The 288358-nt window shown below is 39.1% G+C and overlaps 5 protein-coding genes across 5 annotated transcripts in view; 4 read left to right on the top strand and 1 right to left on the bottom strand.

The window, feature by feature from the left end:
* Positions 1–3773: 3773 nt before the first annotated feature.
* Positions 3774–52631, top strand: LOC114027961 (NEDD8-activating enzyme E1 regulatory subunit). The gene is made up of 20 exons (XM_027842104.1): positions 3774–3867; positions 10114–10217; positions 10352–10412; positions 15167–15197; positions 16253–16324; positions 16723–16802; positions 17802–17911; positions 18808–18917; positions 22146–22208; positions 22621–22684; positions 23635–23726; positions 36937–36996; positions 37085–37218; positions 38503–38578; positions 38749–38788; positions 46392–46478; positions 48130–48222; positions 49833–49947; positions 50044–50093; positions 52399–52631. The coding sequence occupies exons 1-20, from the start codon at positions 3809–3811 to the stop codon at positions 52506–52508; spliced, it is 1611 nt and encodes a 536-aa protein (XP_027697905.1). The 5' UTR covers positions 3774–3808; the 3' UTR covers positions 52509–52631.
* A 14891-nt stretch (positions 52632–67522) lies between these two features.
* Positions 67523–95395, top strand: LOC114027935 (telomere repeats-binding bouquet formation protein 1-like). The gene is made up of 13 exons (XM_027842084.1): positions 67523–67553; positions 74441–74551; positions 74744–74872; positions 76261–76392; positions 77255–77315; positions 77406–77521; positions 77832–77954; positions 86484–86636; positions 89256–89387; positions 91253–91378; positions 93055–93215; positions 94716–95089; positions 95332–95395. The coding sequence occupies exons 1-13, from the start codon at positions 67523–67525 to the stop codon at positions 95393–95395; spliced, it is 1713 nt and encodes a 570-aa protein (XP_027697885.1).
* A 23532-nt stretch (positions 95396–118927) lies between these two features.
* LOC114027882 (cytoplasmic dynein 1 light intermediate chain 2) lies at positions 118928–171543 on the top strand. The gene is made up of 13 exons (XM_027842055.1): positions 118928–119034; positions 119715–119788; positions 121522–121638; positions 126591–126821; positions 135517–135686; positions 146132–146225; positions 148672–148807; positions 154896–155007; positions 156493–156552; positions 160297–160338; positions 160997–161114; positions 162626–162742; positions 168360–171543. The coding sequence occupies exons 1-13, from the start codon at positions 118928–118930 to the stop codon at positions 168461–168463; spliced, it is 1482 nt and encodes a 493-aa protein (XP_027697856.1). The 3' UTR covers positions 168464–171543.
* A 31127-nt stretch (positions 171544–202670) lies between these two features.
* On the top strand, positions 202671–282735 carry LOC114027889 (CKLF-like MARVEL transmembrane domain-containing protein 4). The gene is made up of 4 exons (XM_027842064.1): positions 202671–202856; positions 255272–255448; positions 269704–269802; positions 272466–282735. Exons 1-4 carry the CDS (start codon positions 202671–202673, stop codon positions 272628–272630), a joined length of 627 nt encoding a protein of 208 aa, XP_027697865.1. The 3' UTR covers positions 272631–282735.
* A 1875-nt stretch (positions 282736–284610) lies between these two features.
* The window catches only part of LOC114027942 (CKLF-like MARVEL transmembrane domain-containing protein 3), a 28437-nt gene continuing 24689 nt past the window's right edge, over positions 284611–288358 (bottom strand). Inside the window, exon 5 of the mRNA XM_027842089.1 lies at positions 284611–286720. Coding sequence (XP_027697890.1) covers positions 286692–286720 — 29 coding nt within the window. The 3' untranslated portion in view covers positions 284611–286691. The remainder of the gene's footprint in view (positions 286721–288358) is intronic.

The following is a 288358-nucleotide window of genomic DNA, read 5'->3' as shown; positions in this document are numbered from 1 at the left end:
GGCTTGTAACACATGGTTTTTAGTGGATATGGACCCACAGGGTGCCTTAAATTCAGAGTAGAGGGATCCAATCCGAAAGTTGGAATTGTTATGAATTCATTTAGAGTTGACACAGTTTTTTCTTCTCTTCCTCTTCGTAATAGGATTCCATGACCCAATAACTGAGAGAACCCATCAAAGATAGTCCCAACTGCCTGTAAGGGAGAGCTAACTTCATTTTAGGGAAACAATAAATCTACTGCAAGTCCCCACTCCCACCCCAAAGTTTAATGCAAGCTCTTGAAGGGCAGGTTCTGTTCTGGTTTTGTCATTGTATCTCCAGCATTTAGCACAGTGACGTGCAGAGTAGGTGCTTAATAAATTGTTGACTTCCATGTGCCCAAATTTTAAAAAACGTTTGTTGATACTTTTTTTTTCCACATCATCTTCATTTCCAAATTTATACCTCTCTCTTCTCCTACCCAGGGAGCAATTCCTAATAACAAAGCATTAAAAAAATGAGGAGAATGGGGTAGCTAGGTGGTACAGTGGATAGAGCACCTGCCCTGGAGTCAGGAAGACCTGAATTCAAATCTAGCCTTAGACACATAATACTCACTAGCTGTGTAACTCTGGGCAAGTCACTTAACCCCAATTGCCTCACACATACACACACAAAATTTAAATGAGGAGAAAAAAAAAGTTTGGCAAGACTAGCCATTATCTCAACCAAGTCTGACAGTAAAGGCAATGTTCAGATGGTCATATTTGGATACACAAATAACTATCTTTAGAGTAGATGAAATAGAGACAACTACCTTGGGTCCCAAACTTTAAAGGCCTCTCCCAAAAGCAACCTGTATTTAAAAAAAAAATGATGACTTTTCATATACAATCAGACTATAAATTTTAACCTCTGAGTAAAGCAAAGTAGGACAAACTGCCCCTACTTTATTCCCAACCTTCCCTCACTGGTTACTTTTTCTTGAATCCTTATCTGGATGTTCAGTCAGTAAGTCAGTCAATAAACATTTATGGACCTAGCATTTGCCAGACACTGTACTAAGTGTCTTCTGGGAATCTGAAGAAAGATAAAAGGCTGTCACTTCTTGCTCTCACAGAGCTCACAGTCTAATGGGGGACACTATATGCAAAAAAAATGACGTACAAACGATGTATAGGATAAGCTGGAAATAATCAACAAATCACTAGCATTAAGGGGAATCGAGAGGCTTCCTGCTTCCTGTAGATGGTGGGGTTTCAGCTGGGACTTGAAGGAAGCCAGGGAAGCCAGGAGACAGAGATGAGGAGGGAGAACATTCCAAACATGGGGGACAGCCACAGAAAATTCTGGAAGTCAGAAGATGGAATGTTATGTGGGAGGAACAGCAAGGAAGCCAGTGTCACTGGATCATGGATTTTGAGCAGGGGAATAAACTGCAGAAAGACTGGAGAGGTAGAGAAGGGTCAGGTTGTGAAGGTCTTTAAAAGTCAGAGGATTTTTATATTTGACCCTGGAGATCACAAGGAACCACTTGAATTGATAGACTAGCATACAGATCTGCACTTTTAGGAAGATCATTTGACAGTTGAGTTTGACAACTGAGTGGCAGATATTCTGGAATGGGGAGAAACTTGAGCCTGGGAGATCAATCCATAGGCTATTGCAATATTCCAGGTGTCAGGAAATGAGGGCCTGTACCTGGATAGTGGTGGCTTTGTGGGTGGAGAGAAGAGGACTCGCACAAGAGATGTTGTAAAGGTGGGAACTACAAGAGTCAAGGATGACTGATATCCAGTAGACTGTAAGCCCCTTAGGGGCAGTGACTATTTTCATTTTTGTCTTTGTATCTCCAATACCTAAAGCATTCTTGGCTCACAGCAGGTGCTTAACGAATGCTTATTGAATTGAATTCTCTTTGACTTTTGGAAGGGAGTATAATAAGGTCTGAGGTTTTTTCTCCCCCAAGCCTTTGGTATCTTCCCTGTGATCCCTCTAGATCCTCAAAATTATGGTGTTTCTGGCACAAATCTCTTCTCTGTATAATCTTGGTTTAGTTCAGCTGCTTTCCCCATATTTTTAGCACTATTTCCACTTCTTCATGCAACATATCTGAAACTAAGATGTTAAAGCCAATGTGGCGGTGTTACTGTAACTGATGGCAAAAGGAGTTATTTATAAAATTTGTGTAGTTCTTTCCCACTTTTCCTGCTAGTTGTTCTCCTTCTAGTTTTACCCCTAAATGCCTCAGGAAATCAAACAATTGATAAACTCTTAAAAACTTTATTTCTTTATTTTTTACATTCAGTTTTTAAAATTTTGAATTCCAAATTCTCTCACTCCCTTTAGCCCCTCCCCCATCCATTGAGAAGGCAAGCAATATGATATCACTTGAACATGTGAAGTCACGCAAGACATATTTCTATATCAGCCATGTTGCCAAAAAGACAAAAAAGAAGAAAGTAAAAAAAAAAGAGATGCTTCATTTGCACTCAGAATTCATTGATTCTTGGATGCTTGGATAGCATTTTTCATCATTCATTCCTTGGAATTGCATCATTACATTGATTAAAATAGCTAAGTCTTTCACCATTGATCACTGTTACAATATTTCTGTTACGGTATACAGTGTTCTCCTGATTCTGCTCACTTCACTTTGCATCAGTTCATATAAGTCTTCCCAGATTTTTCTGAAATCACCCGTCTCTGTCATTTCTCGTAGCATAATAGTATTTCATCACATTCATATAACACAACTTGCAACAAGCATTTATTAAATGCTTGGCACATTGTAGGTGTTCAATAAATGCTTGTTGCAAGTTGTGTTAACTGTTGGAATACTGACTTGGATGTATACCAGTTTATAAAATCTCAGGAAGAAAAGTGATGAGAGATTTTGAGTCGTATCACCACATAAAACAGCAAAAAGCCATGGAGGTAACAACAAGTTTACTTAAAGCTTGACAAGAAATGAAACTATGCAAAGCAGCTCTGGAATTGTCTCTGACCGTCCCCCATACTGTGAATGCTCTCTCTTCTCCATTCCCACTACTGACCTCCCTGACTTGCTGTAAGTTCTAACTAAAGCCTACCTTCTACAGGTAACCTTTCCCACTCCCTCTTAATTCCAGTGCTTTCCCTCTTAATTATTTCCTGTTTACCTCTTATGTAGCTTGTTTGTAACATATTTGTTTGCTTGTTGTCTCTCCCATTAGACTGTAAGCAGGTCCCTGAGGGTAAGGACTCTTTCGCCTCCCCAGCACTTAGCACAGTGCCTGGTCTATGGTAGGTACTTAATAGATGTTTACTGATTCTTTGCAGCAAATTTCTCATATAAAGGCCTCATTTCTCAAATATATAGGGAACTGAGCCAGATTTATAAAAATAAGAGTCATTTGCCAATTGATACATGGTCAAAGGATATGAACAAGCAGTTCATATGATGATGAGCAGGCAGACTTCAGAAAACCCTAGAAAGACTTAAATGAACTGATGCTGAGTGAAGTGAGCAGAACCAAGAGAACATTGTACACAGCAATATTGGTGTACACCCCGGCGTACCCATCGAAGCCCTCGCGCGTGCGCGGCCCTTTAGCGTCCCCTGCTGGTAGATTTGGGAACCTGTAGGGTGAAAAGAAAGCCTGAAAAGTGCGGCTGCGTGGCGACGCAAGGGCACACTGGACGGCTGCGCGTAGGCTGGGGATCCCGGCCTGGGCTGTAGTGCGCCTGCGCGGTGGGGGCGGGGCAGCCTGGTGTACCGGCGCGGTGGTGCCTGGCCCTCCTCCGGGGCGGGAGCTCAGCAGGCGTGAGGCCAGGCCCGGCGGGACGATGGCGCAGCCGGAGGCGGGGAAGCTGTCCAAGGAGCAGAAGTACGACCGGCAGCTGAGGTGAGCCGGGAGGGGAGGATGCGGCAGGGGCCTCCGCCGAGACCTGGCCGAGTCCTGGGTCGGGCTGGGCATCCCAGAAGAGCGCCGGGCTCGGGCCGGGCCCCGCCTACCCCGGAGCCGGAGCCGGCTGGAGGGAGCGGCCTGGCGGGAGGGAGCGGGCCGCGGCCTGCCGGCCTGCCCCACGCCACCGGCAGACTGAGCTGTCATCCAGGCTCCCGAGCTCCTGGGGAGGAGCCAGGCTGGACCCGCCCCCCTCGTGGGGCCCTGGACTGTGAAGAGGGTCCTGGCCTGAGAGCATCGAGGGGCGGAGGGAGAGGCCCGGGAGCATTGAGTGTCAGAGCAGAGAGACGCCCGGGAGCATGGAGTGTCAGAGCAAGGAGAGGCCCGGGAGCACTGAGTGTCAGAGCAGGAAGAGATCTAGGAACATTGAGTGTCAGGGCAGAGAGAGGCCTGGGAGCATTGAGTGTCAGGGGAGACAGAGGCCTGGGAGCATTGAGTGTCAGAGCAGAGAGAGGCCTGGGAGCATTGAGTGTCAGGGCAGGGAGAGAGGCCTGGGAGCAGTGAGTGTCAGATCATAAAATATCAGGGAAGGCAGAGGCCTAGAATATCAAGGGTCAGAACATAGAATGCCAGGGCAGCCCAGGGCCTTAAAGCATTGAATGTCAAAATAAAAGTCGGAACCGAAAATGTCCTTAGAACATAGAATGTCAGAATAAGAAGAGACCTTTGAGCATAGCATGTCAGAGCCAAAGGGACATTAGAACATTATCTTTCAAAATTGGAAGGGAACTTAGTGCCCAGAGTGTCTGAACTGGAAGAGATCTCAGAGACCTAGAGATGGGAAAATTGATGCCCAGAGAATGACTTGCCTTTATTGTACAAGTACCAAACAGTAAGGCCAGGCTTTAAGTCCAGCTGCACTGCCTCTCAGTCTCGTGTTCTTTCTGCTGTGTCTTCCACTGTGCCTTCTTGCCTTCCTTTGTGGGTGAGGGTTTCTATCTCAGGGTCCTCTAGGAAAGGAGGTTCCCTCCCCCAATAACATACTTGCCTTTTGTACCCTTATCCCTCCTCATGTTCTTCCCCCACCTCTGCCCTGCCAGCCATTCTCAGACTGTTCTATGCTGGTCTCTGAGGATGAGAGGCAAGGGCTGGGGTGGGGGGGCAGACTCACTCTGGGGCACAGCTTCCAAGACCTTGGAGATGAGTCCAGCTGCCTTACTTTACTGATGAAGAAACAGATGCTCAGAGTGGACAAGCAACTTGCTAAATGTTCCGTTGACATTAGTAGCGGAGCTGGAGCCAGAAATTAGGGCTCCTAACTCTGGAGTCTTTCTAGTACCCTTTACTGCCATCCTGGCTTTTTGTCTTCCTCTTTTTTTCATTCTTCCCCATGCCTCAACCTCAGAAGTTAAAATTATAGATCGGCTTTGAAGTAGTTGCCTTTTCCACTTATTTGAAACAACATTACCCCAGTGTCTGGGGGCTGTAACAGTGTAGCTTCATTAGGTTCCACCTGTGGGTTTTTCTCTTGCAATTCATTATGCATGCATTTCAGTATTGTGTGCAAGGTCCTATGCTCCACAGTGTGAATGATACAAGGATTTATAAAACAAGGTTCCTTGCTTCTAGGAAGCTTAAAAGTATGGTTTCCAATCCTTCCTCTTCAGGTCCCTGAGAGAAGAGAGCAAATTTGGCAGATTCCCTGAAATCATACTTTTAATATTAGAATCTGAGCTTTTACAATCTGAGCAGAAGTGAATGTGTTAGAGAAATAATCCAGCAAACATTAATTATGTACAATGTATTGTGCTAAGCATAAAGCTCAAAGAAATGAGCAATACCTCACCTCAAATATGCTCCCCACACTGTATTAGGAGTTAATATACAAATAACATGAGCTGAGTTTCATTGTCATCTCTGTTAACAGATCCAACTCTTTCTTTCACCTCAGTAAACTTTACTGTTCACTTATATGCAGATAATAGATGTGAGCAGTAGGTATGGTAGGAGCATTGCAACACCATTACACTAGGTAGTAAAGAAAGTGTATCATAATGTTTTCATGTTCTGTACTTTCCTTTGTGCTACACCAAAGCAAGTCAATCAACAAGCACGTATTAAGCACCTACTAGGAGCCACACACCATTCTAGGCATTGGAAATACAAAGACAAATATGAAACAGTTTTGCCCTAAAAGAGCTTACATCCTAGCAGGAGAAACAACTTGTAAGCATGTAAGTAGCTACAATATGTACACAAAATAATTAGAAGGGGATTTTTGGGGGGAGGGTTAACAAGTATAGGGTTTGGGAAGAGCCTTCTATGAGAAGTTTCATTTAACTGACCTTTGAAGAAAAGTAGGAATTCTGAAAGGCACAAAGGTAAGTAGGGAGCGTGTTCTGGAATTGGGCCTTAACATGTAAAAAGCGTAGAGACTGAATATGCACTGTCATGGGTAAGGAACAACATGAATGCCAGTTTGGCTTAACTGTAGAGCGTGTACAGGGAAATAACTTTTAATAATCCTGCAGAGGTACATTGGAACCAGGTTGTGAAGGGCCTTGCATGCCAAATAGAAGAGTTTGTATCTGGTGCTCCAGGTAACAGGGAGCCACTATAGTTCATGAGCAGGTACTGACATGGTCGGACCTGTTCTTTAGGAATATCACTTTAGCAGCTGTATGGAAGTTAGATTGGAAAGGGGAGACTGGAGCCAAAAGACCAATTAGAAGGCTACCACAGGAGACCAGTCCTGAAAGAAGAAATATAGCTGAATTCTCCCTTACAACTATTCTACAAAGATTTAGAAAATGCAACAGACCAAGTCTTGATTGGGAAATCCAAGAAAAAAAAATCACAGGGGGTCATTTTCCACCCCATATCAGCACAGGCAGACAGACAGAGTTCTATAGACACTGGGGATAAGGTCTAATGAAGAACAGGGAATGCACAGAGCATTCTAGCAAAGGGACTCAAAGAGGGCCTGCCTATATCTATGCACCAGGGCAAGAAGAGGTCCCAGATCTGGCACAGAGGGGCCTGATCTTTTGAAGGGGAAGAAACATTTGCCATTTGGAAGAAATATTTGCCAATTGGCAGTTGTGTTGTTTACTATCCACCCAATGCTGGGTCATAGATCCAGTGTGAACTGAGGAGGGGATTTGCACCTAGGCATAGTAGCCCAGGGCAAGGAACAGCCAAAGTCCCTAGGAGCAGATACAGAAGCAAGTAGCAGCAGCTTTGACCACATCTCTGGCCTTAACACAAAGTCTGAAGTTAATAAGACTGGAAGAATGAGCAAACAAAGAAACAAAAAAGAATCCTACCATAAAAATCTATTAAAGTAGCAAGGGACACTCGAGACACAGATCCAGAAGAGAGTGACTTGAAAATGTCTATAGGGCAAAGCCTCAGAGAAAAACATATCTTGGGCATAAGTTCAACTAGAATTCCTAAAAGAGACGAAGCAAGAGATTTTAAAAATGGCTAAAAATGATTCTGTAAATGAAATGAGAATGCTAGAGGAAACAATTGGAAAAGAAATGAAAACTATGAAAGAAGAAAAATGGAAAGAGAATGAATAGTTTGGCACAAAGGTAGAAAATGTTACCCAAGCAGCAGACTTCTTGAAAATTAGAAAGGAATAAATAGAATTAATGATCACATGAAACAATAATGAATATTAAAGCAAAGTCAAAAGACTGGAAAAAAATAGAAGAAAGTGTAAAGTTTCTTATATAAAAACCAACTGACCTGGAAAACAGATTAGAGAAAGATAATTTAAGAATCACTGACTACTTCAAAGCCATGACCAAAAAAAAAAGAGCTTATGATTTCAAGAAATCATATAAGAAGATTGCCCAGATCTCTTGGAGCCAGAAAACAAAGTGCAAATAGAAGAAATCCATCTGTCACCTCCTGAAATAAAGCCTGAAATAAAAAGCCCCAGGAATATTATAACTAAAATCTAGGGCTTCCAGGTCAAAGAAAAAAAAATAATGCTGTAAGCAGCCAGAAAAAAAGGATTTAAGTACTGAGGAGCCACAATCCAGATTATGCATGATTTAGCAGTCACCAATAAAAAGGAACAGAAGGCTTGGAATGTGATATTCCAGAGGGCAAAAGACAGGGGTAGAGAACCTGCAGCCTCGAGGCCACGTGTGGTGCTCCAGGTCCTCAAGTGCAGCCCTTTGACGGAATCTAAACTTCACAGAACAAATCCCCTTAATAAAAGGATTTGTTCTGTAAAACTTGGACTCAGTCAAAAGACCTCACCCAAAGACCTGGAAGGCTACATGTGGCCTTGAAACCGCAGGTTCCCCTCCCCTGACTGGGCTTATAACCAAGAATAATTTAGCCAGCAAAATTAAGTACAATCCTATGGGAAGGAAAATGGACTTTTAGTGAAAGAGGATTTTCAAGTATTCCTGATGTAAAGATCAGATCAGGAAGCAGGAGAGGTAAGAGGAGGTAAAAGAAACTGAAAATGGTAAACACAAGTGAGCAATCGTAAGAGACTAAGCAAAGCAAGTATGAACTATTTACATTCTGATATGGGGAGATGATACATATATCCCCTCAGAATGCCATCATCATCAGGTGTCACAGAGGTAGTCTAATATTATAGAGGGTATTGCAGGGGTTTTGTTTTTCTTTTTCAGTGGCAGTGGGAGAGAGAAGGTGAATTTTTGTCAATTGAAAAAAATTAATTTTAAAAAGAGGGTGTAGGTTTAATGCAGCTAAGATTAGAAGGGAAACCGTTAAATGGGAGAAAAAACATTTGAAGCAAGTTTATCTGATAAAGCATGATTTAAACTCAGGTCTTTCTGACTTCAAGTCCAGCTCTCTATCTACTATGCCACCCAGCTGCCTTATGTTATACTAATACTGATCAGCTAAAGGATTCGTATCATTTCCAAGAGATATAAGAAAGTGATTCAAATTTGTAAGAATAAGCGCCATTCCTTAATTGATAAATGGTTATGAAATCAGAACAAGCAGTTTTCAAAGGAATAAGTCCAAGCTATCAATAGGGTGGTGAGGAGTATCGAATGCTTCAGAGAGGTCAAGAAGGATGAAGATTGAGAGAAAAGCCATTAACTTTGGTGACAAACAGTGCATTGATAATTTTGGAGAGAGAAGTTTCACTTGATTGATGAGGTTAGAAGCTAAATTGCAAGAGGTTGAGAGATGAATGAGTGGCGAGGAGGTGGAGGTAGTGAATGGAGACAACTTCTTGGAGTCTGGCAGTGGAAGGGAGGAGAGCTGTAAGATAGTTTGAAGGGATGGTAGGGTGTAGTAAGGGTTTTCTGAGAATAGCGGAGACCTGAATGCATTTGTAGGCAGCAGGGAAGGAACCAGTAGATAAGGAGAAATTGAAGATCAGCAAGAGAGAGGTAATAAATCTTGGAGCAATCCTGGAGGATAAGAAGGGATGAGATAAAGGGTACAAGGAAATAGCCTTGTTGAGAGAAAGGGCCATCTTACTTTCTCAGAGACTAAGGGGGAGGAGAACAGGGGATGATATCAAGGGGTTGTGAGATGGAGAGAAGGGGAGAAGAGGGAGCTCATAGAGAATTGTCTCTATTTTCTCAATATAATACAAAGGGAGATCCCTTTGGTGAAAGGGTTGTGGGGAGGGAGTGGTGTGATAAGCTTGTAGTATTACATAATCAACACAACGATACTTCTATATTACATCATTGTTCTGTTCATCCCTTCTTGGCTTTCTCATTAAAATTTGTTTCCCTGTATCCCAGTCATCTAACTCTAACCATCTCAGTCATCCATACTATGCTCTTATTTTTTTTTCACTCTGTGTTTTGTAGCCATATTCTGTAGCTACCTGACCCCTCTGACCCATTTGTGTATTTAAAAAAAAAAAAAGGAAACTGGGCAAGGTATCATTTAGCCTTGGTCAGATATCATATCTCTGCTTTTTTTTTTTTTTACACAAATGGATATATTAGGTAATAATATACATCTCAGGTCCTTTTTTACTTATTTGTATTTTATCATTTGAATTTATTATATGTACAATTATAGGGATTGTTAATATTCAATGTATTAATTAATAAAGAGAAGAATTACCTGTAGGAAGAAGATTTACATTAAGATCAAAGATACTCTTTCCTTGTTAATAATCAGTAAAGTGTATCTCAGAATTTTCTATGCCTTTTAAGTTCTTGGGCCTCCTTGTGTGAAACTTCAAAAATATTTGAAGTTTTTTTGTTTCTTGTTTTATAGATTATGGGGTGATCATGGACAAGAAGCTTTGGAATCTGCTCATGTTTGCCTGATAAATGCAACAGCCACAGGAACAGAAATTCTGAAAAATCTGGTATTACCAGGTAATACATATGAATTATACAATTCTGTGGGAATTTTATAAATATGTATATATGTATATGTGAACATATACAATATGTATGCACAGGTATGTATATATATCGACACACATATTTGACTTTTCTTTTCCCCAAAGGTATTGGCTCATTTACTATTGTTGATGGAAATCAGGTCAGCGGAGAAGATGCTGGAAATAAGTAGGTTGACTTTTTTCCACAATTACACATATGGAGGAATATGTTTGTTTCTTGTCTTGTGAAATCATTTTAATTCCAAAATATCTTGCATACTTCCAAATTTGTTATAAAGTATACACATTTAAGTATATGATCAAATCACATAAACATAATATTTTACATTTATTTAATGTTATACAGTTTATGGAGTGTTTTCAAGTACACCATCTTATTTGGTCTGAGTACATGTGAGTGAGGCATTGTCTGCTCTAGTGTGAGCCAATCTGTTTGGAATAAGAGGAAAGTATTGGAGATGGAATCCACAGTCCTGGCTGGAGTACTAGTTCTGCGGTTTCCTGTGACAGTGGGCAGATGATTATCTTCTCTGTACCTCTATTCCATCATCTGTAAAAAGGCATAATAATGTTTGTACTGCTACAGAAGTCTTAACAACAGTAGACGCACGGGGCATGGAGGTGAACCTTGATTCTCAAAGGCTATTCCAGTAAAGCATAAGCTCTGGCAGATTCTACTTAGCGGAAAAAGCTTTGAGTACTGTCCTGGCGACAGATTGTTTCTGCTCTCTGCAGCCAGTCAAGCTAAATGTGGAGAAGGATTATCACCAGCGCACTGGCCACTAAGTGATGAATTCTTAGGCTACAGTTACCTATGAAAGAGAAACCATATAAAAGAAGCCCCTGGTCCTGTATGGCCCTTTCTACTTTTGCACCAGCAGTGACAAAAGATGAGCGGAATTGCTAAGAAAACAAATATTAATTTAACTATCGATACTTTAAAGTACATGATCTTTTTCCCAGTATCACTGCATGGATATACTATAGAAGGAACTGGATCACATTCTTACTGCAAATAAAACCAAAAGACAAAAAGAAATTGCATCCAATTGGAAGCATGGCTTACGGGTTCTTCTCTGAGGTGAATGAAGGAACAGATTTAATCTTGTTTCTGCAGGAAACAAAAGCATCATTTTGTGGGTTATTTGGTAATTTTGCCTTGTGATACTTAGAGCTCATTTAAGTAAACAAACCACCATGAAGATCATGATAAGTTAGATGCCAATATCTGTAGTGGGTGAGTACATGGGAAAATTCTCTAAAGGATCAGTGAGTCGGCTCTATTGTAATTATAATAATAATAATAATAATAATAATTATTATTATTATTATTTGCTTTTTTGGTGAGGCAATCGGGGTTAAGTGACTTGCCCAGGGTCACAGAGCTAGTGAGTGTCAGGTGTCTGAGGCCAAATTTGAACTCATGTCCTTCTGACTCCAAGGCCAGAGCTCCATCTACTGCATCACCTAGCTGCCCCAATATTATCATCATTATTATTATTATTATTATTATTAAGTGCCTGCTCTGCATCTTGCACTGTGCTGGCTGCTGGGGATACAAATACAAAGCATCAAATTATTTCTTTTCTCAAGAAGCTTCCATTCTAACAGAGGACACAACAAATACAGATGTAAGTATATTCCATATTCTCTAAACCAAATCAATATACATCTTAATATTAACTGACTATGTTAGGAAGTTGGACACAGGATAAGACATAGAAAGTTATTCAGAAATGTGGCTTAGGGTCAAGAAAAGAAAGAGACCTAAGACTTAGAGACTGTTTGGCAGCCTCATACCTTTATATCATAAGTCCTTTCTTCAAATGATCATCAGAAAGTGCTAAATGTGGCAAATAGAACAATATTACCAAAAATGAAATTGAATATATCAGAGAAAGGAAATGACTGATTAGCTCTCTGGGAGTCATCACAGAACCAGATGTCTGTATGGAGTCAGATCATTGCCTGGTAAATCAGTATCAACTTAGAAAAAAAGGTAAAGGTAGGGACATTGTATGCAATTAAGTGTCCTCTGGCCAGACCTATTTAAATAAGCTTGTTGATTCTGAAAAATGAGAAATGGACAAAAATAAAGATATTGACTCTTCTCTTAATTTCCTGAAGAAAGTTAACCGTTATAAAAGTTATCACAACAAGGAGGCCAAAAGAGCCTAGAAATCACCTTCATCAGTGAACACCTGATTTCCTTACCAAATAGAGAGACAGACGTGATAACCAGGCACATTACCACTTTGGAATACAAAATATGGAAGATAATTTATTATGGATTGAGTAGCTTCATAAAGTAGTGACGGTGGCCATGGTACTGAAGAAGAAATGGGGAAGAAGAGCTTGACCTGACAAAAAAAAGGAGGGTTGCACGTTGGTGACAACAAAATTTTAAAGTCCTTAGGAGTTAATTTTCAAGATATCCCATAGAGGAGAGGATCCCAGAAGAATGGGAAAGATCATGGATGGTAGTTACCAGAAATAGATGATTTACGAAGACATTAGTAATTACTATCCCAAATGAGATAATATTTGTATAGCGCTTAGCACATAATGTAGGTGCTATATAAATGCTTATTTCCCCTTCCTCCCACCATATGTCTACTTTCTCAGCTTTCTAAAATCTTTGAGAAAGGGCCGTATACATATTGAAGGTTTCCTTAAGGAAATTAGGAGAAGAGAATGCTCAGACTCTCTCAGGCAATTTTCTACTATTTTCACATCTTCACTGATGTGTAAAGAATATAAGGGCACTGTTTGTCTATTGTTTGTTGATTATATAAAAGTGCTTGAGTCATTTGGGTAAAATATTTAAAGACTACAAAGATAAACCAATTTTAGAGACTACCCATAGGGTCTTCTAGCAGATATTTACAGCCTGCAAAATGACTTGACCCATCCAACCACCGAGATGACTTTAGCAGACTGAGAAGTTTTACATCAAGAGAAGCATCTAAGACAGAGACAGCCGTCCAGAATGTTCGCCATTGTCTTGGAGAGGGTGCCCTGTACAAAGTGCAACTAACAGAGAGGTGCTCTCTTGACAAGGAGATTTTACAGATGCTCTTGTTTACATGTGACATTGTGCTAATTGCTTAATCCTTTTTAGGGCTTCCTAAATGATATCTGTGATTCCTCAGTGGAGATTGGTTTAGTAATGCAAAAAAACCAAAGTGGATAAAGAACACCTATTGAACAGATTGTGACTTATACATGGATGTGTAACTCATCAAGTTCGTCCATTTATGCTTATATCTTGGACAGGGAGAGAGAGGGACAGGACAATAGGAACAGTGAATTATAGATTGGGCTGGATCACATTGAGGAGATTGTGTCATGTTTTCAGGGATCCCTTGCTACATCCGTATTCTCCCAGGGATGGTCTATGACATTGAGTCATGGAACACCATAATCTCAGAAGATTCACAGTTGCAGGTGACCCACAGAACAACAGAAAGATGCCCAGTGGCTGGATGCAAGTATCAACATATTACCAAGAAGGACTTGCATGGGGAAGTGCCATAAAGGGCATATATGACCAGAAATAGAAGTAAACTACTCACGATTCAATTTAACAAGAATTTATTAAGCACCTACTACCTTTAAGATACTGCTGCTAGGCATTAGGAGTGCAAATACAAAGACAAAATAGTTCCTGCCCTCAAGGAGTTTACATTCTATCGGAAGGAAAACAATAGGAACACAGACAGGTAAATATAACATATACATATATATGTATATGAAACCTGTGACCAAGATTTGGCTCACACAGGCCAGGATCAATTCTAAGGGCCACGGCAAGAAGGTTATTTTATCTTCTGGGCTTGTTGTTCTTATGAGGACTTACAAAAAGATGAAGAAATGTTAACCACAGGGGTCACATAACTGAAAAGTTACAGAGTTTAGAGCAGACCTTCTTTTTCCTAGCTCAGTGTTCTATCATGCTACCTCTATGAAATAAATTTTTAAAAGATGTCTTTGAATTTTATAAACTTTGAATCACGTGTTAGTTATTACTACTATTTTCTTGGATATGCAACTGTCCTAGGAACAGGAAAAAAGAACAAACAACCTCATACTGATTCTAATAAGTACTCTGTGCTTTGGAAAAGTTTTCTCATGGTGCCCATTCCCAGAAGAGGTTTAATTTAAATGTAAATTAAAAATAAGTTTAAATTAAAAAAAAAGATATATGTGCACAAGGCTCTAAAGAACATTGTGCTTAGAATTTATAGAACTATAAGGGAAAAGTTATTCCCAAATTTAATTTCTAGTATTCATATTCTTTGAGAAAATCTTGAGTTTTCAGAGAACAATAATGGGAAAAGTCAAGGATAACACGAATGCAGTCCATGTTGTCTTGTTAGACAAACTTAAGTTCATAAGAAAAATATAATAGTAAAACTGTGTTTTCTTATCCATAAACAGCTCTTTGGTTTGACTTCATGCATGAAATAAAAGTACTGTTATTTGTTACCTTAAATCACTTTATTGTGGTCTGTTTGGTTAGCTTTGTTCATTCAGGCATGGTGCTCCTGAGGACAAGACTCGCTTCCATTCCTATACTAGTCAGTTGACTGGCCACAGATTGTGTGGCCAGGACTACTCACTCCTTACAACCATCTCATAGATGTGTTTCACTGATCTAGATTAAAAGGTGGAAAGAAATGAATGAAATGGAAAGATATGAATGAAATAGAAAAATCAGCGTTATATGAAGAAAGGTTTGACTTTCTTATGGAATTTTAGGCTTTTCCAGAAAATTGCTAAACTCTGAAATAATTTTATTTTTAAATAATAATTGAAATTTTATTTTTCTTTTATGAACTAAATTTACTTTGTGGTGCAATTAATATTTCCTTATGGTAAAATAAGACTTTAATTTCTCTCTTGTTTTGTCACCTTTAGTTTTTTTCTTCAAAGAAGCAGTATTGGAAAGGTAAAATCATGTTTGCTCTATGTGTTTGAATGTACTTCTGTCTTGCTTGGAAATTCTGAAGAACTTTATTAGTTCAGACTGAAGAAAAATTGAATCAGATTATTTGTTACATAATGTTTATAAAGGTATCTGAAAATAGAAATATCTATGTAATTTTTTGGTAGTTATAAAAAGCTTAAATGTCTAAGTATATATAATATATGTATACACACATATACATATATTTATTTGTTAGTTTTTTACTCTGTGCCATTTAAAGTTACATTGTGATCAGCAAGAATGTTCAGGGCTTATGGGGTATTTTGAGGTTTTATTTTGTCTTAGTATCTCAGGTACTCAAATTTTTTTAATGTTGTATTACTGTTGTAATTAAAGATTAGCCAAAAAATTCTATCTTTAAATAATTTGTCCTCAGAATTTATCACTCTGTTTTCCTGCCTGAGTGCTACATGCCAAACTTAAAATTAATCTTTCTTTGACTGCCAGGCCCTTGTTCTGATCATCAGTAGTCAGTCACTCTCTACTTGTGTAGATTCAGGAGACTGGACTGAATTGTACTGGCCTCAGAACTCACTCTTGTAGTTAGATTTTAAAAATTAAAGTAAAATAATAGCTTATTTTCTTATTTGCCAATTTCTTATAAAAACGAAGTAGCAAAAATATGTGGTGGTGTTTTGTTTTTTTTAATTCTGCTCAATTGTATTCAGGTTAATTAAGTTTTTCACAGCAAGTTAGATCTTGAAGGGACCATGGGAGTCATCCAGTCTCACCCCATCCTTGTTTTACAGATAAGGAAACTTGAGACCCTGAGAGGTTGTGACTGCCTATGGTCACACAGTGGCTGAGCTGGAACTCAAACTCAAGTCTTCTAATTATAAGTTCAGTGTATATTTTAAGTGATATTTTCTTTTACTCACATTTTAAAGAGGATTGCTAGAAATAGGCACATAGTTTTAATACCATTGCAGGGCAAGTTTTGCAATATGTGTAAATTAGTAGTTTTATAACCAGAATATCTCTAACTTCAATCAATTGCTTTGTTTATTTTGAAAAAGAACCGAGCTCAAGCTGCCATGGAACTCTTACAAGAATTAAATAACGATGTGTCCGGGAGTTTTGTGGAAGAGGTGTGTGTATCTTTAACTTATTGCTGCCTTTTAAAAACTGATCATGGAGTCATTTTCCAATTTGTTCACTTAGTGACTGATGAAAATTCTAGGATTTGTTGTCTTGAATCTTAAATAATGTCATATTAAGGATGAAGGGTGAGAACAGAAAGGGCTGCAGAAATCAGCTGAGTCCTGCAGTAGGACATGGTAGCAGAAAGAGTATTAGAGAAGAGATTAGTAGAGCTGGGATTGAATCTTAAATAGTGTCATCCCTTAATGGCATCTATCATTGACCTGATTTAACTTTGGTAATGCCTGCATTATTTCCTGTTTTCTAACATTATTTGAAATTATTTTCTGCCTTACTGAAATGTGAATGTCAAATTGTTGGATTTTTTTTCCCCTGTCCTATTTAGAGTCCAGAAAAACTCCTAGACAATGATCCTTCATTTTTCTGTAGGTTTGATGTGGTGGTAGCGACTCATTTACCAGAAAGGTACATCTTTATGCCCACAGCCATTGGGGCCGGGGGGAAGGGGCTTTCATTCTGCTCTTAAACCTAGATTGCTTCTTTTTCGCAGAGAGGATGATACTATGCAAATAATGCATGAATGCTGCATAGTAGCTTTTGCTTGAATGCATGAATGAATGCAAAAGCATGAATGCTTTTATAGTAAGCACCTAAAAACTGGTTATCCCTGAAAAGACAGGCAAAGGAATAGAGTGGGGAAGGGAAACATTTTTTTAAAATATTCGAATAGTACCCTAAATATTTACCAGGTAGAAACATCAATAACAATTATGATTATAGAAAACATTTTGTTTAAGCCTAAGTGGTTTATAAATATTTCTAACCATTTAATTTTCTTGGGTTATAACAATTATAGAGATGTTTGAAAATGTTTTCAAGCAGTACTCTAATTGGAAAAATTGGAAATTTCATCCCCTTCTAGTCCTAAGGATATATATTTGCTTTGAGTTTGGGCCCATATGCATGTAAACATTTGCATTTCTCTGCAGTACTTAATTTCTTTGTCTAAATATACCATTTGTATCTTTCCCTTTGTTGTAGTCAGTTAACAAACATTTATTAAGCACCTACTATGTGCCAGGCACCGTGCTAAGTGCTGGGGATACAAAGAAAGGCAAAAAGACAGTTTCTGCCCTCAAGGAGCTCACAGTCTAATGGAGGAGGCACCAAGCAAACAAATATGTACACTATATACAGGATAAAAAGTAAATATTTAACAGAAGGAAGGCACTAGAATTAGGAGGGTTTGGGAAAAACTTTTTGTGGAAGATGGGATTTTAGCCGGGACTTGCAGGAAACCCAGAGGCAGAGACATGGGGGACAGCCAGAAGAAATGCTTAGAACTGAAAGATATACCAGTAAGGAGAGCTTTATGTTGCTTTATTTTAATGCTGTTTAATGTTTGGGGTATATTTGTGTCTATTTTCTTCTTCATATTTTGATGTATTTTGCTTTCTTTTGCAGTACATTGCTACATTTAGCAGAAATCCTTTGGAATGCTTGCATCCCTCTTTTGGTCTGTAGAACATATGGGTTGGTTGGTTATATGAGGATCATAATAAAAGAACATCCAGGTAAGAGAATTTAAAAGCAATTTGAGTTTGAATTTGTGTGCATGTAAATTTGTTACAATTTTAGAAAATGAATTTTAGTTTTCTACAGAGTGTCCCTATAAGTCTTAGTGCATCTTTAAGCTAGGACTCATAAGGTGCTCCGTTCTGTATTGGATGTTGTGTTGACATATTTTTTTTGTTTTGTTTTGTTTTGTTTTTGCTAGGCAATGGGGTTAAGTGACTTGCCCAGGGTCACTCAGCTAGTAAGTGTTATGTGTCTGACTCCAGATTTGAACTCAGGGCCTCCTGAATCCAGGGCTGGTGCTCTTTCCACTGCGCCACCTAGCTGCCCCGACATATTTTTTTTAATCACATTGAAGAGGATTCTACCCCCAAAAGATATTTTTTAGAGGCATAGTTATTAAAATTTTATTAAAGTCTTTGGTTTTATAATGTACATAATTTATAATGTGCCCAGCACAAAGCATGAATATACTTGTTCTTAACTATCAAAGGAAAAAAAGATACCATGTATCTTGAGCAATGAGTGAAAGAAAAGTGTTTGCAAAGAGTTTAGACCCTAACTCTGCTACTGAGTCACTGTGTGACCATGGGCAAGTCATTTCTCCTTTCTTTGGGCTCAGTTTTTCAGTATCTGTGAAATAAGAGGGTTAGGAGAGACTGTAGAAGTGATTTAGTTCAGCTTCTCATTTTACAGGTGATGCACCTGAGGCCCAGAGAGAGAAAGAAATGACTTGCCCAAGGTCATTCAGGAAGTGATTAGTAGAGCTGAGATTTGAGCCTAGATCCTCTAATGCCCTTTCTGCTCCTGTGTGGTACCTCAAGACTCAGTTGATCTCTGCAGCCCCTCCTGCTCTCGTAGACCCTGCCGGTCACACATCTTATTTGTTTCTCAGTGATAGAATCCCATCCAGACAATGCACTCGAAGATCTTCGGCTGGACAAGCCGTTTCCAGAGCTAAGAGAGCATGTACAGTCCTATGACTTAGACCACATGGAGAAGAAGGTGGGGACTACGTTTGTAATTTATCCTTATGATGAGAAATCAGCACCTTTTGTGCATTGATTTGCTTGTGCAATTGGTCATCGCTGTTAAGGGCAGTTTTCACTCATGTTGACATGGCTCAGAGCCTTCTTCTAGTTTTGTTTATTCTGTTATAGGACTCATGACTTCTGAAGCCAGGCTGTATATAATTTCTTCCATAGCCATGTGAATTCAATAAATGTGTTCATTAAGTTTATCAGTAACCATGTAAAGGGAGAGTACATTTTTTCCTCTAGACCAGGGGTAGGTGTGACCTTGAGGCCACACGTGGCCTTCTAGGTCCTCAAGTGCGGCCCTTTGAATCCAAACTTCACAGAACAAATCCCCTTAATAAAAGGATTGGTTCTGTAAAATGTGGACTTAGTCAAAAGGCCACACCCAAGGACCTAGAAGGCCACAGGTTCCCCACCCCTGCTCTAGACTGAGAACACCAATAGAATGCCTGTCCTCACCTCCCCCACCCCCCACCTGTTTACTATGTGGCCATCTTTTAAAGATCAGCTCAGATTCTGTCTCCTCCAGGAAGTTCTCCCTCCTCCTCCTCCCAGTGAGGAATCACCTTGTTTCCCCTCAAATCTCATACCCTCTTCTGGTTGGGAATGACCTTTCCTTACCTCAGACAGGACTTTGCCTTTCTCTTACACATTTATCATGGGTTTTTGCATTGTTATCATTTGTACCTATATCTTATCCCCATACTAGACTATAAGCTTTATGAGGGCAGGGAATGTAAATTATCTAAACTTTGTTTCTCCCCCAGAGCTCAACACATAGAAGGTGCTTAGTGAATATTTGCCAAATTAAATTGGAATCCTGAGATTTGAGTTCCAGCTGAGCTGCTTTCTCTGCTTTGTAGCCTCTGGGATCTCCCCAGGACCCTGCCTAAACTTACCTCTCTGCCAAGGGGTGAATGGGTGATAATAATACCAGGCAGTTGGCTTTGAATTTATTAAGCACCTACCTTGTACCAGGCCTGGGGGATATAAAGACCCAAATGCAACAATCCCTTCTCAGGCTGAGAGATAACCCATACTCATATAAGTCTATGCAGAATCAATGCACAGCTGTATAGGGAGGGAAAGAGCAAGCAATTGAGGAGATCAGGAAAAAATCCTGGTAGAAGGTAGTTCTTGAGCTGAGTCTTTGAAGGAAATGAGAGATTCTGTAGGCTGGAGATGAGAATGGCGCATGCTGGCCTGCGGGGACAGTAGCAGAGCAGAGACACAGATGGAAAGTCGTCTGGCCAGAAGGGAAGCATCGTAATGAAGCTGCAAAGGTCAGCTGAGACCAGGTCGTGAAGGGCTTCACATATGCACTGGAGGAGTCTCTATTTTATCCTTGTGGTAGCAGGAAGCCACGCACGCCTGCACTTCGAGAAAACCAGAAAGGGCAGCAGTGTGGAGCCTGCGTCTGAGGGGGAGCGGCAGAGAGAGTAAGTGGAAGACCATTGCAGCAGTCCAGACAGGAAGTGAGGCAGAATTAAGAGGGGGGCTGTGTGAGTAGAAAGAAATGGATGAGTATGAGAAATGTCATGCAGGCAGACAGGGAAGAATTGGCAACTTGTAGGTTATTTGGGGTGAATAAGAGTGAGGAGGAAAGCATGATGCTGAGGTTTCTATAGGGAAATTTGGTGGGGGGGGGGAAGTGTTTTCTTATATTTAAGTTTATACTGTATTTAAGAAATCCATAGGGCATGCAGTTTGAAATGTCCAGTTGGTGATTTGTGGTGTGAGATTAGATCTCAGGAGGGAGACTTTGGTCTGGTTATGTAAATCTGAATAGAGATGATAATCCAACCCATGGGAGCTAATGAGGTCTCCAAGTGAAATCATAGACAGACAGACCCCAGCTCAGGAGCTTTGGGGTATAGCCATGATTAGGGCCAGTCAAATAGACAGAGCAGTGGTCACACAGTTAGGAAGAGAACCAGGGGACAGGGGTGTCATAAAAACCAAGAAAAGAGAGAGCATTCAGGAGAGAGGCTGGTGCTGCACAGAGATCTAGAAGGATGAAGGCTAGGATCAAGACCATTAGATTTGGCAGCAAATAGTACATTGGGAACTTTGGAGAGTAATTTCAGTGGGCGATATTGTCAGAAGCTGGATTGAAAAGAGTTAAAAAGTTAGAAGAGAGGAGGTGGATGAAGTGAGTGGAGACAACTTTTTCTAGGAGTTTGGCTGGGAAAGGGAGGAGAGATACAGGCTGATAGCTTGAAGGGGTGGTTAGGTCAACGGAGGATTTTCATTTTCTTTTTCTTTTTTTAAATAGTATTTTATTTTTTCCCCCAATTAAATGTTAAAACAATTTTTAAATTTTTTTTTAAAGTTTTGAGTTTCAAATTCTATCCCTCCCTCCCTCCCCTCCCCCCTCCCTGAGATGGTAAGCAATCCAATATAGGTTATACATGTGCAATTATGTAAAACATTCAAAGGAGGATTTTTTTTTTTTTGGCTAGGCAATGGGGTTAAGTGGCTTGCCCGGGGTCACACAGCTAGTAAGTATTATGTGTCTGAGACCGGATTTAAACTCAGGTCCTCCTGAATCCAAGACCGGTGCTCTATCCACTGCGCCACCTAGCTGCCCAAAGGAGGATTTTCTAAGGGTGGAGGAGACCTAGATGTAAATATGACAGGGAAGGAGACAGCAGATAAGAAGAAATTTGAAATTAGAGAGAAGGGGGATGATTGCTAATGAGAGCTGATGAGAGGAATCCTGTTGGCTTTGGTGAGAAAGGCTGCCTCTTTACCAGAGTACAGAGGAGAGGAGAAAAAGGGTGAGGTAATTCGAGGGGACTTAATGGTCACAGGAGAGCTCATGGCGAATGAATGGCCTCTGCATCACAGGGAGATGGAGGATGGATTAGAAAATGCCTGTAAGTATTTGTTACATCTCAAAGAAAGACATTAACAGGAAAAATGTAATCTAAATAAATAACCTACCCAGTGACCATTATAATAGCTCCTATTTCTGGGAGGCCTTCAAGTTTACTGAGTGCTTTTCCCCCCAGAACCCTACAAGGTAGTGGAAGGATTTGAGTTCAGAGAGGATCATGATTTACCTGCTCATGGCCTATAACTAGGAGTGTTAGAGTGGGGATTCTAAGGTTCTTGGGTTCAAATCTGTGGGCCTTTTATCAGCTACTACTGGGGATTCAGCCTTTCTCTGCTTTGTCTCTCCTCTTATTCTCAGGACCACAGCCACACTCCATGGATTGTAATTGTAGCTAAGTATTTGGCACAGTGGCACAGTGATGTAAGTCTTTTTTTTTTTTTCCTGTTTTTTAACAGATATTGTATTTTCAGCATGTTATAAAACAGCAGTTGTTAGATTTTTTTTTGGCTATTCTTTTTTCCTCGGAAAAAAGGGCTTTTAAAATTGAGTAGTTCTTTGATGCTTTTTAATCAGCAGAAATATTTAATTACATGAATGTCATTCTTATATGAATGTCATTCTGAGATTTTTTTGAGGAGGAAAGTTGGGAAGGTATAGCAAAACACTATAAAATGATCTTTTAAATTCACCCAATGATTCTTTGATTATTTATTGAAAAACAAGTGGATATTAATTACATGTGTGGTTGTGGGAATTTAAAACAGGTAAACTTTAGATTTTTGTGTATTGAGTTTATATAACCATGTGAGATTCTTTATTTTAACTACTTTAGAAGAATGGACAAATACCTAAAACATACAAAGAGAAAGAAGCCTTCAGAGATTTGATTAGACAAGGTAATTTTTTTTCCTTGATAATTAATTTATTTTTAGTTTTCAACATTCACTTCTGTAAGATTTTGAGTTTTAAATTTTCTCCCCCCCTCACACCTCTCCCCCCTCTCCCCCAAGACAGCATGCAGTCTGATATAGGCTCTACTTACACATTCATATTAAGCATATTTTCCCATTAGTCATGATGTAAAGAACAATTAGAATTAATGGGAGGAACCACAAGAATGAAGCAATAAAACAAAACAACAAAGGAAAAGGAGAGCAAATAGTATATTTCCATCTGTATTCAGATTCCATAGTTCTTTCTCTGGATGTGGATGGCAATTTCCATCTTGAGTCTTTTGGAGTTGTTTTAGCTTCTTGGATGCTATGAAGAGACAAGTCTATCAAAGTCAGTCATCACACAATGTGGCTGTTACTGTGTACAGTGTAGACAAGGTGAGGTTATAAAATGTAATTGTAGATTGTACAATATTTGAAAGAGTAACCAGAAATCTGTTTTTTTTCATTTGAGGCAAATGTTTTTATTTAGCTTTGAGACTGCATTTCTTAACATTTTTTAGCACCTGTTCTCATCTACTAGAGATATAAACTCTTTTCCTTTTCCTTTAGGGAGGCTAAGATCCATTTTTCATTTTTCTTTTTTAATTTTAATATCTTACTTTTCCCAATCACATGTAAAAAACAATTTTTAACCTTTAAATTCTCTCCCATCTGCCCTCCCCCATTATTCAGAAGGCAAGCAATTTGATAAAGGTTATACATGTTCAGTCATGCAAAATATATTTCCATATTATCTAGATCCATTTTTCATTTAAAGTTTAAAGTTTTTCATAAACCATATCCATCTTAAGGTACAGTGTACTGACTTGTCCTTCAGAATGCTAGAATGTGAGATGATGGGGAGAGAAAGAAGGAAGAACTCATTTCTTTGTTAATTTCTGCTCAAACAGGTATTCTGAAGAATGAAAATGGTGTTCCAGAAGATGAAGAAAATTTTGAAGAAGCTATTAAAAATGTGAACACAGCACTAAGTACCACTCAGGTATTGTGAGTATTATCAACTCATTAAATAGTCAACAAACATGTGCTAAACACTTGCTGTTTATCAGGCACAGTGATAGACACCAAGAATACAAAGAAAGGCAAAAGGAGCTCACATTCTAAAGTGGGAGAAACAACATACAAATGATTAGGTAGATACAAGATAGGTAGAGTGTAAAGGCAAGGTAACCTTGGTGAGAAGGGACTTTGGAGGGAAGGGAGAGCTGGTGGCTGGGAAAGGTCTGTTGTCAGAAGGCAGGATTTGAGCTGAGTCTTGAAGGTAGGAGTTAGAGATGAGGAGGGAACACTTTCCAGGCGTGGAGGATTGCCAGTACAAATTCACTGAAGAGGGAGATGGAGGGCCTATTCAAGGACTGGTAAATAGGTCATTACAGCTGTGCAAAGATAGAAAGGGGCCAAGTGGTAAAGGGCTTTATTTTATTTTTTATGAATATCTTTTGTTAATTTGTTGATCTCTCTCACCTCACTGCATTCTCTTTTGTGATTTTAACTGTCGGTCAAAATGACCTTGCTACTAGCCACTTATTAAGTTAAAGCCTTTGTTCCCTTGATGTTCTCCTCTGGTTTTCGGTTATTACAAGTACAGCAGCAGAATGTATATACTAAACTTTAAATATAAGGCAGATTCTTCTAGTTTATTTATCAAATGCAGTTCTACCCTTAACTTTTCACACACATCCAAAACCATCAAGAACTTTATAAATACAGCCATCTATAAGAGTGTACCCAGTAACTTATTGTTATGCACATAACTATTCTCCATTTTATGTGACACTGCTCCAGATCATAATAACCTTTCTAGGTTTTTGCTTACCCAAAATAACATTCGTGATGTTTCCCCTACTTGGACAAAAATTTGTTTTGCTTCTCACCAGTCCCTCCCTTAATCTGCCCTCTCTTTTATCACTCTCCTTCCTTTCTATTATCCCCTTACCCTCCTACTTCCCTGTTGAGCAAGATATATTTCTATGCCCAGTTGAATGTGTATATCTGTACTTCCCTCTTTAAACCAATTCAAGCGAGAGGGAGGTTCAAGTGTTACTCCACCTCATTTTCCCCTCCACCAGAAAAGCTCTTCCTTGCATCCATCTTTTGTGTTAGATAATTTTCCCTATTCTTCTCCATTCTCCCTCTTTCTCACTCATCCATTTTAAAAATTTATTTATTTTTAGTTTTCAACATTCACTTCCACAAGATTTTGAGTTCCAAATTTTCTCCCCATCTCATCCTTCCCCCCTCCCCAAGATGGCATGCATTCTGAGTACCCCTTCCCCTAATCTGCCCTCCCTTTTATCTCTCCCCCCCTTCTCTTATCCCCTTCCCCTTCAATTTTCCTGTAGGGCAGGATAGATTTCTGTACTCCATTTTCTGTCTATATTATTTCCCAGTTGAATGTGAAAATAATTTTTTTTAACATTTGTTTTTAAAACTGTGGGTTTCATGCATTTTTTTAATATCATCCCAACATAATCAATTTACTCTCATACCTTCATCTATGTAGAGTCCTTTTAACTGCCCTAATAATGATAGAATTCATAAGAGTTTCTTGTAAACAGTTTAACCTTATTGATTTCTCTTTCACGTTCACCTTTTTATGCTTCCCTTGAGTCTTGTATTTGAAAGTCAAGATTTTCTATTCATCGCTGGTTTTTTTTATCAGAAATGCTTGAAAGTCCTCTGTTTCATTAAATGTCCATATTTTCCTCCTGAAGGAATATACTTAATTTTGCTGGATAGATTATTCTCTATTATAATCTAGTTCTTTTGCCTTTCTTTAATGTGGTAGCTGCTAAATCTTGTGTGATCCTGTGACTTCTTGGTATTTAAATAGTTACTTTCTGACTACTTGAAGTATTTTCTCTTTGACCTGGGAGCTCTGGAATTTGGCTCTAATATTCCTGGGAGTTTTCATTTTGGGATCTCTTTCAGGAGATGATTGGTGGATTTTTTCGATTTCTCTTTTACCTTGTGGTTCTAGAATATTGAGGCAGTTTTCTTTATAATTTCTTGAAATATGATCTCTAGGCTTTCTTTGATTATGGCTTTTAGGCAGTCCAGTAATTCTTAAATTATCTCTCCTTGATCAATTTTCCAGGTCAGGTCTTTTTCTTTTTCTTTTTTTGCTGAAGCAATTGGGGTTAAGTGACTTGCCCAGGGTCACACAGCTAGTGTCAAATATCTGAGGCCAGATTTGGACTCAGGTCCCCTTGACTCCAAGGCTGGAGCTCTGTCCACTGCACTACCTAGCTGCCTGCTCCCCCACTCCCCTGCTTTTTTTTTTTTTTAGCCAAAGACAGGGTTTATTGGAACATCTGTCATATTGGGCAAACTGTTAAGGAATCTAAGCATTTATATCACTAATGCAAGTGGGCCAGATTTTAAGAATCTGAGCAGTGGTTAGGAGGGATCTAGGAGTGGCCAAGTACTTTGGGGTGACTGGAGGAGGGGTCTCAGGGAGATCTGAGTGGGAGTAGCCAGTAAACTGGGGTGAACAGAGCACCAGGGACCTGGACCATGTGGCCAAGGGAGAATGGAGTCTAGCTAGGATTCAGGGTGGGAAGTGGCTGGGAGCCATGGGAGGGTAAGACAATGGAGGGCTAGGCTAGGTTAAGGGTATCAGAGAATTGGGAGATTGGGCATAGCCACAATGAAAGGTTAGTTGATGGGATTATAGCCTCAGGTGAAATCCAGAGATTTGGCCATGTGGGAAAGTCCAGGATTTTTCCTTTTTAGGGTCTAGATTCCATCCTCATCATTCCCCCTTCAAACAAATGGGACCCAAATTCTTTTGGGGTAAGGGGTGAAGGTCTCGGCTTCTGAAACTGTTTCCTGCTGGCAAGGGGTATAGAGCTGTCCCTGCCTCGAGGGGGTCCCAAAGAGGAGATTGACTAGAACTGAGCACAGGTTGTGTCTAGGGAACAATGGGGGGGACATTGATTGGTACCCGCTTTTTGCTACCAACTGTGTGAATGGCTTGTAGTCTGGAAGACACAAATCTGACAGAAAACATTGCAGGGCCAACATGTGACAGGATAAAACATCCTTAGCTCTGTTTGGATTCAGATAATTCAGTTTTCCAACCATGCAGTACCAAATCCACCTCATAGCCAGACAGGTAACATTCCTTTGGAAACTGAGCCAGGAGGATCCCATCTTAGACTGAGGCTAAAATTGTCCTTTCAGCTTTTCCCAGTGCTGACTTCCCACCAGTCTCACATTCTCTGAATAGCTTGTGGCATTTCTCTCAGATAGTGGATTATTGATTATTGATGAATTATGATCCATCAGACAACTCAAAATAAAGTCCTATGAGCTTTTACCTCAAACAGCAAGTTTCACTTAATCACAGCTTAGGGAAAACTTTTCCAGGATTTACATCTCAAATTTAAATTTGTCCTGGTATAAAAAGCCAATCGTTAGAGATTATTTCTTTATGCTTGCAAATTCTCAGCAAGACAAAACCCAAACAAGCTTTTTGGCAAGTTTACACATTAAAACAATAACCAACAATAGTCAGATTGTTTTAGCGGTAACTAAATGCTTGACATAACTGGTACAAAAAGTTCACCAATTTGAAACTTGAAACAAATCCATTACCAATCAGGTGACTTCGGTTTTGTTAAATGCATTTCAAATTATTTTACACAGAGAATCAACATCTCATCATTAACAGTTAAAACTACAACTTTAAAAGAGCATGCTTACCCAAGTTTGGAGGCTGGCTTCTTTACTTTGAGCAGGATGTGCTGAACCTGGGTGATGCTTCCAGGCAAAGGTTGCCCCAGGGCCCAAGACCATTGCCAGGGGGGCCCATGCTGTAGAAGGCAAATTCAGAGGGTGGGGGGGTAGAGGGTGAAACTCTCTTCTCCTATGAGAGGGATTAATCAGATACCCTCTTGCCTCAAGGGTAGGGAATGGGAGATGAGGGTGACCAGGGTTGTAAGGAGGTGTTTCAAAACTCCTTAATGATTGATCACAAAACTTCCAGAATCTGCTAAGATGTTTTTAGCTGTTCTAACTTTTCCCTGTAACCTCCATGAAGGAGGATTCGGGGGTGTAGAGGGAAGGGAGTAAGTAAGCCTCAGACAACCAAAAGCACCTGCAGTTTTCCCAATTCCCTAGCACCCAGAGAATTGACAGAATTGGGCATACGCTTCCAGATAGGGCATCCTTCCTTGTCCTCTATGCTGCAGAAGGTGTACCCAGGTCCATGGCTTTGAACCAAACCAGTGGACCGAGAGCCAGAGAGTGTTAGGCCTAGTGTAAGACAGCCTCATAACTGCCAGAAAAGCATCTCCAAGCCTTCCTAGGTGCTTGGAGAGTGATCCTAACGGCAGGGCAAGAAAGAAGAGGATGGAGGCTTACATGTGTTCTAGTCTTGGTTGGAGAAGAACTTGGGGTTAGGCAGTTTCCCCACATGGTCCACCAAATGTTGAGGTTTAGGGATTTAGGGGTGCTGGGACCCTAAAATATTGAAGGCAAGAGATACGGGTCCTGCCTGAAAGAATTTGACCCAAGCCTTCTTTCAGCCAAAGAAAAGGTTTATTAGAACATCCATCATATTGGACAGACTCTTAAGGAATCTAAGCCTTTGTATCACTAATGCAAGCAGGCCAGATCTTAAGACTCTGAGCAGTGGCTCGGTTTTAAGAATCTGAGTCTAAGATCTTTTTCTGATGAAATATTTCACATTTTCTTCATCTTTCTTTTGATTTTGTTTTATTGTTTTCTGATGTCTCATGAAGTCATTGGCTTCCACTTGCCCAATTCTAATTTTTCAGGAGTTATTTTCATCAGCGAAGTTTTGTACCTCTTTTCTTTCTTTTATTAATGTTTTAGTAGCATTAACAGTATTAATACATGTCAAGAAAAATTTTAGTATTCATTTTGACAAGATTTTGAGTTCCAAATTTTCCTCCCTCCCTCCCCTCTGCTCTTCTGAAAATGGTAGGGAGTTTGATATAGTTTATACATGAGCTATCATGTAAGAAATATTTCCATATTAGTCACAGTTGTGAAAGAAGAAACAGATTAAAAAAAAACATGAGAAAGAATAAAGTGAAAAAAATATGCTTGGCCAGTTCTATTTTTTTTAAGGTGTTATTTTCTTCAGTATTTTTTTGTGCCTCTTTTACCAAGCTGTTAATTGTCTTTTCATAATTTTCTTGTGCCACTCTCATTTATTTTCCCAATTTTTCTTCTACCACTCTTATTTGATATTTAAAATTCTTTTTTAGGCTCTTTTAGGAATTCTTGTTGGGCTTGTGCCCAATTCACTTTTTTTTTTTTTTTTTTTTTGAGGCTTTGCTTGTGGTTGTTTTGACAGCATTCTAAATTTGTGGTTTGGTCTTCCCTGTCACCATAGTACATTTTTATGGTCAGGTTCTTTGAACTTTTTGTTAAAGTTGGGCTCTATTCTGGGGTTGGGGTGCACTGTCCCAAGCTTCAGGCTTTTTCCACATTGGAACTAGTATTAGAGGTTTGTGAGTTTTCAGTTTTGCAAGTTGTTATGATTTGGGGAGAAGTTTGGTTATTGCTTTTCTGTTCTGCATTCTGGTCCGTACCCAGAAAGGGCCCCTATTTCCTTGGGACTGAAAGCCATATTGCTCCTCAGGACCCCTGCTCCCTTGGGACGGCCAATGTTACTGCTCCTTACAGCCCTTGATCCCTTGTGATCAAAAGCAATATGGTTCTTAGGACCTCTGATCTTTGACTGCAAGCACTCCTCTCTGCTCTGGAATTGTGACCTGGAAGGAGGATTGGGCAGTAGAGTTGCCAGACAGTGTTTGGTCCCTGCCCCGTGTTGGCACGATCTTTTTCTGACCAGTTTCCAGATCCCCTTTTTGTCTCTGGCTTGAGAACTCCCAAAGCTGCTGCTGCTGATGTTGCTTCCTCCAAGGCCCACAGCTGGTGCTGCTCCCACATGGTCTCCGGGCCAGCCCCTACCCAGTATCACAGACCTCTCCTTCTGACCTCCTAAGTTGTCTTGGTCTGGAAAAATATCTCACTCTGACCTTTTGTTGTCTGTGCTGCTCCAGAATTCGATTTGAGGTGTTGATTTAAAAGTTATTTGGGGGGAGTGTCGGTAGAGCTTGGCTGCTTCTTCTACTCTGCCATCTTGGCTCTATCCTTGGGACAGAGTTGGTGAAAGGCTTTAAATGCCAAACAGGATTTTATGTTTGATCCTGGAGGTCATAGGGAGTCCCTGGAGTTGATGACTGTAAGATTTATAAATTTATAAATTATTATAACAACTTTTTGAGTTAGCTTTGTTATTCCCATTTTACATATGAAGAAACTGAAGCTCAGAGAAAAAAGATTTGCCAATCATTACATAGCTAGTCAATGTTAGAGACCCAGGATGTAAACCCACATCTCCCAAATACCAAGTGCAGACATCTGCCTGCTGTTCTAGGGCAGGGCTTCTTAAACTTCTTTCACTTGCAACTCCTTCAGCACTTCTTTTATCATTTTCTTTTTTTTTTCTTCTTTTTTTGCTTTTTGGTGAGGCAGTTGGGGTTAAGTGACTTGCCCAGGGTCACACAGCTAGTAAGTGTCATGTGTCTGAGACTGGATTTGAACTCACGTCCTCCTGACTCCAAGGCCGGAGCCTTCAGTGCTTCTTAAACTATGGGTTTAAGAAGTTTAAGAAGCTCTGGGGGTATCTCTCAACTATTTTTATTTTTTATTTTTCCTTTTATTTTATTTTTATTTTTTCCAATTACATAGAAAGATAATTTCTAATATTCATTTTTAAATAAAATTTTGAGTTCAAAACTTTCTCTCTATCTCTTTTACCTACCTCTTCCTTGAGACAGTAAGCAATTTGATATAGATTATATATGTTCAGTCATGTAAAACATATTTCTATATTAGTCACATTGGATAAGAAGAAGCAGAACAAAAGGAAAAAACTACAAAAAAAAACCAAAGTGGAAATAATATGCTTTGCTCTGCATTCAGACTCCATCAGTTCTTTCTCTGGATGTGGACAGCATTTTCTATCAGGAGTCTTTTGGAATTGTCTTGGATCATTGTATTGCTGAGAAGAGCTAAGTCAGTCATAGTTGATGATCACACAATGTGGCAGTTACTGTGTACAATGTTCTTCTGGTTCTGCTCACTTCACTCAGCATCAGTTCATCTAAATCTTTGCAGGTTTTTCTGAAGTCTGCCTGTTCTTCATTTCTTATGAAACAATAGTATTCCATTATATTAATATACTACAACTTGTTCAGCCATTCCCCAAATGATGGGCATCTCCTCAATTTCCAGTTCTCAGCCACCACAAAAAGAGCTGCTATAAATATTTTTGTCCATGTGGGTCCTTTTCCCCTTTTTATGATCTCTTTGTAATACAACCCTAGAAGTAGGATTGCTGGGTATGCACAGTTTTATAGCCCCCTGGGTATAGTTTCAGGTATTTTTAAAAATTACTAAAGGAAAGGATTTAGGTAAGAAAGGCAACTGGGTTTTAATAGAGTCGACATCTGAATAATAATTATGTATAGGAATTTGGGCACGTACTTTCAGAATGTAGGCGGTGTGACTGAATACACATTTATAACACAAATAGAATCCTGATTTAATGAGTTTGAAGAAATGTATTACTTGCTGTATGTAAGCCACATTGAAATGGCAATCCATTCTAGCTAGCTAGAGTCTACAGAAGTGATAACGGAGTTCTTTGGGGTCGTCTAACTCCTTTCCAAATAAAGCAGATGTTAGTGTATGTGCTTGTGTATGATGACAAATTGAAGCTAGGAGGCTTGTGTGAAAAGCAGTGTTCTGTTAGTCTAACGTGTTAGCCGTGTAAGGAGGGAGCTCACCCAACGTCTCATTTCTCACCTGGCCTCACAACTTTGAGATTTCTCTGACTGTTCCATGTCCTGGCTGCCATCCTACCCTACTCCACTTTGCTCCTCTGTGCTGTCTTCCCCTATTAGACTGTAAACTCCTTGAGGTTACGGACTGTCTTTTCATGTTTATATCCCCAGAGCTTAGCACAGTACCTGGCACAGAGTGGGTACTTAATAAATGTTTATTGACTGACTGCCAGAGAGGAAAATAATAACAGATATAGTGCTTTAAAGTTTGCAAAATCTGGTGTTGGTAACCCAGTACTTGTTTCTTCTTTTATTATGATAAATTCTTAATGAAAATTTTACATATTTCAAAATGTTTATGATTTTTAAAAATAAATTAAGGTTGGAATTGTTGGGGAAAGATTGCCTATCTAGTTTCAGCTCTTGGGGGCTGTAAAACAGTACAATTCATCAGGTGGTCCCAAAATCCTAAACGTGCTTTCAGGTCTCTTGGGCAGCAGAGGCACTGAGCAATCATTCCAAGAACAACCACTTGGCAGTCATTGGTCTCCCCCACGTGGTAGGGCAAGCCCTTAGCCAAGCAATGGCACTTCCCAGAACATTCCAGGATTTCTTGCCACTCTGAGCTGGTTCCTCTCATTGCACAGGCCCCACTAGGAACAACTTAATAAGAAAATGTCTCTAAAGTGCTTGGAATTACCCTATCCTTTCCTCTCCCCTACAGTAAATACATAGCCATTTATAAAACCTCAGTGTATTATATTTTTTTAAATGTCAATTTTATTCATATTCAGCCTTATACAGATATTCGTAATGGTGGTTTTCAAAACATTCATCATAACTCTGGGATATATGTGCTATAAATATTATTCTTATTTAATACATGAAGAAATTAGAGGAGGCAGGGAAGAGAAGGGAGGGAATGAGCATTTATATAGCACCTACTACATGCCAAGTGCTGCTAAATGCTTTACAGATGTGTTTTTATCTGATCTATTCTCTCATTTGAATTAAGACCCAGATTAGGTGGCAGGGCTTAGTAAGTGTCAAGCTGAGACTCCAGTCTGCCCCATGCAAGTCTACCATACTACTTTTACAACAGAGATATCATATATAACTTTGAGTTATTTTGGTATAGTAAAAGGAATACAAAATTTGTAGATGGGGCACCTTAGTTCTTAGCACTGCAGCTTATCAGCTATGTAATCTTAGGCAAGTACCTGTCTTAGCCTCAGTGTCCTCATATGTAAAATGGGAATAATAATACTTGTACTACATACCTGACATGGTGGTTGTTTGGCTCATTTAACATTAAAAACTACTTTTAAAGCACAAAAGTGCTATGTGAAAGAGCTATGAAATATGTTTCTAGAGATATATCCAAAGACATATCAAATTATTTCAGAGCTCGTTTGTAGAGCACTTCTTTATAATTGATGTCAATGCTATTAACATTCATTATATATACCTGCACAGTCTGTACTTGAATCAGAAATTGTAATTAATATTCAAGTTCTGCTGCTATTTTAGAGACTTGTGTGTCTGTGTCACATGCAGTAAGATGTATTTATTTCATACATCTGTCCACTTTTGATCAGTGTGATCTTTGTGAGGTTATTCTTTATTTTTCATGAAGTTGGAAAAATTCAGAGCCATTAAGTCTAGCAGGTGCTAGCAGGTATTTTTGTTACATTCCAAACTTTTTCACTTTTCTCAAGCCCCAACTACATTATCATGCCTCACACTTACAGCAGATGATTTAGCCTCCTACTTCACTGAAAAGAGTGGAGCCATCTGATGAGAACTCCCTCTCATCTTCCCTTCTCCATCCCTCACTACCCAGCATCATCACCCACCTTCTTTTCCTTCCCTCCTATGTCAAAGAAAGACATAATGCATATTCTGAGAACTTGCCCTATCCTTCTTCCTCTCATATTCTTCTTTTTTGAATTACATTTTATCTTCAGATTCACATTCTCTTTTGACCTTATTTCCCCTTCCCCCTGCCCAAATTGAGAAAGCAAGAAAAATAAAACTCCTGTTACAAACATGTATAGTCAGGCAAAATGAATCCCCGCATTGCTGTGTCCAAAAAAAATTATATCTCATATATCTAAGTTTATCATCTCTCTATCAGGAGGTGGGTAGCATGTTTCATCTTGAGTTCTCTGGAATTGTGGTTGTTCATTACGTTGATTAGAGTTCTTCAGTTTTTTAAAGTTTTTGTCTTTAAAATGTTGCTGTTATTGTATATGTTGTTCTCCTGACCTTACTCTGCATCAGTTCATACAAGTCTTCCCATGTTCCTCTGAAACCATCCCCTTCATCATTTCTCATAGCACAGCAGTATTCGATCACATTTATATACCATAACTTATTTAGCCATTTCCTACTTGATAGGCATCCCCCTCAGTTTCCAGTTCTTTGACACCACAAAAAAGAGCTGCTATAAATATATATATTTTTTAACATATAGATCCTTTTCTTCTTTCCTTGATCTCTTTGGGGTATAAATCTAGTAGTATTATCACTAGGTCATTGAGGATGCACAGTCTACGAGCTTTTTGGGCATGGTTCCAAATTGCTTTCCATAATGGCTGGACTAGTTCACAGCTCTGCTGACAGTGCATCAATGTTCTTGTTTTCCCACAGCCCCAGCAGCATCATTATTTTCCTTTTTTGTTAACATTTCCAAACTGATAGGTGTCACACACATAATTTTAATCTGTCCATCTTCCCAGCCTTCTCCTTTGGCTACAAGCATATTGAAGTCTCTTCATTCGTTCTTTATGTTAACAATAACTTAGAACTAGATAGTGCTAAACTGAATAAAGTTACTTATACCTGACACTTCTGCTGGCTCCTCAGAACCTTTGCAGTCTGGCTTCTGCCCCCAGTACTCTAACTGCTCTCCGAAGTGTTGTCGGTCACTTTCTTTCTTTTTTTTTTTTTTTTGTAAGGCCATTGGGGTTAAGTGACTTGCCCAAGGTCACACAGCTAGTACGTGTCAAGTGTTTGGTCTGAGGATGGATTTGAACTCAGGTCCTCCTGACTTCAGGGCCGGTGCTCTATTCACTGCGCCACCTAGCTGCCCCCGGTTACTTTCTTGTCAAGATATTGAATGGTCTTTCCCCCCAATCCCCATCCACTTTGATGTCTTTGAAGCATCAGACACTTTTGATCTCCTCTTGGCTTTAGAGAGACTATACTTTCCTCATTCTCCTTTTCTCTTTCTGATTAGTTCTCCTCTATTTTCCTTCTTCCTCCTTTTGCTGACTTTTTAACATCCTGTTCTTGGCTGTTTTCTTTTCTTTCTCTACAAGGAGAAAGGGTGTAATCTCATTCTTTCCCAAGAGCACCTCTATACAGTTCTATAAGAGGATTCCCAGATCTCTACCTCCTCTCTTTATCTTTCTTCTGCACTCCATACTCACATTTCCAAATGCCTATAGCATATCTCTTTGTGGATATTCCACTATCATTTCAAATTTCAACATGTCTAAAATTGAATTTATTATCTTTTCCACCAAAATATACTCAACCTCCTGCTTTTATTAGTTCTGTCAGTGGCACTACCATTTATCCAGTTTCTCACCTTGAAAACATTTGTTTTGAACTTTTAGTTTTTCCTTTTTTACCTTTCATATCTGATAAGATGTCAAAGTTCTATCTTTTCTGCCTCCACAGCATCTCACATTTTTGCCCTCGTTGCCACTCATCTGGACTATTGCAATAGTAGTCTACTGGTCTTCCCAGCTTCAGGCCTCTTTAATAATAAAAATTTTTACTAATGATAGCTAGCATTTACATGATGATTTAAGGTTTGCAAAGTGCTTTACAAATATTATCTCATTTTATCCTCACAACAACTTTGGAGATAGGTGCTATTATTATATTCATTTTACAGATGAGAAAATTGAAACAGTTTAAGTGACTTGCCTAGGGTCATATAACTAGTAAGCATCTAAGGCAAGATTTGAACTCAAGTCTTCCTGACTCCAAGTTCTGCACTCTCTCCACTGTGACACCTACTTCCCTCTCTTCTTTCCAATCATTCTTTCAATGCAAGCTTCCTTATGCAAAGATCTGGTTATGACTATCATAGGTTCCCAAAGTGGGCAGTATCACCCCCTGGAGGGCACTGGAACCATCCAGGGGGGTAGTAGTAGCCTCAAGTACAATTGGGGGGTGTTGAATAAAAAGAAGACCTAAAAAGAAACCCTACAGGGACGCTGAGTATTTTTTTTTTGCTAGGCAATGGGGTTAAATGCCCCATTACCCAAGGTCACACAGCTAGTAAGTGTTATGTGTCTGAGGCCGGATTTGAACTCAGGTCCTCTTGAATCCAGGGTTGGTACTCTATTCACTGTGCCACCTTGCTGCCCTGTAATATTTTTTTTAAAAGGAGGCTATTGGATCAATAAGTTTGGGAACCTCTGACTTAGATAAAGGCAAATATACAAAGTACAATAATATACAAATATACATATATATAATATACAGGGCCGGTGCTCTATCTACTGTGCCACCTAGCTGCCGCGTAATTTTTTTTTTTTAAAAGGAGGCTGTCAGATCAATAAGTTTGGGAACCTCTGACTCAGATAAAGGCAAATATACAAAGTACAATAATCACATCATAATCACATACCACAACTTCAGCCATTCCTCAATTGATTGGCATCCCCTCAGTTTCTAATTCTTTGCCCCCAGAAAAGAGCTGCCATAAATATTTTTTGTGCATGTAGGTCCTTTTCCTTTTTGGTTTTCATTTCTTTTGGGATACAGACCTAGCAGTGGTATTGTTAGGTCAAAGGGTATGCATAGTTTTATAGCCCTTTGGGCATAGTTCCAAACTGCCCTACAGAACAATAAGCATTTATTAAATGCCAGCTATGTGCCAGGTGTTGTTATGGACATTGGAGATACATATCCAAAGAATTAAACAATCTGTCATTTTTAAAGAGCTTATGTTTGAATGGGGGACACATCATCCCCCTTAATCTAAGTACCTGGGGGAGAGAAAGAATTTCTCTTTTCCGTTTGATACCTTATTTTATTATCATCTCACACAGATTCATCTTGAAAATGCAATTTAATTATTTAAAGAGCTGAATCTATATGAAAAAAAGGTCAGGTAACGCAAACTGGGCCAATTCATAAGACAATCCAGAGTTGGAAGGGACCTCAGAGGCATCTAGTCTAACCCTTCATTTTACAGAAGAGGAAACTGAGGCCCAAGAATGTTAAATGACTTAAGGCCCAGAGGCAGAATTGGAATCCAAGTTCTTTGACTCTGGAATCAGTGTTCTTTTCCCTGTTCTTATATAAGAAATAGAAATGAATACTTTCTCTGTTCTTTTCTAGATACCAAGCAGTATTGAAGACATATTTAATGATGATCACTGTATCAATATTACCAAACAGGTAATAAGATTCTTTAAGAGCACTGTTACCTAAACATACATGTTACAAAGTGAAATTTCAGTTGGCATTTTTTTTTATATGCTTATAGAGTCCACCCTTTTGGATTTTGGCTCGGGCTCTAAAAGAATTTGTGGCAAGGGAGGGTCAAGGAAACTTACCTGTTCGAGGCACTATTCCTGATATGATTGCAGATTCTGGAAAGTTTATAAAATTACAAAATGTGTAAGTAACTTTTTTTGAGGATCTGATTTTGGAAAATATCTTTAACCTTACTGTTCCACTGGTTCCCCATATATATAAAATTCTAATAATGTCTTTCACTGATTCAAATAAGAGACCAAATAAATTATATGAAGTTTCTTGGTTTCCTAGGGTAAAAATGGAAGTTCATATGTATGTAAATATTTCATTGGATCTTTGATCTTAAGACACGTCTTCTCTTGGCACAGATCATAAGCCATCCATAACTTCTCATCCTGTTCATTTCTTGTTCATGTTCCTCCTAGAGATTTTTCCTCATTTTTTAATTCTTAAAAAACAACCAAAACAAGCACTTCTTTTTACTCAGTAGAACCAGGAGGGTTGTACGTGAAACTATGAATCTTTATGTAACACTTGCTTTTCTTTTAAGTATGTTATAAATGCAACATGTTACTCTCAAAAGCTGTCCTATTTGTCTTTAATTCTGGCCTTCCTTCTGTTCTCTTCTGTGCATTTCAAAACATGTTTCAATTTCATTTCATTTTTGGCAACCTTATCCCTAGCTCCCCACAACCTACTCTGTCTCCTCCCAAACTGAGAAAAAAGAAAAAAAAAAACTTCTGTAACCAAAATGCATACTCAGGTAAGGCAAATCCCTACATTGGCCATATCCAAAAGTGTATCTCATGCTGTATCTTGAGTTCATTCCCTTTCTGTCAGAAGGTAGATGCTTCATCATAAAGTTGTTTGTTATAGGTTTTCCACAGAGGATCCATTCATCATACTCAAGTTTTTCTCTCAATTTTCTTATAGTTCATGGGTATGTTGGAATATTTGCCTCAAAATGACTAGCACACATTGTAGATTAATTAATACATAGTAAAGACTGAATTTCAAATAGCATTAGAACTATTTTAGTTTCTACACATAGTGTACGTACAATCAAAGAGTTAAAGCTAGAAGGAAACATTAGAGATCATACAAGTAGTCCTTTGTTTTTACAGATGAATCAGGATCAAGTTTTGTGACTTGCCAAAGGTCCTGAGATTAGACAGTTGTGGAGCCAGAACCAAAACCCTGATTTCTTAACTCTTGGAATCCAGTGCTTTTAATACCATGTCAGGTTCACTGATTGCAAGTGTCATTTTCATATCATACTATATGATAACAAATGTCAGGTTTACCAGATCAGCATCTTGTTGAGGAGGAGAAATGGATGCATTTTATTGTCTAGTTTTAGGATATTAATTTTGAGTATTTCAGATTGTGTTCTGAGTAGCTATTTTTAATTCTCCTATTTTCTAGTTACCGTGAAAAAGCAAAAACAGATGCTGCTGCTGTGGGTAATCATGCTGCCAAATTGCTCCAGTCTATCGGTCAGGTGAGTTGTTGGCCTAGGCTCTACTTTCGTCTACACAGTCCCATTTTAAAAATTCACTCCCAGGTCCTGGGAAAAGCTCTTCTGATTTGTTATTGATCCTATTGCTCATTGAATTCTCTTTTAACATCTGCTTTTGCTCTGGAACAAAACAAATATTTGTCTTTTTACAGGCACCAGAGTCCATTTCACAGAAAGAATTAAAATTACTCTGTAAGTTGCCTTGGATTCATTTGCTTTATTATTTTGCTTATTGTGATGTACACAAAGCATGTTGCTGGGGAGACTGTCAGGAAGTTTAAATGATTCAAAATCTGCATAGGTTCCTCTGTTGATGAAACCTTACCTAAATGTATAGAGCTATGATGATTAGTTATGTGTATAAATTGTCATTTAAAAAATGGAAGAATTAACTTTGCCAACAGACATTTATTAAGTACCTAATATATACAAGGCACTAGGTTAGGTACGATAATGCAAAACTTAGCCACTGAGTAAATATTATATCTATAACAATACTGAAAAGAAATTAAAATTAAATACTATTTACATTTATACAAAATTCCTTTCTTTATTCATTTTAAGTAATGTGGAATAAATTAGAAAAAATGGTTATCTAAAATGTATGTTGAAGATGAACTCTTATAGGACATTCACGCTCCCTTCTACTTATTTACTAGGTCTTATCAACTATGTCAGTTTCAGTGCTCATTTTGGTCATTGTGGTTGGAATATAATGAAAAGTTTCTCAAGTCCTGTGGAGAATGATTGTTGTCCAAAAGATTGATAATATTTTCTTTCGTTTCTTAAAAGTCAGTTTTAAAACAACAAAACCCTAGTTTGGATGGGACCCTCATAGAATTTTCCCAACAGCTTTTCTGTTTCAATAACAAGCAAGAAAATATAGACATTCTGATTTGAGGAGGCAGGTTTTACCTCATAGATATCACCGAGGCTCAATTGGAATCAGTGACATCTTCCAGTCCCAATTCCTTTATTCAGAAGGAACAGGATAAGTAAAAGTGAGGTTGGAATAACATTGTATGTGAAGAAGATAAAGTTGTGTGGAAATCCAGAAACCGGAGGAGGAGGAAGAAAAGAAGGAGCATGGAGGAGGGTCTTTGCAAGAAGATTAATGAAGGCAGAAACAGAAGACATATTGTTATTCAATTCATTTCAATTCACCAGGCATTTGTAGAGACCATCTTATATGCCAGACACTAGGGCTAAGTGCTGAGCACCCAGAGACAAAATGAAATAGTAGCCCCTGCGTGGAAGGAGCTGACATTCTGTTACCTTACATTTATTGGAGTAGACTACAGACCACGTACATAAAAAGAAGAGAAAGAGGAGTTTGGGAAATGTATCACCCGCCTGTTGTGAAGGCATGATCTTTTTTTTTTTTTTTTTTTTTTGGTGAGTCAATCGAGGTTTAGTGACTTGCCCAGGGTCATACAGGCTAGTGTCAAGTGTCAGAGGTCAGATTTGAACTCGGGTCCTTCTGACTCCAAGACTGGAGCTCTATGCACTGCGCCACCTAGCTGCCCCTGTGAAGGTATGATCTTGTAATGACAAGGCCCTTTAGCTATCCAGACATCTCCTAGAGTTCTCTCTCTGCCCAAAGCAGAGCGGTACCTGAATGATAATTTTGTTCTTCAAAAGTTAGAAAACTGCTTTTTACTAGAGGCCATGTGACTTGGAATCAGAAAAACCTGGGTTTAAATCCTATCTCTGACTCATATTTGTGTGACTATGGTTTTGTCATTTCACTGGGCCTCATTTTCTTTATCTACAAAATGGGGAGATATTATCAGGTTTAAATGAGATAATATAAGTAAAGTGCTTTGTAAACTTTAAAATACTTCATGAATTTCAGTTAAAGTTAAAAGGAGTTTTTGGTTTTTTAATGAGGAGAATTGCTATTCTGTGTCTGATTCTCACTAATAAAGAGGAGGAACTGGTTACTGGGATGGAAATGGTGAGAAGTTCAGTAAATGAACACTCCATTTTAAAACTGGCAATAGAGGAGGAGAGAAAAACTGAATTTAGTCTGACATGCAACCTAGACTTTAGGAAAACGTCAGACTTTCAAAGAGTTCAGACAAGTGATAGGGAGGATTCCGTGGCTTAAAATTCTATAGCCTAAGAGGAATAGGAAGTTCTTGATATTGAAATTCTGAAGACACAAAGAGAAGAAACAATTCCAGTGCAGAGGAAAAGGGTAAGCTGTCTCATGAGACTTACGTAGATGCACAGAGAGCTCATCAATCAACTTCCATTTTTAAAAGACACTTGGAGTAGATGGAATCAAGAGCAGATAGTAGAGCATGAACACAGAATTGTAGCATCATCTTACAATAAGATTATCATGTCAGAAGTGTTAAACTAAGAATAAATAGGCTCATGAGGAAAAGCAAGGAGGACAAAAAGAGAAAAAAAACCTAAGAAAAGCAAAGGCAAAAAGATACCATTTTTATCAAAGTATTCATAATAGCCCCTTGTTTCATTTCTTCCCCTTTTTATTATTAGGAACTTGACAAACATCAACACAGTAACATTCCCCTATTAAAAGAACAAGAAAACAAAAAGGAACTGTATCTTAAATCTTGATGTTCTACCATGTATGGTTTATTTTTTTTAAAGTATGTATATTTCAAATTTACATGTTAGTTCTAGCACAACTCAGCTTATCTGAATATCCTTCGGCCCTCCTGTGTATTTTTAATTTTTTTTATTAAGGCAATTGGGGTTAAGTGACTTGCCTAGGGTCACACAGCTAGTAAGTGTCAAGTGTTTGGTCTGAGGCCGGATTTGAACTCAGGTCCTCCTGACTTCAGGGCCGGTGCTCTATCCACTGTGCCACCTAGCTGCCCCCTTTCCTGTGTATTTCTAAATGATTCCTTGACACTCTTTTCATGGTTTTATATCACTACCTTCACTTCCATTCTCCCCTTCCTCCAGAATTAAATCTCTCCTTTGTATAGTCCCTAAAATCAAATCCACACATTGGTCATGTCTGAAAATGTATATCTCATTTAGCTCTTCTAGTCCACCACCTCTCTGCCAAGAGGTAGGAAGCATAATTCATCATCAGTCTTTCTGAAGTTAAGATTGGTAATACATCAGTCTTTCAGAGTTTTTTTCCTTTTCAGTGTTACTATCATTTGTGTAAATTGTTCTCCTGGGCCTATTCACTTCACCCTGCATCAGTTCATACAAATTTTCCCTCATTTCTTATAACTCAGTAATATTCCATTACATTCATATACCATAATTTGTTCAGCAATTTTCCATCGGATAGACACTTTATCTCTTGTTCTGTTACAACAAAAAGTGGTGCTATAGTTATTTTTGTACGTGAGTTCTTTCTCACTTTGATCTCATTGGGGGATAAGCCTCCTAGTACTGTGCATATGATAGGAACAATTTAATGACTTTTGGGGTATAGTTCCAAATTGCATAGCAAGCCTTTTTTGTGGTAGCAAAGAACTGGAAACAGAGTGGATATCCGTAATTTTATGATTTCATAAATTTTGGCTGAACCAATTAAGGCATATGCATACATACTTGTATTGTAACAGTGAATGTAAGGAATTCAGAGAAACATGGGAAACTTATATTAATTCAGAGAGACATAAGCTGTACTAGGAAAACACTATATATAGTAACTACAGCAGTACAAATGGAAAAAAAAAAAAGACGACACTGAACATTTTGCAATAATTATAGTGATCCTAGAGCTTGGCCCTGGAGAAAAAATGAGGAGATGACTTGCTTTCTTTTGGTTAAGAAGTGGGCTACTCTTGGTGTAGATTGTTGCACATACTGTCAGACATAGTCTATTTGTTAATTGGTTTGGATGAACTGTTATTCTTTTTTCTGTCTCGTTGGAGGGCTGGGAGAGTATATTCGAAATGAAAGTTATATTATAGCAAAAGGCATCCGTAAAACTTTTAAAAGCAATATTGGAGAAAAGAGGAGACCAGAAGGGATAGGACTACTACTTGGATAGGATAGGAGTAACCAATGGAGAGAAGCCAGAGCTATTCAGATTTTATTTTATTCATGTTTTCTCCACCAAAGAGAATGTTCTTTGGGCTACAAAGAACAAAATGACCATTTGAGTTGATACCTAACAGAAGTAGAAGCTAACAAGAAGGCACCTGGTTGCACCTGATAAGTTCGTCACCAGGCCCAGATTACATGCATCCTAGGATGCAGAAAACACAAACAGATCTGGTTGCTAAGCCACATCAGAGATCTTTGAAAGATTTTGGAGACTAGGAAAGGGGTCACAAGAATGGAGGAGGATAATGCCTTCCAGAAGTGAAACACATGAAATCTGCACATTGTATAGACCAGAAAGCTTGACTTCAAATCCTGGCAAAATTCTAGAACATGTTACTAAAAGGATGTTTATCAGTGAGCATCTAGAAAAGAAAGTAGTTGGTCAAAAAACATTTATTAAGCACCTACCATGTGCCAGGCATTTTACTAGCAGTAATTATTAAGAGCCAACATTGCTTCATCAAGAGGGAATTATGCCAGACTAACCTCATTTCCTTCTTTGATTGGGTTACTAGACTAGTAGATCAGGGTGATGGTTATAGAAATATTTTATTTATGTTTTAGCAAAGATTTTTAAACATTCTCTTATTTTATTCTTGTGGAAAAAAATCAAAAGTTTGGGAGTAAATGATAGTACAGTTAGATGGCTTCAGAATTGTTCAAATGGTGAGACTCAAATAGGAGTCATCATTAAGTTTTACTTTGGCAGGAAGTCTCTAGTGCTATGCCCTTTGCCATTTACCTTTTTTTTTTTTTAATCCGTGTATTAGATAAAGGTATAGCTAGCACGATTATGAAATATGAAGTTAACAAAAAGCTGGAAGAGATAACTGACTTATTGGATGACAAGATCCAAAAAGCTCCCAACAGGCTAGAATAAAATATTGGCTGGCTCTAATAAGATGAAATTTAATAGGATTAATTGTAAAATCTCAGACTTCGTTTCAGAAAATTCAACTTCACAAATACAAGATGGGTAAGAATATCTATACCGTTCTAAGAGTGAAAAAGATCTGGGGATTTTAGTGGACTGCAAGCTTTTTTGATTTGATAGCCAAAAAATCTAATTGTAATCTTAGGCTGCATTGAGGGAAGGATGGAGTCTACACCTAGGGAAGAGATAGTCCAGAGATTGTACTCTGCCAGGATCTGACTCCATCTCTGTAGTATTGTGTGCAATCCTGGGTGCCATCTGATGAAACTGAGGATATTACTTTGGAGAATAGATTGACTCAGGAGGACATGGTAGCTATCTTCACATATTTAAAGGTCTGTCACATGGAAGAGGGTTGTTACTTGTTTGGTGTGACTCCACAGAAAAATAGATAAAAGTTGTAGATGTTGGGAAAAAAAACAACTTCCTAACATTAGAAAGATCCCAACGTGAAATGGTCTGGCTTGGGAAGTAGTCGGGTTTGGCCTCACTGATGTTCTTTAAGCAAGGGCTGCACACACACGGGTTTGGCGTGGTGTGGAGGAATTTCTTATTAAGATGTGATTGAACTGGGTGGCCTCTGACGACCCTTCCAGCCTTGAGGTTCTGTGATTGATAAGATTGTATGCTTAATTCTACTTCCCAATCCTAATGTGAATAGAGTAAATAGAAATGAACTTATCAACATCACTTCCATAAGCTTTTGAGTTCTAAATTTTTCTCCCCCTCCCTCCCCAAGATGGTGCTACACATGTACAATCATATTCAACATATTTTCACATTAGTGATGTTGCAAGGAAGAATTAGAACCAATAGGAGGAACCACCAGAAAGAGGAAATAAAACAAAGCAGAAGAAAAAACAGCAAATAGTATGTTTTGATCTGCATTCAAACTCCATAGTTCTTTCTTTGAATGTGGATAGCATTTTCCATCATGAGACTTTTGGAGATGTCTTAGATCCTTGCCTTGCTGAAAAGGGCTAAGTCTATCAACATTAGTCATCACTCAGTGTGGCTGTTACTGTGTACAACATTCTCCTCGTTCTGATCACTTCACTCAGCATCAAACCACACAAGTCTTTCCAGGTTTTTCTGAAGTTTCCCTGCTCATCATTTCTTATAGCACAATAGTATTCCATTACATTCTGTACTATAACTTGTTCAGCCATTCCCCACTTGATAAGAATCATAATTTCAACAAAAATTTAGACTTTTTTATTACTAGAATTACAAAATTACAATTAGAAGGAGTTAGTTGGTGCAGTGGTTAGAGCACTAGACCTGAAGTCAGAAAGACCTGAATTTGAATCTAGCCTCAGAAACTAGCTGCATGACCCTGAGCAAGTCATCTAACCTCCGCCTTTCTTAGTTTTCTTATCTGGAAAATGGAGATAATAATCTTCCAGGGTTGTTGTGAGGGTGAGATGACATAATATTTGTAAAGCATTTTGTAAACCTTAAAGTGCAATGTAAAGGCTATATTATTATCATTAGTTAAACTGGGTTTAGTGTAAGAATGAGAATATAGTCCAAGCCTTGGTGTAGTGTAAAAGAGATGGATGTGCAGACCTGGGTTCATATCTCAGTTATCCTACTTGATGGCCTGTGACTTTGGGCAGGCCATGAATTTCACCACACCTATGGTATCACCTGTGAAATGAGGGCATAGAATTAGATCTCTAAATTCTCTTCTAGATAGAAATAACAGGATCCTATGGTTTTCCACATTGCTTACAATGAATAAGGTCAGATGCTTTTGTATAGCTGTGAAACATTTTTATCCTGGCGCTTGGGGGTTCATGTCCCAGCTTCATCAGGAATCCTTAGCTTCCCTGAGCCACAGTCCCTTCTTTAAAATGGGATCCTGATACCTGGACTCTGTTTGTCCCAGGGTTCCATTCTTTAATGGGGCTGTGCTAGCTTGTCTCTGGCAACTCATAGGTTTGTGATAGGATCCAGTGAGGCAGTGTGTGTGAAAGTACTTTGTAACTGTAACCAGTCAGGTATTGTTATATACTACATCATCTATTCATGAATTTATTTTCCACTTTTAGAAAAAGTAGAGCTTTTAATTAGGCCTGAATATCAAAGTAAAATGCCAAGGAGAAATCATGCAATTGAGTCATTCTCCACCCACTCCCACACAAAGGGTGGTTCCTCCCATTTCACTTGCTGGGATAGGAGGAAACACTGCACACATAACTCTTGTCTCAGAGCTGTCTCCAAGAAGCCGGCTGAGCCTCAGCCCTGCCCCACTGTGCCCGTGCAGCAGCTGAAGCTGCTGCTGCCGTGCTCTGCTGGCAGCGGTCGTGGTTACTGTTCTCTTTCATTGTCTGCATCCCTGTCACTTGTGTACCCACATGCAAGTTGTCTCTTAAGTTTTAAACTCCCAGAAGGTCTGAAAGGTTGAGTCCGGTCAATACTGAGCTTTGCACATACTAGATACTCAAGTATTAGTTGATTTGATTTACTTCACTACCCTTTTTTTATGTTTTTAGTACCTGAAAAGAAACAATCACACAGCAGGCCATACGGTCCTCCTCTCTGAGGAATACTGAAGTCTACCTTGATGGCTTTAATGGCCTTTGTTGTCGCGTATGTGGCATCATGCATTTACTGAAGGCAGGACGCTGAACTCGATGCAGTCAGCCATTTCAGATTCCTTGTGGAATCTGTTCTCTTCCCTGTTGGTGGAAGAAATCTCTTCATAGCCCATTTCTGGGAAGGGTTGACACAGAATGTCATGTAGCTATAAGGACCTGTGAGTTAGAACGTGAATCCACATTTAATTTGATAACGTTTCCTTGTGTTTAGGCAGCAATTCAGCCTTTCTTCGAGTGGTGAGGTGTCGATCCCTCGCTGAAGAATATGGTGTGGACACTATTAATAAGGAGGAAATTAGTGAGTATACGAGCTCTCCAAACAGCTGTCTTAATGCTTTGAAACAATTCTTTTTATTGTGGGCCTTGCAGAGATACAATCATTTTTACTCTGTAGTATATGATAGAATCACTTGGGATGCGGGATGTGAAGCCTGCCTAAAGCTGAATAACAGCTGTTATTTTTCTCAGGTGATACTGAGATGAAGATACTGAGATAGCGCAACAGTTCTTATGGCAATGGTTCCTTGAACCAGAAACTATATTTTTAGCATTTGAAAGGCTATAGTCAGTCTGCCTGGGGTTACCTGAACTTGGAAGGAAAAGGACTCAGGCAGCTAATTTTACTTATTTATTTGTATGTTTATGTATGTGCTTCTGTATGCATTTATATGTACAAAGTCAGATAATTAAAATACATTTTAAATTATTTTGAAATGTTAAAAACAAATTTAACTAAAAACAATTACATTTACTAAGGGAGTATTAATTTAACTATTTCAGTTATGAAAAAAAATAACTTTCAGATTAGTGTCTCTTTTTTTCTTTAATTTTGATATAAGGATAGCCATAGATATTCTCCTTCTCCCACACCCGCCTGTCTACTGTAAGGTGGGACATGATTCCACATTAAAAGATTTCTTTTGATGATTTGTACCTTCCACAATTAAGGGCAGTGAAAGTATTCATACACTCATTTTTACCACTGAAGACCTATGTAAATAGTTGTGATTGTTAGTTTCTATGTGTGATATGAGAAGCCTCTATAAAATCTGTTATCTGGTCACACATTTACATGACAATCCAAGAATTAGAGATTAGCTTATTACCAAGTAGGAGAGAACAGAATTTGGAGGTCAATAAATATTACAGAGGTGGATTTTTTTTTTCAATTCAACTAGCATTTGTCAAGTGCCCACCATATGCCAGGTGCTATGCTAGGCATTGGGAACCCAGAGACAAGATCAAAACTATCCCTGCCCTTGAAGAGTTTACGTTCTTTTGGGGAGAGGGCTTTTTTAAAAGAAGCATTTCTGTTGGGCTTTTTAAAAGACTGGCCTGGGCTTCATAAGACTACTTTTTAAAAATGTAATTTATTATTATTTTTTTAATTACATGTAAATATTGTTTTCAACATTCATTTTTTATAAGATTTTGAATTCCAAATTTTTCTCCCTCTCTCCTTCCCCAAGACAGCACAAAATCTGATATAGGTCATACGTGTGCAGTCATGTTAAACATATTAGGGTTTCTTTGATACATAATCATTTTGCTAGTAATAGTTTTGCTACTTATAGTGTGGCCTTGGGCAAATCACTGAATCCCTCTAGGCCTCAGCAGTGGGGTGCAATGGAAAGAATGCTGGATCTGTGGCTAGAAGGCCTGGGCTCACGTCCTACCTCTGCTGCCTTTCTGACTCTGGGCAGATCACTTTACCTCTCTGGGCTTGAAAATGGACTTAATGTGTAATCATGGAAATTTGAATGTTCCTTCCAGCTCTAATTCCTATAATTCTACTATTTAGTAATAGGTAATATTTCAGTAGTGAAATTGTCTTCCATACTGAAACTGGTCATGCACTAAAATATTCTGTGTCCATTACACTTTTCTCTTGAGTGTTTCTTATTGTGTGATATGTCCAAATAAGACTTTTTTCCCTTTGCCATTTCCAGGTTCCAGCTTGGACAATCCAGATAGTGAGATAGTGTTGTACTTAATGCTCCGAGCTGTTGATAGATTCCAAAAACAATATGGAAGATATCCAGGTAACCATTTCATTAGTGGAGCAGATATCAATAAAAGTTCAGGTTTGTGAATTACATTCAGGAAGTATTTTCAGAGAATTTGTATTAGGGGTGCTTATATTTTTAGGGGGAATTGATTAAATTAAGAATATTTTATAATTTTCCAGCCCTTCTGGATATTAACCTAGTAATATAATAAATATAATAAGTTATAATAATATAATAAAAATTCAGTAAACAATATTGAGGAACTGCCGTTACATTTTTAAAGAAAATTTTAATGCAAATGTTTGCAAAACAGATTGATAGTTTAAACACAAATGCTCCCTCCTCCTTGTGGCCTTCCCTGATTCCCACCCCCCCCAAATTATTCTTTCTTTCTTTTATTTCTCATAGCAGTTAAAGCTGTCCTATAATAGTAATTATAGCTGCCATTGATAGGTGGTGCTTTAAAGTTTATGAAGTACACTTGTCAAGTTCTAACTTGATCCTCACAAGTCTTGTGAGGCACGAGTAGTACGGATGGTATTATCTCTATTTTACCGATAGGAAGCTGACGCTCAGAAAGTCACTTATTTGTGCTCACACAGGCAGGAAGAGGCGGAGCTTTCAGCCTTGTAAATTACTGTCTGTTTGTATAAATGGCTTTTCTCCATTTACTGGATTGTAAACTCCCATAGAGTTTAGAACATGCCTTATTTACCTTTGTCTCCCTCACAATATCTAGTACAGTGCACATACTAGATGCCCAGTAAGTATTTGTTTTTTGAATGAAAAGAATTTAATTCTTGGTCTGACAAATGCTGCGTAGATAGCTATATGAAGAATATACACAACACATCAATTTTTTGCAGACTGAATGCAAGGTTTATTATACTGCTGTCTTAGTATATGGGAACCAGAGAATATTGTTAATCTTAAGGTCTAGGATTGTACTGCAGAGATTATTATCAACAAAATTAGTAATATTATTTATGGTCACTGTTGCAGAGCACAGGGTATAATATAAACACTGCTCTAAATTGCCTATTCTCCTGGGACCTACTATTTTAATTAGCAGGCCTAACAAAAGGGTCTATTATTGTACTTTTACCTGCTATCATATTTGACTCAAGAGATTTAAGAAATGAATGTGGATTTAGATTAGGATATTTTTTAAAAATTCATTTAAGTTATGGTTGCCATTTTTCCTTTGAATCAATAAGCCGTAATATATTACTTCAATAAGAGCAGGAACGAGTGTTTGCATACTGAGTAGTATAACAATGTTTATGTTCTGAACAGGACAGGTATTGTGGTATGTATAGTCTCAGAATCAGGAAGCCCTGGGTTTAAATGCTGTCTCTCAGCATGTTTTGACTGGGTGACCTGGCCAGGCCACTGTATAAGACTCTAAATTGCAGAGCAGATGCCAGTCTGCATCAACAAAGAGCAGGGCTGGGTTTCTTCACCAGGTGTTCCCTGTGCCATTGCAATCAGAGGTTGTCCCAAGCCTTCCAGTCCCCTTGTGAGCATTATATGGGATGTAGGAATGCATAAAGATTATAAAAAGCTGAGTAAATATAAACTAACTGTTAATTGTTGAAGCAATTTGTCTTTAAATAGAAAATAATTTACATTTATTTTATTAGGAGTTTATAACTATCAAGTTGAAGATGATATAGGGAAACTGAAATCTTGCCTGACCAGCTTCCTTCAGGAATATGGTTTATCTGTAATGGTAAAAGATGATTACGTCCATGAATTGTAAGTAATTTCTATTTTTAGTAGTAATAATGATAATAATGAATTATTTTAATGGCTAAGCCTAACTTTAAGATGTTTTTCTTGGTGCTTATGTAGCTGTCGGTACGGAGCTGCTGAGCCCCACACGATCGCAGCATTCTTGGGAGGTGAGTTTGATAGAAAGGCTCACTTTTGTTATAGTTCTGCTTGGCTACTTTCTGAGAAGCACTTAGTCCAATATTTTACCTTTGCCATGTAAACTGAAATAGAATACGCCCTTCAGATGTTAAGTTTCTGGTGAACAAACGTTCTAGGCTAAAGTCCTCTTCCAGTAGCTCCTCATGGTGAAGGGAGGACACCGGGTTCTTGAAGGTTTGGCCAGCGGGATGCAATTTCTGGCAGGCCTTGCCAAACTAGAAAGAAAGGCTTCAGGACAGGCCTGGTGAGAGACCACCCCACTTCCCTGGGGAGGGGCTAGTCACCAGATCAGCAGCAGGCTGGTGGATTTTTCCTCCAGAGCAGCTCTCAAGTATCTTCCACTAAAACGTCCTCTGACAACTTAGCAGAGCTATCTTATGCATTATGATCAGGGAATACCTGTACCAATGAAATCATGCATCTTTCAAGTATTTAAGAAGTGAATGTGATACCTGAAACTTATACTATTTTTTTCTGAATTTTAAAAGTTACCATTAAAATTTGATGGAAAGAACTTATATCATATGTATTTAGAATCCCCAAACACCAATGGCTTAATTTCTTTCTTTGAGATTATTCATGTTTATAATCAATGTAATTTAAGTAATTATTTGAAAAAAGATCCCTCTTAAAAGGATTATTTCCTAAATAAGGAATTGAGCCATATCCCATCTAAAGCCAGATTTTGAATAATATTTTTCTCTCAGACAAAAATTGAAAGCAAATCCATTATTTTTAATGCAATGGAAGAGAGGATTTGAAGAAGTAGAAATAAAATAATGCAAGGTATCTAGAAATTTTAAGGTACATTTCATAACTAGTCTCCCAGGTGTATTTTCCAAAGCCTTTTAATTGGAATGAGAATTTTTGTTTTGTTTTTTTTTAACCAGGAAATTGTTATTCTTACATAATAGAAAAATTGCCCTTTTTTATATATGAAAAAAAACCTGAGGCTCTAGCATCATAACCCCAAAACACCTTGCTAATTTGGTTTTAAAAAAGTCTCCTTGAGTTTTACCCCTCTTCTTTTTCTGGTTAGGTCAGCTTATTAAGACCAAGCCCCTTGGGATATCGAGATTTAGAAAAGTCGTTGTGTTATGCCAATATTTTGGTGTTATTCGTAGCCACAAATTGGGCAACTGGGTGGTGCAGTAGGTAGAGTGCCACGCTTGGAGTCAAGAAGACTTCTCTTTGTGAGTTCAAATCCAGCCTCAGACACTTACTAGCTGTGTGACCCTGGGCAAGTCACTTCACCCTGTTTGCCTCGGTTTCCTCATCTGTAAAATGAGCTGAAGAAGGACATGGCAAACCACTCCAGTAGCTTTGCCAAGAAAACCCCGCAGAGGGGTTATGAAGAGATGCACATGACTGAAAAATGACTGAAAAAAATAGCCACAAATAATAACTGATTGTTTGGCAGGGGCCAGTCAGCTGAGGAAAACCAGTTGATAAAGTACCCTAGTTGACACCAACCGGTTAGATGCCTTCCTTGCATCCGAAATGAAACGAAACTTGAATGTGACTTGCCTGTGTCCCCACTTTCATCCTACATAATCATGTCACTTATCCCTGAAGGGGAGGCTCTGTTCAGAGGAGTCAGTGACATAGAATTTTTAATAAGCAGTCTTAGCAGTCTTGCAGTATTTCAGACAGAGAAAAAGGCAGCAGCCTCTCTCTGTCTTCCCGATTAGAAGTCCATAGTATTTAGAGAAAAAGATCCTAGCCTTCCCTCCCTCCCCCTCCACCTCCCATGCATAATGGTCATTTGTGCAGGGAACTCCCAGGGAGGACACAGTCTTTATCAATGCTAATCATCAGCTGTGTGGATGGCAGTATGTGTGTATATATACACACACACACACACACACACACACACACACAGAGTACACATGCACATATACATGTATACATAAATACACATATTTAATGTGTGGGGCACTTAGAGGTTAGGTGACTTATTTGAGATCACAGAGATATGTCAGAAATGAGACTTAAATCTAGATCTTCCTTGCTTAGAGGCTGGCTCTTTATCATACCATGCTGTCTCTCTATTGATCATATTTAGAAAAAATATACTCTTTAACTTACTCTTTTTCAAACATGGTATATATGTAAAGAGCTTGTAAAGAATTGTTCTCCTCCTTTATGTGGAGATATACAAAAACCTGAAATACTCAGTTTGAAATATTAATATGATGGAGTTGTTAATTTAAATTTTATGCAACTATTGTAAACTATTTAAAACATTTTACTTTTCTCATTTTTCTTTCATAGGAGCTGCTGCTCAGGAGGTTATCAAAATAATTACAAAACAGTTTGTAATTTTTAATAATACTTATATTTACAGTGGCATGTCACAAACCTCAGCAACTTTCCAGTTGTAGAAAAAAATTACAGTATGTTAATAGCATGCTAATGCTTAAAACTGTAATTGTCTTCAAGTTGTGCTAAGTTCTGTATAATTCTGCTAATACAGGGCTGCTAAATTCTTTCCTTAATAAACATTAAAAATGATTTTTTAAAAGAGTTGTGTCATTCTTGATTATTTTGGAGGGGGATAGTAGTGGAGCCACCATTTTTAACAGAATATCTATGCTGAACCTAATTCAATAAATGCAGTATAGTATTTGTAAGTTGTTAACCATAATCGTCAAAATCTCTTTTTATAAATTAAAAATGGATTAAAAGAATTCATAGAATGTTAAAGCTTAAAAGAATCTTACAGGTCATTCAGTCCAAGCTCCTCATTTTGTAGATGAGGACACTAAACCATCCACATGTATCCTTGATCCCAGGTCCTTCCCTTTTCTTTGGTGATCCTTGCTCCATCAATCATCTCCCTTTCTCATGCATCTTCAATCTGACTTATTTTCTTTCTTTTTTTTAATTTAAAATTTTGATTTTCAGTTCTAAATTCTCTATTTTCCTCTATTCCCTCTTCCATTCATTGAGAAGACATGAAGTATGATGCCCATTATGCATATGAAGTCATGCAAAACATTTCCACATTAGCCATGTTGTGGAGAAAAAATAAAGTGAAAAAAATACTTTCATCTATACTTAGAGTTCATTAGTTCTCTCACTGGAGGTGGATAGCATTTTGTATCATGAGTCCTTTGGAATTGTCTTGGATCATTGTATTGATCAGAATAGCTAATTCTTTCACACATGAATATCATTATAGTATTTCTATTACTGTGCACAATATTCTCCTGGTTCTGCTCACTTCACTTTGCATCAGTTCATGTCTTCCCAGGTTTTTCTGAAACCATCCTGCTTGTCACATTTTATAGCAGAATTGTATTACATCTATCATAATCATATACCACAACTTGTTTAGCTGATAAGCTACCACCCAAATGATGGGTGCCCCTTCAGTTTCCAATTTTTTGCCACCACAAAAAGAGCTAATATAAATATTTTTGTACATATAGGTCTTTTTCCTTTTTCTTTGATTTCTTTGAGATATAGACCTAGAAGTGATATTGCTGGGTCAAAGCATACGCACAGTTTTAAAGTCCTTTGGGTGTAATTCCAAGCTATTCTCCCAGAATGGTTGGACCAATTCACCATTCCACCAACAGTGCATTAGTGTCCCTATTTTTCTGCATCCTCTCCAGCATTTGTCATTTTCTTTTTCTGTCACGTTAGTCAATCTGATGAGTATGAAGTGGTACCTCGGAGTCGTTTTAATTTGCATTTCTCTAATTATTAGTGATTTAGAGCATTTTTTCATATGAGTATTGATAGCTTTAATTTCTTCTGAAAGCTTCCCATTCCTGTCCTTTGACCATTTGTCAATTGGGAAATGGCTCTTATTTTTATAAATTGGGCTCAGTTTCCTATACATTTGAGAAATGAGACCTTTATCAAAGAAATTTGTTGTAATTTCCTCCCCCTCCCTCCCAGTTTTCTGTTTTCCTTCTGATTTTGGCTGCATTGGGGGTTTTTTGTGCAAAAACTTTTTAATGTAATCAAAATTATCCATTTTACTTCCCATGATCCTCTCTATCTCTTGTTTGGTCATGAACTCTTCCCTTATCCATAGATCTGATGATTTTTTTCCATGTTCTCCTAATTTGCTTATGACATTACCCTATATATGTAAACCATTTACCCACTTTGACCTTATCTTGGTATATGGTGTGAGATGTTGGTCTGTCTATGCTTAGTTTCCTCTAGACCGTTTTTCAACTTTCCCAGCAGTTTTTGTTCAATAGTGAGTTCTTTCCCCAATAGCTTGAATCTTTGGGTTACTATGATCATTTACTGCTATGTATCCAGTTAGTAAAAGGATTTGTTCTGTAAAACTTGACTCAGTCAGAAGTCTGCACTCAAGGACCTAGAAGGCGACATGTGGCCTCGAGGATGCAGGTTCCCTATCCCTGACTTAATCTATTCCATTGATCCACAACTCTATTTCTTATCCAGTACCAGATTGTTTTGATATTTACCACTTTGCAGTTTAGTTGGAGATCTGGTACTGCTTAGCTGCCTTTCTTCACTTTTTTTTTCATTGATTCTCTTGTTATTCTTGACCTTTTGTTCCTCCAGGTGAATTTTATTATTGTTTCTAGATGTATAAAACAATTATCTGGTAGTTTGATAAGGCATGGAATAAGTAAATTAATTTAGGTATTAGTATAATTTTTATTATGTTGACTTGACCTACCCACAAGCAATTACTATTTCTCCCATTGTTTAGATGTCTTTATTTGTATGAAAAATATTTTGTAATTTTGTTCATATAGTTCTTTTGTGTGTCTTGGCAGGTGGACTTCCAAGTATTTTAAACTGTCTGCAGTTATTTTAAATAGAATCTCTCTATCTCTTCCTGCTGGGTTTTGTTGGCAATATATAGAAATGCTGATGATTTATGTGGATTTATTTTATATCCCGCTGAAGTTGTTAATTGTTTCAGTTAGTTTTTTAGTCATGTTCTCTTGGGTTCTGTAAATATACCATTAGAGCATCTACAAAAAGTTAATAGTTTTGTTTCCTTGTTACCTATTCTTATTCCTTTGATTTCTTTTTCTTGTCTTATACTATAGCTAGCATTTCTAGTACAATATTGAATAACAGTCGTGATAATGGAAATCCTTGCTTCATTCCTGATCTTATTGTTTGCAATAAGATCTAGTTTAGGTTTCTAGTTTATCTTCATTACAAATAAGGCTTGCTGAAGGGTTTAGATAGATACTACTTATCATTTTAAGAAAAGTTCCATTTATTCTTATGCTTTCTAGTGTTTTTTAATAGGAATAAGCGTTGCATTTTGTCAAAAGCTTTTTCTGCATTCTATTGAGATAATACAGTTTTTTGCTTTTGTTATTGATGTGGTCAATTATGCTTGTAGTTTTCCTAATTTGAACTGGTTCTGCGTTCCCAGTTAAGTCCACCTGGTCTTAATGTATGGTCTTTGTGATATATTGCTGTAGTATTCTTGATAGTATTTTATTAATTTTTTTTGCATCAGTATTCATGAGAGAAATTAGTCTAGTTTTCTTTCTCTGTTCATGTTTTCCCTGGTTTAGGTATCGAAACCATATTTGTGTCATAGAAGGAATTTGGTAGGACTCCTTTGCCTATATTTTCAAATAGTTTATATAGTATTGGGATTCATTGTTATTTAGATGTTTGGTAGAATTCACTTATATGTCCATCTAGTCTTGGAATTTTTTCCTAGGGAGTTCATTTATGTCTTGTTCAGTTATTTTTTTTCTAAGATAAGGTTATTTATTTCCTCTTCTGTTAATCTGGGCATTTTATATTTTTGTAACTATTCATCCATTTCATTTAGATTGTCAGTTTTATCAGCATGTAATTGAGCAAAATAGAATCTCACCTATTTTCTATACTTGATGCTTCTACTTGCTCACCACCTCTTCACTGTGTCTTCTGCAGTCCAGCTTTAATCTCCACCACACCACTCTGCTCAAACATCTCTCTTCACAGTCACTGTTGACTTCAGCATTGCTAAATTCAACAGCTGCTTTCTGTCCTAATCCCCATTGATCTCTCTGTGGAATTTAATCCTGTGAGCTACTCTCCTCTTCATACTCTCTTCTCCCTTGACTTCCATGGAAATACTCTCATGGTTTTTCTTCTACCTCTCTAACCACTCCTCTGCCTTTTGCTGGCTCCTCATTCTCCAGTCCTTTAAAGAGGTGTCTACCAAGGTTCTGGCCTTGTCTTTCCTCCTTCTATATGCCTCCCCTCTGTGAGTCCATGCATGACTTCAGTTATTTTCTCTAGGAGGATAATTCTTTCCCCAAAGGATCAGTTCTGTATTTCCAACTGCCTCATGGCATGTCTCCACTTGGATGTCCTTATGGCACCTCAAACTTAATATGTGCAAAGCTGAATTTATTTTCATTAAACCTGAACTACCATCTAACTTCAATGTTTTCTTGGATAGTACCATGGTTTCAGTCATCCAAATTCAAGTGCACTGAATCATCTTTGACTCTTCCTCACTTTACCTACCCCATATCAAATCTTGTTGAGCCTACTAATGTATCTCTCCCATGCATACCACCAACTTCCACTGCAGTCACCTTTGTTCAAGCTCTCATCTCCTCTTAACTTGTAGCTTGTTTTCTTGCCTCCAGTCCCTCCCCTGTCCAATCCATCCTTTATGCAATGTTCCTAATGCATCTCTCAGATCGTGTCACTCTACTCAAAATCCTTCAGTGACTTTGAACTACATGATGAATAAAATTTAAACATCTCATTCTTGAACCAGCCTTCCTAGCCTCCTTATATGGCTTTTCTTCATGGACCCTACATTCAAGTCAAACTTGAATAAAATTCTCAGTCCCCAGTTCTTGTTCTCATAGGAGTAGGGCTTAAAGAACCAAAAGAGACTAGGAGAGCGATTCTAATCCAGCCCATCATTTTATAGGAGAAAAAAACAGGCTCAGAGAGATTGTGGCATGTCCAAGATTTCATGGACAGTAACAATTGGGATTATTGCATTAGCCTGCTGGTGAGTCTGCCTGCCTTGAACCTCCCCCTACTTCAATCCATCCTTCATTTAGCCTCTACAGTGATTTTCCTAAAACATATGTCTAGTCATGTCACTTCTTCCTATTCAATGAACTCTAGTGGCTCTTTATAGCATCCAAATTCAGTTGCAAAATGCTGTTTGGCATTCAAAGCCCTTCATGACCTAGCCCCTCCTATTTTTCTAGTCTTCTTACATATTATTCCCCAACATGTATTCTTTCATCCAGTGACACTGGCCTCCTGGCTGTTCCACAAACAAGACACTTGATCTTTTGGCTCTGAAAGGCTCTGGGCATTTTCACTGGCTGTCCTCAATGGTGAGAATGCTCTGCTTCCTGTACACAAACTACTGACCTTCCTGGCTTCCTTTAAAGGATTTAAGTCCTAGCTAAAATTTCATCTTTTCTAAGAAACATTCCCTAACCCCTCTTAATTTCAGGGCCTTCCTTCTAGTAACTATCTCCTGTTTATTCTGTATGTAGCTTGTTTTGTATTTACTTGTTTGCATTTTGTTTCCCTCCATTAGCTTGTAAGCTTCTTGAGGGCAGGGACTATCTTTTGCCTCCTTTTGTATCCCTAAAGCTTAGCAAGAGCCTGCCACATAGTAGGCACTTAACAAATGTTTACTGATTGATTGATTTGAAGCCAAGTCTTCTGACCCTTAAGCTAGTATTCTTTTCTACTATCACTCCAACTTCACTAGGGTCTCCTCCAGAGACCATAAAACAGTCACTGTCTCTCTAAAGAAGATTTAGAATCTTGAGGCTGGCTATTTAATTGCCCTTCTAAAGAGACTATTCATAGTGATAGCTTGACCATTCCCCAAGACATAAGCAGAAGACATGAACAAACATTTTTTAAAAATTGAAAAATTATTTACAATAAAATGAAGGAATGTTCCACATCACTAATAATAATAAAAAAAAAATTTACTAAACACTATGTGGTTCCAGGCACTGTGCTAAACTCTCAGGACACCAAGACAAAAACACTGTCTGTCTTAGAGAAATTCACATTCTAATGGGGGAAGAGAACACATAGATAACTAGGGACATATAAGATACAGGGGATGGAAGGCAATCTTAGAGGACTTAGCGGGGTTTAGGGGAAAGCAGGAGACTTAGAATGGCTTTGTCCATTGTGTAAATGGTATTTGAGCTGAATTTTGAAGAAAATTAGGGACTACTTAACAGGAAGGTTGGGGAGGGGAGACAGGAGAGCATTCTAGCCATGAGGAAGTGACTACAAAGGCATAGAGATGGAAGGTGGATTGGAGAGTGCATGGGCGGGGAGGGGAGATAAAGTGTAAAAGGACTGGAAAGCAGAGAAGGAACCAGCTTAGTGAAGGGTTTCACCCGGTAGCGAAGGCTTTGAGTACCAAACAGGATTTTATATTTGATCCTGGAAGCAACAGGATGCCACTGAAGTTTTGTTTTACCTCACACTCAGGAAATTGCCAAAGATGACAAAAGATGAGACTGTCAGTGTTGGAGGGGGTAGGGAAAGAGAAGCACACTAATAAATTATTGGAGCTATGAATTTTTATAACCATAATGGAAAGCAATTTGGGATCATGCAAGTAAAGTGACTAAAATTTCTGTACCTTTTGATTCAGAAAGTCCACTGCTAGGCATATACCCTAAGAATATGTGCATGCCATATACATCAAAACATTTATAGCAGTGCTTTTTGTAGTTGTAAAGAACTGGAAACAAAATGGATACCCATCAACTGAATTAAGGTACATGAATGTAATAGAATATTACTACGTTGTAAGAAATGAAGAACATGATGAATGAACAGATTTATATGACACAAAGTGAAGAAAGCAGAACCACGAAAAAAATACACACAATGAATACAATGTAAATAGGACAACCACAAAACAAAATTATCAAAATAATGCTACAAAATTATGATGGTCAACTTTGACCCCTAAGAATAGGTAAGAGAAAACACTCTTTCCATTACTTCTTTGCAGAGGTAGGGGACAATAGAGGTGGAATACTGCATCGGGCTTTTTTAATACATTGGTTTGTTTTGTAGAACTATTTTTTTCATTCTTTTTAAAATGTTAAGAGATATCTCTCTGGGAAGGGAGGATATATTAAGAAATTTAAGTAATAGGGGCAGTGGATAGAGCTCTGGCCTTGGAGTCAGGAGGACCTGAATCCAAATCTGGCCTTAGACACTTGATACTTACTAGCTGTGTGACCCTGGGCAAGTCACTTAACCCCAATTGCCTCACCAAAAAAAAAAAATGTAAGTAATGTAAAAAGGAGAGACTAATAGAAATTTAGTCTTTTGCAAACCTTAAAGTGCTAGTATTTTTATTTAAACTAGGTGGTTAGGAGTTTTGAGACATATAGGGAGATAACTATGAGGAAAAAATATTTTTCCAGTTTGTTAAAGAAGTAATATTTAATAAAATAAAATTCAGTTCTAAGAAAGGTTATAATTTTAGTAATTAATACTATCCAAACATATTCTTGGATTACCTTACAACTTGGAATGAGAGTAGATTGAAGTGGTATATTTCTTATGTAGCCTACGTGTTAGTATGTAAATCCTGTAACACTGCTATACTAAAATTGTCCTCAGCTTTCTTGCACCTCTGAGAACAGTGTACATAGTAGGTCCTTAATACATTTGTACTGTGATAGTCAACTAGTGTTTCTTAAGTGCCTACTATGTGCCAGGCACTAAGTGCTGGCAAAGAAAGGCAAAAAAAGACTCTGCCCTCAAGCAGCTTACAGTCTAATGGGGAAACAACATGCAAATAATTATGTACAAATAAGCTATGTACAGGATAAGTAGAAAATAATTAACAGAGGGAAGACACTAAGATTAAGAAAGACTGACAAAAACTTCATGCAGAAGGAGGGATGTTATCTGTGGCTTGAAGGAAGCCGAGGAAGCAGGAGACAAATACACGGGGAGAGCATTGCAGGTACAGGAGACAGTGAAAGTGCTCAGAGTTGGGAGATGGATTGTCCTGTTTGAGGGACACCAAGGAGACCAATGTCACTGCATCACAGACTGTGTAAGAAACCTGAAAAGGTAGGAATGGATCAGGTTATCCATTGCCAAAGAGAGGATTTTATATTTGATCTTGGAGTAATAGGAAGTCACTGGAGTTTATTGAACATGGGGGTTGTGATACGTGATACTGTGATTTGGTCAGACCTGCATTTTAGCAAGATCAATGCAACAACTGAGTGAGGGATGGATTGGAATGGAGAGAGACTTGAGACAGGTATGACCAGCAGGTTATTACAATTGTCCAGGTATGAGGTGATGAGAATTTGAACCAGGATTGTGGCAGTGTCAGAGGAGAGAAGGAGGCCTATAGGAGAGAGATTGCAAAGGCAGATATGAAAACATTTCTGATTAGATGGGGGCGGTAAGAGAGAAGAACTGAGGATGACACCTAGGTTTCAAGCCTGGGTGGTACTCTTGATAGCAATAAGGACCTTAGGAAGAGGGGAAGGTTTGAGGGAAGAATAATGAGTTTAAGGTATCTATGAAACACTCAGTTTGAGATTTCTCTACCATCTGGCAACTGGGGTGTGAGGGTGGGAATCCGGGAAAGCTTCCCTGAAGAGGTGGCACCCCGGGTGAACCTGGGAGGAGGAAGGCAATGGTTTCTGACAGGTGGCTATGAGGAAATGTGTTAAGGGAATAAGGGACCACTTTTGCAAATTCAAGGAGATGGAAAGACTAGCTGGCCAGTTTGGATGGCAAACAATGGAAGGGACTAGGATGGAATACGGCTGAAAGATAGATGGGAGCCTGAGGGCCTTCAGTGCCTAGCTAAAGGAGTTTCTACTTTATCCTGGAGAGAATGGGGTGTTAGAGAATGATTTTGAACAGCAGAAGACCATAGAACTGGAATGTAGTCCAGTCATTCATTTTTCATATAAGGAAAATGAAGGCTGGTGAGGGGCAGTGACCTGAACAAAGGAGCATAAGTATTAAGTAGATAAGCCTGATGTCGGATCTCTTTCCTCAGCCTCCAAGGCTTTCTGCTGGGACCTCTTCGCTTCTCCTTCTACACAATTTCAGCAGGGTTATCTCATCAGCTCCCATGGTTTCAGTTATCATCTCTATACGGATGGCTGTCAGATCTAGTCGTCCATCCCTAATTTCTCTAATCCTGTCTCAAATCTCCAACTGCCTATGAGAAATCTCAAACTGAGTGTTTCATAGATACCTTAAACTCATTATTCTTCCCTCAAACCTTCCCCTCTTCCTAAGGTCCTTATTGCTATCAAGAGTACCACCCAGGCTTGAAACCTAGGTGTCATCCTCAGCTGCTCTCTCTTACCGCCCCCATCTAATCAGAAATGTTTTCATATCTGCCTTTGCAATCTCTTTCCTATAGGCCTCCTTCTCTCCTCTGACACTGCCACAATCCTGGTTCAAATTCTCATCACCTCATACCTGGACAATTGTAATAACCTCAGTTATTTTCCCCAGTTTACCCTGTTTCATACCTATTTGCATATAGGTTGTAACCTACATATTACAGGGTGTATTGTGTTACATCCTGTTCTATGTTACATCTTATAACAACATCACATGTTACAGGATGTACTGTCACAGCCTGTAACATGATGACACATGAAATGACTTATATGTTGCAGGATGTAATCTTTCAGGCAGGGGGCTATTGCACCGAGATGCTTAATACACATTTACTGACTGAACTGGCCACTTGCGGCCTCTGCTGGCCCAAGTCTATCCTTGCTTGGGATTAATTGGGTGGGACTTGCTCCAAGCGCTTAGGGGCCCAAACGTCAGCCTTTCACCAGCTGGTGACACAGCGGGAGGTGGGGGTGGGGGTGGGGTGTGAAGAAGGCACTCCTTTCACCTGTGCCCACAGGGCTTCGGGAGACACCGGAAGTCCTGCCTTCAGGCGGAAGTTGCGTTTCCCATTCCGGCGGGAAATGGCGGATTGGACTTGACTGAGGTACTCGGAGTTCCCCCACAGGAGAGAGAGAGGCCGAGGGTTGGTCCAGGACCTGCGGGAGGGACTGAGGAGTGCCCCCCTCCCCCGAGGAGTGTGTGTGTGTGTGTGTGTGTGTGTGTGTGTGTGTGTGTGTGCGCGCGCGCGCGCGCGCCCCAGGGCGCCCCTTTCCCCTGCTTGGAGCACCGAGAGCTCGAGGCCAGGCCTAGGTCTTGCGTGCTGACTGACCTCCCCACCCTCAACCCCTCCCCGGTGCTATAGAGTCCTTGGAACAGAGAGGGAAACTGAGATGGGGGGGCGGGGAGGGGGTCTGGCTTAAAGAAGCCACCGACAGAATGAGGTAAAGCACTCTGCACAGGGCCTGGCATACTGCAGTGGCTTAATAAATGCTTGTTCCCTCCCTCACCTTTTCATAGGATGGGGCAGGTACAGTAGTTCCCCTCTGCTCTTCCTCATACAGAGGAAGAAAGGGAGGCCCAACTCGTCCTGTGCGAGAGGACACCCTTTCCCACCCTGGAAAGGCCTTGGGGGGAGGGGTGCGGTTGAGCATCACGGCTTCCCCCAGGCCCTCCCTTCCCCAAAGCCCTCCCTGACGACCCTGGCTTCCTGATCACCTGACCAAACGCTGGCATGGGCTGCGAGCCCAAAATGGGGTGGAGGGTGGCTTCTGCCATCTGAGGACTAGCCAGCCAAGGTAGGCCAGGAGAGGGCCGTCACCAAGGAGGCATCCGTTGGAGGGGGAACCCTTTTAGCCACTGCCTGGTAAGGGGTGGAGTGGTTGGAGGCCCTGTGTTGAGATAGGGAGGACTGGATCCAGGATGTATTTGAAATAAGCAGCTAGATGTTCCCAATGGACCTGGAGTGAGAAAGACTCAACTTAAAATTCAGTTTCAGATGCTAGCTCTGATTTTCAGTTTCCTCATTTGTAAAATAGGGATGATGATAATAGCACCTTTCTCCCAGGGTGGTGCTGAGAATGTGATGAGATAGTATTTGTAAAGCCTTTATAAACTATAAAGGACCGTATAAATGCTACATATTATATTATTGTTATTTCAAGTGAGGTGATGGAGTGAGGCACTTGTGGGATTGGCCCTTCTTTAGAAGACGGGAGTGACTTGAACTAAGGTACATCCCTTGGTGATGAGAACTTAGTTTTCCATAGAACACAGGAGGGTGATGGCCTACGGCTACAGCTTAGGGATTAAGAGGAAGATACCCTGATAGTTGCAGAATGTTAGAACTTGTCATCTTGTCCAAGCCCTTCATTTTTAGATAAATTGGGAAACTTAAGACCCAGAGAGGTGAATAATTACACAGTGTTTTTTAAGATTAATAAAGTGCTTTCTTCACAACAGCCGTTGTAGATAGTAGTACAAATTTTACTATCACAGTTTTGCAGAAGAGGAAACTGAAGTCTGAAGAAATGAAATGATTTTCACAGTCATACAGCAAGGGAGTGTCAAGGCTAGGGTTCAAATGCTGGTCTTCCTCCTCTGAGCCCACAACCTAAGAGAAGGGACCTGGCCAGGGTCACTGAGGCTGGCCTGTTAGTGACAGGCCTGGACTAGGATTGTAAACTTCTGACTCCCAGCTTAGTGATATTTCTACCATGTTCCAGTTTCTGGAAGCTCTTTATTCAGATCATTGATCAAGAAATCATTTTTAGAACCTTTAGAGGACTTAGTAAACTTTTCTTTAGGGCCCCTTTAGGCAGTCTAGAGAAACCTATGGCACCTTTCTCAGAATAATGATTTTTTTAAAAATTCATGATGGAAGAAAAGCTAAATTTTAGCTAAAGGTTAATGAAAATAAAGATATAATTCTTTTCCCATCCAAGTTTACAACCCCCTAAATCAATCTGAGGACTTTAGAGTAAGAACATTTCCTTCATAGGATTCTTGGCTAAGGAATCTTTGGTCTCATCGGTGTGGATACTCGCTGCATTGAGGCAGATCTCAATCTGTCCATGCCTTTTCAGACTATGTCTTTTTTTTTTTTTTTTGGCTAGGCAATGGGGTTAAGTGACTTGCCCAGGGTCACACAGCTAGTAAGTGGTATGTGTCTGAGGCCGGATTTGAACTCAGGTCCTCCTGAATCCAGGGCCCGTGCTCCATCCACTGCGCCACCTAGCTGCCCCCAGGCTATGATTCTTGTCCATGACCTTCCATAAATTCCCCCTAGAGAATCCCACACAACTCAGTACAGGCCTTCAGGGTTTGTTTTTTAAAAAATATTTCATGGGTATCATTGCAACATTCAGGTTTTTCATCTATTATCTTTTATTCTTCCACATGACTTATCTACTGTGTTCTCGTCCTTCAGTGTATTTCCTTACTGATAACTTCCTGGGATTAGGCTTCATTTTACTTATACTGACTATATATGTCATTGCTTTGCCCTTTGGGTCATCCATAATTTTTATCTTTATTTTGGATGTTGTAGTGTTCCTTGATAAGTAGCTACATTGTAGGGAAAATGTTAGCGTTTTTAAAAATGAGTTTTGTGTCAGGTTGCAGTTTGTGATTTTTGAAAGCACCTTTTGAAATTTCCAAAATAAAATCCAACCTACCCACCTCCTTCTGTTCAATTTTGCGTCCAGCTCATCTGTTTTCAGTACCTGTCAGTGATAGACTAATTCAATGGGCTGACTATCCAACAGCTTGTTGGGTTGTGAGCAGTAGGCATTTTTCATGAATTTATTATTACCTGCTAAGCTGATATCTTTTTAATAGCTTTGAGTCTCATTGAGTCCCTGTAGTATTTTAGGATTGTTGCAATTATCAAAATATTATCCACAAGCAGGAGCATCTGGAGGACTTCACCATCGCTAGTGAACCCCTCTTCCATTTGGACTCTGCAAAGGAAAGGGAAAATCCTGAAGGAATATTGAAAAAAGGCCAAGTGAAAGGATGGGATTAAATTTATAATGACCACTGTGGGAAGACTGTGGAATAAGTACAATACAGATGGTCTGGTAAATAAGTCAGGTAGTGTATCTTGTGAATTTTTGTATAGCCCCTTCATTTGAAACCACTTTGATGACATATCTCCACATGTCAGAACAGAAATCTTGTCTGCTTGCCTAAAGTCTGTCTTCCCTCCAATTCACCCTTCACATGGCTAACAAGCTGATTTTTTTAAAGCCCAGTTCTGACCATGTAATTATCTTATTCAATAAACTTCAAAAATGCTCTAATATCTTTGGGGTCAAATACAAACTTCTCTGTTAGTATTTAAAGCCCTTCACAATGTGACTTCAGTCTGCCTTTCCGGCCTTAATGTACATAACTCCTCTACAAACTCTCTAGTCCAGCCAAAAGAGCCTTACACACAGCACACCATCTCCTGTCTCCATCTCCCATGCCTGGAATTTTACTTTGTAATGAAGCCTTTTCTGATCTCAGCTGCTAGTGCCTTACTCCCCACAAATTACCTTTTATTTATTTTATATGTAATTATATAAGTACATATTGTCTCTCACTATATAATGTAATCTCTTTGAGAGCAGCAGCTGTCATTTTTGTCTTTGCATCCCTAGTATCTAGCACAGTGCTTGACACATATAAGCTCTTAATGCTTATCTACTGATTGATTGGTTCAAACATGTTTTCTAGTGATTAGCAGTTTTAACAGAAGAACAATGTCAAATCATCTTTACTTGAATATTTTGAATATAAGAATATTCTTATCTTCTCTTATTGTCTGTGGTCCATAAAGCAATTTTGAAGAAGAAATTGAAGACTTTTTTCCTCCATAAAATTTCCCTCGTTTGGGTTTTCAGTCCCAACCTTTGAAAGACTAAATGAGAATAGGGGAATTACAAACTACAAACATAGACTTCTTAGGACTTTAGTACTAAATGTGCTAATTTTTATATATTAGAAAATAGTTACTTTCCTAAGGTTTTTGAGGAAAAATAGCTGTTTCCGTGGACTTTAATAAACATTGGAGATGTATTTTTCTAACAGCACCAGGGAACATGGTTTTCCTTGTTACATTTTTGAGATTCCTGGCAATGCTATACTTCAAACTATAAATTGGGAGGCTGGAGAGTTATTTTTGAAACCACATTGGAAGAAAAGGACAGGTGGGGTCTGTTTACTACCCATGTAACCTCAAGCAAGTCACTTTACCTTCCCCAGGTCTCAGTTACGCTGTGATCCTCTGTGTCCTTCTGCTACTGAGGAGAAACCTTGTTCCATAAGAACAAAACCAAAACTTAATATCCAACTGCTTCTGTTAATGTTTAGAGAATTAAACTGCTCTAACATCACACTTATAATAGTTTTGGGTGAGAGTTTCCTTTTTGGGGGGTAAACAGGCAATGTAATGTCATCTTTACAGTAATTATCAGTGCCCTTTAGAAGTATGATTAGCTTAATAGTTTGAACTCTTTCAATGCTTTAGCAAGTATAAGGCTTTTTTTGAATCATTACTGCTAAATCCTGGATAGTCGTCATTTACTTAATTTTTCATGTACATTTTCTCAAGTTAAACCTTGCTTGTGTTTGTTGGAGATCACAAAGATGGGAAAATGAGAATTATGATTTTAGTATGAATAAGGTACGGACAACAAGTAAGAAAAAACTTGGCATGATCACAAAAGGGAACTGAGGCTACTAATTTCCTGTTTGACTTAGAGGGATAGGAAATGGGGTGAAGAATCATAGAATTCAGAACCAGAAGATCTAGTCTAACTCCGTATTTTACAAATAATGTAACTGAGGCCCAGAGAGGGGAAGTGACTTCCTCTAAGTGATTCAGTGTTTTGTGGCAGCTAAAGTTCATTTCACTTATCAAAGCAGTTTCCCCATAAAATTACTTCTCCAGTTTTTCATCAGTAAAAAGATCAGTGAAAACATTTACTAGTAGTATTTTAATTAGGAAATTGTGAGAATTGAAAAACAGGAAAGTTAATTACAAAAGTGACATTAATCATGTAAAATTGGAATTTTACAACAACTAACTTGCTGCTTATTGAACTCCCATTTCTTAAAATACTCTGTATGTAAAATAAAGAGAATGAACACTATACATACTATATAACTTTGTTAAAAAGTGTGATAGAACTGAGTATGGAAAGTCAGAAATTCCATTTACACTAAATGATTTCCTCCCTGTGTACATTATGGTGGCAAAATTGGAAATTATATTTCGTCTTAGAGAAGCAGGTCCTAGAAAAGCTAATCTGAAGGTTTTTGTGAATTCCTGTCTTGCTTCTCTAGAGGAGGATGGTAAAGCAACTCTGCTGTAGCAGTGGGATCAATAATTCAGAGATGGACAGTCAAGGGAAAGGAGCTAGAGGAAGTTAGCTTGGCGCTCTTGACATACTTTTACTGTATTTGCAATCATTTGAAGCACTGTGGATTTGAATTGATAAAATGTCTCTCTTATAGGTGAAGCTTGAGAAAATAAAAAATGGAAAAAGATGAGATAAAGAAGACCCAAGGTGGGAAACTCAGTTTGTGTTCTTGAATCAGATTTCATGTTTTTGTTAAATGTGTTTTTTTGTTGTTTTTTTTTTATATATTTTTTTCTTTTAGGCAATTGGGGTTGAGTGACTTGTCCAGGGTCACACAGCTAGTAAGTGTCAAGTGTTTGGTCTGAGGCTGGATTTGAACTCAGGTCCTCCTGACTTCAGGGCCGGTGCTCTATCCACTTCGCCACCTGGCTGCCCCCTAAATGTGTTTTATTTAGCATTATTAGCTTTCTATAGTTAATTCAATCAGCAAACATTTAATAAGCACCTGCAATGGAAAGAATGTTGGATTTGGAATTAGAGGACCTGATTTTAAATCCCTGCTTTCTGCTTTTTGCCTGTGAAACCTAGGAGAAGTTATAACCTCTCTAGGCCTACATTTCTTTATCTGTAAAGTGAAAGAATTGGACCAGATGACCCCTAAGCAGCCCTCTGCCCTATGTTCCCTTCTCCTTCTATACTATTTGGTTCAATGCTTTTCAGCTGTCATGGATTCAGTTATTTGTATGCAGATGATTCCAAATCTCTATATCTAACCCTAGCTTCACTCCTGATCCCTGGCCTCACACCTCCTACTGCCTATAAGACATCAGACTCAGTCTGTCCAATAATGAACTCATCTTCCCTGCTCCCCCTCCTCTGATTCCTCTACTTAGCTCCCCTATGACTATGGAGGATCATGTAACTTTCCTAATACTATCGTCCTCTCAGTCACTCAGCCTTACAACCTTGGTGTCATCCTCAAATCTTTGTTCTCACTGAACCCATCTACATCCAGTCTTGTCAAATCTTGGTAGACCTTCATGACATCCCTTGTATATGTTCCTTTCTCTGTACTCACAAGGCCACCATCCTAATTCAGAGCCTCATCACCACTTGCCTAGACTATTGCAGTAGTCAAATTGGTCTCCTTGCCTTAAGCCTCGTCCCACTTCAATCCATTTTCCACTTAACTACCAAAGTGATTTTCCTAAAGTTTAGGACTGATTATAACCACACCACTGGCCCCACCTCCACCCCCTGAGAGAGAGAAAGAGAGAGAAATCCAGTGATCCCATCTTACTCCCAGGATCAAATAGAAAATATTTTCTTTATCACTTGAATCTCTTCATAACCTGGCCTCTCCTAGCCTTCTAGTTTTCTTATACTTTACTCTCTTCCATGAACTTTGTGATCTAGGCACAATGGCCTTTCTGCTATTCCTATTGCAGGACATTCTAGCTCTCATCTCTGTGTCTTTGTGTTGTGTGTCCCCCATGTTCTCCCTCTTCTTGTCCTACTTTCTCTGGCTTCCTTCAAGTCCCATCCCACCTGCTGCAGGAGGCCTTTCCTGGTCCCCCCAGCTGCTAGCCTTCCCCATCTGCTCTGTATGGATTTTCTGTGTCTCTAGTTCTTTTCATTTTGTCTCCTCCATTAAAATGTGAGCTCCTTGAACCGAAGAATTTATGACCAAACAAGAGATAGAGAACATCATGAAATGCAAAAGGATAATTTTGATTACATTAAGTTGAAAAGTTTTTGCATAAACAAAGCCAATGCAACCAAGATTAGGAGGGAAGCAGAAAACTGAAAATTTTTACAGCCAATGTCTCTGATAAAGGCCTCATTTCTAGAATATGTAGAGAACTAAGTCAAATTTATAAGAATACAAGTCATTCCACAATTGATAAATGGTCAAAGGATATGAACAGGTAGTTTTCAGATGAAGAAATTAAAGCTATCTATAGTCATATGAAAAAATGCTCTCAATCACTATTGATTAGAGAAATTCAAATCAAAACAACTCTCAGGTACCACATCATGCCTATCAAAATGACCAACATGACAAAACAGGAAAATGATAAATGCTGGAGAAGATGTGGGAAAATCGGAACACTAATGCATTGTTGGTGGAGTTGTGAAATGATCCAACCATTTTGGAAAGCAATTTGGAACTATGCCCAAATAAAAATGTGCATACCCTTTGACCCAGCAATACCACTTCTAGGGCTGTATCCCAAAGAGAGCATAAAAACAGGAAATGGACCCACATGTACAAAAATATTTATAGCAGCTCTTTCTGTGGTGACAAAGAATTGGAAATTGAGGGGATGCCTGTCCATTAGGGAATGGCTGAACAAGTTGTGGTATATGAATGTAATGGTATATTATTGTGCTATAAGAATATGATGAGCAGGCAGATTTCAGAAAAACCTGGAAAGACTTGTATGGACCGGTGCTGAGTGAAATGAGCAGAACCAGGAGAACATTGTACACAGTAACAGCCACATTGTGCAATGACTAACTTTGATTGACTTAGCTCTTCTCAGCAATTGCAAGGATCTAAGACATCTCCAAAAGTCTCATGATGGAAAATGCTATCCACCTCCAGTGAAAGAACTATGGAGTCTGAATGCAGATCGAAGCACATTATTTGCTCTTTTTTCCTTCTGTTTTGTTTCTTCTTTCTTGTGGTTCCTCCTATTGGTTCTAATACTTCTTTACAACATGACTAATGTGAAAATATGTTTAATAGGAATGTAAATGTGGAGCCTATATCAGATTGTGCGCTGTTTTGGGGAGGGAGAAGGGAAAGGAGGGGAAGAAAATTTAAAACTTGAAAGCTTATGAAAGTGAATGTTGAAAACTAAAAATAAGTTAATTAATAAAAATTTTTTTTAAAAATTAAGTCACAGGAGCAGAACTGGAAAAAAAAATGTGAGCTCCTTGAGGACAGGGTTAGTCTTTGTGTCCTCAGCATTTGGTGCAGTGCTCAGCCCTGATTACTGCCACTTAATGAGATAAAGCATTGGATTTGGAGTCAAAGTAGCTGGGTTTAAATTCCAACTCTGCTAATTGCTTCCCATGTGCTCTTGGGTAAATAATTTGGTATTATTCATTACAATAGCTTTATTCTCATTTATTATTCATTACAACAGCACTTTAAGATGTTCAAAACATTGGTCACTCATTTTCTCATGTGAGCTTCACAACAACTCTGTGAGGCGAGTATTCCAGGCACAGTTCTCCTCACTTTAACAGATGAATAGAAAGGCTCAGAGATAGGTGTTTTTTCCTGTGGTTACATAGGACGTGTTTGAAATAGGGTTCAGACTCATGTCTCCTTGACTATAAATCCATCGCTGTCCAGTATAGCAGAGTGCTGTTCCACTTTGCAGTCTCAGGGATAGAAGGGACCTCAGATCATATAATTCAACTCTACCCGATCGAACCCTTCTACAGCACCCCCAATTTAAACTTCTGGGTCTTTTGTAAAAAGAGGGCAGAGGAACAGATTATCTCTAAAAGCTATTCTAACTCTAAACTTGATTATCTTAAAAATGAAACTCCTAATTTATATTATAGAAGTTTACCTTTTTTTAGTTTATCATTTTCTTTAAGAATCCAATAAATTTTCTATTTTCATAGTGAGCTGATTTTAGGAATACTTGTTAAATATCACCATTGTTTGCTTTGAAACTAGTTCTGAAGAACAAACAGGTTTCTATAAAAATTGGTAAGTAGATTAAAATTATATGGCTTATACTTCAATAAAAGGTTCTAATCTATGATTTAAGTTAACACCATTTCCTAAGTTTGTGAAGTAGCTACTGAAGTGGAAGCAGTGATAATCTACCCCATAAACACTTTGTTAATCTTTTGGGATTAGGAGGATTCACAAGAGCCAATTTATCCAAGAATTTATAGTAGGCATTGTGGTCATTATTAAAATACAGGGACGTTATTATTGATGTACAAACTCAATTACCAATGTTGGTGTTTTTAATTTTCAGTGAGGTTGTTATTAAAGTAGAAGCTTAGTTTATTACATTTTTATAAATTTACATATTCCTACTTTTTGAAACAATTCCTGTAATTCCCCCAAATTATAAAAGTGACTGTTGTATCTCTTACCAAGGAGTGTCTTGCCTAGCTGTTTGCAGCCTTTTGGAAGCAGGAGGCCAAATTGCTAGTTTCTGCTTTTCTTACTTGATGGGACCACTTTAGGAAGAGAAATGCTAGCTGGTAGAATAATGGCCCAAAGTAGGTAAGGAACCTAGGAAGGTCCCCATCTTCAAAAATCTCTGCAATATATTCTACTGATAAGAGATACCATAAAGATTTTGAGGCCTTCCAAAAGCAAATATTCTTTAGAGGATTAAGTCATATTTACTTTACCTTGATTGCTAATGATAATTGTTTTTTACTTTACTGATGGAAGAAAGTCCTAATCAGAGCTGGAGGAAGAGGGATTAATAACTCTAGACTTGGCACATTTTTCATGAAAGGCAAATTGGGTAGACTACCACAGAGTGGGACTTTAGATGTCTAGAGAGTAGTGTGAGGGCACTGGATACTTGAGGGTTGGATGGAACAGAGTGACCGAAAGTGAGAGCGATTAAAGAAGGGAAATTGAGGAAGAAAACTTCCTCTACTTTGCAGTCTTACTTTGAGTCTTAATAGCAGAAGTCATCTTTGGCATTTTAAGTTATTGATGTATAGAAAGCTGAGAAACTATTTTTACAAGTGTCTCTGATAAAGGCATCATTTGTCAAATATGTAGGTAACTGAGTCAAATTTATAAGAATACAAGTCTTTTTCAAGTTGATAAATGGTCAAATGATAAGAGTTTTCAGAAACAAATCAAAGCTATCTACAGTCATATGAAAAATCCTCTTAAATCACTTTTAATTAGAGAAATGTAAATTGAAATGACTTTGAGGTATCACCTCGCACATTGGCTAATATAACAGAAAAGGAAAATGATAAATGTTGGAAAGGATGTGGGAAAATTGGGATACCATTTCATTGTTGGTAGAGTTGTGAACTGATCCAACCATTCTGGAGAGCAATTTGGAAACTATGCCTAAAGGGCAATCAAACTGTGCATACTCTTTGATCCAGCAATGAAATGATCCAAGACAATTCCAAAAGATTCATGATGAAAGATGGTATCCACATCCGGAGAAAGAACTGATGGAGTTTGAATGCAGATTAAAGCATACTATTTTCACTGGAGTTTTTTGTGATTTTTTTCCCTATTGCAAACTGTTTCTTCTTTCACAACATGACTAATATAGAAATATGTTTTACATGATTGCACATATATAACCTGTATCAAATTGTTTATGATCTTAGGGAGGTTGGGAGGGAGAAAATTTGGAGCTCAAAATTTTATAAAAAATGAACGATAAGAATTGTCTTTACGTGTAATTGGAAAAAATACTGTAAAAATTAAAACAAAATTAAGTTAAAAGAAGTTATTGATGCCTAGTATGGCTGTACCCAAAACAATCTTGTTAAAAAGAATTTTTCATTCTAGGAAAGGGTCTCTTTTTGTGTCATGGCCCCTTTTGGCAATCTGTTAAAGGCTAGACCCCTTCACAGAATAGTTTTAAATTTATAAAATCAAATAGATAGGGTTACAAAGAAAACCAATTATGTTGAAACACAGTTACCAAAATATTTTTTTTAAAAAGAGCAAGTGCACAGGCATCAGGTTAAGAACCCCTATTCTAGGAAATGAAGACCTGGTGATAGCTTTTCTATTATCAGATTCTCAGTAGTTAATTTAATTATTTATTACATGTATAATTTTGCTTCATTATACCAAATTATTAGACTGATTTTTTTTTAAAGTAGAAGACTAAGCATCCATTGATATCTTAGGTTTTTTTTAGTGTATAGTATTTTGACACATCTTTAAAGTGTTTTTTGGATACCTTTTGTTTTTTACATTGTAATCATTTCTCGATATACTCTTTCTCCAATTGAATCTTCCTTTTTCACAAAGAAAAACAATTAAGCAAAATCCGTCAACAAATAACCCTGTCTGGCAGGGTATGCAACATTCTACCCCTATAGTTTCTTAAACCTCTTTACTGAAAGAAAAGAAGTGTGTTTCGTCATCTGTTTTCTGGAACCAAGATTGATCATTGCAGAAAATCTGAGTATAGCTGTTAAAAGTTTTCTAGACATTGAATATGTTCACTTACTGGTTCTGATTTCTTCACTCTGTGTCAATACTATTGGACCCTATATTTCTGAGAAAACTTAAACATGCAAGATTGATGACTTGTTATTTGTAAAAAACCTTACAAAGTCAATCATTTACAGCATGGTAAAAGAAGCAGCCTTATTTACATTAGGAGCTGTTGTAGAATGTAAAGTTTTACTTTATTATTTTATTATTTAACCATTCTATTAGTTTTCCCACTATTTAAAAATTGAATTCCTTTTCTTAGTTTTCACTTTTTTGAGTGACTTTTTATGGGTGCCAGTTTAATTTAAAAAATTTTTGTTTTTGTTGTTCAGTCATTTCAGTCTTATTCAACTGTTTGTGACCCCATTTGGGGTTTTCTTTGCAAAGATACTGGAGTGGTTTGCCATTTCCTTTTACAGCTCTTTTTACAGATGAGGAAACTGAGGCAAATAGGATTAAGTGACTTGCCCAGGGTTATACAGCTAGTAAATATATGAGGCCAGAGGTGAAATCAGGAAGAGCAGTCTTCCTGATTCTGAGCCTGGCTCTCTATCCACTGCGCCATTTAGCTGCTTCTACAGGTAAAATACTAAGGGAAAAAATTTGAGCAATATAATAAAGGCTTGTATAAGAAATAACAGCAAATTATGTACTTAAATTAAGTTCTTATAATTAAGAACAGTGCATTGTGGAATTCACAGACTCTTATGAGCATCCAATTAAGTATCTACTGCTGGGTAGGTTCATAATAGCTTCTGTGTTCCTTAAAAGGAGTATGTTTTTATGTTTTATTTTCTTGTCTTCAAAGGATTGTCACATAAAAAAGAAAAAATAATTAGTTGAAACCTTTTTGGCTAAAATAATTAGAACTCATAAAACATGTGTTTTCTTTTAGAAATGAAGACTGACCTGAATTTATTGTTAGAATGTCTTAAATATCAAATGGACAACCCATCTTCACAAAAGGAGGCTTTGGTTACTATTTATTCAGTGTGTCAGCAAAACAGTAAGAAAATGTGTTAACATTTCATTAGGGATTTTCATTTAATGTGCTATTTCAGTGCAATAATATGTAATTCTCTATATTCTCTATATTTCCTATATGTTGTCACATTATTATCATTACGGACTTTATTTTGTCCTAAGAGAATCATTAGATAAATGTAGTTTTTCTTTTATTTTGTTTACAATCCTTTAGGTTATGCAAGTATTTATTTTCGAGAGATTGGTGGTTTGATGTTTGTAAAAAATCTTGCCAAGTCAAGCATTCACAGCATGGTAAAAGAAGCAGCCTTATTTACATTAGGAGCTATTGCAGAACGTGATGGTAAAATGTTACTTTATTATTTTATTATTATTTAAATATTCTGTTATATTACTATAATGCCAGCAAATATTTTAAAATTATACTTTTTCCTTAGTTTTCACACTAAATAGCTTTCTATGGGTGCTGTTTTAGTAAAAAAAAAATTTTTCAAAGACTTAAAACTGCCCAGTACTGGGGTATACATACCATAAAGCATAAAATATTTTTTGAAATGCTATTTTTATCTGCAGATAAAACTTAATTTGAAGCTAAACTAGCAGTTTATCACCTCAGCTTTATTTCTCCCCACTTGTTCCTTTAAAAATTATCTTTATTCTAAAATTAGTTGCCATCTACAGAAAATTTTAAATGCACATTTTTTTAAAGATCACATGTGAAACTTCAAGCTTGAGTTGTTTACAGTTTATTTTCATTTTTCATGTTTGACATTTCTCATGTTGCAATAATTTACCATTATATCTAACCAACTTTAAATTCCTACAATATTTTGGTGACTGGTTCTACGACCTGTGTTGAATTCATCCATTAAACATACATATATTAAGCACCTTCTGTTTTCCATTCAGTATATTAAGCAGCTGAGGAAAAGCTAGGTAGTTAAATAAAACATGTTCTCTTTCCTCTTGGAATTTATTGTCTAATAAGGGATATAGTTGGGCGTATTTTAATCCCCAAATTATTTTAAAAAGCGTATTGCATATGTTTGGTGGACCTCTGATTTTGCCAGGGTAGGGAGCTCCTATTAGCAGATCAGCCCCTACGTAGAAGCTCATAGTCTTAGTCCCCTGGGACAAGAAGAGGTTAAATGTGTGGCCCAAGCTCACACAACCATAAGTATCACAGGTAGGACTTGAACCCAGGACCTTTCTGACTGCAAGGCCAGCTCTCTTTCCATTCCACCGAACTGCCTCTCTTAACTGAATTATTACGGTAAGAAAGGAAGATGCCAGAGGATGATCACTTTTTAAAAGTGATAGGGAAATAGCACCAGTGTAGTTGGTCTTATTATTTCCTAACATGAGGTTAAGAGGTTCACTCTTAAACTTCTTGTCTGCTTTTTGTTTCCTAAACTCATTAAGGATTTTTTTCTGATTTTATTTTGAGTTTTCATTTGTTCAAATTTTCAACACGATGGATACCTTTTAAGGGCAATGGAGCCATTTTTGAGGATCACTTAAATACACTTGCCTTGGATAGCGGTCGCTCAGGTCTACCAATTAAATCATTGCTAATCAGTTATAGTAGAAATTATGTAGCATAATAGAAATATATGGCTAATCTATACATTCATGAAAGTAAGTATATTCACCTGTTGAATAAATAATTATGTTCATTTTTTAAATTGATACTTCTGTGAAGTAATTTAAATTTTGCATTTTTTCTTTCAGTTTATTGTCAGCAAACTTTGTGCACTTCAGAATTTTTTGAAGACATTATTTGGTTTCTATCTAAGTATGAATCTAACATCAATTTGAAAAGAATGTCTGTTTATGTGATGTTAGTCCTGGTTTCAAATAACAGTAGGTATCTTTTTTGCTGTATTAGAAAAACATTTTCAATATTAATGCCTCATTTTAAAATTAAAATTTAATAGCTTTATTTTTTCTCAACCCTTTAATTCTGATTCTTCAGAATTCTTTTTGTCTCACTAACTTCTGAAAGATGTTAGAAGAAAATTAAGAACACATTATCTCAATATTCTTAATATTAAGAGAAGTGAAATAATGTGAGTTCTTTGTACACACACACACACACACACACACACACACACACACACACACACACGTGCACTCAGGTCCATCAGTCAGTCAACAAGTTGTTTTGTCCACATATGACTAAATGACTGTTTTAGTAGTAAATGACTGGCACTGATTTCCCCCCCAATTGATAGGTTGTTTAGGCATTTTTGTAGACATAGTCTTAGAGTGTATATTTTCCTAAGGTACTTTACCAAGGGCTGAGTTTGAGGATTGCTACATTCGATTCATAAAATTTCATCTTAATTGCTCTTAGCAGATAGCTTCCAGACTTTTCTTCCTTAAAATAGAACTTACCCAAAGAAGGGTAAATGCGTGGTGTAATGGACTTGGAACCAGGGGAACCTGTGTTGAAATCTTAGGTCTGCTACCTGCTATTTATGTGACCTACCTCTTGTGACCTATTTTTCTCCTTTGTTAAGTGAGACGATTGGACTAAATTATTTTTAAAATAATTCTGGCTTTGAATTTTATGATCCTGGCTTCTCCATTTTCTAAATAGAAAAATATAAAATTAGAACTGGTCATTTTCTGGGAGGTTGAGAGGGTGTTGATCTGAACAGTGCTTGTTGAAGACTATTAGAGAATAACGTGGGTCATCAAATCATTCTATGCTTATTTTTAGGGGCTGGGCAGACTCTTGTGAGAGAAACAGGTTGTGTTGGTATCCTGCTACAGTTTTTTAGGTGAGCAGATGTAAGATATTTGTTAATAAGTAACTGACATTTCAGTCATCAGTACATTTTAAGTCATTGTATTTGCTTGTTCCCTAATAGAACAGCTCTTTCCATGTCTGAGATGGATTTGTCAAATGAAACCATTTACCAGAATTATCAGCTGTGGTCTTCGGTGTGCAGTGCTTTGTGTGCATGTGTAAATAATCCACAGAATGGTAATGATCTCAAGTGTTTAATTTGATAATTAGCTGGAATGTCTTTTCCTTCTCTTCAACCTTTCTCACCTTCTATTCAAGCTATAAGCTCCTTCAAAGCATATACCATATCATCTTTAATCTATTTTCTTCTGTGTCTAACATAGTTGTTGTACACAATATACGCTTAAATGTTTGCTGAACTTGACTTTTAGTTGTGAAAATAAACCTAAAAACAAAAATGGAAATCTAATTACTAATAATTCACACTTCAAATAGAAAATTTTTAGCCAGGCTAAAATAAATCATATTTGATTTTAATTTCTTTTAGATGTCAACCAGAAAATTTGCAGTTCAGTTTTTCAACATGCAAATAAATGGCTACAGAGCTGTGTAAAACCTGAGATAATTCGCCCTATTTGCTCATTTATTTGCCTGACTGTTGCAAATAACAGTAAGTATTTATTTTTTAATTGTTGCACTTAGAAGAGCAGATTTCTTTTAGGAGTAAACATTTGCTTTGGTTCACTAATTTGTTTATAATGTATATTCATCACATTATACTTGGGAAAATACTGAATCTGCTAATGTTGTTAAAAAAAACTCCTGTTTCTCCCCCACACCACGACTCATTTTTCTCTTTCTTCTTATCCAGTCTAATCCCTTTGTTTTTATCCTTGATATTGCCTTCCCAGATCTTGCCCTATCAATTATGTTCTTCCTGCCACCCCAGTCTCCAGTTTCCCTGTACTGGCTTCTTCCTGCTACCTACAAATTTGCATCGGTTTCTCCTGTCCTTTAAAAGCCTTTGCTTAATCCTGCCATCTTCTCACACAATCATCCTATAGCTCTCCTCCCTTTCATTGCCAGACTCCTAAAAAGAGTCATCTGTAGTCATTGAAAGTTTTAAGCAATCTCTAATCTTCGGCTAGGTGGCGCCACAGTGCACAGAGTACTGGGCCTGCCGTCGGAAAAATTCATCTTTCTGAGCTCACATCTGGCCTCGTACATTTACTAGCCGTGTAACCATGGGCAAGTCACTGAACCCTATTTGCCTCAGTTTCTTCATCAATCAAATGAACTGGAGAAGAAAATGGCAAACCACTCCAGTATCTTTGCCAAGAAAAACCCAAATTGGGTCATGAAAATTTGGACACAACTGAAAAGACTGAACAAAAAAATCTTCTAAATCAAATGGCCGTTTCTCAGTCCTCCTCTTGAACCTCTCTTTGGTTTTTCAATCAAATAGCATTTATTAAGTGCTTACTGTATGCCAGGCACTGGGAATGCAAAGAAAGGTTAAAAAAGTCTCTTCAAAGAGCTCACATTTTAGGGGGAGGGGAGATACCATTTAAATAATTGAGTACATATGAGATATACACAGAGTATCTGGGAAGTAATCTCAGAGAGGAAGCCACAGCAGCTAGGGAGACCAGGAAAAGCCTCCTGTAGAAGGTGGCATGTTAGCTGAGACTTGAAGAAAATCAGGAAAGAGAAGTAGCAGGTGTGAGGAGGCCTTGCATTCCAGTGCATCCATGGGGGACAGCCGTGGCTGGGGGACAGACAGAGGAAGAAGAATGCCCTGTGTGAGGATCACCAACAAGGAGAGTATAGCTAAGTGATAAGAATTTGTGGAAATAAGCAAATCAGAAGAAGGTTACAAGGAGCCAGGCCATGAAGAAGCCAGATAGAGAATTTTATCTTTAATCCTGAAAGTAGTAAGGAGCCAGTGGAATTTATTGGGGGGAGCAAGTCATCACACGGTCAGACTTTCCTTTTAGGAAAGTCCCTTTGGCAGTGAGAAATGGATGATTTGACTGGATTGAGACTTCAGGCAAGGAGACCAATTAGAAAGCTGTAATAATAATCCAGGTGAGAGGTGGTAAGTACCTGAACTAGGGTGGTAGTGGTTTGAATGAAGAGAAGGGGACATCCACAAGAGATGTTGTGAAGGCATAAATGCCAGGATTTGACAATAGTTTGGGTATGTAGGTTGAATGAGAGTGTGGAGCTGATGTTCTCTCCTCCCTTGGCTTCCATCATACTGATTTCTCCAGATTCTTCTACCACCTTTCTCTCGCTCCATTCTTTTTTAGTCAGTTTTGCTGAATCATTATTTAACCATAGCTCTGCTGAGTATAAGTGTACCATAAGACTTTTCTTTTCTTTCTTTTTTTTTTTTAAGGCAGTTGGAGTTAAGTGACTTGCCCAGGGTCACACAGCTAGTAAGTGTTCAAGTGTTTGGTCTGAGGCCAGATTTGACAGGTACTCCTGACTTCAGGGCCAGTGCTCTATCCACTGCACCACCTAGCTGCCCCACCATAAGACTTTTCCTAGGCCTTTTACGCACTTTACCTTCTCTTAGCTCCCAAGGATTCAACTGTCATCTTTACATCAACAGCTTTCAAATCTCTGCCACTGATCTAATCTTTTCTGATCTCAAGGGCTATTTCTGAGTCTGAACAACTGTGCCTCCATCCATCTCTCTGGTTCCTTACCTTCTCTCCATTCATGTGACAGCCACTGTAGGTCAGGTCCAGACCATCTTTCATGTGGACAAGTACAGTAACCTACTGATTGGTCTGGCTTCTGATCTCTTCTCTAATCCAGCTTCCACGGACGTGTGAAAAGTGTCTTCCTAAGGTACAGTTTTGACCATGTTGCTCCCTGAAAGCCTTTAGTGGATTCCTGTTGCCCCTGGAATGAAATCCAAATAAAAGCCTGGATTTTAAGGCACTTTCGCAGTCTGACCCCAGCCTGACTTCCCAGTCTTATTTCATGTTATTCCCATATTCCAGCCATGCTTGTCCCTTGCTTTCCCTCTGACTTAGCATTTCACCTGTAGGCTTTGTGTATTCACACAAGCTGTAGAGCATCAAGAACATATATAGTATTTGGAGTCAAAAGACCTTTTGAGTTTTAATCTTGGCTCTGGGAAAGGTTCCTCCCATCTCCAAGGCCTGCAATTCCATGGACGTTTATGAAATACTTTTTATATGTGAGACTCTGTGCCATACCCTGTGTCTGTGTGACTCAGAGCCAGAAAATTACTTCTCTGAAGCCTCATCTTTCTCCTCTCTGACATGAGGGGCATAGTTGGTGGCTTCTGCAGTCCCTTCCCACTCTGTATCATTGATTCTGTGGTCTGTTCCTGGAATATGGTTCTCATATCTGCCTTCCTCAAAGAATGCAGCCAGTGTGGTAGGATGGAAAGACCACTGGGTTTGGAGTCAGAAAGCTTGGGTCCAAATCCACGCTCTCATACTCACTGCCTGCAAATAATATTCTGGAACCTTGGGCAAATCCCTTAACTTCCCAGGGCTTCAGTTTTCTTCCTCATAATCCCTCCTCCATTTATGTGGGGCTTTATGGCCTTTGAAATGCTTTACATAAATTAGATCATTTGATCCTTAAAACAACTCTGTGGAGTTGGTAGAGCAAACATTATCACCACTTTATCAATGAAGAAATTGGGGCTCAGTGACTGGTCCAAGGTCACGCAGCTAGTTAAGTCTCTCTGGGTCTAAGTTTCCTTATAATGAGTTCGGGGAAGAGAAGGGATTAGTTGACTTTTAGGATTCTTTCTAGTTTTGAACTGGAAGGGCGAAAAACTAGAAAACTCAATTACATGAGTATTCCACCAAAGATATTTTGAGAAGACTTATATGCTTAAGTAAAGCATTAATACAGAATCGTTAATGGCAATTATCCACATTCCAAGGTATAAAAGGACTAGTTATGTTTTGCAGAGAAAATATGATCCCCTAAATTGTAATAATTTGATACTGCTCTCATGAGGTTTTTGCCTTTTCCTTGAACCTTAGAATTCAGCTAAAAGGACATGGGTATAGAATGGCATACTGTCAGCAGATTGTAAGAAATGGAGAATAGCAGAAATGCTGAACTGTTCATTGTGTAGTATGACACAGGGTGACCAAAGATGCTTATCACTTTGCAAGTCTAGGTGTTCTTTATTTGAAATATGCTTTACAAATTGATGAAAACTCATTTTCTGTAGTCATATAGCCTAACTTTATAATTTTTTTTCATAAAAATAGTTTCTAGCGATTTTATCAAAAACTTCTTGAATTCTCGCCTTATCCTGGAAATTTTTCTTATAGTTTCACTTCTAAGTGTAGAAAATTTTGGAAAGACTTCTCCCCTGCTGAGAATTAAATCTTTATATTCCTTAAGAACGCTAGGGTAAAAATAGTCTTGTTTCTTTAATGGTTCTTGCATTTAATTCATGGAACTAGAGTTGTGCCGGGGAAAAGGAAGTCATGACAGAATAATAATTAGTGACCATACATGTAACTAAGTCTATAATTAGATCCCCAGCTTTATGCCTAAGCAGAGAAGGCCAACAGGTGAAGGAAGAACATTTGGGCAAGGATAGACAAGTAAGCCAGATTCTGGACCAGCCAAAAAAAAAAAAAGATGTTGTCTCCTGCTAGTGAACCAGTTACTTGTTGGGTCATGCTGGCTGTATTTGCAGTGAGTGTTAGAAAAACAAATATATGCTACAAGGTTACTAAGAATATATGCTATTTACCTGCATTCGTTAGTGTAGTAATTCATATATTCTGAGAAGTAATAAGAGCATTAGCTAGAATAGGTGGAATGAAAGAAATGCTCTTGGACAAAAGTTATATTACTTTGTTCTGTGTTCGGACTTGACGGAATCATTGTTGTTGTTCAGTCATTTCAGTTGTGTCTGACTCTTCGTGATCCCATTTGGGATTTTCTTGGCAAAGATACTGGAGTGGTTTGTCATTTCCTCCTCCAGCTTATTTTACAAATGAGGAACTGAGGCAAACAGGGTTAAATGACTTGCTCAAGGTTATACAGCTAGTAAACATATGAGACCAGATTTGAAATCCTGAAGATGAGTCTTCCTGTCTCAGGCCCAACACTCTATCCACTGTGCCACCGAGCTACCCTAATATTGAATAGATTAGGAACAGACAAAATTGGCAGCTTGATGATTACAATGGAAACTAAATAAGTAAGTCTAGTCATTATGATTCCACTAGGCCCTTTAAATTTGGGACTTCAAAGCTTATCAAATTACTGTCCCTGGAGAAGTAAAGAGAAGATACTTCTGTACAGTAGAAGAGAGAGTGGTCTAAACATGCTTATCGAAAAGCATAGGTATATTGATGTAAATACAATTTAAGAATTGGTTTGTAATTGATATGTGCATAAATGCCGAATAAGGATTTTCTTCTACATTCCAATTCAAGTTGAATTCAAACATTTATTGAGCACCTATCATGTACAAGATACTATAATAGGTGCCAAAGATAAAAATAAAACAGTCTTTACTTCTAAAGATATTGCTTTCTACTGAGGGGCTAAACAGGCACACGTGAATATAAGATAATTTGGGGAGGGAGAAAGCACTGACACCTGGGAGGTCAGTAAAGTTTATATGTAGGGAGTGGCAGGAAGAAGAAGAACCTTGAAGAAAGTGACCAATTCTAATAGAGTTGAAGAGGCCATATGTTCCGGGCGGAGGAGATCACCCGTACAAAGCCACAGAGATGGGGAGTGGAATACTAAGTCCACATACTAATGACTAGGCTAGTTTGATTGGAATGTAGAGTGAAAAGGAGAAATAGGAAAAATGAGTGGGAACCAGATTGTGGAGGACCTTAATTGACAGATTCAGGAATAGCACATTATCCCCAAAGCAATAAAGAGACACTGAAGATTTCTGAGTCGGGGAGTAACGTAGTCAAATTTTGCCTCATAAAGATTTGGGGGGACATGTGTGTTAGGAATGGATTGGATAGGGTGGAGGTAATTAATGAGAATACTGTTGCAGTTGTCCAAGGCTTAATGCAACCAGCATAATGTCACCTACAAAGAGAAGCATGTGGAGACTGTCACCATTTATAGGGTACCCCTCTTCAATCTGGACCCCAGATTAGGCATCTTTCTTGAGAAACACCTTTGGAAAGTACATAGCTCCTTGCCTTATGCCTTGCTTGATATTAATAATCAGAGGCTCACTAAACAAATTTATTTCTTTGTGTCTTTCAAAGACTCTTGTATAGTTTTAACATATGCATGGAAAACACCTTGTTGGAGAGAGCTTTGAAAGTGACATTTTCCTGTTCCCACTCATTTCCTTTTTTTGTAGTCAGTAAGCACAGTGAATTGACTAAGCTTGCTTAAATGGTCATATTTTTGCTTCATAATATTAATAGTTCATTGTTAGTGACCATATTACATTTGAACAAATAGGTGAGCCAAAGAAATTATTCTTATAAAAATTTCTAGTCATGAGAAAGCAGATATATGGACCTGAATTTCTTGCTGTTTTCTTGATCATACTTTTTTGGTCGCAATAATACCGGTAATTTTTTCCAAATCATTAGATATCTTCCCTGGTTTTAGATATCTTGAAAATTCTTCAGTACCCTTAAAATTATCTTATTAAGATGGCATGGACTTCTTCTCTACATACATGGGCTACTCTAGTTGCACTTCCCACTTTTCTTTTTTTTTTTAACTTTTTTTATTAATTTATTTTAATTTATCAACAATCACTTCAATAAGCATTTGAGTTTTAAATTTTTTTCCCCCTTCCTCTTGTCCTCTCTCCCCAAGATGGTGTGCAATCTGATGTAGGCTATCCATATACATTCCTATTATACACATTTTCTTTTCTTTTTGTGAGGCAATTAGGGTTAAGTGACTTGTCCAGAGTCACACAGCTAGTAAGTTTTTTGAACTCAGGTCCTGCTGACTCCAGAGCCAGTGCTCTATCCACTGCGCCACCTAGCTGCCACATATTTTCACATTAGTGATGTTGTAAGGAAGAATTAGAACCAATAGGAGGAACCACCAGAAAGAGAAAACAAAACAAAACAGAAGAAGAAAAATAGCAAATAGTATGCTTTGATCTTCATTCAAACTCCATAGTTCTTTCTTTGGATGTGGCTAGCATTTTCCATCATGAGACCTTTGGAAATGTCTTAGATCCTTGCGTTGCTGAGAAGGGCTAAGTGTATCAATGTTAGTCATTGCACAATGTGGCTGTTATTGTGTACAACGTTCTCCTGGTTCTGCTCACTTCACTCAGCATAATTTCATACAAGTCTTTCCAGGTTTTTCTGAAGTTTGCCTGCTCATCATTTCTTATAGCACAATAATATTCCATTACATTCATATACCACAACTTGTTCAGCCATTCCCCAATTGATGAGGAATTCCCTCAATTTTCAGTTCTTTGCCACCACAAAAAGAGCTGCTATAAATATTTCTGTACATGTGGATCCTTTTCCCATTTGTATGATGTCTTTGGGATATAGCCCTCGAAGTGCTATTGCTGGGTCAAAGGGCCACTTTTGTTTTCTTTAGTGCCATTTTTATTTTTTCATGTAGCACACAAATATGGTGATTCCATTTGTATTTTTTTAAGTTTATTTTATTTTTATTGCTGTCTTTTGTTTTATTGTCATTTTCATTTCTAAATATATTCCTACCCAGTGAGTTATCCCTTGTAACAAAAATGAAAAAAAAAAAAGGAAAAAAAGCAATTCATCAAAACCAACACCTCAGTCATATCTGAAAATGATGTTTGGAGGGGGAGGGGAGTTGTCTCAGCTAACTCTGACTCTGAATCATAGGAGTTGGTGGGCTTTTACTCCCCAAAGGATAGGCAAAATGCTAGTTTATTTAAGCTCCTGCCCTCAAGGGTCTCTTGTTGACTGAGGATATCAAAAGCCTATTTTCTTCAGCTGAGGAGTTGGGTCAGGCATCTGGGTTGTTAAATTCTTAGTGATCAGGACCTCATCTGGTCAGGTTTGAAGCCACACTCAGCACCCACTACATGTAATATATACTTGGAGCCATGGGAGGATTGGTATCTGAGGTGACGATTTTAGATGGAATCTTGGTGGCAAACAGGCTGAAATATTTTATTTTTTAGGAGTTAGTGAGGTAGGGCAGAATAGATAGTGCCTCTGTGTGGTGCAAGATGTTCTGAGGAGAGGAAGCCTATAAATCTGGTCCCTTGGTGGGATTGGATTTGAAGCCCAAGCATTCTAGGATTAGGGATGGCAAAGGGAGAAATGGGTGCTGGAGCAAGGGTCTCTGTGTCAGCAGCCACTGCCACCTACCTGGGTGCTCGGTGATAATGGAGGTCTTACCCAGTAAAGGGCACTGGGCAATGAAGATTACTTTTGCATGACTAAGGACTTACTCACCCTTGTCTGGCTTCTGCCTTCCACAGTGCTCAGATTGTTCAGTGACACAGCACAAAGTAGTGCTGGCTCCACAGATGGAAGGGAAACCTTTGGAGAAGAGGACCTACCAGGCACTGGGAGATGCTGGCAAAGAAGGAATAGGTGCTGGGCTAAGAACCCTAGAGGCAGCGGTGGACCCCACCTACCTGGGCTCTTGGTAGTCGTAGAGGGCTAAGGCATGCTGGTTTTCTCAAATGTAGCCAGCCTTTAGATAGCGCTTAGAGGTTTACAAAACACTTGACTATGGTATCTCATTTTATCTTCACAACAATCCAGTGAGGTCGGCATTATTATCATCCTCACTTTATAGATGAGGAAACTGAAACCGAGAGAGGTTAAATGGCTTGGCCAGGGTCACACAGCTAAGGAAGTGCCTGAGGCAGGATTTGAACTTGGTTCTTTCTTACTTCGAATCTAGCACTTTATCCCCTATGCCATTTGTAAATTGGTGCAAGGTAGTGAGTTTCAGGGCATGGAAGGCTTTAACATCTAAGAGAGTAGAGCTGTTCTTCTGTGCAACCTCCCCCTGCCCCCCCAGCTTCCAATCCGGGCAGATAGCTGCATTTAACTGTCATCATGCATATTTAACATTTCCTTAACTTGTGGACTTTTAAACTAGGCACGTGAAGAAAAGGTAAGTATAGCTACTATTGCAAGCAGTATATAAATTAGATAAAATCATAATTAACTTTCTTTGGTTCTAAGATCTTATTACTTTATTTCCTGAGCACACGTACAGGAACATTTTATATCTATTGGTGGACTGGCCATACTCTCTGAAGTTCTGACAAAGCTGGAACATGATTCCCATGGGAACCTGCCCAGTGCTAAACTGGCAGTGGTGGTGACCAAGACCCTGGACGCCTGCATTGCTGACAATCGTGAGTGATGGAATTCCAATATCTGCATGTGTCATACTTACAGAATGACAATTGAGAGCTGAACTTTAAGTTTGGCATCAACCAAAGCATTGGTGATGGTAGAGAAGTTATTTCCACTGCTTGTGTTTAACCAATAGTAGATGTGAAATAAAGGTTTCACACTAGTAACTAAATGCTTATGTTGAAGGAACAGAAGAAAGGGATCTAAGTCCAGTCTATGCGTTCCTTACTTATTTGGAGTGAATATAAATGTAGTGCTTTCCAATAACTGTGATTAGTCAAAGCATAATTTAGTTAAATTAATAAGTATTTTTAAGCATCTGTTCTGAATAAGACACTGCTAGGCCCTGGGACTACAACAATAAAAATGAAACAATTCCTCTTTTCGAAGAGCACACATTCCACTGGGGAATTCAACATCAATCTATCAAGTAGCAGATTTGTATTGATTATGTCCTGTGTGCCAGGCACTGTGCTGGCCACCAGGGTTAGAGGATAAAAATGAAAGTCTTTGCCTCCAGGGAGTTTCCATTGTATGAGGGGGAAATGGCATGTGGTCAACTGAAAGGAAGGGGGGGGAGGTAGGAAAGAGCACAGCTAACTGGGGATCAGGAAGGGTCGAGTTACAGGTGGCACTACAGCTAAGTCCTGAAGGGTGCTTGGGATTCCAAGAGGTGAAGAAGAGGAAGGACAAGATTCCAGGCACAGGCCTGGACACAGGAGGGGAATGTCATGTGTGGTGAATAGCAGGGAGGCCAGTTTGGCTGGAACATATAGCATAGGAGGGGGATGATTGTGAAATGAGACTAGAAGAATAGACTGGAACCAGATTGCAAAGGGCTCTTGCTAACCTCATCAGCCTCCATAGGTTTAATGATCATATCTATGCAGATAACTACCAGATCTCGATATCCAGTCCCAGTCTCTTCCCTGAGCTTTGATCTCCACATCACCAGTTGCCTGTTGGGACATTTCAGGCTGGATGTCCCAGAGACATCTCAAAGTCCACAGGGCCGAAACAGAGCCCATTATCTTTTGCCTAAACCCACTCCTTCTTTGAAGCTTCACTTGGAATCCCCAAAATCCCCACCATTCTTTCATTTTCCCAAATTTACCACCTCAGTGTTATCATCAATTCCTCAATCTCCCCCCCCCCCATAACCAACCAATTGCTAAATTTCTTCCATTCTACCTTACTAATATGTCTCCCTTTCTGCATTCACAAGCCATCGCCCTAGTTGAGGCCCTCATCAATGTTCATTTAGACTATCACAGTGGCCTCCTAATCAGTCTCCCTGCCTCAGTCTTTCCTGCAATCCATTCCATCTTCCATGGAAATCCATGATTTTCCCTAAAGTCAAATTGACCATTTCACTTCCTTTTTCATTAATAGCCAGTGTCTCCGTAGTGCCTCTAGCATAAAATATAAATGCCTCTGGCTTTTAAATGCCTTTACAACTTGGTCCCATCCTATTTCTCCAGCCTTATTATACATTATACACTCTACAATTCAACTACGCTGACATTCTTTCTGTTCTTCTGTTTCACAGACCCTTATGTATCCTGTTCTATGCCTTTGTATTGGCTGCCCCAGTACCTGTAATATATCCCTCTCCTCTGTTTCATAGAATCTTTCTCTTCCTTCAAGACTCAGCTCAAGTACCACTTTCTACATGAAGCCGTTCCTGAATCCCCAACTGCTAGTTCCTTCCCTCCTTGACTTCCTTGCATTTATTTGTATTTGTTCTGTATGTGTTTCTATATGTACTTATTGACTCCATTAGAATGTTAGCTCTATTAAGAGTAGGAATCATCTTATTCTTTGCATTTTTATCCCCAGTGCCTAGTGCAGTACCTGCTATACAGTAGGCATTTAATAAATGTCTGTTGATCAATTCATTTATCAACTCTATGGGGTAGATAATCTTTCATTTTTATAGATAGAGAAACTGAGATTTAGAGAAGCTAAGTCACTTGACTAAGGTTACCCATCTCATAGACTGCAGAGCCAGGACTCTTAGGATGTTAGAACTGGAAGGGATGGTAGAGATAATCTCATTTAACTCCCTGTACTTCCAGATGAGGGAAAGTGAATTGCCCAAGGTCATATCACTAGTGAAGGACAGAGTGAGAACTTAAAACCGGGATGTTGTGACTGTTAGGCCAGTGTTCTCTCTGCCCTATTGCTTCTGGGCCTACGAAAGGTTGATGAGAGATATAAAAGTCGAGAGGAATTACTATAGAGAGCAACCTTGCATTATTAATAGTAGCGAGATCATGACCTGGTGACACATTTCTGTTCAAAGGCCAAGCACAATAGGAAGAGTATATTACCACGTAATCAGCATGACATTTGTCATGCAACAAGAATCCCAGGAACCAGAGCCTACATATGTTCAGATGAGGCTGAGAGGGAATGTCTTCCTTGTTCAGAGGACAGCCTTTCATAGTGTGCTGGTGGAATGAGGTTTTATGCAGGCAGATGTGATTCCCCACAAGCTCCCAGTGGTTATGTATCTCCCAAAAGGAGTTAGAGAAGACTCTGGAAAATAGACAACATACATATATATATCTGAAGTTTTCTAATACTTATTCTTTTTTGATCTTTTGTGCTTACAGCTGCTGTTGGGGTAGTACTAGCCAAACATCACATTGTATCCAAGCTTCTGACACTGCTACTTCATGAGAGTCTGGATTCAGGAGAACAATTTAGCATTATTCTTGCCCTTGGACATTGCACAGAAGCTTGTGGTAAGTATGGGCTTCATTGAATGGACTTGATACCACAGATGACTAGGAAAGCACTTCATACGTTTTGTTCCGTAATAAGCCTGGGCCAGCGTGGAATATAGGAAAGAACCATAGACTGGGAGTCAGTTAGGCCTGATTCAAATCCTAGCTCTTCTACTGATACTTTATTCAAGTCATTCAACTTCTCTAAGGCTCAGTTTCCTCATCTGTAGAACGAGATGATCTTTCTGGTTCCTTCTAGGTCTAGAAGGTTCCCTGATCTGAATTCTCCTGAGAATTACCACAGATCCTCCTGAGACATAACTTCCTGGTCTTTAACAGATTCACATCCTGTCAATTTCTTTTTCTTTGTTTTGATTCCCTCATTTTAGTTTTGAGCTGAATATTCCACTGGAATATTGTCATTAGAAAATAAAATTGATATGACATGTTAACATGTTTCCTATCTTCCTAGCCAACTGTAAGTTAGGTTGTACAGTGGATAGATGCTGGACCTGAAGTCAAGAAGACCTGATTTCAAATACCATCTCAGAAATTTATTAGCTGTGTGACCCTGGGCAATTCATTTAACCTCTGTCTGCCTCAGTTTCCTCTTCTGTAAAATAGGGATAACAAAAGGACCTTCCTTGCAAGATTATTGTGAGGATCAAGCAAGATAATATTTGCAAAGTTCTTTGCAAACCTTAAAGCACAATGTAAATTATAGCTATTATTTTGTAAGGTAAAACCTATAATAGGTATCATGAACTTCAAATTATAATGATGTTTCCTTACAGGGCTCTAAAATTTCTGTCTTTTCAAATGGTTATTCAAATTTGGGAATATGCAGAAAACAAAAACCATGAATCTCTTATATAATTAAGTGGAAAACTTGAAATTGTGGGGAAAATACAATACAAGAAAAAAGTAAAGAATTAAGAAAAAGTTATTTCCATCATATAATATTTATTGAGTACTTGTCACATATGTTTTAGGAATTTTATTTATAAAAATCTGACTTCCTCACAAAGTGTTAGCCACATTATTTTAACAAATATTTACTTACTATGTGTTCAACATTGTGCTAAAAACTATGGAATGTAAGAATAATAGAAGATATATTCCCTGCCCTTTTTGAGTTATAATCTAATGAGGTAGATAGGACTTGTATAAGCAAAAAACATTTAGAGTAATGAAAGCAAGTTTGAAGTTATGTTTGATTCTAAGTTTTATTGGAATTCAGAGAAGGACTCCTCTTTAATCCTTCATTGACAGATGCAGAGAGCACCTTAGATTTTTAAAAGCTGTGCTAATGAAGCACAAGGCTCTGTCTAGGCCAATCATGCTGGAAAAGCTTAGAGTATAGAGGTACTGGGTGATTTTTTTTTGTTTTTTGTTTTTTTGTATTTTTATCCACGGCAAATATTGAAGACCATTTGCTCAGTTGTAGAAGGGCTGTGACCTGCATTAGTAGAGAGAGAAATCTTTGAAGCAAGTACAGCAATCTATCTAAACTATATGTATGTAATATATATGTATGTTTAGATACACATATATATCTTAATAACTGTACATAACACACATATTCAAGTTCAAAAGTAAAATGTTATCACTTGATAAAATGATACATTTTTAGAGCATAGATTATTGCCTGGGTTGAAAATGCTTTAGAACTCTCTCTCTCTATATATATATTTTTTTTCCTTTAATTTTTTATTAGCATAATGAACAACATTTTTGATTGGGAGAAATTGTGTGATCTGTTAGAAATTCTTGCAACTGCTTAAAATTCCTGCAAGAAGGAATTAAAGTGTGGTTTAGAGTATTTAATGATGAAATAATTTGCTGTCACAATTTTATCTAACATCATATATTATATTTTATAGAAGAAAATCAGCTTCATCTATTTAAGAACAATGGTCTTCCAATAATGATCCAAGTCTTAACTGAATCACAGAATGAGGAACTAAACAAAGCTGCTACCTTTGTGCTGCACAACTGCAAAAAAATTAGTAAGTTTACTCTTGATATAAAAAACAAATCAAAACAAAACAAAAACAGTTCTTCCCAGTTTTATATAGATTTATTTGCATTTATGTTGGTGGTAAAGAAGAAGAAAACCCTTAGTAACCTAAAAGCATTTTATAAATCTGAGCATGGTGTGATGGAAAGAATATTGACTTTGGAGGAGGACCTGAGTATGAATCAGGGCTCTGCTACTTAATGGTATACCTTAGTGAAGTCACTTACCCTGTTTGAGACTCAGTTTGCTGAAGAAGAAAATGAAGGTAGTGAAGTAAGATTCCTTCCAGTTCTATAGCTATGATCCTATGAAGGAATTGGGGATATTTACCTTGGAGAGAAGAGTCTTGGTAGCTATAACATAGAAAAGGAGTTAAGTTGACCCCCCATGACCTCCAAGAGCTGGATATGTGGGTGGAAGGTACAGAGAGGCAGATTTAGGCTCACTGTAAGGAAAAAACTTCCTAATAATTAGAGCTACCCAGTTGTAAGTAGAATGGGCTATCTTGGGAGGTAGTGGACTTCGCTCTCACTAAACTTCTTCAGGCAAAAGCTGGATGGTCACTTGTTCAGTATGTTCTAGAAAACATTCTTGCATTGGCACCAAAGAAAAAAGTGGATTTCCCTACATTCGTGGTGGATTGTGGAACGTTACCCATACAGTCAGACTAGATTGATTTGTTGTTTAGTTCTGCTAATATGCTTTCTCTCCTTTATTATTCTCTGTTATAAGATTCTCCAGGATATGGGAGGAAGAAATAGTTATATTTGGAAATGAAGATGATATAAAAATAAAAGATAGCAATTTCCTTTAAAAGAAGATTCTTATGTTAATTTTGGGGTTGGATTAGATGACCTTTGAAGTTCTGCTGAACTCTGACATTCTTTGATCCTGTGAAATGCCTGCTCCTCCATGAAGTCTTTCTTGGTCCTTACTATTGATTTCCCCCTCAGACTTTATATAACCTTTTCTATAATGTACTTATCATGTATTATTGTGTCTTTTCAAAAAATTCATTTTCCTTTTCATAAGAACTTAATCAACATCAACAAACAAGATCATTTTAACATGAAAAGAATAAGAAAAAGGGAATTGTTTATGAAATTAAATTATTATGTTTAGGTTCTTTTTTTCCCACTACATACATCTTTTTTTGTATAATTTAAATTTAACATGGTAGTTCTAACACCACCCTGTTTTTATTTCATTCTGAACTTCCTTTTGCTCTCTTCTGTTTGGTTTTTTTTAATGATTCATTAATGTTCTTTCTTTGTTTCCTTTCTTTTTGAAATATCACTATCATTACCCCATGCTCATTTCCAAATTTCCCCCAAGAAACAAAAATAAAAGCCTTCCCTGATAACAAATAAATATGGCCAGTCAGATATGATTTGGTTTCATGACTATTCATATATGTCATTTTCCTACTAAATTTTATCTTATCTAAAGTCTGTTATCTCTTTCTCCCAGTACCTAGCATAGTATTCTGTGCACAGTAGCCATATATTAAATGCTTCTCGAGATCTTTCATGAAGATAAGCTGGAAAGGTGGTAGATGAGTAGACGAGCAACTTTTTTTTTGTTTTATTGCCTAGTTAAATCACTAAAATGATAAAGCTTTGTAGTAAATGATAAACTATCCACTTTTTTTCTGTTTTATAAAAGCAGAGAAATTATCTCTAAACCTAGAAGAATTTTCTTCTAATATGAATGAAGCACAAGAGTTAAAAGAATTGAAGGTGAGAGAGAGGAATATTGAAGACTTCTGGAGGAAAGCAAAAGAAATTCTTCACAGAATAAAACAGCTTGAAAATAAAGAAGATGAGGTCAGCCTGCTTATTTTCAGGAACATAAAGCCTCTTGCAAAGATTTTTGTTAAGGTTGGAGGCAAAAATCCTTTCTAGATGGTTCTATCACAAGTGGGAGAAATATGAGCATATGAAACATGTGATCAAAACTTTTCATTTGAAAATATAGACCATGATAAAAAGAAGCTTTTGGAGAAGACAAGACTAGCTAGCAAGGATGGTTGAACAGATCATTTCAATTCTTCACTGTATGTATGCACATGAGTGTGCATGAGTGCACAAATGTATGTGTGTGTAAATACATGTGGTAGGATCATACCTTTAGAGTCAATAGGAACCTTAGCGATGATCTGATCAGGCTCCTGCATTCTCAACTGCCTAAGGTCACACTGTTCATGGGTAAAAGTGACAGAATTTGAACTTGGATCCTCAGTCTTCATAGCTAGTGCTCTCCGCACTATCTCATGAGGCTTACTTATATACGTATATGTAAATGTCTGTGTATCACAGAGATCTCTCCTTCCTCTTCTTTAGTGTTAATGTTACCAGAATCTCTTTTTATAAACATCATTATTCTTGCTTTTGGCCAGGTTGAAGAGGCTTTGATTTAATATTCACTAAAAAACAGGCATATTCTCAATGACTGTTCTTTGCTGGCTCCTGGGAAGACACAAAGATAAATAAGACAGTAAACCCTTGAGGAGCTTACAATCTATTAGATATGAGGGTCCAGGCCTCTCACTATTTAGAACAGCAAATAAACCTCTGTTCCCCATTCCTGAAAGTGATGAAAGAATATAAAAGGCATTTTTGAAGGTCAAGGCCTTGGGCTTAGCCCTGGCAGAATCCATTTCTGCAGAAGTTCTGTGGAGCTGGATGCGCATCCATCTACCTTCTGGATTGGTACCTGGCAGTCCCCCAGAAAATTGGTGGACATGTCTCGTTGCCAGGAAGCTCCTTCTTAGACTTAGCAAAAATCAGCTTCCCCCTTCTAATATAGAATAGCTCCCATTCCTTCAGGGTTTACATGTTATTGAGCATTCACCGTAACAGCCTGTGAGATAAGGAAGGCAAGCATGATCATCACCTGGTGTAAGTAAGGAAACTGAGGCTCAGAGAGGCGAGCCAACTTGCCCTTGGTCACATAGGTAACAAGGTTTGGAGCCAGGATTGGGACGTGGTGTCAGTACTCCAAGTGTGGGGCTTTTTTCAATATACTGCTATGGGTTTTTGCCCGTGATGCTAGCTAACGTTTACAGTTGCATTGAGACCTGTATAGAAGACAACACAAAGAAATGAAATAATTTCTCTCTTCATATATTTTTTGTTTTCTATAAAATGTTTGCCTATTTTTCCCTTTCGCAATCTAAAATGGAGATGTTTCCGATTACTTATAAAAATGTATTTCTGTTACACTTTATAAAATTCACCTATTTCTTGTGTAGAGAATGAAAGGAAAAGCAAAACGTGGATAATAGATCTTCTTGGAGTTATTTACTTGACATTTTTCTGTTACAGGAAAAAATAGAAAGAAGAGAATTGGTTGGTGATTCTTTGCCAACGAGCTTAAGTACCCAAAATACGTCAAAACACTCTAGAGTGGATAGCATTGATAGAGGTACTAATGCAGAAAGAAGCTGCCCCAAAAAGCAGTGTCAGCCTCAGAGCTGTGAGCCGAATGCTGCAGAGCGGTGTGATGGCCCTGTAGGGCATGAGCCCCAGAACCCATCGAGGAGTGACAGGGCAAATCCAGTCAGCGCCTGTTATAAAAAATGTGGGCCCGCCAATGTTCTGAGCACCACTAGTGCGCCATCGACTGCCAGTGCCCCCAGAAGGCATAGCTTATACAGAGGAGCGGCTTGTGAAAAGAGGGCTTTGTCCTTACAAGCAAGGTACAGTATGTGAAAGGTAAACCTAAGCAAAGAGCAATGAAGCAGGCATGTTTAATATTAATATAACACATCCCACATTCATACTGCTTCAGTGGATCTGTGATGTTATTGATGTTGGTATTGCCTGCACTTGTACAGATCCCAGGTCACTCACCTCTTCTCATTCTGTGACACCCTTGTCAGTGTTCTCCTGTCAGTTCTCTACTGGAAGTCCCCCCAGCTTGCTGGGGGCTTTCCTTTAGATCTTTTGACATTACTTTTGACATTACTGTGCAGTCTGTGGGCTCTCCATTTGTAATCTGCTGATCTTATCATATGACATATTCAACCCCTTTTCTGGTTATATAACTCTTTGATTATATATTTCATGCAGCTTTGGTTATGTTCATTGTTGGTAATATCCTATGGGGGCAGCTAGGTGGTGCAGTGGATAGAGTCCTGGGCCTGGAGTCAGAAGACTCCTCTTCCTGAGTTAAAATCTGGCATCAGACACAAGCTATGTGAGCCTAGGCAAGTCACTTAACCCTGTTTGCCTCAGTTTCCTCATCTGTAAAATGAGCTGGAGAAGGAAATACCAAACCACTCGAGTAGCTTTGCCAAGAAAACCCCAAATGGGGTCGTGAAGAGTCAGACACAACTGAAAAATGATTGAACAAAAAATATGCTGCAGCCTATTTATGTCCATCAGGTACCTCTCCTTTGCCCTTTGGGTGACTAGTAATTTTGATTCTTCAATGATTTATAGCTCTATTGCATCATTGGAATACTGTTGGCATTACAAAGATCAGTTTTTATTTCAGGAAGAAGCCTGGAGTTATTGAAAGCATTGCACAATTTCCCAGATTTACTCCTTCCCACTCTATTTCTCTTATTAAATTCTAGGACAGCTCATTATCCATCTTCAGTGCTTGTCCTTGATCTGTTGGCTGGCTTTCCCACTGTGTATCAGTGTCTGCAACAACAGAGAGCCTTTATCCCCTTGGTTTTTCCTTTCTGGATAGTTAGGTAAAACCCTTAAATGTTTCTGGAGGCTCCACATCATTCCAGGGGTTGATGTGATCAGCACAGAGTCCTCAACAGGAAGTAGAAGTCGGGTACTCAGCTGTTTGTGCTGGTCCAGGTTCTTACTGAGGTAAGAAGAACAGGCAGATGAAGCCATTAAGTCAGAACCAGTTAGCAATGCTTACTGAAAGATGCTTACTTTGGATAGAGAAGTTTGTGGGGATTAGACAAAACAGAAATTTTCTTCAGTCTTATGTACATAGTTCATCCTTGAGATAATGACATATGTGAGGCCTCTCCTGATTCCCACAGCATCTAGAGCCTTCCTCCTCCCTGAATTATTTTCTATTTATTTTGCTTATAATTGTACAAGTACATGTTATCTCCCTCTGTGGAATATAAACTCCGTGAGGGCAAGAACTGTCATTTTTGCCTTTATCCCCAGAACTTAGCAGAGTCTAGAACATGAGCATGTCTAGAACCTTTCTTTCTTTCTTTCTTTTTTTGTTTTGTTTTGATTTTTAGCGAGGCAATAGGGTTAAGTGACTTGCCCACAGTTAGTAAGCGTTAAGTGTCTGAGGCCAGATTTGAAAGAACCTTTCTTTCTTAAGTATGTAGTCCCTAGTCAGACCATTTGATTTTTCCTGTTGACTCTTCTCTATTTGGCCCCGTGTTTTTTGTTTGTTTGTTCTTCTGGCCACTGTTTACAGTTTTTCAGCCAAGAGCCAGCAAGACCTCCTTGCTGCTGGTGACCGGGCAGAGTCAGGGATGGGGAAATAGTTTTGTCAACTGATGCTAAAGAATTGTTCATGGGATTTAGAGTCAGAAGGGATGTTAGAGATGAAGGTCACCTATGTTTTAAGCTAAAGGACTGGCATTGGCCCCCAGATTGTCTGCCTCTAAATGTAGCACTCATTCTGCTGCACCGTACTAACCTAGTGCTCCTTACACAGATAAGATGCTGAGTCCAGAAGACTCATTTCCACTGTCCTTCCAGTGTTCTAAATGCCACTGAACATCTTAAACTTTCTCTGATCATTTCTTTCCCTTCTTTTTTCTCATTTTAACTTGATTATGCCTATATGAAAATGTTGAAGATGGAGAGGAAAACACTATTTGACTTCTCATGGTGGCCAGAGCCTTCAAACCCACCTCCTCACCCCTCTATTTCAGCCTTAGTTCAATCATGATGCCTTCTGGTTCCCAGTTTTCTTTAATAGTTTCCCTTGCAGCTGAGGTGGCTCACCCATGTAATATCATGTTAGATTCACCTATGTTTGGGAGATAGAGGATTTCATTTCCATGAGGGTGGGCAATTCTGACAGTTTCTGCTGAGTAACACCTAAAATACCTGCTGATTGGAAGTAACTGTCATGTAGGCCCTCTGGTCCTATGTATGCCATTTATTAGGCAAACACTGAGTCCAGAGTAAGAGCAACCTCTGCCTGAGGGAAGAAGAAGCAGTATATAGATTGGGAGCTGAGCCCAGGTAAATCTAAAGGCCAGGCCATGCTGGCACTGAGGTTTCTTCAGACTACCAAAATCCACATATGCTGCGATGGATGGGAAAATCAGTTGTAGATGTGTCAATTCAGAGTGAAAGGAGGTAAGATAGGGGATGCTCAGGGTTTTGGCTCTTGTGTGAATCAACCTGCCTTACCAAAGCTTTGGCCTTTTTGTGGCAGCTGTTTTCTGCTTTTCACCTCCATCCTCCATTGACCTGCTGATGTCAGCCTGATCTAGGTCAACCAGGCCCTCCTCTGCCTTAGGAAACCATTTCCTATCTTTGAGCCTCAGTTTCCTCATCTGGGGCTATGCTACTTGGTCTCCTCTGATTCCTATTACCCTGCTGTAACAGTCTTTTCATTGATCTCTCTACTTCTTCCCCCTCTAATCCATGCTGATGCCATGTCCAGATTCTTCTGAAAATAAACGCAGGAGCTAAAAGTAGAGAGTTAACACTCTATACTTTGGCCACTTCTTTTCTCTTTGTTTTCCTCCTTTTATTCCTTTATTTCTTTCTTAACCACTTCTTCTCATTTATCTCTGATTTTATTCTTTCTCCTCTCAGAATATCTTAGGTCTGCCAGTGGCTCCGAAGATTATATTCAGGGCTACTGAATTTACAAACTCTTCCAGATGTATGTAGTCAGCCCCTGCCGCGCCTACTGCTCCCCTTCTGCTTGCTAAATACTGAGCATTCTTACTGTGCTTTGTTCATAAAAAGTGCTTTGCCCTCATTGCTAATGTTATATTTTATTTTTAATACCCTAATCTCCACTTTCTTTTAGTGAACAAGCTTGTAAATGTCCAGCTCCTGTTGTCAGAAATAGAAAGCATCAGTCACCAGTAACAGGTACAGTGACAAAATTTTTCATTTCCTTTTTTAAGCCAAAATACTTAATTGGGTATTACAGCTAATAATAATACTCATGTATCTCTTCTCCCTTCCTTCAATGATGGCCTAACACCACTGTTCTCATCACTGTCTGGTAAAAGCATTCTCTTTCTAAAACTTCATCTCTATTTGAGCAGTGGGGGTCTGTTTTAGGAGAAACCCATTAAAATGTAGAGGATGGAGCACTTCAGTACACTCATCCTGGGGGAGGAAAAGCCCTTTACAGATGCTAAGCCCTTTTTGTTATCGTGAATGTAGATAAATCTTGTATTTTATAATATTGCTTTTCAGATCCACTTGCATTGTGTTCAGACATAATCAGCAAAGAAGCTTCCAATTTTCAAGGAAGTGACAGTTATCCTAAAACATTGAATTTCAGGTGTTCAGGTAATTTTTTTTTTTTTAACAATTAGAGCTACTTCATAATTAACACAGTTCTAGATTGTCAGATAGTTATTTAGTTTTTTCTTTGCAGAGCTACTAAATTTCACTTTTCTTCTTCAACATAAAAAATAAATCTCCTAGTCCCAAATTTAAAACTTTTTTTTTTATAGGCTATTAGCCCCTAATTCTATTCTTAGGTCTAAACTTAGTTCTCTTACCAATCCAAACTGATGCCCTCTTTCTCTCTGAACATCTCTGGTCACCTAGAAAACAATAAAAAAATCCAGTGTAATATGGTAGGAGCATGAATTTCTCAACAACTCTCCTTTCCTCTGATATAAACCCATGGAAGGCTGCTCATTGGCTTTTCTGAGCTAATGAATGAAAAAACAGAGCTCATTTTAGTTCACTTTTTGGAACAACTGTCTTCTTCCTGATGTGTACATTGTAACTTTATTAGATAACAATTTTTCTTTCATATTTTTGAGGTCTTAATGTAAAGCAGTGTGTTTTGGATTGTTCTGTAAACACAAATATAAAACTTTTTTTCGCTATTTCTAGCAAATAGTATAACAATGTATAGTAAACATTTTAAAATTATTTCTTCTTTCTCCATGGCATTTCAACACACTTCCCATAGTTTTTAGTCTGTGACCTCTCTCATAAAACTCTAGCTCTTCCCCCAAACCCATATTCTCTCAGTAGATGTCCTTGCCTCTTGTTTGTAGAGAAGATCAGTACCATCCAGCATGAGTTCTCTGCCTGCCTGCATCCTACCATAATGTCTCATTGTCAGTGTATCCACGTTTTCATCCCTCCCATCAATCTTAAGAAGAATTTCCTTTTTTTCTTCTCTAAACATCCGTTTACCTGTGTTCTAGACCCCATCCTTTCCCTGATTTTCTAGGAGCTCAGTCACAATTAGTGAAGCAGTGTAATGAGGTGGAGTGAGCATTACCTTGGAGTCAGTAGACTAGAATTCTAATCCTACCTTTTCCTCTATCTGACTGTGACTCTGGAATGTATTTCAGCCTGTTTCCTTATCTTTAAAGTGAAGGAATTGGATTCAGTAATCACTGAAGTCCTTTTCAGCTCTATTCTATAGTTCAGATATTTGTCCTTCTAGCGTCTTCACTCTCTTCTTATAGAATGTAAATTCCTTGAGGACAGAGACTTAAATTTTCTTTTTGTATCCTTGTTACCTCGTTACATCATCTAGTTTATAGTCAGTATTTCATGGTGGAGTGGGATTGGACCAGATTCAGATTTTATCCCTTCCACTTTCAAATATGCACAGGTCTGTGCTATCTTTAGGGTATGTATGTAGGAAGGAAGAAAGAGAAATTTATTTGCTCCTACTACCCCTTATTGCTTCCATTCAATCTCATGTTTTCCTTTCACCATAAAATTCCTCAAATTTATGAGCTCTGCCTGCTGTCTTCTTTCCCTAGTTACTCAGTCCCTAACTAACCCTCCAAAATCTGTCTTCCTTCCCTGCTGTTGTCTTAAAGGCTTCCCTTGATATTCTTGCCAGAACCAGTGTCCTTTTCCTAGTCCTTATCTTCCTTGACTTCTCTTTAAAGGTATCGCTATTTAATCATCCCCTCCTGCTTGCAATTTACAGATTCAGAATCACAGAATTGGAAGGGATCTCAACATCCATCTCATGCAGTCCTTATGTGGAACTCTCTCCTTCCTTGGCTTTGGTGACATAATGACTATTCCATTGGTCTCTTTTATTATAGTCCTTTATCATCTCTCTAAGTAGTCACTGGTTGAGCTCATTCACTTTCGCCCTTTCAACTCAAGAGCCAGCCTGCAGTCAGTGCTCTCACATCTGTGACCTTGCTCATTTCACTCTAGGCCTTTATTTCCTTTTTTCTATAAAAGCAATTTTTATCATAAAATTGACAGTGCTCAACAAGTACAAATCTTCAAAAACACAAAACAACAATAATAAGAGCAAAACCAAGGTGTACATAAAATGTTTCTATCACTTACATTTTGTTTAGCAAATTATATATACTTAAAAAAAGTAACAATTGCCTTTTTGTTTACATGCCACCTTTACCTTCTTTTTGAATATATTTTCCAGATTTTGTTCTGTCTTTTACTTAGTTGAAATCAGTATGTAATATTCTTTTTATTCTGCTTTTAACTCAGCATTACTTTACATGTTTTCCATATTTCTTTATATTCTTCATATTTTTTATTTCTTGTGGTGCAACATTATTTCATTCTATTCATGCAGGAAAGAAGGAAGGAAACAAACATTTATTAAGCCCCTACTATATGCTAGGTATAGTGCTAAGTGCTTTACAAATAGTGTCTTATTTGATATATCACAATTTTTAAAAATGTTCCCCCAGTTGTTGTACTTCGAATATGTCTCATTTCCAGGTTTGTTTGGTTTTTTTTTTTTTGCTGGTACCAATAATGCTACTAAAAATATTTCCATACAAATAGTTCTTTTTTCCCCCTCTTATCAATAGCATCTCTAGTGTAGATCTCCAATGCAGTTACTAAATCAAATGGTATGAACAGCTTTGTAAATCTCACCATATAATTCCAAGTAATTTGCAAAAAGATTGTATCAATTCACAACTCCAGCAACATGTGCCTATTTTCCTACAGCATTACCAACACTGAATTTGAACTTGGGACAGTTTAATCCAGATCCATTGCTCTTCTTTCACTGGACCATTGCCACAAAAGAGCATTTTACTATTTTTAAGATTCTTTACTATCTTAATAGGTATAAAGTAGTATCTTGGTTTGTTTTGCATTTCAGTAATTATTATTAAATAGCTTGAATACCTTCTCAAGTAGTTATTGATAATTTTTTTTTTAAAACTGCTTGTAAACTTAGGCAAGTTATTTTCCTTTTTCAATCTTCAGCTTCTTTATCTGTAAAATGAGGGAGCGATCATCTTTGCAGTCTCTTTTAGCTCTGATTCTTGTCATCTTATTGTAACTATTGGTTTTCCCATTTGTTCCCCAACTAATCAACACCATATAACCAATTCTTAACTGCTTTTCTAAAATGTCACTTTCATCATGCCACTTGTTTCATAATTATATAATAATTGTCCATTGCCTCCTGTATCAGAATTAAACTCCTCTGACTTTCAGGACCCCTCTCTTATTTTTTCCTATCCCCAACCCCACTCTAATCATTTCCTACTACTCTCAACATCCCTCCCATTCCAATAAGGCATACCTAAAATATATTCTGTTAATTCCTACCTCTCTGCTACTCCAATAATTTAGCGTTCATTTGGATTCTGGCTGTTTGGTGTGTGTTTGCTTTATCTTCCCAACTAGATTCTAGATGGCTAAAATTGTTTTATATTTATTATGCATCTTCCCACAGCATTAGGCATGTTGTAAGTATTCGGCAAATGTTGGCTAATTATCTACAAACATAATGTGATCATATTCACCTTTTAATAAACATAACTAAGTATCTTATTGGAGTATAGTTACCATCCTAAAGATAATATTTTGCATTCATAGACTTGTAATTAGCTGTTTTATAACATCTGTCTATCATCTTAATGTGCTTTTTTTTTAGGTTGCATAGAAGTAGGAAAATCCCTGAATAGCAGAAATTTTAGCAGGCTCTTGCACTCTTGCCCATTCCAATGTGATCTCCACAAAGTCATTCTGGAAACTGAAGATAGATATAAAAGTGACTTAAGGAAATCACTTATCTTTAACAAAGGTAATTCAGCAGCTTTTAACTGTGTTTATGATAAAATTTCTGGACTGGATTTAGCTTCTAAACTATGAAATACATTAAAGCTAAGGGGGAAAAGGTTATGGAAAAGAAAACGTGTTTCTGAGCAGTCAGAGATTCTTAAAAAGTCCTGGGGAATAATTTTAGTCTCTTTGGATAGTTTTTAAAATTCTTAACAGCTCACCTAAACTTTTCAATGTAAAATATAGGTCTACATTAAATATGTATTTTACATATTTTACTATATAGATTTGACAAGTGATTGCTTGTATGAATACTCTAAAGATTCTCTAAATAATTTTTATATTTTACAGAAATACTATTGACTCCACATAAGAAAAAAAGATTTGGTAGTGAATCTTCTACACATGAAGAAAGAAATAATTTTCAAAACAATTTCCAAAGTGAGTTCTGAATTTTTAAAAATAAAATAAAGTTTTCCTGTTTCAGGTATTTCCCTTGGGAAAGAAGAGAGCAGATGACTGATATGGAGATGTTCTTATGGGCTTTAATTCCCAATTTCCTTGTCTATAAAATGTGGAAAGTATACTAGGTAATCTGTAAGATTCCATCTGGCTATGAACCTATGAATGATGAATAATAATGGCTTACATTTACATAATCAACAATTGAAGCCAGGTTTTCTGACTGTAAATCCAATGTTCTAACATTCAACAACCTTGTTCTCTTTCTTTAAGCATCTTCATTCTCACTTAATCTATAGACTTCTTCTTTTCCACTTTAAAATAAACACTACCCATCATGACAATTAGAAAAATACTCTGCAGTGAAGCATTTATCGGTTCACTGTTTTTCAGATTCAGTAATTATGTAATGATCACCATGGTAAGCAAAAAATGTTAATAGTAATAGCTGACATTCATGTAATGTTCTGTAGCTTTCAATGTACATTGTACTTTCCTCATAATAATCCTCTGATATAGGTAGTGCAAATATTATCACCATATTGCAGGAAATTGAGGCTCAGAGAAATTGTACTTGCTATCAGTAATACAGCTAGAAAGGGACAAGTTGGGACTAGAATCCATGTCTTCTGGCACCAGTTCTGGGGATCTTTCTTCTGTAGCATTTACTGCTTGTATATACTCTTTTCCCGCAGCCCTTATATTACTGAATTACTTTAAAACTTAGTGTGTTTACATCTGAATAAAATAATGAACTCTTGCTGTATATTACATCATCAATAGTCCTAAATTTTAACTCTGGTGAAAAACTTTACACGTCCATTTCCCTCTTTTTCCCACTCCACTTGGGGCTGCTTCTTAATATTAATAGCTAGTATTTGAGAAGATTACTTATTGAATGTGTTGAGAAAAAAAGATAACTGTGTTAAAAATCAAAATTACCATATTTTACGTTGTTTTAAAAATGTTCTTTTTTATTGTGAACCTGATATTGACAAATGTGAACATTTCCCTATTCAAAGAAGAAAGAAAAAAGCATTGTGTCAGTGTATGTGACTCTCCCTGTCCTTTAACAGTCCTCCCACCCCCCAAATAATATACTTCCCTTGTAACAAATATAGTCCAGCAAAACTAATTCCCATATTGCCCAAGTCTGAAAATTTAGATCTCGTTCTATACCTCTGATTCATCACACCTCTTCTAAGAGGTGGGAACCATGGTTTCATATAAATCAGTCTTCTGGAATAGTGATTGGTCATTTCATTTATCATTGTTCTTAAATAATTCTCATGTCTTTTCCTTTACAATATAGTAGTCATTTTACAATTTTTTCTCCTGGTTCTGCTCACTTCTTTTTGCATCAAGATCAAGATTCCTTTGTCTATAGTTGTGAAAGCTCCCTGCTCCTCTAATTTGTTTATGATATGAACTTTTATAGTTAGGTCATGTATCCATTTGGAATTTATTATGGCATATGGTGTATGATGTTCATCTTAACTATTTTCTGTAAGACTGCTTTCCAGTGTCCCCAGTAGTTTTCAAATCAGGAATCCTTATTTTAGGAGTTGTGTCCCCTGGGTTCATCAAATACTGTGTTGCTATGTTTGATTCCCTTCTGGGTCTTGTATATTCAGTTTGTCTAAGGAAGGTATAGCTAGGTCCTGATTAGTGCAATTAATGAATCCTATGAAGTGGTCATTGGACTGGAACTAATTATCCATATTTTACATAATTATAACTTCAAATAGTTGGAATTCAAACACATGTAAACACTTCACGGGATTCATTATTTGCACTAATTGGGACCTAGCTGTATAAGTGGGTATAGGTTTTTAGTTATGGTTCTGGATTGTATTTGGGATGAACTCACCCATAATATAGAGAAAGATGGCAGAACAGATTAGAAAGCAGATTCCAGCAATACGTTGTTTACAATTGAACTATAAGGATTTATATAGAATTATGTCAGGATCTGGAGCAGAATTTATTATGATTTAAGTGAACTTTTAAAAAGCAGGAATGGCAAAGTAAAGGAACATAAAAATAGATATGATTAAAAGAAACAAACAGGAAAACAACATGATGCTTAAGGACATATGAAATGAGGCAGCTAGGTGGCTCAAGTCAATAGAGCCCTGATTGATTATATATTTCACAGCCAAAGGTGGAGAAGCTCTATACAGTAAGTTATAACAAGACCTGGAGCTGACTATGCTCAGATTATGAGCTTCTTATTGCAAAATTTAGACTTAAATTGAAGAAAGTAGGGAAAACCATCAGACTGTATAGGTATGATTTAAATAACATCCCTTATGAATATGAAGTGGAGGTGAAGAAGAGAAGAATGGATTTAAGGACTTAGATGTGGTAGACAGAGTACTTGAAGAACTATGAACGGAGGTTCACAATATTGTGAACAATAATAGGAGGCAGCAATAAAAAAAAAACATCTGAAAGAAAAAGAAGAGCAAAAAGAGAAAATGGTTGTTTGATGAAGGTTTACAAATAGCTGAAGAAAGAGAAGGGGAAAGGAGAAAGGGAAAGATATACTCAAATAATGCAGAAATCCAGAGGATAGCAAGGAGAGACAAGAAGGTTTTCTTAAATGAGCAACGCAAAGAAATAGAAGAAAACAATGGAATGGGAAAGGCAAGAGACTCTTCAAGGAAATTAGAGATAACTAGGGAATGTTTCATGCAAAAATGGGTGTGATAAAAGACAAAAATTGTAGGGACTTAACAGAAGTAGAAGAGATTAAGAAGTGACAAGAATATGCAGAACTATATAAGAAAAATCTTAACATCCTGATAACCACAGTGGTGTGGTCACTGGTCTAGAGCCCTGAATCCATCACCTCTCTATCAGGAGGCATATAGCATGCTTCATCATCAGCTCTCTGGAATCTTGGTTCATCACTGCATCATAGTTATTTGTCTTTATAATGTTGTTGTTGTATAAATTGTTCTCCTGGTTCTGCTTACCTCACTCTGCATCACTCCAAACAGGTCTTCCCAAAGTTCCTCTGAAACCATCCCTTTCAGCATTTCTTATGGCACCATAGTATTACATTACAGTCATATTTGTTCAATCATTCCCCAATCAATAGGCACCCACTTAGTTTATAATTCTTTGCTACCATAGAAAGAGCTGCTGTAAATGTTCTCGTACATATGGGTCCTTTTCAATTTTGTCTTTTTGGCATATAGGCCTGGTAGCAATATTGCTGGGTTAAAGGCTATGAACAGTTCAGTTATCTTTGGGGTATAGTTCCAGATTGTTTTACAGAATAATGAGGCCAATTCACAGCTCCACCCACAGTGCATTAATGTGCCTCTTGCCCCCAAACCCCCAAGACATCCAGTTTGAGACGCACAAAAGTGTTGGTGAGTAGAGACTAAAATTCATTTGAGAGATTCAGACTAAATATATAGATCAGGAAATCACTTGTATAGAGATTATTGAATCTTGAGCTTGTTTCAAGTCTCCCTGCACAGTGGCCATCCCCTACACTTAACTTTTTCTGATGTTCCCAATTTTTAGTCCTTTCTCAATTTTTAAAAAAATTTAGATTCTACATGTTTTATCCCTCCAATAGAATGCAGTCTCCTTGAGGGTGGGGGTTCTTTGGTTTTTGTCTTTGTGTCCCCAGGGATTAGTTCAGTGCTTTGCGCATTGTGGACATTTAATAAATGTTTGTTGAATTGAATGTCTTTTACTCCACTTCTTGCAAGCAAATCATCATTGGCAATGTGCTGCAGCCTCCTTCCAAACCCTCTTTGTCTCTCTGTTGCTCTTTGGGTCACCTGCAATTTTGACTTTATTATGATCTGAAAAGCATAATATTCCATGACTCATTCCGTGTATATTGTTACTGGTAGAATATTGCTATTAAAAAGAGGAATTTTTGTATCATTGAAAGTACTACACAGTTTCTTAAATACAATCGTGCTCTCTTTTTCCTTTTAATTTTTGACCCAACTCATTGTTCAAGATGTAAATGCCAGTGGCCTATCCAACTGCATATCACGATCTGAGCAATATGCATTCTTCATCTGCATAATTTTTCTTATGAAGATTTTCAGGCTGATCTCTTTTGAGTTTCACTTCATTTCATTGAGGGGATCTGGTAGTGTTCAGAGATTTGATGAAATCTGTGCAATGTCATCTGCAAAATGGAGTGTTTGGAGCAGCTCCCCCTCTTTTGGGAATTACTCTTCCATTTGTACTCTGCACAGGACATACTTCGTGACATTGGTGAATCTTTGGTGAGCACATATGCCCTTGTTTATGACTTGATTTATACACAAAGTAATCTTTATGATTACTTTTATCAAGGAATCATTTGTTAAGGGCATGAGTAGTTGAATCAAGGCACTCTGAGGTAGCATGTGCCAGGCAAGTCAGACCACCATCACCTTGACTTCTATCACCCCTCAGACCCTGATACAGACAGCCCAGGACCCTGAGCCCAAGAGCTGAATGGCAGTGCTTCTAGCCTAGCACTCCTAGCCATTATCCTCTCATACCCTGGTGTCACAGACTTCACCTGCAGACCTCCTAAATGTCTTAGGCTAGAAAAATGTTTCACCCTGACTTTTTGTTGGTCCTGCTACTCCAAAATTCAATTTGAAGTGTTATTTTAAAGTTGTTTGGAGGGATATGTTGAGACAGTTTAGCTGAGTGGTTGCCTATCCTCTGCCATCTTGCAGTTATTTTATTGGTCATTATCTTTTGGCTTTTACTTACCATGAAGACTGCAGAGGAGATGACCTAGGGTCCCAGGCTTCTTGTTGCCTTTGTGGTCACGATGAAACCATGTAGAACTAGCTCTTTTACCTACATTTGGGAGAACTTGTGAGCCATCCTTCCATGTGCCTAGAACTTTATATCTTTTAGTTATGTTTATGGTGAAAATGTAGTGTATCAACTCTTCTATCATTGGATAAAGATCTCATTTATAGTGCCAAAAATGAACCGGTAATATTTTTAATAATTTTGTGATTGTTAACAATTGTCTTACTTCTTTTCTCTCATTTCTGTCCTTAACAAAAACAAAAAAGAGCAACAGGAACTGAAAGCGGTTGTAAAATTTTTGCATGTTTCACGGGTCATCAGCTTGTCCCTGGCGCCATAGTTGAGTCTTTCTAGTTTTGTAGGACTCGCCAGAGCTTGCTGTCAGCATGGTCTTCCATAAACCAGCATGATTTCTGTGTGAATGAAATGCACTAGTGGAAAGGATTCTGAACTTAGAACCAGGAAGATCTGGGTTCAAATCCAACCTTTAACATAACGGTGCAGCCAAGGGCAAGTTATTTAACCTCTATGAACCTGTTTTCTCATCTATACCTATCTCACAGGGCTGTTATTAATTGTTCACTTGAGCTGAGCAGGATTTTTAAAAAAATTTAACATTTTACATGGTGATCAGTGTGGCGACTTTCATTTAGCCATTTCAGTTCATATTGAGTGCTTACCATGTGCATGGTCTTATTCTAGGTGTTACTGATTTTTCTGATCTCCAAGTCATTATTTAAGAGTGTGTTAGAGTAATAATTCTTTCAGACCTTAGGGTACCAAGAGTGCCAGGTTTCTTTTCAGGAAGCAACTTCCCATGTTGGGGTGAATCTTACTCATTAAGTGTTAGTCATAAATTCTATAAACTGTATAAAAGACTGACAAATATAATCCCAATTGATTACAGAGAAATGAAGATTTTGTAGAAATTTGTCTGAAGAATGAGATGTCTTGTGTGAAATAAAGAAGATGGGAAAGTACGATTTTATGGTCTTATTAAGTTTCTAAAGGTTGGACAGCTGTAGATATTGCTTGTGCCTGCACTGTTTATATTCTGGCCCTGTTAGTAGAATTTAAATACTTTTTACTCCTAAATAAATGAAATTAAACTTTGAAAAAATCTTAAGAGTGTTTACTAGATAAAATATTTATGCCTCTGCCTAAATATGTAGCTAATCTGAGTTTCTAGCTTCTTTAATCATTTCTAATTCTCCCAGTCTCAATTATCTCCTTCTTCATTCTTCAAAACTGCATTTATTTTGTTTAGCCCCAGACAGAGAACTTGTACCAGTGGGCAGACATTTTGTAAATACACAATGGAGGCAGCTAGATGGCTCAGTGGATAGAGTGCTGGGCCTGGAGTCAGGAAGACCTGAGTTCAAATCCAGCCTCAGACACTTACAAACTGTGTGACCCTGAACAAGTCACTTAAATTCTGTTTGCCCTAATCCATTGGAAAAGGAAATAGCAAACCATTCCAGTATCTTTGCTAAGAAAATCCCATGGACAGTATAGTCCACTGAGTCACAGAGAGTTGGACACTACTGAATGACTGGACAACAACAACATATTACAGAATACTATCTATACTGTCAGATTTGGTAGACTTGTAGCCTGGTTTTGCTGATCTACCGAGGCATTGGTTCTGTAGTCACATGCATTAGGTTCAGTCCTAGGACAGCCTGATCCCTAAGAGAATGGATTAACCTTTTCTAGAATTCTCTACCTTTTCTAGAATTCTCTACCTCTGTCTTTTAAAATAAAGCTTAGATATGGTTCATTTCTGGGGTCTCCCTTAAAAGAGATTAATAGGGCCTTTTCTAGAAAAATACTCTTCATAAAGTAGATACCAGGTGGAGACAAATATTATTTTCTCTATCACAAAAGGAATGCTTAAAATACAAAAGAATCATAAATGCCCATTAACAAATACTTAAAATATCCCAGTAATCCATCACCTCTGTCTTACTCTCCTGGAAGGTGAAGATTTTCAGGAAACTTGTAGGACTGAATAGTCATTTCATATTCACTTCCCATACATACCACAGAAGCAGTTTTCAAGGTGTTTGTTTTCTGGCCAGCCAGCCATGGCTTGGGCTCTCTTAATCCTTATAGCTGTAGTATTCTCCTAGAAGTGGTTATTGTTCCCGAGAGTCTGTTGCAAAAAATTATCTGCTTGGCAATTAGCTCCCAATATATCAAAATCATGACATGGCTGTAAATGACCACCTATCGGGATCACTGTATGATCACTAGTGCTCAGGAAAAGAAACACAGACTGAAAGAGACAGACTTGAGGTCAGATCTCAGGCTCTCTTAGGATGTTCTTGATGCCTCTTGAGGGCAGTTACCATTGCTGAGGGTGAGGAGGCAGGGGGAGGGTGGGAAAGGCCTCTTTCCCTCTCTTGCTAGAAGCCTAATAGACAGCTGGTATTTTCTGTATCCCAACAAAGATGCTACATCAAGACGGGGGAATGTTACCTCGTGAAACCTACATGGGAGCTAGGGGAAATCTTTTCCTGGCTCAGTCTACAATCATCTTTGATACAGGTTCAAATAAAAGGATCCAACCACAAGCCACTGCCAGTGAGTATATGACCTCTGCAAGGAACGCAACAGTGTGGTTTGCTGGAAAAGACCCAGACATGTTAAGCCTTCATTCCTTTCCAGGCTCCTAAATCCCAGATATTTTTCTACATGCCCCTTAAACCTCTTCACCCTTGATGTTCACTTCACTCCTGGAATTCTCCCACTGAAAATACCTTCTATTTCTGAGGCTTGATTGGCTGGTTCCTCATAGAACCTCCATTTTAAGGAGGATAGCCAGACCAGCCATATTTTCTTTCCTCTCCAGGCTGCACTTCTGACTATCTGAACTTTCTCTACCAGGCCCCAGTGGTTTTTCATTTTCTTTTTCAATGTTGTTTTCCCTCCATGAGAAAATAAGCCCCTTGAGGGCAAGGACTGCCTTTGTGCTTGTATTTGTATTGGCACATCTAAGCACCTTAGTAAGCACTTCATAAATGCTTGTGGACTTGTTAACTTACACTATCCCCTTGCGACCATTCTTTTATTATTTATTATAAAGGATGACTTTCAGGATGGTACAGGGTGGGGAATGTATTCAGAAAGGATGATATAAAAACAAGAGATACCAATACACATTTTTAGGGTAATTGAGTGAATTTGCTATCAATTAGGAGCTTCTTGAGAGCAAGGACTGTCTTTTGTCTTTCTTTGTATCTCCAGCACTTAGCATAGTGCCTGACACATAATCAACAGCTTAAATGTTTATTGACTATGTGACCATAGTCAAATATTTCACCTTCTCTGAGCCTCAGTTTCATCTACAAACTGAGAGGATTAGACTATATAATATCTAAATACTTTCCAAGTCTAAAATCCTATGAATTTTTTTCATTTTGCATTTTCTAGGAACTCTAGGTCCAGAGAAAAGTGATTTGTGTAAAGTCATAAAGCAACTATGACACCGAAGACTTCTCAACTTGGTAGTAGCCGCCTGAGCTTGTCCTTAGTGGCTGTCCATCAACCCTTCAATCAGTCTACAAGTATTTATTAAGTGCCTCCCTTGTGCCCAACATTGAGGACTTAAGAATGAAACAATTTCCACTCCGGAGGAGTTACGTTGTAATTCAGGAAACAAGTAGCTTTAAATATGTATAGTGCATCAATATAAAGTTCATAAATATATGCAAAGTAGTTAAATATTGGTAAGGAGGCCACTAGCAGTTAGGGGGATCAGGAAAGGCTTCGTGCAGAAGATGATGCTCGATGTGGATCTTAGAGGAAGAGGACTCTGAGGTGAGAATTGAGGAAGGTGTGCATTCCAGGCATGTGGGACAGACAGTCAGCCACATGAAGATCAGAATGACTCCCAGAATGCAAGAGTGAAAATACTATCCAGTAAGGCTAGAAAAATAAAATGAAGCCAAGTTGTATACGGCTTTACAAGCTAAACAAAGGAGTTTATTTTTTCTTCCCTAGAGGCAATAGGAAACCATTTAGTTGATTGATCGTGGGAGTCACATGGTTGAATCTGCACTTACGGAAAATTACTTCTGTAGCAGTGTAGAGCAGGGCTTCTTAAACTTTTTCCACTAGAGACCCATCTTCCCGTTTGGACAGCGTTTGTTGGCATTGTGTGGTCTAAGGGCATGTGCTGTGCAAAGTGTGCATGCTTTGTGTTCAGAACCGAGGCTGCAGTGAAGTTGCACGATGCAACATGGGCAAGCACTGCCAGAAACATCTCAGATTCATTTATGTGTTTGATTTTTAAATTTTGGTCGTTGCGTGCTCAGAAATCTTTTACTGTTGACAAGTTTTTCACAACCCCATATGGGGTCGTGACCCATAGTTTAAGAAGCACTGGTAGAAGATAGACTGCAGTGGGGAGAGACTTGATGCAGAGAGACCAGGACTGCAATGATCTAGGCAAGGAGTGATCAAAGCCCGAACCAAGGTAGTTGTGTGAGTGAAGAGAAAGGCTCAGATGTGAAAGATGCTGCGAAGGTAAAAGTGGTAAGATTTGGTAGGGTAAGGGAGAATAAGGATGCAAGCATAATGCCAATGTTATGAACTTGGGAGTTGGGAAGGATGGTGGTACCTTCAACAGAAGTAGGAAAGTCTGAAGACTTCGAGAACCCAGGGTCACCCTGCATACCACAAAGAGTGGGACACCCAGTCCTCAAGACTGTTTTTGAAGTATATTTGCCTAATGCAATCCCCCTTGGGAATATTTGATAAGCCTGCCTCCAAGAATGTGTAATGGAGAATTTGTTTTAGACTTTGGAGCAAGTACAGATATCCCATTACCCGTTTTTTGTCCATTCACTATGGATCAAAGAAAGGGACATTTTTGATTGACTGGTGAGCTGGAACTGAGTTTTCGTACCAAAAACTCCCACAGGACCTCACTCTTCTTTCCTCTCTCACTGTATTCGAGAAAGGAAGAGAAATTGTTACAGACTTCCAGCTGTTGGCCAGAGGAGTAGGGCCCTTCATTAGGCATTCTCAGAGATAAGCTTATCAAATATCTACATCAGGGACTGGTCTGGCCTTGGCCAGGGGAAAAATGTGCTTTTAGTCTCAGCTCACTAACCCAGATAATCAAGAGTTGACAGTATTAAAAGAGAATTTTTTAGAAGCCTGTTGTGTATTAACACTTATTTTCTTGAAAATGAGAAATATTAGTTTTGAGTATATATGTATAGATATTTTGCTATAAATGTTGATGTAGATATATGTATGAATAGAGATGTGGTTTTAGAAATAATAGTAATGAAACAGGTATTTTCCCTTTTTAAGGAGGACATATGAACTTATAATTGTCTTTTGGTTGTTGTTTGAAGCAGGGTGAAAGGAGAAAATGTCCCTACCTGAAAACACACCAGGAATGTGAATTCTTTAACTTACATAAGCAGCATTTTATATCCTTCATCAACACCACGTCTAAAATCAGTCTGTTCTGTCTCTTGTGACCTTCAAGTAGAGAATAACTCTTGATTAAGTAGCTATTAGCAAGTAAAGAGGTGGCATTTTGACCTGGACTTTGAAGGATAGATAGGATTTCAATATAATAATCTTCTACCCACATATAACAAGTTAAAAATTTTAGAGCACTTGATTCCCAGCAACCCTATGAAGCATAGGTGGAAAATGGAAAATGAAGGCATTTCAGGTGGAAAAAATAATGGTTGAGTTTAAAACCCAGGATTTCCGTTTCACAGAGTCCAGAAAAGCTTAGGTATGTTCAGGATGACAGGCTAGTCTGGTTCCCTAGGGTGTGAAATATGTATAGAAGAAAAGTATAGGATAAGGGGAGAAAGATCATTTCAGATCAAGTCTTACAATGCCTTGAAGGCAAGGCTGAGAGTTTTGACTTTGTCATTTAAGCAATGGGGAGCCACTAAAGAACTGGTTTTTAACCAGGTCATGTCATGATTGAAGCTTACTAAAAGAAGGGGTCACAGTTATATGAGGAATTGTGTTTTATGCCTCAGTATCTCCCATAGCACCAACCATATATAGAGCTCTGGCTCATAGATGAGATGGGGTAATTTTTTTTTTTAATAAAGGATTAGAATTATGTCTCCTTCCCTCAAAATCATTAATAGGAAAGCTGCTATTTGGGATGAGTAGATGCATCATCTGCCAGAATATAGGAGGATGTCCTTGAAGAGACAGCCTGGGATGTTGGAAAGAGCAAAAGCCCAGGAGCCAGGAAACCAGGGTTCTGACCCCATATCATTTCTACTGCTGTACAATAATGACTGTCATGTTGTTTAGTCATTTTCAGTTGTGTCTGACTCTTTGTGACCCCCTTTGGGGAAAGATACTAGAGTGCTTTGCTATTTCCTTCTCCAGCTCATTTTACAGATGAGAAAACTGAGGCAAATAGGGTTGAGTGACTTGCCCAGGATCTCACACCTAGTAAATGGGTGAGGCCAGATTTTAATTCAGGAAGATGACCTTTGGCCTAAGTCACCCTACTCATTCCAGCCCCATCACTATTGGTGTCCTTCTTTGCCACCTGAGGACTGCCCAATTAGCAATATCAGGATCTGAGTCCTGTACCCCCTTACCACTCACCTATATCAATCAAAGGTTCTCCCTCCAGATGGGAACCATCCATGCACTGGTGGGGTTGATATGGTATGAGGATCTAACTTGACTAAGGACTGGGAAAAGAAGAGACTTGATCCCATTTTATCTTCTATAAAAGTTCTCTCATATGGCTAAATCTCTGGTAGCCCTCTCCATTTGAGGACAACTCACCCCAGTTGCCTGGTGTCCTTTCTTGAGTTCTTCCTGATCACAAGTATATGTTGAATAAACCTTGCCTTACCTGCTGCCCACTTCTGTGCTTCTGGCAACACTGGCCTGGAGACTGCCTCCTGAGGATGTCATGGGAGTTCCCTTAAATGTACTCAACCTCTGGCACTACATCAGGACAAACCCTTGTCCAACTTCCTGGTAGCCACACCTACTGCCCAAGTTTCATCTTAGTGATCATAGAAAACAATGGCTGACATTTCCCAGTTGATAAATGGTCAAAGGATATGAACAGGCAGTTTTCAAAGTAATTAAAACTATCCAGAGTCATATGAAAAAAAAAGCTCTAAATCACTATTGATTAGAGAAATGCAAATTAAAGCAAGTCTGAGGTACCACCTCACTTCTATCAGATTGGCTAATATGACAGAAAAGGAAAAATAACAAATGTTGGAGGGGAGGTGGGAAAATTGAGACACTGGTGTTGTGAACTGATTTACCCATTCGGTAGAACAATTTGGAACCATGCCCAAAGGGCTATAAAACCCTGCTTACCGTTTGACCTAGCAACACCACTGCCAGGTCTGTATCCCAAAGAGAGAAAAAACAAAAAGGATGAGGACCTATATGTATACAAATATATAACAGCTCTTTTAGTGGTAGCAAAGAATTGGAAATTGAGGGGATACCCATCAACTGGGGAATGACTGAACAAGTTGTGGTATGTGATTGTGATGGAATACTATTGTGCTATAAGAAATGACAAGCAGGCGCAGCTAGGTGGTGCAGTGGATAGAGCACCGGCCCTGGAGTCAGGAGGACCTGAGTTCAAATCCGGCCTCAGATCAAACACTTGACATGTGTGTGGCCCTGGGCAAGTCACTTAACCCCAAACGCCTAAAAAGTAGGAAAAAAAAAAAAAGGACAAGCAGGATGATTTCAGAAAAACCTGGAAGACTTATACAAACTGAAGCAAAGTGAAGTGAGCAGAACCAGGACAACATTGTACACAGTAACAGCAATATTGTACAATGATCAGCTGTGAATGACTCAGCCATTCTCAGCAATGCAATGATCCAATATAATTCTGAAAGACTTAACAATGAAAAATACTAGCTACCTCCAGAGAAAGAACTGATGGGGTCTGAATGCAGATCAAAGCATGCTTTTTTTAAACTTTATTTTTTCTCTTTTTTTTCTTGGTCTATGTTTTCTTTTATAACATGACTAATATGGAAATATGTTTTGCATGACTGCACATGTATAACCTATATCAAATTGCTTACCTTTTCAATGAGGGGGAAAGGAAAGAGAGAGAATTTGGAATTCAAAAAGTTTTTTAAATGAATGTTAAAATAGTTTTTTTATGTGTAATTGGAGAGGAAAAATAAATAATGATAATAAGCAGAAAGCAATGGCTTTCCATTCCCAAGCATGGATCCCATGTCCCAAGGGGGAGAGAATCCCCATTTCTCTAACCCCTAACTGGACTAGTAGTAGAGACAGCTTGGCCTGAACTCTCATATCCTTTGGTTCCTCTTCTCTCTTACTTCATTAGCAGAGCCAGTAGGAGCAGGACCATGAATGAGCAAGACACAATTGCTCCAGGTCTCCATTTGTTTCACCATCTAGCAAATGAAGAACTGGAATTGATTTTTTTCCAGCTTTGAAAGACAGCTTCATGCTGGCCTTGGAGTGGGTTGAAATCCTATCTCTGGCACTGTATGGCCATGAGTAAGTCAGTAAATAAACATTTGTTGTTCTTCAGTCATTTTCACTTATGTCCGACTCTTCATGACCTGGTTTGAAGTTTTCTTGTAAAAGATATGGGAGTGGTTTGCCATTTCCTTCTCCAGCTCTTTTTGTAGATGGGGAAACTGAGGCAAACAGGGTTAAGTGATTTGCCCAGGGTCACACATCTAGTGTGTGTCTGAGGTCAGGTTGGAACTCAGGAAGATGAGTCCAAGCTGGGCACTCTATCCACTGTACCACTGAGCTGCCCTAAATAAATATATTAAGTGCCTGATATGTGCCAGAGACCATAGTAAGTGCTGAAAATACAAAGAAAGGTAAAAGTCTCTGCTCTTTTGGAACTCACAATCTAATGGGATAACAATATGCAAATAACTTCAAACAAGTAGTACACTGTATGAATTGGAAACAATCAACAGACAAAAGGCACTAGAGTTAAGGGGAATCAAGAACGGCTTCCTATAGAAAGTGGGATTTTGGTTGGGACTTAAAGGAAGCTAGAGAAGCCAGGAGGCAGAGATGAGGAAGGTAATGAGAGGCATGAGAGATAGCCAGAGAAAATGCCCAGTCAGGAGATAGAATGTCTTATTTTAGGAACAGCAAGGAGGCCAGTGTCACTGGATTGAAGAATACCCAGTGGGGAGGCACTGTAAGGTTTAAGGAGCCTGGAAAGGTAGGGGTGGGACAGGTTACAAAGGGCTTCGCAGGTCAAATAGAGGATTTTATATTTGATCCTGGAGGTGATAGGGAGCCACTGAGGGGTGATGGTGGTGGTGTGTGACATGATCAGACATGGGCTTAGTGAAGATCACTGTGACAGCTGAGTTAAGATGGATGAAAATGGGGAGATACCCACAGCAGACAGACCAACCAGCAGGCTATTATAAAAGTCCAGGTGTGAGATGATGAGAACCCATGTTAGATGTCAGGGCAGTGTCAGAGGAGAGGAGGGGGTATATGCAAGAGATATTACAAAGACAAAATCAATGGACCTTCGCAATAGATTGTACATGGAATTTTGGGGGTGGTGGTGAGAGTGAAGAGTTGAGTAGTCAAGAATGACAGCCAGGGCTAGACAAGTAGATTTGAGAATCATTAACATAGAAATGATCACTCAATCCATGGGAGCTGACAAGATTACCAAGTAAAATAATACAGAGGGAGAAAAGAGCACAGGATGGAGTCTTGTGAAACACCCACAAGGGTCACCTGGATGAAGATCCAGCAAAGGAGACCAAGAAGGAAGTCAGAAAGAAGGAGATCCAGGACAGAGCAGTGTCACAAAAACTAAGAGAGAAGAGAGCAATATCAGAGGTTTCAGAGAGATCAAGAAGGATAAGGATTGAGAAAATGTCATCAGATCTGGCAATCAAGAGACTGCTAGCAACCCAAGGTTGGGGAGAGTCATCTTGGTCAAATGTGAGCTCAGAAACCAGACCACAGAAAGTTAGGAAGAGAGCAAGAAAAAAGTGGAGGCCCTATTGCGGACAGCCCTTTCCAGGAGTGCATCACAATAGTCAGGAAAGATAGGATATGACAGCCAGCAGGAATAGAAGGATCAAATGAGGATCCCCTGATAATGGGGGAGACATGGGCATGCCTAGCAGTCAGTAGAGAAGCAGATAGTAGACAAGGAGTGACTGAAGACAAGTGAAAGGGTAGGGATGACAGAGGAAGTAGTCTCCTGGAATGGAACAGGAAGTCAATCCACATCTGTAAAATAGAAATAACCACATCCACAGTACCTGCCTCACAGGGCTGTTGCGAGACTCCAATAAGATAATGTACTAAAAGCACTTTGCAAAATTATAAAAAAAAAAAGACCTGTATAAATATTAGTAGTGGGTTGATTGAAAAACTCATCAAATTAATCAGGGACCCAATTATCTTCACCCTCTTATCGAAAGAGCCCTGGATTCTGAGTCAGACGATTTGAACAAAACTATTCTTGGCTTTCTCACTGGCCTCTTGTGATACTGGGGAGTCCCTTCCCCACTCCTGGGCTTCAGTTTCCCCATTTGTAAAAATGAAGTGGATCTCGAAGATTCCTTTGAGCTCCGGATCCTGGAAACAATATATTACCGAAAGTCCCTTGCAAGCCCTGGCACCCTGTGGCTGACCTTCTGCGGTCACGGAGGGCCCTGGATTCAATGATGCTCTCCCAGGATGAAGGAGCCTGGGTACCAGACTAGCTCAGGAGGTCGTGGCCGTGGCTGCCGTCCTCCTTCAGGGCAGGAGGGGGCGCTGCCGCGCTCCTCAGACTCAGGGCGGCTCCTCGCAGTGTGACAGTGCCAAGCCTTCGGATTTTTAGCTGTCTTCGTCACTGCCTGACAGCAAGCCTCACGCCCTGCGGCCCTCGCTTGTCCTGCCAAGCTGTTCAGGGAGGCAGGCGTCTGGGCTGACGAGTGATTTGGCGTAGGGCGGCGGCCACGGCTGCCGCAGAGGGGTGAGGTAATTCGGTGTCGGGGACAGGCGTGGGCTCGGCCACCCCGCCGGCGCGGGGTCCTCGGCGGGCCCGGGGGAAGGCCCTCTTTGTGGCTGCAGTTGGCAAGATGGCGCCGGTGGGGGTGGAGAAGAAGCTGCTGCTGGGGCCTGAGGGGACCGGGGCCCCGGGCGCCGGGGACTTGCCCAGCGAGGAGGACGAAGGGCAGAACCTGTGGTGAGTGGAGGACCGACGGGCTGGGTGAGGAGGGGCCGAGGGCGGCCCGGGCTCCGGGGCCGGGCCGGGCCGGGCGGGGCGGGGCCGCTGGACCGGGCGGGACGGCAGGGATGGTGGGGCAGCCTCCGCCCGCCTCCCTCCCTCCCGGCTCCGCGCGGAGGGACCCCCTTCTTATCCTCCTCTTCGTTCTCCCCTCTCTCCTCTCCTTTTCTCTCTCTTGGAGGCAGCAAGACCAGAGGTCAGATCCGAGCTGACATTTCTAGTTGTGTGACCCTGGGCAAGTCGCTTCGCCTCTGCCGGCCTCACTTTTCCTTCTCTGTAAAAGGGAGGTTATAACAACACCTCCCTCCCAGAGCTGGTGCTGTGAGGACCGAAGTAACGCGTCTGGGGAGAGCTTTGCCAGCCTCTAAGCGTTACGTAAACACTAGCCGTGCTTATCCTTCTGCTCCCCAGCCTCGCTTTTGCCTGTGTACCCCTTCCCTCGGCTCCCGAGGCCAGCATCTCCGCCGCCGGGTCTGGACTTTGTGATGATTCACAGACCGCTGGCGTGCTGTTATCCCCAGGACGATGTCGGTGTGGGGAGAGGGGCTCCTCCCCCTCGGCCCCCCGCGCCCAGCATCCGGGGCCCGGGGAGCCTTGGGGGTCAGCGCCCGGTTGACGGCTGTGCTCTGACCCCGCAGGTCGTCCATCCTGAGCGAAGTCTCCACCCGCTCCAGGTCCAAGTTACCGGCAGGCAAAAACATCCTGGTGTTTGGTGAGTGGCTCCCCACCTGGAGCAGGGTGGGGAAGGTGTGACACCCAACCCCGGGCTGGGCCAGGAGGCGGCTGTTCCTGAGACGTTGCTGGGAGCTGGGGAAGAGCTTGGGAGTGGGGTTTTGCAGAAAAGGAAGTGCTAAGTACCCACTGGGCTTTTGTGGTATTTCCCTAAGTAGACTTTGGAACTTCCTTGTTTCAACTAATGTAATGTGGGTAGATTTAAAACTGACCATATTTTTTTCTTCCCTGATTCTTCCAGGTTATGTTTTTGTTGTTGTTGTTGTTTTAAATACTCTCTGACCTTCTGGTTGGATAGAATTATTCCATTACAGTGGCAAAGGTCACTAAAGTAGGTGGAAAGGAAGAATAACAAAATAAGTCAGTTCCATCCCTCAAGCATTTTTAAGTACCTGCTGTGTTCCAGGCACTGGGAGTACCAAGAAAGGCAAAAAAAAAAAAAAAAAATCCCCTGCTCCTAAGGAGTTCATTCTTAATGGGAGAGACAACATGGAAACAACTATGTGCAAACCGGATATATACAGGATAAATTGGAGATGATTATAGAGTCTGCTTGAGACTTGTAGTTTTGCTTAGCTCTATAATTATTTTCATTAGTTTCCCAGCCTTCACTGTGCTGGTGAAGAAGATACACTGATGTTGAAAGCAAATGTTGGTATCTATCCTGCCACAGACTGAATTTTCTCTTAATGGTTATTGGCTGTCGCAGTCAGACCTTATTGTTTAAACACCGAAGGTTTAAGGTTGTCATTTTAGACCTATTATGTCTCAGAACTCTGTTTTCTTTGTAATAGTCCATCTTAACATATTTGCTAGTAAGCGATTGACCCCAGCTTATTCTTTGACTTTTTCATTTACTTTTTTGGGTGAATTGTAGGTAGAGCCAAATTCATTTATTTTTTCACATGAAAGAATGGGTTATAACTTTGGTTATTATTACGAAGAACTAGGTGTACCTTGGATAGGTGAGGGCAGTGTGAAGTAAAGAAAAAAGCATTGATTTGGAAATCAGAAAGCCTAGATTTTAAACTCCTTTCTACCATTCTGGCTAGGTAGTGTGTAACATTATGTGACAAGTCATGTTCTTGAGCCTGGGTTTTCTTTTCTGCAAAAGTAAGGGGCTGGATCCATTGATCTTTGATGTTCCAGGTTTAAAAATCTCAAGTCTAAAATACTTAAAATAGAATTGTGATCTCATTGGTTTGGATGTTCCCTTCAACAGAGCAGATTGTAGCCCGTCTATGTCTGCCCATCCTGTGAGACAGTCTTGTCCGTGTCTTTCCTTAAGTTCACCATAGATTGAAGGGGTTTACCCATTGTGCTGAGAGGCCTTCATCTTTCCTCACGTGAAGATGTTGGTGGAGTATATGAACTGTCCATTAGATCATGCCTCTTTCCAGGTGACCCTCTTATGTTTTATGATTATACAGTTCTTTGATGATATCCTTTATTCCAGTTTTTTAAATAATTCCTTATTTGTCATGTTTCTGCCATGTCTAAATCATGTCCTGCCAAAACATAACTATTAAAGTTTGTTAACTAAGTTTGAGTCCTGTCCTGTGCTGTGAAATCAACTTTTTAAAGGGTTTCTGTTACGTGTCAGGATATATGTATAAATGTGGAAGTTATACCTATTTCTTTCAGAATATCAGCATAGTTTCTGTGTACTGAGTAATTACATTCTTATGTTTTTCTTCTAAATATTCTTTTTAGGTGAAGATGGTTCAGGTAAAACAACACTCTTGGCTAAATTACAAGGAGCAGAGCACAGCAAAAAAGGAAGAGGTTTAGAATATCTATACCTTAACATTCATGACGAAGATAGAGATGGTAAGTTGTTCCAACCCATCACGAATAAAGCATTTTTTAGGTGCTTAATATGTGCCAATGCAAGCACTGTTCTAAGTACTGGGAATACAAATAGAAAAAATAAGAGTCTCCGTTTTCAAGGAGCTCACACTCTAATTGTAGGAAAATAGGCTAGGGACTGGACCAGTCATTGCATTGGTATAGGAAACTTTTACCATGAAAAAACTTTTCTAGTACAGATTGGCACGTTTTAGAGAGTCCCCTTGAACAGAAGTGTCAAACATGCAGCCCACAACACCCCTCCCTTAGTGCAGCCATATTACATGTAACTGGATTGAAATGTAATTGGAAATATTCAACAAAATAAAATGAAACATAGATCATGTTCCTTTCTAAGTCTGTGTGTATCTCCTAGGGTGCCTTATCATGGTTAAGTGGCCCCCATTTCTATTTGAGAGCAACACTTCTGGCCTAGACCACTGACAGGATCACATGGTCACAGTGTGTGGTGGCAGGGCTTGAACCCAGGTCTTCCACCAGACACAGGTTATCCACACAACACCTTTCAGGAGAGAAGAGTTAAAGTGCAGATGAAAAGAGTCCTAAGGGTTTAAGAGTGAGACAGATGGCAAGGCCCAGGGATAGGTCAGATGACAGTGCCTAGAAGGGCATAGAAGTGGGAGAGATAGTAAGGCCTGGTGGTCCCCCATCTCACCAGAAGGATTGGAGTTGATGACTCCCAGCTTATTTAAGCAGTATGAGCAGCCACCCCTCTGGGGCCTGGATCCCACATTGCCGTAGGAGCATATGAAAAGAGATCACTTCCACTTTGCAGAACCACGACAGGATGCCTACAGAATGTAGCATTGAGCTGGGCCTTGAATTCTAGGTAGAAATTCAACAGGCAAAATTTAATTGGGGAACAAAGGGCTCTTCCAGGTGTGGTAAATAATAAGAGCAAGTGTGTAAAGCTGGGAAAGTCTGAGACATTTTGGTTGCGATATAGAATGTGTGAGAGGGAGAATTTACACATGAAAATGTGTTGGGTTTTTTTTTTTTTGTATTAAATAGTGCCCCTTCTATCCTTTGAAAAAATATTATAGAAAACAGAAAATACATCTACTCCTGTGTTTGCAGACTTTGATTTAATAGTAGAAATTAAAGCTTAACTTAAGTTCAGATATAGATAGAATCTTTTTAGGAGCCTGCCTTGATATCTTGGTCTGGTAGCCTGCTATTTTCCCGTGAAGAACTCCTGAAATGATATATTAGAAGTTTGGATTTTTTTAAACATTTTTCAGCATTCCTTTTTAGCACTAATTTATTGGATTGCTGGTAGGAGATGTATCTCCTACAGATTGCTGGTATCTATGTGCTGCTGTTACACCATTTTAAATTCTGTAGTTCTAGGGTTAACTGAAGTTTATTCATGAAATCCATTGCCTGCTTTTGTGTCTGCTATGGCTTGGAGTTTTGGCTTTTAAATAAAGAAATGTTACCATCTTCAGGTTTTGTTTTTGTTTTTGTTTTTGTTTTTGTTTTTTTGTAAGAAGGTTCATCTGAATGTAAAGGTTACAATAAAAATGAAATACTTTTCTTTAAATTGGGTTATGTTGACAAAAAATAATAAAATCTTGCCCAGGACCATTTAAAATTCTAGGAAGGTTGATATGAAATGAAATAGAACACATTTGGCACATCACCTTACTTCTTTAGACCTCAGTTCCCTCATTTGTAAAATGAAGGAGATTGGCCTCATCGGTCTCTTAAGTTAGATATTAAGATATTAAGTGGTTAGTCCAAGGTTAAACAGCCAGCTCAGTGATGCAGTGCACAGAGCGCTGGCCTGGAGTCAGGGAGATTTCTCTTCCTAAGTTCCAGTTGGATCTCAGACACTTACTAGCTGGGTGACCCTGGGGAAGTCACTTAACCCTTTCTGCCTCAGTTTCCTCATCTGTAAAAGGAGCTGGAGAAGGACGTGGCAAACCACTCCAGTATCTTTGCCAAGAAAACGCCAGATGGGATCACAAAGAGTCAGACATGCCTGAAACAACGAACTACAACAAACAGCCATTATTACCTCAGCGGCTGGACTCGAATCCAGGTCTTCTTGGTTCCCAGTTCTCTCTCCATTATATCATGCTCCCTTTACTTTTTAATATATTTTTTAAAATCAGTGTTTAAACTTGTAACTCTCACCTTTTGAATTTTCTAGCTTCAGCATGATTTATATCTCCCTTTTGAGCTCATAAATTGCAATGTTGGGGGTGGTTACCTTGGCTTCAGTGCTAAAGTCCTTCCAAACCCTCCTTTCCTGCAAGACTCAAGAACAGATTTGTTTGCCCACTCTTAGAGTCCCTTCAGGTAATATGAAGAACATCTACATTTCAGCCACAGATGACATAGGGCGGCCTTTGAACAAATGAAAACTTTGTCCTTTGCTTTTTGTTTCCTAAATTTTTTTCTTATTTCTCAAATACATAGTGTGGATACAGTCTTCATTGTGGAGTAGTCAAAAGTTCATTTCGTGCCAAAGCATTTTTATGTCCTTATACCATTAATAATGTTTATGCTTATAGGACTTTATGACTGCAGAGGGCTTTTACATGGCTTGCCTCATTTGATTCTCATGACTACAATCCTGTGAGGGAGGTTTTATTTCCATTTTACAGAGAGGTTAGGTGACCTACTCTGGGTCACACAGCAAGTTAGTGAGGACTGGAATCCAGTCTACTTACCAGTGTCTTTTCTGTGCACCCTACTTCCTCTAAGTAGAAGTAGAGTAATAACTCCTCATTCAGATTTCTTTGAGGTTACCGTAATAGCTAATTTTGTAGGCAGCCTGGTATAATATATATTTATATATATATATAATTTGGGGCTTAGAACCAGGAAGCTTGGGTTTGGTTTGCTTACTAGCTGTTTGCCTTTGGGCAGTTTTTTCCTTCCTTGAGCTTTGTTTTCCTCATCTGTTAAAATGGAGATAATACTTTCACTACCTACCATGTAAGATGTTGTAAGAAAAGACTTTTTTAAAAAAAAAAGTATTAGCCATTGTAAATGTGAGTTATAATAAATGTTTAATATAGATATTTTGAGGTATATAATTAGATGTCATTTTGTCTTTACTTGAAGCACTATTCTGACTAGAAGCAAATAAATCTCATTTCTCTTTAACTCTAACCTTTTTTGCTTTAGTGATGTAGGCATATAATGAAATGGTTTTGATTTAAAATATATGCATTTGAAGGTGATTGTAATGTGATAAGAAGTGTTAGTCTCCAAAAAATAACTCCCCCCCCAAAAAAACAAAAACAAAACCCCTGCCAAATTTGGAAAGATTGTCACCAGAGGCATTTCTTGGGCTACTCATTTGGGGATGTGTGAACTAAGAGCTGATTATTTAATTTAATTTAATTTACAGAACATTTGATAAATACCTTCTCTCTGCCTGGCCCTGTGTCAGTCACTGGACATATAAAGGCAAAAATGAAATGGTCCCCTTTCCCAAAGAACTTTTTTTTTTTTTTTTTTGACAGTTGGGGTTAAGTGACTTGCCCAGGGTCACACAGCTAGTAAGTGTCAAGTGTTTGGTCTGAGGGCAGACTTGAACTCAGGTCCTCCTGACTTAAGGGCCAGTGCTCTATCCACTGCGCCACCTAGCTGCCCTAAGAACTTAAGTTTTACTGAAGGTAAACAACATGTCCAACAAAAAGTAAATAACAGATAAATACAAAATAATGTGAGGTGAAGAAAGGGGTATGGATACCACAATTATGGCAGAAGGAAGGGGGGACATCAGGAGAGACCTTGAGCAGACACAGGTGATGCTTGAGCTGGGCCCTGAAGGGGCCTACTGTGAAGAGGGAGAGCAAGGCCACAGGGCCTGACAGAGACACAGGAAATAAGCCATGGATTTGTCCACCAGGCCTGATGATTGCCATTAGTAATAATAACAGTAATAATAGTGGCTGGCATTTCTAATGTAAGATTTGCAAATTGGAAATGCTGGGATGTGTGTGGGGACAGGGGTGGAACGAGGGTGCCCATTTCCATTTAGAAAACATTAAGTGCCCACTTTGTGCAAAATACTGAAGATACAATGACAAAAAGAGGCTCCTGTCCTTAGGAAGCTTCTGTTTCAGGGGAAGAGGATGCATTCTATGCATCCTGATGCTTCATGCCAAAGAATTCCTTACCTTCTCTGTACCTTAGCTGATTCATCCAAAAAGCGGGTAAGAAGCCCCAGAGTTGAGGTGGGGGTCAAATAAAATGTTATGTGAAAAACACTTTCTAAAATAGCCCATAATTATGAGGTTTTTTAAAAAAGATGTTAATGTAGGAGTCTTAAATTTCAGTTTTATTTAATGAAAATGGCACTGTTGGCAAATAGTAGCATATCAATTTCTTGTTGCTTACTGGCAATGAAAGACTAAATCTTAGTTTCTTCGTCTGTAAAATGGACCTACCTCTAGTAATTGCCTAATAGGACTTTTATGAAGGTCAAGTAATGTATGAAATTGTATAACCTTAATATATCAGGATTTGTCATCTCATTCCTCAAATTCTACCTTTTAAATTTGAAAAAAAAAATGCGGCCTTCATTTTTTTCTTGATGTCTTTTGTTTTTACATCACATTTATTTCCAAATACAGCCTTCCCTTGTAACAAAACTTTGATTTCCAATAAAAGTAGCAAAGGGCTTAGTATTTTTTTTGTAAGTTGTACACACTTCAGGTTGCTTTGAGAATATTTATAAATATCCTCTCATCACTTCTTTTAAGGGATAAAGCAATTTATATGCACATGATTCTTGGTTACATTTTCCTTTGAAAATAAAGCATTTCTAGTTATAGGTTTTTTTTTTTATTTTGACTTTGACATTAAAGATCTACTGATACTTTTCTAGGATGCAGTTGCAGTGGCAGCAAACTTGAGTTTTGAATGGTTACATTTTTTTCTCTTCTCCACAGATCAGACACGTTGCAATGTGTGGATCCTGGATGGAGATTTGTACCATAAAGGCCTGTTGAAGTTTGCTGTTTCAGCAGAAACCCTGCAAGAGACTTTAGTCATCTTTGTAGCAGATATGTCTAGGCCTTGGACTGTTATGGAATCGTTACAGAAATGGGCCAGTGTTTTGCGAGAACACATTGATAAAATGAAAATCCCACCAGAAGAAATGAGAGACATGGAGCAAAAGTGTAAGTACAATACATTTTTCTGCATGACAGTGTAATTATGGGCCTGTTTTCATGGTAGATCCTTTGAATGGCACCTGCCCCCCTCATTTTAGTAGGTGGATAATGTTTTGGACATTCATGAATCCTCTCTTTGAAGAAGTAAGCACATAGAAGGTACTTAATAAAGTTTGTTGAATGAATGATTGCATTGAAGATGCTCTTTGAGAGTTCAGCCCTTTTCAGCTTAGGGTCTCAGAACATTTTCAAGGTTCTCCTCATATCCCCAGTTGGTTTCTCTGTATGAAGTGAGTTTGATTGATATTTACTTTCCCCGTTGACCAGAAGATTAAGGTCATTTTATTGTGTGTGTGGTTTTCAAAGGGAAGGATGTACAATAAGGCTTTCCTTATTTAAACATGATCTGATCTGTGGGTCTTTTTTGTTGTTTTCATGTGTGGCCTCAGAGCTCTTTAGCGGGCCCCAGTTTGTTGTGGGAACAGCTCTGGTTTTGCAGTTAGGAAACTGGGGTCCAAGTCTCGACTCTAACACATAATAGCTTTATGGGATAGTCACTTCCCCTTGAGGAGCTGTATTTCCTCTCCTGTAAAGTAGGGATGATCTCCAGGCAAAGTGATTGCTAAGGTCCCATTTAGTTCTGACAGTTTTTGAGTCTGTGGGTTCTAATGTGGTCTATATAGCCTGAAGCTCCCTCTAGGAGTTACATTATTTGGCAGGAGAAAGCTAGTTTCCTTCGTTAACCTGTAGGAGAACAAATAAAAATTAAAAGCATAATTCTGTCAGAGAATTCAGACATAAGCCAGTGCTAGAGTAGTTTGTTTCTGAATTCAAGTGCTTAAATTAAAAATTAGAGCATTTAAAAGTCCATTTTCTATTGTTAAATGGTAGGCTGTATTGTGTTTATTAAAATAAGAGTTCTTTTAAAATAAAGGACTTGATTTTCAAATTTGAAGGAAGTTTGGGAGGGGAGGGATTGTTTTTTGTTTTAAAATATATGTGGTTCAGAAGATTGTTTTTCCTCTCCCTTGCTTCTGTGCAGTTACATGAGCATCTGACCACTTGCCAGAAGAGTAGGAGTGGCCGCGGCAGCAGCAACAGTCTTTGACAAGGGTTGGCTCTGCTCAAACTGGCTTATTTCCACAGTATGACATCACTCCAGTGAATTAATGAGGGCCCTTTTGGGCGTGGTATACAGTATCCTCACATTGCTAACTCGTGCATTATAACCGACACTCAGAATGATGGTTCCTGAATATTAGGTTTGCTTTTCAAATCAAATTCCACATTCCATGTCTTCCTGTCACGCTCTTCATTTTGCCTGTGCCTTCTGTCACATGTCAGTTCAAGTGTCCCACAGACACTGGGAGCTTTATAGTTGATCCTTTCAACCTGTCTTTTGTAAATTTTCTCAGCTGTATTTGCTGCATGATTGCTATGCAGTTCAGCTAGCCAGTATCAAACGACTGACCTTTACAAATAATGAGGGTTTTTTCCCCAGGATTAGGCCACACTAAAGCAAACTACTTCTGAACATGGGGCAATTTTGTAACCAATACACAGATAGTATGGTATGTAGAGAAGTAGATTGATTGTGATAAATTGACTATTATGAGCTCATTTTTATAGTGTGATAACATTTCAAAGATGTTTCATTTTTGGTTTTGTTTTATTTTGTTTTGTTTTTTTAAAACAACTTAAATCAAGCTTGGAGGCAGCAAGATCCCCAGAGTAAGAATTAGGAGACCTGGGTTTGCTTTGCCACTTACATGTGACCTTGGGCATGCTACTTTTCCTCCCCACCCTCCTGGGCCTCATTCTCTTTCTCTGCAAAATAACGGGATCAGACTAGGTGATTTTTAAGGTCCTTTCCAGCTCTGATGTGCTATATCTATGTGCAAAATGTTTATAATGTTGGGGGTTTTTGGTCCTGTCCAGTGCTGTAAATTTATTCTAATTCTGGTTAATCTTTGTTCTCATCCCTACCTCCAATGTATCAGACATTTGGGATGACAGTTTTTTTTGCCTTGTGTGCTAAAAGTGTCTGTTAGTCTTAAGTTGCATGTTAATAATGTGGTTAGGCTAAAGAAGACCTGAGAGTCACCTGAACAGCCTGGAACAAGTAACTTAACCTCTCTGAGTCTCAGTTCCTTCAACTTTAAAATGAAAAGTTTGAATTAGATGTTTTCCCAGGACACGCTTTAATTCTGTCAGCTGGCTGTTTTCATCTCGATAGTGACATTCTTCCAGATGTTGAATTATCCTGTAGTGTCTTCATTACTCATCCTTGTGCTTTTCTATTTTTAAAGGAAAAGTGATTGAAAGATAGTATTTACATTAAAGAACTCTTTCCTTCTCAGCTGTATATTTTGGGTGGTCCCTTGCTTAAACCAGAGCAGGAGAACTAGGCAGAACCTTTTGAAATGTTTTGGAACATTTACCTATTAACTCTACTTGAAACCTAAAAGTGACCTAAAGCCATAATATATGGCAGGGCAACCAAGGGCTTAACTTGGAACCTCTGAGACTTGTATAGTTGACATACCTTTAAAATGGAAATGATAATAATGTGAAGACATATGGATTTCTATCTCCCAAGGAACCAGATTACATGGAGATCATACAAGTGTATAAAAAATACTGTTTAATATATTATAGACTATAGGCACTTTTCAGAGTGCAATGGAAAAAAAGTTGAGAACAAGTTTTATGGAAGAGGTGGAATTCAAGCTAGGCCTTAAAGAATAGAGATAATTTTGAATAGTCCTCAGCAGCATTTATTAAATGCCTATAGTGTACCAGACATTTTGTTAAGTGCTGGGAATACCAAAAAAAAAAAAAAACCAACAAAAAACAAAAGTAGGTCCTTCTCTCAGAGCTCCCAATCTAATGAAGGAGACAACATGTAAACAACTGTGTAAAAATACGATATATAGAGGATAAATTGGAGAGAATAAAGAGAGGGAAAGCACTCGCATTAAGGGGCCAGAGAATGGGGAGCAGGGTTGGAGGTGGAGGTGAGGTTGTAAAGAGGTGGTTTTTTAGCTAGGACTTGAAGCCACAGAAACTGGGAGGTAGAGAGGAGGAGAGAGAGATTTCCAGGCATGGAGAACCCCCAGTGAAAAGAACATCCAGAGTTGGGAGATGTGAGGTCTTGTTTGAGGAACAGCAAGGAGGCTAGTGGCACTGGGTCAGAGTACCTGGGGCTGTGTAAGGTCTGAGAAAAATGGAAAGGTTATGAAGGGCTTCATATACCAAACAAGATTTTATATTTGGGGCTACAGGTGGTAAGAAGCCACTGGAATTTATTGGCGGAGGGAAGTGGGGTAGGGGGGAGAGGCAACATGGCCAAGCCTGCACTTTAGGAAGATCCCTTGGGCAGATAGACTGGAGTAGGAAGACACTTAAGACAGAGGGACCAACCCCAGGCTATGCAGTAGCCCAGGCATCAGGTAATAACAGTCTTCCACAGTGCGGAGGGCAGTGTATGCCAGAGATGTCACAAAAGTGAAATCCGACCTGTTGGATATGGGGGAATGAAAGGAAGTGAGGAGTCAAGGGTGACACTGAGGTTTGGAGCCTGAGTGGAAGTATAGTGGTACCCTCAACCAGTAACAAGGAAATCAGGAAAACAGGAGGGCTGGGGAGAAAGTTTGAGCTCAGTTTCAGACTTGCTGAGTTTAAGGGGTCTACAGGACATCCAATGTAAGATGTCCAGTGTGCAATTAGGGATACCGGACTGGAGGTCAGGGGAGAGGTTAGGACTGGGTAAATAGATCTGAGAACCATTAGCATGGAGATGATAGTTGAATCCATGGGAACCAATGAAATCACCAAGTGGAATAGTCTAGAGGGACCTGAGAAGAGGGCTCAGGACAGGGCTTTGAGGCATGCCCTCTGTAGGCAGGTGCAACTTGGACTGAGGTCTATCAAAGGAGATTTAAGGAGCAGCCCAAGATAGGTAGAAAGAAGGAAGGAAACCAAGCGTTTATTAAGTGTCCACTGTGTGCCAGGCACTATGTTAAGTGCTTTACAAATGTCTCATTTGATCCTCACAACCACCTTGGGAGGTAGGTACTGTTATTATCCCCATTTTACGGTTGAGGAAACTGATCAGATATATTAAGTGACTTGTCCAGAGTTACACACAGAGAGAGAGGGGGGGGGGGGGGGGGGGAGGGGGGGGGGGGGGGGGCACCTTTGAACTCAGGTCTTCCTGACTCCAGACCCAGCTTCACTGTGCTTCCTAGTCGCTTAGAGAACCTGGAAATGTCATGAAAACCTAGAGAGGAGTGTGATTGATAATGTTAGAGGCTGCAGAGAGGTTGAGGAGAATGAAGATAAAGAAAAGGCCATTGAATTTGGCAACTAAGAGTTTATTGGAAATTTTGGAGAGAGCAGTTTCAGTCGGATGATGAGGGCAGAAGCCAGACTATAGAGAATTAAGAATGAGGTGACAGGCAGCAAAGGTGTGGATTGTAGACATGAACTGTAGGCAGCCTTCCCAAAGAGTTTAACATCAAAAGACAGGAGAGATATGGAATGATAGGTAGTGGGGCTGAATGGATCAGTAAGGGGTTTTTTTTTTTAAGGTGGAGTAAACATACACTTGTTTGGAGACAAGTTAACAAGCAGCTAAGTGCTTTCTGTGTGCCTTGCTCTGTGCTCAACACTAGAGATACAAAGAAAGGCAAAAATAGACCTTTCCTCCAAGGAGTTCACAGTCTAATGGGAGATAACATGCCAATAATTATGTACAAGTAAGATGTATTTAGGATAAATTTGAGATAGTAAACAGAGGTGGTTTTTTAGCTAGGACTTGAAGCCACAGAAACTGGGAGGTAGACAAGTTAACAAGAGATTGAATAGGCAGAAAGAAGAGGAAAATATTCATAGAATCTTAGAATTTCAGAACTAGAAAGGACTTGAAGAGGTCACAGTTCAACCCCAAATTTTATAGATGAAAAATTTGAGACCCAGCATAGCCAGTTGGACAAGTTCATGGAGCAGGACGATGGAGGAGCCGTGTTATACAAAAATGTAATCTGCCAAAGTGCCTTTGTGAGGATTTTTATGATCAGTGAGTTTTAGTAATTTAGCATTTGGGGGTGTTTGGTGAGTTACATGCCCAAAACATTTTGCCAGAATTATATTATATTATATTATATTATTTATTCTTTTTAACAAATCTGTGTCTGTAAGTCACCTCAGGGTTTAAAGTACAGGCAATAATTTGAAATTTCAGAACCCCTCCAAAGATAAATCATTTAGTGATTGGAAAAGTGTCATCAAAGTTACCTGTTTCCTCATATTCCCTATAGGAATTTATTGGTTTCCTGGGGACTGGGTGTGAGGCTGTGGTGCCCCACAGATGGGGCACTAGATGACATTTAATTTCATGTGTGCTTCTTTGGCAGGAAAAAGAATGGACAGGGTTTCATTTAGGTAGAACATGAGTTAAAAAGGTTCTTCATGTGAAAAAAAAGTTGTAAGTGGGATTTATAGTGTTCCTTGTTAGTTGTGTTGCACCATGAAACATAGTTGTCTGAAACGTATAGATTTGTAAAACTGAAATGTAGCTGAGATTCTTCTCGTTTAAACTGCTAAGGCTCCAAATAGCAATGGAAACGTTCTGAGGATCAGAGAACCTAGCTTGATTAAAGCCCATAAAATGTTCAGACTTGCTGCTGCTTCACCAAGTTACCACAAAATTATTTAATTAAAATTTCTTCCAACATAGGATTCCAAAACACTGTCCAAAGTATTTCAGGAGTTTTGCTCACTCAGGTATAAACAGTGGTTTGGTGTTATTTGAATAGGACTGAAGTTCATTATTCTGACTTCTGATTAATGTGAACCAGTAGATGATGAAAGCATTTTCAGTTATACTCTTAAGCACTCTCATTTTTGGAAGCGTGGTTGCCTCACATCCCATCTCATTCTAGAAATGATCCATCAAAGCTGTAGCTGTACTGAACTGTTTTGTAAACTTAGATTGTATAGGCTGTGATTGGTGTGTATCCTTAAGTTTATTCCTGCTCTAGTTTGGAGGTAGTGCTGATTCCAATTTCTATCTTAATACAAACTTAAAATGATACTATGTTGCACACTTATAGACCTTACCCAAATTCTGAAAAACCAGTTGTAAAATGTTTAAAGGTAATCTGATGTTTTTGAAGTGTTTTTGCAAAGCCCGTCCATTTCCCGTGATGGTAATAACTAGTGATTGTAACCTGGCAGGGTCTGTTTCTGTTGAGTTCTCTGTAATACATTACACAAAAATAGAGTAAATGTAATCGTTTCACCAGTTTGATAAATTGAAACTGCTTTAGTTAAGCATAGTGATAATCTGAGAGGAGGGAGCCTTACTCAAGTAAGAGGCATTGTAGTTCGAGGGCAAGAGGACAAGGTTAGGGGTCAAGACCTCAGTTCTAGTCTAGGCTTGGCTCTACCAATGCTAGTTGACCTCTTTTCTGAAACTTATTGCCTTACTGCCTTGCTTCAAACCCTGGGAAGTTAAATGATTGGCCCAGGGTTACATAGCCAGTGTATGTCAGAGGCCGGGCTTGAGCTCAGGACTTCCAAGCTCTGCTCGAGGTCATCTCTCTATCCACTCTACCACGCTGCCTCTCCATAAGCCGGGATAATAATGTTTTTCTTTGGTCACTTTGTGTGTTTGTTGTGAAGAAAAAATGTACATGACTATGCTTTGAAAATGCTAGACAAACAATCATGGTATAATATCACCAACACCTTATGTTTAACACTTTACCTGCAAATTATTGTTATAACAAATGGAATTTTCTTCAAGGTTGAAATTTCCTTCATTTCATATTTTCATCATGAAATCACAGATAGGTTGCTTGCTGTTCAGTGTTCTAAAGGACGATTTTTTTTTTAATACTGTCTGTTGTAATTACAGTTTTGTTATGTTTTTAGAAGGAGCAAAAAGGCCAATCATTCCTTAGTGCTCATTAATAATCGTAACAGACACATTAGAACACATTGTGTTTCAGGTTTGGGTCAAACCACTGCTTTTCAGGTCACAATGCAGCCATGAATATTTCTTGGGTCATTTATATTAAAAGTTTAAATCATTGAATGAAATTCATTATAAATTAGGTATAAAGACAAAACACTATTCGCAATGCTGTTCAGAGGGCTTCATCAATTTGGAAGTAGTTTACATTTGATCAGCCCCATAACTTCATGTGTACAGCAGTGTTCTTCAAATTAAACTATCCAAAGCTGATGCAATAATTGTGGTTGATAAGAGTTTGTCAGATTGGCATTTTTAAATCTTAAAAATCTGTCCCTTGAATAAGGAGTAGTATCTCTTTTGGGACTCTTTTGAAATTAGTTGTTTGATTTTATTTTCTCACTTTGTTGCTTCATGTGAAAAATGAAGGGATTGGACTAGATTATCTTTAATGTCCCTTCTCACTCTGGAGCCTATGACATTTGTGAAGGTAAAAGACTAGAGGCTTCTGTAGATCCGGATCTCTTTTTTTGTCGAGCATGGAAAGAAAGGGTGATTTGGCAACTTCTCTTTCTGGCACAAGAGGGAAGGAGTGTGGTGTAGTAGAAAGAGCATAGGGTTGGTGGTTGAGAGCTAGATTAGTTCTAGTTTGTGTTACTTTGGCTAAGGCAGTTCTCTTCCAGCCTTAGTTTTTCTGTACTGTGGGGGCTTTGAGCTGAATGATCTCTGATGTTTCTTCTAAGGCTAAAGTTTTATGATGTTGTGTACATCCTTTCCCCCCTTCCTTTGTTCCGTATTTAGATCAAGGAGTACTGAGCCTAAATAACGATGCTGTTTCCTGTCTGTGGCTGGTTAGTTCTTTTGGTTAAAGCACTGTGCTAATGAGGCTGAGATCATAGGTTTGATTCCCCACAACAACTATTTCAGAAAAGTCTACCCTTGTTTAATAAGCTGTCGTGGAAGAGAGAGTGGAGAATTCTGCACAACATTCTCTGTCTCTTTGGTTAAATTACTCGAAGGAATTGCTACATTTGTGACAGGACAGCTTATTATATGGTTACTGCAAATTACAAGGAACAGTACTTTAAATAATAGGCCTCAGTAGACCGTAGGATTTAGGGCTAGAAGGAGTCATTGTCCAGCCCTCTCAGTTGACAGGTGAGGAAGCTGGGTATTCTAAGCTAAGAGTTTTCCATCCTCATTATTTACATATAACAGGGATGATATATGGGCACGTTCAGCTCTGTTCTATAGTATGTAAATACCATAGCAGTTTAGAAGTGTTTTATTCTATTTCCTTGTATAGCAGACTTTATGTAGAACTTCTCACTGGTATGGCTTAAGTTTCAGGTGTTTTAGTAATTTTAAAGATTAACATACTTTTTAAGCAGTTTAATTATCCATGATATTTTGAAAGTCTGAACTATCTAAATTTGTCTTGAGATGCGTTGGCTTTTAAAGTACGTGTTATGGGAAACCACTAGGTAGTGTATTTTTAAGTATTCAGAAAGAGTTACAATGAGGATGTCTGGAAATGCCTGTGTTGCTCCAAAATGATAGAGTTCTAACCGGATTATTTAAAATTTGCAGTCTTCATTGACATCCTTTAATCTTCTTTGATTTTCTTGGGAGGTGGGAAGGAATGAAGGGGTGGTTTAATTTTCCAGGGCTTGCTACTTAAAGGCATCTAATATATTGTTAGAAATGTGTTGTCTTTTATAGTCATGAAGGATTTTCAAGAGTATGTGGAACCTGAGGAAGGCTATCAAGGCTCACCACAGAGGAGAGGACCTCTAGCTTCAGCACAAGATGGTGAAAATGTTACCTTGCCACTTGGAGACAACATGCTCACACATAATCTTGGGATCCCAGTCTTGGTAGTTTGCACAAAGGTGAGCCTGGCTAGATTAAAGTGTTACTTGCTTTTTATGGTTCTCCAGTGAAAACATGCTACCTGACAGTGGGTCCATTTTAATTTGGGACTTTGTATATAAGTAGATGAATTACTGTAAGTGGAAAAAGTACTGAGACAGAGCTAGGACCAATAACTAGAAGTTACAGAAAAGTGATTTTCAGTTTAATATAACAAAGAATTTCTTAACAGAGCTGTGGCAAACTAGAATGGACTGTTTCAGTAGCTGATGAGTTCCTTGTCACAAGAAGTGTGCAAATGACAGTTGGGTAGCCATTTGGGGGATGGGTTGTAGAGGTACTAGGGGTTGGACTAAATGACCTGGGAGTTCTGTGCCTTTGGGTTCTCACTTTGTCACTGACTAGCTCTGTGACATTAGTAATCCAGCTAACTTCTCTGAGCCTCGTTCCTCATTTTTAAAATAAAGCAGGCTTTTCCACTTTCACAGTAGAGTTGTTGTAAAGCACAGATGACGGAATTTGTTTGAAAGTTCTTTGTAAAATGCTACTCTACAAATGCACTATCTACTCTTGCTCAAGTTGATGTTACTAATGGAATGGAGTCCAGGAGTATTTTCACATATCCTTAGTGTAGTTCACCTGGTAGAAGGTAAATTCCTTAAGGGCAGGAACCACATCTTTTTTTTCTCCTCTATTTTTCTCTTTTAGTTCTAAACACAGTACTCACATGTGGCAGGTGTTTAAGAAATAGTTGTTGAATGGATGGATGAAATAATTCATTTTCATTCAGTGAATCATACCAATAACCTTGAACTAAAAACAGATTATTTGCACTTTAAAGTGACTGATCCGTCAAGCTTTTATTAAATGCCTTCTATGTCAGACACCTTGCTAGGGATACAAAGACAAATAAAATGAAACTTCTTCCCTCAAGGAGCTTACATTCTCTCCTGGGACATAACATGTACGCAAATAAGTATATACAAAATATATACAAGGTTTATTTTAAGAGAAAGAACACAAGGAAGTGGAGGGATCAGGAAAGCTTCAGGTAGAAGGTGGTGCTTGAGCTGAGTCTTGAAGGAAACAAGGAATTCTAAGAAGTGGAGTTGAGAGAAGGCGTTCCAGGGGTGGAGCTCATTCAGGGCAGAGGCACAGAGATGAGATGCAGTGCTGTGTGTGGGGAACAGTAAATCTGGGTTCAGCTGAACTGTCACATGCAGAAAGAAAAGAAATGTATTGTTTTGGGGTTTTTTGTTTTTTTTTGCTAGGGAGTGGAGTTAAGTGACTTGCCCAAGGTCACACAGCTGTTAAGTGTCAAGTGTCTGGGGCTAGATTTGAACTTAGGTCCTTCTGACTCCAGGACTGGTGCTCTATCTACTGCACTACCTAGCTGCCCCAAGCAAATAAATGTATGATAAGGCTTTTAAAGTCAGTTGGGGCCTGGTGTTAAAGGGCTTTAAATGTCGAAGGGAGGAGTTTTTATTTGATCTCAAAGTTATTAAGTAGCCACTGGAGTTTGACTAGAGGAGTAACAAGGCTCTGAAAGCTGTGTGAAGGACTGAATGCATAGGAAGGAAATGTGAGGCTGTAGACCAATTAGGAGGCTGTTGAAATAGTCCAGAGGCAATGGTGGCCTGATGTAGGATGTGGCCATGCAAGGAGAGAATTGGTCAATTGCAGGAGAGGTGGAGGTAAAAATGATAAGATTTAGCAACTCAATGGCTCTGTGACATGAGGAAGACTGAGGATTCTAGGAAGTCCAAGGTAATGAACCTTTAAAACTGGAAGCAGACCTAATGGTGTCTTTAACAGAAATGAGAGAAGTTTGGTAGAAGGCAGAGTTTTATGGGAAAGATAATGAGTTAAACTCACTGAGTTTAAGATGTTTATGGGGCTTCCAGTTTGACATTTCCAAGAGGTAGTTAATGATGTGAGAGTGGAGTTGAGGACAGAGTCTGAGGCTGGGTCTAAAGATCTAGGAGTTTTCTGCATAAAAATGATGATTGAGCATATAAGAGTTGATGAGGTCACCAGTGACAGAGCATAGAGAGAGAAGGGGAGGGGTCAGGACTAGGCCTGGGAAGATGACCATGGTTAGGGGCCATGATAATGAGTACAGAACTGTCAGAGGAGACTGAGGAATGGTCAGCTAGGTAGGAAGAAAACCGAAGCAGAAGGGAGTTACAGGAGGTCATTGTTGTGCAGTGTCATATGCTGCTGCAGAGAGGTCACGAATGATGAGGGACCGAGTACAGATCTTTGGATTCAGCAATTAGGGGATCATTAGTAGTTTTGGAGGGAGCTGTGTCGTTAGAGTATTGAGGTTGGGAGCTGGATTAGATTGCAAAGGATTGAGAGGTGATTGAGAGGAGAGGAAGTGGAGGCAGATAGTCATTTAGCAATAGGATCAAAGTGTTAGAGGGTAGGACCAGTTCTTTCTTTGGCTTCAGTTCTTTGCTGTCTTTGCAGGTAGCAAGCTATTGGATTTTAGTTTTGTGTGAGCAAAAGAAAGAGCCATGGAGTCAGGAGGCTTAGATTCAAGACCTAGCCTTTGATACTTACTTGCGTGTGTGATTGCGAACAATTCACTTTGTCTCTCTGATCCTCAGTTTCCTTATCTGTAAAATGGAGTTAATATTTGTACCATGGAGCTTCACAGGATTTTTTGTAAATAAAATATTTTGTAAACCTTAAAGTGCTTAAAAATGTGAGCCATTAGTAATATTAGTGGTAATAATAATACTCTGGAATATCTTAAGTTTTCAGTATGTTTATATTTGCAACTGAGAAAATAGGTCAGTTATAGAGTCAAAATTCCAATTTAACACAGGTGGATGGAACCTCAGTCTGAACCCTGTTCAAATTATGAATCGCATTTTACAATATCCCTGATAAGTGGTCATTGAGTCTTCTATTAAACTCCTATAGAATTTGGAATCTTTGTTTGGAGTATTCCATTCTACAGTTCTACAGTTGGGCAGTTCTGTTATTAGATATCTACATAATTTTAAACCCAACAGGAGTCGATTTAAGTATTGAAAATTATTTTTGTTTCTTTGCATGCAGTGGTTTATGCTGCTTGCTTGATTTACTTATGAGTCCTGGCAGACTTCATTTTATTCAGCAGATATTTTCCTAAAAAATCTTATGTAAATCAGATTCTGTTTTAAATATTTTAAATTCATCAAGGCAACTCCCCTTTAGAGAATCCCCATTTCAAATGAAGAATACTTTTATAATATGAAGTCCCCCGTTAATTTAACTGTTCAGTGTTAACACTCTTCTTCACTTCAACCTGTCTACACTCACTCCCTCCTTGAAGCTTCACTGTGGAATAACGGGGATCCCGAGGGCCTTGTCAAGAGTGCAAATTCTAGTGAACCCTGCCATGAGGGGATGGGTTCTAGTGCAGTCTGTGATGGACATGTGTCGTATAGGACATGTTATTTAAAAAACAACCTTGCTAAGATTTGAGATATTTATCACTGGGGTTGCTACAGAAAGTACAATTGTCCTTGACAGCTTTCAAAGAATATCTAAGCCAAGGGGGTATACTTTCACTACTGACAAATCACAGACCCGTTGAAGTGTTGTAAGTAATTCCATATTCATGTGACAAGCATCAGAAATTTTTTTAGCATCTACTTGATATAAGGCCTTGTGCCTATACTTAAACAGCTTAAAGTATAGCCAGGAAGATACAGCAGAAACACCAGTAACTTAATTGACAGATAGAAACAAGATGGTGTGAAAGGTGCAATGAAGGCAGAGTGTCCCTGCCTGGGAAAGATTCTTAGAACTTCAGTTCTGTCTGGCCTCTATCATCTAAAAGTGGAGTATAGAAAGTTATTCTGCTATTCTGCCTCCTTGAGGGTTCCAGTTCAGCAAGTTTAAGCTTGAGTATATTGGTCATTACTGAAACTCACATGAAATTGAGTAAGTATCCATGAATGTTTCATAGTGGTAGAATATGTCTTGTGTCTGTCTCCCTTACTACTATCTCTCTGACCTTGTAGCCCCCAAAAAACTTGAGTGAAGAAAAAACCTCTGCTAACAATAGTATATTATGAATTAAACAGAAACCAAACATAGAAGATACTCACCTTAAGGAAAAGAACACAAATTTTCAAACAAAATGAAATTATAATAGTCTGTGTCAATATGATACTTTTAGGTTTAAAATGAAAATTGATACATTTATTAGACTGTGAAATCATCATGTGTAGAATACTTAAGTGGGTTGTTGATCTTATGGATAGAAGTTTTCTTTTAGACACAGTTCAGATCAGAACTTTTAGAATCATGAAAGCTACTGCTGAGATCAAACCACATGGCTAAATTCTGACCCTATCTTAGTGAGCCAAGAGTCCATAGGCAGTGTGTTTGCGTAACTGGGCATCTGCTTGCATATTTGATAATAGACATTTCTTTCCAGAGGGGTGGAAGCTAAAACTTTAGAGGAGGAAGCAGCTGTTTCTTTTCCTCAGAATAATGATGTAGATACACAGTTGCTATCATGTGAAAGATCATATAATAGTACTAATAATATTATAATAGCATGTATAGCACTTTAAGGTTTGCAGAGAGCCTCAGAAATATGTCATCCTCACAGGAACCCTGGGAGTAGGAACTTTTATTATCTACATTTTATGGACAGGTGAGGAAACTGAAACAGATGGAGGTTAAGTAACATGTCAAGGTCACACCTAGTGTCTGTGGCTGGAATGAGCTCAGATCTTCTGACTCCAAATCCAGGGGGTCTTTCTTTTTTTTTTGTTTTTGGTGAGGTGATCGGGGTTAAGTGATTTGCCCAGGATCACATAGCTAGTAAATGTCAAGTGTCTGAGGCTGGATTTGAATTTGGGTCCTTCTGACTCCAAGGCCAGAGCTCTATTCACTGCACCACCTAGCTGCCCTCAGGGAGGAAAGGGGCCAGAGCAAAAAGAGTCGTGGTGATTGGCGACTCCCTGCTGAGAGGCCCAGAGGTGGCTCCATTTTATTTGGAAACAGCAACAGAGAGTCAAACTATAATGCAGAATGTGATTGACTAGTCTAACTGATGATGGGTGCTTCCCACTTCTGGTCATTTAAATGGTCACAAGTGACACTTCCAGAAGGGATCTGGAAAACATTGCTAAGGGTTATGAAGTCTTCAGTGAGGGACTGAAGGCCTTAGTCTGATTGAAATTTTTATTATTGCTGTTGACCAAAAAGTAACACTTCAGAGGAGAGAAGCAGATATGGGAAGCTGCTGGTTAATAACTGGGTGTCTTATTATATAATATAAGGGGAACACAGGATTAAAATAGATGGACCATGGTTAAAAATACAAGAATGCTGGGCTCTTGGGTAGGGATGGAATGTACAAGGACTGGTAAAAATGTGTTTGCCTGGAGAAATTTGCAAAACTAATTCTGTGGACTTTAAATCGAAAAGAAAGGACCAAGGAGAAAACTGCCTTCATATGTCTACCAAGTTAAATGTCAGTGAAAGTAGCTAGGATATGAGAACAGCAGTAGTGACCCCCCAAAGTTCCCAGAAAGTGATCCAAGAAAAAGAGCCAGCCCTAAAGCCTGTGGCTTCTGATGTCCATACAAATGCACAAAGTATGAATAACAAGTAGGGTGATGGAGAAATACTAATACAGGAAAGCAAATTTTTGCCTTATAGGAGTCCTTGAAACTAGGTGAGATGGGACCGTGGTTGGGCTATGGCTCTGAAAAAGTCTACATTATTGAGAGTTAATGGGTAAAGGAGAATGGTGGAATAACCTGATATGTTAAGAAAAATCCAGGGGAGCATAATGGAGGGGATTTGGGTTAAGATTAAGGAGGCAGTCATGTCTGCAGACTATAAACCAATCATCATGTGTTTATTAAGTGCCTACCATTCAAGCATGGTGCTAAGGCATTGGGGATGCAAAGACAAAAAACAAAGTTGCTACCCTCAAGAAGCTGACATTCCACTTGGGGGAAACAACATGTATTTATAAATAAATGCAAAATATATCTGAAGTAAGTACAAGGCAGTGTTAATAGATGGGAGAGTTCAAGAAAGATCCATGTAGGAAATGGCACTTTAGCTGAATTTTGAAGGAAATTAGGAATTTTTTAGAAATATTTTTACTCGTTCTTCTTTGTTTTTACATTGCATTCTTTCCCAAACATATTCCTCTCCTTCCCTGCTCAGCAAACCATTCATTGTAACAAAAATTAAAAAAGGAAGGTAAAAGATGGCTCATCAAAAGCAAGGTACACAAGTAGGATGACTGATGATTGATGAAATATGTTCCACACGTCTTCTGCAAAGAAGATGCATTTTCTCAACTGCATTCTGGGTATTATGGGGAATGGAGGAGAGAGACAGCATCTGCAGAGGCTCAGAGATAGGAAGGAGAATGTTATATACGAGGGGCACCAAATAGTCCAGTTTGTCCAGAGCAGTGGTGTCAGAGTCTTGGCCTACAGGCTACAAGCCTCCAGCAGAACTCCTGAGTGCCTCAGAACCAGATTCAGTTGTAATTGGGAAATGTTTAACAAAAGAGATACAAATTCAATGCAATGTAGATAATGTTAATTTGTGGTTTTCTAAGTAAATGTGCAGCTGCAGCTCTCTGGAACGTTTCTATTTGAATTTTACACTACAGGTCTAGAGCATAGAGTACATGAGATGAAGTACTGTCCACTATATGGGAAGGTTGGCTAGAGTCTAATTGTAAAGGGCTTTAGATGCCTGAAAAGTTTATAGTTTTTCCTAGTGGCAGAACAGAGTCAGCAGAGCTTTGGAATTAGAAGAGTGACCTAATCAGACCTGTGCTTTAGAAATATCACTCTAGCAACTGTGTGGAGGATATATTGAAGATGGGAAGAGACTGGAGGCTGGGAGAACAGTTAAGGAGGCTTTAGCAATAAATAGTCCAGGTGGGACAGCTAGGTGGCACAGTCGATAGAGCTCCAGCCTTGGAGTCAGGAGGACTTGAGTTCAAATCTGGCCTCAGACACTTGACACTAGCTGTGTGTCCCTGGGCAAGTCACTTAATCCCAATTGCCTCACCAAAAAGCAAATAAAGAAATAAATAGTCCAGAGGAGAAGTGATGAAGAACTCAACTGTAGTGGTTGGTGTCTAGGTGAATCAAGAGATCTAGCTGGAAACGTCTAGGCAGCTAGTTGATGATATAGGAATGACACTCAAAGAGAAACATTCGGGATTACATAAATATTATCTGAAAATAATCTCAGAGAGATGATAATTTAACCCAGGGAAGCTGGTAAATTCCTCAAGAGAGGATTTTTTAGAAAGAAGAGGGCCCACAACGGAGCCCTGGAGTGCACACAGAGTTAAGGCACAGGACATAGATAATGAGCCAGCAAAGAAAACTGAGAAGAAGCAATCAGGATGTGAACCAAGAGAGAACAGTGTCATGAAAACCTAGACAGGAAAGTGTACCCAAGAGGAGAGGGTGATCTGCAGTGTCAGATGCTGAAGACAGTTCAAGGAATATGATTGAAAAAAGGACAGTGGATTTGGCAGTAAGATAATTGGGAATTTTGTAGAAAGTAGTTTAAGTTGAGTAAAGAATTTCGAAGCCAAATTTTAAGAACACTTAGAGGAAATAGATGAAGAGTTGGAAAACACATCATCACCCTGGTACCAAGAGGCGTGTTACAATAATGATAGGAGACTTCTGTTATGTGGATATCTGTTAGAATATCCTTTCTCCTTAAAGCACAGTAGCTGACTTACTATAATAATAATTTCCTACTCCTAAAAAGATAGGAAGCAACTAAAGGAACTGTTATATTAGACCTGGTTTCCATCAATAAATAAAAACTGGTTGCTGAAATAGAAATCGTGGGAAGCTTGGGAGAAGGTGACCACTCTATCAGAATTTGTATCAGGTTTGGAAGATAGAGCATAGTTTGACATTGCACTATAGATTTTGGGAAAGCAAATTTCAGATATTTCAGAGGTGATAAGTAGGAGTCATCAGACTAAAATTTCGTGGGGAAAGTAATCCCAGGAACTCCAACATAAAAGGTTGTTAGCTAAGGAAACTGATGTGGATGTACACTAAAGTCATTGACCAACTTAGAATTTTTTAAAGACTGGAGAAATTGGAAGCAAGAGTAGGTAATAGGATTTATGCCATAGTTGAGTAGAGTATCTAAGAATAGTGTTAGGTGTGCAAAAACTCAGGTGGGACAGTGTTAACAGATAATGAAAATGAGGCCCACATGCTTTACCCTTAATTTACTTCTGTATTCTCTGCCAAGGAACATGATCTTTGCTCTGGAGAGGATAAAACAAAATGGTAGGTAGGAAGGATAGATTTCAAAGTATATAGATTTCAAAGGGTCTGAGGAATTCCATGACCTGAAGTTCTACAGCCCAGGAAGGATGAAAATTGCATGAGAATTAAGTTCTAAAGATCTGAAAAGAAACAATTCTGATTAAGAAGAAAAGGACAGCTTGTCTAAAGATACCAATATGGAGCTCATTGACCAGCTTGGGTTTTTAAAAAGCATATACAGAAAATGGAGATAAGGGTAAAAGATGAATATAAAATCATAGTATACTCCTGTGAGAATAGGGTCAAAACCATACCTGGTATGGTGGAATATACCTATAGTCCTTGCTACTGAGAGTCTGAGACTAGTGGATTTCTTGAAGTTGGTAGTTCTGAGCTACAACGGGCATCCAGGCTAAGTTCAGCGTTCTTGTGGCAAGCTCCCAAGATGAGCTGGAGCAGGTCAGGGAGCTGATGATAGGGGGGTTGGATATGTGAGTCTCTCACTTCACTTCTGGCCTAGGAAGGACTTCCTAACAAAATGGTGCCCAAGTAGAATAATTGCCTTGATTAGCTTGGGTCTCCTTTCACTAGTAGGCAAAACCTGGTTGACTTTGTGCAATGACTCTTTTCAGGCACAAGTTGAATGACACTCAAAGCTAAAGTTAAGTAAAATTAGAAATACTAATTCTTTACTTTATAATGCTTTACAAATTCATGCTTTTATCCTGGTAACTCTTTTCACTGGTGTAGTTCATAATCCCCTCCATGCATTGGACAATTGCATGAGTTCTAGCTGTCAAAAAATTCATTCTTTAGTGATGAGTATCTCCATACTTAACTTGATTGGTGCCCAGACAGAAAATACAAAGTCTATTGCCATCCATTACTCAAAACCTTTCCAACATAGTAGAACCCTCCAGATCTTTGAGTCTTTGAGAATCCTAGATCAAGATCGTAGCATGATAGGATATTAGAGGAAAATTTTAATGGAAGACCATTGGAAATAATACTAATTAAATATATTTGTACTTAATACTTCCTTTGTGTAATGTGATGAAAATTTGAATGTTCAAAAAATAGTTTGATTGGGGGAGGGGGAGAAATCTGTTCCTTAAAAGTACAAAAGACGTTCTCCTTCTTTGGTAATAGCAGAAGTAGAAAAACTCTGTAAAAGTCAATCTTAAAAAACAATAACAACAACAAAACTCCCAGTATTCTTGGATTTAAAGAAGGAACAGGAGAAACTAAACAAAGAAAAAAAGGAAATATAAAATGTCAGAAATAATCTGCCATCAGGACATTAATAACTTTGATGTGTACCTTTGAGAATGTATTTTTATTTAAAATTAGTGTGAATTGTATAGTTTTAAATTTGTAATTTTAAAGTTTTAAAGGAATTTTAAAATAAAAATACATACACACATATATACACAGTATGCCTGTCTGTGTGTGTGTGTAATAAAGGCATAAGCATTTATTAAGAGCTTATTACACTAAGTGCTGGGCCTGCAAATATTCTTATGTTGGCGGGGAAGGGACAGTTCTTTTAAGGCTCTCAGAACATGTAAGCTTAGCTTTTTGCAAGAGATTGGTTTTAGCTATGGAATCTTTGACTTCCTAAAAGTAGCGTTTATGATGCAATAGTTGAAGAAAAAAAAACACCCACCATTATATCAGTTCTTTCATTGTGTCAGTTCACTTTAAGGATGAGATTGTAGGGTCACCCATTTATGTAAGAGAACTCAGAAATCATCTAGCTCAGCCTACTCTTTTAATCTAGTTTGGTTCTTTGTGGATAGCAAGCTTTTTAGTGATGTAAATATTTTTTGTCAGCAGCTAGTCAATGATATGACAAGGAAATAGAATTTGAAATGTATTATTCTGATGAATGTTAGTAAGAATCAGCTGACCCAGCAGTTCTCAGAGTGTGGTCCAGGTACTTCTGGGGCTCCTGAGACTCTTTTAAAGAGACCATGAGGTCAAAACCTTTTTCACAATAATACTAAGATATTTTAATTATGTAGTATGGTAAATATAAATTGCTATAACCTGCATAAACAAAAGGATTGGGGAGGAATTCCTCAATAATTTGTAAGAGTGTAAGGGGGTCCTGAGACCATAAAACTAGAGAACTGCTCTTTTAACCCTTTGCTTTCATTGTTTTCTTCTAGTGTGATGCAGTGAGCGTCCTAGAAAAGGAACATGACTATCGAGAAGAGCACTTTGATTTCATTCAGTCGCACATCCGTAAATTCTGCTTACAATGTATCCTCACTTAAGGTGGTGTCATTTTTGCTATTTCCTCTTTTTTCTTCTTTAAGATGGCCCTTCAAAATTGCACAACTTGAAATAGCATAAGGTTAAATGTTTTTGTCGCATAATTTGCAAAATGATTGCTGATCTTCATTGGTAGAGAGAATTTCCTCATCAGGACTCTTCTATACCAATAAAATAGCAGATCCCCCAAAATTAAATGTAGCACTACATGTGTGACTTTTCTGCGCCTTGATTTTTTTCGTCAGTAGGGATAATAATGCCTGTGCTCCAGACCTCAAGGAGTCCTCTCCCTGTGAGGGGAGCACTTGGTAAACTGTACAACACATTAGAAATGTGAAATACTGTGGCCATCTTAAAAGTAGGGAGGAAGAGGAATGTAGAGTTTCCTCCTAAAGAGTAGGCTGTCTGCTGCGATACGGGATTACTTGGAGGCATTCCGTTCATACCTGTGGTAAGCCAGCCTTGTTGATGGCACCCTTTGGGTGATCTGACACATTAACTGGAAGTAAAGAACTGACAGTTCCGCTGCCAAACATCATTTGAATTTGGTGCCTTTTAAAACTTAAACTTGGCCTTTTTTCAGAATAGGAAGCTCAGCTTAATTTTAGGTCTAAATCATCAGCAGATGTGGATTTGGAGTCAGAAAGCTGGGCTTGAATGCAGCTCTGACATTTTATCCTTTTGTGGCCAAGTTCCTTCACTTCAGCTTCTTCATGGTTCGGATGGACAGAATAATGCTCAGTGTGCTTCAGAGAGATCTTACTAGGATGTAATGAGCTAATGAACACCAAGTACTTTGGAAATTGGAAAGCCCTATTTAAATGCTGTATGTGCTATTTATTGTCAAACAGAACATAATTTTCGGCTTTAGTAGGGGGAATCCCTTGGTAGTCTACACATAAGACACTGAGTTAACACCAGCCTTGGGTCTTTTGAAATCCAGCAAGTGGTGCTCCAGAGCCACATTAGGTGACTGGGCTGTACCAAGAAGCTTCCTTAAATAGGCTTATGCTTTCTTGAATAGCTTACAGTATGTAAGGGAGATATAAAAGGAATACATTGATAGTCTTTTATTTCACAAAAATTTGAAAACTGTTTTTATTTATGTGCATACAGTGGATTCATCCTGTCAGTAGGGATGTGTTTGTGGTGTGCAAGGCTCTTTTTTCTGCTAATGAATTTTATGAGATTTAAAAGTAGGAAAATGGTCAGAAAAATTAACAACCAGAACTGAGCCAGAACAAATCATTTCTTTGGCAAAAAGTTCACTCAAAGATTATACTCACTGTAGTTTTGTACCACCAAGGCCAGATTAATATACTGCATTAGTAATTTAATGAAGGATGATCTAGTGACCTAGGAATAGTCTTATGTATATCTGAAATGCTTACATTATTTTCTGAAGTAGTGAATTTGAGCTAAATATGCTTAGTTAGGAAATTCCTTTGGGAAAAAAAACATAATGGGTTTGTTTACACTCTGCGTATCTATATGCTGTATCATTTATGTGTAGCATTATACTGTATATGTATTGTTTATTCTTCTATACAATATGTGTATTCTTTGCTATAATATATTCTTTGCTAGAAATATAGTATATGCAACTATATACAGATCTTATGATAATATATATAATAATATGTAATAATATAATATAAAATAATATAATATCTTATATTATTTTGTTATTCCTTCATTGAAGCACTGTTTACATCCCTTAGCATGGGATAGAGGTGACTGAATTCTTGAAAGATGTCCCTGTTGGAGCTCCAGCTTTTGAATAGGCACTACCTAGCTGGTAGTGTATGTAGTCCTTTTAATGGCATGTTATCTGAGGACTAGTCTGATGAACTAAGAGTCGAGAGGCTCTTCACCATCACGTTAGCCATCAGGTCAAGTGTTTTAAGGACTTTTAATTTAATGGTAACTCACTGAGACTGTTTATTTAGTTGGAACAGGTGTTGTGGTCTATATATAGTACAGCCACACAGATAAAATCATGGATCCTTGGAATATCGAAGTGTATATGTACATTTTTTCATTAGAAACTGGACCTTCCATTATTTTAACATTAGGATTCTGAGTGAGAAGATTCTTGATGGTTGGGCTAGAAGCCAGGATATAGTTAAGAACTCTGATTTGGATTCCAAATATCTGAATTTTAGTTACAAATCCTCCCAGTGAATGATTGACTTAACGCTGGAGCTTAGTTTTCTCATAGAAAATGAAGGATTGGAGCTAGATGATCTTTCAGTTTTAATGTTCTATAATTCTATAGCTGTTTTTACCTTTTTGATGTTTCAGAAGTTCCAATATTTGTCTCAGTGTATCTGGATTAATAATTTAGGCCTGTTTCTTCTTAATTGGATTTTGATTGTGCATGCTTGATTTAAACATTCATACTGACTCAGCTTTCCTTAAGCAAATTGAATAGATGGAGCTGCCTTGATTTATACATCAGTTAAGGAAGAAAAGAACCTTGACTTGTTGTACAAGTATATTGTGCATAAAACATACGGTTTTCACTTCACCACACCTGCCTTAGTGGTGGAAAAGGATGCAGTTTTTATGTAAGTTCACTTAAAGATGTTTTTTCTTTACATTTTAAATCTTTTTATCCCCGTAAAGTGTGGTTTTTCCCAATTTTCCCAAGTGGTCTGTTTTTCGATTTATCTTTGTCATCCTACCTTCTATTAGGCTACACGAAGGCAGTATCGTATAACGGACAGAATCCTAAACCAGGAGGCAGAAGACCTGCCTTTTTTTTTTTTTTTTTTTTTTTGCCAGTAACCAGCTATTTGAAGGCATTACCTTCATTCAATCCTGAGTTTTCCTTATCTGTAAAATGAAGTCGATAGTCTACGTAGTGGAATTGAAAGAATACCTTGGATCCAGGAGACCCGGGGTCAGCCAAAACATGAGCTTCTTTCTCCTCACTTTTTGTTCTTCTGCATTAAGAACAACAGTAAATATCAGTACAGCCAATTAAGTTTGCCTTGCACCTGTTTACATTTAGATACGCTCACTGCAGTGGCACAGAGTGTCTTTTCAGTCACGTTCTTAGGCTCCTTCTGATTCTTTTTCCATTTGTTCCTGTTGACTTTTCTTCTTCTGGGGTCATAATTGGTCTGGGGTATCCTTTTCAATTTTGACTTTCTTGTTTTGCAGTAGTTCATAGAAATCCATATTTCTTTATCCCATAATCTGTCTTAATTATATCATTTAATTATATTTATTTACCACAGTTTATTTAACCATTCCTCTATTTTTGGACTTGTTGCTTCTAGGTTTGTTTGTTTGGGTTTTTTTTAGGCAATTGGGGTTAAGTGACTTGCCCAGGGTCACACAGCTAGTAAGTGTCAAGTTTTTGGTCTGAGGCTGGATTTGAACTCAGGTCCTCTTGACTTCAAGGCCAGTGCTCTATCCACTGTACCACCTAGCTGCCCCCCTAGTTTGTTTGTTTGTTTGTTTTTAAATTACAAATGATATCACTGAAAATTTTGGAAAAGCCATCTCATTTTTTGTTTTGATAAAACTTTCAAGGTCTATTCCCAACTGTGGAATTTTAGAGTCAAATATGGTTATTTTTGGTAGCTTTACTGGATACTAGCAGATTGCTGTCTCCCCCCCCCCCCCCAATTCTGCTAATTTACTGTTTAACCAGTACTAAATGACTTTATCTGTTTCTCCACAACCTACCAGCATTGAGTTTTGTTGTTCTTAATTAATTTTGCCAGTTTGGTGAATGTAGTGGCACCTGTTAGTTTTTATTTCATCACTTTTATTATTAGTAGGGTTAAATATTTTTCCAAGTGATTATTAACGATTCATGTTTCATTTTTTGAAAATTATTCAGATCCTTTGACCATTTAGTACTTGTTAGACTGGGAGTTTCCTGTGTAAATTTTTAGCATTATCTTATATATTTTAGATGTCAGGTTTTTACATGTTATGTTTACCATGAATATGTTTTGTCCTTCTACTTTTCTTTTGTTGTTAGTTTTTGCACAATTTTAATGTAATCAAACATGTCAGTCCCTAGTAGTTCCTTCTATTTGTTTAATAGAAGTATTCCTCTCTCCTCAATGATTGATTGATATAAATAGCATTATTCTTTGTTTTATGTTTATCATTCACCTGGAATTCATTGAGGTTTATTGTGTAAGACGGAACTCTTAAATCCATTCCTCTATGAAATGCTAACCAGTTTTCCTAAATACACTTGTTATGTAATGATATATTAAGGACCTGAGATTTAACCTCTGTAGGAACTCTGTCCACTGACACATGCTGCAACCATTGTCCAGCTCAGAATCTTAGAGAGTTGTTTTAGGTGCCAGTGAGTTGCCTCTAGTCATACAGCTAGTAAATGCCAGGGGTGAGATATGAACTCAGATCTTCTGATTTCCAGCTCCAGCACTCTGTCCCATACACCACACTGCCATACTAAATAAATGCAAACACAATACAGCAGTACATTTAAAAATGATTTATTACAACCCAGTGCTGGTTGTGCAAAGATGTTTCAACATCAGAAAAAATGAGCACTGTGGGGAGAAGTGTGGTACAGTGGAAAGAGCTTTCGATTCAGAATCAGAGGACCTGTGTTCTAATATTGACTCTGCCACTTGTGTGACCTTAGGCATGTCCGCTTGTTAGGTTCCTCATTTCAAAAAAAAAGGAAAGATTCTTTCTAGCTATAAATCTATAATCATGTAAAAATTTAACAAAAAAATTTTCAGAACTTTCCTATCTATAGACAAAAAGCTTTTGATAAAAAGTCAGCATCATTCATAAAAAAATAAAACATCACAAAGAGAAAGGAAAGAAGGGTTTTTTTTTCTCAGCACAGTAAAAGATTACCCAAGGCAGTTGTTGACATAATTTTTAATGGAAAATCATTAGAAGTCTTCCAACTGAAAACAGGGATGCCTACTTTTACCACTTTTTGGGGGCATTTTTAGAAGTGCTATTAGTTACAATGAGACAGGAAAAAATATAGGGATTAGCATTGTAAAATAAACTCAAAATATCATTATTTGCAGGTTACATAATGGCATGTCTAGACAATCCAGTTACCTTGGCCAGAAAATTCAGAGATAATAAACAAATTTTGCAGTGTTATAGGATATATGATTAGTCCACAAATATCATTCCTATTTTTAAAAAATCAATGAGATATATGAGAATGAGCCTACCCAGGCTAGAATCCATAACTTGTATAAGGATGACTACAAAATGACACTAACTGAAATAAAGTAAGAACTGAATAACTGAAGGACGATTAAGTGTTCATCAATGCAGTAATAATGATTTTATCCCCTTAATTTATTTACATATTTAATGCAGTATCCATCAGAGAGCATGGCATACTAGATGGTTGGTAGCAGTCTTTTACAGCTTCTGGTCTTTATCATTTGAAGGAATTTCCTAACTGGTTGTTCCCTGTACTGATGAAATCATAGCTGCTGACACTCCATCCCTCCCCAAAAAAGGACTGTGAGGACTCTTTGTAGAATTGAATAAAGTTATAATGCAATTTTTATAGAAAAATGGTACTGAAACATGCTGATGTTTCAACATGCTGAAACAAAAGCTGATGTAGGGGTGATCTTATACCAAACTTTAAAACCAATTACAAAGAGGTCGTTCTTCCTTTCCCTTGGCCTTTTTAAAAATTTAATGCTTTCATTCTTGGGAGCAAAGTTGACTAAATAACTTTTGTTGCTTTCGGATAGCTGATAAAAGATGATAGAAGTGAGAGATGGAATGTATGCAAATGAAGTTTGGAGATTATGTGTGTCTTTTGTTTATCCATAGTGTATCTCATTTTATGCAGTTCTTGTCTGTGTTCTCTCCCATAAATTCTCCAGAGTGTGGAAGCCTTTTCTCTAGGTCTTTTAATACTTCATGAACACCTCTACAGTATTTGGACTGCCTATCTGTTTTCCCACACATGACTACTGAGTTTCTTACTCAATTATTTATATACGCAAGTTGTCATTAGCAATAGGCTGCAATCTGCGTAGCTCCACCCATATCTCTCCCTTGCCCTTTGGGTCACTTGTGGTTTTGATTCTTTGAGTATTAGTTAATGTATTTTTATGCACTTTTATTCAAGAGTTGTCCATTCCGGATTGTACAATCCCAGTTGATAAGATTTACAGGTATTTCCCCTAATTCATTAGGGCCTTCAATAGGGCTTTGCATGGGTCGCTTGATACATAATGCATATTTATGATGAAAATGAAATAATCCTCTAGAGATTTGTATCTTGCATTTAGAGAGAGAGAGAATAAGCATTTATTAAGCACTTATTTGTGCCAGGGACTGTGTTAAACACTTTATAGATATTTCATTTGATCCTCACAATGACCCTGTAGGTGCTGTTATTATCCCCATTTTAGAGCTGAGAAAACTGAGACAGGCAGAGGTAAAGTGACTTGTTTAGGGTCACACAGCTGCGAAGTGTCTGAGGCTAGACCTACTTCTCTATCCACTGGACCACCTAGCTGCTTCAAACATTATAGTAGGTTATGTTGGTTTTCTTGTATTCTTTGAAGTCTACTATCAACAACAAAAAAAGCATTAAACTCTTTTATATACACAGCATTGTGCCAGGTCCTGTGCCAGGCAAGACAAAGAGCACTTACCTTGGTGAATATTCATTGAAAGTCTCCGTTGAAATTAATCTAGTTATTCTCTATTATTCACTTCAGCGCTGATTTTTAAAATTGTAGTTCAGAAAAGGTAGATACAAAATCCCTTTAGGTCCACAACTAAGGCAAATAATTATTAAGTGCAATTGTCTCCTTTAAATTGCCCCAATCTACCACAGGACAGATGAAAGCCTAATACAGAGGACCAGTCAGGCCTGTCTGGTCTTGTTTAATAGCATCTCATTTGTTTAAGGAATAAGAAAATTATTTATTAAACCCGCTGTAAGTATGAACTATCATATTGTTACCTTTGATCCCATCAGCAAGATATCGGCCAAGACTGGTCTGATGTGTCACTGTTTGTAGGGTCTCTATATCCCTGTCACATTAGGACACAGTTGTGGAATAATGGGGAGATACACTGGCACCAGTCTCAGGACTCAGACCTGAGTCTGTGCATAACCCTAACACCTTTTTTATTTTTTTATTTTTTTATTTTTATTTTTAGGCCGTTGGGGTTAAGTGACTTGCCCAGAGTCACACAGCTCGTAAGTTTCAAGTATTTGGTCTGAGACTGGATTTGAACTCAGGTCCTCCTGACTTCAGGGCCAGTGCTCTATCCACTGTGCCACCTAGCTGCCCTGTTTATTTTTCGTTTATTTATTTATTTATTTTTCCTAGCACCTTTGAAATATGTGATTTGGAACACGGCATGTGAATCCAGGATTTAGAGTTGGAACAAATCTTATAAATCATCTGGTCCAACTCCCTTCTTGTATAGGTGAGGAAGCTGAGGCCCCTAGTGAGTTAATGATTGGGTCCTGAGACCATCCTGCCATCTCAAAAAGAGTCACAGTCTCTTTAAAATGGTAGTAGTGATGTCTGTACAACGACCTGGGAGATTATAAGTAAAGGTTTCCCTAAACCTCCAAACAGGGAGAGTGATTTTATAACCTGCATAGGAAATCACACCAGCACAGTCCAGTCTTAACATATCACCTTAAATGCACAATTCTAAGGCTATTTTTGTACCGTTGCCTTCAGTGTGTGTATATTGTAATGCATTAACTTATATTTCTTAACTTTCATCATTGAAATGAAGAAACTTTTTTTTGGCTGGGCAATGGGGTTAAATGACTTGCCCAGGGCCACACAGCTAGTAAGTAATATGTGTCCAAGGCTGGATTTGAACTCAGGTCCTCCTGACTCCAGGGCTGGTGCTCTGTCCACTGTGCCACCTAGCTGCCCCTGAAATGAAGAAATTTTTATTGTGTCATCAGTTCACCTCTTAGGGGAGATAACATTATTTTCTGTGACATCAGACATAAAACACCTACCATGTTCATTTTGAGGGAGCTGGAATGGCTGAAGGAACTTGAGGTTATTTAAGCTTAAAAAGAGAAGATATAGGGGAGATACAATCATTGTAATGGGAAAGAATGATTAGCCTTGTTCTCCCAGAGATGTAGGAGGCATTTTAAAATTGTGGCTTTCTGCTTAATATAAGCAAAAAGTTCCTAAAACTTGAATCTGTTCCACAGTGGAACAAGCTGCCTTCCAACCCTAGAATTCTGTGACTGTCATGTGACCACTTCGGACTTTCATTTTATCCTCTGTAAAAGGCAGAGCCTGGACTTGATCTCCAAGGGCTTTTCATTTCCAATGAAAGGGTCATATGGACTTTATTGTATAGGCTGCCCTGTAAAGTGCTGTCCTCTGAGGGTACAAATTCCATTTGGTTAGTAACTTGGCTTTCATATGGTTCCAAGGGCAGGTACAACATAATTTTTGTCTTTATTTCCTTAGTGCCATATAAATATTTGTTGAATTGAACTGAAATATACTCTCTCTAGTCCCTAAAAGTATCAGGTATTCAATGATCATTAGGTAACAACTCCTTGTCCTGTGTGCTTGAATCCTATATAATACTTCTCAATCTCATTAATATGTTAAATTATGTCCAAAAAAGCAAATCATTCCTTATTTCTTTTCCTTTTAGACCTGCTGGTTGGGACAATGAAAAGAAAATAGCTATTTTACATGAAAACTTCACAACAGTAAAACCAGATGATGCATATGAAGACTTCATAGTAAAACCTCCTGTAAGAAAGGTACTAAAACTTACTTATTTTGAAAAGTTTTGCATGGTTGTTCTTAAGAAAATATTTCAAAGAAGAAAATTATGTACAAAATTTTTGATTTCTTATAGATTGTGATGTTATGGAATAAAATTATTGGAATTTGTTTTGAAAAGAAATTTAAATAAGACTTGGACTTCAGTGTCATTTATAAATTGAATTACTAATTAGAATTTAGACTTGGAGATATTATTTAGTATTTTCACCCACCAGATGTATTCTCAGGGTCATAATCATTAGCCACAATTACTTCATATAAAAATAAGTATTTAAACTCAAACTAGTATTGAAGTACATTTGACCTCTCACTAATAACAGTGCTTACATGTGTTGCAGGATAAATTGTTTTCCCAGTTTTTGGAGGCCCAGGGTCAGCCTTTTCTGTGCTAACATTAGGATGCTTACTTTGTAATACAAGATTTTATCAGTATTAAACTTTCTGGAAGCCCTATTTCTGACAAGTTTTTTTTTTAAGTACTTTGAATATTCTTTCATTCTTGTGACTACAGAAAATGTTAAGTTGATTCTTGTCATTAACAGTAACCCGAATTTCATATAGTGTTCCTTAATGGTTTCCTGAGATAGGCAGAGTGAAAGGTAAAGAATATCATCATGTTATAGGTGAGGAACCTAAAGGTGTCTCTGGCTCCATGCCTACTCACCATGGACTTCTGGGCTCTTCCATCACACCATACTGCTGCCTCTCACAATCATCTGGGAATGATTCTTTTATGCTTTTCTAGAGCTCCTGTGTTGTTTAATTTTGCATCAAAGAAATCTATTTTAATTTTTGCCCACTCATGCTTGCCTCAGCTCTTTTTTGTAGCTTTGTTAATGTAATTCTCAGCAAGCTGTGTACAGTAGAGGTCGGCAGTTTGATGTACTGCCCTCTTTCTGTATATGGAAATACTCATTTCATTTAGTATTGGTTAAGTTCAGAATTTTTAAAAAGCTATGAATAAAATCTCTGATATTGCATAAAATTTGAGTTCTATCCAAAATGTGTTAGGCCTTTTCAGTCTTAGCAGCACTCATGAATTTAATAATAATTAGATAACACTTCGAAGTTTATAAACACACATTATGTATATTACCTTATTTGAGTGTCACAGCAACACTAAGGTAGGTACTGTAGGTATTATCCCCATTTTATAGACGGAGATACAGGTTTAGACTTGCCTCTGACCATACAGCTAATAAGTTTTAGAGTTGGGATTTGAACCTGGCTCTTCCTTATCCCATTGCTCTCTCCATGTTGCCATTTTTTAGTCAATTGTTTCATCTTTCCATTTGAGAAGCTTCTCTGAGTTTTGGCTGAAGGTTTGGGTTTCTTTATGTGTAAAGTGACTCCCAGATGCATAGTAAGACTTAAACTCTGTGGGTTTTTTGGAAAATTCTGTGTTACTGATTTGGTGTTTTTGTGCATTTTTGACTAAAATTGAGCATGTTGTTTCACAGTTGGTCCATGATAAAGAATTGGCAGCAGAAGATGAACAAGTTTTTCTAATGAAGCAGCAGGTAATGGCACTGAGAATTCTAAGTCAATTGGCATTGCATTATAAATAGTCACCTTTTGTAGCTCACAACCTCCCTGGGGCATAGGGAGCATGAGTACTATCATCTGTGATTTTTTTGTAAGTATTATACCCTTGAAGTCCTTCTGCAGTCTGTTACAATTGAAATTAAGGTAAACTGAGGCACAACGTTCTGAGCACATTGAATCTATTGGTAAGGCTAACAGTTACCAATAAAAGAGTCTCTTACACTTCAGTCAGTCAAAAGACCATGAGGTAGGGCTTACTAGCCTTCATATAGTTTGGGGAAGTTATAAGGGAACAAAGAACAGGAAGCATAAAACAATATGACTGGTTACAAAATATGAAGAATCATAGATGATGGAAAACAATATGAGTGGATGAAAGTCAGGAATGCACGAACAGCAATAACTCCTTCCAGCTTGTTGCTATGGAAATCCCACTGCATGGTTAGGTAGAGTCACAGCGATAACAGTCCAGAGTTTCTTGAAGGATAGACAGCATTGCACCGCCAATTGTACACGGGCAGTAAGATATATAGAGACGATATATTCCTTTGAATTAAGATGATTTTTGAGATAGTTTAGCTCAGAGAGCAAAGCTGAACTTCTGAACTTGGAGGCAAAAAAGCATGGCGTAGGCAATTTTACAATATATTGGGTCTGATACAGATGTTACAAAATAAAATCAGAATCAGTTTGATTTTCTCAGTTCCCTGCTTTGATCAATGGAATGCATGTTTCCCCTCGATCACTTATCTATAAGCTAATTCTATAGTTTTTTTTTTTAAGTGAGGCAGTTGGGGTTAAGTGACTTGCCCAGAGTCACACAGCTAGGAAGTATTATGTGTCTGAGGCTGGATTTGAACTCAGGTCGTCCTGACTCCAGGGCCGGTGCTCTATCCACTTAACTCTATAAGATCTTTAACATAATCATTACCAATAGGACTCACTAACATAAGATTTTCTGGTGCAAGTTCAGAACACGTGTTAGCACAGCAATTAATTCAGTCTGAAAAGAATAAAAAGACAAGGCAACAAGGGCCCATTTACCCAAGGTGGATAACAGGCTGTTTCTCTGCGACCATGTGAACAGGAAGAGGGATTCCACCAGGAGTCCCCTGAAATGAGTAATTGTGTCTCTGCTATAACTTGTTGAATCTTATGTAGGCCTGTCACAATTTTCCCTGAGCAGTTAACGTAAGAACAACAAGATTGATTAATCATAGCACAAGTCGTAGTAAGAATATCCAAAATCATGGACTAATATTAGAGGGGAGGTTTACATGTCTGCAAGGTAATTTAAGAAAACTCAGCAAACATAGATACTGTGAAGCAAAAAGCCAAAGTAATAAAATAATGATCATCAACGTTAATTAACATTGTCTCATATCCTGGTAACCCACTCTAAATATCCATTTAATTAGCACATTTCATCTTGGATCCCAGATGTCCCATATAGTTGTCTGATTTCTGGAAACATCTCTTGGACATCTAGAATGGGCCTGTTCTCAGAGCAGCTCTGAAGGGAGTTGCTTCTCTGGTTCCGGTTAACTTGTAGAAATTCTTCGATGTCTGCTCACATCTTTTGCAAAACAGATCTCAATACAATTTAGTACAGTCACTTAAATTTTACTTTTCCAATAATTATTTCATATAGTGAAAGCCAGGGCAAACCTTATGATTCTAATCCTATCAAGAGCAGAGCACCAAATTAGGAACCCCTAGTTCATTTGAAACTTGAGAGAATTTAAGTTTTTACATACCTTTTGCTGTTTTCTATCTTTATCTAAACCCTGTACCTGATATAGATACTGCCAGTAACAGGCAGGAAGAATTTTTTTTTTTGGCAGTTGGGGTTAAGTGACTTGCCCAGGGTCACACAGCTAGTAAGTGTCAAGTATGTGGTCTGAGGTCAGATTTGAACTCAGGTCCTCCTAGCTCCAGGGCTGGTGCTGTATCTACTGCACCACTTAGCTGCCCCAGAAGAATCTTTTTAAAAAAAAATCTATAAGGATCTGACTTGTAAAATGAATCCTTCTGGTTAAAGATTTAATATTTACCAAAGTAGACATGTAAGTTAAGGTTAAGAGTACCTTTCTAAATTAGCACTGGCTCCATTATCATTCAACTTTTTAAGATTGGTGTTTATTTGTTTTATTCTTTATTTCGGATTTAAGCCTCATAAAAGGAAAAACGTCAGTTTTATTACTTGTGACTGTCTTGTGGTATAAAGTTAGCAAGTTGTTATGCTGCTATATTTAAGAAATTCAAATAACAACTGAGAAATGAAAAACTAAATATTTAAAAACCTTTTAAAGTAAGTGTTAAAAGAAACCAGAAAATGTTTGGCTTATACAGAGGGTGAACAGTACAATTTTACATATATAAAATCTTGAATGCAATTTCTAGAACTTAGTAGTAGAACATGCTCAAGGCTTGTATATTCCATTAGAATAGTTTACATTTGACATTTATAATCATCTAATCTTGTTGCTTTCTCAAAATTTTCCACTTTAGCAGTCCTTCTGCAGGCCCTCCTTCTAGTGTGGAGGTGCCTCTGGGCCCCCAAAGGCTGTAAGATCTGGCAGATTTCACCTTGGAAAGGCTTCAAGTTGTCCCTGACAACCAGGGTAATGTGAGTTTGGAGGAGAGGCTCCCCAGTACAGAGGTGACCCTAAAGTGGTAGATTGTCCCAGCTGTAGCAGCTTGGGAAGATATCTACTAAGATTTGTATGTTGGCACTGCTGTCTCTTTGTGGAGGGACAAAACCCACAGGGGCAAAATCAAGAAGGTGTAGATTTCCCAAGGTCACCTAGTGTCATACATAACTCAGACTTTAACCCATGCCTTCTGATTCCAGGGTCATTGTATTTTCTGCTATTCCATGCTGCCTTTTAATCATTTATATGATATTCAGTCACTTTAAAAGGAGTATTGAACTATTGTGATCAGTGATCCCACACATAAATTATGACATACAAATAAACTCTGAGTTGCACAGTCTTTAAATTCCACTTGTAACAGAAAGAAGGCATTATGTATGATTACTCACCCCTCGGGAAGAATTTAGAATATACAGTCAAAAACATATGGCTCAAGGAGATAAGGTGGAAAGAGTTCCTTTTAGTTTTCTCCCTTTTTCTTACAAGAATCTGCTGTAGAATAATTGCCATACGTTGCTTTTCAGTAGTAACTGGACAGCCTGGCTTTAGGATTTCTCCAGCTGTCCTCCTCACGTGGATAAAGGAAGGTCGTCTTTTTGTGGGGCTTCCTAGTTTACCAACAGTTTCCTTGAATCAGCCCAGTGAAATAGAGGGTGCTGATATTGTCATCCCTGTATTATAGATGAGAAGAGACCAGTCCTGGCCTTGGGCCTCCTGATTGAGTGCAATTCACACCTCATTACAACTGTTTTCCTCTGGAAACTGCTTGTAGTTGGAAACAAGAAGAGTACAACTCCTGCGGGGATCCAGCAAATCTCTGACCCCGTGACCAAGCTGGAAATGACTTGAGGATTGTCTAGTGAAAGGGAACGAAGGCTCAGAATAGGGGCATGACTGGCCCGGAGGCAGAGCCAAGAGTGGAAGCCAAAGCTCTCCTGAATCTGCAGTGCAGGGCTCAATGTGTTTTAGTTAAGCACATTTCTTAGGAGTTTACCTTGTTTTATTTATGTTAAAATGGCAATTTTGTTTGACAGTAAACTATCAAAGTCCTTTTCTTTGCAGTCCTTCCTTGCCAAGCAGCCAGCCACCCCTACAAGAGCATCAGTGAGTATTGTTTTTGTTACAGTGAAGAAAAATCCTTTTTATAATATGATGAACGGTAGACAAATAGTGCAAAAATTCTAAGTAGTGGTGTTGATCAGGTATATTCCAATGTGAGGTTTTTCATGCTTTGTCATTAGTTATGATGCCTTACATTTGTGTAGGAGTTACAGTGTTTTGATATACTTTCATGTTTATCTGATTTGATCCTCACAATATTCCTTTGAAAACTATGTAAGACAAGTATCATTCTTCCCATTTGGGAGATAAGAAAATTGAATTCCAGCTAGTTGGAACCATGTCAGGAACCAGACTCCAGGTCACTTGGTGGTTTTCAGTCCTGTTCTTTTTTAACTACGTCACACAGACCTCCTTTTAGAATGATCTCCTTTGTATTGATCATAGAATCATTGTTGTAGGATTGTTGCTGTAAAGCAGGAAGGGACTTCCATGGCCTTCTATTCCTCCCTCGTCGTTTTACAGATGAGGAGGACACTGGGGCCCAGAAAGGCTCAGTGATTTGACTAAAATTCCATAGGAAGTATAATTTTTCCAAAATTAAAATGCAAAAGAATATTAATCATTTTCAGAGTTTGCACTCTCTGTAATGTCTGTGCCTTTCAAAGTTCTGTTAACACTAATAACCTCTCTTTGGTCTAAGGAATCTCCTGCTAGAGGGCCTACAGGCTCTCCAAGGACACAGGGCCGAGCTGGACCCGCCAACGTCCCCAGTGCCTCACCAATCACATCTGTCAAGAAGCCCGATCCAAATATTAAAAGTATGTATTTCAGAATTGGCTAGACCTTGATGGTCATCTGGTCTAGTCCTTTCATTTTACAAATGAGAAGAGCAGGACTTACACCCAAGTCTCTTGACTCCCAAATCCAGTGCTTTTTCTGCTACTTTCTTCTGCTGGACTTGAACATTTAACCTGAAGCTGAAAGCGAAACATTTCTAACTCATGGGATTTACAGCTGGAAGAACCTGGAAATCATTTAATTCAGCCTCTCATGTGATGAGAAAATTGGTTTGCTCCCCACTCCCCATAGCCCACTGGAACTCAGCTCCCCAACTCAAGAGACACCCACCAGCCCCAGCCTCCTTTGGGTGGAATTATAGGTGTGCACCACCATGCCCAGAAACACCTTACTGAATAATAATTAATATTTGCTTATTAATTTATTGGTAATAAATAGTATAGCCAAATTTGTTTAATGCTAGACTAGTTATATGGGACTGGGGACTTTTGCAAGATCATATGGTTTATCTGCAGTGCTTTTGGCTGCAAAAGAGATGCTGAGGAGCTTCATAGCATAGTGATAGAAGCCATCGTTTTCTGTGCTGGAGGATTCCAACTTCCATATTTCAAAGATCATGCATTCGTTTGTGTGGTTGCTTACTCTGTGGATGTAGATCACTACCTTTCTATGCCTAACTGGTAAGGTATCTTTCGTAAGTTGCTATGACCAAAAAATTCATTACGGGAACGAGACTCTCCCAACTGGCTAGACTGTGCCTTGAACAATGAATACAGTCTTACTCTAACCTCTTCCAGCCCAGGATCACCTCTAAGCTAGAATGAAGCTTGTGATAAGTCAGATATAACAATGATAACTTAGAGTGTACAAAGCACTTTCTTCACAACACTTCCATAAGGATAGATAGTGCAAGTATTATTATCCTCCTTGTAAAGGTAAGAATACTAGGCTCAGACAGTTTGGTTTGAGTCTCAAAATACCCCTTTGAAGAAGGTAGGACAAATATCGTTATCCCCATTCGGCGGATAAGGAAACTGAGGCTCAAGGCAAAGTGACTTGTTTAAGGTCTCCTGGTTAGTAGGTGGCAGAAATAGAACTCAAATCCTGACGCCATACTCCATATTCTTCTTTGCTGTTCATCGCTGCCTCTCCCTGTGTGTACATTTGTGTCATGCTTAACAAGAATTTAGCAAAAATCTGGTCATGATAGGGCATTAGAGATCCTGAGGATCGAAGAGCCCTGCGTCCTGTGCATGACAGTGTTGGCTGTGCTTGGCTGTGGGTTAAAACCAATAAAAAAAATTGCCACAGCTGCCATGTTTCTGTCTGTCCTGTCACAAAAGCTGCTTTTGCTCACAGCCAGCCTACAGGCAGCCATCCACACAAAAGGCATCGAATCATTCCCCATGTCCATGTGCTCTTGCACTGGTAGACATTGTAGTGTGTAACATAGATCACAAGTTGTGCAGTCAGATGTTTAAGGTCCAAGCTGAAAACGGGTTTCTCTGGTTTTTTGTTTGAATTTCTTTAGATAATGCTGCAAGCGAAGGAGTGTTGGCCAGCTTCTTTAACAGCCTCTTGAGTAAAAAGACCGGCTCTCCTGGGAGTCCTGGAGCTGGAGGAGTCCAAGGCACAGCCAAAAAGTCTGGTACGGAAGGGTCTCCTTTTGTCTGGGGCCGGGGGCTGGGCTGTTTTTGTTGGTTTGGTGTGGAGGTTGCCTGCCGGGGCATTGTTTTGTTGACTGTTCAGTGTTTGATTTGGACCACATCTAGTTATATATGTTCAGGGATATACTGTGTTTTACACAAACTCAACACGGGAAAAATCCAAATTTAACAAAAATGATTACTTTGGCAGTGATTAATCCTACTTTTTAAGAAGGATGTTTCTTTTTACAAAATTATTCACCATTAGAGGATTTAGAGCTAGAAGTAACCTTAGAGATCATGTACTACAACTTCTTGTTTTCTATCAGTGAAGAAAATGAGGTCCCCAGAAAAGTAACTTTTCCGCACACCTAATAAATGGCAGTTTTGAGTTTTGAGCTTTGAACACCAGTCCTTTTGACTTCTGGCTCTGCATGCTCTCCACTACAGTACATTGCATCTAAATTGGGTACATTTGAAATAGCATTTTAATTACTAACATGCTATCTTCTCAAGAATAGACCTGTTGGGTTAGTTGATACAGATACACCTTTAACAAAAGCCACCTTGTTCCAGCAGCTACTGAAGTAGTGAAATCATCTCTTGAAATCTTAAAAAACAGTTTTATTCTCTTCAGGGGAATAGAATACATTGCATCTCTAGGTATTTGCCAACAGAAACAGTCTGAAAAGAGTATGATAGGAAGGAAAACAGAAGTCTCTTTGTTACTTCCTTCAATGAGCAGATTCTGAGAAGGCTGTACCCTGAAGCAGGTTCAAATAATCTTGAGTACTTTTTTGTTGGGTTTTTTGGTTGTTTTTTTGTTGTTGTTGGTTTTTGGTGAGGCAGTCAAGGTTAAGTGACTCATCCAGGGTCACACAGCTAGTTAAATGTCAAGTGTCTGAGGTCGGATTTGAACTCGGGTCCACCTGATTCGAGAGCCCATGTTCTATCCGTTGTGCCAGCTAGCTGCCCCTTGAGTACTTTTTTGGATATGTAATCATTTTTCTTTTCAGTTTTAAGTAGTAATAACAATAGTTCATGTTACTGGAATGCTTTAAGGTTTTGAAGGTGCTTTCATAGTCTTGTGGGGTATAGGTCTAGAAAGGACTTTAAAACTATCTAGTCAGACCCCTTCATTTTACAGATGAAGAAACTGAGGCACAGCTAAAGAAAGTGACTTGCCAAAGGTCACACAGGTGATAGGTTTCAGAGCTCGAGTGTGAATCCAGGTTTCCTTTATCAGTTCTTTATCCAATATACTACCCCAAGGTTTGTATCTAGTTTCATTTGTTTTTTGGTTAGAACAGGCTACATTGAAGTTTTGGGGGTGTTTTTTCTTTTTTATAAATTGCCGTCTATTTACTTTGGGAAAAAGCATTTGAAATTCGGCAGACTAGTCTTGTCTTAATGTTTTCACCATGTCTCCTGGAAAAAATCCACCTCTAATGTTTGACATACAAGTCTAAGCTGGAAAACAGATGCTTGTTAAATTCTTTGGCCTTTTTAAAAAGTGGTTTTGTTTAGAGTTAAAGATAATTCTATAATCTTTAATTTTTAAAATAAGCATTTAAAATAAGTCAGTTGTTTCTAATCCAGCAACAAATAGTAGATGATAAAGAAATACCTTATTTTGCAAGAGAGGAAATTGAGACACAGAGAAGGACAGTGGCTTATTCTGAATGTGTAGTCTATAAGGGGAAGAGCCATTTAGAAACTTGCTTGCCATTTTGTCATTTTTGAACCCATGCATAAAAATAGTACTCCTTTACCTTCCCCAGTAGAATCTGTTGTGATCTGTGCATCATAACTGGCTATTCCTTTCTCATAACTTAAACCCTGTCTTATACCAAAAATCACATTTTTGAGGGAAAAATAATTTATTAATGATAATGACCTTTTAGATTTAAAAGGGATATCTTTTCTCAAATAGTATATTATAGATATATGGTGGTTTTTAAGTAATTCCATTTATTTGGTATCGTGAAGAAAATTTGAAGATTAAAGTATAGAACCACAAGATATAAAATATGAATGTCAAAACTGAAAGGGACCTTGGAAATTCCCTAGTCTAGTGCACCCATTTTACAGAGGAGGAAACACAGCAAGAATGTTAAGTGGTATGCCACAGTCCATAGCTAGTTATTGGCTGAGTGTGGCCTAGGACTCAGATCATGTGATTTTGAGTCCATTGGTCTGTCCATTATATCAATTCACTCATCTGACAATCCCTTTTTTGTTTATGTTAGTCTTGCTGTTGAAATGTAGGAAGCATTTCTAGATTATTCATTTGCATAGCATATATTTATTGTAACTTGAGAGGCTTGGGAAGCAGATCAAGACTGAGGGAATGAGGGAGGCAGCCCAGTGTATGCTAAACTCACATTATTGGGAGGAAGAAATAGGGCAAGTATATTTCCCTGGTCTCCTGTCTCCAGTGTCTCCCTTCTCCAATTCGTCCTCTGCCCAGCTACCAAAATAAGCTTCTGAGATGCGTTTTTGAGCATGTAACTCTTTTGCTCAGAAAACTATCATTAGCTTCTTGTTAATTCTGAGATATAATAGCTCCCTTTGACGTTTAAGGGTCACCACAGACTGTTTACAGCCTACTTATTTAGCCTAACTGTTCCCCTTCATAGGCTGTTCATTCTACCCATATGATTCCTAGCTGTTTCCAGATCTTGTCCTGCTCACTCCTTGGAATGCATTCCCTCTTTATTTCTGTCAGTTGAGTCTTCAAGGCCCACTTCTCATCTGCTACCTTTTCGTGTCTTTCTCCCTCCCCTCCACCAGCACACATATATTCACCACTGAAAGTGATTTTTCCCTCCCTGTGTTTTCCTCGGGCACTTTGTCTGGATGTCTCTTTTGTCCCTGTAACCTTTACAAGTAAAATCCAAACTTTTTTGGCCACACCCCTGTCAATTTTTTGAGTGTGCACCCTCTCCCACCAGAGGTGTATATTCACACGTGAATTATATACAGGTACTACTGTACAAATATATTTTGTATCTTATAGAACATTTACAGAAATAGAAATTTAAAAGGATGAGACAACAGTGAAATATTTTAAATTTTTGAAAATCGTGGCTAAACACTTTGTGACATTTTGGTTTCAAGGTCAGGTTCTAAACTCAGTGTATTTTTATGTTTGGCTTTTAATGGCTGTCATGGCTTTAAAAAAAAGTTACCTCACCAAGACACGTAGACCCAGATGGAAGAATTGCCTTATTGGCTACACAGATTAAATGATGACATTCGTTTTTCAGGCCCATTTACAGGTTATGCAAAGGGTTTTGCTTAAATTTGGCTAGTAAATTACCATCTTCCTTGATGTCTGGGTGGGTGTGGCCTGGATCCCCTAGTGCCAGTGTTTAGGGGAGAAAAGGGCAGTGGCAGGATAGGTGGTGAGGTTTCTGGGTAGGCTGCTTCCTAGGGAGGAGTGGTCTTCATTTACTTAGAAGCTGTCAGATTGGAGGAGGGTGGAGTGGGAAGGAATCTTGGAAGCACATTGTGGATCTGAGAGACTTTTAGTGTTTTTTTGGTTTTGTTTTTTGTTTTTTTTGCTAGGCAGTGGGGTTCAGTGGCTTGCCCAGGGTCACACAGCTAGTAAGTGTCAAGTGTCTGAGGCCGGATTTGAACTCAGGTCCTCCTGAGTCCAAGGCCGGAGCTTTCTCCACTACACCACCTAGCTGCGCCTCCGAGAGACTTTCAGGCACGACTCCTTGAGCCCCACACTTGCTGGTGGCAGTTGCTGTCCCTTCCTCTTGCTCGTGCTGCCGCTGCTGCGATTTGCACTGGTTTTGCCAGCCATTATATCTGCTCTTCTCTCTCAGCATTCTTTATTTTTTCAGTTTTGAATTCTAAATTCTCCCTCTTGCCCCTCCGCCACCCATTGAGAAGGTGAGCAATATGATATCACTTATACACGTGAAGTCTTGCAAAACTTATTTCCATGTTAGTCATACTGCTTAAAAAAAAGGCAAGTAAAATAAAATGGAAAAAATCTTCTTTGCTCTGCATTCAGAGTTCATCAGTGCTCTCTGGAGGTGGATAGCATTTTTCATCATTGGTCCTGTGGAGTTATGTTGGAGCATTGTCCTGATCAGAGTAGCCAGGTCATTCACAGTTGATCATTGCACAGTGTTGCTGTTACTGTGTACAGTGTTCTGCCTCTGCTCCCTTCACTTTGCATCAGTTCATCTAGGTCTTCCCAGGTTTTTCTGAAACCCTCCTGCTCATCCTTTCTTACAGCACAAATAGTATTCCGTCACAGTCATATACCACAGCTTGTTCAGCCATTCCCCAATTGATGGGCATCCCTTCAGTTTCCAGTTCTTTTGTGACTGCTCTTCTTGAATTCACTTTGCTACAGTTCCTCCTGAGGGCAATGGAAAGGAGACTGGCAGGGGCCACGACACTTCTCCAGATGCTTCTCAAAAAAGCATTTCCCCCCTCTTGGGCCTACCTGGCTCTCTGGGCCCATGGAGGACCTCTCCCTGCTCCTGAAATTCTTTGTGGCATGTCCTATCTGTCCCAGGTTGTGAAGCAACTATCTTACCCATCTTCTCCTGTGGATGAGGCCCTGAAAGAATTCCTGTTTGGGCAAACAGGCAGTCCCCTTTGCAGCCTGAGCCTCTCCAAATTTCTGAGGGGTGGTGCTAGATGCACAGGAATCATTCATCTCATTCATCCTGTGCTGAGGACTAGGTACAGACAGAGTCCTTACTCTGCAGGAAGGAAGTGTCTGCCTGTCCCTGTGGCATACTGGGCTGCCCCTGGGGTCTAGGTGGTAGGCAGAGCCTGAGAAGAGGACTCTTTTTTTTTTTTTTTTAAATTTTTAAGAGAGGAGGACTCTTGAGGTGTGTGCTGCTGCTACAGTGGGAACAGAGCATTGAATGCATGTAGTTGAGCAGGGAATGATTGTTGGGGAAGCTTGTGAGGTGCTTACTGTCCAGTGTGCCTCAGGTGCAGGCAGAGGGAAGAATGAGGGTGAAGGAGAGAGCAGATGCTAGGGGAAAGAGCATCTGAGCCAGGCTGTAAGCAGCTGCAAATGCAACAGCTGTGTTCTGTCCTCAGTTCTAATGCTTTGTTTGCAAATGCTGGGAGGGCCTCTTGAGTGCATACCACCCTACTTTGGAGACCCCTATTTTATACGGTCTGGCTTGTGTCATCCTTAGTGGTATACACATCAGAGCCTGCTTTTTGGATTGCAAGATTCTTGAGGGCAGTGATTGCAGCATTTATACCCACTAGCTGATGTTATATTGAGCATTTGGTAATGCGGATGGAGTTGGTGTTCAGTGTCCATTGGTGAGAAAAATGGTTTCCAAAAATGACATGACAACATTTGGTGAAAATCGATAAAGATTTTTGAGCAAACTTAAAAAAAAAAAAAAGGACATCCTGTCTTTGCTGGCAGCGAGGAGCAGAGAGTGCCTTGGGATTAGAGTTCAGAGGGAGCTGAGTTAGGATTCCTTACCTTCCCTGTTAACATTACCAGAGACCATTAGGAGAAGAAGATTGCCTTTATGATATCTTTTTCCCCCTCTCCAAGGTTACACTTGTTGGTTATTTAAAAATAGTAACTTAAAATACTTTATTTTCATTACTTTTTAGGACAAAAGACTGTTTTGACAAATGTTCAAGAAGAGCTGGACCGAATGACTCGCAAGCCTGACTCTGTGGTAACAGCAAACTCATCGACAGAAAATGAAGCTTGATAGTACTTAAACATACCTGTGTAAATGACCAAATAACTCTGTATATTGATCTGACAAGACCAGGATTTTTTCTGATACAGCCCATGCTATCAGTTTTTCTTGGGGCAGGGGAGATTGAACTTTAAAAAAAAAAAAACACGTATACACAACCAACCAACTTCTTTGGTTTGTCCAAGTGTAAAATGCACATTCAGGAAGTTTGCCTAGAAAAATCCCTGTGTTTCAGATAACCCCTTAGAATTCAGATAGGATAGCCTTGGTGGGAAGTGGGAGAAGCTACCTTTCTTTGACGTGGGCAACACCAAGGAACCAACCGCAGAATTTCTATCCAAGTGAAGCTAATGGTGACGTGCAAGGACAGAAGGAGGGACCAACTTTCAGATAGTTGCTAGAGTCCAAGCACTTGTGTGTTAACCAGTTCCTTTGTGCCTGGAAAGAAGGTGCAGGTGGCAGCAGAGTCCAGGAGGGCGAAGAAGGTCTAAAGAGAGAGGATGAGATTGGATACCAGAGGAAAACCGAATGTGGATGAGATGGAGGAAGACAGAAGGACAGTCAGTGTTACCAAACCTGTGTGTTCAGTAGGAGTCTAATAATCACTGTTAAAGACAAATTAGAGAAAAGTCTAAACTAAACACTAAACATCATGGGAATTAATTATTCTTGTCATGAATCATGTCTTTAGTTTTTAAAAGATGTATAAAATGTGGGATTTCTCTTCAGTGTACCTGATGCAGGGGGGAAATTACTCCAGCTTGCTTAGATCCAAGTACCTGGCACATTGTGGAATGGCTTAGAAGGTACTTGGACTTAATGTGCACTGTAATGCAGACAGTCACTGTTTGGCTTTAGTTTAAATATGGAATTATTTAATTTTAAATTGTATTTTCTAATAGTTACTGCCTTGGTTTTTTTTTATTTTATTTTATTTTTTATTTTTTTTTAATACCAACAGGCTGGCCTATTAATAGAATAATGGGTGGCATATCATTTTCCCATAATGAAATATGCTACAGAATGTTTTAGAGAGATTTTTAATAATTGCACTCTGGCTACTAAGCTAGCATGGATTCCTGCCTTATGGTTAGTGGAAACCTTCAAAGGTTTTCTTTGAAAGATTTCGCCCCAACTCACTAGTCTGCTCTGCAGCTATTTAAGATGGAGAATCTGTGTGAATATTGCACATTGGAAATGGAGATAATTATTTTCTTTTGTGTTTTCCTGAAAACGTAGCATTTTTTCTTATGGAAAGATGACTTTCAGTTATCTCCCAACATAAAATACACACACACACACACACACACACACACACACACACACACACACACACACATACACGATATAGGTGTGTGTTTGTGTGTATATATAGATATTCAAGTCCATAATCTCATCACAACAACATATGTGACATAGGAGATGTCTAGTTTTCAGATGGCACTTTTTATTTCATGAGTGATAAGGATCATTTAGATATTAAAACACTACCATGAATTTCATGGACACAGCATTTTTGTTGTCAAACTGAAGGGGGAGAAAAACCACAATTTTAATTATGCTGAGTTTACTTTTTATGGAGATGAAGTTGTTAGTTTTTACAATGTCTGAGCATAACATCCCTGATCCATATATGTGTGTATGTGTGTGTGTATGTGTGTATATATATATATACATATATATATGTGTGTGTGTGTGTGTATATATATATATATGCATATATATCATTACTTATACCTTCCATGTTATATTGACCACTAATAGGAATCCAGGAATAATTTTAAATCCTGTTCTATCAGGAGACTGACCTTTATTGTATTTTGTAACTGTCTCAACACTGCTAACTAGAAAACTAAGAGCATTTACTTGCCTCTTTGACAAATGTTAAACTAAAAGCCTTTTTCTTGTGCCATTTATATTGTTGGGAATACAGTATATGTTTTGTTTTTGTTTTTTTAACATTTTAAAAAATTGTACTGTGGCCTCAAGTTACAAAGTTGCCTAGGTAAACACTTGTGAACTGACTGTGGGTTGAAGGTTGATGTAAGATGTCTTCAGAGGGATACATGCTGGGAGCAAGTGAATATTGGAAAGGCTCTGACCATGCCATCAGTAGTCATTGCTTCCTGTCCCAGCAGTATCTGGAAAACTTTAGCAGCAAGAAGGAATTATTGGAAATGTGTATGTTTATTATTGTCGCAGTATGGTTTTTAAAATTAGCACAATGGTATTTTGGTTTTTTTTATTTGTCATTTTAACTGATAAGCACTTTCGGTATCAATCTAATGTATCTTCATTATTTGTCATAAGATTGTTGAAAATATTGAGCAAAAGCTCCTAACATCCCAGTCTTGTAAAAGAAGGTTTCTCGTGGAACCGTTTTATGCCAGTTCTTTGTTGCAAGTGAGTGCTCCTAGTGTCAGAAGAAGCTTGTCAGTAACTTGGTGTGCTCAGTGGTTGCCAAAGTCAGCCAGCTTTGGGCAGCTGCCAAGTATTTTTTGTTCCTGTTGTTTTCCTGTTTTGGGTGTCACCAAATATTGGAACCAAAGGCCAAGTAGCAAGCAGCCTTTACTTTATTTTCTCTGAAGAATACGCTTGTGTGGTAGACTGTTAAAAACTCCTCAGTGACTATTTACACATGCGCATTCTAGTGGTTACATCTGCTGTTCCTGTTTAAAGCCGAAAATGAGTCATAGAGAAAGGCCTAGAATTGGCCTATCACAAGAACACTGCAGACAAGCTGCGTAAGTTTTGTTCTTTTTCACTTAAAGCTTGCGCTGTTTCTGATTGACATCTTAAAACCAACATTAAACTGTCATATTTTATTTAATTAAGTGGGAAGTGACTGCTCTGTACATCATGAATCTAACAATATACACGCTGTAATTCACTGTCCTGTACACTAAGTTTCATCGATCTTTTTTAACCTACAGTTAGAATGGCAGATTATCAGCCACAAATCTTAATCCAGTTGTATGGCTTTAACCAGGTGCAGTATGCAGTCATGTGGAATCTCGCTTTCTAGTGCTGGCAAAATGGAGATGTCTCTAATTACTGGCTTCAATAAACACGAATCCAGACTGCTGGCATTGCTTTGTGATTTTGTTTCTTGCATATCTGATTGGGAAGGAGTAAAATTACAAAGGAGAATAGCATTCTAGAGTTAGAAGGACTGTCAGAGGTCATAGAGCCCCACCCACACCTGAGCAGGACCCATACATCATTAGATCCAGAAATAACGGAGATCATCCAGTTCTGGCTTCTCATTTTAAAAATGAGGAAATTAAGGTCTAGAATTCTGGTACCTGCTTAAGGTCACTCATAGAAGTGGCAGTGTTGTCTGAGCCCAGGACTTCTGACTTCACATCCAGAACTATTGCCATATTGTGGGATAAATTTAATTCTCACACTCCGTCCATCTTGTCACATTTCTTCTTCCTGCAGTCACAGAAATTTGACTTCCCCAAAAGACACAACATCCCTGGCTGCCCTCTCCAGTGCTGGAGGTGTCTTTTCTTGTTCCCTCTTACACATGGCATGATACTGGTGCCCACGCCTACTTCCACTTTCCCTCTACCACCATTAGTCAGCAATGTCTTCTCAGAGGTTCACTCCATCTAGATATATTGTTCTATGCAACAGATCCTGGTTGCAGTTCCCTACTGGCTGCCCCTTGTCACCACTCATCCCCTTCCAAACCTTAATCTTGCTGTTCACTTTCAGTCCTACTTACATTCTAAGTGCCACCAGAAGAGGTCAGCAGCTTGCTTGCTGGGTCCACTACACATTGGTTATTGTGGTCCAGTTCTTTACTCTTCCCTGTTGACTTTATCACATACCCTGTGTTTGTTACAGACCTATCCACAAGCTCCCTCACTTCCCTCCCCCTAATATCCACCTCTCATCACAACAAAAGATCTTGCCTCTTAATTTACTGGGGGGAAAATGAGCCTGTTTCAAGCTCTCCTATCCCTCATCATCTCTACCTGCCACCATTTCTGTCTGTTTCCATCTTCCCTGGTAGCTTGCTTCTTGGATAGTCCTCTCTCTAATTTTCAGTCTTGTTCCGTAAGCTGAGTCCCTGCTTTCTACAGTCGTGCTCTATCCCTGCCATCCTTCATCTTCCCTCAATAATAACATTTCCTAAAACTGTCATTTTATTACCTCCCTTTCACTGCCAGACTCCTCGAAGAGGCTGTCTGTGCTGATTGCTTCTGCTTCCTTCCTTCCTTCCTACACACTTCTCAATCCAGCTTACATCCTGGATAGGTTCTAAAACTGCTGTCTCCAAGGTTATGAGCAATCTAATGACTTTTCTTAGCGCTCAACCTTAAAAATTTTTTTTTTACAAATTTTTATTGATGTCTTTTTTTTTTAACGTGACCAGTGTCCTTTCCCCTCCCTACCAGAGAGCCATCCCATATGATAAATAATATTTAAAGGGAAAAAGAAAAAAAAACACTGATCAATACATTAAAAAAAACCCTGAAAATAAATGCAAAGTACCATACCCGTAGGCCTCTCTTCTCTGCAAAGAAATGAGGTGGAGATGTCATATCTCTTCTTTGGAACCATGCTCATTCTGAGTTTGCAATAATTCACTTTTGATTGTTTTGTGATTCTTTCCATTTGCATTGTTGTAATTATGTATATTTTTGGGGAGGGCCTCTGTGTACTTTGCTGTGCATCAGATTATATAACTCTTCCCATACTTCTCTGTAATCATCCTATTTGTAATTTCTTATGGCACAGTAATATTCCATTACATTCGTATACCACAATTTATTTTAATTGATGGACATCTACTTTATTTCCAATCCTTTGGTACTACAAAAAGTGATGCTATAAATATTTCTGGGGGACTTCCTTATCAATGAATTCCTTGGGGTATAAGCCCAGTAGTAGGATCTCTAGGTCAAAGGGTGTGGACATTTTACTCACTTTATTTGCATAATTCCAAATTGTTTTCCATAATGGTCATTACTGCTTCACAGTTCCAGCAGCAGTCCCCTAGTGCATCTCTCTTCCTACAAACCCCTCCAACGTTGACTATTCCCATTAGTGTTGAGTTTTGTGCTGTTGGTTGGGGTTCTTTTGATTATATTTCTCCTATTAATGATTTGGAGCAGTATTTCATTTGGTTGTTAATAGTTCGCAGTTCTTTTGAAAACTGTTCTCAACCTTAGACTGTGTATGTATTCCCTTAGGCTTTTCTGTCTTTTATATAAACAACATATTCATACATATATGTTTGTGTATACACACACACATACACATATATTAATTAATTTTAATTAATTAATACCAAACCTTTATCTGAGGAATTTGACACAAAGGTTTGTTTTTTTTTTCCTATTTGCTTTCCTTACCCTGATTACATTAATTTTGTTGAGGGAAATCCGTAAGAGAAGGACAGTGATGAAAAATCACTGGTAGCTTAGAAGGCTTATGCTGTTTCAAAGTGAAGGTGGCACTTGACTTGGGCCTGTAAGTGTAGGCATAAATTAGAAGATGGAAGGTGGGAATATTCAGTAGGTATTCCCTTCTTTGGAAAGATGCCTGAATCACCTTTTTGATGTGTTCATCTGCCTCCTTATTAATAAATATTAATAATGTCTTCCCTGAATATATTTGTAAAATATTGACGTTCATACAGCTTTATTGGATTAATATTGATTAATTCTTCCCTCATAAGTATAAAAATCTCCAGTAACCGTCACGGACTGGCACTTAAGAGTTATGATGTCATGAGACATGTTAGTCTTAAAGTCTAGAAACCTAGGTTCATGTCCTAGCCCTGAGACCTTAGCTATGTGATCATGTGTATTGCCCCATCAATACAATGGGGATAATACCTGTGTTAGCCATCTCACAGAATTGTTGCACAGAAAGCATTTTCTGAACCTTAATGTGCTACAGAACATACCTTTATCTGTTTAGAAGTTTAGATGCCTCTACATCCTCTACCCTTCATCTGTTACCCTTCCTCTCAACAATCCACTTAGACATTGTTGCATATTATATTAACTATGTATGTATTCCCTTACCAGACCGTAAGCTCCCAAAAGGCAGGGGCTGCTTCTTATCTAAACTTACCTAAAGGGAGTATTCTACATCCACCCCACCCAATACCCTGCACACAGAAGGTACTTAGTAATTGTTTTATAGAATTATAGAGCTCAAAGGGATTAATCAATTTACCTCTTAGGGTTTAGATAGAGATTCTCAACCTTTTTTGTGTGTCCTAGCCCCCCTCTGACAATCCGGTGAAGCCTGTGGATCGCCTCAAAATAATGTTTCAAAATAAAAGTACATAGGATTACAAAGGAAACCAACTGGATTGAAATATAATTATTTTACATGTGTATTTTACATATCACATTTTATAAAAGTTGAAATCTACAGAGATTTAAAATTTCTAAAATGCTGTGAGTATACTATCTTATTTGGTCCTCGTAACAACCCCATGAGGCATTACGGGTTCCCAAAGGGAACCAAGGAGCATTGCTGACACAAATGTCCACTTTATCATCTCTGTAACATTGATTTAGAATGGTCTCCTTATTCGCCTCTGCCTATTACAAGTCTTGGATTCCTTCAAGACTCCTCTCAGAAACCACCTTCTGCAGGAAGCCTTCCCCGTTTCCTCATTCTAGAGTCTTCCTGTCTAAGATTATCATCCATCTTTCAAACTATTTTTCAAAAACAAGTTTACAGTTGTCCTTTTCCCCCCACCCCCCCACCCCTCCATGCACACTTGAGGGTAAGGACTATCTTTTTTAAAAAATTAAGTTATTTTATTCCAATGACATGTAAAAACAATTTATAACATTTTTTCCTTAATTTTGAGTTCCAAATTCCCTCCCTCTCCCCTCATTGAGAAAGCAAGCAGTTTTATATATGTTATACAAGTGCTGTCATACAAAGCATATTTCCGTATTAGTCATGTTGCGAAGGAAACAAAGACCCCCCCCCAAAAAAAAATAACAAAAAAAGTATGCTTCGATCTGCATTCAGACTCCATCAGTTCTTTTTCTGGAGATGGGTAGCATCTTTTTCACCATAAGACCTTCAGAATTATCTTGGATCATTGTATTGCTAAGAATAGCTAAGTCATTCACAGTTCATCATCGTACAATATTGCTTTTACTATGTTCGATGTTCTCCTGGTTCTGCTTATTTCACTTTGCATCAGTTCATGTAAGTCCAGTTTTTCTGGAATCATCCTGCTCATCATTTCTTCACAGCACAATAGTATTCCATCACAGTCTTGTACCTCAGCTTGTTCAGCCATCCTCAGTTTCCATGTAGAGACTGTCTTTTGCCTTTCTTTGTATCCCCAGGGCTTATTGACTAACTTCAGGGTTTGTTAAGAACCTCTGGATTAAGGGGTGATGATCAGGTTTCCACATTTCCTACCATATCCAATACTCTCCAACTCAGTTTCTTAATAATGTTTAAATAGTGCTCTTATAGTTACAAACTATTTTGTATATATTTCTATACATGGTTTTCTTTGACCTCCTGGTAAAGTCAGTACTGCAAATGGCACCTCCATTACTTATTCTTCGTTTTGGAGAAATGAAGTAATTTGCCCCAACAACATTGTACTATTCCTCACTGACACCATTCTGTCCTCATCCTTGGTCAGCTCATGGCCCTTGCCTTCACCCAACTCAAAATACTTCCAAGGAAACACCTGACAGATAATTTCTTTACCTATGATGTGGCCTCTTAATCATACCACGTTATTTTTCAGATAGCTAGCTGTCACAGTGGATAGAGCACTGGACATGGAGTCAGGAAGACCTGAGTTCAAAACTTGCCTCAGGCCTTTAGTAATTGGGTGACCCTGGGCAAGTCACAACCTTTCTCAGAGTCAGTTCCCATATCTGTTAAACTTCCCAGACCTCCATAACCAGAAAATTGGGAGCACAAGTTAAAGTGCAACTGGTGACCAGGTGACATCAAGAGGGAGCCAGAAGATGGAGGGACTGAGAAAAGAAAAGGTTCAGGATGAAAGCTTGCTTATTAATTATACAGTAAGTGTTCCAGAGAGCACAAAGGAAAGGACAGATAGGTCTGGAGTGGGGTGTTATGTGGGGGGGGGGGGGGGGGGCAGTGGGTAAGGTTAAGGAGGATGGAATTAAGGGATTGAGTGGTTGGAATGACAAATGAAAATGCAGTAAAAGCTATAGCTACTTTACCTGAGAGGGGTGGGAGGAAGGATTGATTGGTGGTTGTCCTTTGTTCTCAAAGAGGACCAAAATGATATCGCTAGAGTCAAGTTAGAGTGTGTCTGACTGTGGCCGATCAGACCGATAGGAGCTTGGAATGCTCTGCCACAGGTCGGGCACAAATAGTCCATGTGAACATTTGGGGTGGATTCTCTGAATCTGTGCATCTCATATTTCTTTTCAGCTACTTCAGTTCTGTTTTGCTCATAGAGCACCGCACCTTCTCTGGTGAGGGCACGCCATGCTGGGCAGTCCTGGGACAGTGTTCCCCAGATTTGTTCTGTTAAACTTGGACTCGGTCAAAGGGCTACACTTGAGGACTTAGAGGCCCACATGTGGCCTCAGAGCCCACAGGTTCCCCACCCCTGAAGACCTGCCGTTCAGTTCCAGGTTTGGATACATACCAATAATAGCTAACAAACAGTGCTCTGTGGTTTATAAAGTATTTTATACATACTGTCTCAATTGAGCCTCCCAACAACCTTGTGAGTTAGGTGCTATCATTATCCCCACTTTACAAATGAGGAATCCGAGGCTGACGGAAATTAAACCACTTGCCAAGGTCACATAGTAAGCAATAATTTGAATTCAGGTCTTCCTGACCTCCAAGTTAAGCACCACTCCGCCACCTAGCGGCAAGACTGGGAGTGCACATCACTTAACCAACTTCTTCACCTGTAAAATGCGGATAATAATGCTTGTATGATCTACCACATAGGGATATTGTGAGGGAAAGCTATATAAATTCCTAGTCAGTCCATATTACAGATGCATTATTGGAGGGGCTTGAGAGACTTCTAATTTATCTTTCTGCGTTCTGGCCGAGATACGGTTAGAATATTTCTGACAGATGTGAATCGAACTGCTTTTTTTTTTTTTTTAAAAGAGGATGTTTCCCTTCTACATGTTTTTTGGAATAGTCATTTCTAATGTTTCCTGACCCTGCCTGTCAGGTCCTATCTGAAAGGCACCTTAGAAAAAGGTCTTGGAAGAACATTGAACTGGTAGTTGGCTTCTAATCTCCTAATCCTTGCTCTGCCATGAATTTAGATCATAGTTAAGGGGGCTTAGAGATAGATGGTCCAGCCCAGGCCCCTCATTTTTTCTTTTTTTTTTCTTTCTTTTTTTTTGGTGGAGCAATCGGGGTTAAGTGACTTGCCCAGGGTCACATTGCTACTAAGTGTCGAGTGTCTGAGGCCCGATTTGAACTCAGGTCCTCCAAGGCCAGAGCTCTATCCACTGCACCACCTAGCTGCTCCCAAGCCCCTCATTTTGAAAATGAAAAATATAAAGACCCAGGGGAGTTGGGTCTTGCCCAAGATCACATAGGTGGTAAATAACATATCCAAGACTCAGACACAGTTCCTGTAACTGCAGTCACAGAGCTTTTTTCTACTATGACATGATAAATGACCTGGGGCAAGTTACTGCCCTCTCTGGGCTTCAGTTTCCTCATCTGTCCAAGTAAGTTGGACCCTGCTGTTTCTCCAACCATACACCCTGACTCTCAACATTTTCACCAGCTGTCCCCCGTGCCTGGAATGCTATTCCTCTTCATCTCTGCCAGCTGGCTTTCCCAGCTTCCTTCAAGTCTCAGCTAAAATCTCATCTTCCACAAGAAGCCTCTCCTATATCCCCTTAATGCTGTGACTTCCCTCTGTTGATGATCTCCAATTTATCCTGTATATATCTTGTTTGTATGTGGTTATATGTTGTTGCACTGGGAGTTTCTTGAGAACAGGGACTGTTCTTTGTATTTGCCTTTCATTGTATTCTCAGCACTTAGCATAGTGCCTGGCACATTCTAGGCCTTTAATAAATCCTTGTCTACTTGATCAGATGAACTTTTAAGATCTCCTCCTGGCTCCCTTGATGGTCTCATCAGCTTCTGTGGGTTTAGTTATCATTTCTCCAGATGATTCCTAGCTCCATATATCCAGCCCTAACCTCTTTCCTGAGCTTGTCTCATATTACCATTGCCTTTTGGATATTTAGAATTGATTATCCTGTAAACATCTCAAATTCAACACGTCCAAAATAGAATTCATTCTTTCCCTACCACTCTAACCCTTCCCATTTCCGAACTTCCCAATTACTTTTTTTTTGGAGGCAGTAGGGGTTAAGCCCAGGGTCACATAGCTAGCAAGTGTCTGAGGTCAGATTTGAACTCAGGTCCTCTTGACTCCAGGGCTTTATCTACTGTGTCACCTAGCTGCCCCCACTTCCCAGTTACCTTTGAGAGTGACACCATCCTCCTGTTCACTCAAGCTAGCCACCCTTGTGTCATCCTCATCTTAACATTCTCACACACCCCACAAAATCTGATCAGTTGCTAAATCTTACCATTTTTACCTTCAGAACATTTCTTGTTGGTATCCCCTTCTCCCCACCCTACCTCCAGCCTTCATCACCTTTAGCCTGCACTATTGCAGTAGCCTCCCACCTTGTCTCCCAGCCTCCAGTCTCTCCCCACTACCATCTTTCTTCCACTCAGTTGCCAAAGTATAGGTCTGGCCATGTCAGTCTCCCTCCATCCTTCAATAAACTCTAGGCTCTCCCTATGACTCCTCGCATCAAATACATAATGCTGTGTTTTGTTTTTGAAGCTCTTTATGACCTGGCCCCTTCCTACCTTTCCAGTCTTTATAGGCTTTTTCCCTATCCAGCACCCTTCCATCTGGAGACACTGGGCCATCCCTTCTACTGGAAAGCTCTCCCCCACCAATCCTAACCTTCACGTCTTAGATCTCTGGCTTCATTTAAGACTCCTGCCTTTTGCCGTAGGCCTTTTCTAATCTCCTTCAGCTGGTAGAGCCTTTTTCTTCCTTGTAGGTGTCCTGTGTATACCCAGTTATTTACATTCTGTGTCCCTTGTGGCTGTGAACTCCCTGAGGGTAGAGGCTATTTTTGCCATTCTCTGTGCTTGCCTTAATAAATGCTTGTTGATTGACTGATGGACTGACTCCAGCTCTAAAACATAGGATGTTTCACTTTGTTTTTTGTAAATAAGGGTGAGATAAATAATCTCTTCCCCTTCCCCATAGAGGAGGCTTTGAAGTGTCCATTCTTTGCTACATTTGGAAGTATGCTTTCCTGGCGTTGATCAGAACAAACCTTTTAAGTCACAAGGGCCATCAACCCACACTGGAAAAAACCAACTTGCCTGTTTAAAGAACTATTTAAAGCTTGGCTTCCAAAGGCAAACTGAGTGCTAAACTCGGATTATTATAAGCATCTTAATTTTGTGTTTTGGGAGGAGTTCAACAATTTCCCACTGTGTGTGTGTGTGTGTGTGCTTTTTGGGAGCAGCAGTTCATTTTTAAATACGACTGCTGCTTTGGTAGAACTGTTAGCAGCCTGTGGTATGTTACATCTGTCCTTGATATTTGAAATATTTGGCCCAGCTTAATAGAGAACTCTTTTTTCCCCCCACAAACTTTGAGTCATGTATTAAATGCTAGCCTGGGATTAAGCTCTGGAATATGTGGGAAAACAAATATGCCTTAAACTATATTTAAACTTCACCAGTAGATACAAATGAGAGTCAAGAGGCAGTTACAGAATCCCTGAATGTCACACTGGTAAATTTAGGACTTGGGTTCCAATCCAATCTCTGCCATGTACTACCTGTATGACCTTGGAAAAGTCACACTCCGTGGGCCTCGGTTTCCTCATCGTAAAATGAAGGGGTTCGCCTAGATGGTCCCTAAGTTTCCTTTCAGCTTTAAATATATGAACATAGTATGTGACTGTTTCAGGGAACCTCAAATATGTCAAGTCCTTCTCTGCATATTTAGCGGGGCTTTGTTTTCTTTCTTTCTTTTTTTTTTTAGTGGAAGAGAAAGCTAAGATCCAAGAGAGTGGAATGCCCAAGGTCACACATCCAATAAATGCTGGACCTGGAACTGGAACCCATGTCCTACTACTGTCCCAGTGCTGTCAGTCACAGAATAATAAGGAACCCCATAATTCATCTATCCACTCTGTCTGTACCTGAACATTGACCCCCTCTGGTCGTCTTTGACAAAGGACAGTCATCCAGTGTCTGCCTGAGGCCCCTTAGGGATGGGGAATCCATATCTCTGGAAGCAACTTCTACTTTGGAAGTTGTTGGGTTTTTCCTTACATCGAGCCAGATCTGACTCTGTTATGTTCACCCATTGTTCCTACATCTCCCCTCAGGAAACACGCTGAATGTGACTGATCTTTCTACGCAGTAGCTCTTCAGATATTTGAAGGGGATAGCCATCATCTGCCTTCTTCCCCAATTTTGTTGATACTTTAAAAAAAAACCCATAATAATTTCTGGATGCGCTGCTCCCCTTTCTTGGCTCTTCCATCATTCTTTAAGCTTCCCTTATAGCAAATTACAACTAACACCCAACATTGACTCTTTCTGACCATAGGTGCCACATTCTATACTGATTATCTACCCTAAGCTAACCCCCTCTCCTCCCTTGCAGGACTCACTTAAGGAAGAGGGTATGTTTCCTTATCTCTTTTTGGGGCTATGTTTGCTTATTATAATGACTCAGAATTTAGCATCCTTTTACTGTTCTTTCCATCTGCATTATTATAGTATCATGTTGTTTCCTGGTTCCATTTTATTTCACTCTTTTTATGTTCACATAATAGCATTTTTTAGAAAACCATTCCCAAGCTGATCAACCCCCTCTTTATTTCCAGTACACTGCTACCACAAAAAGTAATTCTATGAATATGTTGATTTATATGGGATCCTGCTTTCAGTCTTTGACCTCCTTGGGGTATACGCCCAATAGTGGGATCCCTGAACCAAAGTGAGTGCCTTTTATATTGTACTATACTGTCAGAAAAGTGGCATGATGTATGAGAGTGATGCAAAGTTATTTTGATATTGGGAATCAGGATACCTTAGTTTGCATTGTGGCTCCTGAATTATTTATTTTTTTTTATTTTAGGCAACTAACTTAACCTGCTTGGCTGATCTCTTGAGCCTATCTCCTCATTTATCTGTAACTGGGGATTGTGCAAAGTCGAGCTGCTAGATTCTGGTTGACCAGATGTGCTAGCTCAGCATTTAGGTACTCTAGGAACGATGAAGCCCCTACCTGCTGCCAGCCATGTGTGAATCCTTGCTAAAGGCTACTTGGCCTTGAAAAAGCAATCCCTGGGGCAGCTAAGTGGTGCAATGGATAGAGTCACTTAACCCCAATTGCCTTAAAAACAACAAAAAAGAAAAAGCAATCCCTTTATTAGGCACTGAGCAGGAAGAACCAGTGACTAAGTAGAATTCTAAAGGAAGTGACCAACCATTCTTTTTTTTTTTTAAGCTAGGCATTGGGGGTCAAGTGACTTGCCCAGGGTCACACAACTAGTAAGTGTTGTGTCTGAGGCCGAATTTGAACTCAGGTCCTCCTGAATCCAGGGCCAGTGCTCTATCTACTGCACAACCTAGCTGCCCCCAACCATTCTTTTCCTCCTGGCTACAGCGTATATGAATGCCCATGGAGTGTCTCACTATAGGGATGTCCTTTCCCTATCCCAATATCATTTTTTAAAAATTTATTTTCTTTTTAATTCACAGAACAAAATAAGCATGTCCATAACATAGTACAATAAAAAAAGATGATCTACACATGAAACTGCAAATTTATCATGTACAACTTGCTATTCCCTCCAAATATACAACAAAGCTATCGTGTAAATCTTTTTTTCTTCACTCCCCTCTCTCTTGCCCTAGAAATGGCTACAATTAGACATAAATAGGGGTGTGTGTGTGTGTATATCTGTATAATTATTCCATACATACTTCTATTTATCAGTTCTTTTCTCCAGATGCAAGTAGCATCTTTCTTCATAGGTCCTTTAGTTTCAAAAATAATTATTTATTTTAATCTAATTTATTATTTATTTTTGTTTTATCTACAATATATTTATATATAAATATATACTATATTTATAATATAATAATAAAATAAATTTATTTATATATTAATTTAATTATTTATAATAGTCAAAATGACTTAGTCATTCAAAATCATTCTTAAAACAATATTGCCGTTACTGTATACAATGTTCTCTTGGATCTGCTCACTTTGCTCTTGATCATTTCATGCAAGTCTTTCCATGCCTTTCCAAGATCATTGAGCTCATCATTTCTTATGGCACAATAGTATTCCATCACAACCATACACCACAACGTGTTTGGTCATTTTCCATTTGAGAGGGTTGCCTGCGATTTCCAGTTCTTTGCCACCACAAAGAGAGCTGCTATAAACATCCTCATTCACATTCAAAGTTATAACTACTATTTGTGAATTGGTAGAGAAAACATTAGGATGTTAAAACTCTGTAAATCACCCGGACACCCCAATTAGATTCTAAACTCCTTGAAGACAGTGACTGAGCTTTAGAATTCTTTTCTGTCTCCCCCAGCACCTAGTATAGTGCTAGGCATTTGGGAGAGGCTAATTGGTTGACTGATGACTTTGAAGCATTATTGAAAGCATGAACTAGTAGCCTAGCACCAGACCTACAACTATACCTGATAGTGTATTAGGACTGAAGTAAAGGGAAGTCTCAGACTATGGATGTATCTTCTCCTTAATAAATGCTTGTTGATTCATTGACTTGTAAACTCTCAGGGATCTTTTTTTGACCTCTCATGCATAAAATATGCCAATTGATCCTATTTGTTTTAGGACCTTGGCAGGGAATCATCAGACAAATTGATTGAGACTTCAAGGGAATCTTATCATTAAAGATGACTCAGGATATCAGACCTAGAAGGAATTTTATTAATCCTTTACTCCATCTCCCTATGATGATGAAGTGGTGGAAGTGCCTTGTCCAAGTTCACTGAGAAAATTAGTGGCAGAACTGGAAGGAGAACCAAAGGTTATTTCTTCCCAGAGTTTTTTAAGAGGATGTTTGGAGAGGCCATGGCTTCAGCCCAATGGCCAGATGTAAAATGATAGAATTTTAGGTCCAGTGCCCAGCCAGCTGGATGGGGAAGTTATTTTGGGGAAAAGAGACTACTCAACTTTCCTCCAATCTCATTAGTTCAATTCAACAAACACATTCAATGCTTACTACAAGGCATCTTGTTATAGTGGAAAGACCCTTAGAACTAGAGTCAAGAGAAAAATGAGTTCGGATCGCTCCTGTGCCATTTGCTAATTTGGGCAAGTAATGTAACCTCTCTACTGTGACCCCAAGAGACAGAGTTTCTAGGTAATTAATCAATTTATTAATTAGTATCGATGGCAATCAATACATCGACATTAGTGGTTTCTCCTAGTAACCAAAACTGCCAAGGTAGACCCTGAAACGCCTTAAATCCCTTATGAAAGGGAATTCCCCTGACAAGTAAAACTCAACCCAGTGAGGAAGTGGGCTAAAAGTCTTCAGCATCTCCTGTTGAGAATGTGGCTTGATTATCAGACTCAAAAATCTCAAGGCATCTGGGCAAAGGGGAAATCATTTCCATTCAGACCTCTCTAGCTAGTTTTCTCATTCATAAGCTGAGTTGCCCTATATTCTAATGGTGGGGACCAAGGACAGAGGGTTCCTCTTCCAGCAAAGGCTTGCTTAACTGGATTCTGTTTATATTCTTAACAGAAATTTGGTCTTTCAGTTGGGTGGGGTCCTGCCCAACTAACAAGCATGTGCCTTGAGGGCTAGGAACAAGTCTGCTCACTCTGCCAAGCCCTTCAGAGGCTGGCTGACCTTTTCAGGAGATGGGTATTTAACAGAAATAAGAGGAAAAAGGGTGAATCACAAATTAATAATTAGTTATTAATAAAATAGTATAATATCCATTTCACAACCTCAGTTGGGAAAATAATATCCATAACACCTATTTCACAGGGTTCAGATGAAGTATGTAAAGTGTTTTCTGGAAGAATGTAAGCTACTTGAGGGTAGGGACTATTTTTTGACTTTGTATCTCTACCACCTAGCACAGTGCCATGAATGTAAATCCCTGTTGAATTGAAAGTACTCTGCTAGAAATGGGATAGAAAAATAGACATAACATAGACCCTGACCTGTAGGAGTTCACAATCTAATTGGGAGATGAGATGGCGAATGAGTAACTGTTGAACAAGAAGAAATGAAATAAATGCAAAGGAGAGAACCAAAGTGCTATGAGAAACTTGAGGAGGAAAAGATTATTTTCACCCTGGGGGAGAATATGGTGAAAGAAGGATTCCTGGAGGAGGTGACATCCCCACTCCTGACTGCCTCGTTTCCCATTATAGTTAGCTCTTAGTTATTCAGGTCAGTAGAGAAGAACTTGGATAAGTTATATCTTAAGTCTGAACTTTTAAATTAACCTTCTAACTGGTCTCCCTTTCTCCAAGTTCTACAAATTAGCATTGGTAAAACTGTGTTATGAATGCCACTCCCCTTCATTGACTCCCCAGTGGCTACAAAGTCCAAACTTCTTAGTTTGGAATTCCAGGCCATCACCTGTCTAACCTCTACCTGCATTCTCAGGTTTATCTCTGTTATTGTCCTATCCTAACTCTTCCCTTCAGCCAAACTGAACTACTCACTGTCCTGTGAGTTCCACAAATATTCCTACTTCTACCTCTATTCCCCTGGGATTGAGATGCTCTTAATTGGACATTTACCAAGTTCCAACAAACATTTATTAAATCCAAAGTGCTGGAGATACAAAAATAAAAAAATAACTCAGCCCCTGCCCTCGTGGAGCTTACTTTCTCTTGAGGGAAAGAAGGGATCTCAGTGGAGGATGGAAATACAACATCTATACAGGTAAGTATGATATAAGGCACAGAGAGACAGGCACAAAGGAGAACCAATAAATGTGTCCTAAGATGATAATGAGAGATACAAATTAAAGCAGTTGTGAGGTTGCACCTTATGCCCATTAGATTGTCAAAGATGACAAAAAAAAGGAAAGAAAAATTACAGCTGTTGGAGGGGCCAAGGGAAGACAAGCATGCTAAAGCATTGTTGGTGCAGCTGTGAATTGATCCAACCACTCTAAAAGATAATTTAGGACTACACCCCAAAAGTCACTAAACTGAGCATACTGCATTGCTGTGATACTACTATTAGGAATATGCCCCAAAGAGGTCAAAGAAAGAGAAAAAGGATCCATCTTTACAAAAACATGCAAAGTAGCACTTTTTTTTTTTTGTAATAGTAAAGAACTGGAAACGAGGTTCTCTCTCCATCCAGTATATGAATGTAAAGGAATGTTAATTATGAAGTGACAAAAGGGATGGATTCAGAGAAAAGTGAGAAGACTTGTTTGAACAGATATCAAATGAACTGAACTGAACAGAACCAGACAATCAAATTATACCATGACTACAACAATGTAAAGGAAAGCAACTTTGAAGGACTTGAGAATTCTGATGGATGCAGTGGTCGATTACAATTCCAGAAGACCAATGATGAGCCATACTTTTCACCTCTCGACAGAGAGGTGATGGACTAGCTGAGACATTCATTTTTCAGAAATGATTGAGGTGTGGATTTGTTTTGCTTGATTATGCTTACTTGTTACAATGGAGGACTTTTATATGAGGGGAGGAGAAGGAAAGTTGTCAGGAGGGGAATGGATAGGTAATGATAGTGATGCAAAAAAGAAGAAGAAAAGAGCATCATTGAAACACTGAAAATAGGAGAGAGCAAAAAGAAGTTCACAAGCAGGGCAAATATTGGTCTATCATTTAAATTTAATAACATACTTTTTAAAAAAGTTGAACATAAAAGAGATTCATGGTTTCATATACAATCCTGTTCTTTGTATATAAAATATTCATGTTTATTGATGTTAAGTTCATAATTTTTTAAAAAAATTAAGTGCTCTAGGACAGTATGAGGAGTGGAAGGACATTTTCAGGTTATTAAGGAAGGCGTTGTGCTTTGTAGGATATATAGGACCTGAGTTAAGCCTTGAAGGAAGAAAAAGATTCTTAAAAACAGAAGATGAAGAGGGAGGGCACTCCAGTCACAGTGGATGGGCTGTTGGAGATCAGAGTCACCAGATCAATAGCTTGGTTTGGTTTGAACACAGCCTGCATGAGGGGAATCATGTTGGGACCCACTTCCCCGATGATCAGAGCCCCATTCATCCTTCCATGCCCAGCTCAAGACTCATATCTTCCTAGGAAGCTTCTCTATCATTCTAGCCCACAGTGAGCATTCTTCTAAATTCCTGAAGGCCACTCATTGGTCACTCTACATATGCCGCCTAGATTTCTCAATTTTACCCACAAAGTCATGGGACTCCTCCAGACTGTCTACAGTACAAATCTGTTCTGAGTCATAAGAAAGTGAAAGAATGTCAAACTGGGAAATCCCAGCAAACTATTTTTAGGGACAGTTTCCAGGGTATATTCAAGTGAAGAGATTATAATGAATTTATCCTGTCTCATTATTGTTATACTTAACATTCAGATAGCATTTTGAAAGCCATATCCTTCTTCAGTCCTGGGAGACAGGGAGGACATATATTGTCCCCATTTTAAAGATGAATGAACTGAGATTCAGAGAAAGCAAGAACTTATCCCTAGCCACACAAACAGTCAATGGCAGAGCTGGGCCTCAAACCTAGGCCATCTGATTCTATCTATATTCCATGAGATTATAAGGTCCTTGAGAGCAAGGACAGTTCTTTGTGCTTCAGGACCTTAGGCATAGTAATTTTCACATGTTGTTATTGTTCAGTTGTGTCTAACTCTTCTTGACCCGATTTGGGGTTTTCTTGGCAAAGGTATTGGAATGCTTTGCCATTTCCTTCTCCAGCTCATTTTACAGATGAGGAAACTGAGGCAAACAGGGTGAAATGATTTGCCCAGAATCACACAGCTAGTAAGTGTCTGAGGCCTGATTTGAATTCAGGAAGATGAGTCTTCCTGACTGCAGGTCCAGTGCTCTATCCAACTGTACCACATAGCTGCCCCTATTTGCACATAGTAGGTCCTCAATATGAGAGGTTAAGAATGTTGGAGAAGATAGAAAATAGTTATGGAATTAGAGTTTCACCCCTGACCCTTACAGTTATATGACCATGAACATGTCATGAAACCACCTTCTGCCTCAATTTCCTTTTTCCTAAAATGGGGATAAGAATCCCAGTATAGGCAGTGTGGGGTAGTGCACAGAGAGACAGCCTCAAAGCCAAGGAGACCTGGGTTCAAGTCCTGCCTCTGACATAATGACTGTATGACCCTGGTCAATAGTATAGGCCAGTGCCAAGCTCAAATAGAAAAAGAAACCGCAAAATTAAACATGAGGATCTCTGTGGACCACATATTGACTTAGAAAACAACGTATTAGCATTATTTATGTCATTGTATTTTGTTTAATTAAATATTTCCCAATTACATTTTAATCTGGTTCAGGTCACATGCTGGTCACTGTTTGACACCTCTGATCTAGTCATCTTTCTAAGACTTTCTGAGAGAAGGTGTCAGTCTGCATCAGTAGAGAGAATTTCATCACCCTTGTGGAAGAAAATACCGTACTCTGCATTTTAGGCTGGAGCTCACCAAAATTTTATCCATTTAAATTAAACTAATTCTAAACATGGGCAGTTAAGTGGCACACTGACACTGGGCCTGGAGTCAGGAAGATCCAATTTACTACAATTAGACTTACTAGCTGCATGACCCTGAACAAGTCACATAATGCTGCCTCAGTTTCCTCAGCTGTGAAGTGGGCTGGAGAAGGAAATGGCAAGCCACTCCAGTATCTTCAGCAAGAAAACCCAAAATGGGGTCATGAAGAGTTGGACACAACTGAAAAGCAACTGAACAACAAATTCTAAACATTTCTAGAGAGAGTATGAGAGATAGAGGGAGAGTGGGAGGGAAGGAGAGTGAGAAAGAGAGAGAGAGAGACAGAGAGAGAGAAGGGGAAAAAGAGGGAAGGGTGGAAGAGTTTGAGGGAGAGAGAGAGAGGGCATAGTTTCCATATGCCTTTGAAGAATCTAATACATCATTTTGGAATGGCAATTTATAGTATTCTCATACAATAGACAAAAGTCCATAGTCAAGATTAACAAGGGATCAGAATTCTCAGAACAATAGTAACTCAAAATGTCAGTGTGCCCTGAAGAGCACTGACATGTTATACCAAAACCTCTCAATCCTTCCTTTTGACCACTACTTCTAAGGATTCTCCTTTACACCTGATCAAAGGTGAGCTCAAATGATACTTCCACTAACTGAAGAAATCAAAGATTTATTCCTTCTAACAGCAAGAATAGACAGCAATGTAGTGGAGAGAGTGCTGTCTTTGCCAAGAAAACCCCAAATAGGGTCATGAAGAGTTGGACACAACTGAAACAACTGACCATCATCAAAATTATTTGAGAATATGAAGCCTAACGAAGTAAAGGGTGGTGTGGGGGTCCTTGATGCCCCACATTTGGGAATTCCCTCCATGAAATCACAGGTCTAGTCCCTAATCCCAAATGCCTGTAGTACCTACCTCGCAGATTTGTTACGAAGCTCACCTGAAATATCTGTAATACTTTTTGTAAACTAGGAAGTGCGTTATAAAAATCAGCTAAATATATATGTATGTGTAACCCAAGTCCCAAAGCCCATTGGTATGGGACTCTCCACACTAGAGACTTTGGAATTTCCCCCCTGGGTGAGGTCTGGGAGCTCTCCCATTGGGAGTAAGGTAATAGCTCAACCAAGAGAGTCCCTTATCTTACCCAAGGGGAAAATTCCCTGAGGTCTCTAGTGGATAGCAAGTTGGGGACAGGGACATCCAGCTCCTCTTATGTCAACTTCTTCCCAGAGTCTTATTCTCCTTTCAGCAACAACCTTACTGAGTTTTGGCATCTTCCACCTTCTATTTCAAAGCTGGAAGCCAGAAGCACCCAAAGTGATTGCAGAGCTTGAAGAGATTCTAGAGTCTGGGGTGTATTTTCTTCCATGTCAACTCCACCCCCTAATGATGGCACAAAGTATTGATCTCTACCAATGATAGAATCCCATACTAATGTAATGAGCTTCGGAACTCAGCTTACATATGTTTACTGATGATTACATATGTTTGCCGGTTTATCTAGCACTTTATAATTAAACCTTTTACCTGCACAGGCCCATTTTGCAGATGAGAAAAAAGAGTCAGAAAGGTTTTGACTTGCCTAAGGTCATACAGCCATTAATCATAATGTTTAAATACTGCAAGGATGGTGTGTATCCTTCTCCCACTGAAACAGATTGCAACTCTTCTATGACTTAGATTATCCTTGAGAGCTGCTACAGCCAAAAATTTCATTACCCAATTGGCCAGACTGCTAATGACCCCTTCTGAACTTCACTAGATTGGTCCTGGGACAACAAAATGTGCAGCACAATTCTGGGCCAATATTCAAAGCCTTCCAAATAGAATACAATTATGTCCCCTACTGATCACTTATTAAGGCAACAAGCATATATGAAGTGCTTGTTGTTGTTCAGTCTTCGTGACCCTGTGGACCATAGCACACCAATATTGTCCCTGGGGTTTTCTTGGCAAAGATACTGGAAAGGTTTGCCATTTCCTTCTCCAGTGGATTAAGGCAAACAGAAGTTAAGTGACTTGCCCAGGGTCACCCAGCTAGTAAGGGTCTGAAGTCAGATTTGAACTCAAGTCTTCTTGACTCCAGGTCCAGTGTTCTATCCACTGAGCCACCTAGCTGCACTATTAAGGATTTACTATGTGCATACTTGTATCCCTAGCATGGCACTGTACCAAACACAGGGAATATAAATATAAGCAAAAAGAAAGACAGTCCCTGCCCTCAGGGAGCTTACATTCTAATGGAGAAAGACAACACACAAAAGGGAACTAAAAACTGGAAGGTGTGGAAAAGGTATCCAAATTGGGGCATGTGGTCAAAGAATGGAAAGTCCAAAGTAGGGCTGGGATGGGAATGAAGATTGTCTGGCCTGGGCACTTCCGAGACTCTAGGAGCACCTCACCATTGGGAGAAAGGAGCAGGCATGGCAGAGAGATGTGTCAGGGTCAGACAGCAGCTAAAACAGCATGATGTCAAAGACTGGAAAGTCAGAAGCAGACCCTAAAATGAAGGTTGTCTGGTCTGCATGTCTCCCCAAAATGAAAGTGCCTGGAGGAACTCACCAATGAGAGAATGAAGCTGATGTGGTGGACAGATGCTGTAGGGTAAGGAGTGGCAGGTCACTCACTATATACTAGGCACTGAGGATACAAGGATAAAGTATGAAACAATCCCTCCTCACAAGGAGCTTGTGCTCTAATGGGTGAGACAAGTACCTATGAAAATGCAGAGAGCATAAAGGTAAAGTTACTAAGTAAAAATAGACCAAGCAGTTAAATACAAAATAGTTTGAGAGGGAGGACACTAGCAGGTGGAAGGACCTGGAAAGGCATTTGCCAGTGATCTTACAGGAAGATCTGGATCTTCAAGGAAGAGGGACTCGAGTGGAGGGAAGAAAGGAGTCAGTTCTAGGGATGTGGGATGGCCACTGTAAAGGAACAGAGAAGAGTATGTATTTCATTTCAAGGCAATAAGAAGCCACTAGAGTTGGTTGGGTAGGGGAGCCATATGGTCAGATCTCTGTTTAAGGAAAATTACTTTGGAGTGGTGTGGAGGATGGACTGGAGAGGGAAGAGGCTTGAAGCAGAGACACCAATTAGAAGGCTGTTGCAATGATCTAGATGAGACGTGATGAGGGCTCAGACTAATGTGTCAGTTGTTTGAGGAGGACTGGGTCAAAGGGATGACATGAAGGTAGAAATGGCAGGATTTGGCAACTAACTGGATGTATTGGGTGAGAGAGAGCAAAGATTCCAGAATAATGCCAAGGTTACGAGCTTGGGAGACTGCCAAGATAGTGGTGTCTTCAAGAGAAATAGGGACATTGAGAAGAGCATTTAGCACAGTGCCTTCCATATAGTTGTGGATGAAATTTGTTGAATTTCTAGCTTAGATCTGCCAGAGTTGATGCAGCCTTCCAGAGCCCAGGCTAAATTCTACACTACTATGAAGCATGAGAGGAGGTATTTCAGTGGAGGAACAATGACTCAGATTTCTTTTGTGCTTTAGGGCTTACAAAAGACTTTCCTCATAATAACCCTGTAAGGTAAGTCATCCAAACCACATAATGTAGGCAGAGTGTTTTGCAAAACTTAATGGGACTATATAAATGTAGAGTATGAAACTCCCTCTAATAACACAAGCTCTGGCACCTGTCTACAAGTTCTAGCATATTCATTTCATTGGTAAGAGAACTGAGACTCAAGTTAGGTGACATTAGCTCCAGCATCAGAGAACCTAGATTTAAATCTCATTTTGCTTGCTTGTGACCTGTATGACCTTGGGCAAGTCACTTAATTTCTGTGGGCCTCAGTTTCCTCATCTGTAAAATAGGAGGTTGGAAGAGATGACCTTTGAGATCCCTTCCTGCTCTAAATCTATGATCCTGCTACTTCATGTTCAGTTTTCTTTCCACTCCACCATGTTTGGCAGAAGTCTCATGGATCCAAATAAAATGAATGTTCTCTCTATGACAGGCAACTAAGTGGTACAGTGCTTAGAGCACTGAGCCTGGAGTCATGAAGACCTAAGTTCAAATCTAGCCTCAGAAACTTACCAGCTGTGTGACCCTGGGCAAGTTACCCCTGTTGCCTCAGTTTCCTCATCTGTAAGATGAGCTGGAGAAGGAAGTGGCAAACCAATCCGAGAAAACCCCAAATGGGGTCTTGAAGAATCTGCAACTAGGCAACAGCCACTCTCTACTACAATACCAGAATGACCATGATTAGTATGAGGAGCACAACTATGAATGAAACTTACTGAAAATACCCAAACTGTACCATGGCCAATCTTTTCATCACTCTCTCCTATGATTCTTTTGATTATCATAGCATTTACAAAGCACTTTGAGAGTTGCAAAGCACTTCACAAACATGATCTCATTTTATTCTCAAATCAACCCTGGGAGATAGGTGCTATTATCACTATCATCATCATCATTATTATTGTTTTACAGATAAGGAAACTGAGACAGAAGTTAAATAGAGGTTAAATAGAAGCTAATAAATGTCCCTGAGGCTGGATTTGAACTCATGTTTTTCCTCACTCCAGCATTTTATCCATGTTCTTTTCCTTCTCTTTGTAATAAAGAAAAAAAACCAAAAGGTAGCCTACTAGATATGGTGGAGAAGGAAGGAGCCTGAATAAAAGAGATAATCAGAATTTGGCTCTAACCCAAGTGAGCAAGAAACTATGAATTTAACCTAGAGTGGTGGGATTCCCATAGGGATTACTGTGGTGAAAAAGTTGGTTGAGTATGCGCTTAGTCATAAGAAAGTGAAAGAATGTCAAACTGGAAAATCCCAACTGATGGGTTTTTTTTGGTGGCAATTTCCAGTGCATTTCCAAGGGAGGAGATGGAAAGGGCACATTCTTTCTTAAGGTGCAGTTAACTATAATCACTGCTCAGTTTTGCCTTGGAATTTGACCGAGAACCAGAGGCCCCTTTCTTCAGTAGGTCATGTGGAAACAATGGGAGAGGAAGTCAGGCTGGGCATTTTTGCTAAGTGGCAGCTCTTTCAAACCCTGAAGTAGATTTGTATTCATTCCAGTTACATTCTGATTGCCTTGGCTTTTATTTGATATCCTCTCAAGAGGGACATTTTGGAAATACAAGTTGTTAGAAACCAAGGTTTTCACTATCTGAACATTCAAATCAATAGAAGTATTCATTTTCCATGTTTCTTTGTCATAGCTGCTTGTTGCTTGTACTTAAAATCACTGTTAAATTGCTATAAATTGTACTTCAGTGTTTCAATACAACCATCTTTTGTATGAGTGCTAGGCAATAGTCAACAAACATTTATTTATTTGCTAGGTAATCAGGTTAAGTGACCCAGGGTCACACAGCTAGTAAGTGTTATGTTCTGAGGCTGGATTTGAATTCAGGTCCTCTTGACTCCAGGGCTAGTGCTCTATTCACTTTGCCACCTAGCTGCCCCACCAACAAACATTTATTAAGCACCTACTATATGCCAGACACTGTACTAAGGGCTGGAGATACAAATGTGACCTCAATCCTAATATAGACCTATTGATAGTGTTACTAGCTGGCTTTGCTTTGATAGACATTCTTATTGTTTTTGATTGACTAATGTGTAGCGTAGATACTCCAGCCTTCTTGGAATTTGACCAAGAACCAGAGGCCCTCTGATTGCAGCTATGTTTCTATTCATTGCCCTTTGCTACACTGATTCTTCTGCCATCATAATGTTGCATAATTTTCAGCTATATGGAACTATGGGAAAAATGTTGTGAAGGCAGTTAGATATTGGTAGACGGCACAGTGGACAGAGTGGTAGGCCTGGACTCAAGGAGACTTGAGTTCAAATCCAGCCTCAGATACTTACTAGCTACATGACCCTAAGCAAGTTACTTAACTTTTGTCATCTCAGTTTCCTCAACTGTAAAATAGGCATAATAATAGTACCTCCCAGAGCTGTTATGAGAATCAAATGAGATAATATTTGGAAAGTGCTTAGCCCACTGCCTGGCATACAGTAGGTACTTAATAAATGCTTGTTTCCTTTTTTCCTCAAGGAGATGGGATCTTTCAACTTTATATTGAAAAATATTCCTGCTACTTATTTATACCTTAAATTTTTTGTTCATCATTATCTATATTTGTTTAGAGAATAATAATTTCAATTTATATTTCCTGTAACATTAAAATTTATATTAAAAAAACCCCTTTCTTTACCACAATCTTGTGATTTGGATAGCACACAATTGTAATCCCTGTTTTACAAATAAGGAAAATGAAGCTCCAAAGAATGAAGCAACTTGCCCAAAGATACCCTTATAGATAATGATGGAACTGGGCTTTGAATCCAGCTCCAAGGATGATGCTCCTTTTTTTGGGTGGCCATACTAGAGCTGGGAAGTAATTTAAAGGACATCCAGCCCAACCTTCTCATTTTACAGATAAAGACACTTAAGTCCAAAGAAGGGAAAGTTGAAAAAGAGTAATAGCATAGCTGAGATTGGAACTCAGGTTTTTCTGATTCCAAATCCAACAGGCTTTCTCCTATATCACACTACCTCCCTAGAAGTTAAATCCATTGACTGAATTTTTGTTGTTGTTGTGTCATTTTTAAATCACGTCTGACTCTTTGTGACTCCATTTGGGGTTTCTTGGCAAAGACCCTGGAGTGGTTTGCCATTTCATTCTCCAGCTCATTTTACAGATAAGGAAACTGAGGCAAACAGAGGGAAGTGACTTGCTACACAGCTAGTAAGTATCTTAGGCCAGATTTGTTTGGTTTTTTTTGGGGGGGGGGTTAGGCAGTGGGGTTAAGTGACTTGCCTAGGGTCACACAGCTAGTAAGTGTTATGTGTCTGAAGCCGAATTTGAACTCAGGTCCTCCTGAATCCAGGGCCGGTGCTCTATCCACTGCACCACCTAGCTGCCCCTCTTAGGCCAGATTTGAACTGCTAAAGAAGAAGTTGGACCCCTTGTAGAGTTGTGAATCTGTATCCACCTTGTCCTTGGTTCCTGAGACAAACCCTTATGCCTGCCTATCAGGGAGACGGATGCTGATGGTAATATAGGAAGGCCAAAATCTACCAGCCTCTACAGTTTGCAAAGGTATCTTCTGGCCAAGGAGTGGGGGTAGAAGATTAAGGCCAAGACTGAGATGCTTCCCTTTCCTCCAAGGGAATCCTTCTCAGGGGATATAGCTGAAATGTCCCCTCCCCCCCATATTTACCCCATGTTCTCTGCAATCCAGTGACAATGGCTTCCTTACCATTCCTTGCACTAGACACTTTATCCCCAGTTTTCAGATTTCCCAGGCTTCCTTGAAGTTCCTGCTAAAATCCTTCCTTCTACAAGAAGCCTTTCCCAATCCCTCTCAATTCTAGTGCCTTCTCTCTGTTGATTATTTTCAATTTATCCTGTCCATGTATGTTTGTACATAGTTGTTTGCCTGTTGGGTTATTTGAATGTTCTTTGTTTCTGTATTTGTTTATGAGTTCCGTGAGGACTTTGCATCGTATGTATTTCCTCTGTTGGTTGGTTGAAATAAAAGCTGTCGGGGGGCAGCTAGGTGGTGCAGTGGATGAAGCACTTGCCTGGGAGTCAGGAGGACCTGAGTTCAAATGTGACCTCAGACACATAACACTCACTAGCTGTGTGACAGCTAGTCACTTAACCCCAGTTGCCTCACACAAGAAAAGAAATAAAAGCTGTCCCATTATCTGCTATCCATATTGTATGTTGAGTCCCTTTCTGTGAAAAAGAAATGAGCTCTTTTTGATTGCTTTATTTTTAGTTTGATTATAGGATTAGGCTCTCTTCTTTAGAAGAGCTAGCCCTAAACTAAGCTAACAAACATAGATAGTCTCTTAAGTCTAGGTTATCTATAGATTTAGTGACTAGATAGATTGAGAAGACTTTGTTATTCAGTGGCAGATAATTTAGAAGAATTAGACAATCATGAGATTATAAGATTTCGAAAGGCTAAGTTCCCCTTTCTAGCAGAAAGGGGGATTGACCAAAGGCTAAGAAGAAAGCAGAGTTGACCACAGACCAAGTTCCTCTTTCTGGCAGCTGGAGAAATGTTAGCCAGAAGTTAAGACCCCTTTTATTTTTCTTTAGCTAGAGTCTAAGTTGGGTCATTGACTCTGCTAAGGAAGAACTTGTGGTCAGTGGTTAGCAGTCACCACCCCACCCGGTGACTGCTAACCACTGACCACAAGTTCTTCTTTCCCAGTACACTTTCTGGTTACCTGGAGGAAAGGATTTCTGCCATAGGATTAAGAAAGTCTGGGAGAATCTAACTAATCAGGTGACCTGCCTTGTCTAATTGAATTATGTTCAGAACAAGTTTCTATAATTTTTTTCCAGTTCCTCTTTCTTATTATAAAAAACCATCTCCTTGTCTCTGACCTCTGAGGAGTCAGGTGACCTGGTTTAATATACAAATATTAGCCTTGCAGATTAAATTATAGATAGCTCTGTAATTTTGTTCTCAGTTTCCTTTTTATTTCAGATAATCAATTTTAACATGTGGGGCTTTGGGGGTATGTGGAGCCCTGTTGCTCATCTTTGGGGAAACCTAAATACAAGCCATACCTAAGCTTTGTTCAAATATGCCTGAAATTTTACTTTGGAATGGGGGCATTTAAACAAAAATAGAACCCAACACTCTTGGGATCAGCCCCTAGAATTGGAATGGGGTCTCTGCAAGCCCAGAGTCCTTCGAGTCACATTAATGTACAAATTAATGTACAAGCATCTATCAGAACAGAATTACAAATAGGACCATGATTAATGTTCTTAATTAGCCTTCACTGAATGTTTAGTTTGAGTATAGGGTCATTTGCTTCATATTAATGCTAGCTGTGCCATAAGAAATGATGAGTATGAGAAATTCAGAGTGTTTGGAAAAAATATGAATAGTGTACTCTGGATTTTAGGCACAGATGTGCCAGAAACAATTTTTAAAAAACTGATCATTCTTCTAAATTGAAGCAATCCAAGAGTTTTCAAGTGTATGTGTGTGTGTGTGTGTGTGTGTGTGTGTAAGACAGACAGAGAGAAAAGAGAGATGCCCAAATGAGAGAAGGCAAAACAATTTCAAATCTGCTGGGGAGTTTTTGTACCAGGAATTTGACTGTAATAATTTCTCCATGGATTTTTAAAAATTAATAAACATTTATTGAGTACCAGCCTTGAGTATCAGCACTGTATCAACCATCTCCCCAGATTCAGCTCAATTCAGCAAACATATTAGGTACCTTCTGAGTGTAAAGACACTCTGTTTACTAGGCACTGGGGAGAACAGGACCCAAAGGAAACATGTCCCTGCTTTCAGGGAACATATATTCTATTTGGATGGGGATGAGAGAAGGAGGTAGTGAGTTCACTATGTATACAAATAGATGTATACAAGAAAAATTGAGAAAGAAGAGGATACTAACAATCGGGTGATCAGGGAAGGCTGCATGGAGGTGTTACCTGAACTGAACCTTGAAGGAAGACAAGGCTTCTGGAAGGAGTACATTCAAAGCATGGAGGACAGCTTATGCCAATGCATGGAGGTGGAAGATGGAATGTTGAGGTCTGGGAAAAGTTCGTTGTTTAGGGGAGGAATATGAAATATGGCAGGAAAGGTAGATGCAAGTCAGGTTTGGGGGGGCTTTATATTTTATGCCATTGAGAGGACCCAGGAGATTTTTTGTTTTATTTTATTTTATTTATAACTAACTTTTTTTAAGGCAATTGGGGTTAAGTGACTTGCTCAGGGTCACACAGCTAGTGTCAAGTGTTTGGTCTGAGTCTGGATTTGAACTCAGGTCCTCCTGATTTCAGAGCTGGTGTTCTATCCACTGCGCCACCTAGCTGCCCCTATTTTATTTTTTAAACAGGTGACATGTATGCCTTAGGAAGATTATTTTTGACAGCTATTGGGATGCTGGCTTGGTGAACAGAGAGACTAGAAGCAAGAATATCTTGCCTATTGCAATAGAAGAGGTGAGAGGAGATGAGGCCCTAAACTAGGATAGTGGCAGAAATTGGGAATTTTATAGGAGTGGTAAGTTTAGTGGGAGGCGATCATGTTTTAGACATGTTGAGTTTGAGGTGCTGGTGTGATTTCGGGGAGGAGATATCTAACAGGCAGCTGATGTTGCATAGCTGGAGTTAGATTTGCAGCTCTGGGAATTATCCATGTACAGGTGATACCTGAACTTGTGGGAGCTAATGAGATCTATGAGGAAAAGCGCTTACAGAAAGAAGAGAGGAGGAACAGGGACAGAACCCTGGCAGACACCTATACTCAGGGTCTAGGAGATGGATTAAGATTCTGTGAAAGAAGACCAAGAAGGAACAAGTCGACTGTCAAAAACCTGGGTTACCCTCATGAATTTTTTCCTGAAGAGTTTGAGTATAGGGTCATTTGCTTCATATTAATACTAGCTGTGCCATAAGAAATGATGAGTATGAGAAATTCAGAGTGTTTGGAAAAAATATGAATAGTGTACTCTGGATTTTAGGCACAGATGTGCCAGAAACAATTTTTTAAAAACTGATCATTCTTCTAAATTGAAGGAATCCAAGAGTTTTCAAGTGTGTGTGTGTGTGTGTGTGTGTGTGTGTGTGTGTGAGAAAGAGAGAGAGAAAAGAGAGATGCCCAAGCCAGTAGTCTTCTCATCCCCTCAGATGCCTCTACCATTAAACATTTTTTAGTAGGATCAAATGAGATAATATCTGTAAAGCACTTGGCATGGTGCCTGGCACATAGCAGATATTATTGTTAGCTATTATTATTGTTATTATTATGAACATTTATAGGAATAGACAAGAAAAATGTCACAATATGATAAAAAAAACAGTTTTGGGTTAAGACTCTACTCCATCTAATTGAACAATAGTCACTAGATCTTTCTGGAGAATCACCTTCTAAAACCACTCATCTCTCTTTGACCATTCCCCTTAAGGGATCTCCTGTCAATACCATGAGGATACTTTCACAATGGGAAAAAAGGGTCCTGCCCTTGGGTGGATCTCAATTGTCATCCTTTCTGGGGATGGGGAAGGCAAAGATCTTAACTAAACAAGAGGAATTTCTTGGTTGAAGTTTGCTTACCACCCTTAACCCCATTTCCCAGGGCCTTAGCTTTCATTCTTGACCTTTTACATACTTTCCTAAAAGAAGAGTTAGGCCTAAGTAAGGGAAAGCAAGAATAATCCAGAAAAGGACTTTAGACTAGAGAAATATTTATTTCTTAATATTTTCAGTTGAATTAAAAGGGAGATTTTGAATATGCTTCCACAAGAGAAACATGAGAAGACTTGTATTAACTGAAGCAGAGTGAGAAAAGTAAGTAGAACCAGAAAAATATATGTAATCACTACAATAACATGAAAGAAAACAATGCTAAAAGACAACCAAATTGATTAACCTTAATGACCAAGCTCAGTTGCAGAGAACTGATGATGAAATATATTTCCCCCCTTCTTCCCCGACTCCCCCTGCACAGAGGGTAGGGGACTAATAGATGTAGAATGTTGTATACAACATGGTCAGTTGTGTCCCCAGATTTTTAAAAATATTTTTCCTTCTTAGAAGAAGGTGGGGCTAATGGGGGAAATAGTTTAAGGAGAAATTACTATGGAAGAAAAACAAAAAGCAACAGAAAAAATTGAAAATATTAATGGCTCATCTCCATATAATACTTTTAAAAGCACTTTTCTCACAACAAACCTGTGAGATGAAAATGGGGATTAATGTGAAGTCTCGTACTTGGGTTCAAAAATAAACTTGCATTAGTACAAGATAGGGGAGACATTCAGTACAATTCATCAAGCACTTGCTACATTGTAGACACTGGGGGCACAAAAATAAAAACGAAACCGTCCTTGTCCTCAGAGAGCTTACATTAAAATGGAGTGACTAGACAACAGTGTGAAATGGATCTGGGGTTGAGGTGGAGCCAAGATGGCAGAGCAGCAAGAAGAGGCACAGGGAGCTCGCCCATCTCTCCAAACATATCTAGAAAACACATCAGATTAAATCCTTATAAAGAAATCCAAGAAAAAAAATCACAGTGAGTCATTTTTCCAGCCCAAGTCAGCACAGAGGGACAGAAAGAAGTTTATTGACACAGGATCTGACCAGAAGCATTCCAGGGAAGGGCGAAAATGTATAACAGAAGAGTATCAGACCCAGCGCAAAGGGACTTTGTTCAGGAACAGAGCCAAGAGGCAATTCAGTCTCCTACTACCCAGTTTCAAGTCACAGATCCAGGGTGAAATGAGGAGGGGACCTGAGCCTAGGGGAGATGTTTCAGGGTGAAGAGTGGTTGCCAACCATAGGCCAGGTACCAGGCAAGTAGGAAGTTTAGATGTAAACAGTAGTTCCAACCTACAGACCAGTCTGAAGGCTGCAACTAAATAACCTGGGTGGAAACCCCAGACCAAAGGGAAGCCTGTAGTTCTGATACTGAACCAGCAGAGCTTTCCAGCTGGTTGATAGTTGGGCAGTCCAGCAGCAGTAGTCTACAGAAACTCCAAAGACAGTGGGTCAAAAATCTTGTTTATCAGACCCAGACCCACAAAACTTTCAGAGCTCAGACCAGAGGAGCCAGTGATCAGACACTGTCCTGCATTAGACCACTTTGAAAGCACTGAAGACTTGAAGGTCTCCAAATCGAGCTGTACATTAGATCCTCAATTAACACAATACTCAGGATCTCAAGAAGGCAAAATCAAGACCAGCTCGAATTCTCTCAAGAAGTGCTGAGAGTGGCCTTAACCAACAAAACAAAACAAAATAAACAAAAAAAATGACCTCAGGGAGTAGACTGGAAGAATGATCCAACCCAAAAAAAGAATCCCACCATAAAAAGCTATTATGGTGACAGGTTTGCTCAAGAACCAAACAGAGAAGAGAATGACTCCAAAACATCTGTAAGCAAAGCCTCAAAGAAAAACATAGCTTGGGCACAAGCTTAACTAGAATTCCTAGAGGAGATGAAGCCCAGAGAGGATGTGACTTGCCCATAGTCAAACAGCTACTACAAATCAAACCCAAGTTCTTCCCACTCCTAATCAAGTACTGTTGCCACTATCCCTCCAGCCACTAATCTTCCCAACCAATTACACAGAAGGAGCTGATTCATTCTCTGTGAGGAAGTTCCAGAATTCCTCAAGTCAAATTCCCTCAAACCACTGCAAGCTCCCTTTGCTCTCAGGTGGCAGACCCTCAGTCCAGAAGCATTACTTTAGCAAGAATTTAATAGTCGTATATAATATAATAGCTTTAAGGTTTGCAAATATTATCACATTTTAATCTCACAACAACCCTGGGAGGTAAGTGCTGTTATTATTCAAGTTTTACAGTAATTGAGGAAACAGGAGGAGAGAACTGAAGTGATTTGCCCAAGGTCATACAGAGGATGAGATGGATTGATAATGTCTTGGAAACAACGAACACGAACTTGGACAGACTTTATGGTCCATGGGGTGGGTCACCAAGAGGCAGACACAACTGAACAACACACAACTAGTGTCTGAAGCAGGATTTGAATTTAGGTTCACCTTACTCCCTAAGAAATCCTCTCTATGTTTCAGGCCTCCCTTTCCTTCTACAACTCTGCTCAGGAAGCAGCCCCCTCAGTTCCTAGCCGCCACCACCCCCAGCCTCAATGCAGTTGGTCCTGGCCCCCGCAAATTTCTTTCCCCTCTGGTTGCCCGGAGGAGTAGCTAACCTCTCCTCAGCCCCCTCCCCTCTTCTGCTCCCTCCTTGGAAGGCAGCCACCCCTCCCCCCTCAGTTCTTCTCCCGAGGCTGTCCACGCACGCCCCCTCGGCTAAGCGGAGCCCCCTCCTCCCCTTCTATTGCTAACTTCAGCTCCTTCCTCTCCTGCTGTCCTGAGGCACAGTCCCCTTCAGTTACCACCCCTCGCTAGGTATGATTCCGCCCCTTCTGGGTCCCCGCAGTCCCCTTTCCTCCTCTGCCCTCTTGGCTTGGCGGGGAAGGGTCCAGGGCGCCCCTTCTCTTTCCCCTTCCACCCTCTCTCCCCCGCCCCCGTGCTCGGGGTGGGCAGGGTCCAGGTCTCGCGGTGGGGGTGGGACGGGGACGGGGGCGAGGGCGGGGGCTGGAGGCGGGGCGGCCGCTGCAGGTGAGCGGGCGGGGGAGGGAGGGATCTTGCGGCGGCCGCGGAGCAGCGGACGCCCCCTCCCCCCTTCCCGCCCGCCCCTCCCTCGCTCCTCCCGCCCCTCCCGCCCCTCCTGCCCCTCCCTCCCTTTCCGCCGCCGAGAGGAGGCGGCGCCCGAGCGCCAGGAGCCCCGGGAGCCCGAGGAGGCGGCAACGGCGGCGGCGGCCTCGCGGCATCGGCGGCGGCGGCTCCGGGTCCCTCCGCCCAGGCCGGGCCGGGCCCGCGATGCAGCCGGTGTGGCCCCGTTGAGGGAGGCCCGCCGCCCGGGGAGCCAGCATGCGGAGCGGCGAGGAGCTGGACGGCTTCGAGGGCGAGGCCTCGAGCACCTCCATGATCTCGGGGGCCAGCAGCCCCTACCAGCCCACCACGGAGCCCGTGAGCCAGCGCCGCGGGCTGGGCGGCCTCCGCTGCCACCCCGACTACCTGCGCCGCGCCCCGGGCCGCCTCAAGCTGGCCCAAGTGGTAGGTGCCGCTCTGGGGGGCCCAGGAGCCCGGAGACCCCCACCCCGCAACCCCCACCCCGAGCCAGCGCTGCCCTGCGGCCCCAGGGGTCCCCCCAGCCAGCGCTGCTCCGCGACCCCGGGGATCCCCCCAGAGCCGGAGGGAGTCCCTCCGACCCAGGAGGATCCCCCCAGCCAGCCCTGCCCCCAAGCCAAGGGGTTCCCCTCCCCCTAGCCCTGCAACCCCCTACCCCCCAGTCCCGCACAAGTCAAGGGGTCTCCTCAATCCTGTCGATATCCCTGCCTGAGGCAAAGGGTCCCCCTCCCTGCACTGTCCGGGCCAAAGTTCTCCCCCCGCCCCACGCCTCAGCTAGTCAGGGGATTCCCCCCCAAACAAGGGAGTACCACCCCCGTGCCCCTGCAAGGGGTCCCCATTGTGGTCAAATGGTGTTCTCCCATTCCAGTTCTTCTTTTCTCTCCCTAGACATCGGTTTTCGCTTTCTCGCCACAGCAGACTCCCCTAAGGTCTCCCTCCCCACTCCCCAGGAATAATTTCCCCCTCCCACGCCCCAGACGTGGGTTTTTCCTTTCCTTGTGGTCCCTCTAGGTCTTGTTGTCTTCCCCTTCAAAGCAACTGGGTCTTCTTTCTTCAGGTTACTTCCACGAGCTTGTGTGTTGTGCTTGGCTCTCCCCTTCCCGCGCCCCCCCCCCCCATGGGCCCCATCTTCCTTTCATTCTTCCTCAGGTGCTGATTCCTGACTCTTTCCCATTCCCAGTGCCCATCACCTGGTGTCACAAATAAGGAAATGGAGACCTAGCCAGGTGAAATGACCGGTCCAAAGCCACACTGTGAATTGTTGGCAGAACTGGATGTCCTGACTTTTCACTATTATGATAGCTTCTTTAGCCCTGGTACCTGTGACTTTTCGTTTGGGATAGCTCCTAAAAAGACTCTTAACTGGTGGTGCCTTTTGTACTTTCTTCTTCACATCTGGGTCCAGGCAGGGCACACCCAGTCCTCCTCCTCCTCCTTGTCCTTCTCCTTCTTCTCCTCCTTCTCCTTCCAGTGGGCACCAGTCCCACCCTGCCTTCTCTAGGCCTGTTCTGTTCTTTTCTTTTTCACAAGAAGTTTCAAAACAACCTGAAGTTGAGTAGCTGGGCTTAAGAGCAACCTTTTCCTTGGCTATTCTGTGCCTCTCTGCCTGGTTCCCAGGTCTGTTCTTCCTCATGCTTCCACAACAGATACTACTCTTACTGACAGCAGGGATCAGTTTTCAGCTGCAGTTTTCATCTGCGTTTTAAGCCCTCTTCCTTCCCACTCATTAACAGTCTACAGGGTTGGACTTCAGCTCAGTCTGTGAAGTAAACACCCAGTAAAGGAAGCTTATTTTTCTTTTAGTCTCCTCCTAGGCACAAACATATCTTTCTTCACTGGCTTGCTTCTCCTCAGTTTGGTTTTTTCTTCCATTTCCAAGCCCTGCCCGTTTTCCCTCCCAGGTGCCAGTTTCTAACTGGCTCATGGACTGTCCAAATCCTGTACTTAATGGCATGATTTTGATCAAGCTCTACTTTCTGTTCCAGCAAGCCTTCCTAGCCCATAACAGCACTTCTCTTACCTTGAATTTCTATACCCTTGAGTTGTTGTTCAGTTGTTTTGTGCATTTACTGGAAAAGTAGCTGTGGTGTAATGGAAAGAGCCCTGAATTTGGCATCTAGTTTGAATCCTGGTTCTATTGCTTACCTGTGTGGCCTTGGTCTAGACATGCCCTTCTCTGTGCCTCAGTTTCCTCATCTGAAAAATGAGAGGACTGGGGAATCTCTTAAAGTTCTCTCCCCCCCCCCAATCCTGTGACAGTAATGGCTGTTTGTGGTAGTGACAAAGAATCTGTTTTCAGTATAGGATACTTAACTATACCTAGTGGTTTTTCTAAGTGTTGAACTCCTTGTGCTTTACAGAGGACACAGCCATTCCTTGGGAATAATACAATTTGTCAGCACCTTTAAATAAAGATCTCAGGATTGTAGATAGCATATTGTAGATAGCACAGTTACAGAATAAGGGTTATCTCCTTTGTGTGGGGGAAAAGAAAACCAACTCATTCTCCTGAGTCTTGCAGAAATATTTGAAAGGCTTTAAAGGAAGAAAGTGGGGCTGCCTTTGAATTTAAGATAGACTTTATCTGGTAAAGGTTGTAATGTTTACCAAGAGTTATCAGGTCTCTTTGCTTGTGTATATATTATCATTGATGAGCTTGGATTGGGAAGAGGGAAGGAAGATAGGGATGCATTTTTTTTTGAAAGGACTTAAATTAGTATTAGTTGTGTAAGCAGAAGTTAATAAAGTAACCCAGAACTTGGGTCACTTGGGCAGTTGGAATACATGAGCAATATTAAATGAATTGAATTATTTGCCCTGTGGATTTTTGCAAATAAATAAGAGACTGCAATTGGGAAACTTGAATTGGTCATCTTAAATAGCTTTTTTAAAGTGATGCCATCATTACCTTATTCCTGAGTTCTTTAGCAGTAATTAATTTTAAAAATCTACTCAAGACTAGAAATTGAAGCTAATAGTATTTATTATTGCCTTTTGGTAAGGTGATGTTGGACCATGTCAGGAGGTGTGTCAGAGATGTGTTTTGTTTTGGCCATAGACAATAACACTCTCTGACATGCAACTTTATAGTTATTTGTCTGTTCTCTGGAGTGGGGACACAGGGTAGTAAGGATGACAGGATAGAAGGGACAGAGGCAATTAGGTTTAGAGATCTCAGGCTTCACTTGATAAATTCTATTTAACAAACAACTGTTGGATAGTGACAAGAACATAGAATCTGGAGTAAGAAGACCTGGGTTTGAATCTTGGCTCTGTATGACCTTGTCATGTTATTTTCCTTTTCTGGGCCTGAGCTTCTTCCTATGGAAAAAGAAGATATTGAACTAGATACTGCCTCAAGTTCCTCCAGTCTCTAAGTCCTGTGCTTTTATGAATACTTAAATGCTTATTATATTCAAGATACCTTATTGTGCCCTGAGAATCATTCTTGCTTTGTTTCTTACTAGCTATGTGACTTTGGGTAATTCAATTAACCACTCTGGGGCCTCAGTTTTATCATTTGTAAGTTGAGGGGATTGGATTAGATAACCTCTAAATATTTGATCCTATGAATATAAAGTAAGACAGTTCTTTCACACCAGCAGCTTACCTTCTTGGGGGCATAAAAGGATAGGGCTCTAGTTTATTTTATTTTTTCCTCTAAAGACAACTCATAGGTTCTAAAAAAAAAAATAGCATTGTTGGTTAAAGTTAGGGTAAGCAGTAGCCAGGTGGCACAATAGACAGAGTGCTGGACTTGAAATAGGAAAGCCTAAGTTCAAATCCAGCTTTAGATACTCACTAGTTCTGTGACCCAGGGCGAGTCATTTAACCTCTGTCTGCCTCTGGTTTCTTATCTGGAAAATGGAAATAATTGTAGCATCTATATCCTGGGGTTGTTTAATGAGCTAATATTTGTAAGCACTTTGCAGCCCTTAAAGCAGTATAGAAATGCTAGTCATTATTGTTGTTGTTATGTAATATAATAGAGATTAAAATGTACCAAGTTAAAAAGAAAGGTCTAGAAAAATACTGTGAGGCTAGATAGGAGAAAGATGACTTGAAGCTGAGGAATATGGGAAATCTTTCTGGAGGAGGTGGCATTCAAGCCAGGCCTTGAAGAGACCACATTGGGCAGGGAGTTAATGCCAGGTGTAGGTGATGGCATGGATGGGAGAGGCAAGAGAGGATAGAATGGAGAACAATTATTAATAGGTTTCCTGGGGATGAAAGTGTGAAGGGCAATAGTCAGCGATAGGCCGAAAAGGTAAGTGAGGTGGAAGCCAAACTGTGGAGAACCTTGAATGCTTTTGGAAAAAACAAACTCTACATAAAGATAGTTAAAACTCAATCACATCATCACAGAATGGTGATGATAACTCTTCATTGTATAGTATTTCTAACCTTTTTAGAGAGGTCTTATAAACTGGTCAAAACAAGCTATTCACTCTCTTCAGATCATATACTTCATATCGGTAGCCTCATTAGTCCTTCTTAGCTGCTGAAGAAGGATTAGGTATGATGTTGGCATCTAACAGTCATCTTGTTAATACCAACAAACACATGTTCGAGGATTAAGGGCAAAAACAAGAAACCAACAAGTGTATTTTGGACTGTTTTTAAAACAGAGCACTGGAAGGAAAGAGGAAGCAAATTTATTTTGTGATCCCCCAAAAACTAGGGAGAAAAGCTGTAAAGGATAGCAAGATTTGGCTCAATGAGAGAGAAAGAGAGAGAGAGAGACAGAGACAGAGAGACAGAGAGTGAGAGACAGACAGAGACAGACAGAAGGGAGAGAAGGAGGGAGGGAGATAGAGGTTGAGATTGATTTCTAGCAGTTGGTGGTTTGTGCACTTGGAGTAGGTTTCCAGTCAAGAGAGAGGACATTGCCGTCACTTCCAGGTTCCTTACTGGAAGGCTCCCCAAAGAGGAGTGGATGACCCCTGGTGGGGGAATGCCCTAGAGGGGAGACACAGTGCAGCCAAGGGTTAGATTAGACAGCCTTTGAGGTCCCTTACAAATCTAAGGCTGTTGCACTGCCAAGCTTGATGGAAGGTGGGGGCCCCTCAGCCCCCCACCCCTACCCACTTTGGAAAGGGTTTTTGAATACTCTGCTGTTTGGGATCTTTCCATTTTAGCTCTGTAAGAGACAATGAAACAACTCCCACCCTAATTTACCCAGGCACTGGGGATACAAACAAATACAGTTCTACTAGGGATATAACATATCCACAGCTAAATAAAAGTAGGATAATTAAAAAAACAGAAACAATAATTATTGGTATGTGGGGAGAGGGGGATCCTTATACTAAGGGAAATAGGAAAAGCCAAGGCTTAGCACGAATACTACTGAAGGTTGATATGAAGAGGGAAGTATTCTAGGCATGGGGGAGGGGCTGTCCATGCAAAGGCTTGGATGCCTGGCTGGAGTATAGGATGTAATCTATAATGTCAGATCAAGCAAACAAGCATTTATTAAGAGCCCACTGTGTGCCAGGCACTATACTAAACACTGGGGATGCAAAGAAAGGCAAACACCAGTCTCTCCTGTCAAGGAGCCCACGGTCTAATGGGTTCTATGCAACGGACTATGTACAAACCAGCTATACAGGGTGTCCCAAATGTCTTAGTGCAGTTTTAAGTTACTACAAATATAAGATTTCTGTAAAGATATGTGAAAGCACTAGCATTAAGGGAGGATGGGAAAGCTTCTTGCAGAAGAGGATTTTAGCTGAGACTTGAAGGAAACCAGGGAAGCCAGGATTGCAGGCATGGGGGCCAACCAATGAAAGGAGAGTCCTCATATGTGTGAGGGACCTCGAGGGAGGCCAGGGGGTGAGGTGTAAGAGGACTGGAAAGGTAGGAGGGGACCGGTCTTAAAGGGCTTCCATAGCCAAGCAAGATTTCCTATTTGATCCTTGTGGTGATCAGGAGCCACCGGAGTTTATCCCATGGAGATAGGGAAGACAAGGGCAGACTTGTGCTTTAGAAAGATCACCTTGCTTGCTGAGTGAGGGATGGACTGGAGGAGAGAAAGCCTTGATAAATGGTCTGGAGCCAGATTGTGAAGGTCTTTAAATGCCTAATGAGGAGTTGGCATTTGGGATTTTAAACCAAAGGTAGCCAAGAGGAAGGTAGGGAAGCTTCTGAAGCAGAGGAGGGAGGTTGAGGATGGTACCTGATGGCATTCAGCATTAAGGTTTGGATTTTGGTGGTCATTCATTCTCCATTGTTACATCTGCACAGGTCCCCCTACTTGTGAATCTCTCTCTTTCTCTGCATCCACATTATTTTGTATTTATTTTGTGCTTGTGTAGTCCATGTTCTTTACTCCTTTTCCCCCAGTGGGGACAGAGGTATTGTTTCAATTTTGAATTTGTATCTCCAGTAGCTGGAGTAGTTCTTAGTACATAGTAGGCATTTAATAGATGCTTGTTGAATGAATATTTGTTGATGGTGATCATGTTTCTGTTACTTGAGAAGAATTGAAAAGTTAGGGCTAAACTAACATTTATCTTCTTAATATGGTCTTAGTTTATTCAAAGTTATATAGCTAAAGTATTAGACCTTATAAAGGCCACTAGGAAACAGTGCTATGAAGTGTTTTCCCCAGGTCTGCTTGTTACTCTGTTGACAACACTTAGATCATTTCACAAGTTATTGGGAAATACAGAAATAATGACCAGGTCAGCAGGGGCCTAGCACAGTGCCTTGTGCATAGTTCAATAAATGCCTAATAGTTCCAGCTCAGCCATTAAGGGTAAGTCATTTCCTTTTCAAGGCCTTGGCTTCCTCATTCATAAAATGAGAGGGCCAGAATGAAATGTCCCCACAGACCCTTCCAGCCTTTTATGAATTGTATTAGGGACACATAAGAAAGAACTTCAAAATATGTTATATAGAACTGCTAAGACAGTCATAAAACAGCATCCTGACTAATGATCTTGCTGCCTTTGTCTTAAGAGCTTGAAAGAAATTTAGGATGGTGAAAAGTGGGAATTGTCATGTGAGACATAAACACAGTGCCTAACCTCAAGGCTACACATGAAATAGTTAAGTAAAAGGCAATATATAACCAAATGTTAAATTATATGCTACAAACTGTTAAAAAAGAAGTCAGTGGGGATTGGAATAGTTGGGGAGGGGTTCATGGGAGGGCTGGGCCTTGAAGGCTGGGGAGGGGATTCAGGGTATATATGGGGGGAAAACGTGAGCAATATCTTGTATGTTAAAGGCAAAAGCCAAATATAATAATGTAATGAGATAGTCCAGTAGAGTGGAAAGAACCCTTGTGTTGAAGTTAGGAGGCCTGGGCTCAGGGCTCAGCTTTGACACTTGGTACTTAACACTTTTGTCATTTTTATTGTGTTCCTGGGCAAGTAATAATTATAATTCTAACATGAAGTGAAAATGTTGAAAACATGTAGGAAGAAAAGCTAGAAACAATGTTCCTTTTAGTAAACTTTTGAAAAAGAATGGTTCTAGTAAGAAACAACGACTTTTGCTTAGGAGGCAGCTTTTATGTTTGGAGGGGCAGAGAGATTGCTGGCTTTGCCTGGCATCATACTCAGTAAATATTGGATAAAAAATGGAGAATGTGGTTAATGAAATTGTGCAGTGACTGCAGTTTGCAAAGAGATTGTCACACTCATCTCCAGGAGAACTTTTCAGTTAAGTTATTGAGACAGATGTGTGTTGAGTTCTGCATACAGTGAGGCGGGCATAGTGCATATAGTTTGAGGCATGGAGTCAGGAAGATCTGAGTTCAAATCCAGCCTCGGACACTTACTAGCTGTGTGACTCTGGGCAAGTCACTTACCTGCTATCTGCTTCAGTTCCTAATCTGTAAAGTGAGGATAAAATACTTTAAAGCATTATGTACAACTTAAAACTGTATAAATGCTGGCTATTATGACTACACTCCACTAGGTGCTAGGGAAATAAAATAATTAGCAATTATGTAGCATTTTAATATTTGGAAAGAACTTTCCTTATGAGAACCCTTTGAATATAGTTATCACTATTTGTATTTATCCTCACTTTACAGATTAGGAACTGAGGCTCAGTGAGATTAAATGAATGCCCAGAGATTTTTCCTTTATAGTATATTGCTTCTCTGAAAAAAGATAGTCACTCACCTCAAGGATATTAGTAGAGTCATTAAGACATGCCCACAAGTAATTACAATGCAAGGCTCAGCCAGAGTGGCCTGGGAGATTCAGTGGGTGAGGATGACAGTGGGCATATGCAGGGGTGAGAAGTCATGGGGAAGGTGGCCCCTGAACTGGGCCTTGAAGGATGGGGAAGGATTTCAGCAAGTTGAGATTGGGTTTGGGGCGGGGGGGGGGGGGGTGGTTGAGGGTGTGGAATTCCTTTCAGCTATGAGAAGCTGTGTCAGCCAAAGAACACAGAGGGAAGAAAGGGCAGGATAAGACTGAGAGACAGGCAGAGCGTGTGATTTGGGGTGAAGCAAATAGTTTGGAATTGGATGAATGCTCTGAAAGTGGGCTTAGGAGTTTGGACAGTTCTGTAGACCGTGGGAGCTATTGAAAGTTTCTGAGAAGGACACAGCTGGAACATTCACATTGCTTGGCAAGGCTCCAGAGAATGGGTTGGAGAGCCCAGGAACAGAGACTTTAAAGCTGCATTTCAGGCAACTTAAGTTTCTTCTTCTGGAAATGGTTTTGACCAGATACTATCTGAGGACCCTCCCAGCTCTATGTTTTATTAAGTAGGTGGGGCAGGGAGTGCTCTCTTCATTTTGCAAAGGAAGAAACTAAGGGAAAGAAATGGTGCAAGTTGTCCAGGTCACTTGATCAAGTGAGTAGTGCAACTCCCCCGAGAGGCATCATGGTGCTTTGGAATGAGTGCTGGAGGTGGAGTCCAAGGATCTGGCTTCAGATCCTGACTCTGCCCCCATGTGACCTTTGACAACTTACTCGGCCTCTTTGGATCTCAGTCTCCTCTCCATAAAATGAGGAGGTTGGTTTAGATGGCATTGAAGGTCTCTTCCAACTCTGAATTTGTTGTTTTTCAGTCATTTTCAGTCATGTCTAACTCTTTGGGAACCATTTGGGGTTTTCTTGGCAAAAATACTGGAGTGGTTTGCCATTTCCTTCTCCAGCTCATTTTACAGATGAGAAAATGGAGGCAAACAGGGTGAAGTGACTTGCCCAGGGTCACACAGCTATTAAGAGGCCAGATTTGAACTCAGAAAGATAAGTCTTCATGAGTCCAGTCTGAGTGCTCTATCCTCTGCACCAACTTGCTGCCCCAGCTCTAAATTTATGATCCTATACTTCCACTATACTTTACTTGCCCCTAAACCAATCAATCAGTAAGTAAACCAATCAGTCATTTATTAAAACACCTACTATGTGCCAGACACCTAGGAAACTATCTCAAGTAAATTTAATAAAGGTAGACTGAGGTGCAGACTCCAAGCAAGATCAGTTTATTAAGTGACATGCTTAACAAAATGGGTCAGACTGGCAGCCTCAGTAAAGCCAGTGGTCCCAATGAAAAGGGGTAAATGGCTTGGACACGTAGGGAAGAAGGAGGTGTTGGTAGTCATGGAAAATTACAATTGGCTAAACTAAGAAAAGTAAGCTGGAATACAAGTGAAGCTAGTCATGCCTCTCTCTGACAATTAAGGAATGTTAATTGTTTTATGGGACTCATCTACATCTTGTAATCTTTGCTAGAAAATCAGTAGTCAGACTTGCTGTCCCCTTGAAGGAGATAAAATTCCCCCCTGCCCCCAATTGTAAAAGAACAGATGACATCTATCTTTTGGGGGATAGCATCAGGGTTATCTTGTTGGCACTTAAAGATAACAAAAAGATGTCCCAGAGATTGCCAGTATAAGAGATGACAACTTTTTAAAAAAAAATTATACTTTTAAACTAACTCAGAGGGGAAATTGAATTCTGGAGTTTAACTCAAAGACTTAACTAAACTAAACTAATAGGTGCCTTTTGTCAGATGTTAACTCAATTATAAACATTTATACAGTATAAAATCAATTCCATTGTAAAATCAATATAGTAAAAACTAGAGGTAATATTAAGTTTGATCTTTTCAGAATACAGATACTAAAGCAAGACAGTCCTTGCCCTCACGGAACTTACATTCTAATAAGGGTATATAACATGTTCACCGATAAATACTGGTTGTGCGTACACACACACACACACACACACATGCACACCCTAGGAGAAATCAAGAAAGGCTTCTTGAAGTAAGTGCTAGTTTGTAGAGGGTCACACTGGATGCATGCAGATCGATTAGGAGGCTATTACAGTAGCATTGACAAGAGGCCATAAAGGCCTAGGTATTTGTATGAGTATAAGGAAAGGGATGGATTTGAGAAATGTTGAGGAGGTGAAATTGACAAGACTTGGCAAATTTTTCAAAATTAGAGTGAAGGAGTATGAGGAATGAGAATGATTTCTAGATTGTGGACCTGGGTGTCACTAGAAGAATAGTGGTGATCTTGACAGAAATAGGGATGTTAAAATAAGGGATGAATGTAGGAGGATATATAATGAGTTCTGTTTTGGACATGTTTAGTTTGAGATGCCTAGGAAATATGGACATGTCCAGAGGCAGTTGGAGCCCAGGAGAGAGAAAAGTGCTGTATCTAGAGTTTGAGGAGTCATGTACATAGAGATGATAGTTAAATCCATAGAATTGATGAGATTAGCAAGAAAGAAGGTGTAAAAGGAGCAGAAGAGAAGGACACAGGTCAGAGTTCTGGGGCAAACCCACACAGAGGGGCAGAATATGGATGATGAACTTGCAGGGGAAATGTTGTCCCCACTCTTGAGAAATTTATTATTGGATGAGGCAAACCATAGATAGATGGGACAATTACAAAACAGCATATGTATAAGTACAAAAGAATTTGATATCATTCAGGGAGTAATACCTTGGAGGAGGCTAGACTTGTGTTGAATCTTAATGGAAATAGTAGAAGTGAGTGGGTGGAAAGTTAAGGGGTGGGCACTTCAGATAGAAACAGCCTATGCTAAAGGACTGAGGCAGGAATTAAAATATTCTCTATGAAGAGCATAGTACTGCGGTTGGGGTGGGGAGGAGTACTCAGGGCCTAGACTTTTGTCTTACCACTTACCAAGAACTCTGGAGGACAGAGTGAGGCTGGTGACTTTGCACAGCGTTGCCTCACTTAAATACAATTCATCACGTCATTGGTCCTCTTGAATGAATGAAAAAACATTTATTATTCCTTATTATTCCACCAAACTGTTCTCTCCAAAATACTAATGATGTCTTCTTAGTTGCTAAATCCAGTGGCCTTTTCTCAATCCTTTCTCATTGACCTCTCTGCAGTCTTCGACACTGTTGATCACTCTTACCTGATACTCTCTTCTCTCTAGGTTTCTGGGACACCACTCTTTCCTGGTTTTTCTCCTTATCTATCTGATCACTCCTCAGTCACCTTTGTTAGATCCTTCTCTGGATCATGCCCTCTGCCATAGGTGTCCCTCAGGGTTCTGTCCTAGACTCTCTTCTTTTTTCCCTTTCTACTACTTCACTTGGTTATCTCATGGATTTAATTACCATCTCTATGCTGGTGATTCTCAAATCTGCCTTTCCTACCCCAGACTCTCTGTGGACTTTCAGTCTCACGTCTCCAGTTGCCTTTCATACTTGAATTGGATGTCTTAAACTTAATGTGGCCAAAACAGAACTCATCTTTACTTCACCTCCTACCTTTCCTATAACTTTAGAGGACAATAGCATCCTTCTAGTCCTTCAGGCTCACAACCTAGGAGTTATCCTCCATTCCTCTTTACCACTCCTCCTTCCCCACCTCCCAATATCCAAACTGTTGCCAAGGCTTTTAGATTTCCCCTCCACAGTATCTCTCACATACTCCCCCTTCTTTCTGATGCTGCCACCACTCTAGGGCACCATTCTATCACCTCATACTTTCATTACTGCAGGAGCCTGCCTGGTGGGTCTGCCTGCCTCAAATCTCTCTCCATTCTAATCCATTTTCCATTCAGCCACCAAAGTAATTTTTGTAAAACACGTTTGATCATGTTACCACCACCCTGCCATTCCCCCATTCAATAAACTCCAGTGGCTTCCTGTTGACTCCAGGAACAAATACAAAATTTTCTGTTTGGCATTCAAAGCCCTTCATAATCTAGCCCTCTCCTGAACCTTTCCAGTCTTCTTATACCTTATTCCCCAACACATACTCTTTGATGCAGTGACCCTGGCCTCCTGGCTGTTCCATGAACAAGACATTCCATCATTTGGCTCTGGGAATTTTCTCTGGCTGTCTCTCATACCTGGAACATTCTCCTTCCTCTGCTCCCAAATACTGGCCCCTCAGCTTCCTTTAAGTTCCAACTAAAATCTCACCTTTTACAGGAAGTCTTCTTCAAACTCAGTTACAGGGCCTTCCCTCTTTTAATTATTTCCTGTTTGTCCCATACATAGCCTGCTTTGTATGTGTTTGTATGGTGTCTCTCCCATTAGATTATAAACTCCTTAAGGGCAGGGACTGCCTTTTGCCTCTTTTTCTATCCCCAGCACTTATCACAGTGTCTGGTCACGTAGTTGGTCATTAATAAATATTAATTGAATTGAAGTTATTAAGCTCTTATTAAGCCAAGCTCTGTGCTGCATACTAGTGACATAAACAGAAAATTGAGACAATATCTGCTCTCAGGGACCTTATATTCCAACAGAGAGAATTAATTCATATAGCAGGGCTCAGTTTCAGGGCAGATGACAAGGTTTGGTGGTCCTTAGGGGGAGCAAGGTTGGGAGACAGGCATGGCCTGGGGGCCTTGAAGGAAGATTACTGCTGTCCAAAAAACTGGGTTGCCTTGGGAAGCAGTGAGCTTCTCATTGTAGCTGAGTGATCTCTTGTAATGGATGTTGAAGCAGACTGGATAATCACTCATTGGGGATGTTACAGATGCAATTTTGTAGTTTCTTCTAACTCTGGTATTAGAATGTCTTAGAAATGCATCATTTTGGGGTGATATGATCTACAGTGATGAAGTGGTTAAATAAAAAAAAAAATAAGGCAGTAGTGATTAAGTGCCAAAAGCAGTGGTACAGACAGTAAACGCAGTAAAGAGTTAGTGAGACGTGTGTGGGATGACAAACAGATTGGTCTGCTTGAAACAAGGGCTGTCTTGTGGGAGTGAGAGCTGAGTTTGGAAAAGGAGGAGAAAGCAGTTGATTGTCTGGAATGTAAAGCTGAGGATACTGGATTTGATATGATGGTGGTGGATAGCCAGGCTAGGGTGAAGGGCAAAACCAACCTAACTCTGTTAGGGACGGCTAAAGTTATTACTGAGTAATAACTTTCCCAGCCTCTTCCTATGGACCCTAGTTATGTTTATGGCCTTGATATTTAATTCAGTGAATATTCATTAAGTGCCTGCTATGTACAAGGCACTGTACTAGGTGTATGAAAATAAAATCCCTTAAGGAATTTGCATTCTCTTGGGGGAAGACAGTATGTAAACAGGTAAGCAGAATTCAAAAGGATTTTGGGAGGGAGATCACTGGGCTGTGTGTGGGGAGGTGCTCCAGAGCAGCTGAACCTTGAGGGAAGTTAGGGGATTTTAAGAAATGGAGGTAAGAAAAGGCCTTTGGGGGTAGAGAGTGAGAGCCATTAGACAGACGACTGGTTAGCCAAGATTACTCTTTATAACTCTCTAAATGAGATAGTGAAGCTACTTCTTGAGACTTGGGCTCCAGCTTTACCATTCTTCCTTGTTACTCATTTCCTTCCCACTTCCATCCTGTTCGCTGCCCCCCTTCCCCATCTTGCTATGTGAAGCATACTTTTTTTTTTTTTTTTTTTTGGAGGGCAGGATTGAGTTGTTTTCTTTTAAGGTGAAAACTTGGAACTTTTTGTTCTAAGATCTTCTTATTGTTGGTGAGAAATTTATAATGTCATTGAAGAAATGGCTTGATCCTTAGTGATGATCCAGGAACATTTATAGTGACTCCAGTTGGGGTACAATGGATAATCAAGAAATACTATTTTTGGCCAAAGAGAATTTATTTAATATGTAATCTAAAAGTATGCAATTGAAAGAGTCACTGATCATGACTCATAGTATCAGTGAAGGGATACTTCATGACTTCTTCATGTTAGGGCTTCTGGCTGTGGGGTGCTTCTTTCCTTTTTCACATGCCTTCGTGTCTTCTCTCCTGCATCTCTAGCTCCCTGCGTTGGTCTGTGCCTCCACTGGTTCTTCCTCCTTTGGGGTTAGGGAGCATCTGTATGTATGCACAGACCTCTCTCAAGAGATTTGAAACTGTGCTTTCTATATCAGATCTCCTGGAATGGTTTTGGCTCATTTTAAAGGCTCAGCCTAAAGGGACAGCACCAGTGTGTGAACTTCATCAGCTATGTATCATGCACTCATTGGTCCTCATTGCTCCTGAAACCCTGAAGTTGGGAATTTAACTCAATACCAGAGCAAAGGGCCAAGTGGACTGGGTAACAGGGACACAAGTGAATTCATCCCTTGTCAAAGAATTCGCACTTTGTCATACTTTGAGGACAAAGAGTACCTTTCCTAGCTCCTAGGACATGCATAGGCATGCCTGCTGAACTCAGCAAGCCAATCTTGGCAATAATACAGAGTTTATTTTCCCCATCTTGTGTCTCTTAATTACTCGAATTACCTATGATTTTGGTTATTAGTCACATTTATATGGTGCTTTGTAAACTCTCAAGAATTTTTCTAACAATCAGGAACAAATATAAAACCCTTCACAACCTAGTCTCCAACCCCCCCACCCCTTTCCCATCTTCTTAACCCCTCCTCCCCAACTCCTCTATCCAGTGACACTGGCCTCCCTCCTAACCCTCCATCTCCAGACTCTGGGTATTTTCACTGGCTGTCCCCATGCCTGGAATGCTTTCACTTCTCAGCTCTGTCTCCTGGCTTCCCTTATTTCCTTGGCTTCCTTCAAGGCCCAGCTAAAATTCCACATCAGGAAGCTGATCCCCTTAAATCCTAGTGTCTTCCCTCTGTTCATTATTTCCACTTATCCTATCGTTTCTTTCTACTTAGTTGTTTGCGTGTCGTCTCCTCCATTAGATTATGATCTGCTTGAGAAAAGAGACTGTTTAGCTTTTGCTATTTGTATTCTTAGAATGTAGCACATACAGTAACCACATAATAAATGTTTTTCATTCACTCACTCATTCATTCATTCATCTTGCCATGCTGCTTTTCCTTGATTTTCATTTGGAAGAAAACAGGTCATTCTTGGACAGTAATGTCATTCTTCATAATGTACAGCTTACAGAGCACAGAAAGAAACACACACACAAAAATGACCTGAGTGAATCCTTAATTACAGATAGGCTGAGGTTCAGTTCACAGGCCGCCTTTTCTGGACTTAGAGAGCAGCAGTTACTTGACATCTTATGCAAGGACCAACACCAATCCTCCCTCTTCTCTCTACTGCTAGCCCAGGCTGGAGAGCTCTGCAGGGCAAAACTTCCTCCCCAGTGTCTCAAGAGCCTTTTTCTCTCATTTTCCCAAACTGTAAATCGGGTCTGTGAAGCTGCAGGACACTCCTCCCTGACACAACCCTAGCAATGCGTTTCCTTATACCAGGGTCTTGGTTTTTGGCCCTGTTTCCAGTTCCCTAGCAGCTTTGGTTCCCCAGCAACTGACCCAGCTTGCATAATGATGAGCTGACCTCCTTGCCTTTCTACTTAACCCACTGTAACTAGAATCACTGATGTTGATTGGATCTCTTCCTGTGAGCTCCTCCTTATCGCCTGACACAGTGCTCAATAGTTATAAACCTCTTTGTGCACTTGTCATGGTGGTGGTTTGGGGTTTTCAGTCCAGAGTCACAAGACCTGGGTTCCAGCCCCAGTCTTCCAAGTTTGTGAGCTGTCATGTAACTTCTCCATTTTCTTCTTTGTTTGAGGAAGATTGTACTACTTCATGATACCTATTTCATAGGCCCTGTGTGAAGAAAGCACTTTAAAAAGCATAAGCTGTTATTATTCCTCAGGAGGAATGTTCAGTTTTATATATTTTAAATGTATTTTAAATTAAATTTACAATTGATCAAAGGTTCTTAGAGATTAAAATGAAAGAGTGCCTTTTGTTTTTAGACCCTTTACACTAGCAAGCCTCTTAAAATACTGGGCATTCCAGTAGGCAGTTTAAAGCTGGAATTATTAAGAAAGTATAAGACTTGGCCACATGACTTTAATTTTGATGCAGCAACTTTCCAGATTGCTGCATAGAAAGTCTTACTACCTATTATAAATTTCTTATTTCTTGATTGTTTTGGCACTGGAAATTTATTTTATAACTATATCATAGCTGTAATCTTCTTAGGCTGGAAGTGGTAGTGTGTTTTAGAGTAAGGCATTCCCAAACAAACCAGAACAACAAGCTAAAAACAATTTTCTTGATTTTAGTTTCTAAAAATAATTTTGCCCGTTTTGAAGTAGGGAACCTTGTAATGAATTTGTGGCCAAGGAACTCTAGGACTGTGTAAACATTCCATTGGTGATATGCAGCAAGTAAACAGCCATGTTTTTATAGACAGATACAGTAAAACTGCTACAATCTCTTAGAGTTGCACAGGTTTAAATTAAAAGCTTTTAGTCTTATTATATTTAATTTAGTTTTTGTCATTAAATCACTTATCAAGCAATTGATTGTATGTGATCTGCTGTGGAACAGACTGCTTTTCTCTTAGGAGATCACGATCAATGGAATGAAATACTATAGTGGAAGTAAGGGTGGGAGGAATATAACTTAGAGCCAGAAGAGTCCTTAGAGATCTTCTAGCCTAACCACTTAATTTTACGGAGGAGGAAACAGTACCGGAGAGGGGAATAATTTACTTAAGCTCTATAGGAATTTCACTAGTTTCTTTCTACCCAACATAATTCCCCCCCCCCTTTTTTTTAAAGGCAATTAGTGTTAAGTGACTTGCCCAGGATCACATAGCTAGGAAGTGAAGTTACTCTGCTATTCTGTATATCTAGGCAAAGATGTTACCTTTTCTTTCAACTTCTCTCTTGCCTCTTTTACCTAAGTTTGTCTTCTCCAAATTCCATGCATATTCTTTTGTCCTACCTCAATAAACCATCATAGATCAAGGGTCATAGGACTTTAGGACTGGTCAGGCCTTAGAGATAATCATATCCAACCTCTTGTGGGGCAGCCTAGAGAAGGGGGATTTATTTGCTAATAGGTGATAAAGCTAGACCTGATCTCCCGACTTCTCGTCCAATGTACTCTGTACTACCCCTTCCTGCTTCTCAATAGACACTCCAATTCATCAGAATTTTCCCTAGACTGTGATGCCTAGACCTGAACACAATACTCCAGTTGAGGTCTGACTAGGACTTCCCCTCCATTCATGTTCCTGTGGGAGCCAGAGCTCTTAAAGAAGCCCAGGATCCCATTAGTTTTTTTGGGCTGCCACATCGCACTGCTGACTCTTAATTGTGCTTGCAGTCCACTAAACCCTCGTCCTATTGGACAAGTCTTCCCCCATCATGTCCTTGTGAGACTGGATTTTGAACTCAATTGTGAGCCTTTACATTCATCCCTATTCAATTGCATCTTACTACATTTAGCACTGTGCTCTAGTCAAGATCTTTTAGATCCTGACTGCCATCCCACTGCCTCCCAGCCTTGTATCATCTTTAGACTTGATAAACTTAACATCTGTGCCTTTGTCCCAGTCATTGATAACAAAGTTAACTATTAGCACAGAGCCAAGCAAAATCTTAATTAAGTACACTCTATGGGAGCCCTCCTTCCAAGTTCATATTGAAATGTTAATAACTACTTCTTGATTTGGGTCATTTGACCAGTTCCAAATTCATCTAATTACATTGCTTTCTAGTCTGAATCTGGTTATCTACTCTGTAAGAATGAGATACTTCATTAAATCTAGGTAAAATCTAGATAAACTGTATTTGCTACATTCTTCTAATCTACTAGTTTAATTAACCCTGGTAAGACTAGTCTGGCATGACCCTATTCTCTTTATTTTTAATTTTTTTTATTCTATACTTTACAGACATCCTCAAATATGAACATTTCCATACACATAGAAGAATAGATAGAGAATTGTGGATGGAACCAGGAATCTCTGTTATATATAGTTCAACATGTTAATTTCAAAGCTGCACACATCCTCCTCAGATTAAAAAAAAAATCACAAAAATTGTCACCATGAGCAGAGTTAAATGAGTCCATGTATTGGCCTCTGAAAATGTATATCTCAACTGGCCTGAGTCCCTCACCTCTCTGTTAGATGATGGGTACATGCTTCACCATTAGTCCTTTGAAGCAATGGTTGGTTATTGCATTGGTCAGAGTTTTCTTAATTACTTCAAAGTTGTTTTCCTTTACAGTACTGAAGTTATTTTAGAAATTGTTCTTCTGGTTCTATTCACTTCACTCTACATCATTTCATATGAATCTTCTCAGAATTCTCTGATCCGTCTCTCTCATTGTTTCTTATGGAGCAATAATAGTCCATTACATTAATATACCATGATTTGTTCAGCCATTCCTCAATTGATAGATGACATGACAAAAAGAATTTTAATGAATATTTTGTGCATAAAAGGCCTCCCCTTCTTTACTTGATCTCTTTGGGGTATAATCATAATAGTGGTATTAATGAGTCAAAAGCTAGGCACAGTTTAGTAACTTTTTGCATACCAGACCAATTCACAACTCCACTGACAGTATATTAATGTGCCTTTCAACCTGCAGCCCCTCTTACAATTTTAATTTTTAATTTTTATCATCTTTTTCAATTTGATGAGTATCAACCCCAGAGTAGTTTTAGTTTATATTTCTTTAATTATTAGTGATTTAGAACAATTTTTCAGATGGCTGTTGATAGTTTAGATTTCTTCCTTTGAGAACTACCTGTTATAGCCTTCAGTCATTTATCTAATAGGGAAATGGCCACAATTTTTAGATATTTGTATTCACATACCCTTTTGTGTTGGCCATCAGATCTCAGAGAAACTTACTATAAAAATTTCCCCCTGTTAACTGTTTCCCTTCTATTTTTAACTGCATTAATTTTGTTTGTGAAAAAGCTTTTCAATTTTAAATAATAAAAATTTTATCTTTTGTCTTCTTTAATCTTTTGTTTCCCTTCTTTGATCACAAATTCTTCTCCTGTCATTAGCTGCAAAAGCTACCTCCTTTCTTGTTCTTCTAATTTGTTTATGATATTATCAATTATATCTACATCATGTATCCATTTAGAGCTTTACTGGGGCTTGTGGTGTGATGTGTTGGTATAAGCTGATTTTTTTGCCAGACTCTTTTCCAATATTCCTAGTAGTGAGTCCTTGCTCCAGTAGTTGTAGTCTTTGTATTTATCAAATACTAAGCTACCATTTTTTAAAATTAAATTTTATTTTATTTTTGGGTATCCTTCTTCTCCTCCCTAATTGAAAAAACAAGAAAAACAAAACTCCTGTCACAAACAAGTATAGTCAAATAAAACAAGTTTCTGCATTGGCCATGTTAAAAAAAAATTTCGAACTGTATTGGGTCCACCACTTCTCTATCAGGAAGTAAGTAGTATGTTTCATTTTGTGTCCTCTGGAATTGTGGTGGGTCATAGTGATGATCGGAGTTCCTGAGTCTTTCCTAAGTCAGTCTTTACAGTATTAAAGTTATCTTATAGATTGTTTTCCTGATTCTTTTTTAAAATGTTCTCATTTTAATCATCAGGTCCTACAAATCTTTCCATGTTTTAAACTACTATAATAATTTGCTCCTTTATGTTGTGTATCTAGTCTATGAGACAGCTGGCATAGTGAACAAAACTCTAGACTCAGAGTCAGGAAGACCTGAGTTCACATTCTGTCTCATATACTTAGCTGTATGACACTAGGCAAGTCATTTCACTTTTCAATTGTAGTGTCCTCGTCTGTAAAATGAGATCTCTAGAGTCTTTTTCAGCTTCAAATCTATGATTCTATAAACCTATGATCTGTTCTATTGATTATTCTACTCTTCTAGCTTGTAACTAGCTCCACATGGTTTTGAGGATTACTGCTTTGTAATATAGTTTGAGATCTGGTACTGCTAGGGCCCCTTCCCTCTTTGTTTCCCCTCACTGTTTCCCTTGAGATTCTTGATCCTTAGTTCCTTCTCTAGTCCTTTAAAGTAATCCTTTGTTAGTTTGATTGGTATGGCTCTGACTAAATTAATTTAGTCAGATTTTTGTTTTATTGGTTCATGACAATCATGAGGAATTATTATATTTCCATTTGTTAGGTCTGTATTTATTTCTGTAAAGAGTGCTTTGTAGTTGTATTCATATAATTACTGTGTGTTAGTAGGCCAACTCCTCAATATTTTATATAGTCTGCAGTTATTTTGAATAGAATTTCTCTATCTCTTCCTGCTGAGTTTTGTTGGCAATACAGAGGAAAAACTGCTGATTTATTTAATATACTATTACTTTCCTGAAGTTATTGTTTCAACTAATTTTTTAGTTGAATCTGTCTCTAGGGTTCTCCATCTAATTTGCAAAAAGTGATAATTTTGTTTCTTCTTTGCCTGTGCATATTTCCCCACTTCCTTTTTTCTTATTGCTCTAGCTAGCATTTCTAAAACTGGATCAAGTATTAGTGATGATAATGGACACCCTTACTTTACCCTTGTTCCTATTAGAAAGACTTTTATCTAGTATTTTCCATTACATATAATTCTGGCTTTAGATTTTAGCTAGATGGTATTTAACATGTTAAGGAAAGGTCAATTTAAAACTATTTTTTCAGTGTTTTTTTTTTTTTGAACAGAAATGGGTTGTATCTTGTTAAAAGATTTTTCAGCATCTATTGATATATCACAGATTTCATGTGATTTTTATTATTAACAGTCATATAAATGTTTGTAATTTCCTTTATATTGAATCAATCTTTCATCCTTGTTATAAATACAACCTGGTCAAAATTTATAATCTTTTTGATATGTTGCTGTAATGTTTTTGTGATTATTTTGTTAAAATATGTTTGAGGCATCACCTGTTCTTGGTTGATCCATGCTGATTCTTCATAATTGCTACTTCCTTTTTTAGATGTTCACTTCATAGCACATCAATGACTGTCTTAAATTTTGCCAGAAATTGAAGTCTGGATCACTGGCCTCTAGTTTGTAGTGTTTTCTTGCCCCTTTTGAAAGTCAGGACAGCATTTACTCTTTCCCATACTTTGATACCTCCCTTGTTGTCCATGTCTTTTGAGTTATCACTGACAGTGTGTTAGCAATTACAGCTGCCAGTTCTTGGAGTACACAAGTCTGTGTATAGATTTAAGCCAGGTGATATGAATTCATCAAGGGTACCTAGGTTCTCTTAGTGTGTCTGGTCTTATCTTGGTTATCAACCCCATGCGTAGTCATTTTTCTTCTGACATTTTTAGTTCAAAGGCCATTATCTTTGGAAGGAAAAACAAAAGCAGCATAGTGATTGTATGTCTCTCTATTATCAGGGATTATAGTTCCATCTCCGCTGAGCAGCTGTCCTTTCTCTTCTTTGTTCCTCCCCTTTTTTCAGGTGAAGCTTTAAAAAAAACTTTTTGCTTTTCATTTCTTTTGCCAGCCTTAAATCATTCTTAGTCTTGCTTGGCTTAAGATTCTGACACTTTTTACAGTGTCCTGCAGCACTCAAACACTCATATTCATCTTTTTTTTTTCCTCCTTATGCTTCCAGTGTCCATACATATCTTTTCTAAGTCCAAATTAGTTGATGGAGTTTCCTGTGCATCCACATCAGTCTCTTTAGACAAATCCTTTATTATTTTTTTCCTCTAGAACTATTTTCCTTTGTGTCTTCAGAATTCCTTCATTTCTTATCTTTCCTGTGCTAACTTCCCTTTTAGAATTTGAGGACATGGCATCCTAACTATCTTCCTTCTGAACCCTTCAAAATATCTGCTTTCCCTCAGTCTAGGATTCATGCCAGACCATACACAGCTTTCCTGGCTTCATCACAAACTCTAAAAGGGAATAGTCCTTGACTCTCAAGGTTCCCATCACTGCCTGCCAGCAACCTGCACTGATTACCTAGTTAGGGAGAGTCAGATGCAGTATAGCATTCCCCCTTGTTGGCTCCTCTATTTTTTGAAGGGTGAAATTATTATTAAACAAGTAAAGAAGTTGTTAGCTTCTCTGTTCCCAAATTCCTTATTTAGTTCCTCTTTTTAGAAATCCAGGGAGTCCATTGTATAATTTTGGCAAGATTGTTTCTCTTTCAACTGATTTCCACACAAATGCTCCCCATTATGCTGCCCACTTATACTTTCTGGATTTGCTCACATAAATATACTTTTTAAATAAACAATCCTACTCCACCTACGCCCTTTTACCCATTGTGTTTCTTTCTAACAAATTATACCCATCTGAAGCTATATTTCAGTCATGAGTTTCATTCCACAAAGCCCCAGTGATACTTAAATTTGCCTCCATATTTAGAGCTTTAGTTCCTCTTGCCTAAACTTTTGAGCATTTGTGTGTAGACATTTGAAGCCATCGGTTTTACTATTAGCTCCTTTCTTAGATGTTGTCTCCTTTAAACTTATGGTATCTATCTCAATTGTTATATTTCTTCAATTTTTCTGATATCCAGCTTGATGGACAATTTTCTCTCTGCCCCTTCATTTAAAAATTTATAACACTTGATTGGATTGGCAAAATACTCAGCAAGTAAGTACAGTCCTACCATCTTTTGTTAGGTATACACCACCCTGTGGCTGGGAATCTGCCCCCTTATATTTTAAGCCATCGTCCAGAAGTCCAAATCCCATTCTCAGACATCATCTTCTTAGGCGTTTACTTCCCAAATTATTTTTTCCCTTCTGCATACTTTGCTTTCAGTGGTCATTAGGAAACACAACCTATGCCCCTTTGGTCTTTAGTTTTTTGACTGAGACTTGATAACATTTGACAATGTTTTTAGGTTCCTTCTGGCCTTGTGGTTTTTTGCCCACGTGATTCATCAAAAGTGTGTAGTAGTCATTGGTTTTGATAAGTCTTGGGCGGTTTTCTGTTATATTCTGAATATTTATCCTGGAGTACAAATAAACAGCCTCCTTATTGTTATGAAATCAACAATTGGCTGCTTCCACTTCCACATATCTTCTATTCGAATACCTCTTGAAATCCGTCCTCTTTCAAGAAGCCTGCTTGTTTCCCTTTAGTTCAGGAATTCTTAACTTTTTTGTATGTCTTGGAACCCTTTGGCAATCTGGGGAAGCCTACGGATCCCTTTTCAGAATAATGTTTTTAAATACACAAAATAAAATACATAGGATTACAAAGGATATAATTATATTGAAATGGAGTTACTGAAATATATACGTGTGTGTGTGTGTGTTTGTTTTCAAGTTTTTGGACCCCAGGTGAAGAATCCCTGATAGGATGTAAGCTCTGTAAGGGTATGGACTGTTTCACTTTTCTATTTGAATTCCCAACATCATGCGTGGTATATTATAGGCACTTAATACTTGCTCAATGATTAATTCTTGCCTATATGGAAGTAACTTCTAAGTACAAGTTTGACAAATAAGCTTCTTGTTTCAGGTTCATGCCCTCAGGGAGCTTGTATTATAACAATGATTTATAGCTGGAATTTTAGGGTTTGAAAAATGTTTTCTTTAAAGCAACCTTTTATGATTGATAATTTTAGTATCAACCTTTTTTTTTTTTAAGCAGATGAGGGAACAGGCTTACATGGTAGAATGACTTGCAGCAAGTAGGTCACATAGCTGGTAAGCATCAGAGCCAGGATTCAGACCTAGATCTTCTGACTATTAAAAGTCCAATAATTTTTCTATGAATATCTAAAATCCACAGGCTTTTAAAGCATCTCATGACTTGGCCCCTTCCTACCTTTCTAGTCTTCTTGCTCTCCTCCACATACTTTATGATCCAAGGTCACTAGTCTTGCTGTTCCTTACACACAACACTTCATCTCTGGACTCTGAGCAGCTTGGCTGGCTCTCCCCCATACCTGGAACACTGGCCCTCATCTCTGTCCATTTGCTTTCCTCGAGTCTCGGCTAAAGTCCTACTTTCTTCAAGAAGCCTTTCCATGTCTATCTTAATTTTAGTGCCTACCCCAAATTTATCCTGTGTTTATCTTGTTTGTACATAGTGTTTGCATTGTTTTCCCCATTAGATGATGAGCTCCTTGAGAACAGGGACTGTTTTTTGCCTTTCTTAGTGTCCCTGGTGCTTAGTCCTGTGTCTGGCATAGGGTAGGTGCTTAATAAGTGCTAGTTGACTGATAATAGATGACATTTTAAATCTTGCCTATGACATTTTTATTTTAAATACCTCTTGATATAGTGGCTCTTATGATTCTACATAGTTACTTTTTCCTATCTGCCTAGCGAATCATAGAATTTCAGCTGAAAGGGACCTCAGAAGCTATCTGGTCCTACTGATACCTGAAAAGAAATCCTCATGATAAAACACCTGGTGAATGGTCAGTCATGTGCCTTCTGCTCAAAGACCTAAAGTGAATGGAACCTCGGGAGGCAGGCCATTCACATTTGGATAGCTCTGATTATTGACAAGTTTTTCCTGACATGGAGCTCTAATTTACCTCTTTACAACTTCCTGCCATCGCTCCTACCTAGTTCTGTCTTTTGAGGCTAAGTAGAATAGGTCCAACCCCTCTTGACTAAGACAGCCCTTTAGGAATTTGAAGAGAGCTAGCATATTCCCTTTGAGTGTCCCTGTGCTCCCAACTGATCCTCATAAAACATAGACTCAAGGTCCTTCACAATCCTTGTTGCCTTCCTCTGGACATTCTCCCACTTATTAATGTTATTGTTAAACTGTGGAGACCAGAGCTAAGTAAACACAGGATTCCAGCTAGGGTCTGACCAGGGCACACGTACATTGGGTCCATCATCTTTTTTGTCCTAGACATGATGACTCTTAATGCAGCCCAAGTTCTCATGAGCTTTTTTGGTTCCATTATCAGAGTAAATTTGTTGAGCTTGTGGTCTATTAAACCCCCCAGATCTATTCCCTACAGCTGCCTAATCATGCCTTCCCTATCTTACTCTTGGGAAATTTAATTTTTGAACCTAAATGTATTCTGTTGAATTCCTTCTTATTTAGTTCAGCCCAATATTCTTGACTCTTCTTGGTGAAGCCATGATGGCTCTTTGTGGTCACTTCTTTCGTTTTTAAATGTTCAGAGACCCATTTAATTCTAACATTTCTATAATGATTCTAAAATTTCAACAAGATTCTAACATCAAGCTCATTGGGCTTATCCTTTGTAGGTTATACTCTTTTCCCCTTTTTTGAAAATAGGTGCATTTGCTTTTCTCTGGTCCTGAGCTTCCTTTCTTGTTTCCCAGCATTTTTCAGATCTCACTGGTAATGATTTGGTAGTCACATTCAACAGTTCTTTCAGTGTTGGAGGAGCTCATTTTGACCTAATGACTTGAATTCACCAAGAACAGCTGGATACTTTCTTACTATCCTTATTTATATTGAGCATCAACTTTCTTTTAGCCATTTTTATTCTGTCCTTTCCAGTCCATTCTCTCTGGAAGAAAAAACACAATCAAAATCTGAATCAAACATTCCTGCCTCTTCTCTGCTATTACTTTTCATTATTCTGTCCACTCCAAGCAACAATCCTATAGTTTTTATCCTCTTTTCCCTGATATAGCTTAAAAGAAACAACAAACCCCCATGACCTCCTTTTTTGTTGTTGTTGGTCTTTTCTTTCCATCGTCAGCTCATTCTGAGTTTTAAGACCTTTTACAATTCATCTTCTTTTACCTGCCTTTACTTCCATCTACCATAGATAGCTTTAAAAAAATCAAAGTTGGTCATCCAGCTTTCTGTATCCACACAGGTCTATTCGGATAGCTACCATTATTCGGCATTGAAATCATAAGCAATTTTGAAACTGTAGTCCTAGTTAATGATGAGTCATTCAAAATTTTTCCCAACCTTCTCCCCCTCAATTTTTTTTAAGACTTTGGATATATTTAAAGGAGTGTATGGAATGGGCAGAAGAATTTTGTGTGTTTTGGAGGAGGCAGAAATCTGTACTCTGCAAATTTCAGTACATCCTGGCTCTGAAAAATCCAGTGTTGCATGAGCTGCCTTCACATATTTATTCTTGGTTCATTTTTACTGGAATATATTTTGCTTTTAGAATCTTATTCATGGATGGCCAGAACTGGAAGGGACCATGGAAGACCTTAGAACATAGAATGTTAAACCATAGAATCCCAAATGTTAAAATTGGAGGGAACCTAAGAGATCACCTGGTTCAAGCCTCCTTATTATAGAGATAAGGAAATTGAAGCCTACCAAAAGTGAAATGACTTGTCCAAAGTGGCACAGTGAATCCAGGGCAGAACCAGGACTAGAAACTAGGCCTCTACCATCCCTTGTTCTTTCTGCTTTATCTTGCCATTTCCCCTTCCCCTGCAACTCTCTTTGTAAGTTCCCTATTATTGTTGAGGTTACCTCCCTTCCAGTCATAAGATGGAAGCAATGGCAAGTAAAAGAAGATGAAACCCAGTTGGCTTCCTAAGTCCCTCATTCTATTTCATGCTCCATATCTGATTAGTGGTCAAGGTCTGTCCTTTCTTCCTTCGTCACATCTCTCTTACATGCCCTCTTCTCTCCTGACATCTCCCTTATTCAGTGAACTCCAGTGACTCCCTGTTACTTGCAGGCTTTTGAGGCCCTTCATAAGCTGGCACTCTTCTTTCTTTCCAGTCTTCTTGCGCCTTGCTCTCCACATACTTACTCCATGATCCAATGACACAGGCCTCCTGGCTGTTTCTTGAACATAGCACTTCATATCTGGACTATGAGGATTTTTACTGGCTATGCCCCATACTGACAGCACTGACCCTCCTCATGGCTGAGCCTCACTTTCTTGGCTTCCTTTAAGTCTCAGCTAAAGTCCACCTTCTACAAGAAGCCTGTCCAAGTTCTCCTTTATCTTGGTGCCTTCCTTCTGAGATCTGCCCCCCTCCCCTTTTAAGCTGTACATATCTTGTTTGTATATAGTTGTTTGCTTATCGTCTCCTCCATTCTATTGTGAGCTCCTTGAGAGCAGGTACTGTTTTTTCCCTTTTTCTTTATATCTTCACAGTGCCGGGCAATAGTAGGCACTTAATAAGCGGTAGTTGGCCATTTTCAGAAGTTATGCTCTAGCATTAAGACAAGAATAAGCATAGGCAAAGAGGAGACAGAATCATCACATTTTGCAGAGAACGTGGTGGGATGGCTTGGTTTACACAAAATCCGAGAGAGTTAACTAAAAACTAATTCAAATAGTTAACAACTTCAGCAAAGTTGTAGGATATGAAATAATCTCACCAAATCTTTAGCGTTTCTCTGTATAACAAGAAATATCCAAGAAGAGATAGAGAAATTATGTTTAAGATTACCACAGAAAGTATAAAATATTTAATAGTCTGCCTGCCCACACACACAAAAGAAATATATGAACACAATTACAAAATACTCTTTATGCAAATAAAATCTAAATAATTGGAGATATATTAATTGCTCATGGATAAGTCAAGCCAGAGCAGCTACATGGCTCAGTGGAAAAAGTGCTGGGCTTGGAGTCAGGAAGACTCATCTTCATGAGTTCAAATCCAGCCTCAGACACTTACTAGCTGTGTGACCCTGGGCAAGTCACTTAACCCTGTTTGCCTCAGTTTCCTCATCTGTAAAATTAGCTGGAGAAGGAAATGGCAAATCACTCCAGTATCTTTGCCAAAAAAACCCCAAATTGGGTCACAAAGAGTCAGACAGGACTGAAATGGCTGAACAAGTCAAGCCAATATAATAAAGATGATAATATTACCTAAATTAATTTGCTTATTTAGTGCCATAACAATCCAACTTCTGAAGGATTATTTTATAGAACTAGAATAAAAATAACAAAATTCATTTGAAGGAGCAAAAAATCAAGAATCTCAAAGAAACAAAAAAAGTAGAAAAGAAGGGGGCCTCAAAGTACTGATTTCAAACTATGCTATGAAGCAATAGTCACAAAACAATTTGGTATTGGTTAAGAAATAAAGAAATTAAGCAATGGAACAGATTAGATTAGGCACACAATATACAGAAGCAATTGAGCACAGAAGCCAAGTGTGTGATAAACTCCCAAATCCCAGCTATTGAGGAAAGAACTCACTATTTGACAAAAATTGTTGGGAAAACTGGAGAGCATCCTGGCAGAAACTAGGTGTAGACCAGTGTCTTGCACTGTACATGAGACAAGCCCCAACTGAGTACATGACACAAACATAACACTATAAATAAATTAGAGGAGCAAGGAAGAAAATCCCTGTCAGATCTATGGAGAGAAAAGTTCATGACCAAAAAAGAGGTTGAGAGGCTCACAGGAAGTAAAATGGATAATTTCAATTACATAAAATTAAAAGTTTTGCAGAAACAAAACAATTGCAGCTAAAATGAGAAAAGAAGAAGGTAGATGGGAAAATCTTTGCAGCAAGTTTCTCTGATAAAGGTGTCATTTCTAATACACATAGGGAACTGTTTCAAATTTATAATTAGAGTAATTTTCCAATTCATAAATGGTAAAATGATATGAATGAGTAGTCTTCAGAAGAAGAAATCCAAGCTTAGCCATATGAAAAAATGCTCTTCAGTCACTAATATTAAGAGAAATGCAAATTAGAAAAACTTTGAGTTACCACCCCACACCTATCAGATTGGCAAAATTGACAAAAAAATAAAAGGAAAATGACAAATACTGGAGCATCTGTGGGGAAAAGGGTACAATAATGCACTGTTGGTGGAATTTTGAAGTGGTAGAACCATTCTGGACAGTAATTTGTAACTATGACCAAACAAACTATTAATCTTAATATCCTTTGACCCAGCAATACCACTACTGGGTATATACCCCAAAGAGATAAAATAAGAAAGGACCTATCTGTATGAAAATATTTATAGCAGGTGTGTGTGTGTGTGATGGTAAAGAATGGGAAATAGAAGGAATGCCCATCAGTTAGGAAATGGCCAAACAAATCATGATACATAAATGTGATAGAATACTATTATGCCATAAGAAATGATGAAGGGGATGACCTGGGATGACTTGTTTGAACCCATGTCTAGTGAAATGAGCAGAGCCAGGAGTACAATTTACACAATAACAGCAATATTATAAAGATAAACAACTTTGAAAGACTGAGGAACTTTGATCAATGAACCAACTGCAATTCCACACAACCCAAGTGGAAACATGCTACCCACCTCTTGATAGAGAAGAGGTGATGATTTCAGAGGAGAGATTGAGACATATTTTTTTTTTGGTAAATGACTAATGTAAGAATTTATTTTATGTGACTATATCTGTTTGTAACAGGAGTTTTGTTTTATTTTTGTTTTGTCATTTGGAACTGGTAGTGATGAAAGGGAGAGAATGTGGATCTGAAAATAAAATTTAATTAAAATAAACCTTAAATATTAGCTGCTATTACTATTTAGTATTCATAGAAGCAGGAAATTCAACTAAAATGTTTTCTGTTTCACAAAGATAGTTAATGTGTATGATGCTGACCTCCAAGGGCACACTATATGAAAATGCTTCCCTTATTGTGTTTTTTGCTAATGTAATAAAGCCTTTCTTTACCTTATATAATGCTTCATTGATTATATTCCATAAAGAAAAGTTAGATAATGTAAGACTAATAAAAAAAAAGTTGATTTAGAGAATGTGGTATTAATAGAAAGCTTCTAACTTGGAGTAAGGAGACCTGAATGCAAATCCTGACTTTGGCACTTACTAGTTGTGTGCACATCATTCCACCTCTCTGAGCCTCAATTTTTCTCATTTGTAAAACAGGCACAATAATTTTTGAACTATCTACTATGTTGTAAAGAACATGTTTTGTAAACTTTAAAGTACTATGGAAATGTAAATTATATTCAGTTTGGTTTTAATGATAAAAAGTATTTTATTTTAGTCTACTTTTTAAAAAAATTATTATTCTTGGAGTTATGTGATAAATTTTAGTTAACTCAAATTTCCTGTTAGAATATCATTCCCCTCTACTATTCTTTTGAAAATTTTAATTTAATTTGATTTTGTTTCAGCTAACACAAATCCCTGTTCCCTTCCTTCTTCCCCCCCCCCGTAATGCCGGACGCCCCCCCCCCCCCCCCAAATCCCTTGTAACCAGTATTCATAGTCAAGCAAAAACATAACTTCATTGGCCCTGTCCAAAACGTGTATGTACCAGTCTGCACCCTGAGTCCATCGTCTTTCTGATAAGAGGTTGGTAGATTGTTTCATCATCAGTTCTCTGGGATTGTGATTTGTCATTGTGTTGATAGAGTTCTTAAGTCTTTCAGAGTTGATTGTTTTTACAACGTTGTTGTTGAATAAATTGTTTTCCTGGTTCTGTTCACTTCACTCTGCATCAGTTCATTCAAGTGTTCTCAGGTTTTTCCTGAAACCATCTCTTTCATCTTTTCTTACAGAACAATAGTATTCTATTACAAGGATAAATCATAATTTATCCAACCATTCTTCAACTGATGGGCAGACCCCCAGTTTCCATTTCTTTACCACCACAAAAAGAAATTCTGTGAATATTTTTCTATAAATGGGTCATTTTTATCTTTCTTTGATCTCTTTGAGGTATAGGCCTAATAGTACTATCACTGAGTCAAAGGGTAGGCACAGTTTAGTAGCTTTTTGGGCATAGTTCCAAATTGGTTTCCAGCACAATTTGTCCAACTCACAGCTCTCTCTCCAGCCCATTAGTGTACCTGTTTCCCTGCAACCCCCTCAACTAAATTACTGGAGAAATTTTTGTTAATCTGTAATATTATTTTCACTTTTTTTTCTGTTTCTCATTAATCAGTTACCCTAAGCAAAGTTGGCTTGTGAGTACCTTCCTTTTGAAGCTGGTACAACAGCTTCTTTACAACTTGGGTTAGAGTTTAAGCCTCATAAAAGAGATGTTAAACAGCTATTGAACCAACTTCAAAAGAAAGTTAAAAATACAAACTATTGGCCCTCTCCTTCCTGAGAAAGCCTGTCTACTTCAGCGATACTGTTTCAATCTGGAGCCCCAAGCAAAAATGTCGGAAAGTGCCTTTTTACCCTTGGTTAATTACAGAATAAACAGAGGGAACCACCAATTAGCTGGGTAATTGTAGAGGCATCTTGAGCAGTAGTTGACCCTACTTTCATCAAAACTAAAATAGCTTTCAGAAAATAGAATAGTCTTTTTGTTCCACATACGAAGCATATTCTTAAATTTCTTTCATTTATAATAAAAACCAATAGTAATAAGAGGTTTAAGGTTTGTAAAGTGCTTTACAAGTATGCTCTTGTTTGATCCTCACAGAAACCTTGGGAGGTAGGTGCTATTTTTATAGTCCGTTTACAGATGAGGAAACTGAGGCAGACAGGTTAAATGGCTTGACCCAGTGTCATATAACTAGTAAGTGTCTGAGGCTAGATTTGAATTCGGGTCTTTCTGATTCCAGGCCCAGTGCTCTATCTACTATGACACCTAGATATTGTAGTATTAGTATAGTAGTTCCTATTTCAAATATCATAATTGACAGAGTTGTATTTTCTTTTAATTAACATAGCTAAGACTTCTCACTGATACATTTATTGTGTATTAATAATTATCCGTATTTCACTGCTTAAGGAGGATTGGGAAGATTAGTGTTGGGTATAAGTGGTCTACATTTAATTACCAATGATGACTTTTGTAAGAAGTAGTATAAAATATATCTCAAAGGGTATATATGACTGGAAATGGAGATAGGCTGGGCATGTAGTAAAATGAGGATAATGTATCCTACCCTAGTATTTGATTCAAGAACTAGAATGACAGATCCTCTGTGGTGGGTTTCCAGAGAGAAATGGACAAAACTGAATAGGATGAGAAGGTGTGAAAAGGGATTGTTCAGTATTGATGGATTATCCCTATCAATTAAAATAGAATTTGAAAAGGTATCTTTAATTCCAACTAGACTATAAGCTCTATGAGAGCAGGAACTAACTTATCAGAACCTTGTTTCTTCTTCCGCCCAAGCCAAGTAGAGTTCAGAAAAGTGTTGTCCACAAAGTAGAATGCTTAATAATTATTTACCTATTTGAATTCTTGAATAACTGGATGCCATGGACTTCAGTTGAGGAAATCATGGTGTAGTGTAAAGACCTATGAGGATAAGTATGCATAATTTGAATGTCAAGTGAAAAGTACACTTCTTGAATTGTCTTATCTTTTACTTCAGCAATTCAATTCAATAATTATATATTAAGTTTTAGCTAGGTTACAAAGCACTGTGCCAGGTGCTGCGGATACAGAGACAAAGATGAAAACAGTTTCTGTCATCATGACATGCAACAGGTGTGCAAGTAAGTAAATAGAAAGTAATTTCAAGCCAGAGAAGATGTTAACAACTCAGAGAAAGGAATGGAGGTGAGGTTAACAGAACTTCATCAGTAAGAAATTAGTAGGGAAAAAACTGTTGGTCCTGGCAAAGACAAGATAGTGTATGAGTTTAAGGGGTCTTATTTATATGTGGTTTAATATTTATTAGCCAATTACATTTTAAGTTATTTTGCTCAAAATCCGGGGAGAGCAGCTTCCTAGTAATAACTAACTCTCTCTCTCTCTCTCTCTCTCGTTTCCTCTGTCTTCGTGTCTCCATATCTCTCCCCATCTCTCATCTCTGTCTTATGTCTTTCTATTTCTTATCTCTCATTTCTCTCTCTCTCTCATTAATTTTTGCCAATGAGGGAATTGAGACCTAGAGATAAACAACAGTTGAGTATCTCACAATAAGTTTTTTGAGAGTTAGTGTCACAACAGCTTTGCATGGGTTTCTTATGCCTATTCCTGGAGAACCACTTTGTCTTGAATCTTTGAACCTAGTTTTCAATATTTAGAATATATTGTGAAGGGAATTATGATTTTCATATTAATCACTATAATATGTGTAATATTAACAATTCTATTAACAATGTTTAGAAGAAAAACTTATTTTATGGAACCAAGACACATATATATGTATATATAATATGTATGTATGTGTGTATGTATACACATATGTATATGTATGTATGTGTGTATGTATACACATATGTATATGTGTGTGTGTATGTATACACATGAAAGGAAAGAAAAGAAAAATACTGCAAGTAATTTTATATACCTTGCAGAATCTGAACTCATGCTGTATTTTTGTTGTGATACAAGAGTCAGTTTTGAAGGGAGAAGGGGGAGGAATTTGATATGGTTTTCCTTTGGCCCCATTAAATATTTGTTGTCTCTGACAATTTGAAAAGAAGTTTAGAGGAAATCCAGTAGTTGATGTTTCTATAGCTCTTTAGAGTTTATTTATATGGCTTTACAAAGAGCTTTCCTCACAAATTTTGTTGTTGTTCAGTTGTTTTTCTGTCATGTCAGACTCTTTGTGATCCTATTTGGGGTTTTCTTGGCAAAAATATTGGAATGGTTTGCCATTTACTTCTCTGGATCATTTTACAGATGAGGAAACTGAGGCAAACAGTGACTTGCCCATGGTCACACAGCTAGTAAGTGTCCGAGTCTGGATTTGAACTCATGAAGATGAGTCTTCCTGACTCCAGGCCCAGCCCTCTATCTGCTGTACCACTTTGCTGTCCCCTTCCTCACACTAGCCCCATGATTTAGGGAGACTGGTTCCTGGTTTGCAAAGAAGTAAAAAGAGGCTTCATTAGGGAAGTCACTTGCCTAGAGTCACACAGCTGTCAAGTGTGGGGCTTGAAGTTTTGAACCCAGATTCCTGACTTCAAGGGCTTAAAGACTAGATCTTCTGCCACTAAGACCAGAGGTTACATCCCTGCTCTGAACTTGCTGTGTGACCCTGGTCAAGTCATCTCACTTCTCAGCCTGTTTACTGATATGTGAAATGGAGAGAACACTTAGCTAACAATATTCCTGTAAGGTGGTAAGTGCTTTATAAACTCTTGTAAATATGAATTATTCATGATAGTAATAATTATCATTATTACACCTGACTTTAACATCTATTCATTGAAGCTGAGAATTTAACTTGAGTCTTCTGACTTTGAATTCAATGTTCTTTTCCCTACAAATATGCATATCTCCCTTCCTTTCCAATATATTGACTTTCTTATCTATACTTGTCCTTCTTGTAGAAGCCTCTCTTCCCACGATCTCTTTTCTCTCTTTACCATTAACTTTCCTGGGACTGTCCTTGCACTTCAGTTCAGTTCAATTTTACCTCTCCACAGCCCTGTTTTCCTAAAGTTGTAATCTTTAACTGCTTTCCTTTTACCTTGCCTGTCCTGTAGTGACCTGGCTTCTTTGTAGACAAATTCTCTTTTGTCTTCGAACTTTTCCTTGAGCGTCTTCTGCTTCCTTGACTTGCCAGAAAGCTGGTTTTCCACAATTGACATCCCATGCCCTGAAGACGTCTTCCACTCCCCTTGATTCAGCAGTGGGGGTAAAAGGCTTAGTCTGCTTAGTGTTCCATAGGGTCTCTTGTAGACCTTTGAATTGTCATCATTATTATTACTTTGTTTTCTTTTTTAAAACATTTTTTATTTATAAATTTTAACACAGCAGCCACCTAACAAACACCAAAAGAAACCCTTCCACAATGTCTTTTTTTTCTTTTTCTTTCTTTTGTTTTTTTTGTTTTTTTTTAGGCAGTTGGGGTTAAGTGACTTGCCCAGAGTCAAACAGCTAGTAGGTGTCTGAGACTGGATTTGAACTCAGGTTCCTCAGACTTTAGGGCTGGTACAATGTCTTAAAATTGTTTTGTTTTTTTTATAACATTGTTGTTTTTGTATATATTGTTCTGGTTCTGCATCTCCTAACATGCCTTTTTGAAAGCTGTGCCAGTGGAGTCCATGTTCTTCTTCCAGAGATCTTTCCTCCTCTAGAAGGAAACAGTTACTTCCTGGAATTCTACTCTATTCCATTCCAATAAAGCAGGAAGACAGAAGTGCCCTCTAGGTACAGAAATGCTATCATTGGGAAGCTACAAAACAGGTTTTAGAGTAATAACTTTATAAATGTTAGAGTTGTAACGAGCCTAAATGAATTCTATTTTTTCCAACCCCCTCATTTTACAGATATGAAAATGCAGTGGAGGGGGCGGGGAATAACTTGCTTGGATCAATGATAGCCAGTATTAGAACCCAGGACTCCTGGTCTCAAGCACTTTCCACTGCCCCTCACTAACAACAACAAAAATTAATCATTTACATTAACATTTATTTTGTTAAAAATAAGTTACAAATCAAACTGCAAAGACTTTGTGTAATTGCTCAGTGATCAACTGTGCCGTAATCATTGGAGGACCCCCTAGATAAGTTTGGAAAGATTCAACTGTATGTGGGCCTCTTTGTTGTTCAGTCATTTCAGTCACGTCTGACTCTGTCACCCCATTGGGATTTTCTTGACAAACATACTAGAATGGTTTGCTATTTCCACCTGAGTGAGACAAACAGGGTTAAATGACTTGCCCGGGTTCACACAGCTAATAGGTATCTGAGGCCAGACTTGAACTCAGGAAGATGAGTCTTCCTGACTCTATACTAGGTGCTCTATCCATTGTGCCATCTAGCTGCCCATGTTGGCCACCAGGGGAAATATTTTTCAGCCACAGCAATTCATGAAGACCATATATTAAGACAGCTATAGTCTATATCAGTGGAAGGCAATTCCCATACCACTGAAATCAGGGTTCTTTAAAATATATGGGAAACGTACTTTGCAGAGAGTGAAAAAATACTAGGGAAGTTTTATTTATGGAGATTGAACCTTGAAAAATGAAAGGGGATATGGGGGCAACGATACCAGAATATCACAGTATGGCTAAGCATCTTTAGATGGATGTGGTTGAAGGCAGCTGGTTTCCTGTATGCTCTATGCATGTATTGTTTGTTCTTTAGTACTAATTTAAACAGTCTGGGTATGCAGCCATTTGGGGAGGGTGGCATTTATACTCAAATTCTGTGGGCATTCTTCCTGGCAGGGAAAATGCTGACCATTTTGTGGTTTTCATAGAATCTTAGGACACAGAGCTGCAAAGCTCTCATTTTACACATGAGGAAGCAGCAGCCCAGAGACGGGCTTACTTGGCTGAGGTCACAAAGGTAGACCTCAAATCCAGCTCCTCTCACTTCCAATCCATTGTTCTTTCCACCTCATCCTGAACTTAGGTACAATTCTGTCATTAAACTACTTGAAGAAAATTTTCTGTAGTGCTTCTTACTTAAAAAGAAAGTTTTTTTTAACTGATATCTTTTGTTCTCACATTGTCTTCATTGGTAAATGTATCTTCTCCCCACCTCCTAGAATTCCTATTATCTTTCAAGATTCAGTTCCAGTGCCACCTTACAGCAGGGAAGACTTTGGATCCACCCAGTTGCTAGTGCCCTTCCCTCAAATTACTTTGTATTTATTTTGTTACCCTTATAACAGAGAATTTTTATAAGTAACAGTTCAGCAAAACTAACATATTAACCAAATTTTATATTACAATGTTTCACACCCAAAGCCTACCATCTTTGCAAAGAAAGGAGTTGTATTTCCTCATTTCCTCTTTGATTCCAAGCTTGCTCATGATAGTGGTTTTTTTGTTTCTGTTTTTTTTTTGGTAGTGCTTTTAGGATCTTTCTCTCTCTCCTTAATTTTACTATTTCTGTTGAGGGTGGCACTATCCTCCCAACCACCAAGGTTTGCAGCCTTGGAGACATCTTTGACTGTTCCTCACTTCTAATAAGTAGGGTCTTGTCAACTCTACTTCCACAATATCTTGCATCCTTCCCCTTATACAAGGTCTCTTCACTTTTTTCATGGACTGTTTCAGGAGCCTCCTATTTGGTCTCTGCTTCCAGTCTCTGTCCTTTCTGAGCCATACTCTACACATCTATAAAATTAATATTCCTGAAGCCCAGGTGTGACCATGTTAGTCTCTGTTCAAGAAACTTCTTACCTCCAGATAAAACCCAAATTCCTTTGTTTAGCTTTTAAAACCCTTTACAATCTGGCCCCAGTATTCTTTTCTAGGTTTATTGTATGTTAGTCTCTTTCACATGTTCGGTATTTCATCCAAAGTGTCCTGTTCCCCATACACAACATTCCATCTCCATTGCATTGGCTGTCCTCTGTGCCTGGAATTTACTTCCTCCTTGCCTGCCACTGAGTAGTGCTTGATTCCTTCAAAGCTTAACTCAAATGCCACCTTCTACAGAGAGACTATTCCCATTCTTCCAGTTGGTAGTACATTACTCCTCCTTGATATTACTTCATATACATACACACATGTATGGATGGATGGTATTTAATTTTCTATGCAAATTTTTTTTTCTGCCCCCAATAGAATGTAATCTCCTTGAGGACAGGGACTTGTTTCATTTTGGTTTTTGAATTGGTGCCTGGAACCAGTTCCAGTTCCAGTGTCTGGAGCATAGTAGGCACTTACTAAATGCTTATTGAATTATTTTTGAATGGATAGGGAATTCTTTTCTTTTTTTTAAATTAAATTTAAAATTTTTAATCAGCAAATATTTGTCTTCTTTCCCTCCCCCTGTTCCCCCACTGAGAATGGAAGAACAAAATCCCTGTTCCAAACATGTGCAATCAAGACAAAAACATTTCCACATTGGCCATGTCTAAAAGAGATCCATCTATTGTGTTGGTGTGTGCATGAATTTGTGTATGTGTGTGTGTGTTTATGTATGTATGTATGTGTATGTGTATTCTGTCATTCTGACCTCAAGTCTTTCACCTTTCTATCAAGAATGGTAGGTAGCATGTTTAATCATTAGTCCTCTGGAATCATGGTTGGTAATTAAACTTATCAGGGTTCCTAAGTCTTTCAGAGTTGTTTGTCTGTGTCATATTGTTGTCATTGCATAATTTGTTGTCATTGTATAATTTATTCTCCTGGTTCTATTTACTTCATTTCAAATCAGTTCATACAAATTTTTCTTTGAAACTATCCCCATTATCATTTCTTATAGCATAATAGTATTCCATCAGATATTTATGTGCCATTAACTTGTTCAGCCATTCCCCAATGAATGGGTACACCCCCTCTCCCAATTCCCATCCCTTTCCACCTAAAAAAGAGCTATACATATTTTTGTATATCCTTAGAGTTTGTTTTCATTAGGACTAATCCCTTATCTACCCTTCCTTTTATTCCCCTTTCCTATTTCCTTGTCGAGTGAAATGTGTACAATAGGGATTATTTTCCACCTTATTTATTGAATGACTTCATCTATGTGTGTGCATATATGCACGCATGTGCGAGTTCTTGGTTATCAAAAACTGAACCAGTTTTATTTCTCTGATTGTTAGGCACTATGTCTAGCCTTTGGAAAGTCACTTCTGAGTTACAAAATCCTGAGAGCAGAATTTATGGTAAAGATGGAAGTGCCGCTGAGGCAGAATTGAAATTTAAGTCATTTGTATAGCCATAGGGCACATCCCAGCTCCACTAAGTATTACCTTTACTTATTTGGGGGTTTAGGGAATTCTGAAATAGAAAAAATATTTACATGGTCAAAAGCAGCTTGAAAAATCTGATGGAATTACAGCTGGGTTGTGGCACAAGCAAATCTAAGACTAAGACAGGCTGAAAGCTTCATAATTTGGCAGCAACCAGAACCATCCTCAACCAAAAACATGTTAACTTAAAAAAATTCTTGAACAAAATATTAGAAGTCTAAATGATTAAAGCTAGAAGGAACCGTAGAAATTATCTGGTCTAATCCTCTCATTTTCCATATGGGGATGCTGAGGCCCCATGGGAATTGATAGGCTTAGGGTCATAAAAACTAGTTAGTTAGCTCTCATGGGTTCAATTATCGTCTCTCAGCAGATGTCTCTAATACATATAATACAGCTCCACACCCTAATCTCTCTTGTGAACTTTAGTCTCACATTACCAATTGCCTACTAGATGTCTCCACCTAAATGTTCCATTGTAATTGCAAACCGATCATATCCAAAATAGAAATTACATTTCCTCCAAACCCATGCCTTCTCCAAATTTCCTTTTTTTTTTTGGTACCACCATTTTTGTAGTCACTCAGATGGGCAATTTTGGAGACCCTTGACTCTTTTTTTTCCTCAGTACTATATCCAGCTTATTACCAAGTACATTGCCAAGTCTTAACTGATTCTATCTACATGACATCTTTGGCATCCATTCCCTTTTCCTCCTCTCACACAGCTTCTACGTTAGTTCACACCATGATCCCTCTTGCCTGGACTATTGAAATAGCCTTCTATTTGGTCCCCTGCTTCCAGTCTTTTTCTTCTCTCTCATTCATTCTCCACATAGCACGGCACAATCCATCTCTCTTCTGATTCTGCATCTTTTCACTGGCTATCTCTCATGCCTGGAATGCTCTCATTCCCTATCTCCACTTCCTGCCTTCATCAGCTTTCTTAATGATAGCTCAGATCCTACTTTCTGCAGGAGACTTTTACTGTTCCCTTCCTTCCAGCATTTTCCCTCTAAGATCACATTCCATTTACACTGTCTATATCTTGGATGTCCGGGTGTTTGCATGTTGTCTTCCTCCTTAGAATGTGAGCTTCTTAAGGGCAGGGGCCATATTTTTATCCTTCTTTTGAATCCCCAGCACTTAGCCTCAGTGCTGGCACATAGTAAGCATTTAATAAGTGCTTGTTGGCTCACTGATAGCTGCTAAATTGCTATTTAAAACACAGATCTGACCATATTATTTCCTCTATTAACATTTCTCCCCTAGTGACTCCCTGTTGCCTTTAGGATAAAATACAAAACCTGAATCAGCCTTGGATTTAAAGATCTCTAAAATCTGCCTCCCACCTACCTTTCTAGGCTTGTTTCATCTCACTTCCCCAGATGTATTTCCATTTTTTTCAAACTGACCAGTTGTTACTTGAATTTGACTTTGCATCTCCTGCTTCTCCATCTTTACACAGAGGATTGGTTCAAGAATGCATTGTTTTCCTTACCTCTGCCTGGTAAAAACCACTGTCTGTCTTTGCAATACTGCTTACATGCCACCTCCTATCAGAAAAGCCTTTTCTGATTACCCTGGTTGTTTCTGCTAGCTCCCTCTTGAAATTACTTTGTGTTTAATTTATTTCTACTTGTCTAGATTCATAGATGCAGCATGGCATAGTATAAAGGAAATTGTACTTGGAATCGGGAACACCTGGGTTCAAATCCCCCCCACCTATGTATTAGTGTGTGTGTGACCTTGAGGTTGTCACTTAAACTCTCTGCCTCAGTTTCCTCATCTGTAGGATAAGAGGATTGTACTTGATTGCCTCTGGGGTCCCTTTTAGCTCTAAGTCTTTGATCCTTTGTTGTGTTTCCCAGTAGAACGTAAGATTCTTTAGTGCAGGAGCTAAGCATTTTTGCCTTTGTATCCCTAGCTCCTAGAATAATGCTTTCCGTATTGCAAGCACTTAATGTAAATTTATTAAATTGAAAAAAAAATAGCAAAATCAGGACTAGAGCCCAGGTCTTCTGATTCCCAGGTGTCAGTGTGGTAGGGGAAATGGAACACATCAGGGTATACTGGTAGAAGAGAACACAGGTGTCAACTTGTGTGGCTCTTGGGAAATTCTCCTGGGATGCTCCCATGGTACTGGGGCCACAGGAGCATCTGGGTGGAGTCATAGACATGTTGCAATGGCACTTCTGCCAGACTATCTCAGGCAGTCAGAGTATAAGAAAAGGACCATCAGACCATCCTGTAAGTGGTTTGGAGTAAGAGTGAGGGGTGCCATTGCTAGGCTGGGGGTCAAGTTGAGGCTGGAGAAGCAGTGCAGCAGCACAGCCTACAGTACTGGGGCCTGAGCCTTTCTCTCCTGGTATCTTTATTGTGGGGATTGAACACGTTCATGGATGTCAGTAGTAAATAGTTGAGTTTTGTATCACTCCAGAGTCTGATCCACTGCATGCTGGAATCGTAGGCTTAACTGACAATGAAGCTATGTACAGATCCAGCCTACTGCTGCCTATCTGAATTGTACTGGCTGAGCTCACTTTAGGCTTCCCATCCTCAGTGGAGTGCCCAGGAGCAGGCAGCAGGAAGTAACACTAGGCCTCTGTTCTGTCCATTATATGAGCCTGCTCTCCCCCTCAGAATGAGGATAGCAGAGTGCTGAACAGAGGGGCACAAATGTTTAACATTTCTAGGTACTGTTGATAAATATGGAAATTGCCCAGAGTTCCTTTATTTCTGCTTCTTGGCCCTTGTTCCTTCTTGTCTTGAGTGTTTCAGTGCTGTTGACTCTGAAACAGTTGAATTTAATTATATCTACCCTTCGTCCTTTTCCTTGCCAGATTTTATCTCAGCCTCAGTTCTCCTGGACCTTAACACGATCTACTTTCAGGAATAGGCCACTTTTCTTTTAACTCTATGGCAGCAATCACATTTCTAGCCCTACCCCTATTTGGCAAAAGGAAAACAAAGAAAGAAAAGATTATATGGGAAACCATTGACTATCTGGTAAATAATTTACCTGTACAATCTTCTCCTTAAGCACAGGAACAAAAAGGTAACTAACCACACTGTTTAAGTGCGAGAGGCTAATTTCTAGCTTTTCCCAGGAGAATGCAGTAGTTTGAATTGACTTCTACCCAATATCCTCTCTAGAGAGAGAGAGAGACTTCATGTCAAGGAAATCATAAATAGCACAATTAACTCATAGTTGACAATTCTTTTAAGTATTACAGGAGCTTCACTGAAGTCTTTGTCATGGTGTAGAAATGATGATTTTCGAAGGCTTTGTCAACAGAGGGCAAACTCCAACTGGAATAGCTTCACAGTTAGGTCTAGGGGCATGTTGTCTGGCTTTGTTCCAAGGACCGGCTCATTACCAGTGATGGTGGCTAGAGACCAGCACTAAGCTGAAGAGCTATTGGAAGGTGTGTACTTGTAGCGCCCTTGACAGTTTACAGAGCACTGTACTTAGAGTAACTTTGTCAGCTCAGGAACACAAGTGGCTCCTCATTATAGAGAAGGAAATGGAGGTTCAAATGAAGGAAATGATTTGTCTAAGAGCACACAGCTAGTAAGTAGTAAAGCTTGGAATTAATCCCTGGGCTTCCAACTCAAGTCCAGTGTGCTGTCTGTAACACTAGTTACAGGTCAGAAGTCATACAGTAAGACTGCATTATTTGGGTTCACATAGTCTGTTAGATGCTTTGTAGACCACATTTCCCTGATCTTGAGGAATTTACCTTTTAGGATGGTACAACATACATAGAACAGATGCAAACAGGGCACAGATCTGAACTTACCTTGTCTACACAGTTTAGGAAGGGTGTTATAGAATAGGTACATGTGTAAATCTGTATTAATATAAATATAAATATGTGAATATTTTATCTACTAGCACATATTTTTCATGGATTCAATAGCCTCTAATAAATCATGGTACTAAATTGACATTGCTTTTCACTCATGAAAGAATCCAAATTCTATCCTTTTTTCGAAATCCATGAATTTGCTGGTATGGGTACTCCCTTTGCCAATGTAGCTCTTCATTCCTTTTTATAAAAGCATGTGTGTGTGTGTGTGTGTGTGTGTGTGTGTGCACGCATGCTTTTATGTATGTATTTAAACATATATGTATTCACATATCTCATTGAGATCCTAGGATACTTGGAGCTATTTTGTTTACTGTATAGTATGGTATAATAAAAGGAACATTGACTTTGTAATCAGGAGACAGAGTTGTGAATGTCACTGTGTGACCTTGACTTTTGAATCTATTTGCTTATATATAATATAGGAACAGTAATACCTACAGCTTACCCCACAGCCTTGTAGTCAGTCAAAAAACATTTCTTTTTTAAAATAAAATTTCATTGACATCTTTTGTTTTTGCATTACTGAAATTAGTCCGAGAATCTCTCTGCCCCCTGCCCTTCCTAGTAAGTCATCCCATATAACAAAGAACATTTTTTTCTCAAGGAAGAGGAGAGAGGAAAAAACCAACAATACCAATCAATGCATGAGGAAAATATTGATTGGTATTGCTGATTTTGACTGAAAATTTATTCAATGTTTCCATGGACTTCCCACATTTGTAAAGGAGTGAGGTGAGAATATCTTCTGGCATCTCTTCTTTGGGGCCGTGGTTTCTATGGCATTTATTTCAAGCATTTAAAAAGCACTTACTACACTCAGGTCACTGTGTCACTGTAATGTTGGGGATACAAAGAAAGGCAAATATTTCTGGATACCCACCCAGCCATAAAACCTTTTCTGGCAACAAAAATATGAATGAAACCTAACCAACAAATATTGTTTCTGATGGTATATGAAGCATTTGGCATCCTTGGATCTCCCCCATATTGATTATTGTTATTTAATTGTAGTCTAGCTGCCTTTTACTATTGTTTTCATTTATGTTATTTGAGTCATTGTGTATATTGTTCCCTTGGTTCTGTTTTCTTCACTCTGTATCAGTTCAGGTGTTTTCCCCCAAACTCCCTTAATTGAAAGATAAGGAAACTGTCCATAGAGCCTAATTTATCCAAAGTCAAACAAACAGTAACTAACAGAGTTAAGATTCAAACCTAAATCTTCTGGGTCCAGATTTAATTTCTTTCTTCTATAGTTTCCGAGGCTTGGATTTGGATATTGACTCTGCTTCTTATACTTTGGGTGACTTTGGGCAAGTCTCAGCTCCACTTTGGGTACCAGTTTTCTCTTTTGTAAAAGGGGTGGGGGTGGAGTTCGAACGTTATGATTTCTAATGTCTATTCCTGCTTTTAGTCCTATTAACCACAGACTTCATTGGTCATATTAATCCTACCTGTATCTGAGCAAGAATTCCCTCTACAGCAGTCCTGTTATGGTGTGCTTAAAATTCCCAGTGACAGAGATGAGACATCTACTGCCTCCTAAGTTAGCTTATCTAGTTTTAGACAGCTCTGATGGTTAGGAAGTTGATGATAATGATGGATGCTATTTTTATTGAAAAACATTAGACTGTCATCCTCATTTCCCTCACCCTGGAACTTCAGGATCCTGCCCTGGAGTTCCTGGGGCTTTGATTTCTTGCTGTCAATGTCCTCTAACTCTTTCCAATACCTTTCCATAGGCTGTCTTCCCCCCCATTAGAATATAAATAAACCAATCAACAAATATTTATTAAATGCTCGGCACTGTTTTGGGTGCTGGGGATACAAGAGGAATTAGTGAAAAATTCTGCTCGTGACACACTTATATTCTAGTGGAGGAGGCAACAAATACATATAAATGCATACAGGATATGCATAAAATTAATAAATATATACAAAGTAGTTAAACACAAGGTAGTTAGGGAAGGAGGAGGACCCTAGCATTTGGGAGAAAAAGGAAAGGTGCCGTACAGAAGATGGTTCCTGGTCAGTATTTTAAAGGAAGAGAGGGACTCTGTGAGTCATAGGTGAGGAGATTTTATTGAAGAGTGTAGGAGGGAGAATAATACCCAATGAGTCTGGAAAAATAAGTTGGAGCTAAGTTGTTGTAGGGCGTTAAGAGCTAAGCAGAGGAATCTATATTTTATTTTAGACAAAATAGGAAGTCACTGGAATTGAGTAGAGGAGTTACATGGCCAGATCTGTGATTAAGGAAAATTACTTTGGCAGCAATGGTTTGACTGGAGTGGGGAGAGACACAGTAGGGAGATGAATGACAAGGCTGTTGCAGTAATCTAGGCAAGAAGTAATGAGGGCCTGAATGAAGGTAGTAGCTGTATGAGTGGAGAGGAGGGGTAAGATAGGAGATGTTGCAAAGAAACTGAAAGATTTGGCAATTGAATGAATATGGAGGGAGGTGAGGGAAAGTGAGGAGTTCAGGATGATGCCAAGGTTAGGGATTTGGAAGACTGAAAGAATGGTGGTGCCTTCAACGGAGGTGGGAATACTGGAAGAGAGGAGGGTTTAGGGAAAAAGATAATGGGTAAGTTGGAGATGTCTCTCAGACATCCAGTTTGAAATGTTTGAAAGATCCTTTGTTTTGTAGGATTAAAATTCTGGTGAAATTGGAGGTTGATATTGTGATCTATGTGATCTATAAAAAGATCGAGGGCAGTTAGGTGATGCAGTGGTTAGAGCACTGGCCCTGGAGTCAAATCCAGTCCCAGACCAGGCACTTGACACTTACTAGCTCTATGACCCTGGGCAAGTCACTTAACCCCAATTGCTTTGCCCCCCAAAAAAAAGTTTCTGGGTCAAAAAAGTTTCTGAGATACATAATTTCTGGGTAATTAATAATTTTATTAATTATGCTAGTGAGTAATTAATAATTTTATTAATTATGCTAGTATTAATAAAAGGACAGTCATTTGGCTGTTTCTCCTTAACCAAAGACCCCTTATGGAACTCACTTAATGCCCTTGGAAGAGTGGATGTTCCTGAGGGTGGAAATCAACTCTGATTGGTTAACAAGTAATGAGAGAATGAATATTATAATGAGAGGTGGGCTTATTCTAATGAGGGTCTAGTGGGAAGGGGAGGGACACAGAATTTTGATCACTCACAGTCCTGGACAAAGAGACTTATCTATCCCACACCACCCATCTAGGGTAATCTAGACAAAAGAGGGAATCCACTTCCACCCAGACCTATCTGACTAAAACATGATGGGCTCAAATCTACCAGTTCACTTAAACTAGAATTTCTTTACCTTTTGACCAAATCTAAGTTTTCTGGGTTTTCCCTAAGATTTCATCTCATTATCAGCCCTGTACTTCAAAGGTTGGCTGGATAACCTACAAGGGGTGATTTCTGAATGAGGAAATAGAAAAGAGGAAAAACCTTAGTCGTAATTCAATAATCATTAATATGAGAGAAATAACAATTTCTCTGAAAATGTAGATCTGAGAGTCATTTACTTAGAGAGAGAGAGAGAATATAGAGACAGAAAAAAGAGAACTGAGCATAAATTTTGGGGAGCACCTATGTTTAGGGAGAATGATGTGGATGATGAGCAAGTAAAAGAGACTGAGGAAGCCAGATAGGAGATGAGCCAAGAGAGAATATCATTTAAAAAAAAAAACACTTAGAGAAGTGATATTCAGGAGGGAGAGGGTGGTCAATAGTGTGAGATGCAGCAGATTGGGCAAGAAGAATTAGGACTGAGAAAAGACCATCAAATTAGGCAATTAAGAGATCATTGGTAACTTTAGAGTGAGCAGTTTCATTTGAGTGATAAAGTTGGAAGATAGATTACAAAGGGTTGAGAAGCGAGTGAGAGGTTAGGAAGTTGAGATACCTAGTGTCTCTTTGATGGCAGGGATTGTCTTGCTTGATAGTATTTGTATCTGCAACACTTAATACCAGGTCTGTTGCATAGCATAGGAAGAGCTTAATTCTCATTCATTTTTTCTCTCTCCCTCTCTCTCTCCCCCTCCTTCTCTCCGTCTCTCTCCCTCCCTCCCTCTCTCCCTCTCTGTCTCTCCCTCCCTCTCTCCCCCTACTCCTCTCTACAGCATAGCACAGTGATCAACTTTTTAGCTCTACAAGGGAATAATTCCCTGTTATTGTACTTCTGCCTTTCAAGTCACTTTTCTAGTTTGTTTATTCTAAAATGCCTTTTTGATGTTGAAAATCCAATGATTAGAAAAATCCAATTTTTATTTTTTATGCTATGTGATTTCCATTTTAGCTTTGGTTGTAAAATGGCCTTCAGATATGGTCTTCAGAGGTGGTTGGGGCTGCCTGTTCTAGGAATACCAGGCTAGAGTTGGATAAGGCCTACAAATTACTTAGTACTTATGTTGGCTCATTCCACTCAAACAGTGGAATGTTTGAAGGTCTCATAAGTAAATTTGAACCAGTCACCAAATATTTATTTAGAGCCTGATGAATTTAAGTAATTCTTGTGAATAAAAATGATTATTCATTAGATCATAGGATCAGATTCAGATTTGGAAGAGACCTCAAAGGCAAGGACACCCAATTTCATTCATGAGAACACTCTGGCAACTCATGCCACTCGCTCTTTCTATGCCTGTTTACTTTAAATATTCTTTGTGAGTTGTGTAAATAGTAACAAAAAATCGGTGATGAGTTTCTCCCAACTTAACTAAGCTTTGTACTCCAACTCCTTCCATCTTGATTGAACTTGCCAGAGCTTGCTGCACTGAGAGAGCCTTCAAGAAGCCAGACTTTCTTCTGGGCACAATGAATGCTAATTGATGATAAGGTCCTCTTGAGTCTTAAGCTCAAATCCGCCTTCTGCCAGAAGCCTTTTCCAGTCCTCCTTAATCTTTATGCTCTCCCTCTAAGATGACTCCCATTTCATGCTGTTTATATCTTGTTTGTTCATAGTTGTTTGCATGCTATCTTTTCCCATTAGTCCAAGCTCCTTGAGGGCAAGGACTATCTTTTGCCTTTCTTTGTATTCCCCAGTGCTTAGCAGAGGGTAGACATTTAGCAAATTTAGGCATGTAGCAAATGCTTATTGCCTATTCATTTGAAAGATATGTTGGGAGAAAGTGAGGAAAATCTCTAACTGCTTTAGTTGGGTGGACTTCCTGTGATGGACTTTTGAGAGTTCATAGACTAGAGTCACAATGGATGAATAGGCACAAATGGGTTGTTATCTCAGTTTTTGGAGATCTTGAATGGATGAGATTGCAGACTCATTTGAATATGTGCAGTGCCTCATGGTAGGTACTGGATTGTAACATAGTTTTTTCTGTTAGATTCTTCAACATTTCTCAACAACCAATTGTCAATAATGTATTTGTCATTCTTTGTCTTCAAAGTCCATACTACTAGAGATTTTATTGCCTACAAAAGACTCCGTCGTTAGCACATGGTAGACTTGCTGTATAATGCTCATGGTTTGTAACATTCACAAGTATTATTTTGATGTTGTGGTCATCGTAAGGAAAGACATTTGCATTATGGTTGAGGCTGTCGAAGATTATGAACTCGTCAAATAAATAAAAAAAATCAAGTGCTTATTAGGAGCCTACCCCTGTGCTCAACCACTGGGGATATAAATAGAAAAGCAAGATAGCTTCTGTTCTTCCAGAGCTCACATTCTAATAGAGGAGAAAACACTGATAGAAGAGTTGAGGTGTAGGGCAAATGGTAATACCCAGGGTGTGGAGGGTACAGTGGTGGGTAGATTGCAAAGCTGCAGACTTCTCCCTCTGCTTACCAGGAAGTGTATGTCATTAGGACAACAGTAACAATGATAATGATATATGGGGCTTTGCAAAGTGTTTTGCAAATGTTATCTCATATAATAATAAGAGCTAACATTTATACAGTGTTTACTATATGCTAGTCACCATACTAAGCTCTTTACAAATATTGTCTTATTTGATCCTCACAACCACCCTGGGAGGGAGGTGTTATTATTATCACCATTTTCCAGTTAAGGAAACTGAGGCAAATGGAGGTTAAGTGACTTACAACTAGTGAGTATCTGAGGCAGGATTTGAATTCAAGCCTTCCTGACTCCAGGTCTCCACACCTAACACCTCTTTGTTGGTTGCAAACTTCCTTTCCTCCCTCATGGAGAGGCCATCAAGCCGTCGACCAGCTGGAGGGAAGAAGTGGCTTCCACTTTGGCAGAGTGGTTTTAGTTTTCCACTAAGTATTTAGTTTCATCTTAAAATATTCATGAATTAGTTTCCAAATGGAATGAGGATTTGTTCTTAGTCCCAGCTATTTAATTCATGATAAGCCAGGATGCATGAAAGCACTTTGAACACTGTCTGATTTTTAGTCCATTAGATTAGTGTTTCCATTGAGTTCTGCATAATAAACTGGAAAATTTTCTCTGAGCAATAGAGAAAATATGGTGCTTTATCTCTTCCAGACAAAGCTTCTCCAACAAGCTTATTCTTATTTTGTTAAAAAATAGGAAGCCTAACCAGAAGATACTTTCAGTTCTTTTATGGCCAAATGTTAAGCTGTGACAGATGTAGTGGCACTGTTACCTGGGATCTCTTCTCAAGTTGTGCTGGTGCCTCATTGTGTGCGGTAGGTTCTCCTGGCTTCCGGGGTTGTGCCAATAGAGCCCAAGCTCTGGCCACTTGCTCCAAACTGGTAAGACTTCAAGAATGGCACAGTCCCAGTAATGACTCGCTCCATTTTCAGGCTTGTGCTGATAACTCTCATGTATACATCCCTTTAAATGTGTAATATACCTTCTTAAAACAGGTGTGTAAAGCAGGTAGCACAAATATTATTATCCTCCTTTCACAGATAAGGAAATGGAGGCTTAGAGAAATGATTTGTTCATAGTTGCCCAAGATAGTTAAATGCCAGAGCTAGGATTCAAACCTATGTGTTTCAACTCAAAGCCCACTGTGCCGGGTAGTTTCACTATACTGATTTGTCTTTAGAAGCTCAGTTTGACGTTCAGTTGTTTTAGTCGTGTCCGACTCTTCATGACCCCATGTGGCGTTTTCTTGGTAAAGGTACTGGATTGGGTTGCCATTTCCTTTTCCAGCTCATTTTACAAATGAGGAAATTGAGGCAAACAGGGTGAAGTGACTTGCCCAGAGTCACACAGCTAGCAAGCATCTGAAGCCAGATTTGAACTCAGGAAGATTAGTTTTCTTGACTTCAGGTCTAATACTCTATCCACTGTGCCACCTACCTACCCCTCAGAAGTTCAGCTATGAGGGGGTGAATTTTTTTTAGCCACAACCAATGTGTGGTCAATGGAAAGAGTGTTAGATTTGGTGCCAAAGGACCTATGTTAAAATCCTGATTTCTGCCGCTTATTACTATGTGAATTTGGGCAACACATCCAATTTTTTTTTGGACCTTATATCCTCATATGTAAAATGAAAGGGTCACATGGGATTACCTGTAAGGTCACTTACATCTCTAACTGATCTTATGTAATCATGAAGATAGTCTACTGAGGCATAGAAAGGTTGTGATCTTATGTTGGTGGAGGAAATACCCACACTGATTAAATAAAGGATCCTTGAAATATCAGTTTATTTGCAAGAGTCCACTAATGCCAGGATGGTAATGCCAGGTGACATGTCCATCCAGCCGTTTCTTCCACTTGGTACTCATTGGGTAGCTCTGACTACTGTTGCTACTTTTGGACTGCTACTGCTGTTCCTGCCTTCCAGAAGCAGCTTTCAATGCCAGGGTATGGGAGCAGAAACCCCAACTGCTTCAGGATCCAGCTGGGCAATCAGAGCCTACTTTTGTATGCCAAGAACGATGGCAGTGGGAGACTTTAAGTGTTTTACTATCTTTATTCTCCATATTTAATCCTACCTCCTTGAATCTGTATCATAACCCTTTTCCCATCCCAGTTATATTGTAAGTTCCTTACTGGTGAAGTGTGTGATTTTTTTCCCTCTGTATTCTTAGTGTCTTTTGCACATACAAATATATACTCAAAGAGCTCTGACTTTGTCAGCTCCTTCTCAGTGTGGAAGCTCCTCCCATAAATAGATTAGTATCCTGGGGCTCATCCTAGTAATTAAAATCTGAGGCCCAAAGAGATTAAGTGATTTGCCCAGGGTTCCATTACTAGTATCAGAGGCTTTGGTTGAACCCAGTGCTTACTGATTCCAAATGTAGTTTTGTCTCCAATCCACTATAAATGCTACACATGCCTTGTACATGCTTAATAGTTTTTGAGTTTGTTAGAGAAATGGTTCACTTTAGGGATAATCTTTAGTGCCAATAATTGGGAATTTGCATTAACAAAAAACTAATCTAAAAAGCTATTTTATGTGCTCTATTCCAACCAATGCGGGTGGTTTTAACTTTGTGCTTTTTAACTTGATTCTTGACTTAATTTTTTTTTCTGCCTCAGTTTTGGTAAGGTCAGGGAAATGGAAGTAAGATTGACTATTTAGTTCTCAAATGTTGTGGATCCTGGTGATTTTGCAAGTTATTCTTGAGATTTTCATTTGAATTGATTACTATGAAGTAGTATTTTTAAAAATTAGAAATAATGGGAGCAATTTAAATCATATTTAAGGTGGTGGAGAGCTGTGTTCTTCCCCATCTAAATACTGTCACTTTTTTGGTACTCAATCCAACTGTTGATATTCTGATAAAGTGTAGTTGTGGCTTAAGTATCATTCCACATTATTTGCTAATTCAACAAAACTTAAGAATGGAAAACTGATATTTTACAAAGAATTCCATAGATCACTCTTTACTTGTATCCTTTTTATGTTGTTGAGATGAGCATATTGTGGTCAAAGAATCCATACTATGTAGTGTCAATAATTTGGGGCAGACAGTCTGTAGGAGAAGAAAAAGACTGTGTGGTACAGACTTCTTTTAAAGGATCACTCTGATGGGCTTTTGCAATTTCATAAAATGTCCTCCTGTTAAAAGAAAGTCTTATTGGAATATGCAGGTGACTTTGGTATTTTCAAGGCTATTCCAGAGAATACAAACTGATAAATTCTACCAAGCTGGAAAGGATTTGAGTACATGCTTTGTGACAACCTGAGTGTTTGTCTCAGGACCTGCCTCTAAGTCAACCTATGGGGTGGAGGGGCTTTAATCTGCATTGGTTCAGAGAGGGGGGAACCCATGCTGATGAAATTGCAGATGGTTGATGTATTAAAATAAGCCAGAGTACCAGCTTGAAGCTAGCATACCAGAGGCATTTGCAACTCATCAGTACAATATGTTATTTCTTACCAAAGATTACTAGATCTTGTTACAGAAAATATGTTGAAAAAGAAAAACTTGAGGAGTTTCCCATATGTGGTCCCTTCTCAGCTGACTGTAGGCATGCTGTCATTCAGTTGGGGAACTTATGTATCTTTATGTAGAGGGATGTTGGGAACACATCTAGAGAAACATGGATGAGTTTTTGGACTTAAGAGATGAAACCTGAATCAGTATTAGGTTGAGATATAAATGTAAAATAATGAGATATTCTTTGCTCTTGGTATACAAATGCCTTTTAGGAGTTTTGTGTAGAATTATTTACAATTAGCATGGTATAAGCATAAACAAATAGAAAAGGCAGGATGAGAAGCTGGTTTGGACCAGAGAGGAAGAGTTCCATTTTAGACACGGTACTCATAAGCTATTGGCAGGAATCTTTGAACTCTTCAGAGTCATATGTGGGCATCTAAATCTGGATGATTTACTAATGATACTTCCAAGTGAATGACCCAGAGTCCAGTTGAGTCCTTATGACCTGGCCTGCTTTTTGCAGTTGCAAGGTGATGCTCAGTGTTTTACATGATCCTCCTCCTCACCTCTGCTTTGTGTCCTCCTTGTCTTTCTTCAAAGCATAGCTTACATGCCACATCCTTCGCAAGGTCTTTCCCAGGTGTTTGCACTTCCTTCCTCTTGGAATTACATTGTATTTGCTTGTTTGTGTTCATGTTGTATTTTTCTCAGTAGAAGGTAAGCTTTTTGAAGGCAGGTACTATTTTGTTTTGTCTTTCTATGGTGCCAAAAGATGTCTTCTTTCACATGTTAGGCTCTTAACAAATGTTGACTTGAATTGACCAGAGGAGTAAGAGCTGGAACAGTGTTCAGCAGTCTTCTAAATCCAACTGCTCATTTTACAGACTAGGAAAGAGGGAAAGTGATATGCTCGTGGCAACGTGGAGTAAGTAGCAGAGCTGGAATTGGAATCCAGATCCTGTGACACGCCTCCTCTATTCTCCATGGACATGCTGAAAGATCTGCTTGTTATGTTTAAGTATAGGAAGCTTGAGTGTCTACTGATGTGCAGAACAAACATGCACAGATACGTTTGTATTCAGTGGATCTTTCTGTTTATCTTTCTAGGTATTGGCACTGATTGCCTTCATCTGCATAGAGACCATCATGGAATGTTCCCCATGTGAAGGGCTCTATTTCTTCGAATTTGTGAGCTGTAGTGCATTTGTAATTACTGGAGTCTTGCTGCTTATGTTCAGTCTCAATCTTCACACAAGGATACCACAGATCAACTGGAATATTACAGTAAGTACAAATATTATCTGCAAAAATGCTTTGTCTTTAAATAACATCTGAAATTTTCACTAGACCCATGTACTCTGATTTTGGGTGATTTTTAATACTCTAAATGCTGTTGCTGTAATCCTGTTTTTGATTTATTTGCTTATTTAGCTCATTATGGATTAAAGAATTTCAGAACTGATGAGAAGCTTAGAGAGCATCCAGTTCAATCCCCTCTTTTGACATAGGAGACACTGAGATCCAGAAAGGGAAAGTCACTCATCCAAATCACTGGCATAGTCAGTTGGCAAGCATTTATGAAGCACCTACTGTGTGCCAGGTGCTGTGCTGAGAGCTGGCGATACAGAGACTAGAACAGTGCTTGTTTTCATGGAACTCATCTTTTAGTGGAGGAGACAACGTGTAAATAAGTAGGTGCGTACGAGCCATTGGCTGAGTGACAAGGACTAGGGCGTGCATCAGGGCTTCTCTTTTCTGATCTCAACATTCTTAGATCCTTCATTACGTGCTTACAGGATCTATGACATGGACATACTCAAGAGCATAGGGAAGGACCCAGAGGAGGTTGTCAAGGTGTTGTCGCTGTCGCTGACCTCGTGACAAAGTCATCGATGCCAGACCTTTTTGAGTTTGTTTGTTTCTTGCCAAAGACCTTAGGCAATTTGTAGCACAACCTAATGCACAAAATTTCCTCATTGCCTCACAAAAAACAAAGGAACATAGACACTGGGAAGTCATGCAGATAAACAGAGTGCCCATAGTTTCAGTGCTGTGCCATGAAATGACCTCATCCGCAGCATAATGGCTTAGCCTCAACAGCAGCTCAGAGTCCAGGGCTCTTCTTGCTTTAATCTGCTGTCTGCCAGCAATCTCAGAGAAGTTGGTGCCCTCTTTAGGTTATTACCAGCAAATCAGTTTCCCAGCGTCCCTAGCTGTGGCAGCGTTACAGCATCTTAATCCCCTTTCTTTGGATGAGTGGAATGGCTAGCCATTATCTTACTCTTATTATTGAAGGCTGAAATTCCAAAGCATGCTGATGTCTTAATGAAAACTCAAGCCCTAAGATTTCCAGGTGTTTTTCATGTGGACTGCTTCCTAGTTTTATCTTCTCTATCTTATTATGCTAGTATAGTAGATTTTTTTTAAACTTTAGTGCAAGACTTTGCATTTATCTCTATTAAATTTAATTTCTATTCTCCCCTATAGAGACTATTGCTTTTAAGGAGGTGAAAGGAAAAGAAACAAATTGCTGAGTTAATTAGAATAGTTGCAACATTTTTTTCTGGTCGTCTTGGCTTTGGTTCAACATTTAGAAGAATAAATGTGTTCCTGGCACTTTTTACTTAAACTTTGCAACTTTGAGATACTTGTACTCTTTTGTGATGAATCATAGATCCTATACTTCAGACATGCCTAAGATAAAATATTGTAGTCCTATGGTTTCTTGTAATATACCTATTTCAGGAAATCTTTTTTTCTGTAGTTTTTTCATCAAATATTGCTCTACAATAAAATCTCATTTATTTATTATTGAATCACAAGATTCAGAGCTTGAAGTGGTCTTATAAATCACCTAGGCTATTCCCTTGAAATCATGTCATAGAAATCTATGGAGTAAACAATACCATGTTGCCCACCCTCAGGTCTCCTGATTACCAGTCAATCTTCTTCTGAATTACACCAATTTAATTCAGACTGGCTTCCCTCCTTAGTCTTTCAATTATATTAGGCCTTTTAAAAATAAAGGTATACTGTTAATTTTTCTAGTTTCTGTAACACCTGTGATACCTATTAGCGGCATGGTCCTGGTCAAATCACTCAGTACATGTAATACTCCGTAGTGTGATCTGAACCAGATTAAAATGTCATTGGGAAATATTGAACAAAATAAATAAAAATACAATAAATCATTGATAACATGGCATTTTAAAACTAAGTCACCATGCAGCCCACAGGGATCCTTATGTACATTTGAATGGCTCTCATTTCCATTCAGGTTTGAAACTACTACTGTCGACAACTCCGTTAAGACATAAGTTGTGGGAAAGGCCCTGGCTTGCATTGGTAGGAGGGATTTTCTTACCCAGGAGTTCCCCATACCTATGAAATTACAGATCCTATCCCTATCCCTCATATAATACCCTTTCCCCCTTCCTTAGGTCACTATTCCGTGAGATTAATTTGCTTCTGTCTCCTATCTACTCCCTTTCCACTCTAGGATAATTATTTAAAAAAACGAAACAAAACAAAACCACAATTCACATTTCTGTCGTGCTTTATGATGTACAATGTGCTTTCCTCAAAATAACCCTATGAGGAAAGGCAGCAAGACTTATTATCCCCATGTTAGAGATAAGCAAACTAAAGCCCAGAGAGGTGGTTATTTGTTGGTAAATAGCAGAATTACAACTCAGACCCAAGTCTTTGACTCCACGTATGGAACCCTCTCTCTCACTCAGGCAGCTAGGTGGCCCAGCAAGTAACAACACTGGGCTTGGAATCAGGAAGATGTGAGTTCAAATCCCACCTCAGTCAATTATTAGTTGTATAACATGACCCTATCACATAAACTTTTTCAGCCTCAGTTTCCTCATCTATAAATTGGGGACAATAATATTAGCTACCTCAAAGGATTGTTGTGAGGATCAAACAAAATATGTACAATGCTTTACAATCCTTTAAAGTGCTAGATAAGTGCTGGCTTGTATTTATTGTATGCCTTGTTCTCAACCTTCCTCTATTCCTGAGTTGTCTCTTTTCCTTTGAATTGCAATCCAAATAACAGCATATCTATACCTTATTGTGTTCTACTTAAAGGTACAGCCCTTTAATAAAGCTGCTTAATTTAAAGAAAATTCAGTATAATTTGTTTTATAGGAGACTAGGAGAGAATGGATCTCCAGAGGTTCTAATAGCACATCAGTTTATCATGGTGATATTTATTCCACTCATGCCTTGGCTCTCTGAAAAGCCTGTATGGGGCCATGTCTCTGTTACAGCTTGGATGTTGAAACTCACAAGAGGTGAATTGAGCAGAGCTGGCTTTAGGCTGCATTTAAAGTGTGAAATCTTGACTTCAGTACTAGCTCTGTTATCTTGGGTCTTGTTTTCCTATGAGGACATTGATTAGATTTCTAAGGCCTTCCCAGCATTTGAAGCTGGTGACTTTGCACAGCCCTCCCTCACTCAAATCAAAGTCAGTTGCAAGTCATGTCATCAATTCCCTGATGTCATTCATGGTCCTCTTCAAGAACAAAGGGCAAACATACAACCTGTTTGGCTTATCAGTTGTCCATCCTAAAAGACAGTTCCCAGAACTAGACCCATTTCTCCAAATGTGGTCTGATCATGACATGTCAGTGGGACCATCACCTACCATTGTTCTCTCCTCCACATACTCTATGTATAAAGATTGGCATGTTAGCCCTGGGTTAATGACTCTGAGACTGAATTTACAATAGCCCTTGGAATAATGTTCCCTTTAATTTTTTAAAGTTACAAATAGATGTGTGTGCCAAGTAAGTATCAGATCTATGAAAACTAAGCAACCATGAATAGTTTGGTACTGTGAGCAATTAAAATTTGGAACAGACCTAATCTGACATGGTTAATGATAATTGTTACCGTGCTCATCATAAATGATAAGCCTACGTCAAAGTTCTGTAGTTTTTTCATTGTGGATACACCACAGATGCAGACAAGACCCTTTCTTTAATGTGGAAGATGGTCTTACTGATGAACTTCTTCCAAATTAAACTGATCTTTGGGTGGCAGTTTTATGGTGTTATGCTGGCATAGCCTTTGAAGATCATTTCTATATAATAGTGATATAAGATTTTGGTGGATTGGATATTATTGGATATTATACTTAACACAGGTATTCTTAACCTTTTTTGTGGCACGGACCCCTTTTATATAGGAAACCTATGAACTTTTTCTCTGAATAGTGTTTTTAAATGCACAAAAAGAAAATAAATGGAATAACAAAGTTAAGCCAATTAAATTTTAATACATATTATAATACTAAAAAATTTTTTATAGACCTTAGGTCAAGAAACTTATGCTTTAGTGAAAGTTCCTCTAAATATCTCTGATTTATATTACTTTTGCATAATGAGATCAAACCTTTTTGAGAATAGCTTAAGGAGATAGAATAGGCAGACTGCTTGGAGGCCCACTCTGAAGATTCTCCAGTCTGATAACCTAGTTGGACCCAATTAGGTCCAAACAGCTAAACTTTGTCATATCTCTGATAGAAAATACCTATGGTCAGGGAATTCCAGGAGCTGTAGAATGAATACCTACGTTAGCCTGGTCTTTGTTGTTTGGAAGTGGAATGTGTCAGGGGGGATGCTGTAGCCTTTGGTTTTGGGGCCTGTATTGGGAAATGATGTATTTTTAGATCCAGGTTAGGACAATCCTCTACTTTCTGAAATTTGAGTTGTTCCCTTTTATGGTTAAAGATCGGACAGGGACAGTCCACATCTGAGACTAAACTGGAGCTTATCAGACGACAAGGAATCAGTATACCTCATCATAGTTGGGGAAAGAAGTAAAGAGGAAGAATTTGTTGCTTCCATGTAGGAAAAAAGATGGTAGAGGACACATTGTTTTCTTTTCCCTCCCCCACCTCGACCTTATTTAGGGGAATAGATAGATTAGTAGGATTTAAGGACCACCATCTGCCCCTAAATGACTCTTTGCACTCTGTTGCTAATTAGAAATTCATTTAGGTTAATAAACACTCCAAAAGATGGAGAGGCCAGACTATCAGTCACTATCATAACTTGGTGAGAATTAGCTCAGTTTGTCTGCCTATAAATTAGGCAGACAAAGAAGACAGTAGTTTTGGTGGAGTGGGATAAAGAGGAAAGGACAGGATTTGGGTGGCATGCTACACTGGAGAGTTTTAGGTGTCCAAACAACATTAGGGTCCTGGGCCAAGACAAAAGGCAACAACAGGGAAAAGGGTCATGGAAAGTGAGCTGGGAGGATACTCCAAGACAAACTTAGCCTGTTTTAAAATTTGCCTGGAATGGGCCCTATACCCTCTGTGGTTCATAGAAAAGAGCAGATACAACCATGTAATTCACTGTTGTCCCATTATCCTTCTACGTACTCCCCAAAGCTTAAGTATAAGTAACATTTATCAAATTTTTGCCTCCCTGGTCCTCTGCCAGGAGTTGTAAAGCAAGGATTTAGGGAAGAAAAGGAGAGCCAGGTTCCCAATTTCTAGAGCTTATCCCCATATTTCACCTTAGGGGAGTAGCTCTCTACCATCCAGTTGTACTGGCTACTTTTTGGTTGAACATTTCAGATTTATGTAGCAAACATATGTTGGTGGAAAGAATCTCTATGTCAATGAAATCATTCATTCTTGAATTGAATTATATTGCAAGTATTTATTATAACTGGGATCATTAAGGTATCCCATCATATGTGACTAAATCTATGTCATTTGGCTTGGCCTGCCCTTGTGCTGGTAGAAATTGCTATAATAGGAAGCTTAGCACTCTCCCCTATCCCGAATTTTTCTCTCTCAAAGCAGGATCAGGGGAGTGAAATGACCAGTGGCTAAACTAAGCAAAAATCTTTTACTTGTCCCTTGATTCACCCCCTTTTGTAGCCAATTGTGAAGTTTCCTAAATTCATCCTTCCTTTATTTACTTTTCTGCTGCTCTCACTCTAGTCTGGGCCTTCAATAATACCTCACTTGGGTCATTATAAATTTTCTCGAAAATAGTTGTTTAGTCCATCCTGTATCCTACTGCCACACTAACCTGCCTCACTTTTTAACACTAGAAGGACCAAGCTTCATCAAGTGGTGCGGGGCATTTTTAAAAATCTGTAATGTAAAGAAAATTGAGATAGTAAGATGAAAATGTTTATTTCAAAGTAAAATTATAATTTTGGGGGGTATCGATTGATGCATCTAAACCATCTAGTGTTAAACACTATTTGTAGCATGTTGTCTCCTTCTTGCTTATGGGATCATGTCCCAACAACACTGTACAGTTGAAGCCCTTCAATTCAACATCAAACATTTGTTAACAAACATATTATTTATCACCTCTTTCCACTTCTTTGTGGAGGTGAGGGATTATGGGTATGGAACTCTGTATGTAACATTAGACTTTTAAAAAAAAATATTGGTTAGTTTTGCTGAACTTTTTTCTATATCATAAAAAATGACTACCTGGGAGAGAAGATACATTAGGAAATGTAAGTGAAGTAAAAAATGTCATTTAAAACTTTTAAAAATTTGCTGGGCTCTGAGGATACAATAGTCCCCATCCTCAAGGAACTTGCAGTCTAATTGGGTGGGAAATGGGAAAGAACTATGACACTTAACACAGATCGGTGTGATATATTGAATGTGTTGAGAGCAAATCAGACCCAGGCATGAAAACATGAAAAGTTTGAAGAGTGGGAGATGACTTTTACTTGGTGTGGGGGAGAGGTAGGTTAAGGAGGTCTTCATGGAGAAGGTAACATCTGAGTTGGGACTTGGAGGAATAGAAAAGCTTTAATAGATGAAGATAAGTGAAATTCTAAGTGTGGCATAAGACGAGAGCCAATTTATGAAATGCCTTTAATATCAGGGTTAAGAACTCAGCTTGTATTCAAAAGGCTGTAGAGAGCCACTGAAGGTTTTTCCCATAATATGGCCCTCTTTTGTCTTTTCAGCCTTATCTCCAACTTCTTCCCAAATCAAACCTTTTATTCCAGTTAGGCAAGTCTCCATAATATCTCCTGGTTATGTCATACTTGTTCCCCAGAATCTACCTTAGCTGCTGCTGCTCTCACTTTCTTGTCCACTATTTGAGCTGAGTTAGCAAATTACCATAAGAAAGTGCACCATCAGTTTAAATTTTTGTAATTACAGGACGCTTTCCTCAGACAGTCTTACAAGGTAAGTAGCAGAAATATTGCCACCATTTTACAGATGAGGGAACTGATTATCAGAGACATCTAGTGTCCTATCCATGGTTATGTAGTTAATATTTGGCTACAATTCTTGGCTACAAAGACTTATACCCATAAGGTCTTTGAACTCCAATTATAGTGTCCTTTTAAATGTACAATTATGTTGCAATTTAGCAATTTCTTATAGAAATAGTAAATAAAACAATGGACCTATCAGTTTATAGTAACCAATTACTATTAATTAGCATTCTGTTGTTCAGCTTGAAAATTCTTCCAAATCAACTTGACATGGACCCAGTTTCAGATCCCCTATCCCTTTGCCCGTTGAAGTCCTAGTTATACTTTTTTGACTACTCCAACCTACCTATATTGATAGTTCCTTTCACCAGACTACAGTACTCAGAGTCTATACCCTGTAATTTGGCTCCTAATTATATGTGGTATGGTCTTGTTAACTAAATGCTTCTTATGTGTTCGTCTTGTCTTGATGGATCCCTGAGGGCACAGACCTTGACTTATATTCATGTAGAACAGGGGTAGGCCAATCACAGCTCAGCCCCAGGGCCAAATCCAATCTACCACCTGTTCTTGTGCAGCTAAGATAAGAATGATTTTTATGTTTTTAAATTTAATAAGACTTCATTTGAAAACTTAAAAACCATTCTTAGTTCACAGTGGGTACAGAAACAGGCAGCACCGCAGGTTGCCGACCTCTGTTGAAGAGGCGTGTGTACTTGTTTCGGTGGGCTCAGTATAACTGTTTTTACTGATAACTTTATTAGGAATCAGTTTCTCTTTGACCTGGCTTAGTGCTTGCATGTAGGAGGCTCCCAATAGATGATTGGTGATTGATTTTACCTATATGATTGTCCTTTAGATAGCCTATGCGTCCATGGTAGTATTAGGTTCCCATTTCTTCACTGCCTTAGTGCATATATAGTTTTGGACACCTAGACATTCATTAAATGTTGTTAATCTGATAATCTTTAGTATATGAAGTACCATGTTTTGCTGTGGTTTATATTTCTGTATTGCTTTCTTCTAGGAACAGTTTAATTGTTATTTCTCAAGGTGTCAGGTATTTTTTATGTTGCATTGAACAAGTACTTATTAAGTACTTAATGTATCAGGCACTGTGGCATGCGCTGTAGATACAGAGACAAAAGTGAAAGAGACTCCTTTGAGGAGGTGAGGTGAACAGCATGAACCCAGATTAGTCAGCATAAGTTATATGTAAAATCAATGCAAAATAATTTTAGGGTAGGTGATTGCAGTGGAGAGGATCAGGATGGGCCTTGTGTTGGTTTGAGCTGAGCTTTGAAGGAAGTTTGGCATTCTGAGAGATGGAGGTGAAGACTGCTCCTACAAAAGTATGGAGGTGAGAAATGGAGCATCATGTGTGAGGGAGAAGGGTGGTTGATCTGGGATGCAGTGAGTCTGGGGTGGTGGGCGGGGAGTAGGGTGGGGGTGGGGGTCCTCTCAAGCTGGCTTCCAAAGGGTAGTGAGTACCAAATTAAGGAGTCTGGAGTTGCTGCAGCTTTTTGAGCAGGGGAGTGACAGACTGATCTCACCTGTGCTTTAGGAATCTATCTGACAGCTGTGGGATGTCTGGATTGGCAAAGGCTGGAGGCAGGGAGACAAGTGTAAGGGAAGATGATGGGGATTAGGGCCTCAATTAGGACTTCACACTCTGTGGATGGAGAGAAGGGGATGGATGTGAGAGATGTCATGGAGGCAGAACTGGCAAGACTAGGATAATTGATTGACTGAAAGTAGATTCCCTCTCGCTGTCCCCTGCCCTACTTTTTAAGAAATATTATGAAAACTTTTTCTCAATATTCTAGTTTGAAGCCTTTGGACTAATCTGAAAGAGAAACCTTTAGCTATCAATTCAGAAACAATGCCCTGCACTCATTCTTTTTTTTTTTTCCCTTTTATCAGAGGTCCAGGGGTGGGGAGCCTGCAACCTCGAGGCCACATGTGGCCCTCTAGGTCTTCAAGTGCTGCCGTTTCATTGAGTCCAAACTTTGCAGAACAAATCCCCTTAATAAAAGGATTTGTTCTGTAAAATTTGGACTCAGACTTTTTGAATCAGTGGCTTTAGGGATATAAATCTCCAAGCCGTGCTGAAAGTTTAATAATTGTTTGGTTTGAACTTGAACCTTTGCTCTTTCTTGGCTGTGGAATGTTTTCTGGGATGCTGTAACACCACAGCGGCTTGTGTTAGAGAGATTCCCAAAGGCATAAGGAGATTCCGCTTTTTTATCATTCTGAGAAGAGAAATGCTTAAATGAGAAAAATCTATACTAATAAAAAAATTGTTTGTGGTAGACTTGTACCTAAAAACACAGGGTAATGAACTTTCACATATGTTGTGAAAGAGTGAAGAGCAGAGAAAGACGATGGAAGCTGGGAACTCAGCTGATTGGAAGGGTGGTGGTCCTCTTCAAAATACAAAATTTAGGAAGGGGAAGGTAACAAGTTCTGTTGTAGACGTGGTGACTTTGAGACTCCTATGGGAAATGGAACCAGAAATTTCCAATAGGTACATGATTAGGTAGGCCAACAGTTTGCTTTTCAGCCCTTCCACCATGAAGGCTGAGGACCTTGCATAAATGTATGCTCTGTGGTTGGTTGTTTTTTCTTGCATCTCCAGGTCTTAATATGGTGCTGTGCACATGATCAGTACTTGATAACTGGAGATGGTGTAGTGGAAAGATCAAGGACTTGGAGATGGAAATCATGAGTCAGATTCTACCTTTTTTTATTAGTTGTGTGGCCATGGGCAGTAATTTTACCTTTGATCTGTAACGTCTTCGTTACAGGATTGCTGTAAGGCCAAATGAGATAATGTCTGTAAAGTGCTTTGAAAACCTTAAAGCAGTATATTAATGTCAGCTCTTATTGCTTCTATACATGTGGCCTTGGAAAAGCACAAACCCTTTGAGCCTCATGAGAATATTGCCCTATGGACCTCATTGGGTTGTTATAGGTCAAGTATTTCAGAAATGCTGCCAATAATAATACCTAATAATAATAATTTTGTAATTCGACAGCATCACCAGAAAAATATTAGTGTTGAAACATGGGTTTTTGTGTCAAGAAGTATCTTGAGATCACTGAAACAATTGTGCAGTTTCCCCAAACCCAGTCCTCCTCTTTCCTTGTTTTATTCTGAGCCTAGTTCACTGTCAGTCCATGGTGCAGGAGCACACCATATATTCTGTCTTCTCTCTAATGGACCAACTCGTGGATTGCCCATCCTACCACATGTTCTACCCTACCCCCAAACCCCCAGTGTCTGAGCCTAAGGCTGTCCACTCCTTCCTCTGTGCTTTCTGGGTTTCCTGGTCCATAGGTAACAAAATTACTGTCATCTTAAATCTTTTCCTTTTCTACTCCATTCATCTTCCTACTCCCATTGAGACCTGGCTCCCCTCAGGGTACAAAGCCTCTCTTTCCAGCATTGGCTGCATTTTTACTTGCTCTCCCTCACTAGTTGGTTGAGGTGGGGAGCTGGAATACTCCTTGCTCCCCATTTCTACTTCCATCACTCAGTACCCTCTCTTCCTTTGAGGTTCATGCAGTTCATATCTACCATTCAATCAAAATCATGGCAACTGTTGTCTCCAGACCTCCGGGCCACTTTTTTCAGTGAGTTCAGTGCCTGGCTCGCAGTGTTGCCGTCCTCCTCACCTCTTCCCTTCATACTAGGGGATTTCAAGATATGTGATTGATTCTCCCTTAAACACCCTGATTTCCCAGTTCTTCAGTTTAATCATTTCTCATATCCTATTCCACCCCCCTTCAACCAAATACAATGAGACCCTCAATCACGCTGTCACCAACAAATGTACTTATATATTCCTGAACTCTGAAATTCTTTTAGCTGATTACAATCTGTTACTGTCCCACCTTTTCAACCTTGTAACCCCAAATTCTTTTTTTCATCTACATTGATCTCCAATCACTGCACGAGCTACACCCTTTTATCTTCCTCATCTTAACCCCTTGGTGAACCAGGTCAAATCTATACTGTCTTCTTGTCTTAGGTCCCTTTTCCTGAATACCCCCTTCTCTTCTCTGATACTATTATCAGTCTGGTGTGAGCTCTCATTGCATCATACCTGGACTGCTGCAGTAACTTGCTGCTTGATCTCCTTGCCACAAGCCTCTTTCCACTCTATTTCATCCTCCACTTAGTTGTCAAAGGAACCTTAAAGCACAGTGGCCATGTCACATTCCCTAACTCAGTAGACTTCGGTGGCTCCCTATCACCTCTAGGGGCAAATACAAAATCATCTCTTTAGTGTTTGAAGCCCTGAACTTATAACTTGTCCTTCTCTCACCTTTCCATTTTTCTTTATACCTTAACCACTTCACCACCCCCATAGTACTCTGTCTTCCAATGACACTAGGATAAAGGGGGCATATTTACTGGTTCTTCCCCCACCCCATGCTTGGAATGCTCTTCCTTCTCATCTTTGCCTCCTGGTAGCACTTCATTCAATTCTCCACTAAATCCTACCTTCTACGGGAAGCCTTTTTCAATCCAGTCTTTCCTTGGCTGCTTATTTCCCATTTATCCTGTACATAGCATGTTTGCATGTCTCCTCCATTAGACTGAGCTCCTTGAAAGCAGGGACTGGCTTTTACATTTTTTTGTATCCCTAGCAGTGCTTAGCACAGTGCCTGGCACATCCTTAATAATGCTTATCGGGTTATACATGTGCAATTATGTAAAACATTTCCATATTTGTCATTTTGTACAAGAAGACTTGAATAAAAGAAAGAAATGAGAGAAAGTGAAAAATAAATAATGTGCTTCAGTCTGAATTAAAACAATATAATTTCTTTCTCTGGAGGCAGATAGTATATTTTATCATTAGTCTTTTGGGATTGTCTTAGATCATTGTATTGCTGAGAATAGCTAAGTCATTCACAGTTCTTCATTGAACAGTATTACTGTGTACTATGTTCTCCTGGTTCTGTTCACTTTACTTCACTATGTATTAGTTCATGTCAGTCTTCTCAGGTGTTTCCAGGAAATCATCCTGCTTGTCATTTCTTATACCACAATAATGTTCTGTTACAATCATATACCATAGATTGTTTAGCCATTCCCCAATTGATGGGCATCCCTTCAATTTCCAATTCTTAGCTACCACCAAAAAAAGCTGTTATAAATATTTTTGTACATGTAGGTCATTTTTCCTTTTTTTAAAATGTCTTTGGGATATAGACCTAGTAGTGGTAATGTTGGATCAAAGAGTATACACAGTTTTGTAGCCCTTTGGGCACAGTTCCAAATTGCTCTCCAAAATGGTTGGATCAGTTCATGTCTCCACCAACAGTGCATTAGTGTCTCACTTTTCCTATATCCATTCCAACATCTAACATTTTCATTTTTTGTCACATCAGCCAATCTGATAGGTGTGATGTGGTACCTCAGAGTTGTTTTTAATTTGCATTTCTCTAATCAATAGTGATTGATTCCTTTGTCTGAAAACTGCCTTTTCATATCTTTGGACCATTTATCAGTTGGGGAATGACTTCTATTTTTATAAATTTGACTCAGTTCTCTATATATTTGAAAGATGAGGCCTTTATCAGAGATACTTGTTGTGAAATTTCCCCCCAGTTTTCTGCTTTCCCTGTAATTTTGGTTGCATTTGGTTTTGTTTGTGCAAAAATGTTTTAATTTTATATAATCAAAATGATCTATTTTACATTTTATAATGCTCTCTATGTCTTTTATAGTGCTGAATTCTTCTCTTATCCATAAATCTGACAGCTAAACTATTCCATGCTCTCTTAATTTGCTTATGTGCTCATCACCCTTTATGTGTAAATCATGTACCCATTTTGACCTTATCTTGTTATATGATGTGAGATGTTGTTCTATGCCTAGTTTCTGCTATATTGTTTTCCAGTTTTTCTAGCATTTTTTATCAGATAATGATTTTTTGTTCCAAAAGTTTGGATCTTTGGGTTTATCATATACAAGATTACTATAGTCATTTACTATGATGTAATTTTTACCTAATCTATTCCACTGATTCACTGCTCTATTTTTTAGCCAATACCAGATTGTTTTGATAATTACTACTTTATAATAGTTTGAGATCTGGTACATCTAGACCACCTTCTTTCACATTTTTCCCCCATTGATTCCCATGATATCCTTGAGCTTTTGAATGATGTAATTTGTAAAGGTTATGAGCACTGTGCTCCTGTTTTAAATCTGGGAATTTAGATGACAAATTTAATTTGCTTGAATGATTTAGCAGGATTGGATAGTAAAGAAGTATACTCTGTTTAATTCTTTTCATTACTAGCTTTATTTTCTTTTTCTTTTTTCTTTTTTGGACTGGAGAATGCTTCCTCCCTCCCCCCAATTTGAATACAATTTCTGAACCAGTAGGTAACTGTCTATAATAAAATTTAACTTATATGAGTTTGGGTAGTGTGTGCCTCAGTTTCTTCATCTGTAAAATGATCTGGAGGAGGAAATGGCAAACCACTCCAGTGTCTCTGCCAAGAAAATCCCAAATAGGGTCATGAAGAGTTAGACATGACTGAAATGACCTAACCAACCACAGCAACAGCAACAAAGTTAGGACTTAGGTGCCGTAAGTGAAGCCGTTATTGAATATCCTGAATGTCGGGTCCATGGCCTGATCTGGTATTCAAGAATCGTAAAAGAAAATCTGTATTTATCAATGTAAGGTTTGAAAGACCTCACATTAAATGAAAGCTTTGCCAATTTACATATTTTTGTATATGCTTTATATTACAACGAAGTTAGCTTTGATTATGGAGAATGAGTATGGGGGGGAGGGCTTCTAGGCTTTTGCAGGTACGCCACCTTTGCTCCTGCAAATTCGAGGCTTATGTTGAGGTTGTGGGCACTGGGCCGTCTGTGACCAGTGCTGTAGTTGGGTCCAGGCCATACTGGTTGGGTCAAGTGTTTGAGTTTTATAATAGAACTTTATTAAGAGCCATTGGTTGGTATGCCATTGATAGGTTAGTTGTCAATTGCTGTTTCTGAAAGAGAAATCCTTTAACAATTCCAATATCATTTAGTGAACTGGTGAAATGTATTCACATTATGCCGTGGTGATCTTACCCACTTCACTTTAGTGGCATCCTCAGCTTGTGGGTGTCTGATTTCATCTGTGCTGACCCTTGCCTCTGTTACATTAAATACAAAATATGTAATCCAGAAAGTGGGATATTGTGGTTCTTATTTTGAATGTTCTCTGTTTACTTTAAGAGCAAAAAGTAGGATGATCCTTTTCAAGTAATTCTACCACTTTTCTCCCTTTTAGGATTTGGTCAACACTGGACTCAGCACCTTCTTCTTCTTTATTGCCTCTATAGTACTTGCTGCTTTGAACCACAAAGCTGGAGCAGAAATTGCTGCTGTGGTAAGAAAACCAAATATTTGAAACAGAATGACTCATCCTGTTTTGCATCCCCACCCCAGGGTATTTTGTTCTAATTTTCCTACAACTGATTTTTTAAAAAAATTATACTATATTTTGAACTGTAGAGATCTCAGTTGGTTTTGAGGAACAGCTACCACCAACATTTATTTCATATCTACTGTATTCAGAATCCTGAGTTATGTACTAGGGGAGATATAAAGTTCTAGTCTTCAGGAAATTTACATTCTAGTAAGATACATGCGTGGAAAGCTTTGCTACCTAATATTGCATGAGAGATGCTATGTGAGTGCCATGTGAGATCTCACAGGCTTGCTGATTGTTACTGATGAGGGGAGATATTTATAAAGGAGCTAGCTTTTGAGTTGGGCTTTAAAAAAAATGCTTTTAAAAATGGATGAATAAGAATTCAAGAAGAATAAGAATTCAAGAGGGGGACAGAGTTTTCCCTTCCTGATGAGTTCTGGGGTCTGGTAGAGAATCATGGAGGACAGTTTCCAAATTCAAAGCTCCAGAAGGAAAGGTTTTTAGAGACTTGTAAACATTGTAACAAGCACAAGTTTATAACTGAAAATCAATTACCTAGAATCCCGAGCTAGATTTGTTATGCTACCTTCCCCTGAATAGATTCTAGTTACAGGGGTACAGACTCAATCTCCCCACCTCCAGAATTTGTGTATGTGTATAGATAGATATAGATATATACTCACTTGCTTAACTGCAGTTGGAATGAAAGAATGCAATATATATGTGAATATGAAATATACATATTCACATGTTCCAGAAAGAATGAAATATATATTATATATACATACATACATTAATATTGGGGTAGCTAGGTAGCACAGTGGTTAGAGTGTTGGGCCTAAAGTCAGGAAGACTCATCTTTGTGAGTTCAGATTTGGTCTCAGACATTTACTAGCTGTGTGACCCTGGTCAAATCACTTAACCCTCATCTATAAAATGAACTAGAGAAGGAAATGAGAAACCACTCCAGTATCTTTGCCAAGAAAATGCCAAATGGGGTCATGAAGAGTTGGACATGACTGAAACAGCTGAACAAGTCAAAAAATGTATTTATGAACACACACACACACACACACACACACACACACACACACACACACACACCATACTTCACATTCTTTAATTTCAACTGCAGTTAAGCAAGTGAGTTACCATGGTCTCAGCTCCATCTTAAAGAAGTACATGCTGGTCCTTAGCTCTAGGGCTCAAGTTTGCTCCCCTTCCTTCCAAGATATTGTCAGTCAAGCAGAAGGAGAGAAAGACCAGGACTTGCTCAGCAACATTAGGGAAAAGTCCATAAATTCAACATGAATTGGTGAGAGTTGGGTACCTTAAGGGCTTAGCTATAGCTTAATGGAATCTTTGTGTGAACTTTTTCAGTTCACTTTTATGTAATGTTTTCACAATCACCTGTGACATAAGTAGTATAGGTATTGCCATCTTCATTTACTGATGAAGAACCTGAAAGCCAGGGATGTTAATGATTTTCCCAAAGTTTCCTAAATAATGAGGAATGAATCTGGGTCAATGCTTCAGGGCTTCTGATTTAAAATCCAGAAGTCTTTCCTCTCTGCTGTGTGGGATGGGTTTTGTCCATCTTCCACACATTATGGAAACTGCAGAAAAACAGGGAGGGTCTAGGTTAGTAATTAAAGGCATTGAATCTAAAGATTTTCCATTGCATCATGGTTGTTGCATATTTTAATTGTGATTTTTGCCCATAAAGTTCACCTTAGAATCTTGGAGTCATGGAATATTAAAGCTAGAAGAGCTGTTACAACATAAAATGTTGAGGAGACCTTAATTTCAGAAAAGAGGTGGAAGGAGCATTAGAAATCCTCTCTCTAGACTAACTCAGTCATTTTAAAGATGGGAAAATTCAGGCCCAAAGAGAGGTCATAGAGCTATTGAGTGGCAGAATCAGGGCTAAGAACCTCAGCTGTCTGTTTTTCTTTGAAAGATACTATAGAAAGAAATTCTTATGTGGCATTTCATCTGGTAGAAATAAAATATCTTGTAGACTTTAAGAATGGTGTCTAGTGGATTCTCAGAGCCAGAAAGATCTGGGTTCAAGGACCACTTCTAGCACATTACTAGCTTTATGACCCAAGGGAAATCATTTAACCTCTCAGTGCTCCAGGAAACTCTTTGAGACGATTAAGTTGTAGAACTACCTGCATTGGCAGATGGCGTTTCCCCACTAGGATTTCCCTACACCAATGACATCATAGATTTGGACCAAAGTAAAAAATAGATCCCAAGTTCATATATATGGGACCATTTTGTTTCTGTCTTTGTATCCCAACTACTTACCAAAATAATAGCTCATATTTATTAAGCACCTACTACGTACCTGTGCAAAGTACTGGGGATACCAAAAGGGGCAGAAGACAGCGCATTCACAATCTAATCTAATCTGCAACTTCCTTTTGCTCTGAGATTTCTAAAAGCAATGATGTAATTGACAGTGAGCATATTGACAGGTAACAGCATTCATTGTTAAGCTGGGTCATTAGGAGAGCCTGCACAAAATCCATTTGTATAGTGCCTTGCACTCCATGACTTGTTCATGTCCAGTTGACATGCTCTGGAGAACTTATGGTAGGTGTTTCTTTTAGGTTTTTGGCTTCTTGGCGACAGCGGCGTATGCTGCAAATACCTTCTTAGCTGTGCAGAAATGGAGAATGAACATTCGACAGCAGAGCACCAACGAATACATTCGTGCACGGACAGAATCACGAGAAGTGGATAGCCGTCCTGAGATACAGCGTTTAGATACATGAGAAGGAGCGTCTGAGGAGGACTGTGGTTGGAGAGAGAAGTCACCAACAAAGAAAACTTCCTCCTCTCTCCTCCCTGTCCCAATTTCCCCCCATCATTTCTCATTATTTCATCATATCAAACTTTCATACACCTTTTAATTTTATCCTTCTTAAGAAAACAGCTGACCTTGGCAAAGAGCATTCACAGCAACACCATGAAGGAGCTTCACATACTCCATCAGATGTCCCATCTGCAAACCCAGAGATCTCAATAGCTCTTCAGATGGAAGTGCTCTGGAGGGACCACAGTATTATGGTGGCTGTTTTTTCAACTTTTAACCCTAATTCTGTGTACAGGCTGCATGTGGTTCCATTATGAACTAGCATTCAGTCAGATATCTTCATGACAAGGTCAGGAGTTTGAGGGCAGGTGAAAAATGTAACTCAAGTTAGGTTAAATGTGATTACCTAGAAAATAAGGGGTGAATGGCACCAGTTTAGGTCAGTTAATAGCCTTCATGGGGTGACCACTATGGACAGAGAGTTATTGTAGTTGATCACAGCCCATGCCAATGTTTGACTCCCAGTATAACTGCTTAGTTCTTGTCCTTTATTTTTGTGGCCTGTGGTTGGCTGAGACAAATCATGAAGCAAATTATGGAATTGAAAACTTTGGTAGCATGGACAGAAGTCAGTCCGAGTCTGTTGGCTTTGGACCTTATAGACATGAAACACAATTAATATCATGGGGATAAAAAGCACCTAGCAGTTAGGACAATGAAATCTGTAGTGGGAGGGCTACATTTTATTTCTGGCCATGACAGAAAGTTACTGCGCCATTTCCCATAAACAACTATCTTCAGTCTGAGTGGTGTACACAATTCCTACATTCCTACCTAACCTGAATGCTGTGAGGCTGAATTTGGGGAATTTTTACAAGAATTCATAATGCAGTCCCCTAGCCAAATTCATAATGTGGTCCCATAGCCATCACCACTATGTCCTATTAACCAGAGATGGGATGTTTGGGTATTTCTTTATATGTGTATATACACACACACACCACGTGCATATATGTCAATCTCTACACCATACCAGAATCAGTTCTCTGCCTGTGTGTTATGCCCTAAAAGGTCTCTCAGGTTATAGGAGTATATGGTGGTACTAGAACAAACTTCTACATATAATAAAATGCATTTTCTTTTGATCACAAGTATTGTGCATGACCGATCGACCAAATCTGGTTGAAAAAAAGCTCCCATTCATCCAGAAAGACTTGAGGGTATCCCAGTGAATTTAATATTCAAATTTAAATGGGGATTTCTCATATATACCATGCCTTTTCAACATTGCAGGGATCCATGATTTTGCATCTGTGTGGGTCCTGCCTCCTTTGATTGCAAATTGCAACCCGTCCTATGCCTTAATTTAAGTCTTCATGAGTTTTTGTGGCTGAAAAAAATTCATTTCCTTGTGGTTTTCCTTTTGGTGATGAGTCTTCCTCTGTCTGCTTCATTTGACTGGTTCTCAGACAGCAGATGTACAGACTGACTCTGAGCTTGGCAGTCAGAATCAAAAAGATTTTGATTTGCTGTAGAATCTGCCAAATTGGACTCTGCTCGCTTAGATTTGAAGAGCCCAAGTATGCCTCCACACCATGAGGAGTAATCATTATACTCGGACTTAGTAGGAGTTTACCGTATATAGATTGTCAATTCCCAAAGAATTAAGTACAGTAAGACAAGTCACTAAGACTATATTAACCATAATATATTCACTCTTTCATTCATCAAATATTTATTAATTTTACTGCACTGTGCTTTGCACTTGGGGAGATACAGAGACACATTCTTTGCCCAAAAGGATATTCTTTCTTTGATTTGAAGTCACTCTAGTTTATCACAGGCCTCAGATTCTTTGTTACAAAGAGAAGTTACTGTCATACAATACTGTCAGAAAATTCTATTTAAGTTTTCTTTGTTGTTTAGATTCTGGAATTTATAGAGAGAAGTTGATGCAATGTATTGGGTCTTTCTTCTCTTGAAGATTATATCTATGGAGTGAAGGGAAAACACTGTTTAGTTTACTGGACTGTTATAGTTTGGATTGATTTAAATGTGTATAAATCTCCCTCCAGCTTGACATTCGGTATTTGCCAAGGAAAAGAACATTTACTGCTGGTCAGGGAATCTGGATTTTTCACTCAAATGTGGGTATCTCTAGCATTCATTTACTGAAAGATTTAGTGCACAGCTTTGTGTACTATGTGTTAGCAGATGTGTGGGTGCATACTCACCTGTGTGCCTGCATGATTTAAATGCATTTCATTCACTGCATATTTTACTTAGTATGGCTTTATTATGTGAGATTGATAGCATTACCCATTTTGGGCATATGAAATACCAAGTCTAGTTTTCCTGTATTTACAAGTATGTCAACTTAATGTTAACTTTCAGAGCCTCATATGACATTTAACTTCAGTTGTGATGTTCCATTATTAAATAAGCATTTATTGTGCATTCTGTGCTTAGGTGGCACATGCAGTATCTCCAAATTATTGCATCTAACCTTGAGGAGAATTGTGTCGTCTTCCACACCTGAAAGAACCCTTGGTATCTCCACTCTTCTGTGAACCCACTCCAGTAGTATTAATGTTTGCTTGACAACTTTTGATTTAATTTTCTTAGCAATGAGTTTAGGAAGAGTGTGACATCTGGATCTGATCTTTTAGTTCCACACATTGCTTTCACTTTCACTGCGAACATGCATAGAACGTAACTAGTGACTATACTCCCATGTGCTTAAGTGCTCTATTGGGTTGTTTTGTTTTAAATTTTTAAAAGAACAGAAACATGCCTCTTATCCATTACTTAGCTTAGAATTCATTTAAAAGAAGGACCATTCCAACCTGTTGCTTTTCATTAATTATGGTTTATTTTCAAGTTTTTTCTACCAAGTATGTTCTTCAAAATCAAATACAGAAACTGCCAGACAGAATGATTACTGGAGTTTTCTCAAGTGATCTGAAAATATACAGTTTACCATTAGGAAAAACAGGATGATTGTGCTAATGCCCCTTTCTTATTATATTTGAGGAAGGGAGAGAGTTGATTATGAAGTAAATTGCAAATAGAGTATAGATACATTACAAATATGAATACAGCCCATGGAAAGTCTTGATCTTTGATAGATCACAGAGTTAGAAATTATTACGTATATAATTGTATACCAGTGACAAAATTTTTAGAAGTATTTATTTTCTTAGAATTATTTCTAAATCCTTTTTGCCATGGAAAGAACAATGTGGTTTTGTGCGTGTATTTCCTTGTAATTGGCTAGTGAACAGAAAGAAAATAAAATACATTTCAAATATGGCATAATATATAATCATATAATTTAAATATGGAGCATGTGGTCAATAAAGTAGGTCTAGTCTAGGGTGAAGGTAACACACTAGTGTTTCTTCTGTTATAATTCTTGTAAACAGACAATGAAGGCCATGTGTAAATTTGAAATTGAAAATGAATTATTTTGCCAGCTAAATTCCAGTTTCTGAATAAATCTTAATTTTAATAATGATTCCTACTTAAATTTATTATTTCCCATAAATCATAGACTTAACTTATTTTTGTTGTAGTTTCAGGTGTTAAAAATTTGAAGGAAACTTTGGTCATGCTTTTCTGTCTCCTAAGGTGGCCAATGTGGCATCAGAAGATAAGCTGAATTTTAATAGCCTGCAATTTCTTTAATAACTTGTCAGTTGCTGCAGACTAAACGGCATACTGCCGTTCTGAATGTAGGACTTCTCATAGCTTGAGAAGTGATAAACTGTGGATTGGGCATTAGAGATGTCATTCATAAAAGTACTTTTAATTTCATGGCAAAAATGGAAAAGGCACTTTTCCCTCACCTGAATGGTAATATTCTTCTAGTTCTTTCCCCTCTCCAAATTACACCATTCAAACATGCATAACTTTTCCTTTTGGTATTTCTTTAGACTATTGCAAGATGAGAAGAATGCCTCTTCTCTTTTCAGTCTAGAGACGTCATAGTCTCACAAACATATTGGACTATTCCTGGCTCCAGATAAAGATAGGAAAAGACAAATAGTTTTGCGGGTAAAGTTACTTAAATGGGGTACAATCCAAATTAAGTTAAATGAAATATATATTTTTTAAACAGCAACAGGAAAGCCTCTGCTTTCTGAAAGAACTGTGCACAGACTGAGCTGTGGGATAGGTTGCCATCTGTATTAGTTAATGACGCATCTGCACCCAAAAGATCTCTGTTTTTGGGAACTCTCTTCTTGGGAAGACTTGAGGAAGGAAGTGGTTCCCATTCCCAAACACCCACTCCTCTATGGATTTGTTCGGTTTAGATCTGCTTAACCTTGAAGAATTCTGGAAGAGACGGACGATCTGACCCTTGCTAATGCCCGTCCTTCCTTGGCCACTTCTGTTGTCTCTCTTCCTCGTGATGTTTTTCCTCCTCTAAACTGATGCCTGTTTACCTCTCTGTGTTAGACTCTCCATGGGATGCTTTGAGTATGACTTTTCTTGGTTCATTTAGGAACCGTTTCATGGTCTTAAAGACTGGGGTTTCATTCTGTCTTCCTGTGTGATTCAGACTTAGGTTGAACCACAGATGGTCTCTGTGGAGATGAAGCATGAAGTGTTTTGTCTGCACAAATATGTGAAGTCCCATTTGCAATGAATCAGCCGTAAAGGAAGGGAACTGTTTAGTTTTTTTTTTTTTAATTGTTTTTATGAGCTTTGAGTAACCGCTAAGTCTTTTTTTTTTTTTTCCGCTAAGTCTTTCATGACTAGAATTTCTACATACTTTGGTATGGTGGAATCTAAAGATGTAGTTTTGTTGAAGAAGGATCCTTAGATCTCCATATTTCCTAGGAGGATAGAGCAAAGTTGCTTATATCCCATCCCCAGTTGAGGCAGAGTTTCCATTATTATCTCTATAATTTGTCTCAGCAGCAGAATAGAAAATGTGTGTAACTTTGGCCCCATTTTGATAACTTTCCACCTGGCAACTTCATTTTGCCATTTCTCCTTCTCTTGAAATTAAACTGTTGAATTGTGGCAGTTGCTGCAGCAGGATCGTCTAAAAGAAAGAAAATGACGTGCAACAGGCCAGCTCAGTAGGTAAAAGAGGTAGCTAGTGACAGAGGTTGATTGGTAATCAATACTCAGGAGCAGGATTAAGCGGAATTCCTTCAGGACTCTCAGTAGTCCTTTTGGTCTATTTGTTCTAGATACCTTAGTAGCACTTGTTCGGTACTAGGACCTGGACATCTTAATGTGACTTTCTGCTATCTGAAAACCTCCTTTCCCTTTATTAATTACAAAAGGACTTAGAGAAAATACGTCTCTACCTACTCAATATTAGTAACTCATATTTCTATGCCATAAATACATGATGCGGGAGATTTAGAATCGGATGAGCTGGGCTCACACTCTGACTTCGCCCCTTACTTTCTCTTACTTTGGGCAAATTACTTCCCTTCTGTAAACCCAAGATTTTTCCATCTGTAAAATGAGAGAGTAGGATTAGATGGACTCAAAGGGCCCTTCCAGCTCTAAATCGATGATCCTAAGGTGTTACAAAGACCTTTCTTTAGGATGATCCAGCAGAGTAGGAGAGATAAATATCCCCATTTTATATGATGAGGAAGCTGAGACCAAGAGAGAAGTGAAGTGCCTTGCTTACGGTCACAGCGCCTGGCACATCCTAAGTGCTTAATAAACGTTCTAGCTTTCTATTGACTATTGGATCTAGGACTTGAGACCAGCTTTCTCACTACTCCAGCTTGCTGCCTCTACTTCAAGTAATATCCTTTTAAATGGAAGCAGTCTATATGGATGCTCTTAGAAGCTAGAGCAGGGAGACAAAGACGAAATAACTGCCTTGAATCTTTACTTATTATAACCTTGGCTGTAGGATCAGGTTCCGGGTAAGCTGTAACAACAGGGCCCAGTATAGATACACCTAGCACTACACTGCCTGAGCCAGGGTTTTGTGTCAATAAAAGGAACCCAGGTGAAATATTGCTACCAAATGCCATTGCAGTGTCAGGAAACTCTGCTGTGACTAAATGCCCTTGGCCAACCCGCCATTGGAAATGTTCCTATGGGAGTTACTCCTCCCCCATAATATCATTCTGCTCAAACAGTATGTTTTCTCAGAACGTTAGGTGGAATAGTCCTGTACTAGACAGTTATCGCCAGACTACAACCATGACCTGATTGGGTACCCATACATCTTAGAAGGGTATCATCAGGATTAACTTCCTGTGCCTTTTTTGAATGCTTTAAGGGCCACACCTAAGACTGAATTCCTCTAACCTTGTATACAACTTCTCAGTAAGGTTCAAATTGTTGGAATGATAAAAACTGCCTCACTGAGAGAATATGACCAAAGGGACTAAGATATTTACATTTCTTAGAAACTGCCTTAGAAATAGTCATAGTACTTAGTTGTCCAAATATACTGAATAAGATAATTTGTAAGAGCTATGAGCACTGTGCTCCTATTTTAAATCTGGGAGTTTAGATGACAAATTTAATTTGCTTGAATAATTTAGGAGGATTGCAGTATACTCTGTTTAATTCTTCTCATTACTAGCTTTATTTTCCTTTTTTTTCTTTTTTGAACTGGAGAGTGCTTTTGTCCCCCATTTGGATACAATTTCTGAACCAGTGGGTAGCTGTCTATAATAAAATTTAACTTATATAAGTTTGGGTACTGTATGGATTTTATGGTATTATTTTGATTATTGTTTACACTTCTTTGATGGGAAATATACCTTATGTTCATATCATTTGCTAGCTCAATATTCCCTGTGTTGGTGCCATGTATAAATTGGCTATGAGTTATAGACAAAGGTCAGGGAGTCTTGGAATATAGGTATAATTGTCCTACTTTCTAGATTCGCTGAAAGAAAACAGTGGGCTATTAAAAATGTTAAAAATCCTTTTCGTTAAGAATTTGTCTAAAGCTAGAGGGCCTCATTTTTAATAGCAGTTTGTATGTGTATTTTGGAATTAGGGCAGGTTCCCAAAGTTTCTTCTGATAACCTCACTCAAAATGTGAGAGGATAAATGAACATTGTTTTTTTTTTGTTTTTTTTTTTTTTGTTTTTTTGGAGATAGGGAGGAGGGATGGGATTTTCTCAATCTGGAAATAGCAAAATCTCATCGGTTTAGGCATGGGGAAATAGGTCTTAGTAATTGAAGATCCTCATAGACAGTGGCCCTCATATCTTAAGCAAACCCAAAGACATGGTACTCTAATTCTGTTTTGGAAAGTGAGAAGCTCAGATGAGGGGGAAGAAGAGGTACTTTAATCCTAGTGTCTCTGTAAAGAACCAATTTTCCATGTCTGCGTTCTTCGTGTTTCTGCCTAGATTTTCCCTCCCTTACTTTTGCATAAATGTGTTCCAAAAATGACTTCATTCCTTTCTACACATGTGACAACAGCAAATGATCAGTGCTTAAAATTGTGAACTGGTCAATCCAAAGCCAGTGGCAGTGGCCATGCTTTGCAGGGGTAAGGAGGATGGTTGTAGCAGCCTCCCCCAACCTAGGTCCAAATCCAACTTGAATGCGGCCAAATAGAAACCCTGTGAATATGGCTTCTCACCACTGTTGCTTTGTAAGCTTTGTCTAGTTCGAAAGAGATAGTTGTTCCACTCTTGTTTCAGACAGCGACCTGTTTTGAAATTCATTTTCAGATTCTCCACCCTGTTGAAAAGAAAATTTCTATGTACGCTATGGAGGGAATCAGGTGTGTTATCATCTAGATTATGTCCATTTGGGCCCAGTTTTTCCTCTGATTAAAGTGGTAGGAAATGAAACTATTTGTATATGTTGAAGTTTATCAGGGTTCAGGAACCCATGACAAAAATAATAAACTATTTATTACTCATTGTGTTTTGATTTGAAAATTTGATAACTGTTCTGTCTTTTCATGTTTTTTTTTTAAAACAAATATAAAGTAACTACTTCACCTTTGGTGCCTTCCAAGTTGTCGGATAAGCACTTGTTAATCATGAAGATGAAAAAGATGTAAATTTATTGTCAGTAAACACTATTTTTGTAGCATGGTCCTATGATCTTGTCTTTTAATATTGCTTTCACTGATGCCAATTGTAATATTTAACCAATTTTCCTTTTGTGAACTAGTTAGCCAGTTTGCTCCTCCTTTTTCCCCTCCATTGCTTCAGAAGGACTGACCCTTTTCCTTGCTTCCTCTCAATCTCCTTTCCTCATTTTGTTTAAGTAAGACTGAGGGTAAGATCATTTTTATGTGAAATACTTGATTATCGGTTCAATTACATTTCTTTTTTGGAAACATTTTTGAAATCCACACATAGAGCTATTCTGCCTAATGTGTTTTTATAAAAGGACAAAAGTTGATTTCATGATAGAAGGGAAAAATCTAGTCAGTCACCCATATCTATATATTGTTGGGGATTAAAGTTCTCACCCAAGTAAGTCATGCTAGGGAGTGGTGTTGTTTGAACTACTTATTTCTCAGAATGAAATCTGGCCGTTTTCATCTCCACTGCTTACTTAAAATCATAGACTCATAGAATGGTAGATCTGAGGGAGAAGTATAGAGCCAGCTAGCCTAACACCCTTGTTTGATAGAAGAGGGGAAACCAAGTCCTAGAGGGCTGCTTTATGAGGGTAATGGAAAGAACAAGGCCCACGGAGGCTTGCTTGCCTCATTAGTAGCGAGTTCCCTATCACTGCTAGGAGGGGTGGTGGTGGTTGTGTCAAATGAACACTAAATGCTTTTCAGTGTAGACAATTTCAGCTTCAGGGAAGAGTTGGTTTAGATGACCTCTAGGGCTTCTTCCAAACTCATGATTCTGTGAAGTAACTTGCCCAAGGTCATACAGCAAGTTTGTAGCAGAGCTGGAATGAGAACCTAGCTTCCTCACCCACCAGTCCATCGAATTTTATTCTTTACAGTACTATCTCCACCCAATGAGAAAAGTACAGGTCACCAGCCAGACCTTCTAACATACTATGCGGAGTCAAACTCATGTTTTTAGATTGGTCTGTTTGTGCCATGGAAGGGTTTCATGGCTTCAAGTTTCTACGTAAAATAAATTGCTTGGTTGTTATTGGGTCTTCTAAAGAGGAGATGAATTTCTGGAGAATCCTTTTTTCCTCTTTTCTGTGGGGTCATTGAAATGTCTGGCCAAGGAAAAATCTTAGTGATATGGCCAAGCCATTGCAAAACAATGCTAATGATTTTTCAGAAACATCACAAATGTATTTTAGAAACAATTTTTTTAATGTTTCTTTCCTCAAGTCTCATTTTTTTTTCCTTTTGGAGGGGAATGAGAAAGGGAAGGGTCAAAGTCAGTTGTAGGTATTTTACAACAGGTGAAGTGTCAAATCAAATGGCAAACTAATTATCATAGTTTTCCAACAGCTACTTACCCAGGTTTAAGTGGGTAATATTTTTCTCCTCTAGAAATACTATTAACTGGATCAAAATTAACCTTGATGTAGTTTCTATTTTCTCTAAGTGATATATTTCTTTGATTTTCTCTCTGAACAGTTTAAAGGTACAAGCATCCTACATTTCCAAGACAATGCTCATTTTATGAACTTGATTTTCTGAGTGTAACCTTTTGTAGGTTGTATTTTTTTTTCTGCTTTTATAGCTGAAGTTGAAGGATTGTAATTTCATGATGGTATTACAAAAAGTGAATTCAAATTTACTTTTGATTCTGATTATTTTAAGTATGTGACATTCTAAAATAGAAATGACATATTTTGCTTGTTATGTATTTTTAAAAAGGGCGCAATATGAAGGGTTTTTTTTTCTGGTAAGTTCCTGATTTCAAATGAAGTATTATGTTCATTGATTTTTTTTTTGCTCTCCCCACCCACATTTTTACTCTCTTCCCTTTGATTTACCAAGATGCCCAACTTCACAAGTCTTCATGGTCCTTGTCTTGATTGTTTTCATAGTGGTAAAATCTGTATTTTTGTATGCAGGGGGAGATAATTTTCTCAACACTAATCTCTGATAAATATTGTATGAAATTGTTGTGAAGGATTTCTTGTTGAATAAATGGATATGGTTAAACAAACTAATGCATTTTTCTGTCTTTTTAATCTATCCTGCACCTACTTAAAGGGTGCAAGTCCATTTCCTGAAACTGAAAGGCTGTTTAATGCTTGGAAAACTAACTTATCTAGAACACAGAAAGAGGAAGAAGGCAGCATGCATGCCTGCCATGGCTGTTAACTAAACTGACACCGTCCTTCAGGAAAAAACCAACCACATTGAAACATATAGATGCACTTATTTCAGGACAACCAAACCTTTTAGTTTTTTGGGACAACACAATTGCCTGATGTGGAGCACTATACTAGCATTCAGAAAACCTGAGTGTGAATTCTTGCCTTCACTTTCTGTCTCTGTGAATATTGGGGGAGTTGGGCTACATAGATTTCTAGGGCTATCTCAGAGATTTTGAGATTCTGTGATTCTGAAGACACATATTGCAGACAGTACAATTCTTTTGAGGTCTCAACTAACCCATATTGGTTAAAGCCTTAGGTACTCACTGTGGTTCACAAATCACATGAGGCTCTTGTTACAAACACATTTTTAATTTCTCTTTTTGAATACCTTATTAGACACTACAAAGGATATAGTGGTCATGGCTCTTGAGGTGATGGCATTGATTAATGGTGCAAAAACCACTAGCATGTGGTAAATATGATTGCAAGTGTAGCTCAGGAATCAGAACTGTGAGGAGCCCTGATATATGAGATTCTGAGTCATTTATTTATTAATTTGACACAGTATCACGTGGGCTGATGAATGGAAATTGATTTGTAAGCTTTATAATGTCAGTTGTCAGAGTAGTGTGAAAACTAACATTTATTAAGTATTTCTTAAGTGCCAGGCAACGTGCTAAGTGCTAGGGGTGCAGGGGAATAGTCCTTGCTCTCAAGGAACTCAGAGTCTAATGGGAGAGACAAGATGCAAAGAATTAGACATAAATTAGATGCAGGATAAATTGGGGGTAGAAGACACTAAGATTAAGGAGGACTGGGAAAGGGAACTTACTGAAGATGGGACTTTAGCTGAGGCCTGAAGGAAACCAGGAAAGCTAGGAGGCACAAACAAGGAGGGAGAGAGTTCTAGGCATGGATCATAGCCGATAAAAATGCCCAGAGTCAGGAGATGGAGGATCTTATCCGAGGAACAGCCAGGAGGCCAGTGTCACTGGATCTCACAAAGCATGTGGAGGGGAGTAAGTACAAAGACACTGGAAAGGTAGGAAGGGGCCAGCTTTGAATACCAAACCAGAGGTTTTTATATTGTATCCTGGAAGCTATAGGGAGACGCTAGAATTTATTAAATAGAGGTGGGGGCAAGGGGCAGCGTTGATATGGTCAGATCTGTGTTTTGGGAAGATCGCTTTGACAAGGGAATGAAAGGTGGATTAGAGTGGAGAGAGACTTGTGGCAGGAAGTCCTACCAGCAGCTACTGCCTTAGTCCAGCCTGAGTTTGACTTGAAGTCATTTCTAGCACTCTATGCTAATATTTCATAATGATGAACCATTGGCACCAGTCCAAAGGGCTAAGGCAGGAAGCTATGTATCACACAGGATAGAGGTTATGCTCCTTGGAATAGGACTAAGCTGGATGACATTATATGAAACATATTCTTCAGCAAATATGAATTATAGACATTTTTTATGTAATTGTCTAAAATGTAGGCTATCCAGAAACTTGGAAAAACTGAAAAACAAGCTTGTGTGGTTAGTTGTTACTCCAGAATCCACTATGAGTTTCAGGCGAGATTTGTCCCTGGGGAGTAATGAGAATACACTTGATTTTCAAAGAGGGAGAAGGAACATTCATATATCTTTGTATAAATAAACACACATATACACATTATATATGTGTATACATAGTTATACATGTATACACACAGGCACAACCAAGTAATCAGTATGTTTTAATCCATCTTGATTTTTCATGGATGGTAGATGGACATGCAGTATGTTAACAAGTGAAAAACTTTACAAATCAAAGGCACTTAAACATTCATATTAGTTCTCAAGTCATAGCAAATGCCATTTACTTAGGTGATTGCTTTTGTATATTGAAAGCTTTTAGGCTTAAATTTTATATAAAAATGTTTTGAAAGATGATAACATCTTGTTTGAGAGAGAGAGAGAGAGAGAGAGAGAGAGAGAGAGAGAGAGAGAGATACATATAATATCACAGTTTCCTGAAATGATTAAAGACGGGCCTTCTAATCCCTGGAGAAAGTCATTGGTTATGTTATAGTTTCCACAGTCCTTTGGTCTTCTATGCCCTGAGTACCCCTAGCCTGCTAGCAGGCACTCATTTGGAACAAGGGGTTGGCTACCAACAGCCATCTTGTGAGTCTGCTGCCGGTTTTCTTTCCCCTGAGTTTCAGTTTCTTTATCTGTCAAATGGGGATAATATATACTTGTACCACCTCATTCACTGGGCTCTTTGTGAGGAAGGCCTTATAGTCTTAAAGTAATGCAAACTGCTGCTATATTTACTCATCACCTTGTCTCTGAGGTCCCTTCCAGCTCTGATAAATCTTTAATATTTGTATCGTCTGTTTTGAACAGGGCTGGGATGGTGTCCTTTTCTATTGAAGGATGACAGCTCACTTCCTTAGGCTAGTCTATTAGAATTACATCCTAGCTACCCTCACACCTAGAATTAGATGTGTTTGTGCAGGTCTTGATGGCGCGATGAGTATCCATTGTCTGAAATGAAAGATGTCAGAATTGTCTTTGTGTATCAAGAACATGGAGAAAAGAAGAACTGTCTAATAATAGATTCTTAGAAAGACCACTATTATTCAAAATGTCAAATGCCTCAAGTTGCTTCAAGCTGTGGTGTGCTTGTTAGCACGTGTGTGTGTGTGTGTGTGTGTGTGTGTGTGTGTGTATGCACATGCTCATGGAGAGAGAGAAGAGAGTGAGAAGAAAAGTTCTATATATGTAGCACAGTTCGTGGTACATTGTAGGTGCCTCATAAATGGTTATTGATTGCTATGTCAAAGTGAAGCACAAACCTGTGACTTAATTAACATAGGCCTGCCTCACTCAGTAGAAACCGTCCACTGATGCAGATCAACCGCACATCAGCAACGTACAGTCTTAGAGTTGCTTGGAGGCGTTGAAAAGTTAATCATTTTGTCCATTGTCATTGAGCAAGTGTGTCTTAAAAGCAAGTGGTCACCTAAGCCACAACAATCATCTTTTTAAGAAATGTAACTCCCTGGGTGATCTGGACTAATTCTCCCAGCCCCAGTTTTCCTCTTCTGTCTCATAAGGAGACAGTAGGAGGTAGAGTTTTTTTAATGGCAGAAAATGGAACCCTCCTTGGCAAATGGATATTAATCTTTTGATAAGCAAGGTTGCATGTGTTGCAGTGAGGATTCCTGGGGACAGTCAAGCCACAAGGGGGACAAAGATACCTCTTCCCCAATAGATACTCACTATCACATGTCATATAAAATACTTGGTAAAAATCGAGGTAGCAAGCCTTTACATGGCAGTGTGGGACCTGGATGCAAGGTATAAACTCAAGGCCTCCACTGCATCATATTCATCTCAGACACAGAAGTCTAAATGGCTCAATGGTTCGGGAGAGACATTTGTGTTAAGTGAGTTCTCCATTATTATAAGCCTAAAATTCAAGATTGTAGAGTTAGCTCTTCTCAACAAAGACCGGCAAGGAAACCAGATACTGAAAAAGCGCTTAGACTCGGGAAAGGTGTGCAGACCGTAGACTGCAACAACTTATCACAGTCTGTTTGGAGGATAGAGCGGAAGGGGGAGAGTTGAGTTGGGTTGTTCTCCACAGCCACAGCCCCTCGGGAAACAGTAACGTAGGAGGAATGAGAGGCAAAGTCCAACATAAGAAGGAAAAGCCTCATTCTCTGCTGGCAGTGCACTTGGAGGCTGGAAAATTAGAGCACCCACTGATATTCCCTTGGTGGCCTGTGTAATACTGTCGTCCAAGATAGTCGGTCATCAATCAGAATCGGAATTGGAGTGTTCCTCTGAAATGGAAGGCAAAGACTTCAGAAACAGACTGTTCTTTAGATATCGACAGGTCACCAGCTTCAAAGCACAGTGAGGCTGGGGAGGGCTGCTTAGAATAACCATAAACACCCTCCCCTGGCTGTTCTGGAGCTGCTGGTGTCTGACCTGGTTCAACACTGACCGTTCTTAGCCTCAGGTCTTTTCTAGCTCTGTTCTTCCCCTGTCAAATTCTCTGTGCTTCCTGTTGGTAGGCAGGCTAGGGTCCTGAGCTGCTGGGAACTAAAGGTCTGCCTAGGGAGGGACAGCATGGCGTGGTTCCAGAAAGACCTCTGAGCAAGAAGTCAGAAGATATGGTTTCTAATACTACCTCTGCTGTTATTATCCTTAGCCCCACTCAGATGGCATTATTAGGAAGAAGAGGCATAATACAATAGCCAGCATTTATATGGCACTTTAAAGTTTCCCAAGTGCTTTATCAATAGGATCTCGTTTTCTCCTGGCTGCAATATTGGAAGGTAGGTGCTATAATTATCCTCATCTGGCAGACCTGTTAAGTGACTTGCCTAGGGTCACACGGCTAGTAGGGCCGTATTTGAATTCAGGTCTTCCTGACTTCAGGTCCAGTGTTCTATCCACTGTTTCACCTCTCTGATGGGTAAAAGTTTCAGAGAGGCATCGTTTAACCTGATATAAGGAAAAACTCCCAAACAAGAGCATCCAAAAGTGACATGGGCTGTTTGGGGTGCTAGTGGGTTCTCCCTCAGTGGAGGTCTCAGGTAGAGACCAGATAACCCTTTTTTGCTTTCTTTTGGATAACCACTTTTCACAAATATTTTGGGAGGATTTCAAGTCAAGTGTGGGTTGGATTCAATCCCTTTGGAAAGTTTTCTTTCAAGTCTGAGATCCAGTACTTTTGTGATTCTTTATGACATTGGGTAAGATGTTTCCTCTTTCCAAACCTTAGTTCCCTCATCTATAAAATAAGGGGGTTGGACTAGAAGATTCCTAAAATCTTTTCTCTCTTTAATTTTGTATGTTCCAACTTTCTATACTATATGCTTATATCTCTTCTGCTTGAGTGTTGTGTTCTCTGCCCTAACCTGATCTGAGGTGATAATCCTAGAATGTTAACATTGGAGGAGCCTTGGGAATCATCTGGTATAACTTCCATGTTTTGTAAGTGAAGATGTTGATGCCCTGAGAAGTTGTGACTTGTCCAATGTTACATAACTCATGAGCTGCCACCTAGAGACTCAAACTGAGCTCCTCTGTTGAAGACACGAGTCTCAGTGTTTCCATTTTGCCAGATCTCCTGGCCTTTCAGCACAGTTCTGTCGTCTGAAGTTGTTTCTAATATGCTCTGATTTTACAAACTATCAAGAGACAGATCACAGAAGGGGGGGACAAAAGAAATACCAAAAGTCAGCTAATCTGAGGAGTTAGCTACTACATCTTATTTTTATTTTTTTTAGCATAATTGCTTAAAAATTCTTTTCCTGTATACACGCATCGCGTGCATACACACACACACACACACACACACACACACACTCACACTCCAAATGGATCCCCATGGATATCCCTATGGACTGACATATTTCACCTTCTTTACTCCTCCTCCCATGCTCCCTCTAAGGTGAAGATGGGGGGAGCAC

The sequence above is a fragment of the Vombatus ursinus genome, unplaced genomic scaffold, assembly GCF_900497805.2.
Source record: "Vombatus ursinus unplaced genomic scaffold, bare-nosed wombat genome assembly UNPS02014864.1, whole genome shotgun sequence".
Classification (NCBI taxonomy): domain Eukaryota; kingdom Metazoa; phylum Chordata; class Mammalia; order Diprotodontia; family Vombatidae; genus Vombatus; species Vombatus ursinus.
Note: the sequence above shows the minus strand (reverse complement) of the source record. Positions and strands in the feature narration are given on the sequence as shown.

What these genes read in the sequence shown, in the direction of transcription:
- LOC114027961 (XM_027842104.1), top strand. Translation starts at nt 3,809, where the DNA reads ATGGCGCAGCCGGAGGCGGGGAAGCTGTCCAAGGAGCAGAAGTACGAC. An exon ending in GCGACTCATTTACCAGAAAG is followed by an intron (nt 16,803 to 17,801) that starts GTACATCTTTAT and finishes TTTCTTTTGCAG; the next exon opens with TACATTGCTACATTTAGCAG. An exon ending in GATGATTACGTCCATGAATT is followed by an intron (nt 49,948 to 50,043) that starts GTAAGTAATTTC and finishes GTGCTTATGTAG; the next exon opens with CTGTCGGTACGGAGCTGCTG.
- LOC114027935 (XM_027842084.1), top strand. Translation starts at nt 67,523, where the DNA reads ATGGAAAAAGATGAGATAAAGAAGACCCAAG. An exon ending in CGCCTGCATTGCTGACAATC is followed by an intron (nt 86,637 to 89,255) that starts GTGAGTGATGGA and finishes TTGTGCTTACAG; the next exon opens with CTGCTGTTGGGGTAGTACTA. An exon ending in TTGAAAATAAAGAAGATGAG is followed by an intron (nt 93,216 to 94,715) that starts GTCAGCCTGCTT and finishes TTTCTGTTACAG; the next exon opens with GAAAAAATAGAAAGAAGAGA.
- LOC114027882 (XM_027842055.1), top strand. Translation starts at nt 118,928, where the DNA reads ATGGCGCCGGTGGGGGTGGAGAAGAAGCTGCTGCTGGGGCCTGAGGGG. An exon ending in CCGTAAATTCTGCTTACAAT is followed by an intron (nt 146,226 to 148,671) that starts GTATCCTCACTT and finishes CAAATTGAATAG; the next exon opens with ATGGAGCTGCCTTGATTTAT. An exon ending in GCCCGATCCAAATATTAAAA is followed by an intron (nt 161,115 to 162,625) that starts GTATGTATTTCA and finishes GAATTTCTTTAG; the next exon opens with ATAATGCTGCAAGCGAAGGA.
- LOC114027889 (XM_027842064.1), top strand. Translation starts at nt 202,671, where the DNA reads ATGCGGAGCGGCGAGGAGCTGGACGGCTTCGAGGGCGAGGCCTCGAGC. An exon ending in GCCTCAAGCTGGCCCAAGTG is followed by an intron (nt 202,857 to 255,271) that starts GTAGGTGCCGCT and finishes TTATCTTTCTAG; the next exon opens with GTATTGGCACTGATTGCCTT. An exon ending in AGATCAACTGGAATATTACA is followed by an intron (nt 255,449 to 269,703) that starts GTAAGTACAAAT and finishes TCTCCCTTTTAG; the next exon opens with GATTTGGTCAACACTGGACT.